Source organism: Blennius ocellaris, assembly GCF_963422515.1.
Source record: "Blennius ocellaris genome assembly, chromosome: 5".
Lineage (NCBI taxonomy): Eukaryota > Metazoa > Chordata > Actinopteri > Blenniiformes > Blenniidae > Blennius > Blennius ocellaris.
The window spans coordinates 18,047,639-18,335,996 of record NC_137654.1 but is presented as its reverse complement, the minus strand read 5'-3'; the positions used below and the strand labels follow the sequence as shown (position 1 = coordinate 18,335,996).

The 288,358-nt window shown below is 42.1% G+C and overlaps 10 protein-coding genes across 23 annotated transcripts in view; 2 read left to right on the top strand and 8 right to left on the bottom strand.

Annotated features, from left to right (window-relative positions):
* The window catches only part of casz1 (castor zinc finger 1), a 166,284-nt gene extending 112,682 nt beyond the window's left edge, over positions 1 to 53,602 (bottom strand). Inside the window, exons 1-3 of the mRNA XM_080496761.1 lie at positions 53,496 to 53,602; positions 51,930 to 51,986; positions 21,875 to 21,959 (exon numbers count right to left, since the gene is read on the bottom strand). The gene's annotated coding sequence lies outside the window, so the exon portion shown is untranslated. The remainder of the gene's footprint in view (positions 1 to 21,874; positions 21,960 to 51,929; positions 51,987 to 53,495) is intronic.
* Positions 53,603 to 104,736: 51,134 nt separating this feature from the next.
* On the top strand, positions 104,737 to 110,777 carry tardbpa (TAR DNA binding protein a). 2 transcript variants are annotated; one of them, XR_013936621.1, is made up of 7 exons: positions 104,737 to 105,501; positions 106,723 to 106,886; positions 106,977 to 107,117; positions 107,273 to 107,443; positions 108,066 to 108,150; positions 108,995 to 109,141; positions 109,986 to 110,777. XR_013936621.1 is itself a non-coding variant. In XM_080496218.1 (5 exons), exons 1-5 carry the CDS (start codon positions 105,261 to 105,263, stop codon positions 108,537 to 108,539), a joined length of 1,191 nt encoding a protein of 396 aa, XP_080352344.1. In that variant the 5' UTR covers positions 104,737 to 105,260; the 3' UTR covers positions 108,540 to 109,978. The 2 variants fall into 2 exon arrangements, 1 of the variants encoding a protein (XP_080352344.1); XM_080496218.1 differs by lacking the exon at positions 109,986 to 110,777 and having other exon boundaries at positions 108,066 to 109,978.
* A 4,149-nt stretch (positions 110,778 to 114,926) lies between these two features.
* pgd (phosphogluconate dehydrogenase) lies at positions 114,927 to 123,457 on the bottom strand. Its single transcript, XM_080497504.1, has 13 exons — positions 123,365 to 123,457; positions 122,925 to 123,000; positions 122,657 to 122,836; positions 122,500 to 122,565; positions 122,299 to 122,417; positions 121,583 to 121,652; positions 121,364 to 121,498; positions 121,091 to 121,280; positions 119,444 to 119,574; positions 118,363 to 118,496; positions 117,734 to 117,833; positions 116,508 to 116,630; positions 114,927 to 116,233 (listed from the first exon to the last, which is right to left on the bottom strand). Exons 1-13 carry the CDS (start codon positions 123,370 to 123,372, stop codon positions 116,114 to 116,116), a joined length of 1,452 nt encoding a protein of 483 aa, XP_080353630.1. The 5' UTR covers positions 123,373 to 123,457; the 3' UTR covers positions 114,927 to 116,113.
* Positions 123,458 to 125,502: 2,045 nt separating this feature from the next.
* kif1b (kinesin family member 1B) lies at positions 125,503 to 185,962 on the bottom strand. Of its 12 annotated transcripts, none has more exons than XM_080497245.1 (50): positions 185,724 to 185,962; positions 184,289 to 184,445; positions 167,006 to 167,082; positions 166,708 to 166,887; positions 165,679 to 165,747; positions 165,176 to 165,354; positions 164,623 to 164,734; positions 163,613 to 163,690; positions 163,446 to 163,511; positions 163,266 to 163,283; positions 162,848 to 162,923; positions 162,214 to 162,292; positions 161,620 to 161,762; positions 160,982 to 161,023; positions 158,564 to 158,775; positions 157,454 to 157,533; positions 156,374 to 156,449; positions 154,680 to 154,759; positions 154,184 to 154,290; positions 153,792 to 153,875; positions 153,384 to 153,564; positions 153,200 to 153,272; positions 145,509 to 145,614; positions 145,386 to 145,403; positions 144,569 to 144,717; positions 142,472 to 142,650; positions 142,003 to 142,140; positions 140,948 to 141,199; positions 139,172 to 139,290; positions 138,778 to 138,863; positions 138,392 to 138,521; positions 137,905 to 138,058; positions 136,697 to 136,787; positions 136,371 to 136,489; positions 136,177 to 136,232; positions 134,380 to 134,488; positions 134,072 to 134,138; positions 133,813 to 133,897; positions 133,583 to 133,688; positions 132,210 to 132,324; positions 131,980 to 132,113; positions 131,821 to 131,882; positions 131,108 to 131,253; positions 130,755 to 131,015; positions 130,585 to 130,656; positions 129,911 to 130,032; positions 129,668 to 129,820; positions 129,192 to 129,384; positions 128,847 to 128,965; positions 125,503 to 128,761 (listed from the first exon to the last, which is right to left on the bottom strand). In XM_080497245.1, the coding sequence occupies exons 2-50, from the start codon at positions 184,392 to 184,394 to the stop codon at positions 128,719 to 128,721; spliced, it is 5,502 nt and encodes a 1,833-aa protein (XP_080353371.1). In that variant the 5' UTR covers positions 184,395 to 184,445; positions 185,724 to 185,962; the 3' UTR covers positions 125,503 to 128,718. The 12 variants fall into 12 exon arrangements, with proteins under 12 accessions (XP_080353371.1, XP_080353377.1, XP_080353375.1 ...); XM_080497251.1 differs by having other exon boundaries at positions 158,564 to 158,697; XM_080497249.1 differs by having other exon boundaries at positions 184,289 to 184,442.
* A 2,067-nt stretch (positions 185,963 to 188,029) lies between these two features.
* Positions 188,030 to 205,239, bottom strand: ube4b (ubiquitination factor E4B, UFD2 homolog). Of its 2 annotated transcripts, XM_080496149.1 has the most exons (29): positions 204,948 to 205,239; positions 203,680 to 203,899; positions 201,809 to 201,944; positions 201,578 to 201,665; positions 200,791 to 200,935; positions 200,462 to 200,687; positions 199,778 to 200,257; positions 198,511 to 198,615; positions 197,234 to 197,375; positions 197,027 to 197,127; positions 196,725 to 196,839; positions 196,041 to 196,124; positions 195,800 to 195,856; positions 195,272 to 195,388; positions 194,992 to 195,090; positions 194,795 to 194,908; positions 194,400 to 194,598; positions 193,931 to 194,069; positions 193,742 to 193,841; positions 193,385 to 193,512; positions 193,147 to 193,245; positions 192,191 to 192,426; positions 191,939 to 192,065; positions 191,673 to 191,817; positions 191,239 to 191,373; positions 190,921 to 191,112; positions 190,215 to 190,389; positions 189,019 to 189,165; positions 188,030 to 188,817 (listed from the first exon to the last, which is right to left on the bottom strand). In XM_080496149.1, the coding sequence occupies exons 1-29, from the start codon at positions 204,972 to 204,974 to the stop codon at positions 188,753 to 188,755; spliced, it is 4,143 nt and encodes a 1,380-aa protein (XP_080352275.1). In that variant the 5' UTR covers positions 204,975 to 205,239; the 3' UTR covers positions 188,030 to 188,752. The 2 variants fall into 2 exon arrangements, with proteins under 2 accessions (XP_080352275.1, XP_080352276.1); XM_080496150.1 differs by lacking the exons at positions 198,511 to 198,615; positions 199,778 to 200,257.
* A 1,585-nt stretch (positions 205,240 to 206,824) lies between these two features.
* rbp7a (retinol binding protein 7a, cellular) lies at positions 206,825 to 209,114 on the bottom strand (the record flags this gene model as incomplete). Its single annotated transcript, XM_080496897.1, is given in 7 exon segments — positions 206,825 to 206,860; positions 206,862 to 206,885; positions 207,615 to 207,716; positions 207,851 to 207,925; positions 207,927 to 208,030; positions 208,835 to 208,926; positions 209,107 to 209,114. Coding segments are annotated over 7 exon segments (441 nt in total).
* A 529-nt stretch (positions 209,115 to 209,643) lies between these two features.
* LOC308130273 (nicotinamide/nicotinic acid mononucleotide adenylyltransferase 1-like) lies at positions 209,644 to 214,539 on the bottom strand. Its single transcript, XM_080496520.1, has 5 exons — positions 214,476 to 214,539; positions 214,026 to 214,159; positions 212,636 to 212,819; positions 211,387 to 211,511; positions 209,644 to 210,754 (listed from the first exon to the last, which is right to left on the bottom strand). Exons 2-5 carry the CDS (start codon positions 214,138 to 214,140, stop codon positions 210,354 to 210,356), a joined length of 825 nt encoding a protein of 274 aa, XP_080352646.1. The 5' UTR covers positions 214,141 to 214,159; positions 214,476 to 214,539; the 3' UTR covers positions 209,644 to 210,353.
* A 1,344-nt stretch (positions 214,540 to 215,883) lies between these two features.
* Positions 215,884 to 218,387, top strand: lzic (leucine zipper and CTNNBIP1 domain containing). The gene is made up of 7 exons (XM_080497319.1): positions 215,884 to 216,041; positions 216,268 to 216,403; positions 216,821 to 216,956; positions 217,046 to 217,144; positions 217,239 to 217,334; positions 217,512 to 217,593; positions 217,664 to 218,387. The coding sequence occupies exons 2-7, from the start codon at positions 216,303 to 216,305 to the stop codon at positions 217,717 to 217,719; spliced, it is 570 nt and encodes a 189-aa protein (XP_080353445.1). The 5' UTR covers positions 215,884 to 216,041; positions 216,268 to 216,302; the 3' UTR covers positions 217,720 to 218,387.
* A 4,149-nt stretch (positions 218,388 to 222,536) lies between these two features.
* Positions 222,537 to 254,590, bottom strand: clstn1 (calsyntenin 1). The gene is made up of 19 exons (XM_080496068.1): positions 254,349 to 254,590; positions 241,652 to 241,774; positions 238,650 to 238,679; positions 236,933 to 237,128; positions 235,854 to 236,062; positions 234,490 to 234,639; positions 234,134 to 234,319; positions 233,759 to 234,007; positions 232,190 to 232,311; positions 231,917 to 232,079; positions 231,474 to 231,524; positions 230,309 to 230,466; positions 229,249 to 229,397; positions 227,936 to 228,180; positions 226,619 to 226,789; positions 226,311 to 226,456; positions 226,059 to 226,194; positions 225,215 to 225,399; positions 222,537 to 224,099 (listed from the first exon to the last, which is right to left on the bottom strand). Exons 1-19 carry the CDS (start codon positions 254,428 to 254,430, stop codon positions 223,905 to 223,907), a joined length of 2,946 nt encoding a protein of 981 aa, XP_080352194.1. The 5' UTR covers positions 254,431 to 254,590; the 3' UTR covers positions 222,537 to 223,904.
* Positions 254,591 to 278,231: 23,641 nt separating this feature from the next.
* Positions 278,232 to 288,358, bottom strand: part of ctnnbip1 (catenin, beta interacting protein 1) — a 21,820-nt gene continuing 11,693 nt past the window's right edge. Inside the window, exons 3-4 of the mRNA XM_080497032.1 lie at positions 287,674 to 287,764; positions 278,232 to 278,463 (exon numbers count right to left, since the gene is read on the bottom strand). Coding sequence (XP_080353158.1) covers positions 278,405 to 278,463; positions 287,674 to 287,764 — 150 coding nt within the window. The 3' untranslated portion in view covers positions 278,232 to 278,404. The remainder of the gene's footprint in view (positions 278,464 to 287,673; positions 287,765 to 288,358) is intronic.

Here is a 288,358-nt window from a genome sequence, read left to right as displayed (position 1 = left end):
CAAAGAGGATAGGCCCCACGTTAGAGCCAACCCCTCACTGATGCCCCAGTGACTCGGCCAGCCACTCTCCCAAGGCCTACTCCTTGATTAAATGCATAATCCACTACTCCCCATCCCCAATGATTTAGTGTGCCTTTAAATCAGCTTGCGCACACATAAAAACCTCAAATAAAAATCACCAAGAAAAACCATTGCACTCTAACTGTTCTATTAAAATGATACCCAGCCCAGCCTTTCTTCTCTGCAATAGCGTTTATTCCACATGAATGCATATCTTCATTTTTTTTCATAGGTATGCATATAAAATATTTAAAGTTTAAAATGTCACCGTTGAAACATCAAATGCAGGAGTCTCTCATTAATCAGCCTGGATTGAGGTTCTCTTTTAAGGTTATAACCCTTTGAAAGAGCAAAAATTACATTTTTGACCTTGAAGATGAGACAAACTCATAAACGTAAAATAATTTGCAGTTTAAAGGGGAAAGAGATATCGGTTACCTCAGCCAGCAGTGGCCTCGGTTGTCGGGGAGGGAGACCAAACAAGTCTAATTTTCATATTTACATCCAAGCTGTTGAGCTTAATTCGAAATCACATCAAGAAAAAAAAAAAGAAACAAAACTCAGAGAAAACATCAAAAGGGGCAACTGTCAAAGTTTCAAATCCGCCGGGGCCTGAGCTATCTCCACCGTGTGAAACGCAGACTTTTTTCTTGCAGTTTTATTAAATGGTGCATGACATTTTCATTACTCAAGGAAATTAAATTGACTAATTTTCTTACAAGCCCTGTACGTCTGCTATTTTAGGGAGGTGCAAGGAGTAGAGCAATTGTTTCAACACCTACACAAAAGAAATGCGAGCGAGGATGTGCCCTCCGAAGGAAAATGATTTCAAAGTCTCGATGGAAATTTTCTCTTTAAAGAGGAAATTGTTTAGGAGGTTTGGATCTTTTGATCATAAAATGGGTATTTAAAAAAAAAAACTCAATATGAACAAACTCAACACGGCAATCAAAACACCAATTAGAGGTTCCTTTATTTTGTGTTTTGATGCTGAAACAGATTATAGGAACAAGACTTTTGTATGTATATAAACATGGCTTCTTACATTAACAACTACGACTGAACAATGAACAATGTCTTCCTGGGATTCAAACTTCATTTATGATAGAATAGATACAATAAAATAAGAGTTTACATGGCTCATAAAAATTAATTATTGCTTGAATCCAGCTATAACTCGACTTTAAGGTACATGTGAAAATGTTCACGGTTTTCAAAGTTAGATTCAGACACCTGGATAATGCGATCGAACGTCCATCTCAAGCTCTGGCATGCGGCTAATTGATCATTCTCAACATCGTGAAAGCTATTAGAATTAATTTTTGGACACACTTAATGTTATTGACTGTAGTTGTGGTCTGTGACATCGAGGCTCAAATAGAAATGGTCCAATACCAGGATATGACCTGATCATGGAGGCAACATGATATAAACAATAAATGAATTACTTCCATTGCATGTACACCAGGACAAACCGAATAGTCCTCAGCTCCAGCACTTGGAAATATAGCTGGGGCTGGATTGCTTCAGTAAAAAATGTGACGGCAGATCAAGCTGGAAATACAAACTGATAAGGCTTCAGATTAAAGAGATTGGGTGTTTATTTAATATCAAGTCATGTGTGGAGGGTGTGTGTCTTGTGTGACTGGTTGAGTTTGGCTGCTTCGGATGGAAGAATTTTTTTTCTTTTTTTCTTTTTTTTTGATTTTTCTTGTTCAAAATTATAAAAGAAAGCAAACATTCCCTAAATAAGTGCTGAAAAAACTGCCTTTTCATTCAGACTTAGACTAAATAATAGGTGACGAAAATCCCTTCTGGCTGGTTTTTGCACAAAGACATCTTCCAAAGGACGTTTTTCTTGTGAGCATCGTAACACCGAGCGTGCTTAGGGAGCTGGATCCATCTCTGTATTAAAGATTTGGTTCAGTAGGAGTGACACTCTGCTCAGACACCGTGAGGATGTCTGAGGAAAATATGGAGTCAGCCAGGACCTCGACACTGCCCCTCCTCTGGAGATGAAAAGGCTGATTACCTTCACCTCTCAGGGGTGTAAGCCACATGGCTGACAACATCATTGGAAAATAGACTACTGAGCTCCTTTGGGCCCTATAACAGCTTACATTTAATGTGGGGGGAAAATTCACACTAAAAAGGAGTTGACACCACCGCCGCCATACTCTCATATTGTTGAATACATTATGAAGGAAGCCACTTATTCCTTGTTGTTGGTCGTGAGGCAGTAATGGGTGAAAAAGGAGATGAAAAGCTTGGGCAGATAATGAACTGGATGGTGTTGTGGGAGTTAAAAAGTGTAGTTTGAGTAATACAAATTGTTCTCACTTACTAATGATGAGCTGCAAACCTGTTTTAAATGCTCAGCTGTGTATTTGGATGAGTTCTCTCCACAGAAACAACATAATACATCACATGTTTGAGGATTTCCATAATAGTTTGTGTGGCTGAGTCACATTTCAAGCTCATGCCGCGCACTGAAAATTACCCCATGAGAGCTTTGAAAAAGAAACCAGACACATTTGGTAATTTTTAACAAGGTATTTGCTTAATTCCGGGCACAACAACTGCTTGTCAAAATTGGAATGAATGAACACAAAGAAGTTGAAGCTGTAGATATAATCTAAACCAATTGAGTAATTGGTTTTTTTTATGTTTCCTGCTGTGTTTCAGTGACACACTCTGTGTGCCGTTGGACAAAAAAAAAAAACAGCAATTCAAAAATGATATCCCACTAATCCTTCGATGAATAAGCCGAAACCCTCCGCATGACCTCCCTGTTCATCAACAGCAACCACAATTTAGTGGCTGCCTGAACTCTATTTGAAAGGTTACTGAATTAACTTAAAATTACTTACAATGCTATTAAAACCCTGTGCTCTTTTGTTGTGGCTGTAAATTAATTTAAAACCTCAGCGATTTGAAATATTCTGAGACTTGTCAGCCAGGGGGTAAAAAAAATAAAACGACTGGCAGGAGTAGGGCTTTCTCAATGCTTTTGGCTCGGCTAATGCTTGTCTTGAATGATGAGGAAAAAGAAATTGGGCTTAAATAGAAACATATGGTATTCCACCAGAGAGGAAGCCTCTGTAAGAGGATCATGGCTGAGTAATAAAAGGAGACAGGAAAAGGGCACGTGTGGCGGTTTGGGTGGATGGACAGGGGTTTTTTTTTTTTTTTTTTTTTAAGTCGAGATGGAGCCAGTCTTTTTTTTTTTTTTTTTTAAAGCTGTTGCTGCTCACTTTAATCTTATTGTGATCAGAGCACCTGTATAGTAGAGTGGCAAGAATAAACACCAATAAAGGCAGAAACTTGACCAAAAAAACACAATGCAGGATCATTTCTAATAACACTTCACATCCATTTACAATTGTCCAGCCCAACTTCAGAAATAGAAAATCAATTATCCAAAGTGGGTATATAACCACTTTGAAAGGTCGAGACATAAGCGGGACGAAGTTCTGTAGGGCTTCGTCGTCTGCATCAGGTCACGTTTTTGTTTTTCTCTGCATACAAACCTCCAGAATACTGCACAGACAAAAGTGCTCCGTGCTTCAGCAGCAAAACTATTGACAATCTTTATTAAAAAAAAAAACTCAAAGTATCTTGTAATACACACTGTATATTTTGGGGATAGTGTTCGAAAAATAGCTATAAAATTTGCTAAATATCGTAACTCATGCTGGATAGCCTAATGTGTTTATGTTACCATTATAATACCAGATGATAATTAGCATGAATCTCTAAGGTGATTTTGTAGGGTTTTTTTATATGGTGGTAATCAAATATAGCAACTTTTTTTTGTCATTTGTGATTTATATATATTTTTTATATTCATGAGATAAATTGAACAGCTTCTCATTGTTATAACAGTGGCAGGATATTATCCCTACAAAACGTCTACAACAACATTGGAGAAGCACCTTAACTGTCAAAGTTATTGGAAACATTTGAAAGAAACATACAGTAGATCTTCAGCTGTATATAAGTGAAAGGTGTTTTTTTTAAAACATATTCATTTTACTTTGATTTTACTTCTATTGTTATTCTTTGACTATGTCCTTGTCTTTTTCTTACAAACTACTTTATATTTTAAATCTTCAATTTTATATGTCTTACCATCAGTTTCATCTGGTTTTCAATATCAGATTCACCTTTTCTTAGTTAAATTAATATGTTGTCTTTTTTTGTCTCCTGACAGTTCTAATCCACTTCTCTTTCTCTAAAAATCTAATACATCACTCTTAGTTTATATTTTCAATGCCTTCTTTAAATTCTCATCCATTCCAGTGTTTTTCTATTTTTTGTTTCCAAAAGGTCAGATGTCATGTTATCACATTATCAATCTTTCTTAAAGCCCTTTGAACGGGAATAATCTGCATGCAAAGTGCTACACAAACAAAGTACGACCGACTGATTGATTGACTGATAAAAGTAATGAAACTCTCAAGGTATTTGTCATTGTGTTGAACTTTTTTTCCATGTACAGTTTTCACAGTGCAAATGGATGACATCCATTAAATTTACCAGTGTCCAAACCCTAAAACACCAATGCAAAAAAGTTAATTGCTGAGTTTTGACTCTATTCGTGTGATAAAACCGAATTATGACCAAGTGCTGCTTAAGCATGAACAATAAGTCTTGAAAAGTTGGGCAATAATCGAGGTCGTTTTTAGGCTTTCAGCCTGATGGTGAGTTTGTATGTGCTCTGCACTGGGGCATATGTCTGCACTGTAATCACAACAACAATCTTTTACAGATTGCCCATAATTAGAAAAGCTCCTCTCCAAACCAGCTCCATGTTAAGAGCATGATTGCAGCCAAATTGAGCAGTAATTTGTACGATGTGGATGTGGGTGCTGTGTGAGGGGAGAAGTCTGATGGTTTAATGCCACTTTTATCAGGCCTGCTTAGCCAGCCGCACTCAGACTGAGCACGTGGACCCGCGGATCAGACTGTGGGAAGAGTGTCTGTATTGCCTCACACTGAAACAGACATCAACTTCAGAGAAGAAAAAAGAAAGAGTCGGAAAAAGTGGAAAAGACCAGTATACAGGTTTTCTGTCCTGAATAAGTCAGAGAAACCCATCATGGATGCAAATGGAATCACTTGCCCTACTATTATACATAAACATCATCTGGCTGTGTGTGTGTGTGTGTGTGTGTGTGTGTGTGTGTGTGTGTGTGTGTGTGTGTGTGTGTGTGTGTGTGTGTGTGTGTAACAGATGCACTCATTATTATTCCACAAAGCTTATCAAGGCCACGCCACTGAAAGGTCCAATAAAGAGAGTCTTCTTACTGTGCCACAGTACAGTCACAGCCTTTATCCTGTGCTGTGATGATAATAAGCAGCAATGTCTTCTTAAATCTTTAAAAGAACTATGTGAAACTATGTGAAACTCCACCATGACCTCTGATAGTCAGATTCAACCGATAAAAAGACGTACCACATGACTAAGACTTCAAGCAGTTTTTGCTGCGTGACTTTGGATTTCCCACTTGATTCTTGTCAGATATAGAAATGTACTGAAAAAAAAGAATCACTATGAATTATTGCATAGTTTAGAAGAAATGTGGTTGTTTTGGTGTTTTTTTTTTCATTCCACATTTTGTGCTAACAATATAAATACTTTTACAGTTTGCAGAGGTCGAAATAACTTGGTCCAAGTGTGTTAATCAATAGATAAAAATCAATGAATATCTGAACTGAAAAGAGAGCGAAAGATGCTAATGGCAAAAGGTTCAAGGCAGGTACAGGCATGTGCCTCCAACAGAAGCTGTTTGCCTTTACATGATGAGAGGCTAAGTACTCTCTTATTATCCTTCATCATGTATTGTCTTTATGTGTCAAGACAGACATCGGGCCAAATGACTTAAATTCTTCCGAATCCACAAAGCCCAGTGTGGAACAACGGTGTATGAAACGAGGGAAGCATGAGATGGACGGGACAGTTTGTGCTGTATCAACAAAGCTATGAGAGAATGTCTCTTTCACCCACTATAATTGCTGCTGCCAATCCAGAGTGAATTTATAATTCCAAAATCCTGACACTTCACAAAGACTCTATAATTGCATTAGGATGCCCTTTCACACTTCAAAGGTGTATTAATTATTTTCCCAAGGACCTGACTTGAAATAATTCACTTTTTTTTTTCTCCTGAAAGCTACCTCATGAGAAGATGTGGAATTTTTCATGAAAACATGAAAAATATCCACTTGAGATCACTGCTCGCTCTCCTCCTCGTTCTGCCCTCAAAAACATCCCAGAATAGAGCGATGATGTGGTGCTAAATACACAGCGAGGCTTAAAGAATTTCAGGGAGCTGAGCAGTTTCAAGTCCAGGAGGGAAAGGTGACGGGACTAAAGGTCAAAACAATAACTTGGAAAAGTATGAAACCCTCAGACTAACAGATGAGCTTGGCAGCAGAATGGGTGGGTTTCACAGGACAATAATTACACTCAAAGAGGACACTTTTTAAAATAAGTCCCATCAGCCAAAGGATGACAGCTCCACGGTTGCTCATAATGCTTGCCAAAGTCTTCCGTCTCATTCTCAGGCTGCTGTGATAGTCTGAGAGGTCAACGGAAAGCAGGATTAGCTCAGACAGACTCCTTGGCTGAAAATGTCTTCTTACCTTGTTGTAGCATCAGTACTAATGAAAGCCACATTTCAGAGATTTAATCACACTGCTGCACCCAGTGGACTGGATTACATCATATTTTATCGAAAGTTTGTCAAACTGTGGCGTGTGTGGGTCAGAGTGAATCACTGAGAAAACACAGTGAAGACAGGGAAAGGCCCAGCCTGCTGCTGTCTGTCTGGTGACTCCCAGCAAGTAACAGCTGTATTATTGTACAGCTGGATAGTGACTAGACTCCACACAGATGGTAAAAAAACAAGATCTGCTTGAGACCAACAGGTAGAGACGCGAGACGTACAAGTGGTCCCATTTCTTACCACTCGGAAACAACCGCTAACACATAAGTGCATGTTAACAGCTACAATAATTTTAGAGTCACCAAATAACTGAACAGGATTCAACCTAATTACTGTTGCTCAGTCCATCCATTGGGAGTAGTTTGGGAGTCAGTATCTTGCTCGAGGACACTTGGACATATGGCTGGATGGGAGAATCAATCCTGCAACCGTCAGATTGAGAGACAACTTGGTTGTGATGATCTTACAGTGACTAAATTGTCCAATTTCCTCCAATATATGAGTGTACAACCCTGTCTCACAACATGAACACAAAGACATCATGATGTCCACTTTGGACATCTGACAACTAAAAGCAATCAATCCATCTTCACGTGAGAGTGAACACATATGCCAAATTGAAGTAAACTTCAGAGGTTGGCGTACTGACACTAATCTTATCAGTTCATCTTTGATGAGGATGAGCTCCTTTTCTATCATTCCTCTGACACCCTTCAGTTGTTACTCACAAATCATATCCATTCGCGTGAAGCTGGAGTGATCAATAAAAACCTGTTTTTCAGCCCACTAAATGCACCTTGCAAATACTAGCCACCCATGTCGACCTTCCACTAAGTAGCCACATCTGCTTCTTTGTTTTTCCATTAAGCATTTGTGCAGTCCATTGTTATGACGCATGCAGTGACTGCAGGCCGCATCACAGCCAACAATAACCCTTGTTTTTACAAGGCAAAAAAAAAAACTAAAACATAACATATTGATTTTCATGTAGCTTATAATAGCCAGTATATTATAAGCTACATGAAAACTCAGAGTGTGAGAGTGTCAATGTGATCAATTGATCTGTGTGACTAACTAGTGGTCCTGTGAAACAGGTTTTGTTTTGGGGTTTTTTTAATAGCAGAACATTTTGGTTCTTGAGCGTAGAGATTAAGACTTTTTTAATTCACATATTTCACAGAAGCTGAAGGAAAGAGTGCAAATCTTCTTCTTTTTTTAATCCCATCAGATCAAATAGAACAACTCCACCATAGAATGCAACGGTGCAGTGGTAAACAGTGAACCAGGCCTTGCCAGAGAAAGTTGCAGTGTTCATATTTTCAATGCGTCCATTCACCGAGTAGAGTAAAACGCTCTTGTTTCATGATTTGTAAAGGTTCATTCGTGTGACAATAAGAATAACTGATCTTATTCTACTTCTTGTTTTTTTTTTGTAAAATGGTCATTTTAATGTTCAGGAACAAAGACTTAAGACAAAACAGGCTTGTTCAGTGTTGTGTTCTCTGGCCAACTGACAGCTTCAGATTTGTTCACTTAAGAAAATTGATGAGACCCATTGCCAAAATGGTGCCCTTGACAGACATTGATATAATGGTGAGCGTTAAGTTTAATGGGATGCATTTGACTCCAACATAACCATACTACGAGCTCTGATCAACTAGTCAACTCATTCGCCATCCACAGAAACGACTGATATCTTCCTCACATTGCACAAAAGATATGTACATATTTTAGTCATACCCCTCTTTGTTTAAAAGGCAAAACTATTGCACTAAAACTTGATTGTCTCCTGATTTTTTTGTTTTTCATACTAAGGACTCTAAATGAGAAAATTCTCATTTATTTGATTCACCACTTCAGCAGCCTGATTGTTTCAGATACACAGACGCCACACATTTGGGACTCAAGAGGAAGAGGGAGCGGCAAAATAGTACTTAAACAAACAAACAAACAAACAAACATAAAATATTTCTGGAAGATGCTAAAATCCCTGCAGAGCACCAAAAGCATGGGGCTTAAAGATTTACTGCGGTCCTCTTATCTTTCATTACTGACAAGTGTGAAAGAGAGGCAAACATATTCTACTTTCAGCATTTCTGTTCTGATCCCAGTCCAAGTCTATTAAATATTTGTGTTTCAGAGGATGTGTCAACTTCATTCTCAGAGCACTGCTTGCATTTGAGGGGGAAAAAAAAAAAAAAGACTGTATCAGAAATTAAGTTCTTTAAGACCATCTTCCCCCTCTTCTGTTCTTAATAAAAGATCTGTTTCTTTTTGTTGTTTTTTTTTTTTTTTTCTCATAATGCTCTGCAATGTATGAAAGCCCCGGAATGAAAGCCATCACAATAGCTTCATGAAACAAAGGCAGGAAGGAGATTGAGGGGAAAACAGGGGGAAAATGGCATCATCTCTAAACTTAATGAAACAGCATCCTTTCATTTTTTCTAGTAATTATAATAAAGATGGAAAAACATAATAAACGTCTCCCTGCCCCCACCTGCTAACAGTAATTATAATAGACTCAACAATAAATGGTAAAGCAGCACAGAGCTGCATCTTGGGAATTCTCAGGGGTCTGTGGATTAGCTTGAAAAGCCTGAATGATTAAAATACACTAATTAAAATTTTGTGTTCCTTGGTAACTCGTCTTCCAGGGCCCCTTGTGCTGGCAAAATGGGAATAAATGCGACAAAAGCAAATACTCTTTTGGACCTGAATAAATAAACAAGTCTAATCAACTTAGTGTTTTTACAGAGCGAGTTACATAAAAACTTCCTTGATGACCTTTCCTCACACTCGTTCTTTGCATCCTCCAGGACAATGGAGAGAATATTTTGACTATGATGTTCTAATCAAGGAAGATTTGCCAGACATACCAGACAGGTTAGACGTCCTATTACACTGCTTTTGATTAGCCTCATCGTGGCTTCTAATTGTTATTTGAAGAAAGTTTGTCATCCATAGACAAATGACTTTGTCAGCTGCTTTGTGTCTGAAAAAAGGTATTCAAGTCATGACACTGCTCTGCTTTTAGTGTCACCCACAAGAAAACTGTTGATTTGTAACACATAGTATGTTTGTCAGTATTTGCAGACATAATAAAAGACCTCAAACATTTTCATATTTGATTTTAAGACCTGATATTTGCTAGATTTCGGATGACCGGGGCAAGTGCAAGCGTGTTTCAAACTCTAAGGTGGAGTTAATCTATAGTCAAATCATCAGGCATGGATGAATCAAAGCACTGGGGGTTTCAAATTGCTACCAAGTAATCTACATAGGAGCCAATATGATGTCTATGGCGCTAGGTGACACTTTAAAATAGGCAAAACTACATCAGAAATATATGGTTTTTTTTCCAAATCAAATGAGTCACTGCCTTGTGAGAAACATATTTCTTAAAGAGAGCCTCTGCCGGGGCTCTTCAAACTGTCTCCAACTACAAAGAGCATCCACTGAAACTCGCTCATAATATGCTGTCTCTGCAAATAATGTCAAACTGATGTTTAAAGCCAGTGGGGATGATATCAAAATATGAAAAATTATTTCTCCTCCCAAATTCTGCCGCATAGCGAATACAGCACATTGGCATCATGATTGAGATGATGAAAATCTAAATAAATATAACACAAAAAAATACAAGAATTACTTGTGATTTGACAAGGCAATAAAAAAAACTTTAAATATGGTTTAATATGTATGGATTGGAAGGTCTCAGAGAGCATCACTTCAATCTAAAGCAGCTTTAAAAATGCAATATCTGAATTATATTTCATTTCAGGCTTGTAATAACCCCTTTGATGCCTTTCAGTCAAGTTTTGGTCGACATCACAGCACAGAGACTGTGATCATAGTGCTGCATTTGATTGTTGATTATTAGACTCTGCTAGACTGGAACACTGGGTGGGTGTCTGGACCTTCAGAAACCTGGCTTATTGGTTATCTAAAGGACAGGGATGACTCTGTGTCAACTGGTAATTTCAAGTTTGGCCTGGAAAATGAAAACAGGTGGAGTTCCTCAAGGCTCAATCCTGGGCCCACTTCTATTTAATGTCTACATCCTCTCATTTGTCATTGTACTTATCAAATGTACATGTCTGTTAATGTAAAGCAATTTGAACTCCAGTGTTACTGAAATATGCTTTACAAATAAAGCACCATGCAAGTAAACTGAAGAGGCATGTTCACATTTTGAAGGATGTTTTTAGTCGTCAACTATGCCTAATTCATGTCCTCCATGATATTTACATTTCAATTGACTTTAGAATTATTAAACATTTTCAAGAGGGCAATGAGTCATCAGACATTTGATACTGTTTTACAAGAAGACAAGAGGAGGAGATGTGAACATACTGCAACAATATTATACATTGTCATAGGGGTCTGGAACTGATCTCAACTGAAGATGGGCAAAAATACAGGGTCACAGATTAATCTCAAACAGAGGATTTGGACCCTGTGAGGAATAAAAGCCAAAGGACCCCAAGCTGTACTCGAAACAAGGATCTATATATACTTCATTAGAGAAAAGACATGATATTGTCTGTAAATAAACAAAATATCTGATGCATGTCAATCAACAAAATTTGAAAACATAGGCGCATATCTATTAGCTTGCATGCTGACTGAAATAATATATGGACTGATACTTGACAATATAATACATTTTTTATGGTTTGAGAAAAGATGTACGCAAACATGTTCCTGCATTGCTACAAGCAATTTTCTGACATTGCTCCCTGCTTGGCCTCAGTGAAGAAGACGTCACGACACTGACAGCTCTGGTCAAGGGCTCTGGTCAAGGCTCTGGTCAAGGCTCTGGTCAGGGCTCTGGTCAGGGCTCTCACTGCGGCCAACCTGGTCTGGTCACTGGGACTTGGCCTCTTTCTGCCGGGGCCGTCAAAAATAGAGCTGTGCTTCAAAATGGCTGTAATCCCTACTGGTATAACTGAAGAAGCTAAAAAGATTCAAAAAGCCTGCTTACAAATTTAATTACCTTTGCAGTTAACCACAGCTTAGCAGCCAATGACCTGATATTTCTACTGAAGACTAGCTAAGGGGGGACGGATTGGAGACGGACGCGCCGAGTGGGCCGCCGAGACTGCCAAGCGTGGCAATCCAGGGCGGCTCAGAGCCATCCGGTGGGCATACTCATTGCCAGCCAAGGCAACAACAGCACACATGTGGCCCTATCTTCTGCTAGAGTGCAAATTAGATACAGTTGATTAAAATATTGAGTCATTTCACAGTCACTGTTGGGGGAATAAAAGGAGTGAGCGTACTGAAAATATGCAGTTATGTGTACGTGTGCGCGCATGTTTGTATGTATGAGATAGAAAGAGAAAGGCAGAAAAAGAGGACCGCTGGAGAGAGAAAGATCGAGCTCTCTTAAACTTGAACAATAAACACATTTCTCATTTATATAGATTCTCTTTGACAAACATGCCCTTTCCCAAAGGACAACTTTCAAACCTTCATACTTGCAATAGGAAAGAATTCTTGGCAATCACTCAGCTCACTTCATGACAGTATAACAAGTGTAAGGAGCAGCATGCAGCATTGTGTCTACTTCTGTTCATGAGCACCATGCACTGCAGGCACCATTTAACATTGATGCCCCCCCTCCCCAGCCATGTTTTTTTTTTTTTTTTTTAAGGGGGGGGGGGGGCTCAAGTGAGGGGGAGAAAAACCATCCTAAGTTCTTTGTTCTTCCCCCAAAAAAGTGAATATATCTGGTGGTATAAAAACTTCTGCCTCGTTGCAATATAACAAAAGAAAATTAACACTTTGGGGTTGCCCTGGTAACCTAATTGCATCACAACACTGCACACAGGAGCCAAAGTAACTGAATTTTGATGAAAAGGCGGTGATAATTTACGGCATTGAGAAATTAGTTGCCGTGGCGACGCGTTAATTACATCTCAAATTAACAATGCAAGTGTAGTGAAATTAAATATAAATCATATTTTCTGCATAAATTACAGGGGTTGATTAGTGCGGGCGCCAGGAGAGAGAGGTTGAGATTCCAAGGGCCTGTCACATCCTCCTCTCTCTCTCTCTCTCTCTCTCTCTCTCTCTCTCTCGCTCGCTCGCTCGCTCGCTCGCTCTCGTCCCCTCCTCTTTTCCCTCAATGCCACCCCCCCTCATTCTGACTGGCTCCTTTAAAGACAGGGAATGGATTAGTTTAGCTGGCCTGGCATATTAGTCATTTGCATGTTTGTGTCTTATCTCTTTGCAAACATTTTCAGACTGAACAAGTGTTTTGGCTCTTTTTTTTGCCAGCACACATGCACATTTGGTACATAGTGCAACCAGAAGTATGAGATTTAAGTCTGCTGTACATAGTAATTACTGTATGTTTGCTAGTTTCCCGGGTTAACTGCTGTTTTACAACTCTGATGCATTTCTCTAAAGTGCCACATTATTCATTTTACATGTCATGTCAATAAAAATCTATAATAGGTCTCATGTCGTCATGTTTGTACTTATTGACAGTTCTTTTTTAATTATTGTAATTACTGAAACCCGCAAGATTCAAAGGTCTGCAATTTGTGTGGTAAGTATAAAAAACAGAGAGCATCTATAGTTTTTCTATAGCCATATTTTATTCCTCATATGCAGTGAGCAAAAGGTGTGTGATGGAGAATGTCACCAGGTATTAAACCATTTATCTGAGGTCTGTGTCAGTCTCGCACAGAAAGCAAGAGAGAGAGAAAAGGAGACAGTGAGCACAGCAGAGAGGGAAAGTGAGTCTCTCCTCCCCACGATCCCTCATGTGGCCCAACTTCCCTTTAAGCATCACAAACAAGCCTCAGGAGTGATGTCAAGGAGGGATGGAGGTGGTGGGGGTGCTGAGCTGCGAGAGAAAGCTGAGTACAAACACAACAGCAACAGGAACCAACTTGAGCCATCTAAATTATTCATACGCCAGATGGATATGTTTCCCCGGGATTTCACACTAAAACGCCGCTATTCAGCTTCCCTGTGCGTTACGCTGTCTATTCAAGGGACGGCGCCAGGAATCAAGATAACTATCACTTTATCTAAATCGTTTCATGTCTGATTCATATCAACTTTGAAGAGTGGAAGCCCCTCGACACCGTGATCTCACGTTTGTTCTATTCCACAGGCACTAAGAAGGGGAAACATGTTCTCTTTCCTCTATCTTCAAAGATGTAGGCACGGGTATGACCTTGTCTGAAGGATATTATACAAATCAGAGGGTCCTCAGAGACGCATGTCATGTATATCACTGACTACACCTCAATCCGCTTGATGTGTGCTTGTAGGCAGTCCAAAGGTTCCTGGATTGAAGAAGAAAAATGTGATAGTTTAAATCTACAAAAGCAACAGTCACCACTGTGCCAAATCTAATCTCAAATCGTAAAAATCAAAGACGTGTTTTTATTTGTTTTTGCTATTTTTCTACCTCAAAGGAATCTACATCATGATATTGAACTAGAATTACACAATTTGTCTAAGTATATATGTTAAAAATGTTATTCCAATATATTTTAACTAGACATTTTTCCTTAATTTTTTAATACTAAATGTATTATATTGAAGAAGAAAAAACATCTCACATATATTTCATCTAGTATGAATCTAGTACACTGTTTAAAAAAGGATGGCTGTCTCTTTAAATGTATGCCTCTTCAATTGTTAAATATTGATGTTCATATAACATGTTTAAAATCAGCCTGACGTCTTCATAAACAAATCCAAAGTTATCTACAGTAATTTTAACAAACATTTAGGAGCAAAAACACAATTCATATAGCTTGTTAGACTTGAAGCAACATTATCAGTGCATTTAACTGTAAATGTTTACAGACTCAATGTTATTAAATGTATGTAGATTTAAGAAATACTTGCAGGGAAATTGTAACATATTCAGGATATTTTCTTGGAATTTGATTACCAAAAAGCTTTATTCTTAGAAACATATTATTTTCTATTCAAAATAATTGATACTTTGAAGCTTTGGCTTGCCAATGTCAGACTATATTTTGTACATATTTCATAATATATAATTAAACTTAAAGAGGGAATATTGTAAGATATGAAGATAATCATCAGAGTGGTCCATAACAAACTAATGAAGTTAGGGAATCAAGTCCCGCATGTAACAAAGTGATGCAAAAAACATAAATACTGTGATTACAGTTCTCCTCTTGCCACAGCTATTAGTGGACAGCGAACTAATCATAAATACCTGCCATCTAATCCATCGCCATGATAATTACTATGTGGTATGTGGCATCACACTCCCCCCTCCGCCCATCCCATGTCAACAAATTCAATTTTTAACACAAACCGTCTGGCCTCATTTCATAGAAAGTAACTTCCTGTGCTGGGACAAGGAGGTTGAGATGACCTCGGTCCCCGAGGTGCGCCTCTGCCGCCGTCATCCATTTGTGAATGAAGATGACGACTTTTAAAAGGACAAGACATCATTAAGAGAATAAGTAGCCTTTCCTGCAGTCTTTTTGCAACCCCCACTCCCTGCAAGTAATTCCAATGCCTTTATACAGAACTGAAAGTGCCTGAGAGTGGGAGGGGTGATGCTTTAATGGTTCAATAATGTCTCAGCCTGAGCATAGTTGTCTTCAGTAGCACACCAATACTGACCAGTTTGTGGATTCAGGAGGCCTTTAAAGGCACACCGAACGAACTTAACATGAGTAAAAATAAACTGCTCTGTATTTAAAGAAATGAATGACTAAAAAAAAACTAAAAAAAACACTCACATGTCAGTGTGGAGACACTGAAACCCGAGATGGCTAAGTGACATTTATTTAAGTGGCATATCTTCTATTCTTGGGAGATGTGAAAGAGACAGTAAAAGATCAATGAAAGAAGAAGAGCGCAGTGTGAAAAATTCTTTCGTCAGTTGTCCTCATTTTCCATTGTTGCTCCTCCCCTTCACCTTTCAGGATGCTGTCACTCACAACGTGCTGAACGTCGAGCAAACACAGCAGGTTTTCCTCGGCATCTCAGCATCCGGCATCCTATGCTTATGCCACAGGCAGAAGAGCTGCAGGTGCGGCACGCCCAGTGTCACCCAACCCATATCAAAAACCTGCTGCCGTTTACCTTTTACAGGAAATTGGCACCCACGGTCTTGAAATTTGGATCGATAAGTTAAAAAAAAATAAATAAATCTGTTTCATAGAGGTTCTCTCTAAATGTCACATAACCCACTGTATGAAAAAAGACCTTCTCAACAAGTTTAAATAAACCCTGCAGGATAATGCTGGCTCTCCTGGGGGAACCAAAAGCTGATGGCTTTGAAACAGGAGGGAGGGTATTTTCAGCAGGGCTGCCCAGCATGAGAGATCCTGTATGTCTCACAGCTGAGCTTGTTTTATTGAAAGGTTGTTTGAAAGGCCCTGAACCCAAGACATCAGTGGTCATGTTTGTTTGGCTTAAAGAAGAGCAGCATTCAAAAGCTCCGCTATAAAGAAAAAGAGCAGCACAAGCAGCCAGAGCAAAGGGAAGAAAATGAGATGGGTTATTGCCCACGGTAGCTTGGAACTATACGGAGGGGAAGGCCGGGAAAAATTAATAAAATGGTCTCAATACAGCTTCAATTACAACCGGCTACAAATGTGCACGACGTAAGGAAAGCGTTTACTACACTGTGCAAATAAGTGCCAAAACCAGTGCTGTTATCAGGTAATGGAGTCAGTGGGAGAGCGAGGCCCTCTGTGAACTTGACACTCCCATTAAGCCAGACTGGAAAGTGCAGTATTTGATCAGGAGATGGGAATTGAGCAAAAATGAACTGAAACTAGATCCCACATGACTTATTTTCCTGTGGGCTCTCAGCTTTAGGTGTCACTCAGACTTAATAAAGCTTTCAGATTTTCATTTTATCACAGAAAATAGACTGGGCAAAAATAAAATCACTTGGTTTTGCCTTAATGGAGCAAAGTAATGGAGAGGTGAAACTGACACAACACATTTTGTCCATAGTAATACTATCAAAATGAAAGCATATTCACTTCAGGAGTTTTCCAGGAATCAATTCAAACTGAATATTGGCCTTTTTCACAGACTTTATTTCATAATGGTTCCAACAAATACAGCACTTCGGCAATAGCCTGTCACCTCGGGTGATACCAACATAGCTATTTCACCCGATAGAGTTACAGTATTCTCCAGCCCACACTGAACCTCTTCCACCAACCTATAACTCTTATTTTATTTCCGCACTTTATACATTAGAGGTACATTACACCCATCCCAGTAGATAGGATGAGTCCACTTTTACACCCAGGTGTTACATTGCAAGGTTAGGTCATTTGGATGGCTATGACCTTTGATGGCTCCATCTTCAATGAAAATTATCTGGTGATCTCCGCATTGACATGCACACAGATGCCCTTGCGCTGTACATTCGCACAGTGGCGATAAGAGCAATTCACTTGGGAGACATTATGGAAATATTCATTTGGGAATTACGAATTATAATTACAATGTATAGTCACATTTTCCCGTCTTAGGTGTGGTGAGGTCTGCGTGGTTTCTTAGGGATAGGACGAGAAAGCAGTCAGTCCATTACATTTTCCTTTTTCCAGAGCTGCTCTTTTGCAGAGTGTATTGCCAGTATGTTTATCATTCTAGTCTTCCTTAAAGAATGCTTTGCTTTTAAAGAAGTAATTAGACCAAGTAAAGTGAGAGGAAAAATCCAACACTGAGTCCCAAGTGTTCTGGTATGTGATTAATTATTCCAAGGAAGACAGATGTTAAATTGTGTATGCCCATCAGCGCTAAGACTTTCTGAAGATTTATCATTCATGTAAATCATGAATAAAATATTTCCTTGTTGTGAGAAAATGCTACATCTGTTTGGTGCATCATTTACTCCCGACTGCAACAAAATAAGCACACAAATCTGACCTATTACAGCCTGGTTTTGACACGAACTGGACATGAAGGAATGACACGACGGGTGATTTGTGGTTAATTGCTGGTAATGACTTTGCAGAAATTAAAACTGTAGTTTATGAGCACTGTATCTATTGCTTCACTGTCACATCTAAACTCTTCAGCCACAGAGAATCAGTCAATGTTGCTGCGTACGATCAACTGTAACGACTCACTTCTGAAATCTTTCCTTCAAAATAAATAAAAACAACTAAATTAACGCTACGTCTTGCATATCAAGCAGTTGTGAGCGTTTGTATCCCCCCCCCCGCAAACGTTTGAATAAATAAATGAAAACAGTCAAGCGAGTGTGATCGTGTCATGGGGATCACGGACGAGGCAATGGTGGCAGCGGAGGTTGAGCCACAAGCCACCGGGACGGTAGCGTCTCCAATCGCCCCTGGCGAGCATCACGTTGCCATGCTCCGGAACAGACAGGCCTGCTCGCACAACAGATGGAACTAATGATGCGAAACAAAAGAGATCATTTCACCGTGGTCCTCCAGGAAGCCACAAAGAGAGGCTTGGAAGTTTGAATGATGGGATCAGGGGACTTGCATAGGGTTAGATACGGATATCCTTTTTTTTTTTTTCTCCAGGATGTGCACAGATGAATTAAAAAAAAAAAAAAAAAAAAAAAGGCCAGATTGTTTTTACAGAAAATACAATATTTAAAAGCCAAATTTAATGAAATTAATAAATTGGTAATCAACAGACTGGTTTTGATGCTGATCATACAGATTTTAGAGCTCGTGATAAAATAAGCAATTAGACAAGACGTGAATCAAACGTCTCTAATAATTTAATGAACACAAACTTCAACTTTGCACCAGAACCCTGTCCTTATATAGTATGGTTTAATAGATAATAAACCAGTAAATCTTGGTTTTCAAAGGATGACTCCCCACACAGAGCTTGAACCACATTCAGACGAACTGGACTTCCTAATATGTCTCACATGAGAAGACATTTTTGTTCACAACTGTTGGGCTCCATCCCATTTTGAAATATCTGGTAAGACTGTATAGTCTGCAATTGCACTTTTAATTTTTCACAACGACATGTTCCGTTTTAAAAACGGATGTTTCCATGAAATTAATTTATACCCTCCCCTGAAACAATAACAAATAGAAAACTCAAAGAAAGCAGATTGAAAGTGTAACTCCTAAGCTATCTCACACCGCTGAGGAAATCTCAACCCACCTTTTGAAAACCACTGCATTACACGATTTTATGAATAACCACAACAACCTAATATGTATAGTAAAGTTTTTTTCTGCGACAGTTGGATCTTGAAAGTGTTTGACACGTACAGTATGCGCTCCAATATAATCCCTCTCATCACACCGATTTACTCAAAGCATCAGTTTGATGCAGATCTATAAAAGACCACCATATCTAACCCTTCTGGTGAGCAAGGATATTTTTAACACTGGGATGGATAACAGTTGTAAACAAACTGCTGTGTCCTGGACAGGCAAAAAACAAATCAAATTTGAGCTGAGGACATTTGCATATCCTGAGGGACAGGATTAGATTTAGAGGTCATCTCCTACGAGCCGGTCCTTAGCAGATGCCAATGTAATGTTTCTTATGTCAAGTACGTTCCTCTGAAGCCTGACTGAGCTCAGTCTGTTTTCCAAGTCAGCCAGTCGGAGACAGGGAGCGCCGCTCTCTCAATACAGCATGTGAACCGAGAGAAGCCAAACACCTTGGGATGGGATTTAACCAGGATGGAGTCGAGTCGAGCCCAGTTCATGCCCATCCGCACATGGAATGGATCACTGGGAAAAGTTCAGCTCAGACATTGACACAAACAGCGGAGCAAGGCCTGTATTAGAGTCAGGTTAGCAAAGATAACACTATCAGCCGGATCCCCATGGGTACCAAATGCCGAGCCTTGCTGGCAAATAAAGCTACAGTGTCTTGACTCCTTGGCACATTAGCTCTGATTACAATGACCTTCATTATATCAGCTACCCTTATTACAACACGTAGAAGGCGTCTCTCCCTTGGGCTAGACACAGTGGGGGAAAGAGTGAAGGAAAGCAGCGAGATTCACTTGTAAGAATTGAGCTGTGAAAACCAAAGCGTAGACCTGCGCCGTAATATACAATTACCACCTGTGAAAACACTCATAACAGTAGCAATTGCTGACTAGTCATTTCACTTGAAGAGAGTTTGGAGATGTAATATTAAATTCAGAAGTATATTGCTTTTAAATAAAAAAAAAAATTAAGAAAAAGAAAAAACTTAAGTGTTCTGCCGGGACCACTTGGAGGTAATGATACTAAAAATACGAGCACTAATTTACGACCCTTTTATTTACATTTAATTTTAAGACTTGCAGGTTACTTTATACAACCCAGCCTCCAAAAAGGCTGGCACAATGTGTATAATGTAAATAAAACATGATGCCATAATTTGCAAAAGGCATCCACAATAGATCAAAGACAAATCACAAGTTTGAAAGACTGTGAGCGTCTAATATTGACCGTCAGACTTTTCCCCTGGGCCCCTGATCCGTTCATCTTTTCTTAATCACTTGATGAATTTATGTTTTTCTACAATAACTCGGCCTCTCTAAAATGTTCTTTCTATACCCACTGACCAACTGGCTATTAACACAATTCGATGCAAAATTATTTACCACCTATTTTTTTGTTATTAGTATTTTGTTTCTGTCTTTTCAACTTTTTTTTTTTAGATGAATCATAACAACTAATGAAATAATTTATTGCATTACTTTAAACATCTGATATAATGTTAATTAAATGTGAATTTAATAAATGTGCAAATTATATAATTCTCTGGAGGTTGTACAAAACAAATCCTGAATATTAAAAAAAAAAAAGAAACAAAAACAAGAACCTAAAGATCCTACAGTTAAACTGCACCATTGCAAAAAGTGTCAAGTGTCTTTGAATTTTATCCTTTTTAAACTGCTAATCTGGAAGGAAACCACAAACATTGTGATTGTTCTCAGACTCAAATAATGTGCTTGACTCTCAGAATTTGTCACTCCCTATCCTATGCACACAGCCAAGCCCTGTTTAATATGTAACAATGTTGTTAACCCCAATTTCCTGCTTAGTGTGCCCCTCCACAGGCCACATTGTTAGCTCGAGCGAGCTCTTGGCAATCAGTACAGTCGTGGCGGTGACTCTCATTCAGTCTGGCCACGATGCAGACGGGGGGATTCTCTCCCACAGCCCTGCTCATCCTTCCTTCAGGCCCCTGCTGTGTCTCTCACCCTCCCTCTTTGCTGGCAGGTGACTCCAAGTAACAGATGTTGGCCTGAGAGAGCCGCTTCATCGCATTCACTTGGCGCTGCCAACACGTCGCGGCACGGGATGAGCCGAGCTGCGGGGGTCCTGAGGACCATCCCGTCAGCCAGCAGGGGGGGGACACTGTTTTTGTGCTGGGATACAAGTGAGGTGGAGGAAGGTGGGTGAGTAAATCAGCTTGTTTTGGATTAGCAGCGAATCAGGAGACTTTAAGAATCACGAGATACGTCTCAATAACAAGTTGAAAACATGGACACCTGTAGGCGGCTCCGGATGCCAGCCAGTGTGTGACACATAGGATATCACTCCCTGCTTCTCATTCACAAATTCCTCAAATCCTGCCGAAGAAGAGGGACACAGAAGCAATACAGCCAAAGAGCGCACTTGACAAAATCAGAGTTTAAGCCATGGTTTATCCCAGATGACAGTACGTTAAAAAAAAGCAAATAAAATTGTAACTTAATTATAGATTTATAATGAGCCACTGCACCACTGCCAAAAACAAGTCCCATACCAAGGCAAACAGGCACCTGCTGAATGCTCACTGCTCATGGGTTTTCATAGCTTAATTAATCTATGCCTTGGGGTATCATGACTCGTGCGTGCTGCTTGCGTGCATGTTTGAGACAATTAAGTTGCTCCAAGAAACAGAGGTGCAACTTAAATATGGAGCAGAGACATCAATACCACACACGGCATGACACAGTTTGTGTTTTGGGGAAAGTCGATCATTCTTTGTTCAAGTAAATATGAAGTTGAGTTGATTTCTCAGCAGAAAGCAAACCCGGTTCCAGTGTGGAAGTCAGTGCAAGCGACCAAACACATTCACGTTTACCTTCAAAATATTAGAAAAGAAAGTCTCACCTTCCTGGGGACCAAGTTGTATTGAAGCTGATCCTTCGGGGAATTATCGCCTCTGGCCGACATTCACTCCGCCGCCATCTGATTTCTGTAGATAAACATAAAACAGCTCAAATGTAGCTTCTCTGAAAAGACAGATTGAAAGGTGCCATCAACTACAGTATTTCACCAAAAAAGAAACATAAAACGAGCAAAGCGATCCACACAGTTACTCAAATCCACGCAGACCAAGGCACATCTGGAATGATGAATCTCGCCCTGAATTTAGTTTTGGTGTCAAACAAACAAGCCAATGTCAAACCTCTGAAGTACAAATTAGTTTCTTCTAACACCTGCAACTGAGTGACGATAAAGTCAGTATTAAAATCAACTTGTCAACATGTGAAAACATGTTTTCCATATAAACTGATGTAAAAGATTAAAGTCTGCCAAGGGAGAAACTAAGAATCCCAAAACTGTTTTTCATCTGCAGCTACATGTGTCATGTGCATGCAAAGTTTGAGATAGAATGTAAGTCATCCACACTATTACTCCTAAAACTCAAAAGAAATGAATCGTAACACAACAGAGCGCTGATTCTTAACCACTTGTCTTCTCTGAGGAGTGAATGAATGCAGTGTTTGTATGTTTACAGGGAAAAAAAGGTAAATATAGTGATGATTTATGGATCGCGAGAAAAGTAATTGGTGGTCAAAATGAATTAGGACAAAAGTATGAAATTCTCGTGACTGCTAATTACCAGTTTGAATGAGCCTGATAACTAAAGAGAAAAGGTATTAAATGTAATAATTATTACTATTGCTAATTACATTTCCAATTATGTCACTAATGAGAACAGCTTAATTATCAGCACATTGGATAAATAAGAGTTTTGCTTGGTACCACTGGTGATGGAGGCAGCGATGTGGTTGTGATTGTCGAGCACATTCACTCCGACCAACGGCAGGCAAGAAAAGGCTTGAAATACTCACAATAACACATTTCGTGAAAAGTAAAAACGATTTTAAAGAAATATGATTCGTCGTATACATAAAAGAAATGTCTTATTCTACCTGCTGTGCGTTGTGAAGCTTAAACTATAACCTCAGATATCAGTTGCCTCAGAATTTCTTCAGTTTGTTGCTTCAATTCTCAGTTTTATTACTTTTTCTATGTTCTCCTTAATACCCTTTCAACTTTTCAAAACAAAACTTTATTTAAAATATTTTTGACAGACAAAAGACTATAAATTATGGTGGCTCAGTTTGTTCAACAGTTTATTAACGGCTGATGTCTATCAGTGTATCAAAAACATTTGCTGCTCCTTCTAATCTTGCAATAGCAAGGTAAAGAAAATATGACGACACTAAAGTTTTAAGAATGTGAAACCCTATTCTTGAACCTACGAATTGCATACAACAGGTCTAGAAAATCAAAGGTAGTGGACATTTTTTTTCCAGAAATAAGACTTCATATTCCCTAACTTGGGTAATCAATATTGTGTAGTTTATACTTAATGATGACGAAAGCCCATTTATTTTAATATAAAAGGGGAAATATGTGTGATTGGGTTAGTGTATAGTTATAACATAAGTAACAGCTCTCCAACAGGAACGAGAGAAAACTGTTGGAAGAGTTTTGATAAAATACACTCTACATAAAAATACTGTACAAAAGAAAGACACAAGTCCAGCATCAGTTATATTATAAACTGCTCAACCATATTTTGTGAAACCGAATCTTTTGACAGGTTGATGATTTCCACTGGAAGGCTATAGGACACCATCACAGCCTCTCCTCAGCTCTCCCTCTCATGGCTCTCCCCCTCAAACAGCCTCCTTCCTGCACCACCTCTCCCCTGACCCAGCGTGGCTGTCACAATATTGTCGTATCAGGCCCAAAGAGTCTCAAAATGCTGTTGGTTTTTCTCACATTCCTTCAGGGCGTTGCTCTAACTTTAAGAGAGCGGAAGTGTTGCGGAGGACAACGTCTGAGTGCCAAGTGAAGGCACGACGGATTAGAGCCATATCTTCCACATGGCTGCCTCCTAATCCTACCATCTGAGGTAAACACACGGCCAGGTGAGGCAACACGCCTGTCTGAGGCACCTCTGGAGCTCAGAGGGATCTGCTCCTCGACACCCACAGGACTGTTGCCTCCCACCAGCTCTGGTGGGTCCTGCTAATATTCACCACTCCTCAGTTAGTGTGTGTGTGTGTGTGTGTGTGTGTGTGTGCGTGCGTGCGTGCGTGCGTGCGTGCGTGCGTACGTACAAAGCAGGACAAGTGATTTTTTTTTTTTTTACATTACAAGGTGTGTAACTAAAAGAAGTTGTGGGTGGAGTACTCAATGACATACAACAGGAACACAATCAACACATATTCAGTAATAAAGGTTTAAGTTAAGGTACTTCCGAAACAACTGAATGGGTGAAGTCCTTTCTCAGGTGATAAACAGTATGTTCTTTTTTTTTTTCAGACGAGAACTTGAACATCTGGTTCAGCTCTTTGTGTTTGTTTTGTTTTTTTCTTCTTCTTTTTCATCGTGTGTTCCAAAAGAGAGCAATAAGGTGATACTTCTGTATGTGTCACTGCCAAGGAATGTTGCCAACTTTAGTTTCAAAGTCTCTCCCTCTCACCTCAGAGGCAGGACAAGAGGAGGAGCGAAAACAAACAAAACTAGATAGAAATGCTCATTGTGCGTGTTTCAGATGGCACTGAAGCCTTTTTTTTTTCTTTTTTTTTTTTCCCCACCTCAAATATCTTCATCATTACATAAAAACAGGTTTTGATATGTTATGGCACGACTGTTTTTCAGTACATTTTTTCACACATGACCTCATAATTGAGAAAAAGAAAAAATGTACACACCCATCAACCGGGTACTTTGAGATAAAAACATGAACAACAGTTTCTCTATAGAGGAGTATTTCACAAGTAGCTAAATGGGGGTATATGCCTAATTTAATTTGTGTATAATTTTATTTATGATTGAGCAGGCCATAGTGTCATACAGACTGTGAAGGGATAAATAAACATGAAAACACACTCCCTTTAAATCCATACAGTAGGTAACATAAGGTGAATAGCAAATCATGACCAAAAGAAAGGCCATCGTTTGTGGGGCATTCTGTGTCCTGCATGTCTCACGGTTGCTTTTATCATGTAAAATTTTCCTGAAATCCCCTTGAAAACAATGTTCACAAAAACATCAAGGAGCACTAAAGTAGCGGGTAATACTTTAAACACAAGCTGGGGCCGAGCCACTTGTGAAAACCTTGTCAGAACATGTGAATGAGGGGAGGTTATGAAAAAGTGCATATTTTGATTTTGGTGATAAAACAGCAATCACAGGAGCTGAAACGTGCTCACTGTTCAGTGGCTTTTTGTGTTGGGAAACGCTTTGATCCCATCAGGTGAGGTTTCATTAACATTTATAAGAAGATGCATCGTTTCATTAAAGCCACGCGTCTCACTGGGAAACCCGATCACAAGTGTGGGAAGTTGTTTTATCCATGTTAAACTGTGCTCTGTTTTGTTGCAAATTAAATGTTGTAAGTGTGAATAAAGTGTTAATGTTTGATACACAGCCTCCCGCTGTCTGTGGCTTTTATGGTTGTCTGCAAAATGGAATTTATTATCTCAAATTATTTCATTCGCTATGCAAAGAGATGCCCCAGTTGTAAAAAATTATTTATGAGGCGTTTAGGGGGAAAAAAAAAAGCAGACTTGAGGGTTTTTTTCAGCATTTTGAAAAACTGCTCATACCGTGAAGTAATTGGACAACAAAACTGAACCTGAATGGTGAGATTTTCTCAGGTTATGTTTCCATCGGTTGCCCTTAGGCACAGGTATGAGATAAATATACTGTAAAATATACACACACACCTTCGTCACGCAATGTGACTCGACCAAGCAGGTATGCAAGTTCATCATTAAGTTTCCTATAAATGGGTGGAATCTTTATTTCCTTGAGTCCTCGTTGACAGAAAAATGGCACGCTTCAACGAAAAATCCCACTCATTCATATGTGATGTGAACTGTCGCTCAGATCTGAATGAAAAATAAAATGTACGGGGCCCAACAGTGTTTTTGAGTTTATTGCACTGAGAATTTCAACGGCTCTTGTGCTGACACCACCATCCAGATCTATTTCATTCACACTGTTCTCAATGATCTCAAAGACTTTCGCAGACTGAAGTCAAACTTTACTGCCTGGGTTATATTTCAAATTAGGAGAAATGTGCTGTTCTTTTAGATTTGCTGGCTTTATTCACCTATTTTGAATATAGTGCAGTACTGAAGCAGTGAAAGACACCAACCGGTCTGAATCCACTGATTAAGCATTGAAGTCCAATTACAAGGAAGAGCAATATCAATGCAACAAAACATAGTTTTTGTTTTCAAATCTGTTTTTCAGAAACATTTCCATCATGTGCAACAAAATACCCAAAGGTTTTAGTACAAATATCAGAAATTGTAAAACCTCGAACTCTAAATAAACTTTTTTTTTCCTTAATACATATTGCATTTACACATATTTCTTATCATATTTACACGTCATGGAAACTGACCAACACTGAATTACAGCCTTTTATACCATTTTGCAACGAGCCTGACTGGATTTAAATCGATATCTTTGACTTTTAATAACTGGTAATGCTTCGAATAATGTTGAGTGTTTTTGACTGTAAATTTAACTGTTACACTTTAAATATAAATTTCATAAAGCTCTGTCTTGCATTTATTTAACATTAGTATTTTTATTTCAAGCAGATTGAATTTCCTCTACAAACAAACTTGTATTGCTCACATGAACTGCGTTGACAACAACAATCAACAAATATTGTCTGAGTTTTCCTAACAATGACTATTTATTTATTTTATTATTTTATATCATCATTGTGATGAAAAATGTATTATATTTACAATTAATGTTACTAGCTTTTAGCCATCTCATGTAGTTACATTGTATTCAGAGAACTAAGAGACTGGAAGCATTTTTGTCTGTTTTCTGGCTTTTTAAAATCAAAATTTCTTCAGTGGGAACTTCTCACCATTACTTCTATTGTGAGTGACATGATCAAACGCTTTACCATTGCTTGCATTCTTTTTACAACGTCTTACAAAACCAAAAGAGGGTGGTTTCCTCGGGTGCTCCAAAGATAGAATTTGGGTGGAGTATCACTTTAATGGCATCTACTTACCCAGCCAATTTTTAAATTCTATTTTGAGTTTTTCTCCTGCGTAACAGGGAGAGGCATTTTCATGCGACGCCTCGCACACCGTGGCTTCACCTGTTTCATCTGACTGTGATAGATATCACTTCACCGCGCTTGAACCTGGATATTGGTCATTAGAAGTGACGAGGAAACTTGTGGGAAAGTTTGAAGATTGATGTGAAGAGCTAATCAACCAAATGTAATGTCAGGGCAGAGGAAGCCACTCCACAGTTCATAACATAAGGAACATAAGGAAACTCAGTTTTTTTTTTTGCTTAATTCATCATTGGACTACAAGTAGCTATTACCATGTGTTTTTTTTTTCCCCTTTGATATATCCTTTTGGACCGGTAGCACTGGGTATGATTTGTGGATGTAAAGCATACAGAAACAGTTCAGAAATTCCATTAAGTACACCCAATGCGTTGATTGAGTGAGCTCAATTTGATATGACTGTTGAGTCCTACCAATTTACTGAGATTGTGCGAGGCTAGAGTGTGTACCAAGAATGGACGTGTTGATTATGTATGCTAGGAGTGGTACAGTCTTTTATTGGAAAATTTACACCCGTGCAGTGATTTATATAAATCAGTAGTGCCCACAAAGCAGTAAAACTCTAATTGTTTCTTCCATTTTGAAAGTCTAGCGTCCATTAAGGATGCAGTGAGTAATAAAAAGGACTTTTAATCAATCCTCTCTTGTTGATGAGCTGATGTGTGAATGTGCTATCCTACCTGACACCGCTACCATATGTTGATTTCTTTTTTTCTAACAGTCAACAGAGAAAGAGAGAGAGCTTGTAGGTGAACGGCTTTACAGTATACGGCATTCTGAGCACTGAGAAGAGAAGACAATCCATCTGAACTTGTTCTGCTCTTTTGTTGTTGTTGGTTTTTTTCCTCATTTTGTTGCAAAACCCATTTGTATCCCCTTTAGGTATAAAATGACCATTTTTAGAGGTTTTGCAATGATCTGAACAAATTCACCACCAGTCATCTTTTTTGATACAGTTAAGTTTCATGGCACCTGCAGCACTATACGACGCAAGTCGTTTTTTGGCCACACTCTAGTCCTTACAGTGACCCTTTCATTGTCAGATTAGACTGGCCGACCTCTTCTCCAACGGCTGGCATGGTCACAGTAAATCCTGGAGACTGCTCATGCTAGGGACCTCGGGTAATTAATAAAATCCCCATTACATGCCTTGTGCCCGTTGTTTGCTATTTCAACACCCCATTTGTGCCACGATTACAGTCATTATCAGTCACCGCCATTAATTCTCTACCCGAAGCCAGAACTGCATACTAATAAATTGGGCTCTAAAATTTTTTTTACCTTTCAAGGAGTTGGTGTTGGAACCAGGCCAGGAAGTGCCACTCCAGATTAGGAGTCATCTGGTGACTCGGAAGGAGTCCTTTGAATAGGAGGCTGCTGCATCTTTGGAGATAGTTCAAATTTCCCCTTTGATTATATTCCTTTCCCCTCCAAAATGAATCTTTATTAAGCTTAAATCCTGAATAAAATGAAATTAGCAGACTGCAAAATATTGCTTTCTTTTCTGTCTCTATTCCCTTGTGCATGCATGCAAATTATAATGCTTATTTATGTAAATGAGGTGTCGTCTTTAATTAGTTTTGCTTGAGGGCATTAAAATACATGTATTCTTTCCCCAAAAATGATTTGTTTTGTTGCTCTGTTCAGTTTAAGTTCAAAATGAATGATTATGCCAACTAAAAAGGTTTATTAATTCTCCAGCTTTTCTTTTTTTTTCTATTCCTCTTTTGGAGAATTATCTTCTCCACCCACTTCCTGAGAAGAGTGTATTCTCTGTGAAATCGAAAAGCCTCTTCAAGCAGCACTCTGAGCACTACCCTGACAAGCACTTGTAAAGGTCCCAGGTTGAAACCACATGGTAGAAATGCACTTCCACTTATCAAATCTAAAAGCTGTGCTCTTCAGCAATTCTCTCTATATGTGTGTGTGTGTTTATGTTTGTGTTTGTGTGTGTGTGTGCGTGCGTGCGTGCGTGCGTGTGTGTGTGTGCGTGCGTGCGTGCATGCGCGTGCGTGTGTGTGTGTGTTTTGCCACATGACTGTTTGTGTAATGATACATTATTGAACAGGGTATTTGCTTAACTGTTGCACTTCACATCCATATATGTATCTTAATGTGCTTTTTTGCCCACTGGAAATAACATTATGCTCCAATCGTGTGCCGTTTCATTGTGTATTTTTGTTAGTACACCGCAGATGTACACTTAGAGCAGGGCTGCCCTGCGAGTGAGGAGTTCATTGCTCATCAAGCGAATATTATCATTGTGAATTCCAACATCCTGTCAGCAAGCGTGACTCACCTCAGAGCTGAAGCGAGTGTGACCTGTAAAAAGACGTCCTTCCTGATTTGGGTCTTATTTTAATATTTGTTTAAGAGGATTGGTAGCGTGGTACAATAAATCCTCCGCTATGAACTGTTTTTATGCATTTACTGTTGATTTACAGTCCCTTGTTGAGTGGCTATCGAACAGAAAACTGCTTTATGTCATTGTCGGAGGTGTTGGGTCAACTTCAGTAAGAAGCTGCCACTGACTGTGTTGTGCAGTATTTCAAACCACTTCAGGTTGAAAGTGACCAACTGCGGCTCTGGTTATTGTTCAATATCCTATCAGTATTCAGCATCCCTTCAACTGCTCAGATGAGCTGAAATGGCAAGTTAAGATGCCCCCTCCCCAGCTTCCGAGTTTGATTTATGGAAAGGAAGCTAAAACCATTATAGCGTTTTTATTATTATTGTTCTTTCAAGGCTAATGCAACAATAGATTTTTGCATGATTGATGTGTTATACTAAACATTAGAGGATTACATTAACTTTGCATAGAACAGCTAAATGACATGAGATTACTTATTGTTATTTTTCCTGCACATGATCATACTGTAAACATAGTACATATAGTATTTCTTGGCACATATTGATTACTGTGTGCAAACGACGTGGATTACACCAACTGTCTGATACAGCTTCCCCTGTCTCTCAACAATGCTACAGTGCCAGAATTACACACTGCTCGCCCATGTTTGAGAAAATGTTGTGAATGGTTGGTGCTCTTCGGATTAAACAAATATAAGTGACTGTGATGGCCTCTCATCTGCCCCCTTCATTCTGTGAATTATTAAAACTCTGGGCTCTGGTGGGAGAGAATATGGCAGCAATATGCTGATACTTCAATCATCCGGGAAGGAAATTCCACATGTAATAAGGAAGAATTGCATACAGTATACAGTACAGCCACAAGCTCCCTTTCATGGCATCTGTGATAGAAAACCTCTGCAGACCACATCAAACCTCACGCATTATTGCTCACACACTGAGCACATGAGCAGGCAAAGACTCGGCCCTGACTCCGCTTTTCAGACGGTGTCCTCTCACTTCCTCACTTGCTGCAAAAAAAAGGGTACTTATTTAAAAGCAGGGAATAATGGGAGGGGAAAAAAAAGAAACAGTTGCAGTACTTGAAAATATACTTGACCCGAAAAGTTTAGGTCAGAACATCCTCTAATATCTGTGTTTTGACCTCATTGAGGGTGATATTTCTGCTTCTCACATTATGCCTGAATAAGACCGTAGCTTTTACCCTTAAAGCACAACATTTGATTGGTTTCTTGCATAAATTTTGAACACGCGGCGCTACACAACTGTTCTGGTTTTCATGAGAAACTCTATTAAAATGTTGATGCACACTTTGGATGCCTTTTACAGGCATTTGTGCTTGTGTGTTTATCATGTCCAGGCCAAGCAGGCAATGATGGGCATCCAGCCAACTGATTCTTCCCCCAAAGTGCTAATTTGTGCCACTCTTGTGTGCTCAACGCTATAATTACCTGAAAACGTAAACTGGAAGCTATGCCTGACAAAGACAAGAAACTGTAATAAAATTGAGCTTTTGGTGCCCGGTTGTGGTGAGTCTTATAAGACATATTAATGGGATGGTTAAAGGATATGGCACTTTTCCATTTGTCTTGTGGAAAAAATCTCAAGCAAAACACCTGGCGCACTAAGTGCCTGCAGTCTGAACACTGAACAGCAGCTAGCAGTCATGGCACTCTTCTATAAAGCACCGTGACATCTAAAAGATTTTTTATTAACCGAACACTGCAGCTTTATACTGGACTTGTCATTTCTGACTGTCGTTATGTGGCAGGTTAATGAACTACCAAAGTCAGATTTCAAAGCCTTTTACCATGTAAATTACCTAAAACAATAAACCAGCCATCTGTTTAAAAACATATCATTCAAATAAGTCACCACCTACACCTTCACGGAGTGATGTTTAATGCATTCAAAACATGTTCTGTGAGCTTGAGGATTTAAATCTGCTGCATAAAGCCTGAACAGGGATTTTTTTTTTCTCCCAAAAGAATGGATTTCAGTTTAGACGGATACTCTGTGTAAATTGTCAACTTTAATTTGGTCATTTTCAAGACCAAAATAAATCAACCTAAGAAGCTTCTTGTCAGACATTGACCTGAGGCAAGAGAAACTTAAGAAAGTAAATAATAAAGTTTGAAATAAAGTTTCATTCATTCATTCATGATGAAACATAGAAAACATACCGAGGATTAAAATTGCCATCCCATAAACCCCTCGTTCGTTCTGTTTGTACAGATTGGAATAATGTTCGGTTCTGCTTGAGACCATAAGGAAAAGTTTGGTTTACTTAAAAGTTCATTGTTTAGCTTAGAGTTACATTAGTGTTGAGTTTGAGCTGCTTTGTGCCGAGAAGTCTTTCTATTTGTTTTGTCAACATATTACCTTGAATGACAAGTTTGGAATATTGGAAGTGCATTTAAAAGTCATTTATGGCAGCTCAATACCACTGAAAATGTAAAAGAGGGCATTTTGTGTGGAAGATGTGATTCGCGGGTTTAACTTGGAACAAGTTTTACACTGGATGTCCTTCATGATACTACCTAAATGGCTGAGGATTACAGGTTTTACTCAGGTAATGAAATCAACCATCAGCTGTGAGATTCAAACCAACAAAACTTATCTTACACGTTGAACTTCCTCATTTCAATACCGCCATTGCATTGAAAAATAGCTCAAACAAGACATTTCTCACATGGCCTAATGCAAAACTGAGCAATTGTATCCTTATAAATGTTAAAACTTTGACAATAACATTGTACATGAGGAAACAACACAGAATTTGAACACAGAATCACAAACAGTGTCAATCCACTGACTTTCATCAGTGTTGTGCCTTCTAGATTAGGAACCAGTACAACCTGTGTGTTATTCTTTCATATGGTATTAACTGGTAGGTACAGAACAAGGTGTTGTTTTTTCTTCACTTCGCAAATATCAGCTCCATATATTTGTGCATGCCCCGTCTCTTCTGAAGCCAAGCATACAGTATGTGTGGAATTCTCATTCTCAGACATGCCTCAAAAACTGTATTTTACTTACTTGCCATTTACAATAAAAGCTCTTTCTTTGCAAAGTCTGTCGGGAAATTTGCTTTAAAAATATCAGCATTCCTATCATTAGGAGACCTGTTTCCTTTTTGACCTTTGTTTGCCCAATAACTAGAATACATTAGACCCAAACACTTAAATCACACATATGTGGAAGATTAATAAAAATCTCAATTATCTATAATAACTCCTGATACATTGCGCTTGATGAATCACATCTGTTGACAGAACATGACAGATGAAAAGAAATATGTTCCAGTTGAGAGAACTGGCCTTACAACTCCAAGCTAAGAAAACTGACAATTTATATGTCAAAAGATGAAAGTCGTTGAAAAACAGGTTGAATTATTATTTATGATGACGGGCGTCTGTAATAAATTGTTGAACAACAACAACAACCGTCTACGAATTCCAGAGATACACCCCAGGTTAGGAGTGAAGGCTTGAGAGTGTGACTGCTGCTGCAACTATTAACCAAAAGGAAGAGATAATATCTTCGATGTTTATCGCAGATGAGAAAAAGCTGAAATCGTTGAGGAGCATACGATGTCACAGACGTAGTGACTCTGGTGACCCGTCCATTCCCTTGGTGGAAAGACTTGGTGACACCCACTCCGCCCACCTGCCATAGATATGTCTCAGGAAGCTGCTTCACACCAGATGACTAGTGACAAATAGGGAGGTCATGAAGAATGACAGCGAACTTTCAAGAGGCAGACAGATTTTATAAGGCTGCAGCTCATGGTAAAATATGGGCTGGAACATTTTTGGCATTGTACGTAAACATTACGCAAAGAAAAGCCACTGAAGGACTGAAAGACTGTCCAAGGGTTGTTTTTTTTACATTGACCCTGGGGTCAGGGGGATGCCTTGTTTCAGCAACATTTTTGAGGAGAAACGTTCTCTTGTTTCGCTGCATCCAACATACCAACAAAATCACACATGTAACTTAATGTTCCTAAATAATGTGAAGTGTATTTTTTTTATACATATTACAACAGAGCCAATCACAGCCCGTCAGTATGAATCTAAACTTACTAATTAGACTCAAATGTATGTAAGTTCTACCTGGAGAACCCCACCACCTCACCACCACAGAAAGGTCACCAAGTCTGACCAGAACAGGAACAAGGGGCGTGATAATCACCACACTACTGTATGATCCATAACTTACATAGTCTACCTTATAACATGTTTTGGATTTAATAAAGGTTTGTATGAATTCTTTAGAGAACAAGCAACAATTAGTTACCAAACACAGATTTCCATGAAAAGCCATAAAGTGGGGATACAAAGGCAACTGAGCAACCATAAAGTGTCCTGTGCACATTTTTGACATTATAAATGGGACCATTATATGGGGAAACATTAAATAGCTCAATCATACCTTTAACCATTTGACATTTAAAATTCTTTATTCTAATTATTTCAAAGGAAATCTCCAAATCCTTGCCATAGTCTGTACCATTTAATAGTTTAACATGTATCTTAAACTGAGGATGATAAAAGTGGAATATTTTTCTTCTTTTGGGTCAAGATCTCACAAAAGCCACAAGAATTTGAGAGAAAACAAAATGCCTGTCAGGGCGAGCATACAAGAGGCTAAAGGGGGAATCTGGCATGGCCTAAGCAAAGTCATAAAAATATTTTCCCTTTTATTTAATGTTGTCCATAATTCATTGCCAGGAAAAGCTAATCAATAGCACCTTAATGAAAACTTGAGCCATATTTTATTTTGCCGCAGAGAAGTCCAGGATCAGCATTTGTTGCCTTGTTATGTGCTGGTTTTCACCCTTGGGCTGTTTGACAGATGTGCATCACATTTGCAGATACCCTAAATATTTGCTCTTGTCAAGCATATTTACTTTATCAAAACACCACAGAGTCGGGGGGGGGGGTTTCTGTTGACGACTGCAATGTAGATTCAAGAGAAGTAAATTGAACCAAATCGCACATCTGATGTTTTACCCCAGCTGTGACTAAAGCTCAACATGGCAACATGCACTGCTGTGCTGAAGATGTAAATAGTACTAACACATTTTTCTTTCTTTCACAAAACATTACAAATGTACTGAAGGCGAAATTAGGAAGAGCGTGTGGAATAGATGAGTTGGAGGCATTGTACCTTGATTATGTGTGTGTAAATATATATGTAAGTGAACTATGAAGTAAAGTTTTATTGAAATTAAAAGCAGCCATCAAACTATAGAAAACTACGCAGTCTCTGCACACAACAGATTTTATATCAAATTTAACAAGGTAAATTGCACACACATCATTATCTGATTTTGATTAAATCACCCAAATCAATCTCTTTTGATTACAATTGAAAATACATGAAAGCCTGAACATGTTCCATGTGTGCTCATATTGTAGGTTTTTCTGCAAAACAGAGAAACTGATTAAAACAGCTTTTTATTGAATTTAATGAAGTATTCTTCTTCTCTGTCAAATTTCTGTCACATATAATCAAATCAGACTGGTATTTAGGCGAGAAGGTGTAAAAGTGAGAACGGGGTTTCTTGCAGACTGACTGGTGCGATGCGATGCTAATTGTTTCCAGTGATCCTTGTCAACATACAGTATGCTCCGGTTCCACTCAACTATCTATGAACTCAAACTACAATTACAAGAGAAAAGGTCATTTTTCATGCTCTGAAAGGCATCCTAATGAACTGGTTGCCATCCATTTAACGCCACCCTCCAGTCCAGTAAAACAGACTCTCCATTTTCACTGACAGCGGGCTTCACTTTGCCTGCAGACAGGATGAAATGTTTTCTGTGGTGCCATTTGTGTCAGGAGCAATGACTGCGAAACTTAAGGAAACTTGTTTAATGCCCGCTTTCGGAGTAAACAGTTATTCATCAAAAAAATAATAATGTCTCAAAGGTCAGGCCATAAAATACAATATCTGCCCTCTTTCCATTCGCTATTGCATTAGTTGCTCACTGATGACAAGGGACTGGGTTGAAAAGACTGAATATATTGGCAAGAGCTTTACAGTACAGCCGTGTTTATGACTTAAAGCAAAGAAGTGATTCCACTGTCAAAACCGCAGCCTATCATTCTGAAGAGGACCATCATTTTGATAATCATCTTACACCGGGCCCAGGTTTTCTTATCCATATGGAATTACACAGGCGTATAAAGAGCTGTCCAGCAGCTACACGTCGTTTGCCTGTATTTGCATTGTCAGCCGGAGGTGAGAGGGTGGAGACCTGCCAAGCATGAGGCTCTGGGCCAATGCCGTGACAGCTGACAACTCAGGCAGGCCTTGCGCACTTCTAACAGCCAAGATCCCAGATCAAGTAAATCCTAATCAGAGAGTTAATATGCCTCTAATGTGAAAATTCATATTTCTACTCTGTAGTGTTTCATGTTCAAAAGGGAGCACATGTCATTTGGCATGCCTTCATATAACACTAGGGCTTCCATCAGTCACTGATTATTGCAATGAGGAATTAAAATCCCTTAACACAAAGGAACCAGCACCACATTGCTTTGGCTGTCAGAATTAACTAGTGGAAGTGACCTCAGCCCATACATGCTGAAGGAAGAGGAATCATATTCAATTAGGTGGAAAGAAATATCCTATCAGACATGCATTCATTGTTGATTAATAAAGATACAGAGCAGCTTGTTCCTTTGTCTCAAGTCCCAAACCTGTCCTTACATTTTCCACCTATATATCTGGACAATTCCAGTTGTGACGTGTGCGACGTAGCCGATACCTCCTGCTACCCTATGCCGATCTGTTAGGATGCAGACAGGATGCACAGGGGCTGTCTAGTTTGTCAGTGAAGACTGGCTGAGGGAGGCCGTGCTGAACTGTTAGTCTTCTCCCCCTTATGGTACGCTGTGTTTACACCGATCCCTCAGGCCATTTGTTTGCAGCACTTCCTTGCCCCACAGCACCATGCATAATGCAGGAATGAAAATGTTAACAGTGGCAAATAAAATCGGCAAGGTGCCCCCACAAATCAGGGCAGTTTAGGAGCACATTTAATCATCCATGCATTGGGGACAACGCGCAGCAATTAATTGTGGCATTTCAAAGAAGATCAGGACCCAATTTTTCCAGGGCCTTTCAAGCTCCTTGCCTGGTTACGCCATCCGCTGCAGACCAGCGGTAGCACTTTTTGTTCCTCTCTGTGAAGCATCTCCTCATTTTGGCCTCATTATGTTTATGATCTCTCTACGATCAAGTAGATGACAAGAGCACTGTTGTAGTACTGTATGTTGCGCGGAATTGCATCAACAAAGCCCACCCAGCATAAGAAATAGCAAAAAACAGACATTGTTTGAAGAGGGTCTCCCATGTATACACACACAAAGTAATTCAGTCTCAGTCTTGCATTTCTCCAGTACGCTCCAAGACAAACAAGTTACAGCGCCATATGGTGATGTCAGGAAAATAAATAATTTACAGAAATTCATGTGCGGTGTGCAGATGAGCAACCACAGAAATACCAACAGAGGCGTCCTCATACTTAACCCTACTAATAAGAGCCCTCAGCATGGGGGCCGCAAAGAGACAACCGCAATATTGGGCCTTAACTGGATTGAGAACTACTTTGGAATTTCAAAGAGTGGGACTGGCAACTGTCTCTGGACGTAAGGACAGCATTTTGAGCAGATACAATCTTCAGTGCCTTTCAGCGCTTCCTGAACACGAGACGGGCTAATCTAATGAACTGGGGGGACAAAATCTGTTCAGGCTTTTAGCCCGTGCCAGCGTGCTCGCATCTTCCTGCAGTCAAAAATCCACTTGTTATTTTTATTCCGACTGAATTTTCCCTGAGGTGTACTCTGCATGGTTTGAGTCATCATTGTTCGAGTCTTTAGAGTTGGAGAAGCGCGCGCGCACACACACACACACACACACACACACACACACACACACACACACACACACACACACACACACACACACACACACACACACACACACACACACACACACACACACACACACAAGCTGGTGGCAAGGTTATAGCCACTCAGACATAGGGGCACTCGATTTCTGCCAACCCCAGGGAAAACTCACAGAGGGCTCCAGAGAGGGAGAACAGAGACGTGCCATGTTGCTGACATGGCAGCCGTCACGTCATACTAACCGGGAGGAGTGATGTGCACCGACAGCCCAGAGATTTGAAGAATACTGTAGTGGTTCCTAACCAAACCAGTGAGTGGTGTGTGGATTATATGACCCCAGGTTGGCTTCTTTAAATCTTAAAATGGGAGCCGAAAAGGCGAAAGAAGCAAAACACGTTGTGCCCTCCAACATCAAGAAACACAACCGCAGAAACCTCGGGAAGTCTTGAACGTTAGAGCAATAGTTTATCACCTCGCGTGTGATTTTAACACCTTTGTTCCTCCAGAATTGAACTGTTAATACATAGCATGCCTTGATAATTAAACCAAATCCAGGATGGATTCCTTGACTTGTTAACAGGGTCCATTAGTGCAGAGCTTTCTGTCATCAGTGCATCTCTGGTACACTGATGACAGAAACCACGTAAATGTTGCCACTCATGTCTGCAAAAACCACAGCTGAAAAGTAAAGACAAGCAAACCCCCAAAAAATCAAGTCATGAACAAAGAGACAGCACTATGGAAGGTGATGCATAGTATAAACAAATTAACAAGAGACATTTAGATCATCTCTATTGCAACGACGGTAACAAAAACAGAAGTCACTGGGGCACTATAACCGCACAGTCAGCATTTTTGAATATGACAGTGTTTTCATTAGACGTTTTTGTGTCTTGTAATTTAGAACCAATTCTTTTTTTCCGTCTTTTCTTCGTGAGTGCTGGCTGACAAAACTTCCTCTGTTACGGTCTAACAAGGAACATGAAGCTGAACTTCATCATAATGAGAGCACAATAAATCAAGAAACCACTGAAAATCATAGGTTTGTGAGAAAAAAAATGTTGATTCTGCACTTCACGGCTATAACGTGGCTCACGGAGGAATCTGGGCAAAACACAAATCCTTACTTTACTTGAGATGCCCCTGACTTGACACTCAATTCCCAACCCTAAACAAAGGAAACGTGCACCACAAGCCGCAGGACCGTGTCACATCTCAAACTATTTTTAGACCGTCGCCGCCTCTCTTTGTAGCTTCACTTTGTAATTAAAGAGACTGGAGGCTTCACAGTCATTCTGTAGCATTATTTTGCCAGTTTTTGATTTGATTCATATTAATTTGTTTGCTGTAAAGGATCTCAGGAGAGCAAATACAACAGGGAGGTAATCACATATACTTTGCTTTATGCACACATGGGCAAGCTGTTTTCAGACATATTGTTTGAAGCCCTTGAGACATTTTCAAAATATTAAATAGTTAGGTTGTTTTTGTTTATTTTTATTACTAAGTGATGGCAAGTCTATTTGAACCCGTATTCAATTGTGATCGATGCCATAATTATTGTGTTTAAACATGAATACTATCAAATGAATGTTGATTTTGTGAATCTACAGATCTTCTTTTCTAAAATAAATTAGTAGCACTACTTTCCCATATCGTTCAGGTAAAAGTGCTTCATCAGCTTGATCATAAAACAGACACAGGTAAACAGAAGTTTAAATATAGTCTCAATTAATAAAATCAGTACATCAAATTGTGTGTATTTCTTGACAAATGCACTTTGTCACAAAATATGAAACTGTAAATGCACATGAGGTTCTTTAAAACTTTAAAATGCTGTTGCTATACTTTACTCTATTTTTCACGGACTGCAGTTACGGCATCCTTTGCTGCTGACGCTTTACGTGACTTATGGAACTGCAGGCTTTTAACATGATGTTTCGCTCTTTAATGTGCACATCAGAACAAAGGAAGCCGATACAATAAGCAAAACAAAAAAAAAAAAAAAAAGATGGCCTGACTTGTTCCACGTCCATGATAAATCACTGCCACTTTTATAGCCTCTAATAAGTTGATGCAAAGCCATTTTTCTTCCTGCCCATCGTTCAAACATTTAAGGCATATTTACAAGGAACTTGTTAAAATATTTAATAATATTTAGTGGCAATTTTGGAGCAGCCTGTCACGGTGAAATTTATTGCCTTTAAGTGTTTAAAAAGGCGACGACATGAATAACAAACTGTCAAAAAATCCTAATTTGCATGGACAGGCCATAACTCCTGATACCTTGCATTAAAAAAAGAGGTTTTTAACAAAACGAGTCATAAAAGAAGCATTCAAAGTGAGTGATGGCGAAGACTCTTCTACAAAGTCGCACCACAGAGACAGCCCCCCCCCCACTACAGATGCCTCCGAGATCAAGTCAGCCAATAAAAGGACATATATCCTGCTGCTTTGACTTATTTATCCTGCGTGGATGAGCTCAAGATGGAACATCTCCTATAGGCAAGCTTAATTAATTGTGATAAAGGGGCTAATTCAGAGGCTGCGTAAGAAAAGTGAGCCAAACAATAATATTCCCCACAAATCATCTCTGCCCGTCAAATATTTCCTCCATAACTTTCTAATTCAAAGTCCTTCGGACGTGAGGCTTTTGTTAAAGAAGCTCATGGAGTCAAACAGCCTTCCAAGCACCGCTGCCATTCTGTCCACACTCCTGACTAAAGTCATCAGACGAAACTGCAGCTGCTCAACGTTAAACTCTGTTGTCCTTTGTCTGGCTGAACAAGATGATGGCCATGTCTGAGGGCGCTGCTTCCACCAGATTCTAAGGTTTTTCTCGATAAGGCTCAGTGACCTGGGCCTGCCCTGGTTGTCCCAGTCAGAAAAAGGGCCCCCGTTGACACTGATTGCAAGGCTATGAGTAGTCTCTCCCCTGTGCCCTCTCAGTGCAACTCTAATTAATAGCCAATTCATCTTCTCTGATCTGAGCCAGCACATGGAGTAATATATCGTTAGTTTGGCAAGCGAGCTATTAAAGTGTAATAACCAAGTACCAGCACTCGATTTGGAAGAGTAGCACATACTTAACCATGAAGTGGAAACAATTAATTTATTGGAGGATCTCCTGTAACCAATCATTTACTAGCACTCACACTGGGATGCAAAAACCAGCTCCTGTTGTGTATGGCACAAGTCAGTGACACATTTTGGGCACAGCGCCTCAAACCTTTTGCACTATAACCAGTTATGTAAGGCTCATTTAAGCACCAATGTCTGCCTCCATAAAAACCTTTCCTTCAATGGTCACCTGCAAAGGTAGAAAGTTCATTACAAAAAGGACCACATTACCTTATCACTAGTAAGTATGCCTTCAAGGTGAAATGCGTTTTAGCCTCAGTGCTCTCAATGTTCTTACCATGAATGACACCACTGCCTTGAAACATAGTGAGAATGTCACCTTCATTTTGCACTTATTCTTCTGAATAAAAGACAATGGAAGTAATGCAAATATTCCCAAAAACTTTTCAAGGGGGAATTAAAAAATAAATACTTTTTTCAGACTTTGCATGTTCTCCCTGTGTTTGTATTAGTTTTCTACAGGAACATAGCTTTCCTCCCCCCAAAAAACCCTATATTGCCCCTTGGTGTGATGAGGTGGTAAACTGTCCAGGGTTTACTCTGCCTTTGCACAGTGTCCGCTGGGAGCAGACCTACCACCATGTACCTCAGTGTGGGTGCCATTGTTGATGTTTGAGAAATCTAACATATCGCCTTATTAAACTGACGAGCATCACTCGCTTCTGCAGCGCGACCTGGAGCATGTCATTCAGCATGTAGTCCACCAGTGCTGTGGTGTGTGCACTTATCAACAACAGTACAACAAACAGAAACCTGTAAATAACACTAAAAGAAAGAAAAACATGAGGCAAAAAGAGAGTAGCGCAAAAATATAATATATAAATTTTGAACATCATGATCTCTCTCTTCCAATTATCACATTGGTCATGGTCCATCTATCCATGGTATAGTCTGTCTTATCCTTTTCAGGGTCAGAGGGGTGCTGGAGTTCACCCAGCTGAAATATGGGCAAAGGCAGACAGGTCACCAGCCGCTCACAGGACAAACACTGAGAGACAGACATCCACACGCACCCACATGCACTCCTACGGGCAATTTAGAGTGACCAGACAGTGTAATAATTATAGAACATTGTGCTATGAATAATTATATAGGACTGTGTGATTATAGTCCTATAATTTACAAATTCTATTGCTATGCTATGATATTCCACACAGTACTATACAAAGACATGTCCCTCCTCCTCTTCTAAGTGGCTCAGTAGATTATCAAATAACATGGGCGGCACATATCAGCAATGACCTCCAGCCAGGGGCAGCATTACATGTATGGGTGCTTTCTTCAGTGACGGTATCAACTGTAAAAATTTTGCACCCAAAAAAGAAAATTGAGATTAAAAAAAACAAAAAAACAAAAACAACTTTGTCTCATTTCAGGCGATTAAGGTGCAACGTTATTAAGAAAAGCAACCCACTGCGTCTGCTTCTTCAGTAATGCACCTTAGAACAATAAATCCCTCTTTCAAACTTTGATAATTGCAGGGAAATAAATGAAAATACATCAGACTCACTGTGGTTTTGGCCTGCCTCTGAAGCAAAACATTTAAAACCCATTATTCTTTTTGCAAGAACTAATGACGTTTTTTGTCTCTTCAGCTTAACGCACTAATTGACAGTTTTTTTGGAGGATAGCCCAGATGGAAAAATAAGTACCCCCTTAAAGACCCAACTCCCCTGCTCATTCCCTTTGCTTTAAGTCCCTTATTAATTAAACTTTCACCAAGTCAGAAATTTTTATTAAAAAGATAAAGTCTGCTGCACCGTAAAACAGAAGTAGCCTATTGTCTCTGAAACTAAAATTTTATTTCTATAAATAAAAGGGAATTTTTAATACCATCAGAGGGAGTGGGACCAAAGGATCCACACACTACAGTAATTAGAGGGAGATTTTCATCCCAACTACTCTAAAATTGGTCAGCTTTAACCAATACCCTTTGCTCCAACTGAATAAATACTCTTAAGACTGTTCATTTTAGAATCAGGGCGTGTTATTTACTGTATGGCAAACAGAGGCAGCAGCAGCAGCATCATCACACTCGGGGAGAGACGGAGTGTAAATATGTGTTTTGCCATCACTGTGTGTCTAGCCATACATCTCAGACATCCTGGTACACTGTTATTCAGAGGGGAAATGGAGCTGCAGCCAAATATTGACTGCAGTTTTATGATCAGTCGCCCACTTGATCAATCAAATCCCGCTTGTGTCATTAACTTTGCAACAATATTTGTCAATCAGCGTCATAAGACAGGGATTGTGTTGTTCCAATTAGTCTACTACTACATCTACAAAATAATTTTTTAAAAGAAAATGTAGCTATTTTGCGCCGCCACGGTGATGCACTGGTTAGATTTCTCCCCTCATGGACAAGAAATAAAAACTGCAACTTTCTCTGTGGAGTTTGCATGTTCTCCCTGTGGGTTATCGCATGCTACTACACATGACACGTGATCCCAAAGCTCTTGGCCAACTGCATTTAATCTTCATTTTTGTTTGTTTTCACAACCTTCAAGGAGGACTCTTGTCTCTCACCATCTAAAAACAGACAATATAGACTGTCGACGCGTCCAGGATTATAAGATGGGATCTGCTTCACTGTTCTTTTATTCTCAGATGGATGAAGCAGCATAGAGGATGGATCTTCTATAATTAGCATGGGAAACTTTTTGGAAACATACAAAAGGAAAAAATAAGATAACCCAAGAGCATAAAACCAAAAATTGATGTTACAATACCACAGTTCTCAAAATTGTGAATAAAATACTTTAAATAGAGAAAAAATAGTCTTCCACCTGTATAAAATGTTCAAACCCAAAATTTATTTTTGGAACTTGATGTTTAGAATTTTCCTGACACATTTCACTAATGACATTTATTACTCCAAAGCAAAGCTGCATTGGTGTTTCATAGTTCCCCAAGTGCATTCAGCTGCTTTCAAGTGCAAATCCTAAGTGAACGCAAGGAATCACTGAACGATCACAAAGAGAACTCAAGCGGCTTCCTTTGGATGAGAGAATGTGTGGAGAAGGTGGACCGGGTCGACAACACTACTACTTAGCAGGTGCAGCCTGCAGCAGGCGGGTCAAACCCATTGCGATGTCAGTTTGAGATGACTCCAAGATGCAGACAATGCTTAAACAGAGGAGTATGGATACATGCGGCGTTAAGGTGCATTAATTTGGCAGAAAAGTCATGTATCATCCACAGAGGATCATTATGCCACTTCCACAGTCACTGCAGTACAGCCTGCAAATCACGGCCAATTAAGAACCCTTTAAACTTACAAGTCAAGCATCACTTGTTGTGCTGTCCATAATGGGGTTTTATGGATATGAAGCAGTTGTGATGGTTGTACTGGTCTTGTGATAAATGGTTTACTTTGCAGGGAGTGTGGCGCGGTGTTGCAAACTAAGCAGCACCTTCAGTTTGGCAGGAGCATAAAAAGAGAGAGGCTAAGAGAGGGTTTCAGGAGCTGCGAGCTTGATCCAATTCTATCAGTTCATAAGAATCGCACCTTTAGCGGTTTTCTGCGGGATAAACAATTCATGCCTGTTTCCCAAATTTTTTGTGTCAGTTTTCTGTTTTCTGCTAACGAGATGTCACTAATACGTACTGGAATGCTGTGTGAACACACAGTTTGATTGGCCACGAAGAACTTAATGATGTATACCAAATGTGGGGGGACAGCTTCTAAGCGCATATTTTTGTAGACAAACATAGCTGTTGACAACATTTTCCACCCAGTTTACCAATTCTGTCGAGCTGAAAATCTAAAATTAAGAGCGAAATTTTTTTTCTTAGGTACCGCATCCGATAACAAATCATGTCCTATTAGCATTTTGCAGGAATTGGTCAGATTGTAAGGACACATTATGAAAAAACCCCACTTAGCAAGAGGGAACACATAATTAGAAGAAAAACTGTTTTCTCCAGTTTGCACGCAAGCATTTGGGCAAGAACAAATCTGTCTACCTGATATTCTTCAAACTAATTAAAGAAAACATGAATCAAACGGTGTATGTTGTCCATTTACATAAACTCATTCTCTTATTGTTGTGTGAATTTTGTTGTATTGTTCCTTCGTGCACATAGCAGCTTATTCTAGCTTAATTTGTGCCACTGTGTCTTCCTGTGAGCAGAGCCCAGTCATCTTTAAACGGCTCCATTTAAAATGCAATTTGATTATCTGCCAAATTGCTACCAAGTCTTTCCCTCCGCAGCTTGGGGATAGGGTAAAAATTTTAATTAGCATTTGCGCATAAAAGAGAGGTCTTTGTTGCAGTGCATTTGAACACGACATCCCAGAATGACCACCACTTTCAAAGAGTCATCACCCAAACGATTTCAAACTAATAGATCCAAAGGGAGAGGAGCTGTCCTGGCACAAACCGGTGGGGGAATCTCACAGGCCTATAGTGGCACTGAGAGAAAAAAAAACCCACAGGACATGGCATGTTTAAATAATCCAAAACTTTTCTTTAATCATAGTTTAGAAAATTGGCTAGGATCTTCAGCAGGAGACAGCTGCTCTGCCCCACAGCCATTTAATGAGATTCACTGAGGGTTTCCCTTAAAATATTTACGCTGTCCCATGGCACAGCAATATTGTCCTAGAATGGGGAGATAAGAGCCAAGGAGGTGTGTTGAAGTTCTCCTAATCAATTTGCTAATTACTGGAGCAGCAATAGGAGAGGAGAGAGGAGTCCCTTCTGGCAAGCTGTATTCTAATAAATGCTGAAAAATTTATTTACTCCCTTAGCCAAGAGGAATTCTGAAGTGGGATTACAGCGGAGAGCTGATTGAGGCAGAGCTGTGCTTTGGTTGAGGTCGCAGTCAGAGGAGCAAGGAGAGGTCTCCAAACATAAAAGGATCTCTCAGGACCTGCACCTTTGCATCTGCTCCAGGAACGGAGATGGCAGACTCTTACAGTCTTGGCATGAAAAGACCTGACTGATATAGTTACACATCAACAAATATTAATGAGACTTCTGGTCCTTGCATATTAAAGCAGGTTATTGTGAGAGGTGTGGTGTACAGTGCCACTGAACTGACTACAATATGAGTAGATTTATGTATGTAATGTATTTATGGAAACACTGAGGCATGGCATTAAGTTCCATACCAAATGTTATAGGAGCCATGGGGTGGTTTCTTACTTAGAAGTAGGAGGCAGAAGGCCAAGGCATTACACCAGACGTTAGGGTTGTGTGTTTGAAGTCACCCGCGTGAACTATGGCACAGGCTGACCCCCTCCACCTTGCAACCTCTGAGACTGAGGGCAACCCTGGACCTGTCACTGCAAACAGTCCACATCTTCTTCTGGGTTGAGGGTAAGGTCTGCTCCACCTCTTCACTGCCTAATTATCGAGAAGTCCCTTCTTCCCCCGGAGTCCCTCGCCAATGGAACGTTACACGGATCAGGGCAGGTCAAAAGTCAGCATAAACCGAAAGCTGCTGAGGCGAAATTGTGAGCTAATCAGAGACCTCTATGGGCACCGAGATGTATTAGAAAAGTTCCCTCCTTGGGTACACGAGGCTTTCCAGGGGACCATATTCTCGGCCACCAGCATAACCACAACATATCTGCAGAAAAATAGTTTTCTCCCAGTCCAGTTAACTGCTGGTTTGAGTTTTGCTGAAGCAACTCAATTTAACCAGCGTTACAAGCGAGAGCTTTTTTAATTTGACCACGGCAGTCTCTGTGGACAAACTACTATCTAAGCATAGCCAAAAGAAGGAATTCCCCTCAGAAAGAGAGCAGAGCTTTTTTTTCTTTTTCGAGACATAATTTATTAAGATTATTTGTCACATACTGCCAAGTTGCATAAACTTTCAGCCAAATGAAAGTACCTCATTATTACTTTTTTTCACATTTGTAACACTCTGATGCTGATTAAATAATCTTTGGTGGTTCACACCATACAAGTGTAAAAACGTATTAAACTATTAAAAACCCTGCCGGTTTTTATTAACTTTGGGCATAGCCTATTTGGAGAAATTGCAAACACATTTAATCAGATAATAACAATGAGCAGTCCCTCGTGACACTGCTTTTGTGTTTTCACGTTGATGCTTAACATTACCACTGAAAAAAAAAATGAAAACAAAAACACGGACTTATTAGTAATTACTGTCTATTTCCATGTCACTCTATTCATTTCTCCAATCAACTTGTTCCCTCAACTCCCACAGTCTCTCCGGTGGTCCCTCCAGTGTCACCAAGCACATGGATGTGAGCACTGTTCCACTGAGGATTGAGGCAAAAACAAAAACACACACACAAAAAAAAAAAAAAAAAACCTGTTGCTGTGACATTTTGTTCCCTCTCACCTCAACGCACGCCAGTCACAATGGACCGGTGTGTGGGGGGGGATCTGTGTTCACATCACCATGGTGATGGCTCTCTGTCTCCCAAGGCTCCCTGGAGGGGGTTGGAGGGTTGACGGTGGGGAGGAGGGGAGGAGAGGGCAGCAATGGAGCCCGCTGCCAACTGTGCCTCAACCAAAACGCAGCCGAACGGCTGAGAAGACATGTTCTTACTAGCTTCCTCTTGGTGTGACGTGACAACATTTTAATCCGAGTGAGAGTTTATTCCACTCTGTATTATCCTCTAAACTCAGCTTACAGTAAAACTCAGCACCTGTCATGTTGCAGCCAAAGCGTTTCGCTCCATGACCTTTGAAAGGGCAACAAAAGAACTAAATAGCTTTGGTTCAGGAACAAGTGTCTGAAAACATCTGTTTGCTGGTAAATCATACTTAGATGACATCAAAAGGCCCCAGACAAGGTATTAAATTAAACAAGACAAAAGCAGGAAAGAAAAAAAAAAAAGGCACACCTACAGTATTTAACCTTTATGTGACTTATTTCCTTACCTTGACAATTAAACCTGTAGGCTCCAGTTTCTGCCGTAAAACCAGTCTGCACCTGCTGCTTATTAACCTGTTTTAATCAGCCAGAAATGTCTAAAATGTCTTTCTGCCAGACCACATCTCGGCCCTGTCCTGCACCTCCAGAGAATTTTGTTGATAATGTAAAAAGCCAATTTCTTTTTGCACTACATTGCAATCTAAGCAACCTTCAGGTTCAAAGTCTTCCTGATGGTAGTCAGATGTGACGTGACTTGGGTGTCCTGCTGATGAAACAGTGGTAAGGAAGGAGAAGTGTGAACATCTAGTGGTCAATGCTCTGCTGTTGTGTGAGCCGTACGGCAGGCATGAGGAAGTCCACACCACCTGCCTGTTTAAGACAGCAAGCAATTTCTGTGAGCTTGGATTTATAAGGTAACCTGCAGGAGTTATGAAGCGGCCGGCATCATTTGCCAACGAGTGATTGAAGCTTTGGTGACATGATGGCGTGCTCCCAAGTACAGTAGGTTACTTTTTAGGTGATTTGTTGACGCCTGAGTTGTTAAGATTGAGTGATTTATTGTTTCTCAATAAATTCTTATTCTGAAGCCAAATCAGGTTCCAAGAATTCATCTTTATTTATTGTTTTAGATGGAGAAAAGAAAAAAAAATGGTCAGAACACTAAAGATAGTGAAGCTTAATCTATGATTAAGTTACCTGGAATTTTTAAATGCAGTCTACTAAAGAAAGAGTCACTAAAAAAAAACACTTTCCCTGCTTTTTATTTGCGCAACTAAGGACTTTAAAGTAGAAGTACAGTTGGAGATCGGAAATCAATTCTTGATCAAACTGTAACAACATACATGAAAATTCCGAGAACAAAATTATATTCCTCAGACAAGCCTAATTGAAGTAAAATGAGGTCAATCTCATATTTAAATGGGATACTGTGAAGGCTGTGAGATATTTGTTCTATGCTGACCATGAAATAGTGAGTCTGTTATCATGACCTTAAAAACTAGGGGTAATCACACAATTAGAATAATCAAACCTCACACGTTGACATTAAATGCAATCAGAGAAAATGCCTGGTTTACATTTTTCAGTCCATTATCAGTTTTCGTTTAATTCAATTCAATTCAACTTTATTTATATAGCACCAAATACAACACAGTCATTTATAGGTGTTTTTTTTAACGGAGAAAAATCCAACAAATCCACATGAGCAAGCAGATTTATTGTGACTGTGGAAAGGCAAAACAAAAACTCCCTTTTAACAGGAAGAAACCTTTGCAGAAACCAGATTCAGAGGTGGCGGCATTCTGTTGACCGGTCAGGGTGTACAAACTATTTAAAAAACATCTGATCTTCTCTTACTGAACATGTTGACACATTTGGTCTGAATGTGGGGCCTAACAGATAACACTTTGTCACCTCTTCACCCCAGAAGTGGCTTTTCATCAACTTTATGCTACTGTATGCTTAATTAGTTGTATTTTGTCTTCTACTTACATTGCAACTATGCCTCTTTCTTTTTTTTACACATACAGATGTGTAAAAGATGAAAAATGTTGAATTAACAGGTACATGCACAAAGATACTGGAGTATTCATGTGAAACCTGTGTCAATCTGATTTCTCATAGTCAAATAATTGCCATTATATAATAAAGAACATCACAATATGCTGTTTGCATGATCATTTAGATGATCGGTAACTCCAGAAATTGGATAATGATCAGGTTTTTAGTGTGCCTGCAAAAGGGCTCTGTGATACAATTTTCTATTCTTATAATACAGGGGTCATTTTAAAACCAGTCACAGTTGTGCTTTTTTGCTAATGCAACGCTAAAAACCACTCCTTGTGTTAATTACTGTGAGTATAACAACCACCTTCTGCTTAGGTTTTACTGTGGACTAAGATTAATGTGCCAGACTTGCCTCACATCTGAAGTGATTAATGAACAAGAATACTTTAATATTACTGACACTATATAATGCACAGGGTGACAACACCAGACTATAAACTTAGTACAGTATATAAATAAATACTGCATTGGATTTCCATTAAAGCAACATGGTTGAACAACCACTACAAGTGGCTGGCAATTTGTTAGATGAGTTAATTGGTCACTGGTTTATCCAATTCATCTTAATGCTGGTTTCTGGACCACACCCAAAGTACAGGGAGCAAGACATGCACTGTTGTCAACAATTAGTTTCAGCACAAATACAAGATAGAAGCCCTCATGGTGCCAAAGTCAAAGCTGTGCCAATTAGATTTTTAATCAAACCTTGTGCTTGTCACCTTTCAATTCCCAAGTTTTCATCTGAATTACCAAAGCTTACACCCAGTCTTATGGCTAAATACCACTGTTTTGAGCCTGATGCAGAACTGTTTACTCATTAAATGCCAGGTGGCGCAGGCACTGGAAAGCTAGAGGCTAAGGGAAAGGGCCTAACCTTTGTACACTGTCTAAACGTCCTCACTTTCTCCTTGAACATCTATCCTTAATGCTGCTCCTCTGGTCCCCTCCCTGTCCCAAAGTGGCCAGCTGGGAACGGTGCGCTTGTGCTGACGTCCCTACTAACCTTGGCCAGTGTAAGGATTACCGTGCATTTACACTCAATGTTCCTTCTTTCCTTAAGACTTATTAAGAATGATAATGAGCTCGGAAAGGAGCAGCTTGTGCCTTTCTCAACTAGTCTGTGAAAGCTCTTCTTTCCGTCTTTCTCCTGCTCGCTGTTCACTTGTCTTATTCTTCTCGCTATTCTTCCTCTCCACCCTTTCTGCAGTCTGTCTCTCCTCTCTAGTCTATGCCCTCCCTGTCGCTCTCTCTCTCTCTCTTTCTCTCTCTCTCTCTCACTCTGTCTCCATCGTATTGAAAGGACCCAGGACAAATTACCAAAAAGGCCATTTTCATCTATGAACTGCAGGATTTAATCGATACTTATTTCATGCCTTCAAAATCAACCCTATATTACTGTTGTCTGCGTGATTTGTTTATTTTGCTTTGGAATATTCTTTCAGTCGAAGGGGGGAAATGCACGGGATGCAATTCACCTTGAACCTCCATTATATTGGATTTCTCTACTGGCTGATCAAGCATGCAAAAAGGACATTTCCTCAGCACTAAAATAAAAACAATAATGATGATTAAAAAAACATGTGTGCTATTTGTGCTGGTATAACGGTAGGTGTTGAAGGCAGTATATTTTTACAAGGAAAACACCACGGTTGTGGTAGTGTGAATTTGTATACAAAATCATTACACTGAGGGCAATTGATAAAGCTTATGCGCCGGGGAAACAAAAGTAATAGCTCCTGAAGCCTGTCAAATGCCGCCTGGGATTATCAACACTTATTTGACATCGAAGACCTGAGGTCCACAGCCAAGGTCAAACAGAAAAGGAATACACATGGGTTTAATTCTACACACCCCTTGACAGATGCAGATGGTACTTATGAGACATGAGGCATTTCACTGACTGATAGAGCTGCAAGCAATAAGAACGTTGGAGCCATCGCACACTGATTAACCAATGAAATTGTCAACTATCTGAGCGGACCAGGAACACAGCGCTACTGGCAACGTTTTAAAGTCAGCTTCGGAGAAAGAAAAACACAGAGCAAAGGCCCAGAAGACCACGACCATTAAGACTGAACTGAACATGCGAACCAAATTCCAATTAAAACCAAATGGACGATTAGCATCTCGGCTCCACAGCTCATGAAATTTACCAAGCTTTCCTGTCACCTATAGCGACAGTAAAAAAAAAAAAAAGATGAAGAAGAAGAAGAAGAAAAAAACAGATGGAAAGCAGAGGGAGCAAGCGAAAGAGAAGCGGAGGGAGAAGGGCAGTATGTTTGACAGATGGATATTGCAGTGTCTCATCAATGCTGAAGAGCGATGAGAACCTGTACCACCAGTCTGACAGTGAAGGCTGGCCGGTGTCCAGTGAGAGATGGACTTCCGGACAGCAGACACAAGGCGTCACATTCCTGAGCTACACTGAGGGAGAACACAGGATGAAGTGCTGGAAACTGCTTCAGCTGATCACTTTACAGACTTCAGACAGGCTGCATAGACGCGCATGTACAATGGCCCCGCAATGCACTGGGGTGAACTGCTGTACCCTGTAGTGTCACCTGCTGTTGGTTATTATTTTTAGTGACCTCATAAAATATGAGACATTACTACGGTAAACTTACCTTTAGGCCGCCTAATGCTTAATATGCAAAACGCACAACATGCAGGCTGATTTCATGTCTAAACATGTGTTTTTAAGCTTGCCCGTTTAGGTATCCAAGTGTGTGTTCGCTTTGCATGCATGAATAAATCTGCAACAGTTAGGCCACACAGCTGCTGCATGACGAGGGTCTTACGGAAAATACCTCAAAAGCACAGTCTCTGTGTACAGTGCTTCTTTGAATCTACAAGATTTGTAAGGCGGTAAAATCAAAGCACAGAAATTGGCATAAAAACTGCAAGATTGAAAAAAGAAAAAAAAACTTTCATGTTTACCTTGTGTTGTACTAGCAGGGGCATTTTTAATATCGAAGACGGGTTTCCTTGAATGATCTGTTTAACCAAAGACAGGAGGGAAAGGGGGGGAAAAAAAGGATAATTAATTACTTTTGTGAGCTATTGCACGGGAGAGACAATAAACCTGCCTGGTCGCCATGGATATGACATATTTGCTCTGAAAACAACACAATAATTAGCAAAGGAGAAAGATCCGGCGAGAATATGAGAACTCAGGGTTTTAAAGTGCCAGTGATCTATTCCTGTCCTCATCTTCATCCCTGAAAATAATAACAAACACTGTGGCATGCACACAGCACAGACATTTAAAAGTGAACAGTGACCCTTTACAAAAGTGTGTTAAATTAAATCCTACACCAGAGTGGTGATTTGTAACGATTACAACTCATCAAACATGCACACGGTACATGAAGCGTTTTTTCTTTTATTCTTTTTTTTTCGGATTGTTTGTTCTGCAGTGGGTGGAAGTCAGAAAACCTGCCTTACAGTCCGGAAGGGCAGGAACTGCATTATATTAGCAAATATAGTGTGTGTGTGTGTGTGTGTGTGTGTGTGTGTGTGTGTGTGTGTGTGTGTGTGTGTGTGTGTGTGTGTGTGTGCGCGCGCGCGCGCGTTATGTTGTCATGACATTATCTCCAAACAGATCTTATAGTATTTAGCATTTTTGTTTTTGCACAATTATCTCCTTCATTTCAACCATTTCAGCTTTAGTTACTGTCACATACTACAGAAGAAATAAATATTTATAATCTTTAACAACACAACTTCCTCATTTCAGACTCTGAATATTGATTGCATTTATAGTAGTTCCTCTATTTGCAGTAAATGATACTGTATAGACGCTACTACCTGTTTAGCGACAACCAAAAGAGTTTCACTAAGTTTTCTTTTTTTCTCTCTCTCTCTCTCTCCACTAAAAGCGTCACTTTCGGCGCTTGGGTCGCACCCGAAATTCACTCATTTGTGTCGGGGCTTTTTTGTTGTTGTTGTTGTTGTTTTTATTTTAAGAAAGAAAAAAGTGAGGGCTAAAACCATCGCCATACAGCACATGTCCAAGCAGCTTATAAGTAAAATAAATACTGCATGTCAGTGCGTTCTTTACATTTGAAGAGTGTATTACAAGCTTGTCTTGACTGATAAAGTGCGAACTTTAGAGGAGCAAAAGTTACATTATTCTCTGTCAACTTCACCGCGAGGCAGCTGATTGTTTTCCAGCTTTGAATCGAAGCGTTCCGTGGGTGAAGTTGGAGCGAAGCCTGGTCCTCTTCACCGGAGCTTGAACCGGACGGAGCGACAGTCGCTCCGGAGTCCCGGAACCTGCAGCGGCTCACGCTGCCGCCGCTGCCGGCGCCGCGCGCCGCTCGAACCCGGCAGGGAGTCAGCCCGTTCACCGGGCAAGAGTCCTCCGGCTCCCGCACACGTTAAACCCCGAATTTATCAACGCTGTCCGACCGGCGTCACGGCTCCACCGAGCCCCACTTTAGTGCGCACAGTGACATGTTCCAGAGATGAAACAGTAGTTGAGAGCGAAATCAAAACTCTTACCTGTGGTCACTTCCCCGTTTCTCGGCGACTCCCGCATGAAGGGGAGACGTTGTTTACGGCTCAAGGTGTGAGATGAGTTTATTATTGAAGTTCCCACATTAATTTTCACTCTTTTTTTTTTTTTTTTCGGGTTTTATTGTAGCATTTTTCTAATTTCTTACAGGGGCAAGTCGCCCGGAAGATCTGCCCTGGAGACCGGCTCCAAGTGGGAAGAGGAGTCCTTAATTGAATTTCTCGGTTCGCAGGTGTTGCCTGGAAAACCTGCACTGGAGCCTCGTGGCAGTCGTCATCTCAACCAACAACTTGGAAAAACGCACTTTAGAAGGAGTTGAATCTAAAGTGGAACGTTCGTAGTTTTTATAAAGCAATAATACATTATGTTGCCACTGGTTATTAAGAAATAACACGAGTTCAGATTGTATATAAGAAGTTTTCAACTCACCATGTTCTCATTATCATTTAAAAAAAAATCATCAGACCTGAAGTCACGTGAGTACCATGCCAGAACTTGATCTTACTTTGTTTACATTATGTTTACAGTGCTCAAAACACAAGTAATGTTAGCTTGTTCATGATCCACACTAAAATTGCACATATTTGCAGTAACTAACATTAAGCTTTTTAACAGACAATTTTTGAGCCCAAATTATTATAATAGTTTGCACTATTGCTCGCTCAAGTTATACAAAAATTCTCAAGACAGCTCAATAAATAGTCGATTGCCTCACAATCCATTAAATTAGTCTTTTTGCCTCAGACTTTCTGCTATTGGTTGAGTTAGTTTGCTGTTAGCTGAGACGAAGGAGTGAGGATTTTTGGGGTGTAAATGTAAGGAAATCAGTTGACCTGATCATATTCACGATGGTCTTACGTCGTCAGTGGGTACCGCTCCCGTCTCACCACGAATACTAACCAGGCCTTTTTGTGCAGAGTTTGCATCTTCTCCCACATGCCTGTGTTTAATTGGTGAGCCTAAATTGCCCCTTGGTGTGAATGTGAGTGTGTGTTTGTCTCTCTCTGTGTTTGCCGTGTGATGTACTGGCAACCTGTCCATGGTGTTTCCTGCCTGCACCTATAGTTAGCTGGTATTGCTTCCGGCGCCATATGACCCTGAACAGGATAAGCGGTATAGAAAATGGATGGATGGTTTCAGAATAAAATCTGAAACATGTCTGTAGATTTGTTTCTGGTTCATTTAAATCAAATACAATTGTTGCGAGCACCAGTGACAGCTGGACAACAGGATAGAGAGCTGTAAATCCAGTGCAAATACAGATTATTCACCTCAGATTAGCAGGAATATAACTGAAGCAGAAAATCCTTGGAAGATTTTACAACACCTGCTCTTGGACTATCAATATTACGGCTTTTCCTCCTTTGGACTGATTAAGTGACACCATCACATGAAATAACAGACACAGACACAATAGTTAAGAAGCATAGCAAACTTTCAGCATAGTGTAAATAGTTAATTATAAGAAAATAAAGTCAGTGATGGTTTTCAGTGGGCCGTACAGCACTGCAGTGGTGAAGACCTCCGCTTTACAGTTACAATGTCCACATTAGAGTTTGCATGTTCACCCTGAGTGTGGGTGTCTGTTCTTTTGGCCATAGTCAGCTGGAATCAGCTCCAGTGCTATAGAAAATGGAGAATGGATTATTTTCACTATCTAGATTTTGCCGTTTGTAATTAAGAGTCATCCCACTTAAAAACAAAAACTATTTCGCTGTTGAATCTGCACAGTGCCTGACGAAGAGACTGCTTCTGGTCTCTTTCCAGGCTTTAGGGTGTTGGTTTTCATATTTGGCATCGTGAACGTATTAGTTGAATGTTGTCTCTGAACTGATCATAGATATGAATGAACTTGCGGTTGCTGTAGCTATGTGTGTCTCTCTGTGTTTTCCCTGTTATGGACTGACATCTTGTCCAGCATGTTTCCTGCCTTACATCCATTGTCAGCTGAGATCAGCTTCAGTACCCCACGACCTTTATGTGGATAAAGTAGCACAGAGAATGGATGAACGGATGGATGGATTTGCCTGTTTGCACATCTGGCAGCCTGTTGGAGTCATATTTCTGTAAGCCTGATGAATCTTATATCAGCGTTCCTTCAGCTCCTTTCTCGTCCCTACCAAATACTGAGGAATTATCTGATTTTTGGATATCAAATGCTCTGTCATGTGGAACAAAAATTGTCATTGACTATTCCTGATATTGGCGCATAGGCAGGTCAAATTTTGTACCTCAAAATTATGCCTGCATGTTTGTTCTGGAAATGAGTTTATTAGAATAATGACACTGAAAGAAAAAAAAAGTTCAGGCCAAATAAACATAGCAAAGAACTGAAACATGTACATGAGTTTGTAAAAAGAAAATAAAAAATTACCAGTATAGCCCAAACATTAAAGTTAGCTCATAGTTTAACAGGAAATAATATCATATTTGCACATGAAAGTAATGGTTTAAAACTTCCCTTCTATCATAAAAAAAAAAAGCTTTTCTGTATATGTGTGGCTGAAGTTTGTAATATAGTACCAGGTCCGTTTAAAGTTTATCATGCTATTGATAAAACACAGATGTCACCTCCCCTCTTTGTTTTCCTTCTCGCTCACCTTTTCCGCCACACAACATACATCAATAATTTACTGTAAAATATTCTGCGCATGAGACACCTTGAAGGATTTCCAGGAGCAAAGCCCATAGGAATATTGGGGCCGTGATAATGTATTTTAAACTTGAACTTTCCTTATCTAAATTCTGCAGTCTTGTGAACTATTGACAAACAGATTATTGCCAATTAGCAGTTTTGTGATGTGTCCTCTTGTACATAATAAAGGATTGTGAGGATCGATGGCAAAGTCAACTAACAAGGTAGATAGTGCTTTAATCTCTACCTTCTTGGAAGGTTTAGGATTCAAGGATCATGACCTCGCTGGGTTTTCCTCCACTACATTTAACATATCGGGTCGCTGATTCGTGCCATTAAAATAACATTGTCTCTTTACCATTTTTAGAAACGCATCCTATTTAAACATTTCTACAAAAGTTGAATCCAAAAATCTATGGAAGTTTAAGGTTGGACTGAAAAAGGTTTTATGGGAATAACAGTTTCAAGGAAAATGTTTACTGTTCTCTGTGAATAATCATTTAGAATTGGTATTATTTGAGATGCATGACCTCAGCACATTCTTTGATATAAAGAATATACATTGTAAAGGTTGTTCATAGCTCCCACTTTATGTAAAGTAATGTACAAATAATATGCTGATGAGGCCTTGCAGCACATGGTCTCCTTCCACTTAAAGCATCAAAATGATGACTCATTCAAAAGCACTAATGCTGTTCATATAGTCAAGATTGTCCGAGACACATTTTTTTAAAGCGCAAACCTTGTGAGGTATAAATCTACAGTTATCGTAGGCATTTTATGCCCACTTCTCCGGAACGTGTTTTATATACTACATTCTTAAACAAACCCTGCCACGGTCACCGCAGAGGTCCAAGCATCCCATCCATCAGTGGGTTCCTCCTGATGTTGCAATACTGTGATACAGAATAATAAAGAAGTAAGAAAGACCAGAAAATCAATAGATTATTCTGCAGATCACTTGATTCAGTAATGATCCAGTCCATTTATCGCCAGCAGTTTATTCATAAGGCCTGCTCTCAAGGGCGTACCCACCCCACCTCTGCCCTGCTGACTCTTTTGCCATTGCTTCTACTAATTATAAAACATTAAAAGCTAATCACATGACAGTCCAAGGTTAGAAAAGGCGCACAAGTTAGTTAATAAAAAGTGAAATAAATAAGGGAAAATGAGATTGAAATAGAAAGTTTCCATTGCCTGTTTTTCTTCTCGAACAGGTTGACACAGTGCTTGTCATTTTGGAGGACTTGTCATAGTTCTCTGACTTTAGTTAATGACGCATTTCTTCTGTCTTTTCATGCAACCCAGCACTGATGTCTCACCTGTCATAGGACTCCTTATTTCTCTTATGGCTGTGGATGTTTAGTTTTTAACTCATCTGGCTGCACCACTGGGGTCAATGTCATTCAACAGAATGAATCTCGGATAAATCAGATGTCTTCCCAACATTGCGGAGTTATAGATGTGTTCTAGATGAAAAAAGATTGTTTGGGAGTTGTTGTTTTTTTATTTGGTGTTACAATCAGGGAACATAATCATGAGAAAGAAAAACGACTGGCCTGTGTTTGTAATCAAAAAGTTTCCAGATCCAAATTATATGTCCGTGGTTATGAAAAGAAAAAAATTTATATGAATTTGGCTTTTTTTAAAGATTTTTTCTGGATCTGGTTATATTGTAAAATGCTTTATTCAACATACTGTAGCTCTCACCTGACTGTGGGCAAAGGCAGACAGTCCCACACCCTCATTTTCACACCTACAGGTGATTTAGAGACACCAAATAGCCATGAATGCCTGTTTTTGGACTGTGGGAGAGAGCAGGATTGATAATAAGTATTTTATCTCACATATTCCCCTTCCTTATAAGTCTTTTTTTAATCATTACTATGATATCAGCTGAAGCATCATCACATTCCTTTGTCTGAGGGAGAAATACAAACCATGTAAATTAGGAAATTAAAACAACGTTTAGATCTTTATTGATGCTGATCACACTAGCATCACATCACACCGAACGCTCAAAGTCGCCAATCCAATGTGTTTGTGTTGATTTCTAGAGCGACTGTGTGGCATCTTCAGGGAAAACATGGAGTGGATCCTAGTTGACTTTGGGCTGATGGAGGATACAGACCGGGTGCAGGTCACATAGAGACAGATCACAGTACACATGCTTATGGGCAATTAACTCCAAATGCATGTTTTTGGATTGTGGGAGCAAACGGCTGTGCAGCTAGAGTTCTAGCCACTACACCGCTGTGCAGTCGTCATGGAAAGCAACTGCAAAAAAAAAAAACTTTTCACAGTTTACCAGCTGGTAAAAACTGAATATGTAACTAAAATCCAAACGCAAAAAAAGAATCTCAGTCAAGGTGGACAAGACCTTTGTGACTGCTTGTCATGTGTACCAGAAGAAACACCTGTTTCATGTTGATATAAATAAGCTCAACTTTAAAAGTCATAAATACGGCAGGATTCTAGGCCACACAAAAATAGCTGAATATAACTGATGCGTATTTCATGAGGAACACAAAATAATGCCAGTAATAATCATTTGGCTTTCGTTGTGAGACGTATGGTGTGGCTTTACTCGTGTAAAAACATGGCAAAGACACAACATTTGGGCTCCAAAACGAACAATTTGATGCGTGGCGAAGACGCACATCCTCCACAAGCCTTCAAACTGTCCACTGGCAGGAGTCTGATCAAGGTCGACTTATTTTCAGGCGCATTGCGTGAGGGGTCCAATGAACTGGCATTTGCCTTAATTAAATAAAGACATGTACAAATGTCCTTTAGCAGGTGGCTGTCTTATGGAAGTTAACGGTGGTGGCAGCTGCCTATGTATGGTAAACAGGGAGCATTTTTGAAAAGTGGTGGTGGCTGGTGGGGGAGGGAGGGGTAGGGGGCGAGGGGAAGATTGGACAGCTGTCGCCATACCCACCTCACTGTGCTGACTTAGAGCTAATGCTCGATCAAGCCTTTGTATATATTTTTCCAGTACATTTCAACACTGTGTACACCTAGTGTTTGAGGCCGGGCAGAGACACATTTGGTGTGACAGATGTACACGGCACATGAGCAGCAGAGGGCAGGAGCCGAAATGCCTCAGCCAGTAAATCATTCTTTCTGTCAAACTTCAGGGATAAGCATAAATTCGTCATGACCTCAAAGAAAATTGCACCTGGCAAAATGTGACATTGGAAAGGAGATTTTCTGTTGAATATCTTAAAAAAAAAATGTTTAATAATAATAATAATAATAAAATAAAGTTGAAATAAATGTTGTTTAAATGTCTCTGTAAACATAGTTGTTTGTTCATGTCGAGGCAATATAATTTCTCCATCGAAGACATTTGCATGTTTAGGCAGCAAACAATACGAGGTAGGTGGCTACTTCCTCAATCACTTCCAACAGGAAATTAAGGTGTGGATCCTGAAAACTGCAGTATCGCGGCAATCTCAACTTTTCTCAAAACAAACCGCAAGCCCATATTCTGAGGTAAGAGCTTCCTGAGTGTGGATCTGGAATCCAGGTCTGTGTTCAGAGCTCGCCGTGTGAAATAACTCAAGAAACAGCTGTTTCTTAAGGAATAATTACAGAAGCAGCACACGTCTTAACTAAAAACAAATGCCATCTTCAACAGCGCTGGTCACCGCGCCATATGGCGATGATAAGATGCCCAGGTAAAATCTAATTTTAATAAATTCCTAATCAGCTTGGTGGGATACTGAAACAACATAGTTAATGGAAATGTGTAGAGTCAGCAAGGTCTTTCACAGCTGCGTTTTTAATAAGATTTGAGAGGCATTACAACAACACTGCAGTCAATGTCATGTTGAGCTGCTCCCTCTGTCTGTAACTCCAGCAGAGGGAAAAAAAGAACAGACAAATAAGGGAGGCGAGAGGAGGAAAACATGGTCATCTGTTTCAAAAGAGCTGAAATCTGATCTCTGGGGGAGAGGCATAGTCGGAGGTACTGTATAGTACATATCATCTCCCTGTGATCATTCATGCTTTCTAATTACAGAAGGTGAGGAGGGCCATAATTTTATCGTATTTGTTTTGCATCACTGCAAAAACAGAAAATGAGGCCTTGCCAAGCTGCACCAATTTACTTCATTTCGACCTTGATTAAAAGAAAATTAATTGCCACATCTCTCATTATGTTGCAGGCAGCATTTGATGACGTGAATGGAAAAGCTCAAAATAAGATGCAAAGGCTCTGAGGGAGTCTGAACTGGACCCGGTTATGGAAGAGACGGCACACTCCGCTAATGATGAAAATAGACAGGGCTCCTTCAAAAACCCCTGGCAGGAAAATGTTGAAAATTCTTTGATTTAGGATTTCAGCATATTGGATGTTGCACTCTTTGTTTTGTGCAGCACACGTTTTATTCATTGTTAGAATTCATTAAAAAAAAAAAAAAATCATCACAAAAATCAAGAGTTTTTGATGTATTCCTGAAAGATGCATGTGGAATATTGATTATGAACCAGCAGAATAAGTGAGTCCGTGCAGTTAGTCCAGAAACCACCACCCCCTTCACTAATAAAGACAAACTAAACAAAATCTCAATCCTGCTTGCATCCTCTCAAGCCCCCTCCTCTTCCTGAGACACCATATGTCTCAGCGGATCAACTTCAGAAGTTTTTAGTAACCAGGGTGTATGATTACATGAGAATTTCTCTCAGAGAAGGCCTCCAGGAGCAGCAAAATGCTAAATGCTATTTTTGAAATGAAATTCTCCTTCATGTGGCTGCACCTGTTTCCCGGAGAGAGTAAACAGAGCAGACGCCTGATAGGGAAGGCCTGCCCCCCAACACACACACACCTAATTCTAAAATATTTATTAGCTTTTGACACTCTTTAAAGTCACAGTCCGGGACAAAGGGTACCCTATTCCTCTTGCACTTGTTTGGCTCCTTTCCTCTGCCCTCCTCACTGCGCCGCTTCAGCTGCTCATCTGCGCCGACACTGACACAGACATTAAACGCGACTTGCTGGAGGACCCACTGCTGCTGACCTCACACAGGTCGACTTGACATCTTTCCTCGAACGGGTCCAATCAGCAGACCTGCAATGAGCGTTTAGTTGTTGTGGAGAACCTGTGCGTTTGAATTTTTCATGCCCAGCTGAGTATTTGTAAGCAAGCATTAGCATTTAAGCGAGCGCGCGGCCTAACTTGCGAGCGCGGGGGAGGGATCATTATTTGGCCTGCCTCATCAAGCCATCATGAAGGCAACTGGGACATTTGAATAATTGATTGAAATAATGTAAAGTAATCTGGCCAGCTTTCATTCTTGGCTCACCTGCTCCTAATTCTGAGACTGCTCTCAGTTGACAGGGGACAGGGGGGGACATTTAAGGACATGGGAGTAACATGGAGGAGGACATTTTACCCACCATTACCCAGGGTCTCTTATTTCTCCACTGATCTTACCGATGATGTTGTGGTAAATAAAATGGTGTGTTAAACCCACCCCTGTTGGAAATTATCCCGCGGCACGCAATTACTAATGCGAGCAACAAGCTCAAAACAGCAAGCACAAGCAAAAATAATCTATTGATGTAAAACATAAAATGTAGCACTTTGCTGCTACTTCACATGATATATACAAGGAAGTCGGGGCAATATTTTCTCTTCTGTGCTCACACGCTTACTTGAGGTTCTTGTCTATGGCCTCTCTTGTATATGTACAGCAAGAGGTTTCTTCTTGTTACTGTACACTGAGCTTGAATGAGAAATGTAAACCAATAGTAGGAAACTCAGCTGATAACCTTAAGGGCTTTGAATACTATATTAAAGCACATTAGTCATGCATGACCAAGCACACTTGTTTAGACTGACTTTGAGCAATCAGCCCAGCCTCTGTGACATTGTTTATCTCATACTGTGATAAAGTTTTATGATTGACCATAATTATTCCCTTAGGATCCCCAAAGGCTTCTTTAAATTCAACGTTTCAATTTCCTGTCTTAAATTCAGATCAAAGCAGAATACAAGAAAATGTGGAGGAAGTCATTTCTGATCCTTTTTTTTCTTTTTTCTCTTTTGTTTCTTTTAACACATCTCTTCCTGGGAAAGAAATTCAAATAGTCAAACCATTTCATCGTGGAAGAAAACAAGAAACACTCCCTTATTATTCCAGGTGTCATTAACAGATGCATGCAGGCACACCTGTGCTCCAGTTGCACCTTGTGACTGTGTAGTTCTATTTATTCCCTGCACATAAATTGTTCAGCTGCACTCACGGTTTTGTTTTTTTTATCATTTTGCCAAATAACATTTTGGGGGAGGAAGAACAGTGCATATAGCCCCGGCGTGCAAGGCTCAGTCTGGATCATGACACGGAGATTGTTAAATTACGATCTCCACATGGGTCATTTCTCTCCAAACGCCTCCTTACTCCTTCTCCTGAATCGTGCCAGTTTGCACCTCGGGCGGTAGTGGGAGCTGTGGTGACAGTAAACAGGTGCCTTCGTAAGTCTGGGGAAAAGGTGTTGAAAAGTCCTTCACAATTTCACTGGCAGTCCTCCTCTCGCTGCATTTGTTGAGCAGGAGGACGAGCCACAGTCTTTTCACCGTGTCATGCTGAGTGCTGCCGGGCAAAGTATATCACCCGATATGGTGTTTATCCTTGAAAGCTTCAGTGAATACCACAAACTGCCCTGCCAGGAACTCAACTTGACATATCTGTCCTGACTACAGCTGCCATTGTGTGTGCAAACTTCAGGCATTTAACATCATTTAGTAATTGTATGCAGAAGGTTTTTGGTTTTTTTCCCTTTTTTTCTTTTCTTTTTGAAGCGTCCTATCACATATCAGGGGGAGGTTTCAGCTAATAGTTTGTCCTCCCCTCCTGTCCTACCAAACAGCCCCACTGAAAGTGTTCAGTTTTAGGACACAGGGGTCACACCTGTTGTGGAACTTGATAGAAGGCTTATTTATAAACTTTCTGAGCTCTAAATTCCTCCTTCAGAGAAAACGCTGACACACAAAGAGTGCGTGTGAGTGTGTGTGTGTGTGTGTGTGTGTGTGGGGGGGATCAGCTGAAATGCTTTTTTAGAAACATGCTGCCACTGGAAAATCTCTGTAACTCTGAAATGAAGAAATTAACAAGCTTCAAAGTGATCATGTGTGACGCTCAGTAGGAAGGACGTGTACTTTGGACGTGAGTCTAAAACTGTTTGAGGGTCTATATTGCAAACTTGAAGTATGTAATGTGAGGTATTTTAACCTTTTGAAGTTATAAAACCACATGGGTCAGCTATGTTTTCTGGCAGCTTTGTACTGTGGACTGCCACGGTGGTGAAAACACTCTTTAAATCTTGTCACATTGTGTATTCTGAGTGTCCTTTGTAGTAATTTCAAAAACTAAACACAACACAAGGACGGCCCCTGCTAAATGCTCCCTAAAAAAGGCAAAAGTCACAATGAGGAGCGGAGGGGAGAGTCTTAATATATTGCCTAAATTTAGGTCCTGAGTTACAGCCCAGGAGTTATCTGGGTGGGCTCATGTGACGTATGAAAAGTTCTAGAAATGCTGAGTGGATTTCAAGTATAAGGGGGAACATGCTATAGCTGTGGGGAAGAGCGGCAAAGTGACTGATAGCATGACAGGTGCTGCTTGACAAACGTCTGATAAGTGGCCTTTCGAAAATGGGAATGGTGCACATTTTGTTGCTTTTCAGTTGCGTGGACGCTGATTTTCACATTTCTGAAGTTGAAATTCACACAGCAGGTTTGCTCATATTAATAAAGAGGTGCTTTGACCTGAATTTCCCCCAAGTTTCAAATTATTCCTGAGATACTTAAATGGATGAAATGTTAATGTCCTATCGGAGGCATCACAATCCGGAGTGATTTGAGGAAATCGGTTTAAGGTTCTCCAGCGGGAAGACACTAATAGAAGCATCATCATATTCTGCTGAGCCCCTCTCTCCGTCACTCTTCTTGCTGTGCCATGTAATGTAATGTTGTTCCCTTAACATTTAGCAGGGTTCAAGTCATTCTGCACTGGTCAGGAAGTTGTAAGGACCAGATTGCGCACAAGTAAGCAGATACTCCACACTTTATTATAGACATCTGGGTATAATATTAGTCATCTCTGCCAATACCAGCAAAACCTAACAGGCAAACCATGTGACAAGGCGCAATACCAGACAAATCGATGGCACAAAACAGATTGCATTGCAGAGATTCCCTTTGCTGACAGGCCACGGGATAGTTTTGGCTTTTAAAAAATAGCGACATCTTTTAAGGTGACCCCTAGAGTGCTTCTTATAAAATTACAAGAGACAGAAATCCATTTGCAACTGTGCTATAACACTGAGATTACATTGTTACTTTAGAGCCTCGGCGCAAATTAATTTGAAGTTCATTTCATGTATTATAGAAATGGATGGTGGTAGGAAAATTAAATCCCAGTATTGCACATTTCTATATATTGTTTTATTTCTGCGGAGGGTGTTTTGGATCACTGTGCTTGCCATTCAATTGGCCAGCGGGGCAAGCTTCCAGCAGATTTAACTCTTTTATCGGCTCAGCTGTCAAGAAGGGAGAAGGACAAAAACAATCTTGTGTGTATTGTTCATGTAAATAAAAGAGATACCCGGTTAAAGGCGTTATATGAATAACCCCAAGACATGTCCTGATATGTTATTGTTCTTTTATACAACATTATGCTATTTGTCCTTAAAAATTCAACATAATTAAAAGTGATGAAAAGCGTATTTAAAGCTGCCTGTGAAATTCATTGCAGGCGCTGATCGAAGTCTGATGCAGGATTTTTGAATGTCCCCACTCACCTGACAATGAGGTGCAGAGAACGTCCCCCACTGATTTAAGATCCGTGTACTCAGACAGGACTGCCACATTGTAAAAGAAAAGTTATATTGCTGGATTACTTTGTTTACTTTAGACTTTTATTCACGGCAATTAATCCTGTAGTAAATGTTGGCTGTCAGAGTGGATATAGTTAAAACACTTTAAAAGTACAGCAGTGATGGAGCGCTAGTGTTGCTTGTAATGTAATTACAGATTTTGAAAATGTGACTTCATTGCAGATGCCAGAAATATATGCGAAACGTTGATTCACCTAAAACATCAGGACTTGTTTTTAGTCAAATCCATAAAATGATCTAATGTCCAGACGAGCGGGCCTCCTTTAAAAGTATCTTGTCAAACGTCGTCTCTCCTCTTGCTTCGGGCGCTGTTGTCGCTCACCCTTCAGCCAGGCGGAGCGGTTCCCCGTGAAGTTGTAAACTCTGACACTGACCGAGCTCAGCACCCTTTTCACCCGGCACCAGCCACACATATGGAAAGAGTGCACGGCGTGTCAATGGGGCAGCCCTGTCAGGTATGAATACGGGAGCATCTCATAGCCTATCTGGGGACCTTGGAGCCATGTGTCGACATGCGTCGCACTGTTAGCTACATCGCCTGGTCATATCGGGGACAGGAAAGAAGTGGCGGAACAGAAGCGCTCCAGATGTTCTTCATCAGTGGGCCACAGGGGAAGTCTGTTACCACAACACCTGGCTCATTCTGCTCGGAGCTCAGAGGCAGAGTGCCGATGCTCCGCCACAGTCTGGCTATCCGACTGAAAATAAACTGGATGGTGCAGGATACACTGCCCACAGAGAGCGAGTGTGTCTTGCAAATCACTGCATGGAAACTTTAGCAACAGTCGGATGTATATGCATAATGGAAAATGGCTGTGCCGTGAATATACAATGCGAGCGTGAACGCAAACATGTTTGCATTACTTTCTCTTGCATACATCTGCATTTAGATTTACAGATGTGATTTATAATAAATGTCTTATATAGCAAATCTGCTTTTCTTTATAATTTTTTTTCTCTCTTCACATAAGAACGAGGAAACATCTGATTAGGAACTCCAAGCAACATGAATGAAATTTATACAAAAGGGTGAAAAGGTCCATCCACCCACGAATATTATGTGCTAAACTGAAGACTTTCTGAAGGGAAGTCAGCGGACTTACAGCTTCAACCGTCACCTTGCGGCCGACAGATTTGGAGCTATCACGGGATAAAAAGGCATTTGTTTTAATTCTGGCAGAGGCGAGCGGGGACGGTGTAGAGGGCAGCGGCCCAGGTGAAAAACGACAGATGCCACGCTCAATAATACCAATGTTAAAATCTCCTTGACCTGCAGGTCATCAAATAGCAACCCCAATCCGTTTCATATTTTCCTTGCCGGATCAATTGTGGCATAAATTTGGGGCTCAATGACAAGAATAATTTAAAAGAGATCTATAAACGATAGAATGCTATTCCCTATGGTCACAGATGCATAACAATTTTCGAGACTGACAAGACGAATCCCCTAAAGCTTTGCCAAAGATATGGATATGTGCACATGTAGGTGAAACAACGACCCAAAAAAAAAAAAAAAAAAGCTCCATATAATATCTGGCATGTGTGTGCATAAACACACACATGCCCTCTTCAATAGCCCCCGCTTTTATCTGGTGAGTTCAAGTACATATTGAGAAATCAATGTTTTCTGAATTTCTTAGGCTATTCTGCTCCGATCAGCAAAGATAAGAAGGACAAATTGTTTAACATTCCTGAATAAATAATGATATCAATGCTGTGCCTCCCCCACCCTCCCTTACTTAAGTCAAATGAGTCTGACTTTCAGCACCCTCGGGGATTACAAGGAAAGCAATAAATATATCAAATGTAAATATTTTTTAATCACCCTCAGAATAACGGCATTTTTTGCCATCACATTTTATTGAAATGTTTTATTTCACTCCTGAAAGTAACTGAATTTAGTGGGGGAAAATGAGACATCATTTTTGACTCATCCAATCCAAAACCTGTCCGACCAAACCCACATACAGACACCATCTTCCTGCTTAGAGGACAAGATTATTGGACTTCACGCTAATACTGTTTTGCAAAGCATAAAAGCCTCTTGCTGATAAATATTAATTTGAGCCTTCATGATGTATTTGAAAATTCCAGCTAAAATGTCACCACATGGAACATTAATGTAATATTTCAAGGCCTGAGAGCAATACTCATATTGATTGCATTTATTTGACTCTGGGGAGGAGAAATAATTCTTCAATGTGGAGACACATCTGGTAGCCAAAGATGCGGAGCAGGGAATGAGAAAATGCAAAATAACAATAAAAAATAATAGGACTTGTATTTAAATGCATTATCCCAGAATTGTTTGGATACCAATGCCTTATTATAGCCGAGAAAAGACAGATGCACCCGGGTCTTTTACTGCTACCTCTGAAAGGTTTAATTTTCTATAAAGTGTTTAATACCCAACAAGAAAAGAGCAGATCGTTTGCATTCAGCTATTTTCTCTCCTCCCTGCTATTTGCAGCAGGTTCTCTGTGATGGTGCAGCTAAATGACAAGAGAGCTGCTGCTGATACTCCCTTTTTCTTTACACTCACAGGGCTGCACTTTGCCTTTCTGCATGTGTGGAGTTCATCGAGATCCAACTCCGAGGCGTTGTCACACAAGGCTTGTGTCCTTTGTTATCAACGATATTGACTCGCAGTGAGTGGAGGCGTCTGACTGTCTTTGTGCAAATGAACTGAAATCTGAGAAACAGCACTTTGACCCTGAGCCCATCCGTCACCCGCATTGCCGACTTTATTAATTGGATGAACAGAATTTGGGCGTTTGGCTCTTCAATCATTGGTGAAGTGTTGTATTAAACTGTTTCAGATCAACGATAGACTTTTACGCAGCGCGCTGCTTCCATTTTTTTTTCGGACTTTCCAGAAACTCATACATTTTTTTTTTAATTAGCATTATTTTTAAAAGATCATCAATATTTAAAAGAAAAATAAATAAACGCATTTGCAATGTGCACGTGCATGCTTTCCGAATGCATTAACACAAACCACATATGCACAATTGGGAGTGTAAGTTACAGTTATGGGAAAAAAAATTAAAGTCCATAAACCTAAAGTGGGTGTGAAAATGGGTCTTTGCATCTGTACACTTAATAAACCAGGCTGCGTCTCACAGCGGCGGATGCGATCATATAGTTTCGTTAGGAAATCAAAGAAGAGCATGTTGGAGGAAAAAAACTTTTCCCACGTTGAGAAGAAAAGCGTCTTTCATCCCGCAGCCCGGCGCTTTGAATACAACACGGCTAAAGCGCCTCCCACTGGCGCATCTCAGTACCGGAGCCTCCCACGCGCTCCATCAAACACCTCAACGCAATTCATTGTCCAGGATATTTTTTGTCAAAACAGGAACGTCGCTGAAAAAGGTAAAGTGTTCATCGAGGGTGATTTAAATGGACTTTATAACAAATAACGACGCAGGAGAGGGGAAAAGCTGCACATTGAGCAAAAGAAACCAACATTTCCATCATCTGATTATGAGATTCATACAACTATACTAAAAAAAATAAGAATTTCAAGAAATTTGTTTTATTTTGTTTTGCTTTTTATTTCACAAATTTAATGTCCTGTTTTTTGAATTAAGTTTCCTGTGAAAAATGAAGTGTCATCTCCCATAAAGGTAAGCGCCAGTCTAATGTGTGAGTGGTTAAATTATCCACTAAAGACAGGGTTTTCTGCCAGTCAGCTCTTAATGGGAGTTAAATTTAGACTTTGGTTAGGGGCCTGACCCACTAAATAAGAACTTATTGCACCCACTTGGCTACTCTGTCTGTGTGGCCTCTGTTCACAAAAAAACTAACCAAAAATAAAATCTGCTTCAAAGCATGACTGTCATGGTTCATCCAGCAGTTTCTTAAAGGCATTTAAGGTGTGCTTTTGTTGTATCAGTGACTTTAATGCACAAAGAGGAGATATTGAAGACAGATGATGTGACAGAGATCCTGTTCTGAATTTATACTGCATGGTAAGTACCTTTGTTGCATGAGCCACCAAGATAGTGTGATCTTTGTTACAGCAGCGGCTTAGAAATATGCCACTGAGTCTCACAGATGTGTCGGTGTCTTTACATCAAAACCCGAACGATTTTACCAGATACTCCCCCTCTTTGGTTAAAAGTGGGCCAATCTGCTAAACCAGCAGCTGCTGTGTTTGGTTAGGAAGAACTGTGGGGTCTCATTGACGAGAGGATGAACTTTTCCCATCCCTGTCTCACTTTTCATTAAAACTTTTGAATTTGCACCGTTGCTCAGATGAACTCTCCTCGAGGGGGCAATCCTCCGTGCCTCGTGCCGCCAGGAACTGAGAAGTTTTCTCCAAAATTCATAACAATAAACATCCAACTAAGGATACCCTAAATAATGGATTTACACAAAAACCCAAGACAACGCCTTCAAAAAGCAAATACCTTTTATCACCATCTGTGACAGGCACCGGGGAAGGTGGGCTTTGTGCGCAGCAGAGTGAGGAGGGAAATCAGAGTTTTTGGCGCAGACAATGCGAGCATTTGAATAAGAAATGAAATCCAAGCTTGACTGTTTACTTTATTTCTCAATTCCCACGTCAGTTCGTGGAAACAGCACAGAAAACAGTGGGAAACACAAACAAACACTTTCTTTTTTTTGTTTTTTTTTGACATGTAAAGAAAAACAGTCAAGAAGAAATGACACGACTGATACCAGAGAACGGCGTAAAGACCGTTGCGTTATGACACGTGAGCATTTTGAACGATCTTTAGTGGATGAGAGCGGACAAAACGGTAAAGAGTTTAATTTCAGCAGATCAGTCACAAGGAAGGCCTGCCTGGTCCCGAACCGCTACGATCTGTGACATAAAGCAGAAGTATGTGCTGTCGGGGCTCGACGGGTCAGCCAGGCATCAACAGCGGCATCAGTAAAGTGGTTGCAGCGTGGCAGGTGATTTAATGGTTGTCACAGCGGCAATAGAAGTGCACAGAGACAGGATTCCAGTCAAAGCTAATATTTGTGATGAATCACTGTCACGTTGGAGGTAAATGTAACGCTAATAGACATGTGGAGATCTACTGTTAGCTGGTTTAGCTAATGAGCATATTCTTCCAGAGAGGTGGTGTCACTTCTGCGTGCTGGTTCCATACAGTAAAGAGAGAAATGAGGGGGGGGGGCTTATATTGGATTGGGTGTAATGAGAGTGTCATAGCCACACTGCTGCGAGGAGCTCAGACGTGCAGATCAGTCAGCTCTGAAATTGTCATGTTTTGTTGGAAGAACATCTTTATAAATATGTATTAAAGGGGAAATTTAGTCAAACTATGTTTTTTCAGAAAGAGCCGGATGCATGCTGCTTGAACAGACACAAAAACCAATGATGCATTTCAAATTTGTTACAAAATCTGCATGTTAATTACTTTCAAATGTAAAATATTTGTGACTTTTGGTTTTTACGTTTTATAAGATAACCCCTTAAACTTTTTATAGGGCACTTATTGGAATACTTGTGAAACTGGAAATTTTGCCTTTGGATTTTCAGTTTGTGACTTTTTATGTTAACAAAAAAAAAATATCTTGGGCCATTGATAGTCTCTAACTGAACAAAAACATACTGATTATAAAATGATAGCCTTAAAATAAGTAGTAATTTTCTTGCTGAGTTTTCATATACTGTGCATTACAGAATAATAACATAAAAATGCTCTTGCTTTACTGGCAAAACAATGTTATAATGACATTGAAGACATGTAATTTATTTTACGACTAGCACAGCTGAATAAATATTATTCTTTCTTTTAAACCAAGTAAAAAACACAAGAGTTAAAGCATCAGATCAAAACACAGCAGTGTTTGAGCGGTTAGAAGAATTTTAATGTAGAAGTTGTCATAATTTTTCATTAATTCTGAAAATCCTACTAAAGCTACATTATCTAAATGTGTATTTGATCTGCTTTCTGTTAGTTTGCAAGTAATGTGTAGACAGCAGAAAATTAAATATGGTTTCTTTCCCAATAAATTCTTAAAGGCCAGTGTTGTTAAGGTTTCTGAATTCTGAACAAAAATATAAAAATCTGAATTTTCCTTGCCGATTTCACAAATATAACTTATCATCAAAAATGCTATTCCAACTTTTGATTTTCTTACTTTTCAACATGATTACTTCAGTGTTTGTGGGATTTTAGTTATTTCATTACAGTGTTCAGAAGATGAATTGAGGCTGAAATCATTTGTGCAATCGATCCATCAATTGTACAGCTCATCAAAAACTGTTTTGAAAATCAATCAAAAGTGACAACTCACAGTTTCCCAAATTATTCAACTGTGAGTAAATCCATAGTTTCCTTTATTTGTTCTTTGCTGCCCAAACGTATCCTTTTCTAGACGGCTCTTAAGACAGGAGAAATCTTTGTGACGCCACATTACCAGCATCCCGATACCGAGCATGATGAAGGGATCTGTCTTTCTGCAAAGAGGGGCATTTTCTTTTGTGCTGAATGGCAAGCGTTGGGTTTCCTGTTGAGATCAGCCAGCTTTAAAACAAGTGCAGTGATACTCATTGAGGAGAGTTTCTTCACGGTGGAAGGTCACGGGGAAGTTTGAGCAACACTGACTCTTTCAGGTGCTCAGATGTTTTATCTCCTTGGGGTCAGATTTGCTGCATGTCGACTTTGAAAAGTATTTTGTGGCGTAATCATTCTGCAAGTTTATTAGTTTACTTTAACAGAGCCCATTAAGGTGAAAATGAAATCTGCTCAGTCAAAGAAACTTTAAGGGTTTTTTAAAGCAAGTGAACATGTCGATATCAGAAACTTCACATGGTCTGTTTTGTATATTTCTTCCTACAACTGGCATTATAACTATAGCAATTATTATGCAATCACCTTTAGTCTTCTACATCACTTTATTCAACTTTTGGTTGCAGGGTGCTGGAGTCACCATCAGGAAGCACACGAAGAGGCTCCAGTCACATCCACTCACAGTCACAGTGTAATCAATTTATATTAAACAATTAACCACAAATACAAGATTTTGGAGCTTGGGAAAGTATCAGTCGTAGTATTTTTTTTTATTGAGACGTCTTAATTCACAAACGTATGTCTGGTTTGTGTGGGTGGATGGAGCAGATTCTAAAAACATTGTTCACAACCTGCAAAACTGAAAAAAAGAAATTGAACAAAAATCAGACATGGAATGTTGCTTAATTGACAAAATATAAAGAACATCACTTGTGTGTCTTTCAATTAGTTTTGGCTCTCTTTTGATTTGAAATCAAATGGCATGTGTTCTGTTTGATCCAGTTTAATTATTAAAAAGAAACATTTGCTATTAATAAATAACACATTTAGAGCTTTGTTCAGCCCAAAAAGAAGCCAAGTTGTTTTCTTCACTCAGACTAGATTTTCACTCTTTTTAGCAGCTTTAGCAGGATCACAGTCAATCAGTATCCCCCCCCCCCCCCAAGTACTGATGCCAATGTGGATTTACAAATGTGCCTATATAAACCAGGAACCACAGTAAAAGCAAAAGTCACTGATCTCACAATTACTTAGTCCCTTTGGCCATCCACCCAGGCTTTGAACTGTATTTTGTGAACTGCGAGCTCCTTCCTCCACTGGAACGAGATGTGGCAATACCACATGACATTGCTCAACCCACTGACTATTCACAATTACGATGTGGTCTGTTGCTTTCAGCGAAGCCACAAAAAAAAAGAAAGCAAGACTATCAAAGTCTGTTGGCCTAATTTGTCATGTTGGGGGTCTCACTCAATCCCACTCCATCCCAGTAACACACCAAGCACCCCCACCCTCGCCCACTCCCTCCATCCCCCGTGAACACATTCAGCCCGAGCCCTCAATTGCTTGTTTAACTTGACACATAATTACTGTGGAAATATTTGTGTATTTTGTACGAGTGCCACAGTCTGCACTGCGACCGACTGCCAAGTCCTCGCAGCTCCCACTGCAGCTATCGCAGCCAGAATCCCTGATTAAAACAAGATGCTTTCATTTGGGCCAGCTTTAGAAGAAATCACTCCCAGAGATGGGCCTCTCCCTGCCAAAGCCCTACTGCAGCAGGGTTTGCCATGTGTGGCAAAGCTGACATGCCCATTGTACCAAAAGAGGCTCAGTTTTTTTGGTCTGAACCCAAATGTGCTACTGAATGAAGTCTCCCTCCATCAAAGTGGGGCTGTGAAAGCCCACAGTGGAGCTCTGGTCAGCATGAAGCATCACTCTTTAAACTGAGAGAGCTGTTATTAAAAACTCATGGAGCTTTAGTCCATCTTTATGATATTTCACACAAAACCCTGTTATTTCATTCTTGCTTCTTCCTTTTAAAATTAAAGTAAATGTGCATGAATTAGGAATTAAAGTCAAACAACTTAGTTGCACACGAATGAATATGAGGTTCACATCCAACTTCCAGGTTTCTGAACAGGCATTTTCTTAAACTGTCAGTGTGCCGGATAGTTTATTGCTATAAAAAAAATAATAAAACAGATTTCAGTGTGTGTTCCTGTAGCTGTCTGTCTCTGTATTTGCCCTCTGGCCAGGTCAGGGCATAGCCGTCGCCTAGAGTCAGCTGAGATTGGCTTGAGTGCTCTGCCACCTTTTGAATGAAGCTCTCAAGAAGATAGATTAGATGTTCTCCACCGGCGACTTCAGTCTATTCTAGACATGAGCATACACATACTGGGTCTACAGGGTTACACTGATCTTTTGAGTGTATGATATCAAGTGATCAGCATCAATGAAAATTGTGTTTTTTTTTTAGAATAAACCTTGACATTATGGTTGTAATGTATTTTACCCACATGTGCAGCTGTGATGATGAATTTGCTGATATAATATCACATCATATCATAGTTTTTGATGAGACATCTATCCACAATCACATCTGACATTAATCAATTAAAAATCACAATATCTAAATAAAACAAAGAAAAAAAACACCATGATATTTTGAAACTGCAAAGAAAATGAAGATGTTGAGGTAGATCTGGCATTAATAATTCAGCACTCATTGCTGGTAACTTCACATTAATCATATGCAGATCTAATCGTTCAGACGTAGTTCAGTCTTGTAAAAAGCAAACACTTCCTGAACCATAAACCACTCCATATTCTCTATAACTCATTACTATCATATTTGATTTGCTGCGCAGAGATCTGGAGAAGCGCATACAAAAACTCTTTACAACCATTGAGCAGTATACAATAGATTGACATGGGTGAATATATTATATAACAATGTTAATATTGATTAATGTTAATTGATAATTATATTGTTTTTTTGCTCTTTTTTTCATATATAGTGCCAGTGGATGGATGGTTGGATGGCTTGATGGATGGATGGATGGATGATGGATGGATGGATGGATGATGGATGGATGGATGAATGATGGATGGATGATGGATGGATGGATGGAATGTCTCTGGTTAATCTATGCAATACAGAGCAAGTACATTTTGTTTTTGCAAATCTGTTAAATGTAAAACAGTCCATTTGTCGGATTTTAGATCATATATAAAGGTCTGAACATGTACCGGATGACACATTGTTAGCACATATCTATTTTGGAGTTTGGTTTTATTAATACATTTATTAGAATAAGCAGTAGTTGGGAGAGAGATGTGATTGAAGCAAGTGAAATGCTCTCTGACAAGTCTTGAGGTCGCTCTCACGCGGCAGTGACTGGATGTCTGAAGAGTCCAGCTCCGGCTGACCCGTCAGCTTTGACTCATCCGTAGCCCCAAATCAACAACTGGGTCTGAAGAGTCACTTGAGTTTGGTCCTGACACCTGTCACACAACTGCCGATCCCACCGCGTTTGCTGGAAATTGTTCATTTGAAGTTCGGATTCAATTTAGTGAACCAAACAAATAGACATTGTGCAATAATCTCCATTGCTTTAAGACATAAAATGTCACAGCAACACATTCGGGCAGCAAAATAACTAAAACACACCACTTCAATCAATGTTGGGGGCCACTTTCATGTAAATTGGGACCTCATTCACAATATCCAAAGCAAATTATCTTCATTAGATTTCCAAAACCATGCCACTGATTTGTCAAGCTGTGAATGATAATGAAGTTGTCTGGTTAATGAAGGACTGAAGATGCAGGCTTTCACAATCATGATCATCTTCTATATAACCCTTATGAATATTTAAGGATCTTAATTCTGTATATAATTGCGCACCAAAGCTTGGCATCTCTATAGACTTCACAAATAAAGTATGTAATGGAGGAGACAGATCTGGCTATATTTCATTAATCATTGAAATTAATTAACTGGTGATAATATAGGAGGTTACACTTTTAGGATCCACAGGGAACTGTGAAAAAGGAACTGTGTGGTAGATGCACATACTTCTGTGAAAATGTACGTGTGATATTATCTGCAGAAACTCACTGACGCGTGCAGTTTCGTCATGTTGTTTCAGTGTTTGCAGGTTGTGGAAAATGCACTGTATTATTCTATTCTAACAGTAATCTGTGTCGCCATAGCCAGTATGTGAGGTCCCAGAAGTGAAGAAAGTCTGTCATCTCCCTCAAATACTTGCTCCACTTTTTAGCAAATATATGCCCATACAGGCAAGACTTTCCCTTCATGACTTCATAACCACTTCCTCTAGTAGTGGATGCTCCCTTTAACCCTCCATTAGGTAGATAAAACTGCACAAAGATTACTGAGATACTGAATAAATTCAATGTAAAAACTGAAATTGTTTGCCTTTACAGTTAGCAGGAGCGAATGCTCGCTCCTTTGTAATAACTGTAAAAACACAAACGATCAAACCAAGTAACACATTTAGACACACAATATCTTTTATTAACTATTCTGAAACATCCTGCTGCAGCCGCAGAGTCTCATCAGCGCATGGTGCCGGAAAGTCATGTCTTCTATAGGGTTGCCAGATCTGACTCACTGTTTCCCAGCCCAAACACAACATAAAACCCATTCACTTCAATAAAAACCATCCCAAATCTCAACCTCTGTAGAAACACATGTAGAAGCCATAAGACTATGATATGCGTAGTAATGCTCACAACCGCTTTAAAGATACATAGAAAAAAGGTGACACAAACAAGCTCCCAAGAAGCCTGATTGGGTGGAAACCTGAAAGTGTAATATGGGACCTTTATAAAGAAAATATCATCTGATTTTATAGGTTATAGGGTTTGTGCCTCTCACGAAGAATAAACGCTCCTCTGACTGTATTACATTGCAGCGCGTGGAGCCATCATGCACATGTGACGCAGGCTTTGAAAGCTGGAGGTAAATAAGACTGGTTGTGCAGTGATCCGACCTGGTGCTCATCCCCAGGACATCTTTGGGAGTAAACTGGAGTGGATTTGAGTGTCATGGTGGAAATCCTCAGTCAAATAAAACAAAGTGGGGCTGCATCGATGCTCTGTCTTGTTTTATATGATGGCTTGAAATAAATGAACTTTAAATGGAACCTTGGCAGGGACTTGAGCTATTGATCGATTGAAGCAGGAGCTGAAGTTTAAGGGCACAGCTTTCCCGGGGCTGGGGCTGTAACTGGAGTAATGAAATTGATTAGGCCAAGGGAGGGTGACAAGCCAGTAGAGTCAAGCCCTTGATGTAAGGAAACAAGAGTGCCATCTAATTGGGGTGTAATATGGGTCTTTAGAGGACATTAAGCACACAAGTGGCGGAAGGGAAGCCACTCTACTGGATGTAGCCAAGATGATGTTGCACCGGTGTTATTATTTTGTAATTATTCACTCAGATGATTGGATTATTGGAGTCAAAACCGAGAGTCCAGCCAAGGGTCAGCTTGTATCCAAACTGCAGTAGAAGCTTGCGTAACTACTTCGTCACTGGTATTTGAGTATTTCTGCTTTGACTGCACCTGACATGATGTGGATAAAATATATTTTTCTTGAGAAGTGATCAAATTAAAGTCCATTTTTGTCCTTAAATATATACTCTTCTTTTTTTTTTGCTCAAATTTCATTTCATGTTTAACATCCGCTGTATAGCCAATAAAAATAAGCTATCCACCTCATTTTCTTTATTAGTTTATCTCATTCAGGGTCGCCGGGGGGGAGGGTTGGAGTTGATCCCTGCTAATTATGGCCTTAGGCAGGTTACACCCTGTACAGGCCACACAGGCCACCACAAGGCAAAAGCAATGAGACTCACATAAACATTCACAGCAGTTTAGAAAGACACGTTAACTTAACCAACTCGTACACGTGCGGAAGAGGATTTCTGACAGTGACCTGTGTCTCTCACCCTCATCAAGTCTGCAGCGAGCAGATTAGCTTGCCTCTCTGATGTCAACTCGTTTGTTTGTTGCTCTCTGTGTCTGTCCTGTCCTCTTCTGTCATACATTCCTCTGACCCCCACCAGGAGACTCTCCACTTCAGCCTATGCTCGCTCACGTGAGATTGTTGGGCTTTCTGAGCAAAAGTGTAATGAAATGGCTTTGTTGTAATTTGTGCTTTCACGATAAAAATGGATTTTGATTGAAATATGCATGCAAACTCCACAAAAAGCATCAAACCACACTCAAAATGAGGATCTTCTTACCATGAGGCGAGATCACAAACCATTATGCAGCATTTAAAACAACATTTATTATGGCTGCCGCCGGTATAGAATATCTGATTTTGTGTACATATTTTTCCTTCTTATAAACTACTTCCATATTAAACAAAGGCTTTAGTAAAGTCTAGGTTTTTACACATATGACCCAAGTAATTTTAAAGGATCGCTCTGGTGATTTTTAGGTCGACAATATGTTTGAACTGGAGGACACGGGACACACGTTTTAAAAATCCTACATGCAAAAACGATCACAATCGTAATTACCAGCATGAAGACAAACTAAATTACATGTCTGGCGACAGAGAGGCTCAACAAAAACGCTGCTATTTTTGGAACCGTATTTTCTTTTGGGGGGGGGGGGGCTGTGGATATATTTTGAACTGTAAATCTACAAATCACTGCTTACTGTCACTGTTGTGAACTTGAGAAGTAACTCGGGCCGGGATCATGGGGAGTGCACTGTCCTCCTGCCAGCAGAGGCCCTGTCCAGTACGGGGGCATTTATCTCCTGGCCTGAACTGTCTCACTCAACAGGATGGCCAGAAGTTACGGTGCATTACAAGCACTTAGCGCAGTGATATCAAGGTTCACCTCCGATTTCCAATCTCAGGCCAGAATAGTGGGCTGGGAGGCCGTCATTAAAAAGCCATTACATGCCCATATTTCATATACCAGTCTCTCCTATGTTTCAAGGTGTTAAAAGCTCAATGTATATTTCCTCTATATTTAAGCGGCAGGACAACGGAGCAGCACATAGCATCTCACTCGCAGCCATTGACCTTGGCCTAGCCAGCCTTCATTAGCTTTTAGACACTTATCAGTCATAACTGGGTTTGTCCTCTCCGCAACGTTTCCTCCTTCACTTCACTTAGGCTGGAAAATAATGGCTGAAATCCATTTATCTGCCATTTCCAACAAGTGCGTGACATTAACAAATTATCTACTTTTCACTAAGTATGGCCAAGGTACCCTCTAAAGAATTCCTCCACTCTGCTGGCCAAGGTCAGACCTTTTTAGAAACTGCATTTTTTTTTTCTACCTGAGCTATTTTCTTTCTTTCCCATCTTTAAATATTCATTCCGCTTTTGCATGCCGGGCTGAGATTTTATGAGCACCATCAGCCATATTTCTCCAAACACACATCTTTATTTGTTTTTGATTATTTATGCCCCACTCTGACTTTATAACTCACATCCCTAGGAAAACATTGATCCAAGAGGCAAATGAATCTAATTAGGACCTCTTTCTTCTGTGCTGAATATTGACTTGTTTTGAAAGGTGCCTCTCCATTTCAAGCGAATGTCTCTGGAATGCTCAGTCCCAGTCTCTTTAAGGAAAACTTCTAAATGGTGATGAGATATTTCGGTCCATAAATGCGATCCATGTGCAGATCAACAGTGGCGCCTAGACGTTCATAATGTATTACATTAATTGCAGGATGTCATGAGTGCACTAATTTCCAGTTCTCTGGAGCTTATGGGCACCACTGTGTTGTTTTAAGTTGTTGGCGCCTTTTTTATTCTTCCTCCCTTCTGTGTTTCCTGTCTATTTTTTATATAGTTTCTTTTTTTTTTCCTTCTAAGTTGTCCAAATGCAAAGAAACTGTGAATCTCTGCAGCAACACTCACCCTGTCAATCCAGTGAACAAGGACGGTCTCGGAAGTGATGATGTACCATTAGTCAGGAATCATCTCAGCTAAGAAGAATCTTTGTTCTTGACACAGAAAACTTGTGTTCCCTCTCGATCAGTGAGGAAATGGGGCCTGGCGAGGCATGTGTCGCCTTGCATTTGTCTCGAGCTTGAGTCCCAAGACACCAGCGCTTGTTCACAGCATTACGCCACCAGGTTTTGACGTAAAGCCTCTGCATTTTGCCATTTCATACAAACCCAATTCTAAAATATTCTGTCGCATTCCATGTAGCTGATTTCTATTTAAAGCGGTCATGATTATTTTATTTTGTAACATTAATGGAAGTACATTTGGGGTGGAGGAGGGAGGCGGCGAGGCATTTGCAATTCATATTCTCCTGCATGATTACATTAAGAGTATGTTCTGTCATATTTGATTAATGTATCATGTTTTCCTTAAAACAGGATTAAAATATGAAAACAGACAGAAATTATTCTATTACAAAGACTGATCAATTTTTAATAATACACTCAAGAAGGCATAAAAGTGATGTCTTGCTTGGAAACACGCAGAACTGGATTCTGCAACATTTTGTAATCATGGTTTCTTTTAAGTCACCGACACAATTAACATGAAAGGCTGTGAGGCCAAGCTTTTATATTATGAAGCTTGACTTAGAGAGATTACTAACACCGGCTGCCAGGTGTTCGTGTTGTACCACACAGTGTGGCACGTTTATGTGAAACTGCCAAGATTCTGCGACTTTACTAGCGTGCTTTTGTGCGTAAAAACTATAAAGAGAACGCAGCCTTTTTCTTTCGGCAACCAGTACAATCTGTATGTTTAGAGTAGATATCTTTTAAATCTGCCTGTAATTTACAGAAGCAATCATAAAATTTAATGCCCTGCCTTTAATTTTCGAGAGGTGACTGCAAATGAAAACATAAATAACCGAGAAATGCAAGCTTAAATACTGTTGCGAGGAGTACTTTAACTGACACCTTCTTACGAGGGAGTAGTACATCATTGTGCGCAGCCTTACGTGTGCTCTCTTTTGCATATATTGCTACACATTTTCCACAAAGTATTGTCCTATTTCATCACAGAACCTCTGTAGAAGGCATTGGAGATACATATGCAAGTAGATACCGCATTGGGGAAGATTTTATCTCATAGAAACATCACAAAAACGGGCTGCTGGAGCTTTGCCGTCATATCAATAGCCGTTTTTGCAACAAAGCATGTATGTGTACTGGTATAAACATGGGCCTCCAATTCCATTGTCAGCCATTTAGCCTGACCATGGGTGACTGTGAATTAAAAAGAGGGGCCTTTATGTGCGACCCTGCAGCACAAAAGGCTACATCCATAACTTATAGAGACAGGGAGGCCATTAGCTGCCACTGCCGGGCCACCTTTACATAATATGGTGTGTGTGAACTAATCACTGAGCCGAGGAGTTAAACTGCTTAGGTTCATGCTGAAAATACATTCCTTCCACATGAGGCGGGGGGGGGGGGGGGGGGGGGTCTGCATATTACAACACTCTCATTCAAGCATTTTCAGAAAAATTTCTCATCCACCAATGATTAAAGACCACTAACCTTTAGTCAACGTTCTCGTATGAGTTCAGTTGACACGTTTGTACATGAATGGAAGTCTGTTCCTCCAAAACAAATTACATCCATATGGCTTCCCAAATCTGGGGACAAATCAAAAAGTCTCTGAAAAGCCAAAAATTATTGCTGAAGCTGCTTTTTTTTTTTTTTTTTTTTTTTTTTCAGGACGAGCAAAAACAACAACGTGGGACTGGAGAACCAGAACCACATGGACCGGGCTGATGACACTGATAGAAAAACTTCCAACGACAAACTATTAGCAGTTGTCATTGCGGAGTGTGAGGTCCATATGAGTGTCCCAATGTAACAATTAATACTATTATAAATCTCAGTTTAGCAGTTTGAAATGCTAATACTTATTTGCATTTTAAATGCGTTGCCGGCATAATTTACATTTATTTATTTGTTTATTTTCTTCAACAATCAGTATTGATTTAAAAAACAAAGAAGTAAGCATCGTTTGTCGGACTGACTTGTTTGGATATCGCCATCCCACTTCTAATCTCTCAAATAAAGTGAAACACAAGTGTCTTTGATTGTACTTATCTAAACCAGTTAGACTCACTATAAAGTTGCTAGTTGTGCAGAAATCGCGTAAACGATACCATGTATCCTGCTTAAAAAGGATTTGCAAACCATTTGGCCTGACTGCTCTTCATATTACCTTAATGTCTCCCAAAAGGCCAAAGCCAAGAATGAATTATTGATAGCCATCATATGGATCGCACGCTGTGGCTCCACATGCCTATTAGAGGGTTTTGTTCATTCATTTACGCTAGCTTGGACTGCTGCCTTGACCGACGCATCACTCTTCTTCTTTTACTTTTATCCATTAACTGGTAACAATAACTGACTTTATGCAGGTCGCTGAGTTTCCAGCAAACAGTGAAAACAAAGTAACATGGCAGGCTTCGTTTGCATCTTGTGCACTGGACCGTTGTTGTACTTCTCCAGCTGTAATTTGACCTTTGACGTCTCCAGTTAACCTCCAGGGCCATTTAGGTATTCCTCCGTTTCTGCATGGAAATTGGGAAAGAGGAGACAACAGTTTCAAGTGAGACAATAGCTGGAATGATAATTGCTAAGTTAAAAAAAAAAAAAATACAGAAATCTAATTGTAGTAATCCCTGTGGGAACTAATATTGGACTATCTTATAAAAGGCTCACAGTATCCCAGCAGTGATTTATTGCTGAATTCCAGTCATTTTCAATACATTATACTTTCCAAATTGTGTTTAAATTGAGTGTAGAAGAGAAAAGGCCATTAGGAGATGCAGAAATGAAGATTATATTTAAATATTCATGCACTCGGTACCTTATTATTGAATCTGTACACTAACAAAATCAATATTAAGTGCAGCTTGACATAAATTTATTTATGAATTTCGACTTTCTAAGTACTTGCGTTTTTTCACTCAAAAAAGGACGAGTATAATGCTGTAATGATATCAAAACAGAGTGTCAGGGTGCATTAGTCTGGGAGTTTATGAACCCGCACATAAAAACTCAGGAGCGTCCCTGTAGAAGCGCTTACTAGGCAGAAATGTCGCTTTTTACAAACATCAGTCATTTTACAGCCCTGTATCACAGCGCGCTCCCCGGCTGTGGGTGATAGTTAGAGAAAGATGCAGTCATCTTGTTTGTCCTAAATGAGATCTTTGCAGTAAGCCTACTTGTATTAAGGCCTCGGAGTGGGACTGTGTAACATTTAATTAAAATGGATGTCTCTCGTTGTGCCTAACCTGTCCCCCTAACTCCTTCTTGTTTCCAGGCCATGTCTTTGTTTAGACAACAGCACAATGTGACACTTATGACATGAGGACGCTGCGGTTCAGAGGATTTTCTTGTTGCATGAGTCTTAATACAGCAGCATAAAATAACATGTGATTGGCTGTCCCTTGCTGAAAGCCTCAAGGAGAATTATAAATGTACTGCAAGTGATAAAACATCCACGTAGGTTGTTTTTATATTGTCTTGTGTTGCTACATAGGAACAGAAGAATTGCACATTTTTTTTCATTCACATCACGTGCTTTATGCACACAAGAGTGTTCAAATGAAATGAATTTTCATAAGTTTTCAAAACGGTGTGTTATTCTTTTGTTTAGTTTCTTTTTTTATAGAAATGTGAGCAAAGTTAAAAGGCTCTTTATTGGAGGAGCCACATCTCTGGACACAAGATGATGCCATAAAAGCAGGAAGGCATGGAAAAGCAAAACATCAATCTGAACTAAGAGGGGGAAGCAATAAATCAGAGAATCATAGCCTTCAGCCCCGCCTTTAAAATCATTTAAACAGATTCAAAAACCCTGATTCTGCTCGAGTCTGTCTGTAAGCACCCTTATAAAGCCTTTATGTGCCTTAGACACAGAGGATAAAACCACAAAACCCCATTGAGAGACAGAAAAATGACGCCCTGCTCCTAGGAAGTGGATGCTTTAAATGTGAGTATCGGTATCGGGATCACAGAGCGGAGATGAGTAAGTAAGGACCAAGGAAGTCATCCATCCAAAGTATTCCTTTAATACGTTTTACAAACCCGTTCAGGTCTCTGTTTCAACGGTGAAGTCCACCCATATCCAGAGGTAAAGAATTTATGTGGGTTTATCAGATCCTTAGGACATTATTTGCAATTTCCTTGTTTTCCTGTTCAGACGTATCGCTGGTTCTGTTTAAACTCAGGGTGACGTGTACTGAGATGTGGCGGTGCATCAGTTCGTGCACCGTTATCTGATCTGCTTCTGATTCAATATTGTGCAAGTTTGCTCACCACACAATACCAACGGACAAAAGAAGAACTACTGGCTCTGTAATCACTTTGAAATAGTGAGGGGGAAAAAATATCACTTTCAAATTTCAAGTAGGATCTTAAAAACAGCAAAACAAGGAAGATACTGTATAAACCAGTGTGTGTTTACAAAATGAGAAACGTTTGACAACTGGAGCAGCATACACAAGGTTCATATACTATAATAACTTCATAGAAATGTTTCCTTTATAGAAATAAGTGTGCTTTACATTACAAAAGCAACAAAATTGACTACACTCATTCCGTCAACCACTGGCCACTTCAGGCCAAAATGCCACACATAAAGAAGCTAAAAGGAAATATGAAAGTACTTTTTCCAAAGGTTTTCTCAGATTTCCCTGGAAACATCACAATTTGAAAGTTTCACATTTGCTAAGTAATTTACAGTCCAGTTATTCTTTCCCCCTGTGTATTCATTTAAAATGATCATTAAATTGCAGAAACACAAAACCAGCTGTGATTTGAACTCAAACGTTTTCGGGTCTTAAGTGTTAGATGTGCAGACCATTGACTAATTCAGTGCAGTTTATTATAGTATGTAAATAAGTATGCAAGTATGTAACACATTTTATGGCTACAATATTCAATATTTGTTAAAGAAAGCATAAGTTAAATACTGAATTGTCATGTCTTCTTATGGAAATCAGTGGAAAAACACAACAAAACAGAGTAGTTTTAGTGTAAGCATTTGAAAACTACATCATTCCCCCTTTTCACAATCGATGCATGATAATTATTCGTTAAAGACACATTGATTCAAAACCAGTCAAAATAAAAATGTAGTTTGCTATGTATTTTATCAATAATCATGATGTAATTCAAACCAAACAGAAAGAAAAGTTTATTGAAACTGTCAATACTTTAGTTAGGAGAACAAACTCACAAAATTAAGTGTACTCTCCTCTTGTGTTTCATATATGTTGAGTAATGAGGTTCAATAATGAACATTTCATTTTGTTCTTTTATTATAAGAGTCTTTTATTCTCTCCTCCCAAAAGACCATTTTGTGTCATTTCTATCTATGGCAGAAAAAGCTCCTAATCTGTAACAGAGGGGGCTCAAAAAATTAATTCTGTGAGTCCTCTTGTGGTTGTTACGGTAATTTTAAACAGGAATATAGCAGAAATACATTTGTCGGAAAAATACAATCTAAAAAGCCGCTCCCTCAGGGTGACAAAAAGCGTCAAAGATTGTGAATGAAAGCTCTGCATGTGTTAAATGGGATGCTTTGACAATAATTGATTTTTTTTTCCCACCACATTCTAAAGATCCCTGACAAATAAAATGGGATAATAAGGTAATAACTGTTTAGCTTCACCAAAAAATGTGCAAATTGTTAATAAGGGAAGAAGACAGCTGTAGCAGCTTATTAGCAGCAGAGCTTCACAAGGAGGAGCAGCTTAGACGGAAACAAATTTATTTCACAGCTAAATTCATTCATGTTTTGGTTTTTTTTCCTCCTTTCATTTTTGCCTGAATGTCACTTTTCTACAGTCTGCGTTGGAAGGCGACTGAGATATTGTGAGGGAAATAGGTTTTGTGTGTTTGTGTGTAAATGAGAGACAGTAAAGTGTTCTTCGGTGGTCCTGATGTGTCCTCTGTCTGTTTCAACCCCTCAGTCCTCTTTCATCCCTGTTCACCCAAGAAATGGAATCATAAAAACCATTCATGCTAAATGAAAAAGGGCATCATAAAGCTGCATTACACTGGAGTACACTCCTCTGCACCTTCCATCCTTATCAATATCACCCTTCGTCTCCTTGTGCCCCCCCACCCCCACCCTTCCTGGGCCCCTTGAAACAAAGCATAAAAGCCTTAGAAAGAGGCACAATCTGTCATTCCTGTAATATAAGATAGAAGTCTTTAAAAGCTAAAGGTCTAGGTTTTTTTCTCTCTCTATCTATCTCTCTCTATCTCTCTCTCTCTCTCTATCCTCACACCCGACAGTCTTAAACACGACTCCTGAAGATTAGCAGCATAAAGAACTATATATTATTTGCAGAAGAGCTTAGTGAGCACAGTCTGAGCCTATATATATAAGTCAATTTATATTAGAATTTCCATACATGCATTTTCTTGTTACCGTCAATATGCAAAAACGGTACTTACTAACAAATAATGCATAATGTACTCCAGGCAGGGCATCAATAACTGTATTTGAGCTTTAAAAGAAAATGCAGAAAGGCAGAGCGTAAAGATGGGACGTATAAAATATACAACACATTAAACACGAAAACGTCAAAAATATAAAGATGGCTCTTTGCTCCGGAGACAGCAAGTCATTTATCTATGAAGAGGAGGAGGAAATAAAAAGCTTCCATCCTGAGCTCTTGTGTATTTCATTTACTAACAAAGTCAGGTTATCTGCTCACAGACAACTCTCTCTCTCTCTCTCTCTCTCTCTCTCTCTCTCTCTCTCTCTCTCTCTCTCTCTCTCTCTCTCTCCTTCCTGCCGGTCCTGCAGCCTCCATCACAGACCTGCAGACAGGAAGGAACATACTCCCTCTCAATCTAGAAATAAACTTTTCCACTCATATATAATTGCACTGAATTCTTTTTAACGTGATTATAATTCCAGTTTATTCTTTAGGGAGGGGGTGGGGATGCATGATCTGGACAGAGTTTGAGACACTTTTGTGATCCATGAGGAGAATCGCAGTATTTAAAGAGCAGCAGTTTTGGCAAGGCAGTCTTGAATACAAAACCTGTCTATGTACACCTCCTTCGGGCACTTTGGTACACCACATAACACATGTTCCTCTCTGCTGGCTGGCTCAGAGTAGAGACGACGCTGTGTAGTTTTGTGGTGAGGTGTACTGTTGCTTCTGTTGCATTTTCTCCCACTGGTTTGACATTCAAGATCTCTCAATTATGTATGAACGGCAAGCAATATCCTTTACCATCAGGCCCCAATGTAACATATTTCATTTTCAAGGGCTGCGGAGCACAATCAGACCCTCTGTGTAATTACGACTTATTAAAAATGATTCCAAATTATCAGCGGATCTGGGGGCTGGTGTCTGGGTCCAAACTGAGAACTGTTGCACTGTATTACTCGCAGAATAACTTCCCATGGGTGGATGGTCTGTCAACAAAGATCCCTGTCCTTAGATCACTGAACAGTACAAATTAATTAAAGGAAAATCACAACCGTTATTGAATTTATACACATATATATGTTGTGACAAGGAGTATTTATGGCAGCCATTTTTTTAGTTTGCTTCTGCAGACACGGGTGACTTTTGGGAATAAGCATTATTGGAAAGGCACCCTCAATGACTTGTTGCAATACATTTTAAGCACTTTCGTGACTGGATTTTGCTCCCAATACACAGTCTCATAATGAGAAAACACAGTTCAGCAGAGAAAAGACATCTCAAACAGCATGTTTACCCTTCACACAACATGGAGGAATTAAAAATGGATGAGCGCCCCATCCATTATTTCAACCTCCAAATGGCAAAATCTGTATAAAGCTCTGAGTATCCGTCTGGGCGAAAATAAATAAATCAAATATGCACTTCAGTGTTTCCTGCTCTTTTTCTGCATAGGATACGCTGTCGTGTTTGTGGAGGGCGCATCCTGCTCCTGCAAACATGATGAGCTTTCTAAACATGTATAAATAAACCAGGAGTTTTCAATTAGCCTTCGCATCTTTTCTGTTAATTCAAATGATTTTGTCACTTTTCTGGGCCAGCCCATATAATATTTAGGCAACTCTCATATTTCTCCCAGACCCACTCTCCCAGCTGAATCCCCCGTATCTGAAGTATTGTAATTTGTGAACACGCTGGTGTCAGATGTGATTTTGCTGTAAAGTCACTAATTATATGCAACATCAATGCGATGTGGGGAAAACGTTAAAAATTTAGCATCACAAGACAAATGGAAAAATGCGTGCTGAAACAAGGAAAAGAAGCACTAACATTCACAGTTTTTCAATGAATAATACATGTTTTTTTCCCCCTCTTGCTTCACGAGGACTCGCCCAGATTGGCTCCAGTGTCACTCTCATCTTCAGCCGAAATAAAAATGTGTTTACAGCCTTTTGCATGCAACAATCCCATTCACTCATTAAAGAAACGGTTAACTATATGAGACATGAGCTGGCTTCATTAGCAGGTTGTGTGAACAGACGTGCAAAAACAATGGGAGGAAAGAGATTCACTGCAGGGTGTACAATGCAAAGTAAGTTGTACACAACAAAGACCGTGCGCAAGCGCAACATTTCAAAATTATTTGAAGGTGTTTTGTATTTTCCCAATGAGAAGATACTTTTTTTTTTCTTCAAATTGTTTGTTTCTGTAAACTCACTTTGTAGTTCCATGTTTTTTTTTGGTTTGTTTGTTTTTTAACCTGGCTGGTAATTAGATGACTTATTTGCAACGAGACAGAATAAAAGTATGAGAGCATATAGTGCATCGTGCCTCCCCAGCTGCTTGCCAAATGGCAGTCATGTGTAGTGTATAGAGGTGCAAAGGAGGCTGGTAAATTGTTGGTGCATCAAGTTGTCAGCAGCTAACGTGGCCTGGCCCCTGAACCCTGTTCACCAAGACTGACACGGTGGGTCAGCTTGACACTGACAAACAACTTTGCTTTATTTTGAAGGCATTTTTCATGGCTCCCTTTACACAGTAATTATATTCCAAATCATTATGTGTTGTAAAGTCTATTGACCCCTGGTAAACTTATATTTACCAAGCTGGAACAGTTAATGAAATAGTCTTTTAATTAGCTCTCCTCTTAAGGGTGGAACTTCTGAAGGGGTCCCTGTTTTGTTTTGGCTTTGTGGTTGACTGAAGAGTACAGATCCGCTGTTCTAAGATAAAACAGTAATATCTTAATTAAGACTTGCTGTTTAACCGTTTGCAGTCAAACTCACCATTGCCGTGCACACCCCCGTGCCAACGGCGGCTGCGACACGGGAACATTCACCACACTGTGACTCAATAAAACAATATCATAATTTCCTCTTTTGTTGTTTTGCTCTTTTATTTTTTTATTTATTTTTTTTAGGACCAGGTCGTTTTTCAAGCTTGACTGATTGAAAGTGGTCAGACTACTCAAGGTAACAACTGGAGAGAGGGTGGGGGTGGTTCTTTGCTGCTTGTATAATGCAGTCTTTGGCAGGCTCTCTCTTTGTATTAGATACATTAGGATGGAAATGTGCACTAACTTAAAAATGCTCATGTGAAAAAACATGGAATGTATTAAATTAATGGTCTCTTTTGCCTCAGGGCAGTAATGAAAAGGGACCCCCAATGAGTTCATTTTTCACGGCTTTGGTTATGCATTCAACACTCTAATTGAATTTCAATGTAAGTTTTACAAAGTCTTTATTACGGTGACTCTTGATGTAAATTACATGTGATCTATCGTGGGACTTTCACCCATTAAGTAATTTAATTGTGACATGCACTTTCTACGCACCTCATGCTTTTATGCCTTTTCCTCCTCATCCAAATTGTCACTTTCCTCTATTATCAGTGCCGTTTGTGTGGATTGAGAAAAGTAGTCTGCACATACTCGAGGCAACTTTCATGAGAACAGCTCCTTAAAAGGAGTAATTGCTCGTCTCTCCCATGCTAAGAGAGGGGACAGCACCCGACAGCTAAAGTATACTGGAGTATACACAAGTCACAAGGATTTGCAAGATGCTCGCAGATGAGTGCACAGAGCGCATTTTATCTCGGAAAAGTAGATTATTAGATTTATCGCGTGAAGAGGAAAAACACAGCACTCAGAGCAAGTGGAATTTATTATGTTTTCCAAATTTCTGCACAAGACATAGAGTTAACCTGACACAGTTTCAAAATCATCCTTCCACTTGCATTTCACAAGTTTACGGAAGGTGTAGGTGGGAAAAAAAGGTGCAACAACGCAATTCAGTTTTGTCTTTGCAGACTGTGCTTTGTCTCACTATAATCTGAGAATCGACTGAAATGCAATCTGGGAGTTGGTTTTCTCTGTCTCCATCTAGTGTCTCTGCATGAACTGACTGTCTGAGCGTTGAGATTCACAGAGAGCATAAATAGAAACCGATCACCTCCCTTTTCCTTTTACTGTAAATAACAAAAACTAGTTTAACAAAAAAAAAACAACACGCACACTGAGAGGACGGAAATCTTTAATCACATATGACACATTGCTTGTCAATAGCTGGGATGTGTGCAGACACACGTGAATGTGCACAAGCCTGAATTGACCTGATCATTAGAGGGAGGAAGAGGCTTGACCTGATATTTCCTCTGTTGTTTGGTCAGGAAAGGGACGTTATTGTAAAAGGGCTGTAAAGATAAATAACCCCACGGTTTCCATGGCAAAGACGCAAACAGTGGCCACCAAAGACAAAAGAGCACATGACAATAAATCCAACACTGTCAATTTTGTTTAGTTTTCAGAGTGTTTTTGAGGGAAATATGGTTTCAAAACAAGAGGCCACGTCTATTTTTCCACAGAGAAAGGGAAATTGGATCTTTTTTTTTTTCAACTTTTTTTTTGAACAGGCGACAGTTTCATCTTGTGCATTATTTTCCAGGCCCACAGCATCCTGATTGGTAATAGGAATATCTGACTCTGTATTTTGCTTTTGGATCAGGAAACTCCTTGTACAGCTGTATACATGTTTTTATAGCCTTTGGAAGAAAGGGTATTGTCTTTAAATTCCTAAGAAGGCTTTGTCCTGCTTTCAAATTTAAGTGGAAAACCATCCAAGGCACTATTTTTTTCACAGGCTGAAACAATGATGAGTGAACATGCCCCTCTGCTTTATGCTTAAGGTCAACAAGAGTTCACCTTCTTAGAACAAATCTCGGTTAAAATCCAGGGTCATGAGTGCTACCAGTCATATTTTACTTGGAAAAAGAAACTCTGTAATTTTATTATGTTCCTCAAAATAACAGAAACATTTCAGGTTCCACTTTATGTCTTTTATTTGAAATTATCTCTGGCCTTTTTCTATCATCACTGGATGAGAGCTAGAAAAAAAAAAAAAAAAAAAAAAACCTCCTCGCCTGTCCTCTCTGTGTCCCCTCCAACTCTTCCTCATCTTCTCATCGTCAGGGGAGACGAGCCTCGTCAGAAGCGAGGCGTGATGAAGAGCGGCCTTATCACTGCTATACAAGAGCAAACACGGGAGTCTTTACAGCACGTCTTCTCAGGAAGCAACGTGCGCCAAGATTACTGCCCTTTAAGAAGCCCTAAGACACGACCAATCCCAAGTAGTGTTTTATCTTGACAGTTTGCCGGGCTTTGTTTGCTTTTTCTGTGAAGCCTGGGGATAAAAGAGCAGCCTCTGCGAGCTGTGTCTGATTAGGATCTAATTGTTAACATTCACAGTGTCTTTTTTATTATCAGCCTGGTGTTGCCATACATGCAGCAGGTAGAGGCCTTTTCAGTGTTATGAAGGACTCTTCCCTTGCTGCCCTCGTGTGTTACTCAAGTACTAGTTAGCACTGAGGTGGCAGGAGAGGAGCCCCCAGCTCGACATCAACAACAACAACAACAACATCAACAAACAGGAATTGATGGCGAGTGTTTATTATCTGGTTTAATTGCTCCTCATCTGGAGGATCTGACAGTTGCGGTTAATGAGAGAGGGAGAGGAGGTACACACAGTTGGCAGGCAGTTTCATAGCATAAGACATGTATGTGTGTGTGTGGGTGTGTGTCTGTGGTGAAAAGAGGATAGATCGCATTCCAGCTCAGGAGCAGCAACACAGAAGATGCAGGAAACGTCGAGGTGATCATCACAATCATCAAATCAGGCTCCAAATTCAGGAATTTCAAGACCCGACTGGCACTGTACATGCTGCTGCACACCTGCTGGAACAAATGCACCTGTAATTATGCTCATACATGCAATCACATGCCACCCGAGATCTCAGCCGTTTGTGTGCAGGAGTCAGGCGCAGGATAGAAAGACAGGATATCACTGAAATCGAGCGTCTTCCTTAGTTTTTCATCTGGCCTGCAGTGCACCTGGCTCACGTCCAACCAGGGACCTCCCTGACATTGTACAGTGTCACGCACACACATCTATGCTTTGTGTGAGAGAGAAAACACCAAGGCCCAAGCGTAGCATGCTCGCATTTAAAGGCCTGCACAGAAGAGAACGAGGCTCCTTCTTCAGAAAGTTGCCCTTTTGCTGGTGAGACTATTGAAAGCCACACACACACATTAACACAATATAAAGACAATCCACCAAAACCACCATCAGACGCTCTTAGTCCCATTCATAAATTTCTCCCGTTGAGAAACACGGGCATTTCTCAAACAGGGCATCCCCACCCCTTTTACTACTCCAGCTCAGCAGGCCCACATGGGAACAATTACGGGTATACGCAAGTTTGGCAAAGGTCCGTAGCAACCAGCTGCATCTGTTTTTATTTACCTTTTTGCTCTGGTACTGGATAATGTCATGAGCACATCTGCTACTGTGCAACGTAACCGTGGTTACATGCGTGGTTGACCCATGATTCTGTAATTACCCGCCGAGCGAGATGAAGAGGCCCAGCAAACCACTCAAAGCCACACGAAGCCTTCCTCCCCCCCTCTTCCTCCCTGAGTCGCTCCCTGTCTGCCTGGTAGTTGGAAGCTGGAGAGCAGAGGATGCTCTCATGGCGTTTAATGACCCCAAACCGGTGCACAACCAAATATTTTGACTCAATTTCGCCATTTTATAAATCGCCACTCAATTTCCAGGACTTTTTTTTTGTATCAAATATGATTAAATGTGGTTATTCTCAGATGAGATAAGATGAGATACACATATCAAATTTCCTGATCTGATCTTATTTTGTGTTTTGTGGTCACAGTGGCGCGAGCTCCAGTGTCTGTCAGCCTTTTTGTTGGACGGATCTGAAAAGTGTCAACAGTAGCAAGACAAATTGCCAATCAGATGTACGTTTTTGCAGAAAAGTTTAACAAGAGAAGCTGAGTCACTTCAGGAACTTAGCAAGTTTTTTATTTGCAAAAAAAAAAAAAAAAAATAGTGGACACCCACGCACAATTGGCCATGTGAGGAGGCTGTGATTAATCACAGGTGTTGAATCCAGTAGTCCTGTAACAAATTAGGGAAAGTCTGAGGTCGTTTGTTTGTTTGAATTGACGAAAGTTCCTATAATCAAGCATCTTTAGACCACAAATTCGTCGCAACCAATCCAGCCACAACTTGTTTATAATAATAATGATGAGTGATTATGAGCAATAACAATGAAGACCATATATGGATCACTTCACAGAGGCTACGTGTGTGTGTGTGTGTGTGTGTGTGTGTGTGTGTGTGTGTGTGTGTGTGTGTGTGTGTGTGTGTGTGTGTGTGTGTGTGTGTGTGTGTGTGTGTGTGTGTGTGTGTGTGTGTGTCGGGGGCTGGGGTGTCACCGTGCTAAGCATCTCCCAGATGTGCAAACCATATGCTCAGACTGAAATTAAAACAAAAAAAGGAACAGTGGAACATGAAAGGGATTTTCAACTTTGTGAAGACAGTTAACAGTGGATATAGATAGGGTAATGGCCGGGAGAGGCCACATGAAAGAAAGGGGGATGCTGGCGTGCTTTTTGCACCACTTATTCCATTTCCTGCTCATAAGTTCACTGAGCAGATGGGAACCAAAGGCAGAAGGAAGTTTAGATTTTCTGCCCCACAGCCCATTGTATATGATGCATGTAACTGCGTAACACTGCACTGTTATCATTTACAGACGCTTTGGTGCATGCCAAGAGGTCATAATAACAAAGGTGGGAAGAAAAAAAAAAACTGCAGGGGAAAAAAAAAAACATCCTCAGTCAGTGTTGAAAACATATGTAGGATTATATCTGTGATTGAATAGCAATAAAAGTCAAGCTTGTAATATTTCACACAATTAATTAACTACATTGGAAAATACAATGAATTTGAATTTCTCTTTGCTGCTCATTAGATTAAAAAAGGAGCATTATTGACTAAAACAATAGAAAAATTCCGTAGAAGGATTGTGTATAGGCACATAGAAATATATTCGTAAAACTGTAGCGATTACTCTTCAAAAGCTGAACTGGAGACAGGCTGGTTCATCCAGACAGCTTTCTTAAAACATATTCAATAGTGCCCTCTCCTGTTGGTTTAGTATACTGCAGGAAAATATATTTAATATTTCGTCTATCATCTTTTGGATTATTTTGGTTTTGTTTTGTTTTGTCACACAGTGGTGCAGATAGGCGGAGGTTTACATGTTTCCCTTGTATAAGCTGATGTTTCCGCTCATCGTCCATAAACATACATTTAAGGTTAATATGGGACCCTAAATTGCTCAAAAATGAGTGTGTGATCGTCTGTGTCCCTGTTTGGCTCTTGATGGACTGCTGGCCTGTACAGATTGTACCCCAAATACCTTGGACTTAAACCAAAAAAATTATTATAATAATAATTCCAAACGTTTAAGAAACTGATCATGACAGCTTTAGGCCCTCACAGCTTCTTTTTAAGGTGGCACCAGCAGAAACAACTGTAAGGTTCTTCTCTTCATCAGGCTTGTTGTGCTGCCCAGATAGAGACATGTTTATTTAACGCCCGCCGTGTCCTCGTCTGGATAACGTCCATCCTCCGACTCCGGCTGGCAGAGCTCTGCCTGTATTTCTACTTGTTGTTTAACCAACCTTCACTGACGACTGCATCATCTTCCAGGACAGACACACGTGGGATTTATCCCAAAGCATCGAAGGCCCTTTGATGCTGCTGCACTTACAGTAAACCTGTACAGTTTCATTGAGTTGGGATGATGATATGTTAATGTGAAGAAAACCGGAATACAATATGTGCAAATCTTATGAACCCTCATTTTATTCAGTCAGTTTTGAAATGCACTCAGATTTTTTTTTTTTTTAAGTCCACATGTCTGGGTGGGGGGAAAAAAGATATGTATGCACATGTGCATGCATTTCTTGTAAATATTTACAAGAAATGCAGATTTGTTTGTCACATTATTGACTGAAGTTATCACATTTCCAAATATTTTTTTTCATTCTACTTTAATCATGTAATAATTTATCTGCAAAATGTTATTTCCTCAATGACTCAAACATGATGTTACACTATTGACAAGATATTATGTCATGATCTTTATTACACTCAAAAATTACAAAATTATTACATTATGGGCAGGTATTTCATTATTGGCCATTATTAAACAATTGTTGATTTGTAATCTTCATCCCTTCATGCACTAGAGAAAAGACAAACTGTATTATTATTATTATTATTATTATTATTATTATTATTATTATTATTATTATTATTATTATTATTATTATTATTATTATTATTATTAAGTCTCTTTCCAGGTGTGTAAGCTGCCCTCGCCATAGGCAATAATGTTACCTAATATTCTGCCAGATGCAGCTTTTCAATTGTCCACTCATAACAAATTTGATGGTCCTTCTCCTCTTCAGTCTGTGGAGCACGAACCATGTTTTTCATATTTAAAACTTTGATTCAACTGATCTCTCTTGTCCGAGTTGAGACCTGCTGCGGCTCTTTTTTTCCGTCCATAGAGTCAATCATTTTAAATGAGCTCCGATAAAAAGAGGATGGCAGGATTTATTGCGTTGTACTCACATTTGGCTTCTTTGAATCATTCAGATTCCCATTTGTGTTCACAGATGATGGTTTTGATTTATGTTCCTGTGACGATTACTGTGCAGAATCATAACTGTTTGCCATGTTGCCTGAAGGCCCAGTATGCATTAAACACTGGTCTTCTCCAGCCTTCTCTCTTGTGGACACAGATTTCCACAGATTGTCTGTATAATTCAAGTATCCTAATGCTCATCATATCTATACTCTTTATGATATTGCGCTGAGATTGGCATTTATCAGAGATTGGTCAACAATTTCCACACATGTTTATTTTATCAGGTCGGGGTGAGGCGTTACTATTGATGTGTTTTTCATTTAACCCATCTATCCATCTATCCATCCATCCATCCATCCATCCATCCATCCATCCACTGGCACTATATATGAAAAAAAGAGCAAAAAACCCACCCAATATCATTATCAATTAACATTAATCAATATTAACATTGTTATATAATATATTCACCCATGTCAATCTATTGTATACTGCTCAATGGTTGTAAAGAGTTTTTGTATGCGCTTCTCCAGATCTCTGCGCAGCAAATCAAATATGATAGTAATGAGTTATAGAGAATATGGAGTGGTTTATGGTTCAGGAAGTGTTTGCTTTTTACAAGACTGAACTACGTCTGAACGATTAGATCTGCATATGATTAATGTGAAGTTACCAGCAATGAGTTCTGAATTATTAATGCCAGATCTACTTCAACATCTTCATTTTCTTTGCAGTTTCGAAATATCATGGGGGGGGGTTCTATATTTTATTTAGATATTGTGATTTTTAATTGATTAATGTCAGATGTGATTGTGGATAGAAGTTGCTGTGAATATTCACAGAAACCAGAACATTTGTATCATGAGCAAACAATACTAACTTCAGTCTCTTAAACTCATTGTGAATATCATTGATTTTCAGGTTGGTTAAAAGCGTTTCAGTTCTAAAATCTGATCTTCTAAAATGAAGGCTTAAAGGAGTTGGAACTCATTGTATCTTGATTTTCTTTACATTTTTAAAAACGTCTTAAGTTCTTTGGCGTCGTGGTTGCACTCTGGAAAAAACACGGAAGAAATCCGGATTAATAATTCAAGGTAAACCGCTTGAGTTGATGAGTTGATTCATATTTTATTGGTGATCATGAAGAATTTCACATCTGCAATCTGAAGAGTATTTTTTTTTTAAGGTTTCTTTATTTCAACAGTCCACTCCATAGTGATTCTATTGTTTATAAAATGTCTAATTCTACCAAATCCATTTTGGTCTGGCGGTCTTGTGCTGGTCTTCATTTCCATTGGTGGTGTTGAATTCTCTGTACCCTTGCGCTGGTAGAACCACTGACGTGAGAAACACCTCAGACGTTTCCTCTGTGGGTTTAGACTCCATGAAATCTGTTTCCATTGATGTATTTGCATCTGCACGCAGCAAATCTATAACGCTGCCTTTGGTTGCATTGACTGAAGTCATGGCGTCGTATTCAGACCTGGAGGACACGTTTCCATTTTCACTCTCTGACATCTCATCCATGTTCCAACTGCTGCCCTCTGCTTGTGTGTGAGGGGAACTAAACTCTGCACTCTTCTTTTTGAATGGATCGCTCTCATTTTTCTCCTCTGCAGGATCCGACAGTGGCTCTTCTGTTGTAGTTTCCTCATGTGGAGAGCTGAGCCTGGACAGGCCTGCACTGTTTGGACCAGATATTGTGATGTGGGACGACGTGTCAGCGCCTCCTGCTGTGGAGGTGTGATTATAATGAACGAGCTGAGATGAGATTAATCCACAAAAGCAAAATGTTTGATATCCAAAAACCCTGAAATAACCGTGTATATTCAGTTGGTGGCGGAACAGCCCATACACAAGTATTTTTCTTCTCCATAACATCTCTAAAACGTCACGCTCAAAAAGTATATCTTCAATTAAAAAAGTTTAAGTCCCGCTCTTCTCAGAAACGAGTCTTGCTTATTGTTACGTCTCTCGGTTGTTTGCCCCTCACGGTGCTGAATGATGTACGAGCAGAGTTTGACAGCAGAAGGCTGTTTTCATATTAGTCTGTTAATGGAGGAGGGTTTATGTGCTCACCTTTAATCTGAGGTTAAGACGTGTACCTACACACACATGATTTGTTATGTCGTAGCGAGTTTCTTCAAAGGGCCCCCCAACTTCATTCACAACTTACACGAGTGGGACGTGAGACTTCAAACCTCCAGGGTGAAGCCATGGGCGACTCAAACAACTGCATTTTAAATTACAGAAATGTGAACAAATTCATCTTTCATCACATTCAGGTCATTATTTTAGTCAGGTCAATCTTGAATTTTTGTAGAACAAATCTTTTTCATACTTTTCTGACTATATTAATGTATTAAAAGTAGCACATCTGAGAGTAATGTCGTCAAACCTTCGACTAAAAAAAACGAAATACTTTTTTTCACTTCTACAGACATTGAGAACGAATATTTAAATAAATACAGGAAGGAATGATTTTCAAATCTTATAATCCTACATTTTATATACAATAAACTGTAGACAGTATATCAGATGTTAGAAGGAAACCAATTATTAAAACAACTGCTAGTATATAGCTTCTAATGATGGCAGCAACATTTTTCTAAAAGTTTGGGAGAGGGCTATGTTTGTAAACATAGTCTGTAAACATCTTGTGAATTAAGTCTAAGATTTTTGTTTTGTCCCTCTGAGATACTCAAACCCTCTAAAATGCTCTTTTTGTTTTACACCCAGTCACATTAATGACTGAAGTAGTTGCAAACTGCTCCTCCAGCTGTAACCGGGATCATACTGAAGCTGTGCCGATTTTTAAGAGATGTATTACAGCTATGAAGTTTAAAATAAACATGGTAAAAATGTCTTTTAACATAAGTTGTCTACATTCTACTGTATATAAATTTAAGTGAAATACAGATGTATATGAAGCAGCATATAAGAAGTGACATTGTGTCCTTGAATCTAGTTGGGTTTTTTTTAACTTACATTTTAAACATTGTCCAAACTTTTGGGGGCTAGACAAGTTATATAAGTGTTTGATATGCTGCCCAAATGTCAATATTGTTTGAAACGATAAAAACTGTAATTGAATGAAGGCTCTTAATAGCATTGTTAAACTCTAAAAAGGTCATTATAAGAGTTATTTGTTCTCCATATCATCGACTGATTACGAAACTACCACTGAAAAACAATAAATAGATAACTTAAATATGCAAATGTTTTGAAATTACATTAATAAAATGAAAATTGTAAGAGACACCTGTCCAGAAGAACAAAGCCATTAAAACAATCAGACGGCATTTTGTTTTGTCTTTCATTGGCTTCTTGTTATTTATTGTTGTCCTTTACATCTCGAGTCTCACTTTGGGCCGTCTGAGAGGTGCTAAACTTGAAACATTAGGTGATTGACGGAGCAACAAACAAAAAGTGCCCGGCGGGACTACCTTTAACACCGTGGAATGGCAAGTGGTCAGAATAACATCCCATAATTAATCACCTCTTAAGTTTTTACGGTGTTCATCAGTAGCAGGCTCACCTCTGCATGGCAGCGTGTTCTCCATGGTCCAGTGCATTTTGTGATTTGTCTCTTTGAAGGTGAGCACGACATCCAGCCTGTAGAACGGCTGCACGAGCCGTTTGCTGTCAGTGCAGGGCTGTAAAACAAACCCACCTGAGACAGTTTACTCTCTGACAGAGTCCTTATAAACAAAGAAGCACACAACTTATTTACTTTCATTGAAAAACAAAGAGTCAAAACCACCTGTGTCACGACAATTGTTTTTTTTTTTTTCTTATAGTTTTAAACTCTGTGTGGCGTTCACTAACCTTGAACTGGAGAATATGCGCAGTAGGAAGAGTCAAAGTAACAAAATCCCTCGTCTCGCGCATGGTGAAGGTTTCCGTCTGGTCCACCGAAACGTCGCTGACTGTCAGAGATTCATTGGAATAACTTCCTCGTTTCGTCAAGCCCATGTTCCTTTTGAAAATGTGCAGCACGGCTTTGTCTTCATTGGACTTCATCACTGAAATGTGCACAAGAGGTACAATGTGTAAGGGGATCAGTGGTGGAACGTATTTTCCTTTTTGAGCAATGTTTGTGAAGTTGCCTTTCTTGATCTCTCTTGGTGGAATTCCGTCCTGTTCGTAGGAGCAGTTTACTGCCATGGAGGGCACCTAGGGAACCGGTGGGGGGGGTCAGGGGACTAGCATCATGGAGTGATCAAACCTCAGGCCCCCCCAAGTCCACTTCTTTATTTTCAAACCCACCACTGCCTTGTAACAGAGCAACTTACAGAAAATGTGTACTTGGATACTGATACCAGTCACTCGTCTTGAAAGTAGTTAGAAGTTAGTTGACTGGTTTCACTAACTATCTCCAAGTCATCCTTAACTACATCCATGAATCTCCTCTGGCCTTCCTCCTCTCCCCGGCTGTTTGCTACATCTCAAACATCCTTTGATCAACAGTCAATATCTTCCCTCAGTTCATGTTCAAACATTCTCAGCCTGGCCTCTCCCTTGTTTAATTGCTCAACCTGAGCTGTCCTTCTGTTCTGTTCATTTTTATTCCCGTGTAAAGTCTGATATTTTCAACTGTAGGCACTCTTTCAACGGTGATGAAATGTTTTAGGGGTAATACAGAACCTGCTATAACACCCGTACTTGAAAGAAGTGGAAATAGAACTGAATGATTTCAAGAAGAAGCAGTAACAAAGCAGCTGAGATTAACCACCAACATGTATACTGATCTTATAAAGGCTAACGTTTATTTAGGGGCTGTGAATTTGTTTTGGGCACTCTGAGAGAGGACAAATGTAGAATTTAAAAAAGCACCTCAGGGAGCATGACCAAAAGACAGCAGCTGTCCAACTGTTTTCATTCATATGATTTAACACGATTGGATCACGTCTTTTATTTTCCAATCAAAAATGTACTGTTCATTTCATAGTTTATTTCAAATGAACGCTGTCAATAATTATAGATGGCATGCTGGTAAAACCTCCAAAGTTTTCATATGTGAGTAAGAGTAAGTTTACAATCAGGCATTATTGCTACTTGAAGATATGACAGCGGAAACTGACTCCCAGCGGAGATATCCTCCTCGTTACCCACCTTTTGGACACATCGCTTCCATACTGTAGGCATACTGACCCCTGACAAGCTTCAAGGCCAAAAACTCCCCTTCGTCTTCCTTTATCTGTGAGAGACAAAAAGGCAAAAGAAAAAGCCCGTGTCTTTCACGTGTAATATAACAAAGCGGCCACTGGATGGCAGGATGCTGTGTGCGGCCTCTCACTCCAACAGGATTTAGGATGTCCATCCTCCTGCCTTGAACTGTGATGTCTGTTTCTGTTATGTCCACGTCCATCTGGATTAAACTGGCATCCTCCAAAGCTACGACGAGGTGGTCGCTCAGAGAGAGAGACCACTGCATCTGTGGAGTTAAAACCAACATTTTTAAACTGTAAAACAAGCTCCTGCACACTTACTTGTTTTCATCAAACCATTTGGACTCCGGCCCGGGGCCTCCTCAATAGCAAATGCAACCTTTATGGCCAAAAGAGAGATTAGAGAGACTTTTAACTGAATAAATTATTTGGAGCCATAAAACATGGCTGACCTTTAAAATGATGACAGCACGGTTTGAAAATGTTTATAGCTTCTGCCATATATATGAAAACTGAATCTTATGTTGTCAAGTTTCATAAGCTCTTTTGCTTTTTCTGGTTGTTTAAGCTGTTTTGTGGATTTCTGTCATTTTAGTTTTTTGGTTGTTTTTTTGTTTGTTTGTTTGTTTGTTTGTTTGTTGTTGTTGTTGTTTTTGTTTTCTATTTACGGCTATTTTAGACATTTAAGCCATTTTTACCAGATTTGGGGATATTTTCCCTTTTTAGTATTTCTCGTAGTTTCCGCCATATCTCGCTGTTTCAGCCATTTTCAGTCAATTTATGTTTTTCGGAATGTTGATTTTCAGTTCAATTCAATTTTATTTTATTTATATATCACCAAATGTAATACTGTAATTTATAGGTGCCATTCACAGATTAAAAACCAACAATGATTTTCAATGGGTTCCATGAACATGTCAGGAAGCCACTCCAGAGGGGCTGAAGATGCAAGTTGTAGACCCCTGATTCTTTTACACGGGTGTAAATGTTGTATCTATTGATGAATCAATCAGAATTTTGAGTTCAAAATGTAATTGTTACCTCATCGTCCCAGTTTCCATCAGGAACGTGTCTGACCACCTGAAGATGAACAGAAATCCGGTAATAAAACAAAATGAACAGAAATGGAAAATGTATTTGAATGAAACTAATGATCGTGTACCTGAATGAACTCAGGGTCACATTGGATCTTCTCTGCGTTCAGTTGACCAGAAAGCACAGGGCAGCTCATGACAACACTGTGATCTCTGCCTGCAAAGCGATTCATCCTCCTCACCAGATTCAGTGTGAGCACATTGAAGCCACGCTGCACAGTCAACACATCCCAAAGGTACTGTCATCATCAAGTAGTCAAACATGAGCGATAAACTGTATTGGATTTTTTTTTTTTTTTTAAATAACTATTTATGTACCTGTTGCTGGACGAGACGTCCAGCGTAACTGACTCTAAAGATAAAGTTCTCATCGGTGTCTTTGTACAGTGAGAATCCACAGGTGGAAAGCTGCAGATTAAGGCAATCCAAACATGCCAAGTCGACTGGTAACAGAAAGACAAGAATACACTCTCAAATAAATGTAGACATTCCTGCATTTTTTGGTGTATCATAATAAATGACCTTGGATCTGCAAAGCCTCAGACAGCCAGTTCCTCAGCCCTTCGATAGTTGTGTTCTGGATCCACAGCTCCATGTATTCAGAAAAACACGACACATCCCATTCTACTAAAAAATGAAATCAAATATGTGTTGTTGTTTTTTTTCAATGGGTGCAATCACTGAAGAGACCTGGGTGAATCCAGGATGAAGACATACCTCTTAATCTCCCTGTAGGAGTGTCACTTTCTACTCCATCAATGGAAAATGCAGAACTTTGGATGGAACACTGTAGAACCCTGTAGAAAGGAAGACAGAACTGAGATGAACTGTTGGGTTGTGAGGAATCAAAGTTGCGTTCCATAAGTTGTGCTACTCACAAATTAAAGAAGAACCACAGTCTGATCCGATCCATGGTGAAGTGATGAATGCTCCAGGGGACCAACCTTCTGTATGTGTGGGTGAAGGGAGGTGTCGCTGTCGTGAGGGGGTTTACAGACAACAGGTGTGTTTGCTCTGCCTTGTGAAAGGTAAGTGACAGAAAAGTCACAAAGAAGGATCCCTCTCTCTACAATGTGTGAACAATTTTGTCAATCAGCCTCCTTTAACTGTTCAAGTGTATTCTTATTCTCCAATTTACTGTTCTCCTACAGAGAGGCAATTAGAAGATTATAAAATCTGAACTTGTTGAGATTATACATTATGCTGTTCACTATATGAAACAATCAAACCATTAACTTGTCAGATCCATAACTCCATCAAATACAATTACTCTCCATCTTTCAGGGTTTTCAGTACCAATCGATCAGCTGTTATTCATAGAGGAAGTTTCAGAGACGTGTATCCAATTCAAAGGGCCTCAGAAACGATCGATAACCCCTTACAAAGATAAATAATCACAAGCATAAATATGTAAACATTATATGTAGACTGTACATGATTGCAGACAAACAAAACACACTCATACAATGCAGAGTAATTAGATTTAATGAAATTATAAAGGGGGTCACCAGACTACCTGAAAACAAACCGAAGCAACCATAAAAAGGCAGCTGAGTTATATTCAGATAAATTACTTTCATGTCATAAAATAATTTTCTGATATAGTGATAACCACTCTGACTAAGAATATCTAACACTCTACACCCTACAAAACAATTGTTTTCCAAAGAAAAAATAAGGAAATATTTATTACAACTAAGAATCAGTACAGAGGTAAGACACAACGAATGCAAATATAAAATGAACATTGTCACAAAGCAGAAGCAGCTGGCTCAGAAAGACATGAGGTCCTCGTCTGTCTCTGGAGAAACTTTAGTATTTTCTCCGGTTTTAGTCTCTAGATGAGGTTTACTCAAACTAAAGTATATGAGCCAGAGCAAACACAATTTTTTTTAAAATTTTCTCTCCATCAGCAACTATCAACGGCATCTACGTTCAACAAGAGAGCTACAGCAGTATGGCTCAGATAAACTAATCCTAACTTATTCATGAATAAATTATAGGAGACAGATAGACCCCAACAATCTGCCCTTATGTTTAGATAAATTCCTTTTCAGGGAGACTTTTTTTCCATTGGAGTGCTGTGTTTGTTGTAATTGCTTGAAAATTACATTAAAGCTGTCAGGAGTCTAGATTAAAAAAGATCAATTATCAACTGCAGGCCATAATCTGTAGTAGTTCCTGTACATTTTAGAAAATTAAGTGCGAATAAACCTTTTTGACTAAAATAAGCATCACATCCTAAAATGTCACTCAACAACAAAAGGTCATTGAAAGATCTAAAAGAATGAAAACAGCTCAAATGGCTAAAACTGTTAAATAATAACCCAATGTCAGCAGTTGTCTTTAATTTTAAGGTTGAACATATTTTACTGTTCCAGTCAAACTATATTTGGTGGAAAATCCCTTTATCTAAATCATCTTCATCTAATCAATTTTATGTATTTGTTGTGATTTACACAATCAACATATAAATTATCACATTGATGCTATTACAGTCACGTGACAGTAAGGTTAAAAATGCAAAGCTCACTGTGAATTATGAATTGTGTGTGAATAGCAATATATTACCACACTGCATATTATCATATTTTTCATTTTCATAATTTATCAAGTGTGTCTAACATATGGGCCATGGGCCAAAACCGGCCCACAAAACAAGAGGATCCAATCGCCCCTCCAAACCACCAAGCATATTGTAAACAATTCTAAGAAAACATTGATGTATTTCTTCAGAAAAGCGTTCAGACACAACACAACATGCTGATATATCAGTGATGCTGCCATAAAACATAGTTACCTCATTGGAATCAATGTAGCCTCAAAGCCATTTTTTTTTTTTTTTTTACAGTTTACTGTATTTTACACCAGAGGGTTTCTTTAAATTGGCTTTATGTTGAAAATGTATAATAATTTACGGTCGCAATTGGTTTTGTGAAAAATATAGACATTTTCGACACGTACACTCTGCACCACAACAAAGAAATAATTTACCCACTCAAGATGAAATTTGGCTGAATGTGGCCCCTGAACTAAGATGTGTTTGAGACCCCGTAACGTTTTATTTAATTGTGTAAATGCTGAAGATTATATATTTTTTGAGGAATTAACTATCCCTCCCAGTTGGATGACGTCGTCTTTACAAGGTGAGCGGCCCTCGCGCAGCAGCCATTTTGTTAGCTGGCTCGAGGTGACAGAGGTTAGCCGCGTGCAGCCGGAGGTATGCTCAGTCCGCACTCGCGATCTGGAGTCTGATTTTCGCAGATTAAAATCGGTCGCTGGCGTCTGTTTTTTGGACAGGTTTCTCGGCCCGTCGCTCGCAGACCGCACGGGGGTGTTTGTTGCGGGTGAACTCCGCGCGCTGCTGGACGCTCATTCATTTTACAGCCGTCTCGATTTTGCTAGCTCATTAGCTAGTAGGCTAGTAGCTAGCGTGCTAGCCTGTTTACGTGCGTCGTTCGTGGTAAATAAAACGTCCAGCTCTCATGGCCGCCAGCTATTGAGTTGTGAAGCGAGTTGTGGGGCGTGTGATTCGTACAGTCCTCTCTGCGTTTGACCAGCTTCGAGCAGCATTCGCTTTCCCTGGCTGAACAGGAGCAAACTTTAGCTCGGATCGACGTCTCCGGCCAGCGCGCGCGTGTGAGAGAGTGATTGTGTTTGTCTCGGTGTTGTAACACTAATTCATCAAGCTGGATCAGCAATCGGCCATCCTGGATACTATGTCCGAGCTGTACATTCGGGTAGCTGAGGACGAAAATGAGGAGCCCATGGAGATCCCTTCGGAGGACGACGGGACGGTGCTTCTGTCGTCGGTGGCGGCTCAGTTTCCAGGGGCTTGCGGGCTGCGCTACAGAAACCCGGAGTCCCAGTGCATGAGGGGGGTCCGGCTGGTCGAGGGGGTCCTGCATGCACCAGAGAACGACTGGGGGAACCTGGTCTATGTCGTCAACTACCCCAAAGGTGAGCCATCGGTCTGAGTACCTCTCTCGTCTAATTTTAACAATGCGCTGGTGAGAACTGAGCCCATTGATCAAAAGCAGGAGAGAAAATGAACCAGGGTTTGTCCAGCAGGCAAGTTCCTATGTTCCAAGACCCCCCCCAATACTATAGCGGTAGACTGGAAAATACACACAGATGAGTAATAAATCACTTCAACCACGCTCACAATGTAAACATGATCACAAGTTAATATGCTATACTGCGAAAACTCGTAAGGAAATGCAAAATGAATCGATGGCAAAAAAGATTTGTTCATATGGACTTCAATAAAGGATTCATCTAACTTTTGTAGTGCTTTATACAGTTTAGGGTAGGGAACCCTGGTCCTCGAGGTTTTCAATGTTTCCTTGCTCAACCTCACCTGAGTTGGCTGGATGAGGCACTGCAGAAAGCTTGATAATGAGCCAATAATTGCCGTCAGCTGTGTTTGCTGCTAGGACACATTTTGAAACCACGCAGGAGTTCGGCTGTGGAGGACCAGGGTTCCCTACCCCTGGTTTAGGGGCTCTGGTGGTCACCCCAGACAGATCCAATCCAGTCATAGGACAAACGGAGACACACTCGCTCATATTCATATCTGAGCAATTTAGAGTCACCAACCACTGTCTGGAGCATCAGTTTTGAATCCTCGGCGTATAACTGTAGACTTTAAGGAGCAGGAGAGGTAACAACTGTGACCGTAAAGTAACTCGGTGAAGCCCATCAAAAAGTCTTTAATATGACTTAAGTCGTGGAAAAACATTCTGACCACTGACATAAATGTCAGTTACCTTTCAGGGACAGGCTTTAATATTATTGAACACTGTTTTAAGTTGCACTGTGTGCGACTTTACCGTGGCCACTGTCACAAAAATCGTCAGCTGCATCTACTGTGGGATTCTTCATTCTGTTCAGTTTGGGTGAGGCTCTTTATTTCGAGATGGGGCTTGATTGTCAAGCAAAGAAAGATCCACATTCGTAGTTTTATGTGGTCTTGTATTCAAAACAATTGGTGTAGTAATTTGATTTAAGCGGTACTTTTTACAATTAACCCAAGATAATTCAAGGCTGTTGCACGTTAAACTGGACCATGTGTTGCATATATTCTGCGTCTCCACTGACGTATCCTCAATCCACAGGCTTTACATTGAAAGGCAGGTGTGATGGAGTGTTACTGACATGTGCTGGTTTTTTTCTTCCTAGATAACAAAAGAAAGATGGAAGAAATTGATGCCGCCTCGGCTGTGAAAATTAAAAGGGGCTTTCAGAAGACGTCAGATCTCATTGTCCTCGGATTGCCTTGGAAGACAACGGAGCAAGACCTGAAAGATTATTTCAGTACCTTCGGGGAGGTCATCATGGTGCAGGTACTGACACCGCGTCTGTCTTTTGATAAGCCTTAGACTTTAATAAGAATATGCCGCACGCTTATCAGTGTTGTCGCTCACTCGCCTCAGGTCAAGAGAGATGCAAAGACCGGCAACTCGAAAGGCTTCGGGTTTGTGCGCTTCACTGAATACGAGACCCAAGCTAAAGTTGTTGCTCAGAGACACATGATCGATGGGCGGTGGTGTGACTGCAAACTCCCCAACTCAAAGGTAAACTCTGCACCCTTTATCTGAGATTACGTTGTAAGGCTTCGTACAACTTGACATTATATAGAGCAAACACCAGTCTCATTTGTCATCGTTCAAGAGGCAGAAAAGTTGCTGGGCATCATTTTAAACGTGACGGTGCTTCTTTGTCCTAACAGGCTTGTCCAGATGAGCCCCTGCGGAGCCGTAAGATATTTGTTGGCCGCTGCACAGAGGACATGACTACTGATGACCTGAGGCAGTACTTCATGCAGTATGGTGAAGTCACAGATGTCTTCATCCCTAAACCTTTCCGGGCGTTTGCATTTGTCACATTTGCCGACGACCAGGTGAGAGTCCCCGTGAATGTGAACACACGGTGTAATGTGAAAGAATTTTGAAAAAGATCCCATACTGGGAGAAAAAAATCACATTGAAAGCAGAGATGGAGGCCGGTGGCGCTGGAAGCTTCACGTGGATTTGTAGCGTTTCGCACCATTTTCATGTGGCAGCTTGTTTGTGTGCCATTGTGACGCCTCAGTCACACTTCTGTGTTGAAATCAGAGGTAGCAACAGGTGAGGCAGTGTCTAGAAATGGGTGAGCTGCCACAGCCAGGCCTCCTACACACACACACACACACACACACGCACACGCGCGCGCGCGAGTTACCTGTTGCATGTGTGTTGCATCTCTGTAGAGGGAAAATGACGCGCTGCTCCATGCTGCAGTCGCATGTTTCTGTGTAAATCGAACAGAAGGCAGATGAGATTGAGGCTCTATTCCAGCGCTAACCATAAGTTCTCTTTGGGAATTGAAATCTGTACTCGGGGATCAGACTATTATGCACACATTTATGATTCTGCTTTGTTTTCTGTCACAACACACTGCAAGTATTACATGAATTAAAACATCAAGTGTGGTTGTCTGCACGGTACTGTGGAGGTAATCTCCATCTCGCCCTTCTTCCACAGGTTGCCCAGGCCCTGTGCGGAGAAGACCTGATCGTCAAGGGTGTCAGCGTGCACATCTCCAACGCTGAGCCCAAACACAATAATAGTAGGCAAATGATGGATCGTGGGCGGTTTGGTGCCGGTGGGTTCAGTCAGGGTTATGGCAGTAGTCGTGGGGGGCTGGGCAGCAGTAGTGGAGGAGTTAACTTTGGGGCTCTCGGCCTTAATCCGGCAATGGTGGCCGCCGCGCAGGCGGCACTGCAGAGCGGTTGGGGAATGATGGGCATGCTTGCTAACCAGCAGGGTCTAACCACGGCGGCAGGCACAGCCACGACCACCCGAGACCAGACCTATAGCTCAGCTAGCACCAGTTACAGCAGCCCCAGCTCGGCCAGCCTGGGCTGGCCCGCAGGCACTAACACGGCCTCCAACAGCGGCTTCAGCTCCGGCTTCGGCACCTCTATGGAGTCCAAGTCTTCTAGTTGGGGAATGTAGATGGCTCTAAAATGATCTTTTCAGTTGCCATTAGTTTAATCTGGTAAGTATACCTTTAGGGTGGAAACGCCTATATCTTAAGTTTGTTATTATTTGAACCACACACACACACACACACACACACACAAAAAACACTGCCTTTTATTTCGTTAAAAAGATTTATACTTGAGTGTGACTGATTCTGTAGTCATGCATTGAGTGGGTGAAGAGATTAGTTTGCTAGTGGAAATGCAACGCTTACCTTTTGTTTTTGAGAAAATGCTTCACAAAGATGGCTGTGCATGCAAGATAACGTATTTATATCCATGCACGAGCATCTCGAGAGCCCCCTCCTCCCCTCGGCCCCTTGTTAAGTGGGCTTTAATACAAGTATAGATATATGTATGCATTTGATTGTATCTTGTTTGTTTTTGTTTATCTTTTTGGAATCGCCTTCATGAAAGTCTCTTCTGCAGTTCACCAACTGTTTCCCAATTTCCCGGGAGGAAGCGCCTCATTGGCGGCAATGTTCGACAGATCTCAGTATCAGTTCCCCTCCTCCCATGTGTAAATGCATTGTCATCCAAGAACACAGCTTCACTCTGCATATACTGTGTTAGACGGTGGGTGTTGTCTTTTTTTCCTCTCCCCCCTTTTTTTGGGATTGTACAAATCTTTGTCTGCTCTTGTCGCTTTTCGAGATCGATGAGTGGGATTGGTGTTGGACCGAGTGAGTGAGCGAGCGAGCGGGAGAGCAAAATGAAAGAAAGCACGTGTGAGGAGGACTGTCTGTGCAAGAGGGTTTTTTCGTTTGTGTTTTCTTTTCTTTTCGTAAAGAGACAAATGCCTGCAAGAGTTTGGGAAAACCTGTGGCTTTTGTGCGAGTGTGAGAGGAAGAAGCACGTACGAGTGTGTTCCCAGTGGTCATCACAAGGACATTTATTGCATCTGGAGATCCCTAAGGTCTCCACTTTCTCTCATCGCTTTCTGCCAACTTTTAATTCTTTAAAAAAAAAAGCAAAAAACATTAATGCTAATAATAATCATGAAAAATGTCAAGTGCTATGAGTAATTGTATCCTTTTGTAGCTTTCTCTTGCTGTCTGATTTGACGTGAATGCTGTTTGCTTGTGTGCTTATCTCCCCCCCCCCCCCCCCTTGTCGCCGCCCTCTGTCTGTGTGAAAATGTGACTTTGTGTTGGTGGAGTCAGTCTGTCTGGGGGAAAACACTGAAAGCGTGTTGGAAGTTTGCGAGTGGGCTCAGAGGCGGATGTGGTGAATGGTTGACCAGCTCCCATTTTGAAAGTTTGTTTGAAGTGGATACGAATGCATTTTTTCTATGTTTTGTGACTCAAAAGGGAAGTCTGAAATAAAATTTGACTTTGACTAGGTATGATACCCTGTTGACAGTGACTTATTTTTGACCCCGCAGTAATTGAAATGCCAACACTTTAATTCACATGTATAGGGTCCTCGGACATGGAAAGGCCAGGTTTTCGCCTGAATCCAGGTGGGAGTCAGTAAAGCAGGAAGACGGAAGACTTTGTTGGGGGTGCCGCCGCAAACCACAATGGGATTGCTGCACGACTGCCTTAATCCAGAAAAGGATCTTCTCCACCTCACTAGCAAGAAACCTCGGACCATCCCAAATCCAATATTAGAGCGGACCCACGTAATTAGCGGAGGTATCTCCTCACACCTACAGATGTCACAATTCGGACCAAACTCACATCTGCCGCCTGGAAGCAGATTGCTCGTCGTCCTCTCTCAATTTGTTCTCATTTGATGCTTTATTCATTTACCTCCCCAACACTCGCTGATAACCTATGAAAGTGTTTCCCGACTCCGTTTGTTTATCAGTGTGGTCCTAAAAGGGTCTTGACGTGTTCTTCTTATTTTGTCTGTCTTGAATGTTAAGTGGTTGAACTGTATCAGCTGACTGAGTTTTTAAAGAGACTTTCTGAACATGCCAGCAAGAATCAGCACATTGTAATTGAATTATTAGCATTGCGTTTTAAAAGAAATAAAAATAAAAAAGTTTGGAGTTTTTAATCATCTGTCGTCTCTCTATGTAGATAAGTTTTGTCTTTTGTTTGCCTGAGCTTCATCTCCAGCTGTCGACTGATTTGTCACTTGACTTTGATTATTTCTTCTGGCTGGTTAGTTGATGTACTTCAAGTTTTGGTCCTGTAGATGCTGCTGTTTTGTTTTTTGTTTTTTGTTTTCCATTGAGATACAGGACCAGCCCCTGTATGAGCAATTAATCGGCTGCCTGCTTCTATTTTAATAAGCTTGAAATTAAAAAGTAAATTTGAAATCCCTCACTGCCAGACTTATTGATACCATTAGATGCATGTTAGTCTAGACTTGTATGTTCCGGTTGAAGGAGCTGGAGTCGAGAAGTTTGGTCAGTAACTGGGAGCCGTCGACCATTGAGGCGTTTCTATCACTTTTAACTAATGCACATCAAACATGACAATCTTGTAGTTTATTGCAGTAACATTACTTGTCATCAAATACAGAATCTATTTAGTTCATATCAGACTCGCAGCAGAGTTTTAAATTGATTAGAACATATTACAATAAGATATTTTGCTTGTAAAGAGACTTTAATGGAGCTTTTGGGAAACTGATGTTCAAAAGATTGAATATATTTACTGTTTTATGGGCTCATTTCTGGCAGGTGCACATTATTCATATACAACAGACTTTTAATAAGATGGATGTGTATGTAGGAAGAAGTCTTCCTGTATAATTAAATTTGTGTTAATGAGCTCACAGAATTGTGCTAGTCTGATCTAGTCCTCCAGAGGGCGCCGTGGTCGTATCATAGGCTTACATACAGACAGAACGAAAACCACATCAATAAATGATCCATAAAAAGAGCCATTCACCACCACAAAAAAAAAAAATCACTGCAGTGTCGTGAGTTCACACTGGAGTGGATTAACTTTCTCTCTTGTAGCAGGTTGTGAAGATTTTGTGTTTTCCAGGAGATGATGGTTGCTTCAGTCTTTACTGACAGCTTCCTACTGGTGTACCCTGATCCCTTGCTCTGCACTTCCTGTAAACAAAATAGAAAGTTTTAGTATTACACCTCCAAGATCATGTAACAGTAAATCTTCAGCAAGCAAAACCCAAATCAGGTAAACATCTGAGAGGGTGGTCTATATATAATAAACAGAGTCCTTTAACATTCCACACATAGATCTTCCAGTAAAGGATGAAAGCAGCTTGACGTGACAGGAGATTTCATGACTATCTGTGTCCAAGATCACATTTTGAGAGTTTGTGATCAATCTGCTCAGAATCACATTTTAACTAACATCACAGGGAGTCTTAGAACGAGTTTTATTGACAAGCGGAGGTGGAGAGGATCATCACTTTGTGATCCACTACAACACTTCCAGGATAATTCCTCCTTTAAAAAAAAAAAAAAAAGCAACCAAAAACAACAAAGTATAATTTGGAGCTTGTCACTAACAAATCGTCCCAATATTCTGTTTTCTTTTCTGGTGTGTAACAAGTGTAGTGAAATTAACAACCCTGGGTGAGAATTTGGTGGTAAAGATGAGAGTCTGACAGCTGGAGGCCCATGAGAATCCACATCTAAACCATTTTGAGGAAAACAAATTATTGGACATGATGCTCACTGCTATACCAACATTTAAGAACGGCCAGAACTCAGTAACCGGTGTATTATTGCATGATCTTACCTCCAAGCTTGGGGATCATTAAAGAGGAAGACGCTGGTCCATTATTCTAACAGACGATTGCGTAGAGAAAAAATTTGAACAAGAATCCGTTATGGCCAAAATAAACCCTGCCTGGAGAAGCAGCAAACATGACCTTCAGAGAGAAGTCAAACTGTACACTGCAGTAAAAGTCGGGTATTAATAGTCCTCCTCTGTGGCACTGCATTCTAGACTCTCAACATGCACTGTGAACTCTCCACCATGGCATCGACAAACAACTTTCACATCCCTGCACTATGCAGAATGCATTCATTTTCTTCACTTTGTAACCAGGTACAATTGAAACTACTGGAATACAATTTTTTCTTAGAGGTACATATCAAATACATGCATACTGATTGAACGTAGAGACATAAGATGAGTCATTTTCATAAAATTTATTGCCATATTTGTTGTAAAAAAATCTTTGTGGTAGATGTGTTTTAGTCACAATTCTACCACAAACGTTATGTACTGATGTTCTATTTGCACTTTATAGTCACTTACGGTATTTGTGTAACCACACTAAAATCTTATTGTATGCATTCCATCATAGGCAGTTCTTCTATTACTTTAGAGTTTTCAGAGTTTTGGACTTCATGCAACCATTTGTATCCTTGTCCGCCATTGTTCTTATCCCAACGTCTTCTCGTGCAGGGAAAAGTCATGACAGGGGGATTCTAATCTATCCGGTAACACAGTAATAAATACAGTGCAGTGGATTTCTTTATATATGTTCTGTACACCAGATGTACACCTCTTTATGAAAGAGAAAAGCCTACAAGAGATAAATGATGTGCCAGTAATGCAGTGTGTTTGAATCAAGCTTCATCCATCAGATTTGTTAATATCAGGAAACTACTACACAGATGAGACAATGAGAACATTGTCTGTGTTCCACAAACTGAGGATGTATGGGAATGTTAATTTCCACCACAACTTCCGCCTCAAGATCACATGTGTTTGCATCATGTTGGGTTTTTTTTTTGTTCTTGCCCCCTTTATACGAGAAGACAAAGAGGAGGGCCTTTGAAGTTACACAAAAAATCCTCAAATAGAAAGATAACACCAGTGTGAGGAGAACCAAAGGCAGTGCAGCTCAGGTGAGGCCGTTTCCTGTATAACAGCAGGTGTATAAACAGCTGTCGCACACATTCTCACTGCTGTGGGTCTCCTGAGGAGTCTGCTGCAGAGCAGCTGCCACTGTTGTGTTAAAACGGATCAAACTGATATATCTCTTTGGTTTTTGGGAACGAAGCTTTTGTTTAGAAATCAAACAATTCTTCACTGATTCAAAGATTTATTTGTGCCTGTTTGAACCAAATCCTCTCCATTCATTGAACAAATACACTGCCTGGCCAAAAAAAGAAGTTGCTCTAAAAAAAAAAAAAAAAAAAAGGTCTCACACACTAGTATTTCGTGGGAGCACCTTTAACTTTGATTACGGCACACATTCACTGTGGCATTGTTTTGATAAGCTTCTACGATGTCATAAGATTTATTTCCATCCAGTGCTGCATTCATTTTTCACCAAGATCTTGTGTTGATGGTGGGAGAGATTTAACCACCTCTTCACAATTTGAGCCCAATGAATCCTGGCATTGTCAACTTGGAATATGCCCCTGCCACTGGGGAAGATTTTTTTTTTCATTAATTCAGTCTGAATGTATTCAGTCGATTATATCTTTACTATTTTATAACTAATGACCACCAAACGGAGGTTTTGAAAAATATCAATCACAAAATTGAAAATCCTTGTCCAGTATTTTGTTTGTTTTCACTGGAAAGTTCTACCTTTAAAGCATTTTAAAGTGGACAATTTGCAGAGTGTTCCCTACAAATTAAATTTTGCAACTGCTTGTCACACAGTTTACGCACACACACACGTCTGAGTGATGGGGGGCCACCTGCTGGACGGCCACTGAAACTGCAACACATCGTGCATCTCATTGGGTCAGTTACACCAGTGTTTTTCAACCACTGTGCCGCGGCACACTGGTGTTCCGCGATATATAGTCAGGTGTGCCGTGGGAAATGATCCAATTTCACATTAAAAAAAAAAAAAAAAACATTTACTCTCACAGCCGCTGTCAGCTGTGAGAGCAGGGTGCAGAGTAATCGTGTATAAATACTGTGGCAAGCGCTGAAGAAGAATTGCTCTGAGTCGAAATTCTATTCTGCCATCTGAACACCAGAGGCTTTTATTTTGACATGTAACCGGAACTTCATAACAGGATGACACTCCACACAACACATTTCTCACTCATGGTTGCGCACCAATATTTAACAAACCAAACCAAACTAGACGAAATAATTAACTACAACTTGCAATATAAACAACCCACCAATGCCTATTCCAAACCCAAGACAAAAGAAAATAAAAACTCTTTTTTTTTTCCACACCTGAAAACCTTTTAGCTCAGTTGGTTAGAGCGTTGTGTTAACAAGGCCAAGGTCGTGGGTTCGATCCCGTTACGGGCCACACAGTTTTTTGCCCCCCCAAATAGAGAACTTCACTTCTTTTTTTAACGCTTTAACCTGCTTTCGTACCACGTTCTTACGTAATGACGAAGGTGTAAAACCCAATTTTTACTCAAACTGTGTGGCCCGTAACGGGGATCGAACCCACGACCTTGGCCTTATTAGCACAACGCTCTAACCAACTGAGTTAAAAATTTCAGGTGTGGAAAAAAAAAAAGTTTTTATTTTCTTTTGTCTTCGGTTTGGACTAGGCATTGGTGGGTTGTATATATTACAATACTTTTCACCATTAGATGGCAGCACAGAACTTTGCAGGTGAAATGGAAACTTAACAGACGTCAGTCTGGTTAATCAGCACCACCTGCGCTGCTCCCATCTTGTATCAAAGTACTGTGTCAGTGACAGTGATGGAGAAGATTTTGAAAAGGAAGAATGTTAACCAGGATCTCAGCTCTGTGTTCATCCATCAGGTCCAGGTTTCACACTGAGTGAGTAAAAATTAAAAAAAGAAATGTGGAAATACTTTTTTCTGTATTTATTTGATTCCTGTTGATAAAGCATTGATGAGAATGACTTTATATTGTTAATATAGACTACAGAGTTTCAAATGTTACCATTTTCGGGTGGTGGTGTGCCTCGAGATTTTTCCAAAGAAAAAAGTGTGCCTTGGCTCAAAAACGGTTGAAAAACACTGAGTTACACCATGAAAGAAATCATAATAACAAAAACAGTTGAGATTTTAGTCGCACTTAAATATGCAACTTTAGATGCAAATGTGGGTGCAGACTACAAATTTTATATTTTTACCACTGGAAAAAAAACAAAACATGTTTACCTGTCGGCCATCTTTTCGAACGCGTTTCCTTATTTAGCTACACAGACACACAAACAAACCTCAATCCTGTTTGCAGCACCACCGGAGTAAAGGACCATACAAGCTAATTATAAAGGGATTGAAATCTTTATTTAGCCTAATACAGCACAGTGCAACGGTTCACCTTAATCCAGTGTTAACACCGTGAACCCTTCGCCCCAACATGACTGGTGAACGTCGGGCCTGATAGAAAGCACCGTGTACAGGTGGAGTCAACACTGCTGCTGCCTCTGGTGTGACCGTCGCTATAGAAAACACACAGGCAGGAGATGATTAACAAGACACACATATCTATGGTTCCACCTCTTGATAAATAAAGCGGCGACAGGTCTGTGAGAGGGGCAAGGAGTTGGCTGGAGGGGCTGGTGGGGAGCTGGTTGGGTCCAGGATGTTCAGTCGAGGTTGTAAATGTGGAATGATTTGTTGACAAGGTCTTCTTCTCTCACTGGTCATTTTCAGATTTGTAGCCTTTTTTCTTTTTTCTTTTTTTAAATGTAAATCTCATTTTTAAGCGTTGTAGGATGAAGAGGAGACATTTCCACCGTGGCCCGTCCAGTTGGTGTGGACGAAACGACCGGGGTTCGACAGCAGCTCGTACGTGTGGGCTCCAAAGTAGTCCCTCTGAGCCTGTGAAAACAACACAAAAGGCACTGAAGCGTTTTCAATATAGTTCTATTAACGACATGTTCGGGTCAAAACTGATGAAGGAAAAAGTGAAGAAAAAAATGATTTTTTTGCTTGTAAACCTGCTTCAGCCCCTCCAATACAAATATAATAGGATTGTTTCAGACAAGTGGGGCCCTTCAATCCCCGAGATACCAACAACACACACACATGATCTTCTTAAGCTGACACACTGCTCACTCTCCTCCATATGCTCAGCCTCCTCTGCCTTGTTTACCTGGAGCAGGTTGGCGGGCAGCTGCTCGTGTCTGTAGCCGTCGTAGAAGGACAGAGCGGTGGTGAAGCAGGGCATGGGGATGCCGTGCTGCACGCCAGTGCCGACGGTCCTGCGCCACGATTCCTGAAACAGTGACAAGACAAAGTGACGGCTTCTGCAAAAGATATTTTTCCAGCGTATCTTTCTTATGAGACATGTTTTAACTTCTAGGTTGCTAAAAAAACAAAACGGAGAAAAGGTGAAGACATGTCAGTGCGCCTCCATAAGTCTGAACAGATGATTTTATAGGATACAGTGTTAATGTGGCAAAGCCCTCTTCATTTTAAGTCATACATTTTTTTTTTTAGGTTTTAAAGAAGTAGGTCAGTCTGCTTTTCATTAATTAATTGTCACAAAATTACCAAGTTTAAGTGTCTACATGGGAAGTGTATTCAGACGCTATTGAAGGTAAGCTCGCAAAGTCTGCAATGAGAGGAAAATAAAATAGAGGTGGGTCAGGCTGAAGAGAAAGATGAATCCATTAAAAAGAAAAAAAATAACCTGCACCAGCAGAATTACAAAGAATATGGCTTCTTCATTGAAGCAAAGTATCAAACTGCAAGCTGAAGCAGCAGACGACCACCAGAGAGCCCGAGACGGAGTTCTTCCCCAGAGAAAAACAACTCATCGTTACAGAACATAACTAAGAAAATGGGCATGTTGGGGAGTTGCTGAAGTAATGACAAAAATTTGGGCCGCTCGAAAAAAGGCCAGGTCCCTCTGAGCTAAAAGAAAAAACAAACTTGTACTACAAATTGCTCACCACCAGCATACAAGGGTGTGTCTGTGAAACTGTTAACGCAGTAGCAATGTGCCATATAAGAAAAATCCATATAGATTAATCAGATTACAGATTTGTTTAGTCCTCCTGAGAGGAGAGTTTTGTAGAATTGGCAAGTCCAACATGAATGCCTTTTTTTGTCGGCGGTGGAAAAACACTGGGATCCAGGGCGAGGCTGTCTGACGGACAGAAATGTGACATTCTGCAGTCGCCTTTCCTTTTGTGCCTCTTCAGCCTAATTAAGTTTGTTTACACTCCGGTGTGTCCTTTTCCTCAACGGCGACCAGGTCTAAAGAGTAGCTAAGACTTGCAGACGAGTACATCCACCGCTCCTAATGTTGCTTCACCTCTTCGCATTCTGCAAAGAGGAAATGTGTCGATTTGTCCACCCCGTCCTTCCTCATACCTGACAGTCCTGCACAGCGTTACTGAAGAAGTTGTCCAGCAGCAGGTTCTGCAGCTCAGCGTCGCGGTCGAACGCCTCCTTGATTTTACCCAGGAACACGCTGGCGAGAAAGAGCAGAGGGCAAATATCACTACGGATATAATGGACACGCACAGATTAGATCCCATCTTACTGAAGTCAAACAGACGAGTCCCCACGTTGAGTCACGGAGGTGTGATGTGCGGTTTACGCAACGTGTGCGAGATGACAAAGCAGACCAGTGTCATAATCACCACTTCCTCATTTCTCTCCCTTACAGGTAAAGAGGCATTATTTTAATTTAGACACAAGGAAGTGGTGGAAAAACTCCTCCAGGACTTCCTTCAGGGAACCACGTCGAGGCTGAAGGAAGACGTTCTCCTTGACCTGAAGTTGTCCTGCACCTTAACCTTCCATCATGACGACCATCATCACTTTACACTACTGAAGCGACTCGGCGGTATTCGAACACCGACATTCCATCACCAACTCAAAACTTCCTTATTTAACTCTTCAGGCTTTCTCAAGACGCCTTCTCTCCCTCTCCCTCCCTCTCTCATGGCCTCATTTTCACCATCAGGTTGCACAAAGGCCCTGTGAGGCAAACGTACCTCCGGATGATGCAGCCGCCCCTCCACATCAGGGCGATGGCGCCGTAGTTGAGCGACCAGCCGAACTCTTTGGCCGCCTGCCGCAGCAGCATGAAGCCCTGCGCGTAGGAGATGATCTTGGAGGCGTAGAGGGCCTGGAATGGGAACAACATACCAGCTTAAGCTATCTGAAGAATACTGGCGAAATACTGTCCAGATGAGGATGAAGCACATTTAGAAATACGACCACTCATACAGTTTTCAGTGAAATTGTTTCCCTAAAGGAATTTCCATGCATTAACAGCCCAGCAGATTATGGTTATAAATACTGGCATCATCATTAGTGAGATTACTTTATGTATAAAGTACAAGTGAGCCGCTTTCTCCTCAAATGGAGTAAATACTGGAGCATAATTATCATTTAAAATCCATTCAGTCATTCTGTCACAGGACGATTAACCTTAAAATGAAAGCAAACACACTTGTGGTCTCAACATTGTAATTATCCTATCAGTTTTTATTTTTAACTGAATGCTACTTCAAGGGTTCAGAGTGAAGACGAATGAGCTCCTCTTCAGAAATTGTGAATAATTAAAGCTGCAAGGTTCACGCTTAATGACGTTAAATATTAATGTGTGAAGCTTCTTATTCACTGAACAACAATGATAGAAAACAGAAACACTGAAATGTGGAACAATACTGATTCATCTCACATCGTTTCAACATAAAAAAAACCCTGATTTTATGTTAAGTATCGAAGAAGTTTGTTGAAAATCATATATATTTGCACAAAGGATCCCTTTATTTGTTTGTTTTTTTAAAGCCAGAAACTTTCACTGTCACCATCACTGTGCAGGCCAGGATCTGGATTAACAACGAACTATTTGAATCATTTTTACACCATTATGTTGTCCTTGGAGTCTGTCATCATCCCACTGAAACTAACGTGGAAACATTGCTGGTAACTTTGTGGATTTACTCATTTAAAAATGGTGAAGAGCAGATTAAGAGGCCACACTGAGCTGCTGATGTCGCCTGGATTTAAAAAAAACATTTAGTTCCAGGCTTTCATTGACGTGGCATTAGACACAATAACTCCTACCTTTCTAATATCTTCCAGGAAGGTTGCTTTGTTGCCACTGAATTTGACCCCCTGGGGCCCCGAGAGGCTGCGGCTGGCCTCCACTCGCTCATCCTTCAGAGAGGACAGGCATCTGGCAAAGACGGCCTCACCTGAGACACAAAGGGAGGGGGGAAGGAAGACGAGCAGAGACACGCTCATTTAGCTCTGCGACACAGAAAACCAGGAGTCCCAACTGGTTTATTTGAATATACATTTGTCACATTAAACCACCACACTGTATGTGGAACCAATGTGACACTGTGCCAGCAGCAAGACAATGTTGTCAGTGAGGACCAGCATGACTCAGCAGTGTTGATAATACGGTGTTCATAGTAGGCGTGTCGGCTCAGTTTCAGGAAGGATAACAGATCTTTTCCTCTGGTTCGTGTTTAGACATGAGGAAGGGAACCTGTTGGATCACCATGACTTGCTAAAACTTCCACTGTGATGCAACGGACGGAGACAAACTGGCTGCTGGACGGTCTGGGACCAGTGTTTTTCCCCCGTTCGGGGCTGAAAGTCCGAGGGTATTGTACGGGTGCACGCTGACTGGCTCACATCTCATACAATGAGGGTCTTTGTGCATCGTCCCCCCCCATGTCCATGACAACAAGACCAGAGCTAAATAAATGAGGCAAGAGCTTCACATTTAAAGTATTGTGACAAAGTTTCGTGCTGATGTGTCACAAACACTTTTTAATAAAGAAGTGTCTATTGTGTATTTTTAATCAGAGCAAAGTGAAATCATGAGGAGAGACGGTGTTTGGTGTGACGACTCTTTGCCTTCATAGCATCACTTCTTCTCCCTTTACAGTCATTTCGACTCGGCGCACATTCAGCATTTGAAGGAACTTAAAAGCAAGTTGTTTTCCGTAATAGTGGGAGAACCAAGCTCAGATCTGTGGATGTAGTTTTTTTTTTTCTTTCCAGATTAAACCCACACACACCTGAATGTTAGGATCAGGGCTCAGTGCAGGTAATTCATTGGTTGTACACCCGTAGTTGTGTTTCTGCTGCAGGATCAAGCTGGGGCCACTCAGACGTGTGCGCTCTGCACAGCACTACACATTCTCTCACACACACACACACACACACACACACACACACACACACACACACACACACACACACACACACACACACACACACACACACACACACACACACACACACACACACACACACACACACACACACACACACACACACACACACACACACACACACACACACACACACACACACACACACACGGGCCTGCTCACACTCAGACACCTGTTGGAATAATAATCCTCTGCGGTTCGTGAAGCAGACCGTCACGCGGCGGCAAAGACCAAAGCCAAATCCCCATTATGTCACCCGAGATGAGCGCAGAGTTCGGAAAAGCTTTCAATCTTCTTACAGGCAGACACATATTGATCCCTGATGGAGGCTCGCTGGCTGCGTGTCAACGCCAACTTCACACATCTGGCCTTTGTCGCACTGGCCGACACCCCGTTGAACTCTCAACGGGGTGTGACGCAAGACATTATGCCACGATGGTCACACTTTACTGAAAGCATGCAACCCTGGAGGAAGAGAGAAGGAAACGGGATACTTCCTTATACTTTGAAACCTTCCTCTTACCGATGAGGGTGACAGGTGTGCCGTACTCCAGCGCTGAAATGGCCGTCCACTTTCCCGTGCCCTTCTGTCCGGCGCTGTCGCGGATCTTCGGCAGCAGGTGTGTGCCGTCGGAGTCTCTGTACTTTAAGATGTTGGCTGTGATCTCGATCAGGAAGGAGTCCAGCTCTGTTTTGTTCCACTTGTCAAAGGCCTGAATGTTTCATCAAGGGGGGGATTAAATCAGTAATGGTTTTTTTTTAATTTGTGATATCACAAATCTTTGCCACAGCTCACCTGTGCCATCTCGTCGTGGTCCATCCCCAAAACATCCTTCATCAGGTGATAGGCTTCGCATATCAGCTGCATGTCTCCATACTCAATGCCGTTGTGGACCATTTTCACAAAGTGACCGGCACCTTCATCTCCGACCTGCCGAGGAAAGGAACAATATTTGTGAAAACAGTCGCGACAGCCTCAACGATGGGTGTCGTCCCCATGGCGCGGTCCACTCACCCAGTCACAGCACGGCTCTCCTGTTCCAACCTTGGCAGCGATGCTCTGGAAGATATCTTTTATGTACGGCCTTAAAAAAACCCAACAACAAATAAATAATAATAATGAACCCAGAGTGAAATTACCAAACCTGGAAGAGATCATCGACTTCAGTCAGATTACATTGAGCTCTAATCAAACTAGTTGTGGGTGAGAATTCAGTCACAGGAATTAATCAAAGAATTTTGTTGTCGCTTTGGTCAAAAAGTGAAAGATTATTAAAGCAAAATGTGAATAACGGGTCGATTAAACTCGTCTCTGCTCATCACTTTGTGAATTCACAAAGAGCAGATGTACATGCAACTGTCAACGGGCAGAGATACGGATATTACGTCACATTTGTTGCGCAAAAAGAGGACAAACCGAGTCTTGTTCTTACTGCAACATACCGCTGTTTGTTTGCGTTTCATAAACTTCCAGCTTTATGTTGCTTGGGTAAAAATGATCTTAGCTGCCCTGAAACAGCAAATCTGAAAGATCATATGAAGGCGTTTAGGTTACAGGTAAATGTCGGACACATGCAGAGTTTAATGTCTTATTGACATTTGCAGGCAAAGCATCTTGGGAGACGTTGCACTACAATGTCACTATGGCGCAACTGTAGCATTTCCTGTTTTTCCACTAAGAACTATTGTGTAATAAATCAATTCTGAGTGTAATAATTGCTAACGACTCACCAGGCCTCTTTATGCCCCCCTGGCATGAGGGACGGTCCGTAGCGTGCACCTTCTTCTCCACCACTCACTCCACTGCCCACAAACAGCAGGCCTTTCTCCTTCAGGCTCTTACACCGCCGCTACGTGACAGAAAAACGACAGTGAGGTCATCCTCAGTCACGTCTGTGAAGTTTAAAGCCTCAGAGGCACCAGGAGACTTACGGTGGTGTCAGTGTATTCAGAGTTGCCTCCGTCGATGATGATGTCTCCAGCCTCCAGAAGAGGAACCTGAGAAGTGCAACACAAAACCTGTTAAAAAAAAAAAAAAAAAAAAATCCAGCAGCTCCAAACGAGGAGTCACCAGAACAAAACTACGCACCAGTTTGTCGATGAAGTCGTCCACGGCCTGTCCAGCTTTGACCAGCAGGACGATCCTCCTGGGCTTCTTCAGCTTGGACACCATGTCCTCCAGGGACTCGGCTCCGATCACCTTGGAGCCCTTCGCCTCGTTCTGCAGGAAATCGTGCACTTTGGACACGGTCCGGTTGTAGGCACAGACCTGTTGGGACAGACACCATGAAGACTGATCCAGCTTTCCTTTTCCCACCTGGAGAAGTTGGAATGAAGTCAGGAGGGGATCGTCTTACCACGAAGCCGTGGTCATTCATGTTCATGATGATGTTCTGGCCCATGACAGCCAGACCAATCAGTGCAATGTCTGCTCTGTGAAGGCAACAATGATCACGTGAATAAATGTCTGGATTCAGAATCAATATCAACATGAACCAATGTGGGTTTAAAATCCACGGCTTTCATTGGCTTCAATTACAAATGAATGTGCAACTGCGCGTCAAAGCTTCCTGACATTTCCTACAGTTTACTGCGATTAAAAGAAGTTAGGTTTTTCAGTATAGACGCCACTGACGCGGATCTAGTGGAGCAAAAAGGAAAGTGGAGCCTCACACGGCCTGAAAAAATTAAGATTACTCGCAGCAAAAGCACAGCAAACTACACAATTACAGAAGCACACGCACATCCCGGCCCCTCCACGCTGTGTGGAGGAGCTCCGGCCGGGTGGAGAACTTACTGAGGCATGATTTCTGCGGGGAAAGTCAGAGTAAATTCTCCAGATGACAGCCGGGCTTACTGCTCGTCTCGCACGGGTCTGATCACTTCCTCGTTCTCAGCTCAACTTGACGGAGCGGCTTACGCACGCCCACGCACGGCATCAACCAATCAGAGCCAGGTATGCACACTCAAGCCATATCAGTTGCCAAATCTGATTGGCCCAGAGACCTGAGCAGAATAAGATCGCTTTTTCTATTGGCTGAGCCAACTGTCCGTCATTACTACGTCATTGCACAGCACGCCCCACGCGTGGTGAATGGCGTGTGTTTCTCTGAGCGCTGAAGAAACTTTTAACCTCGCATTTAGGTTGAACAATGAACTCGTTTATTTACTGAACAGTTTCTAAACATGTCTGCATTGATAATGATGCAACTGCAAAGCTGCTCAAGGCGAAATCAGCCTTATCTCACAGTGAGCAACTCAGACCACCTGCATGTTTCACTATATATTGCTAATGGGCCTGACAAGCTGTGTGCAAGGTTTTAAAGTTGCATTTTCTGACATGTGCGAGATAAAGAGGCTTTCAAAGCGAGTATCAGTAAGAAAAAAAACGGACTAAAAGGAAAGTTGCATTGGTATATACACCGAACAAAAATATAAACACAACACTTTAGTTTTCGCTCCCATCCCCCCCCCCCCCCCCCCCCCCCCCCAAGACTTTTTCCATGTATGTAAAAGGCCTATTTCTCTCAACTATTGTTGACAAATTTGTCTATATCTGTGTCAGCACTTCTCCTTCGCCGAGATAATCCATCCCACCTCACAGGTGTGGCATATCAAGATGCTGATTTGACAGCATGAATATTGGACAGGTGTGCCTTATGGTGGCTGATTATAATGCAGCTTTATTAGGAGTCCATCAATCAATTTTCCATAAACTTCATCCTGTTCAAGGTTGCAGAGTGCTGGAGCCAACCCTTGCTTACTATGGCCAAAGGCAGGATACACCCTGGATGAGGTCACCAGTTGATCACAGGACAGAAAGAAAGAAAGAGAGAGAGAGAGAGAGAGGGAAGAACATGCAAACTCCACATAGACAGGCCCGGCCTGCATCGGAACCCACAGCCTTCTCACCGTGAGGCGTGTCATATTCACCAACGTTTGGATTGCGGTGTGTAAAATGTAGATCCATTTAGTAACATCTGATTCAAAAACAAAATAGCACGCACACACAATTTAGGGTTGTGCGAGTGTGTTTCTAATACCCTTTACCTTAAATATAATGTTAAAATAAGTTAAGTTTCTTCTTCCAACACCGCCATCAAAAATAGGCATCCAACTGATTTCTGTCAACAAAAGTAGTTTTATGGAATTATGCTGGAAGAAAACTTTTTGGATGTGATAAAAATGGCAGCTTTTGCCAGAAAACATGAAAAAGCAATAGTGTGTGAGCTGGCTGATAAGGTTTGATGACCTCAAAGGTCCTGTATTGTTCTGAGCCCTTGTCCTCTTTTTTTTTTTTTTACTCTCTTCCTATTTTATGCAACTGTGGTCCTGTAAATGTAGCATTTTTAAATATATGTTGAAGTGCCCCCATGATGAATTCCTGAAAATGGAGGAAAGAAAGCTTCTTTATCAACAATCTCACATTTTGAACTCCACCGATTTCACGCAGTTCAGAAACTGGGAATCTGCGGCAGATCGTGACAACATGACGCTGCACATTAAACCAGTTTAATGTCTTAACGCCTTTACATGCATGAGAGCCAGAGAACAGGAGGAGGAAAAGGAAGGGGGGGTTCACACATGACCAAATACAGATTAGAAATCACTATTTGTTTTCTGTGCTCGGCCTTTTTTTGACACCCATTTTGTGGACACAATGAAAAAGCAGCTAAAGACTGTTTTTAGTTCCATTCCCCTCCCTTATCTTTTAATCATATGGTTTTATTTGATTTTAAAATAATTTTTTCCATGTTAAAGTTGCCTGAATAGGATGCAATAAGTCAAAATACTTAAAGTTTAATCAGGTTTATGTGTATTGCCTTCTCTCACGCCGCGCATGTGGTCATACTGTAAAAGATGTGCGTGAAGCCAAACACAAAGGAGAGGACGAACAGAGCATTCGTTGTTCTGCTAATGCACAGTTTGCACTTTTATTGTTGCCTCATTCACTAAACAGTTCAATGGTGCAATATTACCATACACAGAATTAGGATATCTGCATGACACATCTATGCTATACAGCGAATGGATTATAATTATTACAAATACAGTAAACATATTTACATTTTAGTTCAAGCTCCATACAACACAGATATTTACAAAATAAGTATGAAAATGAAACCAGTCTGACAAATAATGTACAGTGTTAATGTGGTGGTTTGTCTTTTTCCTTGTCTTTTGGTGAACGGATCTGAAAGGGAGCGCAGTGAACCGATAGTATTCGTCAGGGGGGGATGAAAAATTCCATGGCTAGTTTAGTTTGAAAGGCATCAACGGAAACAAAAGAAAAAGTGTAGAGGTGAAAAAAGACACCATCACAAACAATAGTTTACTCTCATCTCAGATGTCTCTAGCTACTTTGTGTTGTATTCCCTGATATTAGAAAAAAAAACATAAAATGAGTGTAAAACCACCTTGATTTTAATACGAGCTCAGATCGCATGCGAGAACGAACGGTGAGTAAATATTCCTCAAAACAAAATTGACCTTCGATTAACTCAAAACCACCTTCCGATAAAGAGGAAGCATGAACGTAACCCTCTGAAGCAACGCAGCAGGTTAGCATTTTAGGTCTCCTTCTCCTTCTTTGCTTCCCTCGAGTTATAACACATAATCTAAATCGTACATTCAACTCTCGTCCAGCTCGGACTGGAGGAGGCTGCCACTCCGTCATTTGGTTCATCACAAGCAGAACAACTAAACCGTGCAGACCTTCTTTGATCAGTTAGTTGAACCTTTTATTAATATGTGCAAAGAGCTGCAAACTAATATATACATTGCAAACAATAAATAGACAATCCAAAAATGATATACCTCTTCAAATGAGTCACTCGGGAGGGGTGGGGGTGTGGGGGGGTGTTTGCTCTGCGAAGAGCTGGTGTCAATGTACACCTCTTCACAGGCACATTGCACTTTGAGCCGTGCTCGTGCATAGATGCTTTGTCATTGTTATTCATCATGCGGCTTCCCAGATAGATGAAAACGGTTTCCCATGAAGCATGACCCAGCAGCGGGCTTTTGATTCGTCTGACCAGCAGGTTGGCTGACCTGAAGTCAGAGAGCGCTCAGCGTTGGACCAATACAACAGATCCCCCCTTCACTGTAAATCACCGATGCCTTTTGTTTCTGCCTATGTAACATTAAATGTCCTCCTATTTAAGATGCAGCAGGCTCACTGCTGGTTGGTAGGCCAGAGTTTTATTAAAGCCTGACTGCAGTCAACAACACCTCGGCCATCTGCAGAGACAAAGGCACCGCGGGTTTACCGAGAGCCGATCGCAGCAGCCGCAGTACGACCGCACAGAGCAAACACTTCCACGAGCAACATCACAAATAAAACTTCTGAATATGTCATCCCTTCAATATCGCTTCTAATGTCTTCTTTTTAAACCTTCTTTTTTTTCATGTGTGTGAAAATAGCTGTCATCCAGTGTAGCCCTGATATGTGCTCCTGTCCTGATACTCGGAAAGAATCCTGGACTCAGCCTACGTGATCTGCCGCTGTCTTGCTATAGATATGTGTTAATGTGCAAAATAAGGTCAAACACAAGAGAGATGTTGGTTGCAAATTAGGAAACAAATGCCCTCTGTTAGATTTCACAGGAAAAAAACCTCACTGTGAAATGATTAAGATAAAGAGAGAAACAAAAACCAACTGATATCATCATGAGTTTCAAATAGTACACACTGAGTTAGATGTGTTAGGAGGTTTCACTTTTAAAAAAAATGTCAATAGAAAATAAACACGTCATGATCTGTGGTGAATGCTGACGACTTCTGTCACCTGTCTTACAGCTCAGGTTCAGACACTTCACTCGCCAATGATGCTCCCTTTTTAAGTGCGTTTCTGTTTCGCTGTCGGTCTCACGAGTACGAGATGTTTACATGAAAACAGGAGCAAACGTTGAGGCTCAGCGCGTTACTTTAAGCCAACGGAGCTAAGAGGAATGTCTTCGATGTGCGTTGAGCTATGTGCCGATCCAAGAGCAAACTGTATGTACAGGCGATGTGGCCTCTAGGTGCTGTTCCCCTTCCTCCTCCTCCTCCTCCTCCTCCTCTAAACTCTGTTACCTCCTTAAGTGAAACAGTTCAAAGGGCATGAACGAGTAACGTGGGTCACCCTGTAGGCATCCATTATCCTGTGGAATCATTTTCATATGTTTTTTGATAGTTTCATCCACAGAGTGTGTTTTTTTGGTGCGAACACAATTGCAATAGTACTCTGGTCAATAGGTCTCAGTGTGTTCTGCAGATGAGTTCATCTGAATGTCACACGGATGATTAAAGACACCCTGTTCTGCCCTCACATTTCACTAAATTGGAACTATGACTACTTCTTTTTTTTTTTTAGGCGATGGTTTGGGGGGGGGGGGGGGGGGATCAGCTTTTGGGAGAGGCAGTGGCCCGGTGCCAATAGAAGAAAACAAAACCAATTTTCAATAGCAGCAAGAGTTGGTGAAGTGGTTTTGTTTTTCAGTAGCAAAAACGTATATATCACTTGGACATAGTCGTCAATATCTCCCTTCCGGATTAAAACTCTGGGTTATCCGATTTTCTGTGTGAGCAAATCTGGTCTTCTCCTGAGGACTGCTGCAGTTATCATGCAAGCATATTATAACAAGAAAAAAAAAAAAAAATCCAGAAAACAACAACCCAAAAATAAAATATACTATTTTTTCGGAGACAGGTAACACTGATAGAGACGGTTTTTGTTTGTTTTTTTCTTCTTCTTCTTTACAGATGATTGGCAAACTGAAAAGTTAGTGGCCAGAAAGAACAGTTTTCTGAAGAGTCGTGCACACACAAACAGACTACTACAACATGCTACTAGTTAGGGAGTTTGGGGAATGACGACGAAGCGGAACGGAGATTGACCCAAACATTGTCATCGAAACAAAAACACGGAAAGCTGAGAGGGGGAGGAGGCGAGGGGGATTTGGCAAAGGAGGGGGGGCGGGGGGGGGGTGGCGGCAAATTTCTCTGGAACTGAAACTTGTAGTCGCATGAAAGAAGACTTAAGCCACAAGTCTACTTACAAGAGAAAACCGTCAAGAATCACAATGGTTAATAAGTGTTAACACTCTGTATGTTCAAAGGCTTTTACAGAAGCGGGAGGAGCCGGGGTTTCCTGTGCGACGCCGCCCTCGCTCAGTTCTTCACCAGGCCGCTGCGTCTCCGCGCCAGCTTGGATCTGAGGGGACATTTTACACCGCAAGTCAGTGAAATGTGGCTCCCGAGGAGTTGCAAGCGCAGCGTGCGCTAAAAAGTCTGTGTACCTTATTGTTCCGGCGAGCAGGGGATTGAAAGCGTACAGCCAGTCGTTCATGTCTTTCTCGTTGTTGGCCTGCAGGAGGATTCCTCTGTGCTTCGTGCACACGGCAAATGTGTTGGGAGTCTTCAAAAGAAAAAGGACACACAGCAAATATCTTAAATGAAAAAAGTAAATACATTAAAATAATAAAAAAATGAAAGCCTGTTGCCGAATCACTGTGGTGTTTTATCTTCATGTCCAATCAAATAAGCTTTGGTAAACCGACCACGATGCCAAGTCCCTGATCGAGAAATGGTTTGTGACATGACCTAAACGCCTTCTAAACTCTTCATTAAAGCCGAGTGTGTACCTTCAGCATGGCCTGCTGGTCTTCACTGTATTCCACCTGCGCCGTGGACAGGTTGAGGACGCCTCGCTCCACCGGGTCCTTGTCGCTGTTGTAGATGAAGACGTAGGGACGGCGAACAACCACAAAGTGCTTCACCCACGAGTTGGAGCGCGGCTCCATAAAACTCAGGAAACCCTTCTTTGACACGACAGACCTGAGATGGAAATAAATTGAAACAAAGAGAGGGGAATCAGTTTATTTTGTTCTTGGAGCAGTGTTTGGTTTTTTTTCTTCATATTGATCTTTTCTTCTTTTTTGTTACTTCAAGCCGAATTCGTCAAGGTTCGGCGATTTCAATCAATCCACATAATTTCTGCTTGGATTAGAGAAGAGCTGTGTTTGGGCTGCGAGCCACATCTCATATCGACAACGATTACTCCTCCAGTGCGAAGCATCACAAAAGCGCGATACAAAAGAGGCGACATGTCATTCCTCACCCTGGCCTCATTTCTTCAATATCAGGCACCAAGTTGAGGAACTCGTTCTTCCCAGCTCGCGCAAGGTAGGAGGTCTCCAGGGTGGGGACCATGGGGAAGTTTTCATAGTCCGAGCAGGCGGGGCTGGAGGCACGAGAGCTGTTCTCTGGAGTCCTGAGAAACAAACCACACAAGAGTTAACGTCACAGGATGTCAGGAAATCTTGAGGAAAAGCTGGTAAGCAGGTCTGAAGAGATGTTTTACTTCTGGTCCAGGGATCCGCAGCGGGAGTCAGAGAGGGAGGGGCAGGTGGAGGAGGGGGTGAGGGTGGCACTGCTGAAGCTGGTCACCGATGGGTCGCGACCCATGGGTGAGATGTCAGACAGCTGGGGAGAAGAGCATGGAGAGACGGAGATTAGCTTGTGTATTATTTATTAGAGGAATCCTATTTATTGACCAGATCTCTTGTTGGGGTTGACGCGATAATTCAGTGGACACTCTTGCCTCACAGAGACAAGGCCTGGGTTTGGCTCCCTGGATGTGGCTTTTAAGTGCATGCATGCACTAAAAAGCCTCCCTGCATCTCCCTGCACACTTGAGTGTGCATCTCCCTGCACACTCAAAATACATCAGCTTTCCTCTCATAATGCAAAGATCTTTGTGAGTTTAAAAGTTGGTCCTGAATTGCCTGCAGGAGCCAGTCTGTTCTTTTTGTGTTCGCCCTGTCAAACTCTTGAACCACGTGACACTAACTTGGATAAACAGAGTAAGATGAATGATGAATTTCATGTAATAACCTCATAACGTCCTGTGATCTGCGAAATTCAATTCTGAACCTTTACCTGCCAGAACTGCTTGTAATCACAGTTTTCATGAGTTATTAGTGCTGAAATTGTGAGATGCATTGTGAGTAAAGGGTATGCTGTGTGATTTCTCACCTTGCAGTCACTGATGCTGTTGACCAATTGGTTGTATTCACTGTTGAAGGTGTGTGTCAAGAGGCGCAGGCACTACGAGAAAAAAAAGAGGCAACACGTGGATGAGTTACTGGCAGATGAGGAGACGCAGCGTTCTAGGACAGAACAGCCATCACAGTACTTCCTCTAACCTTTGTAGCCAGCTCCTTCTCACGATCCACCAGGCTCTCGATGTCAGCCGAGTCATAGCCGCTGCTCTCGCTGGGCGTGATGGCACTTTCAAAGGTGGTGCTGGAGATTTGCGAGGAGATGGAGGTGGAGGTGGACAGAGTGCCGGAGCTCATGCTGGGGGACAGCGACTCGCTCAGGGACTTGGTGGTGGGAGCCGTTCCCACCGGAGGCGCCTCGCCCAGCTTCTCCCTCAGCAGGAGAAGGTGACGGGTCTTCTCGACCTGGACAAGGGACGGCAAGAGGGGAACCTTTGAAAAGAGGAACCTTTAAACAGCAGCAGCTTCGGTGGATGTGAAACACGGAGAGGTCCTACCTCGTGGAGCTGCTCCATTTTCTCCAGCTCCCACTGGTGCTCCAGGATGAGGCTGTCTCCTCTGGGCCTCCACCCGGCCAGGTTCTCCTCTCCACGCACGTAAGCCACTGAAGTGTCCAGAACCTTCCTCCTCCGCCGCTGCATCCCTGCTCAGGGGAAACGGAGTTTTGCGGAAGATTTACCAAGCTGGATTAAGTCTGAGCTCAGCATGCACAAATATTCTGACTGGTTATCTGCTGTTCAGTTGATATAAACATTTCAACTGCATTATCTTGTCTCTCTGACAGAAAAAGGACCTTTCACTCTCATTACAAGCATGGCTGCAGGTAAAAACACAACTAGAAGTCACTACAGTCTGAGAAGACGTGTTCTATTGTAATGAAACTGATGCTTTTTAGCAGCCAGGGTTCAGATAAATAAATAAAGGGAGAAAGAGAGAAAAGTGCTTCTTAATGGTTGACCCCACTCAGTGGAGGGATTGTCTCTTATCTTTCTAATTTTCTTGTGACAGTCGGTGACAGTCACACAAATAAAATTATCTAAAAACACCAAAACAAAATAACCCAGAATTTCCCTCTGAGATTAATCAACTATTTCTATTCCCAATTCCTCTTTTATGTAATTTTAGGTCACTGTACAGAGTTTCAACTTCATTGTGTCTTTGTTTTCATGTCGTTTTGCTTTTAAAATGACATGAGATCGAGTCTTCTCACCTGGGCTCCCAGAATCAGACATCTTGCACAAGCTCAGCTCGTAGATGCCGGTGACTCGGTTGCTGTAATGAAGCAGAAGAGGTTTGATTAAAAAAAAAAAAGAAGCAGTTGAAAGAAAATACTTTATTTATTCAGAACAATTTGGTGTCACTTCCTCACCAGTCCGGAGTTTTGGAGTATCCGCTCCCGAAGAGGTTCCTGAGAGAACGGGGTGGGGAGATCTTAGCGTCTCGGGAGTAGAAGACCATGCAGATGTCTTTGGTGATGATTGCAGGCTGGATGCAGTGGTCCAACTGTGAAGAGGAGACACAGAGTTAAAGACATCCTGAGAGACAACCTGTTAGAGGACTGCTGCTAACATGGTGCATCAGAGCCGAGGAGCGACCAACCTCCAGGTATGCAGACAGAGTCATGAAGATTTTCTCTCCATAAGGAGTGACTCGGTTGAGCAGGAGGGAGTTATGCAGAGAGCTGTCCCACACCGCCTCGAAGCGATAGAAGGTCCTGAAGAGGGAAGACACACACACACACATACAGAGCAGAGTTGGTGGGGGGGCCTTTAGTGCACAAAGAGTGTGAATGACCTCAACCTGAGACAGACAGTCAATCTGTTACCGATGACAGGAGTAGAACGCTTACAGACCGAGGAGTGAATGCTGTGCCGTGATTGAAGTGAGCGTCCTACTTAAGCTTAGTCATGACAAGATGTGAGGAAACACACCGAGGTGAGACCCAGACAACAAACACATCGGGGGCCACAGAGTGTCAGGTGTCTGCTCACACAGAGCAGGGTGATGATTAACTGGTGGCTTATCCTCCAACAGTAGAGTGAATCTTAATGTCGTGACGATCAACACCAAAACAACTTTACATATCTTAAAAGCAGAAGGATTGGAGCTATTTATGGCTGTTTGTGAGTTTATGTTCTCGTTCTGGGCAGCAGGGGGCACTCTTACCCTCATACAAGAGACAGAGCTGCCCTGCTGGAGTCTCACAGCCTTAGTAGTTATTGAGTTACACAATGAAAAACCACTGAGAGGAAAGCGTTCATTTGGAAATATCAGGGTGCCAACAGAGGATCAACATAGCACTGTGGTTGGAATTGGACTCACAAAAACACAATTAATACAAAAACATAACATAAAAAGTGTTGCACTTGCATTTCGGATTGCCTTTAGATGTCCAACAACAGTTTCTCAGATATTTAGGAGCTAAACGTTGATGGACATGAAGACAGATCCTTTGCAACGTACAAGTATGTAACACAAACTTATTACTATGAGTCTACAGAACTAAAAGAGAAGCATAGAGATCTTTCAGTGAAGGAGCCCTATGTTCTCGGGCACTGGTACCTATCAATATCTTTATCAATAGAAAGCCTGAGCACAATCATGAGTCCAGCCGCAGCAGGAAGAGAAGATCGCACAGAGAAAAGAGAGAAGCACAGAGAGTCAGGCCACAGACACAATGGAGCAAATCAACAGGACAATTAGCAGCAGTGGAAATGGAAACTGACATGCAATGAGATAAATATAAAGACAAGGAGACATGCAGAGGTTTCAGAAGAGCTTCAGAAACTAGTTTTGAGAAAGAAGAAATATGACGGTGACTTAAACATGGTAAAATAAAATCTTGATTGCAGTAAAGTAAATAAAGGCTAAATGAATTCACAGGATTCAGTCAAAACAACAGATAACGCTTCTATCCAAACTCGATCCGTTTATATCTGAGGATCACGTCCAATTGTGGGCGATTCACCTACCTGTTGGTGTTGTGGGACGACTTGATGTTTTTGGCAGAAATTATGTTTAGAGAGAGTACGGCATCAGCTGCACCATCGTCCACCTCTGCCTTGTTCCTGATACGACCTAGAGGGAGACAAACGAACACACCGGATTACTACAAACATCCATCCGTCATCTTTCATCACGTACACACGGCATAACTAGTTTCGAGAGAAAACAGAAGCAGCATCGATATGTCTCCGCTTACCAACAACCAGCTCTCGCACATCCTTCCAGTGGAGTTCGCTCCCCTTCTCGTGGATGAGAGTGACCGTGATCCTCCGCTGGATGCCCTGCAGCACAAACAACAGCCGCTCAGGATCACAGCGACAACTGAAATTAATCTTCTAAATACTTCCTTCACAAGGAGCCATCTGGGAAATAGGTTCGATCTTAAAAAAAAAAAATGAGTGCAAAATTAATTTCATGAACGGGTGATTGCAAACAATGAGCGGGAGCTTCAGTACCTGGTGCAGCAGGTAGGTGCCATGGCAGGGCAGCCCCCCGCTGTGATCCACTACAGCTGGGATGTACCTGTGGACGGAGGAAGGAGTTACAGACAACGACAGCTTTTATTAAATAATACAGATTCAACTGGGTAAATACAAACTGGCACAAGGGAAAGAAAAATCATAACGAAAACCTCCCATTATCTACGTTTGCATTGAGATCTGGCCAATATTACATGCAGGACCTAAATATGATTGTTTGCAGCATCTGAAATTTCACATATTGTCTGTTTTTAGATTGAAACATAGAAAGTTAAGGAACTTACTCTCCAGTGGGCTCCAGCTCGCTGATTTCGAACCAGACCAGCAGGTCGTACTTGCTGACACACTGACCCAGGTTGGACTTGGTGATGGTGTTCAGCTTGGTGGCGGGAACTGGCACATCCACACAGGGGTGTAAATATGAGCAGAATAAAACATAATAACCGCACAGACAATAACTACAGATTCTGCTTTGGTAAATGGAGGATGGAAAGGTGACACAGAGGTGTGGATGAAGTTTTTATTCCACTTGATGTGACAACTAAATAATTGTCACTTGTAAAGCCTAATGATACAACCAAGTTTATCTTCCTTTTTTTTTCCATCTCAGAATGATCAAACATTTGTCAAAGGTTGTTGTTCAACTGAAGTTTTTATCTCAGTATTTTGGCAAAGTTGTACTTTACTGTTAACCTGACAACTTACACAGCGAATAGCAGAAAGCGCCGAGGGCACTCAAAAATATTTAGACATTTCCTCTATAGAGAGGTTAGCCAACCTAAAGTGTAAAGGAAGATATTTTAGCGGCTCTATTTCCACTAAAAATTACATATGAGAAAAATCAGTCGGAAAATGTGGGAATATATTTTTCATAACGTAATATAATGCATTTGAATACATTTTATTGGCTTGATTGCAGGCTGATACAAATTCTGACGCTACCTGCACGTGCAGATCCGTTAAATAACGGTCAGGTGACAGTAAACGTATATTTAAGATTGGTCTGAACACACCGTGGGGCTGAGAGCGGCTAAATCACAGATTACACCTCCACTGACGGCACCCTGCGGTCTGACACATCAGGATTATGTTCCTGTTGAAGCAGCCTAATCTCTGAGGCACACGGTTGACATCCATTTGTGTTCAACGTGGCTGAAAAGAAATATTATTCCAATGACAACTGCTGTAATTAGAACACCAGCTCTATCCGAAAAGGCTTAAGCCTCTCCAGTTTGGTACAGGCCGTAAATGCTGTGTCAATGATCCTCCCCAATTATGATAAACACTGGTTTGAGTATTTTTGGCTTAAGGGTCAGTGAATGCCGCAGATTTACCTGAAGGTGTCAGCGCAGGCCGCTTTCTAAGCGGCGGAGGGGAGGGGGGGGGGGGGGGGCAGGACTGAGCGGACTGGACCTGACTGTGCCTGCAGCGAGGCGCAGCGCACAGAACCACTGCAGAGGTTCATTGTGCCGGCAGTCACACAGAGCAGCACGGGAGCAAAAGCACAGCTTCTAAGTCTAATCGCCACAACACAGGTGCGTCTAATGCCTGGCTGCTGAGCCACTACGCTTGTCCGCTGTACTGACCGTGGTGCCTGGGCACAACGAAAACGGGGTCATTGAGCACAGAGAGGAAGGGGAAGTGAGAGAGCTGTTCGGCCTCGTCCTCCAGGCTGGCCACGGCGGAGGAGGCCAGGGCGTTGGCGTGCTCAGACAGCGTGTCCAGCATCTTGCCGTGCACATAGCCGCTCACGAGGTAGCGGATCAGCTCTATCTTACGGGTATGGTCTGGTATGTTGTGTAGGTGTGTGTGGAATTTGCGAGCGAGGGGACATGTGAGAGGAGAGGGAGTGGTAGAGCGAGGGCAGAATTGGTTAAGAGGATTTACACATTGTGGGAAGATGATTAAATAAGAGGAAAAGAAATATCCAAAGGAAGCAAAAGAAATAAAAATGAAAGAATAGTGAACACATGAGGCATGCTTATGTAATCAGAATGAGATAGGAATTATGCTGGAATGAAGGCGAGTAGCAGAACATACTGCTGCGACAGGAAGTGACGCAGTGACATTGAAATCCTCACCTGGTTTGGACAGGGGCATCGGAATGGGGTAGTATTTCCTCGATGTCGTTGGAGGACTAAAGAAATGGGCAGATATTAGACAACATGACCTGCAGATAAACCAGTTAAAAGTCAAATCTGCTACACAAACATACATTCATTCTCACAATGTGTCTGAATCCCTCAAGTTGCGGAGGTTTTTAAAAGCGACCAACCTGATCAGGTCCTGGCCGTGGAGATGCAGCGGGTGCTGCTGGTAGTGGCCGAACACTTCAAACACAATGGGCTTGCTCTTGATGTACTCAATAAAAGACTCTGTGACCTCCACCGAAATCTGCTCCAACGATAATAAAATAAGGATTAAGTGAACAAAATGCTGCCGAAGCTTTGACACGAGTACATAACTTACTCCTGTACTGTTGAAGATATTCCCAAAAATATCAAATAAACTTTGTGTCTATGAACTAGTCCTTAATTAATTAAAAAATTATAACAAATCCAGCAACCCGGTAATTAAAGGGCCGGTTGTGTGTGCACTCACGTTCTGGACGTGGTAAAAGCCGAGAGGAGACCCTTTGCCGGTGTTCTTCAGGGGCTCGGTGGAAAAGGCCTCGTCATGACGGTGCAGGAAACTAAAGGAAGAAACAGAGTGAGTCTCATCCAATTCTAAACTAATTATCAAGATTATTGCTCAGTGTCCTTCAGCTTATTGACCCGAGATGAGTAGTTTTGCTGTCGCCAGTGTGAGTATAAAAATCCAAACTTAGTATTTTGTCTGGAACTGCAACAAACTGAGGACTCTCCGGATATGAATACATTCTGTTCTCTGCAGTCCTTCATGACTCATTTTAATGAGACAATTGGAGAGGTTGATGCAGATGAATGATTCCTCTTCCTTCTACTAAGAAATCCATTACAAAGACCTGCCCAGAGACAGAAGAACTAAGCCACAACAGATGGCTATAATAGAGGAAGATCGTAGTCAGGTGGAAACTCACTTATGTGTTGGAAATGAAAGAACAAATGGATTTACAAATAAAACAAAAACAACAAATGTGCAACATATTGAGGCCGCACCAGTTTTGTACAATGATGGTTAGTAAAATGTTGCATATTTTCCCTCACAGTGTGTCAGAAGCACATCTCAAAATAATTAAGAATATCATTGTAAAATAATTTCTGAACTGAAATGATTCAAGCATTCAAACTTTTAGATGGTGAGAATTGTGGGATTCAGTAAAACGTATAGAAATTAATTGGATCTTCTGAAATAATCTCACATTTGGATCTTAGATTCTCATGGCTTACAACCAAAAATAATGAAGTAGAGATCATCTTTTTCAATTTATGTGTCACAAATATAAATCATAGTTTTGACTTAATGGAAAGAATGATGGGAAAAGTTCACTACTCCATTGTATTATTTTTTTAGGTTTGTCCACTTTTGTGTCAGCGTATATGTATGTAAAGATGTTGGTATGTTTACGTTTGCATATATTCACTTTACTTGTCTGCATTATATCTTGCGTTTTCCTTTCTTTGTGATTCATTTTGAAGCTTTGGACCTGTTCCAGCGATGTCACAGTCATATTTATCTATTCACATATGTTTATTTTGTGACTGCCATACATTTGTTGGAGGGCACCATCAATATGTTTTTGTTAATAACAGCACAAACTGTCGAAGCAGCAGCGGCCGAGGTTTGTGACTGAGATTTCACACGGCGCTTTTTCGGAATTATGGACTCACTTAAATTGGCAGAAGATGTCAGCATACTCCGGCGGGATGCCACTGGCCTGCAGTACGGTCACACGGAAGGTAAAGACGCTGCCCACCTCCAGCTGGCCGGCCAGGTCCTCACCGTGACTCAGCTTGGTGTCTGCCACGTTACCGAGTTTGAGATCTGGACCAGGAGACAAGAGGGACTTGAGTGAAGATTTATCAGGAATGACCCTCATCAGTGCCTGTACTTGCGCTTTGTGTTGTGCATGTAAATTCTGAGCGGGGACTTGTTTGTGCACATTTTCAAGCTTTTCTTACAAACAGCTTCTTTGTACACATTCCTTCACAAAGCGAGAGGGGAAAAAAAAAAAACGGCACTAAGCCTCATTTCCATAACAAAACCTGTTAAGTCCTCTTTTACATTCAACAGGCCCATCTGCCAAATGTGTTTCCCACTGGGCCAGAGAGGTACACAAAATTTACGAGTGGTGAGGTGAAGGTCTGGCAGCCGTACCCATGTCATTGATTCTGTTGAGCTCCTCAGAGGGTGTGATGACCTCCGAACTCTGACCCTGGCCCTCCACAATGCGAAGCTCCTCCAGGGACAAGCCGGAGCGGGTCATAACCGTGGAGGGAAGGTCATTCTGATTATAGGGGAGGAAACAGAGGCAGGCATTAGCATATAGTTGGAAAAGGGTGACAAAATAGTTTCCATTTACGGCGCAAAATAGCTTGACAATATTTGCTATTCCTTCTCTCTTCAAAAAGTAGAAAAAAAAAAAAAAAAGAGAGAAAAAGAAATCTGACTTCTTCCTCACATTTGATGTAGAATATTGCCTGCCCATTGTCTCACACACCCACACAAACATTGAAATTCCCTCCGTTTGATGAGGGGCTTACCTTTTTGAAGTACTCGTCGTCAAAGGAAATCTTGGCGGTTCCCGACTGTCTCACTCCTGACCCGTAGTCAGGCGCCTCCTCGTCAGCTACAAAGACAAAAACATCCTTTTTTATCAGGATCTTTCACCGTCACGGCTGACTAAACCTGCCGGAGCACATTGAAAAAGGAAGACAGAATCTAAAAGAATTTTCTTCTCTGCCAACACATCTGTGACTTGAAGGACCCTTAAATATGCTGTCAAACGTCTTTAAAGACTAAACTTTTTTCTGTTTATATGCAAGCCATGTTACATGGAGAGTACAGTACACCATAGGGCCTAAATACAGAGTATATAGCATGTCTTCTATCTGCTCTACTACTCCTCCTCATTAAAGAGTCTCATTAATTACTCACCAGCTATCGCCTGGACCCCCACGCGCAGGAAACCACGCACGTCACCCTTCTCTGTTACTATAGCAACACGGTGAACCAGTGGCACAGGATACAGCAGGTTGCTCAGGTACACGAAAGCTCTGAGAATAAAAATGAAAATGGGGGGGGGGCATTGTGATTGCGTGTGAAACAATATTTTCAACGATTTTAAAAAAGACCAATACTTGATGGCATGTGTTTTAGTCACGTGATTGTCATTTGTCTTTTGTTTATTAGAGACCCAGTGTAAGTAGAGTATTAATGCACTCGTGTTTATGATGCTTCTACCTTATCCACTTTCAAGCAATTTAAAAGTGTTCAGCACCGACTACAGTAAACATCATTAGAATATTAGTGACAACTACATGAGGGGACAAGCAAAAGACCAGTGAGGGGGAAAAAAACATGAACATAACATCAAACATGCTTCAGGGCATTGAAATCAGCAGCAGCTCGAACCATCTGCCTTATTTTTAAACATCGTGACAGGGTGATGACAGATCGGCCGGGATGCAGCAGCAAAGGCGGTGAAAGAGTGCCTTCATTGTGCTGCATTATGGCAGTGTTAGATTCTCTCTCATACACCCTCTGACATTTTGTTTTGTGGGATTTGATTTGTTTTGCTGCCCGCCCCTGGTGACCTGCTGCTTCTCCCATCACCTCTTCCCACCCCCCCTTTTTCTTCCATCCCAGAGCGAGGAAGCTCAAGGCCGAGATGAAGCAGCGATATCAATCTGCACGGTTGCTGAAGTCACAGTGACGCAGGGAGCCGAGCTGTTGCAGAGTGCGTCCGGCTTAAATCTTGCGCCGATAAGTCGCCTCACACTTGGATCGGCACACCGCTTCATTTGTGGGAATACGTTTTCGGCACTGATGATTTCAGATGCTACAGCAGCACATTATTTCAACATGAATGAAAACAAACCCAAGTGATCAGAAATAACATGACTGTCAACCACTAGTGAGTTAATATACACAAGTATGGATACCAGGAATATTGTTAAAACAAACAAGGTTAAAGCAAATAAAAATGGTTCAAATACAAATGAAAACAAAACAAAACAAAACAAAAAAAATCAACCAATGTTTAAAAAAAAAAAAAAAACTAATGAAAATGAGCAACACACAGCTTATCAGCTTTGACACAGTGGGTACGAGTATTTCACACACAGACAGCAGTTAACGGTGAGCGCTGCGATGCCGCTGGGGGATGAGACGACATGCCGGGAAGAGGTGGACTGAAAAAGATGGCGGCTTTTCAATTTAGGGGTGAACCTAAATTGAAAACCATCTCATGATAAGCTGGCCTGTGAGCGCAGAAGTATGACTAATCATCTTAAATTACAAAAAAAAGAGTCCCAATTTATCTCCGACTGCTATAAACACACGATACGAGTCTATCAGAAGAGAGGGCTCTGCCGATCATTTATAGGAGATATGATATGAGTTTTAATCGTGTTTCTAAGCCCCCCCCCCCCCCCCCCCCCCCCCGACATGCCAGCTGTTGAAATGATACGATGGCCTATTTAGTTTTTCCATCTCTCATTAGGAGGAACATCAAATTTATTCAGACATCCTCGCTGAACATAGATTTAATCAGTAAACCTGTCAAGCAGCCTTCATAGGCCTCTGTGTTTTTGCACTTTAAGGGTTTGTTCTTACCTCCACTCATTCCTTTTTATTACTCATTTTACACCCCCCCCACATCCCCCAACCCAGACGTCTGTCCTCAATGAAAAGCGGGCGTCAGTCACCAACCTTCCCACCAGGATGAACCAGGGGGAACGGTCGTAGAAGGGGTCCTGGCCGTCGCTGAAGATATCCGAGCCCTCCTCGGTGCCGGCGTCCGAGCTGGTGTCGTCCACGAACGCTTCGTCGTCGATCAGGTCGGACATCTCGCTCTGGCGCTCGTCGGCCAGCTCGGTGATCTCGGAGTCGGTGGTGGAGAAAGTGGGCGAGGGCGTGCGGTCGGCCAGGTGCTCGTTGACGCAGCCGTGGAAGATGGGGGAGCTGTGAGGGCGGGTGGTTTGGGGGAAGCGGCGAGGAAGCGAGGATGGGCAACAATGGAGCAACGGGAACGTCAAAACACACCACAGCAGCTTAATATGACATTTGGTAGTACATCTCATAATATATTATATATTGCAAAATTAATATTTTTTTTAGCCGTACTTAGCAACACTGCATTCATTGAAAGCTATTGCGAACGCAGCAGTGGGTTTAATACCACAGAGAGCAGGTATTAAAGCAAAGAGGTGTCACAGCAGTTTACAGACACATGACCATTTTAAACCAAAATGAAATGCAACGAAAGGATTAACATAAATCGTGTACCGAGTAAAAGGGGATAAATGCCACGCCTTTCCTTACAATTCAACCCCATCATGTTTCTCAGAAAAAATACAAATGATGAAATATCAACATGAGAATGAAGACACACACAGTCAAATGATACAAAGGATAAATAAAAAAGAACATAATGATAAAAAAAAAAAAAAAAACTAAACAAATGTAAATTCAAATATAAAACATGAATACAATGGGAGATGCAATACTGGAAGAAAATGCATCAAATAAAATCACACTTCACAATGAAAATGAACACACTGGGAGGTTCACATGAGCAACAAAACAAGAACAAACAGAAATGATAAAGTGTGACATCCAAACAAGTGACATCATTGATACACGTGACTCTGATGCAAGTAGAAAATTAAAATCAAATATGTTCAGAGAAGCAGCAAAACAGCAAAACAAAGAATATTCAAACAAAAGGCCTTGTGATGTGCAGAATGCGAGTAAGGAGAACGCACCTCCCAACGAGTTTGAACCAGTGGAAGCGGTCGTAGAAGGGGTCGTTTCCCGTCAGCGTGCCTTCGCCGTCCTCCTGGTGCGACGACGCCATTTCTCCGGCGCGGTCGTACATCTCTCTCATCTGGTCCAAGCGCTGCCTGCAAATGATGACAGAGCACGCTTGACATTAGCGGACGGAAGATGAGAATATGCAGCCGTTTGAAGGCTGGGAGGAAGAAATAATGTCGGATGTTTGAATCATCAGGGTTTGTGTTCATTCTTTTTTTTTTTTGTTATTAAAGGAAGGAATGTCTGAAGAGACGGTACTCTGTGTACACGACGGAGGAGAACCAATAGAAAACACATGCATGCCTCGAGAGCACATTTAAAACTGCTCAGAAAGTTGAGCCAGAATCGAACCATGGAAATGGTTCAATGCTCCCCTTGAAAACATACTTCGCGTAAATAACAGGAGGTGGGGGGCATTACTTGAGCTTTTCAAGGGACCAGTAGTGCGTGGCTCCGTTCTTCAGGTCTTGAACCTCGACAGCCACCACGGTGCGGGGGAACGGCCGCGGCTCGCGATCTTTCTCCGGCTCTGACGGCAGCAGCTCGGGGGGCAGCGGAGAGTACAACGTGTCCGTCAGCAGCACAAACTGGAACTGGACCTGAAGGACCAAGGACAAATCAAGGGACGAACACGATCCACAAACATAATGACAACATGCCAAAGGGTGATAGATTTAAAGTTAAGAAAATCTAACAAATCACTCTCTATACTGAGGTCCCTTCTCTTCTCAGAATCCTCTGGCGGGAAAAAAAAATGCTAAAGCATTTAAGCGAGAGTAGATATAAATAACAGACACCGAAAGATAAAAACGGTGCGACCATCTCATGTGATAGTTGATTTATCTGCAGAATCGATCATATCTCACGTAGAAGTGGACAAGATTATAAATCACACCGGTCTCATGAAGGGGAAAAAAATTAATAAATAACTGAGCGGACCGGCTTTTGATGAGCAACAAATTCAGTTTCTTCATGCCGATACGGATCAACTCTGCCCCCGGATACTTTACAAGACTGACCTGTGCATTTAGAATTGTGTCTCTTGTACTTCAGCAGGTTCATCTGAGTATTAAACAAACTGTGCGAGTTACTTTATCTTCCCACCATCATATAGATACTCAGAGGGTAATAAGACAAATATACATGATCACATTTAATAAGTCATGGAGAGTTTTTTCTTGTTGTTGTACACGACGGCCTGAAAGCATCAGCAGACAGCGCTCCCTCGTGACACCTGGACCCACATGAGACCGCCCTCGGGCCTCATGGGGGTTTTGCGTTTGAGAATGTGATGAGCAAAATATAGCATGGCGAAATTTTTGTATCACCGTGAAGAATCACTGCTGTGTGAGGGTGATTCATGTCTGTGTGGCTGCCAGTAACACTGTGTGTCCCGAAGAGAATGGAGAGAATCTAAAACCCAATAAAGGATCATATGATCTCTACCTTGAACAAAAATGAACGGGATGTACCGCGACACGGCCTCATTATGGATGCGGTGTAATGCTGCCTTTTGTATTTTAAGGATATTGAAAGCTGCGGGAGTCGAAAAAGGATAAAGCGTTGTACAGCCTGCAAAACGCATGCAGCCATTTGGTTCTCCTTGAAATAAAATGAAAATTAGCCGAGCTTCATTTTTAAAGGAACGACGTTTACGCTGCAAAACTGCAGGATCTTAACCAATAACAAAAATATCAGTGGAGAATTAGATTTCGTTGAGATGTGGAAAACCAAGTATTTAATTACCGAGGTCAAAGGTAAAGCTGTGCGCTTGGATGGTGGAGGACACATTGCAATGTTAGGAACATTAAATTAAGGAATACTGATACAGAGCAGGGATAGAAAAAACATGGGAACAAACTAATTTCATTAAAAGACATTTATATTGAGCAGAACTGAAGTAAATTTGCGTCTCAGCCTTCCACATTAGTCCCAGTTAATTTAATTAAATGAATTGCCTGAGAAACACCCTATTGACGATTCACATTACACCGTGTTTAATTCAAAATATTCAACATGTCATTTGTTTTTCTCTATATTTGTAAAAGTGAAAACCGACATTCAGGCAGATGGCCACTATGTGATGTATTATTTAAATTAAACAACATTTTGTACAATTATTTTGGAAAGGTTGTGGAAACCCACTGTATGTACATATAAATAAAGCAAAAAGATTACACAACACGAGCTATCACTGCACTCCAAAATAAGAATAGGGCAGCAGGATTTCAGGTGAAAGCTCTGATCGCCCTGTTCAGTTGGTTTGATTCAGTTCAGTTTGCATGTTTATTTAACATATTTTTCAGCTGGTCGATATCTGGTGCGATTTTTCTATTATTTGTTTTGTTTGTTTAAACTGAAAGCTGGAAAAAATGTAATGGATGAAAATTTTTTTGAAACTGATATCACTTTTATAACACTTTTCCACTGCTTCAGCAGGCCCCAACATTTTACAACGTTAACCAGTCACCCATTCACACACCAATGGCTGAAACAGAAAAAGCTCAGGAGACTCACTTTCTTCTTCAGCTCCACACTTATGGCGTTGGCCTCCTTCAGGTAGACGGCGTTCCCCCACAGCTGATCTCGGAGGGAGGTGAACTGGTGATACCGCCACTTCCTGAAGGCCCACTGAGCCAGCTCAAACTCATGCTGGGTCCACGGCACTGCGTGGCGACAAAGGCAGAGTTAGCGCAACACAAAACACACACACACACACACACACACACACACACACACACACACACACACACACACACACACACACACACACACACACACACACACACACACACACACACACACACACACACACACACACACACACACACACACACAGTGTGTATTATGCATGTAAAATCCTGGAGGTTTTTAGCCACTTAAAACCGTCACAGTCTGTCAGAGGCAGTGTTTCTGCCTTTAATCTGAGCGACGACATTCGTGCGTCCAGGTAAATAAGTTTGTTTTGGCTAAACACTGATGAGACCACGACGGATGAGAATTAATTAAAAGTCATCATTAGATATCAATTGATCATGAGGATTGTTCCACTGTGGTGGAGGGTGGATGTTTTATTTTGCACTGTGCAGAACCACACGTGTGTGCTGCAGCACATGAAGTGCTCCCGAGAAGATGTTTGCCAACAGATAATGGGCAACAACACAATAACATTTTGGGTAAAACGATACACACTGTGACATTAGTAAATGCTGTATTCATTATTATTAGTGGACATAACTATGGACTAGTTTTAATTAGTAAGGGATTATTTTTTTTTTCACATTTTAGTCCGAATGATGGTGACGTAACGTGTATAAAAATATACAATACGCACATCCAAGTAGTTTAGGCTCTGGACACAAAATGTAGAAGAAAACACAGTTCATTGATAAATACCTGTGTATTTATACAGTATATTTATAAAAGGTGCGTCCCCCAGAGCTGAAACTCTACACACCTTCCTCTTCTTCCTCCTCCTCCAGCTCTTCCTCATCCGGCGTCTCGGCGACGAGAGAGCGCGTTTCCACCTGTTTCTGAAGTTCTTGCAGCTTACTTTCGTAAACCTGAACGGCCACACAAAGAAGAGGGAGAAGAACATGGAGAGCCGTCCATCAGCTGCAACAACAGGTGGGCTCAGCAAGCATTTAGAGACTTTACTTCACAGCCTCAGATACTTACTGTGGCTCTTAACCCTTTCATTATGGGAGAAGTCCGGGACTTAAGACCTTTGATTAACAGCAATTGACTCGCAAACACAAATGACAGATACTTGGGGTGATACCCAAAGATGTGTTGTGCCCCCCCCAAAAAAAAAATCTGTCCAAACGAACTACAAGAGTCCCAAAAAAGGACGCGACACCAAAGTGGGATTGTAAATATACACGGTGAGATGTATAGATAAATGTTCATCTTCAAACATGCATTAATACATGCTAGGATGTTGTTGTTTTGTTTTTTTTTATATTCTGTATGCAATGCATAAAGGAGGAGTTCAAGCTGGAAAGGAGATAAAATATCAGACAATCTCCAAACCTAAAACAGCATAGGACCTACCGAAACAGACAACTTTTGAACTTTCGAACAAACGTAGGGGATGACAAACTTCTACTTGTTGGAACAGCCAACTTGCTCTAAAAATGTTCACGAGACAATGAAACGTCTTGTTCAGAAACTGCTGAAGTGGAGGAGGAGCAGTGCCGAGTCAACTGTAATCCAATAAGGGGCGCCATCATCATCATCATCATCATCATCATCATCATCATCATCATCCTGGCCATCAGAGCAGGACAGGCTATGGTCCCGATGACCTCATCCTCTTTGTTCAGTCTTCTGGGAAAACAATTCAGCCTTTTTATTCGTCACTGACCTCTCCCTGCTCGAGTCCAACGGGTGGGATAAGACAATAAACCAAATCCTACAAGCCGGTTTAACCGTACCTACATTTACTGATGTGGTATTTCTGTAAATCGTGTGTGGGTCTTTTTTAAAGTGTGTTTTACAACAATGTGACCAAGTTCAATGATGATCACGAGTGTAGATAAAAGCTTGAAATCATCTTGACAGTTGTAAACAGACTATGTGCATGACAGTAATTTATACATGTTGGCAAAACGTTCTCTCAAGTACGACTGCAGATACTCTATAAAAAAAAAAGACTTCAGTAAAAGTAAAACTACAGATCTATAACTGAAGTAAAGCTAAAGAAACTATAGGTCTAAATAGTTGGGAAAAAGTACTTGGGAATCTTTGTCTGGTGGGAACAGGCATAGACACAAATGCACAGCTATTATTATTATTATTATACACTATATTCAGAATAAATGCACCACCTAAAGATTCAACATGTAGAGTTGAGTCAGAAAAACTAAAATGGGTTTCTCAATAAGAAAACGGTGTTTAATGCAGTACAGCAACTCCACAGCACAGTACCGTTACCGAAGAACTCAATTTCTTCCACTAATTCTCAGGTCAATCATTACTGATGTTCTGGAGCTCCCAACATCAGCTGCTTTTTTCATTTCTATTAAACTATGAATTGTCCTCATTGAGGTTAAACCAACTAACAAACCACTTTGTCAAAGGCACGGAGTAAAGAGTTGTTGGATAAATATCATTTCAAATACAGATACCTGAAAAATCTATTAAAGTACAGTAATAAAGTATGTATGCTTCATTGATTGCCAATTTCTTTGTGAAACCAAATTTGAGGTTCATTCCATCTGTAAAGACTCTCAGAGGTTTAGAATCCCCCCAAAAAAAGAAACTCTGCAACCTTAAAAAGGGAATCCCTGGTTAAAATACAAATCTACTGTCTACTTATATTTAATAGTAAATAGTTACTGCTGTGTGATGTTTAAATGTATATGCCTACTTCTAATTACGTCAATAACTGTCAGAAAACAAAACAAAAACAACACAGATAATATAATAGCTGCATTTGGAGCACATCATTTTATTCCATTCATAATTAAAAATAAACCTCCAGCAACAGATAGATGCAGTAGATCCTTTTTTGTTTTGAAACTTGTGAACAACTCTTCCATCGGTACACATCCACATTGAGGCACTTGATGTCGTCACAACAGGAGACTCTCTGAACACAGAGCTAGTTTGAGGATATATGTGTGTTTTTAAAACAGTACTCGGTACAGTTAATCGGATGCGGTTTACTCTCCAGCTTTGCTACTTGCATGAGCACCAGCACATACGTTAAATAAGATTCTTCAAAATGTAGCGTTTATTAGGGCTGAAGACACGGAAGCTACTGCATGCAAAGATCGTCACAGACAAGAGGCAAACGGCGGCTGCATATGTTTTGGTTTTTTTTTTTGTTACAGCATAGTAAGGCAGAATATATCCCATGTCAATACGTCAAAGTATAAAACAGACAACAGTTTGATCATTCAAAGCCCGTGTTTAACGGGTTGATAGTCTCCCATAAAATGTTTGAGAAAAACAATTTCAAGGCTATCTGATGTTAAGTTATATTAATGTGTTTTTTTGTTTTTTTTTTAAAGCTGCATATGCAGGAAGGTAAAAGACAAGCAGACGTGTTACTGACACAGCGGAGTGCCAGCGAAAGCCGAGGCACAAACATCGACATGGGCAGCAGATTCCATACCAAACACTCGGATTCATCTATCCTGATTGCATGAATACCGAGGCAGCTCAGAACAAGGCAGTGCTCAAACTCTCATTTGATATGGACATTTCTCCTCAATAAACATTATGCAAACATTTTCAAGTCTTTGTGCTTCTCCCCAACATTTTTTCAGGCTGAGTCTTTGGGAACCATGGCAACACTCTGTTGGGGGGCATCCAATGGAGACGCGGCAAACTCTGTGCTTATTCAGTGAACCACAAACCTGAAACGTGACTTTTAAGGCCAAATGAAACATGACGCGTGGTTTAAACAGGAGGACAAGAGGTAACTTATGAAATGTTCTTCCCAGCGAGCTTCATCTTCAAGTATTTCAACCGAGCGTTTCTTAGATTTCATTGAAAACGTTTTTTTGTGACAGGGTTTATACAATACATATGATTTTAAGTTACTTGGTTAACATTGGAATTAGTATTTTTTTTTTTTTGTCAACTGATTACACAGTTCATTTATGAATTTAGAAAGTGCAAATTTTGTAATACAAGTGGTTGGCAGTGAGCCCAGGATTACGCAAGTTAAAGTTACACTTTAAATACTTTTTCTCCATGTTATTAAAAATGTTAGTATTTGTTAGGGGGGGGGGGTTAAGAAATTGACTTTTGTTGAAAAACCTGCACATACGCACTGAATCAAAAGAAGGAAAAAAGAAAATGGTGAATGATAAATGCATAGTAGGATTAACATGATGAGTGCATTAAAAAGGCATTTGAATGTGAGAAGACGCCGATCTGATGAGTACATCAAGTAAATCTCATTCAAACGCTGCAGTTTTGAAAGCAGATGCAGGGCAACCATGATTAATTCAACTTTTGGTGAGGTTACAACAACAAAAAAAGTAATAGTAATTTCTCTCACTTATATTGCTCGGATTGAGGGTGCAGATAAATAAATACAGTTTTCTGTTTTGCACTAAAATAACAGTCTTGATGAATAGGACACACTTCAAAAAAATACACAAGTGGCTAGAAAAGATTAATCAGTAATCAATACTAAAAGGGCAAAAAAAAAAAAAAAAAAAAAAACAAACATGAAAATGATTTTGGCAAATCAAAGCATGATTCATGAATTGTCACACATGGAAAAATGAACAGAGCAGGCGAGGGGAGTCTTCTGAAAAAAAAAAAAAGCCTCCTTTCATCATCTCTTGGCTTCAAATCCTTCTGACAGCTCTCCCAGTGTGCATGATGGCAGTACACAATGCAACAAAAACTCATAAAAATGGCATGTAGTATGATATATGATCAAATGTCTTTCTCTATATACGATACATAAAATACTTGGATCAACCAGTAACACAATGATCAAGTGCAAAGTCTGAGTTGTGATCTGTAATGCATTTGCCTCGTTAAAACTGTATGACACGAGTTCCCCACTCCCGAGTTAGACCGTCGTCTCTCTGCTGGCTTTTAGATTGGGAGCAGACAGTTGCCTGCGCATTCGCGGGGGCGCCTGGAAGTTCATTTGATGATTGGGATGGTCGGAGTGATGGTACTGCTGGTAACCCCCGAAGCCGTTGTCTGCATACATCATGCCATTGTAGTGGCAATGCTGCTGCTGCTGCTGCTGCTGATAGTAGTGGTGGTGAGACTGGGGGTGTGCCGGCTGGCTCGGCGGGTGGCGAGGCTGGTAGAAAGCCTGTGTGTGCCTCCGGTTCTCAGACTGCTGCAGCGACTCCATGGAGCCGGAGGGCCGCTGGCGGTGATTAAAAGAGTTGCTGCGGCCTCGCTCGTGGGGCTGCTGGTGTGGGTTGTTCCTGTAGTTGTGTCTGTGGCCCTGGCTCTGACCCTGCTCAAAGTCCTTGCTTCTCCGCTGAACCACGGGACTCGGTAGCGGAGGGCTGATTTGGATAACTGAAGCGGCCATCTTGTCTGCAGCCGGGAGTTCTTCTCCTGCCGGGCTCTCTCCCTCTTCTTCCTCCACAGCTTCTTTGGGCACTTTTAGCTCTACGACCTGCTCATCGGTGATGATGATATGAGTGCCGGGGCTCCACGAGTTGCGGTGCTTGGGGTTACTTTTAAAGGGGAAGCGTAGCTTGCGGTCTTCGGGGGGGATAAAGCGATGTGGCCCGGTGTGCCTGCGCAGCTGCTTGGAGATCTCCTGCTGCTGGAGGCTCTTGAGGCGGAGCTGCTCTTGACGCATCCAGCGCATCTGGGCTCGCTTCAAGATGGAGTCGTCTCCTGCACTCTGGCCCATTTGCGAATCCACATCCTCTACATCAGGCCTCTCGGGCACAGGAGGCTTTCCTTCATGGGAGCTCGGGGTTCTGACCTCGCAAGTTGGGGCACCGTCGCTGGGAGGCTTTTCTTGACCCTCTGGGGTGATGAGCGGAAGGACCTTCTCCATCTTGACCATCTTGTTCCTGAGAGCGCGGATCTCCTCGTCCTTCATGTTGTTCTGTTTCTTCACCTCGTGGAGGATGTCTTCCAGCTTATCGATGTGCACCTTCAGCTCGTCCATGACGGCCCCGCCCGGCCGAGTCCCGTTGGCAATAACGTCTTCGATGCGCTCGTCACCGACTCCCACGGTGTCCCAGACGTCACGGGCCACGGCCCTCCACGAGTCCCGCTCATTGGGGTCCTTCTTGCTGTAGCTGGCACACAGCTCCTTCATCTTCACGATAGCCAAAGCCTCGATTTCCTGCCGCGTGTGGCGGAAGTCGTTGAGCGCCACTTCGTAGCAGATTTCCTTCACGGCCTGGATCTTCAGGTCAGAGATGGTCACCCACTTGGAGTCCTTGGTGATGCGGCGGCGCTGAGGGATCTGGTACATCTTAACTGGCTCGCGTCTCTTCCCACTGCTGGGTAATCCACACTTTCTCACTATGGTTTGCAGCTTGCTGGGAGGTAGCTTTTCCCTCAGGGAAGTGATCAGTCTCCAGCTCTCTTCACAAGACCTCTTATCTGAGTCATCCCCACTATCAGAGTCTCCATCCTTGAGAAAACAACACAGGACACAAACCAAACGGTTCCCAAAAAAGGAGAAATTACAATGGGAAAACAGGTGGAAGATGATAAAAAGATAAGAATGACTTAAAAAAAAAAAAAGGAATGAATAAAAGATGTAAATATGCAACACGGGAACTTCAACCACAAGTAGAGTTAAATAGAAATCTGAGTTCAGAATCTCTAGATTTACACCGTTAAATAAAAGATAACTGCACCATGAAAATATCCAAATAGTTCACATACATCATCACATCATTATACAAGATGTATGGCAACATGCAGTATTTACAGAAGTACTGACAAAACCAAGATAGAGAACCAAATAAATCAAGAAAGAGTGGCTTTCATTGACTTTTTTTTTTCTAGTGTTAATGGTGCAACAAATGTAAACCTACAGTTTCTCAGACAGAGAAGTAGAACTAACATGTTTAGCAATACTGTTCCCAATGTTGCATATTGTTATTAAAAGTAAAGATAAAGCATGTCTATCATGATTAGAAAAGAAATATCAATAGATGATAGTTGCTGATTGGGGCCCTTTTGTTTTTTTCTAGGATTGGTTATTTTTCCTCTTCTGCATTGGAAATTTGGTGATTTGAGAGCTGGATCCCAAACATGCGACAACGGCATGCATGTAAGGCGAGTTTTGGAGCTTTCCCCCTTTAGTCCAGAAGGTTTGAGTGGCTTTAGTATTAAGCGGTGAGTTAAGAGGACAGTACTGTTGCAGTTGAAAGCCAGTAGAGAGAGAAGGCAGAAGTGAGGGTCGGTTAATCCAATACAAGAAAGTTGTTAGTCGAAGGGAAAAAAAAATAAAATGCAGTTTCTCATTTTTTGTAGACAACGTACATTACAGATCACAACCAGGAGGTACGGATATTCGGTGTTGTGTGTGTGATCGATCTACGGCTGGATCCAATATGTTTCTGGGAGTCTGGAGCCCTATGGGTTATCGTGGTTGTTGGTGGTTAGTGGTTAATGGTTGAGCGAGGTAATGTGGTTCACGTGATGATCACAGATGACAAGGTAATGCTCGGTGTGCCACAGGTGCCAGGAATGCTCAGGTGATGTTGCAAAGAGTCATGGAACCAACAAGTCAGAATGTGAACTTTGAGATTTTGTATTTTTGTTTTTTGTTTTTTGTTATCACAATGCATTGTACAAGTCAGCAACTGCATTGAAGAGATGAAACTCAAGAAAACAGAGCAAGAAACTAGAGAAGAAATCTAATCCAAGCAAATCAAGAGCCACTTCAGAGTTGACCAGCTCAACAGCAAAAAACACCGCAACGGAATCCAAAACCCAACCCGAATGAGTAAAGAAAACATGCTATTAACATGAACCATGCAAACGCAGCATCACTTTGAGAGAGTGAAGATATTCTTTTCAATACCGGCTCAATTCAGTTTACTTTGTAAACAATTTCCATCTTTCAGTCCAATCAAGTTTGTCTGCGAGTTGCTGTTTTGCAAGATTCACATCGACTATTGAAGACACGAGGAAAGGGGGGGGGGGGAAACTAGAAAGGGGAAAAGCTATATGTTCTAATTCTGGCTCAATCATGTAGCCACAGGAAAAGTCGGTGAAACTCGGAAAGGAGGCAAGTAAAAGCTCATCTGTCTCAAACCAGGAAAAAAAAACAACCATGCAAAAAGAGCAGACATGCGCCAGGAGAAAAAGTCTCACACACACACACAAACACACAAATCTTAAAAGTGTCAGAGCTCTGAGTGAGAATTAGTACATGTCAGATTTAAACTGTGCAACGAGCATCCAAAACACAAGCTTTCCAATTGTAACTGGCCACTGAAAACCATGCTTTAACTTTGAAATCCACTTACATTTCCCTCAAAATCACACACACAAAACTCAAGAATCTGCTTTAAATTACAATATAAAGAAGGAAAAATGAAACTATAACTCAACACCTAATAGCACCCACTCTGCACTTACAAAACTACAAGACTTCTCAAAAAAAACAGTCTGAAATATTTACATTCACAAAGTGGGCTCAGAAAAAAATAATCCAAGCGGAGTTCAACTCACCAGTCGCTGCTGCTCCAGGAGCTGATCCGCTTCCTCCTTCTCCTTCTTGTACAAAATTTCCATCTCGGTGAGCCTGCGCAAGTGAGCAAGACACATTTGTAAACACAACGAGCGATCCGTACCTCAAGCCGCGCAACCTGGCCGAGCGTCAATAGCGTGAATGAGACGGGATGCGCCACGTCACCTTTTCTCCATTTCCTGCTTCATGTCGATGCCCTGTTTCTCCAGGAGCTCTCGCTGAGCAAACGTCCAATCCACCGGCTCCACGGGGGTCTCGGCAGACGGCGTCTTTTCCCTTTCAGCCCTGGCCTGCTCCGGGTGGTTAAACCGGAACACATGGTTCTTTCCCATGATGATGCGGTTGCCTGACAGGAGGGAGTGCAATATGGGCGCAAAATGAGAAATCAGCAAAGTCCAGAGAACTGTGAACTCCAACGGCTCCCGCTCATGCTAAATTACACAGAAAGTTCAATTATCTATTCTCAGAACATTAAAAAAAAAAAAAAAAAATCAACATATCATTTCAAAGTATGCAGTCATATAGATTATTCAAAGCTTATTGACAACGTTGCCGATAAATCAAGTGACGTACCTGAACGAAGTTGGATTGAGTCGTCAACACGCTTGCCGTTGACATAGGTTTCTGATCCCTCGCATGGCACCAGCATCACAATAACTTCATCCAAAAACAAAAACACAACCAGCAGTCAGTCATTATGTACATTTAAATAAATCCTATTGACAAATGTCTGTTGCCCTTGTGGACATTCAGGTTTTAGTGTTTCCACCTGGGAGTCAATTTGAGTTCATATGTATGCGTCAATTTCATCCATTAAATATGCTCTTGCATTTGAAGCTTAAAAGGCATCTGAGTATAAATAAGATTAAAATATGCATCTCGCCATTCAAATTTATCCAGACATTCTCCACAGCAGGACACTATAAGTCAACACAAGCAAGGAAGCACGTGATGTTTTGTCTCACCGTCTCCGTTGGCATTCCTTTCACTGCGGAAGATGCAGTGCTCTTCCTTGATATGAGCACCACTTAAAACAATGTCCTGTCTTCTCTCAGCGTCCGCCTGACCCACCCTGGAACAAATCACAGAGAGCCATTTTGAGAGCCTCTCCCAACGTACAGTCGGCCATTTCAGTGAAAAGACGAGTGCGGAAGAAGTTAAACGAGGCCCATATTTCCCTCACAAAGTAGAGCGACAAACTCTGAGCAGTGATCCCGTCCCCTTTGGGTGAAAAATGTAACATAATACTCCACAGGAGAAGTCAAGAGGACCAGAAGGACAAAGACATCAGGATGGTAACTTTAGATGGTCACCATGTTGTGATCACTAAAGAGTATTTACACTCCTTGACTCTGAAAGTGTCTCTTGCTTAACATTTGGTTGCAATGCAGTATTTTTTTTTTTTTTTACCACCTCTTCCTCTGCAGCATTTCAGTGAGTCATCATTCAGGTAGTGGTTACCTTGTAATCCCGTCTTTGATGTAGTAGAGCAGACACTCTGACATGAGAGGGTCTTCATTCAGGTTGACCAAGTGAGGGGTCTGCACAGGAACAAATGGTAACAGTTTACAACGAGGTTTGCACTTTTTTTTCGAGCGGACATCATTTTCATACTTTTTTTTTTTCCACGCTGACGTTTTTCTGTAAATGTGATGCATAAATAATCACGTTCACACAGTCCTACACCAAGTCTGATACGTCACAGAGCTACGACAAGCCAACCTAGCAGCTACGCCTCCAAATCACCAACCTTTTTTGGGGAAAACACCCCATTAAAGTCTGTATAGAGATCGCAAGGCTTCTCAATGAAATGCTAACCCATGGAGCGTTGCCCAGCGAAGGGGAGAAAGAAAGAAAAAAAATTTATTCAAATGAGGGACGAACAGATGTGAACAAAAGGAGGAGAGAAGACAAGTTGGAAGGTTTAAAATGTACTTTAAAGAGGATCGGTTTCAGACGGCGAGATTTCCTGAAACCAAACACTAATGTAGTGACAGCTGGTACTGAACAGCAGCCCTTGTCAGTGATTAAAAGCTAACAAACTCTTCTCTCCGTCTCAGTTGTGACTTTACTGGCAAAAACCAATAGACATGCTGGTATGCGCTGATGTTGCTGCTTCCGATTGCTGCAGAGGTTCGGGGGAGTAATTTAAGAAGCCTGGTAGAGAGCACAAAAGACATCTACGCAGCGAAAGGAAAGGTTTTAAATCTCAATACAAAGTCAGCTGTGTAATTTGAACACGACTCCAGCATCGCGAAGCTGATCACATCAGTTAAGAGTGTCAGTTGAACACAGATAGCAAGGACTAGTTAAAAGCAGCAAACAGACAAAAAGGGAATTCAGAATATAGCCATGGAACAGAAATGTACATATTGTTGACAATAAATCACTGCTAAACTTGATGAAGCTGTCGGTTTGAGGGATTCTTCAACTACAGGAGAGGGGCCTTGTCTGCTTATACAAATACAAACAAACCTTGTTGGAAGAAAAAGAATCAAAGTGCTCTTCAAATGGCCGGTCGTGGCTAAGCTGAACAACGTGAAAGAAACAAAATGACAGAAGAGTGGGAAGATAAACAGAATGATGGCGTGAACAAAGGCAAAGCGGTGTCAGAACAGGGAGGTTCCCCCGTGGAGAAAAAAAAAAAAAAAAGATTACATGGAAAGTTGAAGCGAGGAAGTGACAAAGGAAGGGTGTGAGGCGCTGTCACCAAAGGGGGAAATCTGACACAGCGCTTTGCTATCGGTATCCGTGCTTGTGTCTCGTTCACACGGCCCTTAACGTTCACACGGCCCTTAAAAGAAACCAAATTATTGTGGTAGTCTGACTAATGTGACTGAAGGTATGAATGTATAGGGCGCGGTGGGACTGGAATGGGATGGGATGTAAAGCCTCGCGGCAAATCCTGACCCAGAAAGTTAAACGGCACGTGAGAAGGTAAACTGGCTTAAAACAGAGGAAGCCACCTGATTTTCAACTGGAAGCGTCGTCTATTAGAGTCGAGTTTGCTACCTTTCAGCGATAGTTCAATTACACTTCGGTGCGCGTTTATTAGAACAAAGACGGAACGGTCCCGTTAAATGGTTAAGATGAGATGCAACCTACAACTAAACAGAGCGCGGAATACCAACTGTACTCCGTCACGTCGGACTTACCTTTTTAGGAGAGAACACACCCAGAGTGCCTCCGTCTTCACGGATTGCCACGCCCATCTCTGCAAGCAGAGCCTCCCTGATAGAAGGGAAATCATGACATCAGGAAAAGCAATTTATATCGAATACATTCATCAACACAAACATTTTACATGCCGCGGAGACAATTTATTGCCACAATAATTTGTTTATTTGAATCACAGATCTGTTCCCAGCTAAGCGGAGGAGGATGAGCGTTGATGGTGTGCAAGAGTAGAATATCCAATTTGTGAAGTGACAAGCAGATTGGCACCAGAGAGACTCAGTGGACAGACGTGGCTGATGTCTGTTGTCACAGATGAGTGGGTGAAGAGGGGAGGAAGGGCATGTTTGTGCAGCAGAGTGTGACGACAAAGAAGGGAAGTGAAAAGGACAGAATTGGTGCAGAAGAAATGAGACAGAGAGGTGAAGAAAGTGAGTCAGACATCAAAAAGGAATGAAAAAAAAAAAGAGAGATGGAGCGGCGAGAGGTTGTGCGGCGGTGGAGGTATAGTAATAAGGAGCTCTTAAGATGTGTTGTGGTGGAAACCAAATGTTAGCTTGTTTTGAAATGGAAAGGAGTGAGAAAACATGAATGTCAAAAAAAAAAAAAAAGAGGGCGACACACACACACGTAATAAACAAGAACTACCGAAACACATTTTCTCACACAATTCCCCTCCTGTGAGATTTTGATAGTGTTGCATTGAGGTGTAACGCATGAAAAGATTCCCCAAAGGATTGGGTGAGAAATGAAAGCCGGGGATGAAAGGTCCTTTGTCGGACACGTCCGCACAGCTGGTCAGTCACAGCTTGAAGTGGGTGTGAATGTCGCGACTGTTGAAAAGGCTCTGGAAAGTTTACTGATAATGGACAGCAGAGGCGTCGGGAAGATGCCGGGAGAGTTTTACGCCGCAATCAGACCGTCGTGACGTGCATTTTTACATGGACCATCATTTTCCGATTAAGTCTGGCGGGATCTAATGAGGAAGGGCTTGGATGCACACGTCTCCCCTCCGGGCTGATGCGGATGGGAATAAACAGACACTGCCTGCAGATACTGACCTCTCCATGCGGATTGCCTCCGTCTTCCGTAGTTTTTCTTCCCAGGTTTCATTGAGTTCGGCAATAATCTTCTCTGATTCCTTGAAAACAGAAGGCAAAGTGTAAGGGGGGGGGGGGGAGCATTGCATTGGGTAAGCTTTAAACTGAAAACTTCTGGTCAAATGACCTAGCAACAGGTGGATTCAGCTGGGCTTGCCAAACTGGTGGATATTGATTAATTCAGACACAAACGTTGGTCTAAATGTTTAACAAAGTAGAATATCGTGATTTTGGTTCAACATTCAACTGCGTGAGGTAACTATGACCGTCATATGTTTGCTCATCTTCACCAAAAATAGACTGAAACGTCTATAGAATAGAAATTGAGGCGCCTCGCGAGTCGAGCTAAAAGCCAATAAAAAATGAGTCTATTTCGGGCCGATGGCCTCCGTGTTTGCGTTGGTGCTTGACGTCACTGGATGACAGACAGGACTGGGCAGCATGGTTGCCATGGAAACTGCGGCTCCTCATGGCTGGTTTGTTTCAGAGCTGTATGCTACCTTATCAACAGCATGAGCCCGGCTGCTCTGAGTGGGAGAGACTGAAAGCTCGGAGGCCACACGAGGACTGACACGTCACGCGGCCTTTCATTAATGAAACTTATGTGGGCAGAAATTAAACTACGGCCATTATAACATTAAATCCAACATTTATTGTAAAAAATGTTAACCTGCAAAACCCCCAATATAGCTTTTATTTAAAGCTGCTTTGAATCCCTAACTTTGAATGTCCAACATTTTAAAAAATGCCAAATACTTACATTGTTCCAGTGCATTTTTTTATGAAACTTTATTGGAAATTGAAGCTTGCTAAATTAATTCTTTATTACCCATTTATTTATTCATAATTTTTTCTTTTTGTGGGGATTTCTTTGTGTTTTGCACAGTGAGATGACAGCAAAGGGCAGAACAAGAATATTTTAATTGTCGAAGGAGGAAACAATTGTTGTGAAGGTGCTCTGTGCCACAATAATTAATTGAAACTAAATGAAATAACCAAATCTTAATTAAATCCTAAATGGAAGCACAGGTTTTGATGAGAAAGAAACGTGTTGCACACCATCTACTTTACCTTGAGTCTTTCGATGGCCTCCTCTCCTCCAGGGGTGGACATGATGCGTTCCTGAATACTGGTGACTGACTGCAGGCCCCCCTGGCTGCACAGTGAGCCAGAGGACGGAGATGCTGTCAGGGAACCAATAGGGGCTGTGGAGAAATGGCCAGGGCGTTGGTTCTCTGAGGCTATCAAGTATCTATTCTTATTGTTGTGAATGTCTTTGAGGTCTGAGCCAACAGCAAGGCAGGGAGAGAGAGAGAGAGAGAGAGAAAGAAAGAAAACACAGACAAGGGATGGGGAAGGCCCAGGATAGGACAGAAGGGTATAAACCACACAAAATGTACAAACCAAAAACCAAACGGAGAATAATAAAGAAGAGGAAGATGGGGAAGAGAAAGGACAAAGAGGGGGGGGAGAGACCAATGTAAGACACACATTGTACATCAAAGGGTTCAGACAAACACTCGGCATGATGGTCAGCAGTTTACACACCGGTAGTTTATACAGTCCTGTAACTTCACCTCCGTAACCTCCAGGAGGAATATATTTCAGCTTGCGTGCTATTAAACAGTTACCAGAGGACTTTTCATATGCGGGTGAAAATCCCCGTGCAGAGCAATTAACTCTCGACGTTTAATTTCGAGAGCGTACAAATTCAATTCAATTTAATTCAAATTCTTGAACTGTGATGTGAACACGCTGCGTGGAAACTGCTGCCAATGTATCAGATACGGGACGGGACGGAGCTGGAGGGGGGGGGGGGGGGGGAGTCCAGCAGGAGGACAGATGAGAATCATGGACACGTGCTGCCAAAGTTCAGCCCGCAGTTCAAAAGACCGTTTCACTGCATACACACACACACACACACACACACGCCAACATGCACTCACACGACTGTGATAACGGAGCCGGAGCGACCTCATTCAAAAGGTCAAGTTTCTCATGTCAACATAATGACCTCAAAACATCTCAAAGACAACAGTCTGTGATCTCCAGGAACCAAACTACAACAAAGTCGGAGCTAAAGAAGGGGCCAAATGATTTAAGTTTGTAAAGTTTAAGTGGCATTAAAATGGTAGGTGCAGACAGGTTTCGCTCATGATGCCAAACAGAGACTCGTCTGTCTTTAAAGCTTCATCTGAGCACACTTCTAATTCAATCTATGAAACTTACAACACTTTGGAGACACAGATATGAACTAAACTTGTGTTTGAGAAGCAAACATGGATGATATAAATCTAGAAGGTACAGGCTTGGCATAGTGGAAATTAAACTGGGATTGCCAGTGTTATAGATTTATTAGAAAGTGTAAGTCAATAAAACTTTTCTTTTTAATATTTCAAGCGTTCACTTGACTTAAAGTAAAGCAGGTTTTTGGTCTCCCTTTAGAGTATCATTGCATTCATATTTACATACTTTAAAGCACTTCTAACTCCAATTACACACGTGGCTTCTAATTGTTTAGATTATGATAAGAGTAGAATCTTTACAATCCCAAAACTAGTCACTAGCTTTCCGTTGAGTTAATCGGAGGGTCTAACCATTCTATTGACGCGATTAGTGAGGTCTTCAACTTTTCTTGGAAAAAACAAACAAAGAAACAAACAAAAAACACTACAATTAGACGTTTTCCTTTGGTAGAGTTGCTGAGTTAGTTACAAACCATCAATTTTAATTGTATTAAACCAAATAAGTGAAAGAAAGGATGTGTTAGGGATGCTTGGGGATCAATCCAAGTAGAAGGAAAACTATCAAACTAGCTATTCATCACACAAAGCACACACAATTAGTCAACTTGGTATCCATACACCTCTGGGACGACTATTGGGGAAATTAAAAAAAGTATGTAGATATGCACCTTTGTGTCTGTAGATCTGAGCCTCACTTTGAGAGCTCATAAGTGGCATTTTAAAAGTTTGAGCACCGTCAGCTGCTGCGGATGATTAGTGAAAGAAAACAAAATGAAAGGGCAGGAAAGCAGCACTGGTGAGGGAAATAAAAAGCTTGAGAAAGGTGAGTCATGGTTATAAAATGATGCATTTGCACTGGGGGTGTGGAAGACTGACATGCTACTCTAAATACTAGGTGTTTAATGGGGTGGCTCTATTCTTCAAAGTAATAAGTACGGGGGGGGGGGTCTGTGTTTACAGATGCCGTCTCATCCCCATCACTCTGGAAATAACCAAAAAGAAAGAAAGACAAGTGCCAAGCATGCTTTTCTCATGGCATGCTAAATCTAGCCAGACCAGCAGAGCTCCAGCAGCATCACGAGTCTCCTTCTACCAAGCTTTTGCTCATTTCGTTTCGCAGTTACATGCAAAGCTGGCAGCAGATTAACTATACAGGGCAATGGGGGGGGTCATAAGCAAAGTTATCTATCATAGTCAGGGCAATTAGTGATATGCAATGTAGCACTATCACACATATACACACATTTGATTCCACTTCCAGGGCAATCATCCACCATAGGATCAACTGAGGGGAAGCGGGAAAAGATGAGAAGGGTCAGAAGTCAGAACCGGTAGAAATGGCAGGAAAAGGTTACAGAATTGTGTTTTTAGAGAGCTGGGCGACAACAGGGATGACCAGAAATGTTATGGAATGACTTGGTTACATGGTTTTACATCCAGCTTGACCTAATTGAGGCAGGTAACTAATCCCTTCAGTGATTCTGACTTATTAATGGCTATAGTATGACTAATTGACAAGGCTTTAGGCCATTACTTCTGTGTACACACCATGATGCATGGCATTTTAATGGAACAGCCATTTGTGTTCTCAGTCAAACGTGACTTTAAACAAGTTGATGAAATGATTCGTAAACACCTTCTGAAACTACACAAGCTGGTAAAAAAATCCTCCAAATTTGTTTTTTTCCCTTAGAAAACTCGATTCATGTGATAACACACCGACGTGAAGATGTAGACACCAGGAACAAACACTGCAATGAAAACGGTGTTGGACAACTGGGGGCAATGTGACATTAACAAAGACGGAGGTTGTTGCTGCCGGCGGCAGGCCCTGAGGGAGAAGGTGGGTTGCGCAGCCGACTGCAGCAACACCAAACTCACTGTCCAGGATGTCTCCCAGGCCCTGCGCACGCAGCAGCTCCTTCAGACGAGCCACTTCATCCTTCAGATCGCGCACCAACTTATTGTTGGGATCTTCATTGATGACGGCGTTGCACTTGATGTTCTTAGCACGGTCGGCATAACTGAAAAGGAAATTAAAGAAAATATTAATGGGAGTTTAAAAGTTCAGATATACACAGATGCAAACAATGGGCTTGGTCTAAACCGAGGCAGAAAAAAGACACTTTTTAAACTCTTATGTATTATCTCAGAACTATTTTACGATGTATGTATACCAAACAGAGCCTTTATACCCTTGACCATGATGGGTGTGCGCTTTGTAAGTTAAAAATGCTTTTGTAACTTGTAGAAGTATTTTTATTAGTGAAATAGATCTGAATCACTGACCAAATATTAAAAGTCTAAACAGTGATAAGATCTCAAACCTCATTGTTTTGATAGCAGCACCCGTACTTGTTCAAAGGAGCCCCATTAACACAGCACACTAGACTACAGTATACATGTTAATCAAACTGAACGTGAAAAGTGGTGAATGAACAAATAAGAACGGTGGACCTAAGAAGAGAACCTTACCGGAGCGTGCTGAGGGTTTCATCGTAGTTAATGTCTGCAGGACTGAGGGCAGCAACCATAGCTGTCCTGGAGTTTCCACCTGATGGCAAATACAACATTCAAAAAAAATGTGACTGTGACACTAGAGGCTTTTTGAAACACTCAGTGGTGACCTAAATGAGATTAATATTACTTTTATTCATTCAGTGTACATCATATTGCAGCTATGATATGCAGTAGAAACCAACCAAAGAGAATGCCGAGATGGGCTCAAATACCAATTCCACTAATGCAACATTTGAGTTTCATTAGACTGAGTGACTATGTGTCACACGTGTGAGCCAAGACTGAAGACGCATAACACAACTCCCCGTACGTACACATGCCTGAACCGAGAGGTTGGCAGTGCCTGTCTGGTTCGGCTGAAATACAGTCTGCTGACAGTGTTCTTCTTAAATTGACGGAGAGGAATGTGAATTCGCTCCAGCCAGTTTAGCTTTTTTTTTTTTTAATCACTGCTTCGTATTCCATGATCCACATGGCTCGATTTCTCCTTGCCGTCGAGGAATAACGATTTCACAGGTGCATATATAGAGACATAAATCCCAAATGCGTTTAACTTGGTAATGCATGTTCATCAAATAAAGCTTCGTACCAAGATTCTCCCTGAGCAGCCACGTTAGAACGGAGTCTCTGTATGGGATGAAATCCGTCTTCTTCTTCTTCTTGCTCTGCAGCAAACAATACAAGCCAATATCAAAGAAGGAAAAGCACGATCTGATGTGAAGCTTGGTGTTTTAACGTGTAGTATCATGGATGGCAGTAAAGTCTGTGCAGTATTATGTATTACAATGCAACATGACAAGACGCTCAGGTGGGACAGATGAGTGGTCAGGTTAAATGACAAGCACACTGGTTTGATGCACTTTAATTCCTGGACAATGTTTAATTTTTAAGTGTGCTTAAAAGCATGACACTTTTGTGACAACATGGCGGCGACAGAAGATTCGGCAGCTTTTTCGTTTCGTGGTATGATTCGGACGTTAGTGGCCGTGCCGTCAAAAGAGTTTTACCTTGCTGGTGCAGTTATCCTGCGTAAGCAAGCATTAGAAGGACAAGAGAAGAGAGAACAGAAGGGCAGACGTTACAGCACGCCAGGCTCCAAACATCAAGCCCTTCAGAGGGCGGGGTCGGGAAGGAAAGGAGAGGGGGGAGAGAAACGACAGGCGGGGAATCCAACATGAAACACTCACCACTTCGGCCAAGGCAGAGATAACCTTTCCTAACGTGGTGAGAGACTTGTTGATGTTTGCTCCCTCCTGCAAGCACAATTAAAAATACAAGGAAAAGGATGATTAAAGAGTCATGGAGGTAATATTAGCCAATTAGGAGGTTTGTGCAGCTGCCAGGGGAGTCTCACCTTTAGCCTGGTACCTTTAGCTCCAGTGGAATCTGCTCGTTCGCTCCCTGCCAAGTCGACCAGACTAATTTTACTGACCTGGGGGAGGAAGGAGGACACAGTTGAGATACGTCCCAGCTTAAAAACATCACTATTAGAATTTGAAATAAAAAAATCTCAGTCTAGTTTTGTATCTTTTTTACAAAGTAAATTTCTCTTATCTTTCCAATAGGGTAATATGTTGACAACATGAAAACGCAACAATATTTAGGAACAGCAGCACCTGGCTGTTGCACTATTAAGTTAAATCTTGGTGGTTGATCAGGAAAATGGGTTTGGATTTAATGAGGAGCTTTGCACAACACAGTTTTTCTTTCAATAATATTATCACAGGAAAACATTAAACTCCAGCACTGCAGCTCCGGAGGGTCAAGAAAATAACCTAATTAATGCTCAAAGTTTGGTCTGCGGATCTACCAGGCACAGAGTCAACTAATTATTACACAAATAGCATGTACCTGCTATGTTTTACCAGCATGGTGATGAGAAGGATTATTCCCAAGTCATGTAAATATCTTTAGAAAAAAAACTTGAATTCTAAAGTTGAAAATGATGGTCATCAAACAGAGTTGGCTTGATTGTGAGCATCTCTTCATTAGCATATGACAGGAGTCGTATATATATATATATATATATATATAAATAACTTTCCAAAGCTTCCATTCAAGAGAGATGCAGCAAAGCCCCAAGGTGATGGAGAGGCTAAACACAATAGTCATTGTGATCACGGCAACACAATGGTCTTTGTGTTTCCAGACCAAGAGGAAATGCTTAAAAGTCGTATGGAAATTGGCTCTCTTTCCCCTGACTGATGGCACCACAGGACTGAACAAGAATAGGAGGGAAAAATGTAATAAAATGGCGACAGATAAAATAATTTCGAATCACATGCCATGAAACCTTCAAGTGTCCGTGAGTGCAAAAGTTTCACAACGGTTGGACATGAATGGAAAAGTAGTTCCCGCTCTGACCTTTTCAGTGGAGAGGTCAGTCTCGCTGTCGTGTTTCTTCTGTGTGAAGACGATGGTAAAAACAGCATGGGACCTGCTGCTGGTCTCATTCATGTTGGTGGCCGCCACAGTTCTGCAGAATAGCACATTTTTGCCATGGTTAGCACTTGCGAAATGCTATAAATGTAAAACAATTCTCTGAGAACCGCCATCATCCCCCCCGCCCTTCTTAAATTCATGGTCTATTAGTGGAGCTATCAATGCTGGATTTTACCCCCATTAGAGTGAATAGACTGGAAGGGATTACTTTGTGCAGCGGAGGTGGATAATACCGCGAGGACACCCAACACAAAACGCACAAGGCAGACTCAGAGGGATTGTCACAGGGGCGATACGGGCTTTACACTGCATGTTCTAGAAATAAGCCTTCTGAGTCAGCACAGCAAGATTAAGGCAGAGTTCACTCCTCCCCACACAGTCATATATATACATACATGGAAGCATATCCACAAACTACAGAGAGAAATTAATTACCTGCAAGTCAAAAAAACAATTTCCACCGTTATTCACTCACCTGGCCTTGTTTCCTGCATCCATGAGGTCAGCGATGTCTGTGTAGGAGGTGACCGCCAGCTTGGACAGGTCCTCCACGTAGGGCCCCAGCAGCGGGTGTTCTCGGACTCGCAGGTTCCCTTTGTTCTTGGGATTCAGCAAATCTCGCACCCGCTCACAGTAGATCTCCATGTAACTCACCTTGAAACAATGTGAAAGGTGTGACTCCAGTGGTTCGAGTACATACAGTGGACACAGTAGCTTCACGCAAGTCCTTGAGAGAGGGACCCGCTCTCTCTCTCTCTCTCAAGGTTCTGACACAGGAATTCTTTTGCGTATCTCAGGAAACATTTTGAGAATAACTCCCACCCAAAACAAAATGCAGGATGCTTAAGGAATTATGTGATTGATGCTTGACGATTACCAGACACTCTGAGGGCAGGGAGAAGATTCCTCAGAGCCCACACAGCGAAGAAGTCACAGACACAGGTTAAACAAAGGGTTGTGAAGCAGTTCCAGACTCACCTCCACTGAGTAAGAGAGCTCCCCTTTGTTGCCGTCTTCATTGATTTTCTCAAATAGATCTTCACATAGCTAAGAGGCAGCAAAAGACGACATTTTAGTGTAAATCGACTGCATGTGGGAATGCAGAACAGAAGATAAACAGGAAGAGTTCAATCAAAATATATCCGTTCTCATACGTAGCAAATCACAGAGCAATAATCCATTAGACTGTAAAATGCAGCGGGAAATGCAGTTTGATTGAGGAGGCAATACGTTTAAGACTATAAATATAAATGTTTGATACAGCATGACAACACAACGAGAGTACAATTTCGAGATCGGTTGGCGCAGTTTGTATTTGTTGTAGCTTTTAATGGAGGACGCAACAAAAAGCAGGTCAATGATTTAAGATGCCTAATCGAAGAGAAGGCATGTTTGTATTCCTGCATCTAAAAACTGTGCCGATTTGTAGGAGAGGCAGCGGTGGAATAGGAAACATTATGATTAATGAATTTTCAACTCAACACAATATGACAAGACAGTGACATCTCTAACAGAGATATGTGCCTATATGTAGACGGAAAATTATTATTATCAGTGTGGAGACGGCCTCATGTCTGAAGGGAACATGTTCTGACATTTCTTTTGGGTTTTTTGGGGGGACAACAATAGAGGACTGACCCTTTAGTTTCACCGAATTCTGCTCAATACAAAACCTCTGAGTCAAAAAGTAGCACATTACATAGTTTTGATAAGCGACTGCATTGAATCAATCAAGTGAACTCAATCAATCTTGAACTTCTGTGCACGTCTTGACGGATAATGCCGATTTAAACTATGATCTCAAAACCCAGTGAAAGCCTCTCCCACTATCGTGAAAACATAAATTTTATAACATTTATAAGAGGAACTGGATGATTGATTTATGCCCGCACATTAAAATTCTATACATTCCACGTGTATGAACAGTATAAATAACACTGCATCTGTGAGAGTATGTTTCAATCACTGTCGCCCATTAAAAACTGAAAGATGAGCTCTGGAACAAACCATGGGGATGATTCCTTCCTGCCCCTCTTCCTGCTTGCCCATCATGGTGTACGACTTGCCAGCTCCAGTCTGGCCGTAAGCGAAGATACAGACATTGTAGCCCTCAAAAGCGTGCTGGAGCATTTCCTTCCCAATGTCATTGTAGACCTGGTTCTGCGCTGCAAAGCAGGGGTCGTCGGGCTGGGGGAAAGATGGAAATCAGTCAACATACAAACGCACACGTTTTTGTTTTTTTTTTTTTACGACATGACAGGATACATGAAATGTGTATTGTGTTTGTCGCCGCTGCTGGACTCACCGTGGTGTGTGACCAGTACGAGTAGTCGAAACTGAAGCTCTTTGCTGGTTCCTTGGGGGCTTTGGGGTTGAGGATAACTGAGAAGGAACAAAATGAAATACAATTCACTCAAGTGTAAATCATGCGTTAACAAACGTAAAAAAAAGAAGTAGTTTTCAGGTCATTTATGATATGAAATATGTTCTTATTGGTCTTTTTCATCTTCATAACCACTTTGCTTGCCATTTAATTTAATATCAGCTTTTAAATTATTTAGTCACTTCAGAGGCAGCAAGCAACACTTCCACGTATGTTTTATGCAATCCCTTATATAAAAATCATGGAATACTGTTATGTTAGTTTTATAAATTCCAATCTGAGTTCCTTCCAATGTAGTTCCCAGACTATTCTGAAGCAATGTCAGGATGAAGATGTTGTTCTTCCATCAGAGCTCTAACAGAGAGATATTTATAAAGTCAAAAATCACATGAATCAGTGACGAATTATGAGACATCACCAGTTTTATGAGAACAACTGTTGCTTTGACTTTTCGGAAATGCACAGCCGCTAAATCGGGGCTATAATTTATGGTTTACAGGGGCAACGTCGAAAACTGTGAATCAAAACTGTAAAGATGGTGTTGTTTAAATAACACAGCCTCGGCACATCACTTGTTATATGTGCAAATGAAAAACAACTTAATGAAACAATATTTTAACGCCACCAGACCATTCCCCATGGTCACACGCTCACATTTCTTAATGAACAGGAATCTGCTGCCATGCCTGGTATGTCATCCCCTTCAACCATGTTGGTTTGGTACCCCGGGGACGAGTGTACCAGCTTTCACGCTGCATTGCTGGATATGTGACAGCTACTTTACTGCAAGATATTTGGTGATGGCTCTACTGCAGTTGTTTGTCAAGGCTTCCTCTCAGACACACTGCATTTTGATTTGCTCAAGTTTCATTGCGTTGTGCCAAAAAGACAGAGAGAGACGGCTTAGGCTTGTCCTACAAATGCATAATTCTATTGTAAGAACAGGAGGGGGACAAAGAGGGGAGAAAGAGGCCGGTGAAATAAGGGTTTGATAGACCTAAAATAACGTGCGCTCAAGGGGCCTAGCAACGGTCAAAACACAACAACAACAGAAACTCAACATGAGACAAATGGAAAAAAAAAACTGCTAGAGCATCTTACGAACAGGAAATCTGTCTCGGGTATGTGGGTATTTTGAGCAATCTTTTTTTCACTCTTGGATCTGCAGCATTAGCCACAAAAGGAGCAATTAGCTTTGTTTCATGCAAATTTGGTTCTTCGTTAATGGGAAAATTAGAGCCATGATTCTCCTCGACATGAGGGTGCTTGAGAGGTTTTTTGCATCAAGATGTCACCAGCAGAGTGCCTTGTGTGTTCAGAGGATTCAGCGGGCTTATCAATAATGCAGGACCTGTGGAGAGACAGGGATTGCATATCGCCCTCCATGGGTCACATGCCGACTGAAAAGCACGGCATGTCCTCAGGAACCGGAGCACGGACCGCTTGTGCGCTAAATATGTGATGAATACAGCTTCTGTGCTTGCAATGGAAATCAGGTAAATACAGCTTTGCAAAAATCAAAAGAAGGAAAATAAAAAAAAGAAACGATGCATCTCTTTGGAGCATCCACAGCTTTCCCGACCAGGTTGAGGTGCCCGGACAGAGCAGCAACTACCATATTGGGCACTGGAAGAGGATACAGTGAGACAGGTGGCTAAATAAAGCCCAATTTCACCTCTGACCTGCCTCCAAGTGGAAACTGGAGACATGGACGTGAAGAAGTGAAGCGGGACTTTGGTTACCAATGCCCCCTATTCCCCTTTCCTGGAACAATCTGGAGTGACTACTAACGAGGAAGCCGTCTGAGCTCTGAACTTCGCTGTAAATACGGCGAGGTGACGATCCGGAGCCACACGTGGTGGCGTTTGGACAGCGAGCGGGCCCGTGGTGAAATCTTGACTGACAGCACACGATGTGAGCCTTCCTAAATCTCAGCATCTATCAACTTCTCCCCCATTTTTATTCTCTGTCTTAGATCAGCAACATCAATGGATTTTGTAATGTAAAAAAAAAAAAAAAGGCTTCTGATCACAGTGGAGTGACATGGCAGCAGCTCCTGAAGGTGACTCACACTCCTGTGCCCCTGTGGCATCATTTTCCTCGTCGAGTTGCCCAGTCGGAGCGGATAGCTGCTTCACTTCGCTTGGCGTGTGTCAGTGCGCCACGGGAGCGTGTCCCTCATGTAAGAGCCTAAAAAAGTGCACCGAGGGCAAAGGCGTGCAGAGTCGTACACAAATAGAGCCTGGATCTACCGTTAGCTGCGTGGCTAGTGAAGAGCAGAAACGCCACTGATGACGTACATGTGCGTATTGTTAGTATTACCTTTCACTCGTGTTTCTCAAGTTATATATATATATATATAACTCCTGTGGTTTTTGTTTTTTTTAGACTTCTGCTCAAAATGAAAATAAGGATAGATACTTTACCAACTACAAACAAAATACACTGCAATGTAAATAAACTCTAGTAACACGGATCTATATACACCCTTATACCCACACCAACCTGTTCTATTGTATTAAGAGCGGTAAGGCCCAGGTAAATACAGGGAGTGTTTTTTTTCCAGGTGCTCCCTTTAACAGGAAAGTCACTGCAACGTCCACCATGTGCTGGACTAGTTTTCAACTAGACTCCCTCACTGTCGCACTCGGGACTCAAACCTGGGTCCCACGCATTCAGGCTCAAAGACGGAAATCAATGTGCCATCAGTAGCGAGAAATATTTGCAAATAAATAAACAAATGAGATGATATACTCAACAAATTATGAATGAGCAAAAGTAACACCTACCTATATACTAATACATAAATGGACGGATGAATTCATCAGTACAGAAGAGAAAAATATGAGTATATGAAGACCCCAGAGGTTTATTGTTGCCAAGTGTCTCTCTCACAGTCTTGTGTTCTGTGTGCTGCATTTGAATGAAGAGGTTGAACGAGGACAATGTTTCACCCTTTCATTGGGATGCTGACTAAATCACACTGCTTCAATACGTCCTCTCAGCTCAATAGGGACCCCTCCAATAACTCCCTCCCCTGACATCTACACACATCACACAGACGACTCACAGCGGCTCCTATATACCGAAAGTATAACGCAGAAGTCAATGGGCGTGCTTTCTACAACTGGTAAATATTCCTCTCAGTCCCATCCTGGACTTGAAATGGCAGACACATCCTGCTGCCTCGCAAACGCCGTCATCGCTCCGTCTTTCCCCAACCATGGCAACAGGTACAGGAGCAGATTCTGGTTGCCATAACAACCTCAACTTGGCACAGAAGGAGAGGATGCGGCACATCGCGTTCCCCTTTTTCTCTCATTTCAAACATTTCATTTCACTTCTCGGTAGAATCACACACCAAAAAAAAAAAAAATATTTTGAAAGCAGCTTTGCTGACAATTCTAGACCTTAATAGAACAGAGACTATACTGTGTTATGCGTCTTAAAATGTGCAGAAGCAGCGAGTTGTTGCAGTGAGACATTAAGCTACTTATGAAACAGTCCATCAGCAACGTTAGAAAGACTTTCTACAGCACAAAGCCTTTTATGCTTTCTGTAAATGGTAATGGGTAAAAGAAAACAGTGAGCACAGTGCATCGAAATGATAAGCCGAGTGTGAAGGTATGCACCCATTGGCTGTGGACCAGGAAATACTGAAGTCTGTCGGAGTGAGGTGAGAAATTTGACATAATCACGACGAGAGCAGAACATACTGTGTCATCGCCGGGGGAATTGAAACCTCATGAAACGTCTATTCGAGAAACATAAACAGATGACACGCGGCTCCGAGTGGAGGACAAAGAGGAGACTCGATTCTCTCAAGTCCCGTCGCATTTAGCCAGGACTCCTCATTCTGTGAGCACAAGGTACCGGGGGGTGCTATCTGAGGACAAATCAAATGCTCGCTCGTCCAAACCGCCGCGGCTCGGCATTTTCATTTCCTCTTCTCAAACTCACGAGACCGAGAGAAGGCGAGCACTCTACGGGAGCTCGCCGTCGGGAGGGCAGGGTGGATCACAGTCAACCAACCACATCCTGCTATCCAAAAGAACATCACTCAGCTGGTTGTACGCCGGCAGACATTTTGTGCGACGCCGTTTCAACATGGGGCCTATAATCCAGCCAGGAAAGCGGAGGCGCCGTTCAGTAATTGGGTTGTTAGGAGGGTCTCTGCACACCAGATGGGGACTAAAAGCTGGGCCCCTTTCACCTGAGACGAGCAGACAGGCAAGAGTCTAAAATGGCCGAACAGATCAGCCTCTCTCTTCCAGTAAACCCTCAGAGGGCCCGCTGGCGGTTACTTCAAGCGGATCGATGACTGTCTGGGATCACAGGAAGGGGAGAGCGGCTGTAATAAGGGCATAACACAGGCTGTACGAGGAAACGAATGGACGGGGCCCTGAAGGAAGCCAGACTTTCACAGAATATCTGCACTGAATTATAATTAGCTTCTTTCAGCGAGACCGAAATTTTGTAAAGGATCCCCGGGGGGGTGGTCTGTGTGCATGTGAACAGCACCGTGATGTAACAGCTTTCTCATGAGTAGCATTGTTCTAATTATCTTATTGTGGATATGAGGCTCACAAGAGCAGACTCCTCACAAAGTCAAAATGTCGTAAACACCAAAAGACCCACACGCGCTCAACAAGGTGTTTAACAGAAAGAAACAGAACTTTTCCCCTGTGGACACTGTGTAAAAATTAGGATAACATTAAAAAGAAAAGATTGCAAGCTCTGAATAATATTGCTGCAGTTCGCATATAATATTCTTGATAATGGAATAACAATTTTAAACAGATTATAATTCACCACCAGTTCTCTTTAGTTTAAAAGGGCATTAATGGAAACTCGGTTAAATAAATTACTTTATGATCTGATCATTGCCTCGGTTCAGAATAACTTTCTTTTCTTCTTCGTAACAAAACCCAACTCTTGATAGACGCAAGCAAATTGATTCCACCATTATTTCTCAATGGAATTTGAGCCGACGCCATAATTGAATGACAACATGACGCAGACAACAGAAGCCCCTCAGGCCTCTCAGAAGGACGACCTTTTGCCTCCCCATCTCTCCGTTCTTTGTTTCAGGCTCTCTAAATGAGGGGTGGGGCCACTCGTGCACACGGCAGACTCAAATGGTCCTGAAAGCATTTCCACGAGTCGACCAATGCATTGGTTATTGTTCTTGTAAACCCAGAAAATCTGCCAGTAAATCACATAACTCGAGACATTTAAAAATAATCTCAAACCCCCCCCCCCCAGAAAAAACAAACACCTGTTCAACAAGCAGAAGAGAAACTAGTGGAACTGTGAAGCAGCAACGCTGCAGTTCTTTGTTCTAGTGACAGATTTGTCTCATGAACAATCAGTAATTGTTCTTGACGAAGGGAACAGTTTGGTCCAACGCTGCATCTTAATGTTTACAGGTACACGTTTGTCTCTTCATATCAGCAGAAGAGGGTGGAGGAAAAAAGTAGCATGTGTAATCATGAAAGATGAGGCAAACTGATCACAGAAGCCCATAGAAGGCAACATTCAGAGGTGGCAAGTAAAGTACATAAAATTCCTTACTGTTGTGAATTTTTCAGGTATGTGTACGTGAACATTTATTTTTTTTATAACAACTGAACTTCTGTCGGTTTCAAAATGTTTTGAATGGAGTTCATAGGATGGTTTTTATTCATAAAGTTATTTAGCTTCCGACTCAAAATCAAGATATGGTGTAATAAAGCGTTTATCTAAATCAGGCCGACGTAGTATTAATGCGTTTGCACTGTTTATGGCCGCAAGCCACGCTACCAATCACAAAAAGGTTCAACATGGCAATGCATTGTGCATCAATAAAGTTATCTCCCATTTCAAGTTGTGTCCATTTTTTTTTTTTTTTTACTTTTATACACTTTGGGAGCCAGTATTTTGTAGCAATTAACTTAAAAAAAAATGCTCAGTTGATGAGTCAGTTGAAACTCTGGTATTCTATATGGGAATCAACTTTACGTCATGGTTAATTTTACAGCTTTACCAGTCGCATTCACCCACTTACTCACACACCAATATTGACAGCCGCTATGCAAGATGTTCCCACACTGAAACTCCAACTTTAGGATTGAAACGCAACCAACTGAGTCACAGCTGGCCATGTGGCAGAAAGTGGAAGGTGCTTGAAAAACACTTAGTAGACACTGTAGCTACTCAGCCTAAATACATCCACATATACATGGCATGAAAGTGATCCCATGATAACAATATGTACATACATATTTACACACGGCCACCTGTGGCGGGGGTCTGTACGGACGGTGAGACGAAGCAGCTGTTGACCCGAGCTGACGGCGCGAGCGGCAGCGGCAGCAACACCGATACGTTCTTAAATGGGAAGCGCAAAGTCGGTTTTGTGGGGGGGGGGGGGTACATGCTGAGGTGGCCACAGAAATGCACCCCCCGTGTGTTGCATCCAGTGACTTTTTGGACGAGTGTTTGTCATGGCTCGGTTACCAGGGCTGCGGCACAGGTGACACGGTTGTCGCTGGACGCGGCCCAAAGCCGCGGGCTAAAAGTAGCGCGTGAGCACCGCCGAGCGCGTTCGACAAACAGCTGAGCTTGTCGCAGCCACAACACCGGGACATACAAACATCTCCAAAACAGAAACTAAACATGTGGTATCTTGATTACCCCCTTGGATACGCTGCACTTTCACGTGTGGTCGGGGGGGGGGGGGGCGGGGGATTCCGCGAGGCCTTTAATTAAAACCTATCCACACAGCCGTCCAATATTCCTCTTGCCCGAGGACCCCCCCCCCCCCCCCCCCCCCCGTGTCAGAAACGCTGGAACTTTCCAGACGGGCGAAGGAGTTCGTCTCGTCGGGAGGACGTCGTGAACTTTATGAACCCACCCCAACATCATCGGCCCGAACTTTTTTTTCCACTCGCATTAGGAGTACACCACATTGGAGGTATTTACTGAAAATATAAAATAAAAAAAAAAGGAAGGACAAAAAGAATTCTGGTTCCTACTCAGAAGGCCGATCACATCATTTTACTCTTCCTGCTGGGTGAGAGGAGGAGGAGGGGTGGGGGAACAGCACAGGAAGACACCAGAACAAAGCACTGAATGCAGGGTACTGCAGTTGACAACAGAGGCTGCAAAACACATTAGGTAATCTGTTATGACAAGGCTTTATGTGCCCGGTCCCCTCTATCACAATGACCCTTTTCATGCGGCCTCACACCCCTCCCCTTCTTTTTCCAGAGAGAAAGACACGTTTGGAAAGAAGAAACTTTCAAACTGAAACGTCTGAAGTCAGCAAAATGTAAAACTTGAACAAGAAACAATACATTAAAAAGTAAAAAACAAACAAAAAAAACACCAAGTTCATCATTTCTGACAAAAACCTAAGCGTAGCTTAGTGGGAATTTGATTTGAGCAACAAATATGGGCACGCATGCCATGTTTTGGGAGGAGGTATTTTCATGCAGCTGGTCAGCAAATACTTTTAATTCCTACCACCTACCAAATATAAGAGGATTTTCTCAGAGCTTTCTGAGTGATGGGGCTCGGACATGGCGGCCAATGTCAGAGCAGGACATCTTGTTTTTCAAAAACACATTTTTGATATGATTTCCCCCCCCCCCCCAGCTTGGAATAGTGTGTTTTCAAACAACACGTCAACAAATGTAAAACCAAACCAAGCCCGAGCAAGAAAACACAGAGATGACTGAATAAAGACTGGTGATAAAGTTCAAAGATGTGTCAGTGTAGGATTATTGACATTTTCCCTCTAATTGGGAAGCCCAAAAGCAGGAAAAGTGACACATTCGAACAAATAAAATGACTGTGCGAGGAGTTGCCTGGGTAGCTAGAAAGCAGTGGGAGAGGGCACAGTCCTGGCCTATACGCCAGCTGTTCCAGCTCTGACTACCGTCTATTTATACAGCAGCAGATGGCAGTTAGTGCTTCGCATGCCGACAGACTGTCAGTGACAGGAAGGAATGGACGGATTTCAGCCGCCCAACCTTTCCGCTGAACTCGTAGCCAAACCATACATTGCTCCCGGCCCACAGACACCGATGGCCACAGAGGGCTGCCAGTGCGTTTTGATATTAGCAGAGCACAGACAGACTCACTGAGTCCAGGATAACAGAGAGGCTTCGAGAAGCCACCAGACAAGAGAAAACGTGCAAAGCCAGCAGGGCTTCATTCAGGAGCTAAACAAACAGCCAAGCACAAACAAAGAGAGTGGGATACCAGACAGCCTCACAGGTGATGACACGGGGAGGGGGGGGTTAACAGCACAGGGCACAGAGCTGCGATGAAATCAAAGATGGAAAAATAGAAAATGAATAGCAGTTTAAAAAGCCAGCAGCTTCAATTTGCCAGCTGAATTTCAGCTTTTACAGTCCCCTTTTTTTAACTGGACAGATGTGTTGCTCTTTCAGCACACAATGGCAAAGGTGGAGCAAGATGGTTGGATATTAACTTCCTGCAGGTGCTGCCTCTGAGGTCAGAAGCCTCTGCCCAGACATTGAGGGTCATGAAAAGTAGCTCCACCTCAGCTTTAGAGGATGGGGTGTATTGCACTTAAAAAAAAAACAAAAAAAACCCAGCTGTTAATGTTAAATAGCCGTATGTGGCTGGCAGCTGACTATTATCTGCAACAGCTTTGTTATAATCATCCTCATTTGTTGAAAAAGGAAATCCTATCATTGCACCAGCTTTATTGCTCAACTTTGCAATCCTGCATTGCTATGGAGGTTAAAAGCTTTACGCTGTAAAACATTCAAGCGGGCAAGTTGTGCAATAAGTAGAAAAATTCAATTGAGCCAATAGCTGAATTAAAGAACAACTACGAGATCGTTTAAGCTTCTGATTGCCTAACTTCATAAACAACACCTCAACATGACTACAGAGAATGCAATTAATTTACCATTTGGAAATGTTGAACCCAGTGTCATAATGAGCAATTCTTTGATGATTGCTATGTGTGAAAAAAAAGTGAAATAATAGTATGCTCAATCATAGTATCCTATAAAATATAAATTTTTAACAGGAAATGGTGATGAAACATCTTTACCAGAAAAGAAATGCTTATTCCAACTTGGCAGTTTGACTTTAAGATTGGTGCCTTGCCCTTGAACGCTTTGCAAATATCAGCCATTGCTCGCCATCATAAAGTCAATTACAAGAGAAATATTGACAATCTGCGATGAGGTAATAAACCAGACAACATTAGATCTGCAGGGGGGGGCATTCATTATAGATGCTGTGAATTCGTCTTCACATGATGGATAATGACCAATAAGTCTTTCATATTATATCTAAATTATGATTTTTTTTTTTTTTTTTATTAAAAAAATTGAGCAGCTGAGTGAGAACGGCAGTGTGTAGACCAGGATGTGCATGTTTTGGAAATAGCAGAGAGCCTTACATTCACTGCTCGCAACAAGCACCCATTTCGCAGAGCAGTGACCTGGATTTCCTCGACTGGCCTCCACACAGCAAGCAAAGTCTCATTTTAAATGCTTTCTGGGTTTACGTAAGCGACGTGACATCATTGCGACAGAACACGCACATGCATCCAAGCAATTCCCAAGTGTTTTTCTTCAATGCCCAGCTTAACAACAGCTAAACAAAATAAAAAGGCACAAAAAAAATGAGGCACTGATGTATGCCTGAAGAAATGTCAGATGACTAACATCTTTCATCCTACATTTTCTCTGTGGAGGGCGGAAATATAACATGCGAACCCGTGTGAACCTGTATGTGTGCTTGCATGCATGTCTTCGCCAGATAGTGTGTGGACAACCAATGATCTTAATTGCCTGCACAGTGTTCAAACGGCTCCATTTATGGAGTCGCAGAAGATCTCAGCGGCCAATATGAAAGCGAGGTCATGCTCTTGCGTGCTATCAATTAGGTTTTCCAAAAATATTGTACTGCCCAGCTGAACCCATCCCCACTTTTTACTCATTAATAAAACACAAAATAAGCATTATGCCTCCCAACAAGCTACCCGTGCCTGGACTGCAAAGCTCTGTGAATTCGGCCTTCAGACTGTGGGAGGAGACTAAACAATACAGTCTGGAAGAGAGAGAGAGAGAGAGAGAGAGAGAGAGAAAGAGCGAGAGCCATGTCAGTGAGGGCACCAAAACTGAAACAAAACCTCCTATTGAATGTGGGAAAATCCAGCCATTTCTCCCAACTTTGGCAACGAACCAAAGAGTAGGTGAGGAGTACATGCCAGGACCGCTTTAACATTCAAACAAACATGCCTTTATTTAGCTTTTTTTTCTTCCCCCAACTGCTCCTTTTAATCACAAAATCAGGGCTGAGAGGTGTCGCAACATATAAACCGTCATATAAACAGTGGAGTCCATCTCTGATCTTCAATTTGACAAAACATTACAGTGACGTTTAAAAACTGGCCAGAACGGCCACTCTACTCAACATAAAAGATGATTAGATGATATGATTTTAGAAATGTAAGCGCTAAGCAGTTTCTAAAAGTGCTCAAGATTCTAGAAAGCGTTTTATTTTGGCTTTCGTTGACCTGCCGATAACCTCGGAGCAGCAACCCCCTGCCCTGCAGTTCACATATACCTGCTGAACCACGCGTGAGCTCTGATCTGTGACCTGCCTGGAACATGGCCATGAAATATTACTGGATTAGCTCTCCAAGCCGTTGCATTTGAGCTGTGTGTGTGTGTGTGGGAGGGGGGTTTAGTCTTTTAGCCAATATTTTTTATGTTATAAAATTGGCCGTTTGCCTCATGATGAACTCAATTCAATAAATGAGTAACTCAAGAAAGGTTATGTTTTCATTGCTCCAAACTGAGGCTTCCGTCATCCGACGGCATTAAACTCTTTCATGCAGTTTCAACAGCTGCTCGGCCTGTATTTACAGCTCGCTAATTAGCAAAATGTCTCAAGGTGACTTCCATTTTTTCCAAACTGAAGGTAAGTAGCCTGTAGGCAGTGCTGAAGTAGCTTTTCAAGTTCTCTGCACTTGCCTTTCTGCTGGCGTGCACACCTGTGCAAATACATCAAATGTCAGGTTGACAAAAGCTGGTTGGAAGAAATCCATCATTCAGCTTTAAATTTGCAATCCAGCCTCCATATAACCCCCCCCCCCCCCCATCAGTGAGACCTCCTTTATTCAGCCTTATTCAGGTGAGAGGCTACAGCTTCACAATGTTTAGCTGAGTATGCCAACAAATATTTAAACAAGTCTAAACATACAACTGAAGTAAAGGAAAAAAACAAGAAACCCTTAAGAGATAACAAGAACAACAAGTGCAGTAACAGATGACACGACTCCCACACAGCCCTCATCTCAACATCAGTGATTATGTCTGAAAACAACCTAAAAGGAATACATTTACAAAGACGCAGCAGCAAAATCCCTCAAGTCTCAGCTCGTGATGGCCCCGATTTTGGGCTTTTAAAATAATTGTGTGAAAATGCAACGCATTATTTGTCTGTCGACGCCAAAGATCCGAACAATAGCTGCGCGCCGACAAAAGAACAAATATTATAATGGCTTTGGTTTTATCTGAAGAGCATGATCGTAACGTCTTTGTCAGCGTCCGTCGGCCCGACGGAAACCTCATAACGTCCTCCGCTGTAGTGTTACTGTATGTGATGCTGCCTCACGCTGCCCTCCACGTGAATCGCGCTCGTGCACGACTTCCAACGTCTCCGCTGCTGCGGCTGCGTTCACATTCCCCTCCCCCCCATCCAGTCGGCTCTTCCAATATCCCGCACTTTGTGCAAAAAAGGCTCACACGGGGCACCGAGCTTAACCATACACTTAATGGGAAACTATTTTGTGTCGATGACGTGGGTGGGGGCAGGAGAAAAAAAATCAGCAGGGGCCATATCCACAATGCTGACTATGCATTTTTGACTGGCTCTTGTGCACGAGTCCAGTAAATGTATTTATACAGCACAATCAGAAACAAAACAACAGCTGATCAAATCCTGCAAAGTCAAGTTTATTTCTACACAATCATCTAAAAAGACAAACAGAGTCTTGTGAGAGACATGAGCACACGAGTACAGCGCTTTTCCAGACGGGCTGCTTTTTGGCAGACGTAATACCTGACGTGTGAAAACATCTGGAGCTGATCCTCGAGCCCTCTGATGTTAACAGGAGCGGAATGCCAGCAAAAGATTTAGTTATCCAACCTCAGAGTGACACCAGTGGACTATCATGTTGTCCTTCCTTTTTTGAAGTCTGGGGGTTTGTCAAAGAAGGAGGCATTTCCAAGTTTTTATAGCGCAGGCAAAATGCTGACCTCTGAAGTTTTTACAGTGTGCGACAAAAAAATAGCCTAAAATATTTAACGAATCAATGCTGCTGCACCAAATCAAAGGGGAACTAATTTTTAAAAGGGGGCAAAAATGGAAGAAAAGGATAGAAAAAGTGGATAATGATGCGTAAACATAGGCAAATCATGAAGTGAAGTGCATCAGTCATCGACAAAGCCAAATCCACTTCATTTTGAGGAGGTATTTATCACTTCCCCCCTCTGCCACAAGTACATTCCAGCATTCAGCCCCTCAACATGTTTGTAGCTTTTTCTCATTCAAAAACATACATTAACACCAAAAAAAAAAGAAGATTTGTGCTGAAGCCACACAGTGGTTAACACTTCCACTTCCAGTTTTCATGTTTTCCCTATAGTATGCGGTTTACCTGCCCAACTTACGGTTAATAGATCAATGATTTCATTCATGCCGATCGCATTGGCCACATTTGCTCTACAGAAGATTACAATTTTTGTGGCTCTGATGGACGAAACAATGGTCATCAAAGAAAAATCTAATGAGGGTTCTTGTCAACACAACAAACACTGTAGAAACAAGATAAGCATTCATCCACGCAAACACATTTATACAGTTGCCATCGACGCTCCTCAAATGTAACAAATTCACTATCAATGAGAGCTAAACTCTTAACATCAAACAACTTTCTAAAGTGACACCAAAAACCTCAAAGACAAGAATACCGGGAAGCAAAGCAAAGCAGAGCAGAGCATGTGATTCTATGAAAAGGTAAAGTCTAAGAAGGGGGGAAGCTTTCATTCATTTAATCACAATGTTTTGGCCGAACAAGAGAGAAGCATAAGGTAACAGGGATTTGTTTTTGTAAACACTACGTGCAGTTATCTTTTCTTTTTTTTTTTTTTAATGATTATTACTCCTTTATAAAGACGGCAGCACAGTAGATCAGTGATTAGCCTGTTTATTAGGTTGCTGGTCATTTTTATTTAGATTGCACAAGTGCAAGATGTACCCTACATTTCACCTGGTATTATTTAGGGTAGGTTGAACCCTACACTAGCCCGAGGTAATGGATCTACATGGGGAGATTTGTTTAGAGTGAGCTCTACAGTCTATTCAGGTGTACAGCTGAGGCAGATTATACTTGTAAAATTAGGTCGTTCAAAACGTTTAGTATGGGTGATACAAAAGGCAAGGTTAGAAAAACAAAATTGCTGCAATTGTGTAACTCGGAAAGATAATTCTACTAAAATGGCCCGTCCCTTCAATTTTTTATCAGTTTATCCCTTTTTCTCTGAAGTGCCTTTGCAGGTCAGTTCTTTTTAAAATCTGGTCCTGCACGTCATGCATGATGGTCCTGTGACAAAGCTCAGGCTGGGAACACAGACGTCCGCCTGTCCTCCCTTCTCATTCGGTGGTCAATCTGGAATGTGGGAGTCCGCTCTTGAAGGCGGCTTGGACCGCGTGACGACCCAAAACAACTTGAACGTGAGGCGAGGAGGAAAGTAACGCGTCGAGTGGGAGTCTGTGGGCACGCCTACACCTACAAAGGTCGCAGGGATTATGGCAGCAGGGCGTGGTGACCTGGGACAAGCCAGCGGATTACCGGCGCTAATCAGGTCAATCAGGCCCGTCTGCAGGAGGATGACCATCCTTCACCCACAGCTCGCCATAATACACCCCCCCCCCCCCCCCCCCCCCCCCCACTTGTCCCACCAGCGTTGTCTTCAATGACCAGTCGTTCACATGAGACGGGTTCACTCAGTGTTACATCCACGGTGGTGATAGCGACCTTCTCTGTGTAACCGATACTGAAGCCAGACACACTTGTCCCTGCAGGGTTGTCAGAAGGTCACCATCCGCTTAAGCTCACACTGAAAACATATCCGGTAAAATTGCATCTGAAAGGTGAAGGTTTAATTGATGTGGTGACGACCTTCATGAGTGAGTCTACTCAATCGTGACGTTTGCGAGACTGTTGGCCTTGGAAACGAGACCTATTCGTAAACCTTTACAAACACCAGATAACTATGCTTGTATAAATTTTAAATACTGACGATATGGGAAAAAAATGTTCCACAGACAAACATTTCATCTGAGCAGGATCTAAAAACCACTTTCGGCGATACATACATGAAAGGGTGAGGGCTGAAGGCTGAAAGGGAACATAATGACACATTGGTTACATAAGAAGAAAAAGACTAATGTGAAGAACACGTCGGGGTCCAAATGAAGGCAGGCTTTTGACCGCCCTGGAGTTATTCAACATTTTGGAGGACCATCGCGTACCAAACGCAACAGGCCGTGGCGTCACCTCTTTATAATTACATTAGCTCTGGTATGTTTAAGAGCCTGCTCTGAAAAAGGCCTTTGCTTATTTCCAGTCTGCCTGTGGAGGCCTTGGACACGTCTACTGCACGTCGGATAATCAATTTGCTACCCCCTCTGCCTGCACCCTATCCTTGACAACTCTCTGTGCATGGTAAAATAGGAGGGGGCGAGCGAGGGGGGGGGGGGAGGGAGAGAGAGAGAGAGAGAGAGAGAGCACATCCTGCCATTGCCCCCGGGGTTCTGTCTTTTTCTGCACTGTTGACATATGCACATGGACGGGCACAAATGCCCTTGAGCGAGTCACAACAATAAGGGGAGTGTCACGGCCTTCCATACACACACATCTGCCAAACACCTACGAGCTGACCAAGCAACTCCAGAAAGCGTCCCATTTCCATCAGGCAGCTTTCGGTCCCATTTAAACGGCGAGCCGCCACTAAAGAGCACCCTAAAATAATGCAGGCACACTCATCCGTGCGGAAAACTGTGTTTGTTCACAGTACCGTATTAGTAAAGACTAAAGCCACATATTGGGTGAAAGTGTGACATTGTGAACAGAGTATTTTATAAACAAACATGGTTGCTTTAATGAAGAAACGACAAACAAGTTGATGGCCACTTCTCCAGCCTATTGACGGAGCTTAATTGGGAAACATCAAATGTACACAAGACAAGAGTACGAACTAAAACCTGTGGTAACTAACTATGTTTAAATAGGCCCCATCTGTTATTGGTTAACAGATACAGGCTCACATCTAGAAGACAATGAGACCTTACAACCCTAATTTTTTGGTCTCATAAAACTGAAATAGTAACTGACCTGCTGACTAAGCTAGACGATGATGAACAGAAAGTGAGAAGATCTATCCCCCCACAGCAACAGAAAGATCAGGGTTTTGCAGCGCGTGTTAAATAGTCTCAACACTATGACCCTCCCAAATGTTGGAGCAACTCAGTGCCATTCATCCTCGCAGCGTCCTAATAACGCAGCATTCTCGGCATACCATCTGCAACGAAGTCCTGATGAAGGGAGAGTATGGCCGCCTGCCAGCCTCCCTTTCTGCTCTGCAATCTGCCCATGTGATAGGAGCTAGAGTAGGCAGTGCTGCAGCCTACTCCTCCGTCCTCACGCTCACACACTCGCCGAATAAAAAAAAAAAAAAAAACAACCCAAAAAAAGACTGCATATTCCTCCGCAGCTCTGCCACGAACCACGAGTCACCCTCCAGCTCCCCCCCCCAGTGACATTGGAATAATGAAAAACCCGCAGAGATATGGAGTCAAAGTAGTAAGGATTTGACACAAAGCTTGTCTTTGGTAGAGTGTGAGAGATAAAGGACAAGTGAGCCATAACTGGCAGGGGACGCTTGATCTTATGGAAGATTCATATAGGCTTATTCTAATGAAGTCAGTCGACTGACAGACTGAACTTGGGAGGGTCTGCTGGCGGAGCAGGTTTCCGCCGCGACACGTCGTCTTCTTTCCGGGTCGTTAAATGTTTCCATGCTAACGTCAGGGAGCCCGCGTTTACCTGGCAGCTGAAAGGTGGACATGCAGCACAGTCATGACTAAGGAGGCAGCGAGCGCTTCACAGTGCCCGATGACTCACAGTCACAAGCGAGCAGGTTGAATCACACAAGGCTACAAACCACATTTGGGTCCTCCAGTAGCTTGTCCTCTCATATAATCCATCGATTCCACATAAGATGCTACAATTGAAGCGAGGCCCTGCCGCCTGCTTGACCAGACCACTCGACATGTGGACAGGCAGTGACGAATGATTACAATATATACATAATGAGAATATTCAATATTTCTGCAACAAACAGAACTCATAACGTTAAAAAAAAGACAAGTTTTGGGGTTACGTTTATTTTTTTTCATTGAAAGTTTTGTTTCACAAGCTGGTAGCTGGAAGCTGATGTGCCTCAACAAAAAAAATTTATAAGTGACAATTTAAATCAAAAATCCTGCGAATATGTTGAGAAAAGTGAGCAAAGCTGTTGAAACCACCACAAACAAATCATCCTTTGCAAATTAGCGGTTGTAGTATCTTGTGAAACTGAAAACAACAGCAAAAACTGTCATCAAGTAAATGATTAACTCTCTTTACAAGTTTATATGCCGAGAACACGCTCTTCACAACTGTTTGTGTACATTAATAACCTAACCTGTTATAACCTAGCCACCAACTACAAAGTGACTCCTATCTATTATGGAGTTCAGACTGTGCCATAAAGGCCCAGATGAATCGGGGGTGTTTGTAGGGCAGGCCGTGTGACGACCCTGGATCTCCCAGCATGAACCAACTGAGCATTTCTCACGCAGAGACTCCTCAGGCATGCAGACCCCTTCAGAGGAGGAGGACTTTCCCCTCTGTAAGCCTTTTATTCTCTTTCAGGCTGGTTGTCCCCCCCACCCCCAACCGTCCACTATTCAGTTTGCTCATTCTGCTGTTGGTTGCCGAGAACCCAGAAGGGAAGAACCATGTGTGGCACACTAAAGCCTCCTCAGCAAACAAGAGGCCGGCACAGACCCAGGACGTGGCGGGTGTTTGGTCTGTGTGGGTGTCCCTGTTGTACCACTTACTTGTACTGTTGCCTTGCATCTGAATGATACATTTCGAGTCCTTGCTCGTCTCCCTGGTGTTGAAGGGCCGGACTCGAACGGCGACTTTTACAGACGCCCCGGACATGTTTGCGGGTTTTAAGACCGTCTCCCCTGTAAGGTTCCTTGTAAATCCCTCCTGGAGGAAAGAAGAAAAAAAAAACACGCCCACTGTAATGCACTGACAAATTAAAGAAGCCAGATTGTACAAGGAACACAATGCAATACATTTTTGACATCAAACACAATGAAAGGCCTACCCCTCCCAGTCATGACAGCCTACAACAAATATGGCCGCGACCAAAGCCTCTGTAACGCTTCAATATTTTTGTAAACAGCAGCTGAGCAAAATATTTACCAAGTCAACAGAGGATGCAAGGCGGTGTATTTAATTCATATACATACAAAGTACGCTTAAGGAGCGTGCTAACGGGAGCAATGTCAAACGGAACAATGGCGTTTAATGCATAGCTTAACGCATTAACCAAATGTAACGCAGGTTTCCATTGCATCTCTTGTAATTGAAGCTACACACACACATACACACACACCGCAGACGGTGACTACATAGCTGAAATATCTCGTGTTTTTCCATGTCCTTGCAGTCAGCCATACTTGCTGAGGCATACGCCCATGAAATTCTATCTCCCCTATTTGGTGTGTGGGCTGTAGAGGTGGGGGGGGAGAACAGAGATCCGGGCCTGTCTTGTCTGCTAGCATCCAGCACCGATCAGCTCCGTGTTGGTCACCGCCAGATAACAAACATCGCGTTTTAGGAATTAACCGAATAATTCAGCGATATGTGGAAGTAGGCTAATCCTCCGCCGCTGCATGTGGCAGGAGAGTTTTACATGCTTATGAAATCTGCACACACCGGCCAGATCTGCTTTGCACAAGGAGGGTCAACATCGCTTGATATTGAACTCGAAAGGCGTATGAAGCGCAGAAAGACAACAGATGTGCAATTCATATATATATATATATATATATATATATATATATATATATATATATATATATATATATATATATATATATATATATTTGTATTTTTTTTTATTGTGGAAAATAGCGAGGAGTCATGTTGCGTTTCCAGATGGGACCCGTGTGCCCCCCCCTCCCGGCACGGAGCTAACCTCCATTCTGACCGAAATACACACAATATTCACTCGTAAAACGTCAACATTAAACAGTCAGTGGATCTACCGTGAACATTTTTAACGATCGGAACTGATGCGACGTGAACGTTTAATGACTGAAACGGACACGGACTGAGATCACACACACACACACACACATATACACACAGGCCAGCTGGAGTTCTGCAACACCAACCGAGTGCTGAACAGTCGCGTAAAACACACATATACACACACAGGTAAATTCAGCATTTACATTTTTTTTTTTTTTAACTCACGTTTGGAGACTTTTGCCGAGACAGCGGGCAGAAGTGAACGTCAGCTCGCGGACGCGTTGTTTTTTCTATCAGAATCTGGGCGCACGAAAACTGCTATAAAGTCCCGTTCCGTGAAAAACACCCATCATAGCGGTATCCTCCGCCGGATTAGATTCGTGGTTGAAGCGACGCCTCCTCCCACGGTTTATTTTCACCCCCGTGGTGATTAAAAAAAAAAAAAGGTGGACGTCTAAACTGCACACTGGCGAAGAGAAGAATTGATAGATTGACTTGATTTACCGAAGAGATTACGTCAACTCCCTCTCCCCCACGCGCTGACGGACGGGCACGACGGACCAATCAGCGAACAGACAGCGGTGACTAATGTGTCCGGTAGCCAATCAGAAGCCAGGACGCCGGGACTACGGGGAGGGGGGCAGTGGGTGGGGCCTCCCTCCTTCTTCGAGCGTGACGCCACACTGCAGGATTTCTATCCACCGCTCCCCGCACCGCCGTCACCGCAACACCCGCCGACGCCGCACAGAGCGCCGTTTAGTGGAGAGGTGAACGCCTTACACCTGTCTGAAAACATGGAACGTGAATTCCAGCTGGAGCGTCATGGTAATTATAAACTCCCCAAATGAAATCTGAAGTGAGCTGGACCCCTGACCTCTGTCATATACACTGAATACTAAATACACTTTTTGGACAACTTAATGTTTTTTCTCTCCAAATGGAGTAAGAATTTTTTTTTTCTTTTCATCTAATATGTTTACAAAATCTCAACAAGTCTGCTACACTTACTAACATACAACAATCCCAAGAAAATTAATATCAAATGGTTGTTACTTTGAGAGAGAAAAAATTGCTGTCGATGTCTTTGCAATTTTCATAACTGAATCTGACCTTGTTGCTAACCCTTTATGTGTGACACTGCTGGTCGATAGTTATTGTATATTTTCAGCTAAAAGATGCACATTTTATTGCAATAATGTGGAAAGCTTCCCGCAACGCCGGAGAAAAATACTCCCATGTTTATGCAACTCACTTACGTCCAAAATGTTTTTCGGCTTCATAACGTCTCATAGTGTGCAACAAATTTTTCAAAGATTTTCAGGACAAGGAGAGGACTTTTATTTATGAATGAACTTCCAGTTCATCTTTATGCTCCCGATCAACTGGGGCCGTTGCCAAGTTTAATCCATTAGTTTGTAGCCGTTTCAGCATAGGAATGACGAAGCTCCATCTGGGAAACTACATTTAAAAACTGACGCGTTTGTGTTGCTGGGAATTAGCGTCAGTAAAATAGCTCTGTACCATGAATACAAATTACCGAATTGGTCTAGTGGGCGAGAGTGTCTGTAGGAAACAATGCGAGTTGAGAGACAAAACACACACAGAAGACAGTTTGACCCAAATCAACCTTAAAGAGTCACACAGCAGTGACAGACAAAATGCAACAAAGGCGGCTCCCGACAAAGACAGTCAACAGACGTGAAATGACTGCAAAGACACACAAAGAGATGCAGATGGAAACAAGTCAAAAGACACACAAGAGTGACACAAATAAATGCAAGATTGTAAAGAGTTTCGGGGAGAGAGAGAGAAAAAAAAAGACAAAAACATAAAATTCTCAACAAAGACTCCAAAACACATTAACTGGAGTCTTTCAGTCACTCACTTCTTGCCTCAGTGCAGGACAGGTAAGGAGCCTTATGCTGGTCTTTGTTTAGGAACTGTTACCGCTTGTGTAAACTCATCATCCAGGCTGTGCTGTTTGTCCGTGATATGAGATGCTTTTATTGCAAAGGAACATGTCTTGACTTTATTTTATTACGGACACTTTATTAGTTCAGTGTGTTTTGAACGCCTGGCATTTCACTGGGTGAAATATTCTAAAATCAACAGAGAACAAGACCTAATAGAACCCATTGAGCCTAAGGGGTAAATAAGCAACGAGCTGACATCATGTGCATCATCATTTATTCAATTCAAAATCCTAGCTTCCAAAAACAGGTATGTGGTTCAAATAAATCATTTCCTGTACAGTTATGGTCAGCAAGGTAAGGTTAGGTACAACGTCATTTGAAAAAGACCATGTCGAGGTGGGTTGTCTTTTTAAGGGTGTGCTCTTAAGATGGTGTTTTCTAGCAATCATGCTACATTTTTTCCCTCTCCTCTTCACCTAAACGGAGGTTACTTGTCCATGAGGCGCTTCCTGACTTTAGGCCATGCACACACACGTATTAAATTTAGTCTATTGAAGTCAGCAGGGGGGGGGGGGGGGGGGGGGGGGGGGGGGGGGGATGTGTCTGCAAAAGGTAGATTTGAACATAATGAATGGTGGCAAGTCACTGCGTCTCTTCCTATTGTACTCAAAAGGAAGCCGACATTAAGGATTAGTTAACGTTAAGCTACAATCTTAATGGATAGTCCCACTTCTGAGCTTAAATCTATGAGCACAAGCAGTATGTGCCTCAGCTCCGGGACATCCACATACACGTGGACTCAAGTTTTACTACTGTCACAGTCTTGATAGAAGAAACTCAAGGCTAATAGTTTTAATGAGACTCCACTCAATACTCTAAAATGTATTGGCGTCTATTCTCCCTCCAGTACTTAAACGATTTTAATGAGGTCAACGTACACAATACTTAAAAGAAACAAGAACCGTAAAGGAATATGATCAATGAAGTGTCTGAATGCAACTCGCTGGTGGAAATTTGTCTGCAGCATTGTGACGCATTAATCCTTGTTAAATATATGTATATATATCTGATAGATATTTATATATATACACAAACTCATGAGAAAAAAAAAACTTAAAAGTCTTAACTTTATTTAGTTTTTAGAACCATGATAATGGTTTGAGACAAAAAGGGCAAATGCAAATAAAAATCAAATCCTCCCCCCCCCCCCACCCACCCCCTCCCATTCAAAATGTTTCTTTTGTTCTTGTCGTTTTCATTGGTTGTAGTGACACTTAAATCATCGGATTTGGACAGATCCTTTAATGACGATGAGCGAGCCAGACGTTGGTGACGTGATCTTTAGGCAGGCCGTCCGCCCTGTTTCTCTCTCATCCAGACGTGGATCCTCTCCTTCAGCTCAGGCACTGCAGAGACGACAACACACTGTGAGCAGCAGCTCAGAGAAATCCCTCTCAACATATAACAGGTGACCGGCCAATTTGACATCTTGCTGTCCTGAGAGCAACTAACTATTTCACTGCTTTCCCCCCCGTTTCTACTAAAAAGAAACAGCCGAGCTGTGTCCCCAACATGCAATTACCAGCTAAAGAGCGCGATGGTGTTACCTGACTCCAGCATGCTCTCTGTGAGTGGCTGCCTGTTGAAGGGGTCGGTGGGGGAGTTGAGCAGGTGGCGCAGGATGATTGATCTGTCCATGATGTTCCCGGAAGGCAGCATCACAGGGTCAGTCATCAGCGTGTCCATCAGAGGATCTGTTGCAATACAGTCACATGCATGTTTTTGCAGCCGTTTAAAAACGGGGATACGGTGCAAACGTTCTACTGAGTGATGTGATTTTTTTTTTTCCTTGTACTGCAGTGAAACAGAGAGGTTGTTCCACTACTGTCTCTCCCTCACATTTGTTTTTTAAAATATTTTATTTAAAGCTGCTCAGTGGGCTACTAATTGGGTTTGCAGGATTAGTATTTGAATGAGCTTGTATGTACCCTTTAGTTTTCACTACTACTTTTGAACTAAAAATAAATAACATAAAAAGGTAAAAAAACTAAACAACTTTGGTCATAAAATATCGTCGTCAAATCAGGCAAGACTTCATGACCCTGAGAAATGTCGGTGAAATGTCAAATCCCCCAACTTGTATGAACTTGAATGCTTTACATGACAGTATTATTGGTGCACAAGTGAAAACAAGAATAAACAAAGTATGTAATAAATACTAATTATGAGCATTTGTGTAAAGCATGCCCTGCAGTGAAATGTCACTGGTTGCCCCAGTGCGTTACAAAAATAAAACCTGGCGTGGGAGATGTTAAACCACATAGACAGCTGATACTGGAGGCTCCTGTGCGGCACACTCCCCATTAACTGTGGTGGGCTGGCTGGCGTATCTGGGAATCAAAGGAGATATGCAGACCACGTTTCTCCTTCCAGATTATATTAAGTCTGTGGTTATAGGATAGCTGCGCTCTAAGCCGTCTATATGGCCTATATGAGCTGCAAAATCCACTGCAAATGTCTGGAATCCAACAGCAACACAGGCTCCTGAATATACTGTCTGTCAGTGGCTGACCCGGGGTCACGCCAGAGAAGATGATTCACTCTGTGCCAAAGACTCAGTGGCTTAGAAGAAAAAACAACACAAATTCAGGTGTTAAATCCAAATACGGAAGATTTCTTTGTTAAAAAAAACTTTAAATACTCTGCAATTCTTTTACGGTGTGGTAAAGATGGTCATGTTTAAGATAAAGTGAAGCACGGAAATAGATTTTCCCCACATAAGGGACACTGGTGAAACACGCACCTTTGAACTCGTCGGGGGCATCGCTGTAGTCCATCTCAGACTGCGAGTTCTTGGCGACTATTTCCTCCACCTTTTCTGATAGCAGCTTGAATTTCTCAATGGCGATGGAAGACTTAATACCCGCCTTTCTCATCTTTGAGATGACCTCTTCGAAGAGCTCACGGCTGTATGACCTCTGCAAGAAGGTACAAATATACAGAAATATTTTGTTGAGAAGAAGAGAAGAATATTGCGCTTACCATGCAACTTTCCAAAATGTGTGCAGCAAGCGTACAACATAAAAACACTTTGAACCTTTGAACATGTGAACTGATATTGACACAAGAAGGAAAAAAAACAAAAAAAACCACTTTAGGTTTCACACACACAACCAGAAACCATGTGACAGCAGATGCGGTTTGTTCTTCATCAACTCATGAGAAATATTTAGTCACTTTCTGTCTTTTGCATGTGCGGTCTGGTAGGAAATGGTTGTTGCTGACAAGCGACTGTGTTTGTTTGAGTACAACACTGCTTTGCATTCATCAAGCACAATAGGGGATTCATGTCTTCACAGCAACAGATGATCAACCACGATGCATGCCCATAGCCTTTCCTCATGACGAGTCAATACCTTATTGCATGTACACAGAAATGGGCTTCTTCTGAATAAAAAAAAACAACAACCAAAAAAAACACACTTTTTGTGGATAAAGTCAGTTCTAACCTGGTCGTCTGCAATCGCTTTCGCAAAGCGGGCACAGTCTAGCTGCAGGTAGATGTCAGTGAGCTGGTCTAAGAGCTTCTTGGGCTCAAATCCATACTTCTCGGGGTTCTCAACTTTCAGGTCCCGACACTTGGGCCCACAGAGCTGCTGCAGGTTGAAGTTCAGCATGGCAGCTAAACGAGGGCCCAGCTCCTGGAAGAAGAGGAAAAAACAAAAACATAAACATTATACAAATACGACACATTTTCTTCACAAAGAGCACATGGTGTGTGAAAAAAAAAAAAAAAAAAAATGTCCAGTGGGGACAGAGACACTCACAGGCCTGAGGAAAGGTTTCTGGACCTGCTTGGTGAGGATGTGGAACATTTCAACCGTTTCGGTAGCCAGGGCCAGATAAGAGCGAGACACACGCTCATCCTGAGTCAGCTGGGACTGGCGGCTCTGTTGCTGCTCCTGGAAACGCACAAAGAATTCTACTTTGCTCTTTTCTGCCACATTTGCTTGGTGCCAGGTTTCGCAGCTCGGCAGAAACTGCAAGTGAGGCGCGAATATGCTGCAGGTCTCAAACCGTGTGACCTTTGTTACCGTTTTGTCTTTTGCAAGTTCGATTTTTGCGTAATCCTTTTGGGACTTTGCTATGTAGTTCACATCTGCCTTTTTATGACCTCATTCAGGTTGTTTTTATTGCCGACAGAATACACATAAGACATAATGGTGAATAAACACAAAACCCTGTGATGGCACACACTGACCCTCGGCAGCTGGTCCCATTGCTCCTTATTTTTCATCTCTTCTTGAACCTCGTGGATACGCTTCAGGGACTCTAGACTCTCGTCTAACAAGAAGGTGGTGTCATTAATCAGCATGTTGATGTAGCGCACAAACTGCTTGCCAGAGCTGAGGGGGGAGGAAGAGGAACAAACAAGAGGTCAGAGAGGAACTGAAGAGACGGCGACAAGAGTCAAGCTTCGGTTGTTTTGTTCCACGTGACCAAAGCGCTCGGTGGAAACCAACTCACTTGAACTCCTCCATGAAGGTGCCATGGTGGGCAATGTTCTGCCAGAGGCTCTTGAAGATGGTGCTGATATGGTAGCGTATAGTGAATTTATCATAGAACTCGCTGGTGGCACCGGTGTGCTCGACATCTGACCCAGAGAGAAAAGATTTTCAGCGCAAATTGAAACGATTACAAGTTGGAGCCATGAAGAATAGCATGCGATAAGCACTAAATTCCTCCTTGAGCAAGCCGGCAGCCCGCAGGCAGCGTCACCTGTGTAAAACTTCATGAGGGCAGGGACGAGCTGTTTGACGGACAGCGGGTGGTTCTCCATCATTTCCGAGAACCGCTGAGTACGAGGTTGTACGGCGGGGTTAGTGACGAACAGCACCTCCACCAGCTTGGCGATAAGGTAGGGGTTCCTGATGTAGTTCTGACTGCAGATGAACACCACCAAGAAGGTGACTATGTCCTGGACACACGGCTCGTATAAAACCTGGGGCGAGTACCTGGAAGAAAGCATGAAACAAAGAAATCATACTCAGCTTGAGAATTTTCATGACGGCAGATTAAATACGGTATAACACAGTGATTCTCAAAAGTGTGGGGCAGGCCTCCGTTACGTCCGCCGCAAGCTGCGCCATTTCCGGCCGTCCCAGATGAAAGACAATCGCGAGAGAACCGTGGCGATATCTTTGGTCTTGGCTCTAAATCAGCAGTCCTACAACACTGTCAGGCCGGTTGAAGGACGACCACTGTCACGGTCTTGCCACAGAACATATAATAAAACTCTGACCGTGTCAGAAATTTGGGATGATTGCGACTACTGATCAGCACGACACTGCCGCTAAACCCAAATAAATGCTTTGTGGCTCCAATGGGGGAAAAATGCCTCAAAAACAGTCACGTACAACGTGATCCAGCTTGCGTTTCCATCATATATCATCTGCCCAAAGGTTATTCGACTTGTGTTGTACAGTGTGGCTAGCTGTGCACTTATAAGATTGTTAAAATCGCCATTTGTAGCCAACCTTAAGGGACACGAGGAGACATGGGTCTTATCCTCTCACTCATCGATATGTTTTATGAGGCAGCTCTGGCTTATCTGGTCAAACTGTTCCATCTCCCACTGAGCCCCAAATTGCTTCCAATGGAAGTTGAGATCCACACTTTCCATGTAGAATTCGTCACTGAAATTGACATTTGTAAACGAGGGAAAACCGACTTACTGCACAACAAAAAGCAGGAACTCTGCCACATCTTCAATGTAAAACTCTGGCAGAGCAGCAAAGCTTTTGGGAATCTCAGGGTTCAGAGGCAGGTTGATGCTGTGTGAGGAAGGAGAGGAAAATGGTGAAACGGCAGACTGTGGGTTGGGGGGGGGGGGGCAACATTTGTTTCTTTCACATCAATACAAACGGAAACAAACAGCAACCTGGCCAGTCTGTGTGTGTGTGTGTGACTTACTTGGGGTACTCGGGGTCCACCATGCGAAGAATGAGCTGAATGACTGTGCTGTAAAACTGCAGACATCTGCGGAGCAGGTTTTCATCCAGAAGGCCCACGTCAGCACAGGCTTTGGCTCGCACTAGTTTCTGACAGGACAAAGTCACACACCACAAGGATCAAATTTCTGACAATATGCTCGACTGCAGTGGTTCAGCATCTATATTAGCGTTAGTCCAAGAGTCAATTCATTTTCATTTCCAAATAAACTAAAGGCTAGAGACACATTTCTGCAGTTTTAAGCTGGCGTTTGAGTGGTTGATCAACGAAGGAAACAAAAGCTGCTGGGTACATTTTTTGCAAAGACATTCAACTCACCTTGAGCTGGGTTTTGCAGCGTTTGAGCATCTCTCTGTGTCGACTAGCCAATGGAGAGTCTTTCCATTGGCTCTCACTGTTTTTGAGCTCCTCTACAGTCCTGTAATGTGAAACAAGACTGTTAATCCAAACACTTGTGAGAAAGCTACGAGTGTCTGTGTAGGTGTATGTGTGTGTGTGTGCGTGTACCTGTTGAGTTCACGAATAGCCCGCAATCTGCGGATGTAGCGTCGGCAACCAGGCAGGATGGACAAATGGTGGGTGTGAAGCGTCAAGAAGAAACACTCGGTGGGGAACTTGGGCTCTGTAAACTTAGCGGGGTCTTCATCTGTCAACGTTCGCAAGAAAAATTCACAATCTCAATATAGAAACTCATTTGTGGATATGGCAATGTGTCGTGTCACACCACGCCGCGCAAATGTCTGAAGAAAAGCCCGAACAATAAAACACAACAGCTCTTGTATATTAATAAAGTAACTTATTCATACGTCGTTGCATTATATCCATTTTTCATGTGGAAATATAAAACAATATAAATTGTGTCTTTGCGTTACACATTGCCGCATGTTTTTTTTTTTTTTTTGTATTCACATTCGATACATGTCCCATATATTAATTGAACAGTACAAATGTTATTTCATTCTCCATATCAACTTACGCATTTCAGTGAGCCAGGTCTTCAGCTCCTCCATGGTGGCTTTGAGACGAGTCTCCTCTGGGCTGACGACAAGGCGACACCGGGGGTGGAAAATGTAGTAGGGGTCTACCGTCTCCAGCTTGATCTTCATGCTCAGCTGTTGCAGCACCCACAGGAAGTTGAGCATGAAGCCATCTGTTGACACCAGCTTGTCATCGGTCTGGGTGAAAGGAGAAACTGCTGCATGAATAATTTCAAAACTTCAACATACACCAGAGTGCATGCAACAATATAGAAACAGTTTTTTTGTTTGTTTTTTTAGCAGGTTTGACATTATATGAACATGATTGATATACTAGTTTTAAAATGGAGCAGATAAAATTATACAACGTTTCAAAGGGGAATAAACAAATTACCTGCATCTGGGCTTTTTTCACATTGTAGTTGACTAAAGCTGCCATGTAATTCAGAGCTAACTCGCGTGTTTCTCCATTTAGCAGGATGTTGTGGAGGACCTTGAACAGGTCACCCTGATGAAGGAAAAAAAAAAAAAATCCAACAGATTAGCTGCAAGGAGCAGGTATTTGAAAACAATGAAAAGTGCAACGCTCACCCTTGCGGACTCCAGGTAGTGCTGTAACGACTGGCTCACAACTCGCGTGTTCTCCATGGTGATGGCTGGGCCAGAGAAATATTTATCCCCTACTTTGGTCTAAAAAACAAACACAAAATACAACAACTTACATTCCTGTAGTAGTAATATAACATGGCTTATTATCATTCTCATTTTCAAGCATTTAAAAGTGACTGGCAGTTAACAAATTACAACAACATGATATTATTAAACCAAGAAATGACAAGACGGGGCTTTACGACACGTCACATCAACTCACATCATCTTCAGCAAACACCGAGAGGCTGAAGAAGGCTCCTAGGTAGGACAATCTCTGGACTTCTCTGCCACAACCGGGGCTCAGAGGTTTCGGACTCCATAGAGGCAGGGATGTTATCTGCGAAGAGGAGCGAAAACAAAAACGTACATTACATCGCAGGCTCAACAGGAACCTATAGTAGCAACAACATCATCTTACTATACTGCATTGTGCTTTATTGTTTACAACATGTCGCCAAAGGGTCGAATTCCTCTGAAAAAATTTTTTTATCAGGAAGGAAGCAGCTAAAACAGATTGATTCAGTTTTGAACTAAAATACAGACCAGGCTCCTTTTGCAAACAGACATTTGTCTCAGCAAATGGGATGAAATGACCATGGTGACACAAGGAAGGTAACAAGAAATACAAAAGGTACTTTATTACAAATCTCAGACATACTCGCAGGTAAGAGTTAACATGCTGTGAATTGTTATGACCAGAAATGACAGAATAATGTGTGATTCAGCATCAAGTTTGCCGGTAACTTACCAAACTGCACACTGGGTGAGTCTTTCCGAACTTAATTTCACAAAGTTCAGCTAATGCCTGTTAAAACAAAAACAAAACACTGATGCACATCTACTTGTTCAAATTAAGAATTTGTTCACATATTCATTCTTTAGCTGACATGAGGTCAAACAGACATTTGCCTCACCACATCACTCTTAATACGACTAAAATAGCTTCCAACTGTGGCTGTAAAGTTCCAGCCTGCGCAACATATTCTTACCATGAGAGGAAATTTAAAATTATCACTGTCAAAGGAACATTCTTTCACTGCGAGAGCGAGCCCATGGAGGATAGGAATGAAGATCTAAAACACAAGATGGAAAACAGGGTCAGTGCATTTCCAGCACATACGTATTTCAAAGTGAGCATTTTGCTTGAAGTCATGAAAATCCTTCATCATTTCAGAAGGTGTTGCAGCGTGGCTGCCCTCTAAACATGATATTACATCATTCATATACCCGTGTGACGGCAAGGACAGGGTGATTTAGAATAATGGTGTATGTCATTAACAGATAAATTGCATTAAATGTGCAACTGCGACATGTTATGTATTAAAATGTAGGCGGGGTTGAGAGCGCCGCAGATATGCGGCGTTGCAACAGTAATCTCAGCTGGTGCGGCCGATTTGGACCTTATGAATCCTGTTGTTGTTTACATACTTCGCTTTGCACTCGTTGTTTTGTTAACTTTTGGTTTTTTTTGCAGCCACAAAGCTGCAACTTACATCCTGCTTTATCTAAGTGTTTTGGGGCACTGGATGAAGGCAGGTCATACCGTGGACAGACCGCCGTTCCATCACAGTGCTCAGAATGTACTAATCATTAATGCGTACGTAGATGAATTACCAACCACTACAAAAAGGGCATATGGTTTTATTCATCTGATTTTTGGTTCACTTTCCCACCTGTCTGAACATCTCCTCCTCCTGGTGGGTAATGCGCACCAGCTCCTGAATAAAGCCGAACGGAAGGTTCCGGCACAGCATATAAGGTACCAGCAGAGACTGCTGAAGAGGGCTCCTGCAAGGAGGAAACAGCCAGAAGAGACACTTTTGGTGAAATTAAATAAATAATGTGAAGGTGAAAGAGTAGTTGCCACGGAGACGGGAGAGGAAAAGGGAACAAGCGTACGCAGACAATTGAGATAAGAAAAAAAACAAAACCCAAAAAAAAAACAGAGTGTTCGTCAGTGTGTGGTTTTGTTTACCGAGGCAGGGTCAGGGTGCCTTGCAAGACCAGGGCAACATGGGAAATACACTGAGAGCGAATGTTACTGAGAAGCTGGCTGACATTTGGTTGGCTGCACATCTGGAAAGGAAAAAACAAAAAATTGAAATCAACACCGGGCCCTTGATGATGTCATATAATCTCTTCAATTTCTATTATTTTCCAGTTGTTCTCCTACAGACAGTACCTTAGGAGCTTTCCTCTCTTCCATGCCAACGCTGTCAAAACGCTCAATGAGGTAGTTCAGCATCTCTGTCTCCTTGCATGTTTCAATGGTGAAGCGGTCGCTGGCTGATTCGCAGGACATCCCCCCTCCACATGCACCGAGGCTACAGACGGGAAGATAACCAGAGGAACGGAGAGAGAGAGAGAGTCTTGTTAGATGACACAAAACACATGAAAGCACAGCGTGAAAGAAGAACAAGCTCAAACCCGACTCCTTGAAGGAAACAAGCTGCTACACATTAGTGACAACACTGCAGAATCTCAGTACTTGGGGGGGGGGGGGGGGGGGGGGGGGGTATTACACTTAATATTCAAGAGCTTGCTTGCAGAAAATGCACATTTACCCAATAAATGCAGTAATGTGAGGACAAATTGCTGTTAGTGGTCAGCTATGACAGTTTCATTTGAACACAAGTGGCCTCAAAGCACAACAACTCCAAGTAAGTAACAAAATAAAGTGTTAAAACAGGCAATGCAGAAGCATCCTGAAGATCCAACACACAAGGTACTTCCTCAGTTACTTGATGTCATACGAGTAAGGAGTGTTCTCCTTCCAGCAGATAAACAAATGCACGTACTCTTCCAACATATACCTAAAAATATCAAGCGGTCACAACTCGCACGCCTGCCGTTTTAACTGGGCTCAATGGTGCTGAAATGGTATTTGTTACGACATTTTAATGTTCTTTTGTGTGTGTGTGTGTGTGTGTGTGTGTGTGTGGGGGGGGGGGGGGGGGGGGGCTCATTTCTCTGGGATGTGAAGACAAGCATGTTCATAAAAACAAAGTGCGTGTTTTTCCTACTGCAATCAAACGCTGTGTAAACACAAGACCCTGCTGGCCATAATTCACTGAAATTAAAGCCATCCAACCATACATAAAAACATATTTAAGGTGCTTGGGAATGCATCCTAAAATACAGAATCAATCATGAGCCAATTTGTCAAACCTGCAGCCGTACATAGTCATTTGGCACATTTAAATCCCTCTGAGACCATCTTTAACGTTCACCTCCACGATAAGGCCGAACGTTATACGACTGAACTGTAAGCTTTACCGTTGAAGCATGCAAACATTTTCAGGCAGACAAAAGTCCCCGTCGGCTTCTTCCACCAGCCTGGCCTGGTGACTGTGCAGTTAGTGGTAAGCCTGCTGGGCCCTCTGAAACATGCAGGAGGCTGGCCCATGAGCAAGCTTGCACACAAACACACACATTAGCACACACTGTGCAGTGGTGTACCTGGACCCAAACTGAACCTGAGCAAAATCCTCCTCCTCCTCTGACTCTTCATCACTGCTGTCCTGAGACATGTCAGACAGGGCAAAAAACAGGAGCGACAGGGGGCTAACGGGACAAGAGGAGGACAACGGCATGAGGGAAAGGAGGGGGGGAGAGAGAAAGATGTGCAAGTGTGCAGACACAGAGAAGGAGGAACAAAAAAAAAAAATAAAGATACAAATCTGAAATGACAAGCCACAAGAGAAATGGAAAGTAAAACAAAGAAGGATGAACTGAGGAAACTACAGAGGCGCATGCTTCTCGTGTTTTTTTTTTTACTTACACATTCGTCATTTCTAATTTGTTTGTTGCAGTGCTTATAAACTGAACCATTTTTCATCTCACATTTTACTCTTGACATAGCTTCTCTTTGGAAAGAAGTGTGAACCACATATTTCAGCTTGAAGATTAAGGAGCCAGATCCTGTTTGTTAAATGTTATGACAAACGTTAAGAGGTATGATAGGAATAAGCAGCCAAAGGATTAAAAAAAAAAAGTTCTGTAGCTTAAAAGTCATTCTAAATATAGCGAATGCAGAGGTGATTGCCTACAGTAATTTCTGTTTGGAATCACTTATAGAAATTTTAAGATAAAATTGTCAGTGTTGATTTTCAAGGGCGCCCAATGTGATGGGAGTGCCATTTAAAGAAAATGTCTATCTTCTCAATGAAGTACACAGGGTTTAGAAATCGCTAAATTCAAACACACAAAAGTAAAGTGGAAAAGAAAAAAAACAGTGTAAAACACGCAATCTCTCATGTGTGTTACTCATGAATTTTCAAAACATTAATAGTGTTCGTGACTCTTAACTGAATGTTTCAAAGGTGAAAAAACACATACTGCAATTACAGAGTCTGTTGTTCAGAATAAACATGAAAATCTAGTTTTGAAACCTACCCAGGCAGTGTTTGCAGTGTTATTTAAAAACAAATATTGCTCAAAAATGTAAAATGTCATTTGAAATGATAAATCTGATCAGGATACATGACCCGGTACCTTCAAAAGTAGCTCACAAGCTAAAAAGGTGTGGGCACTCCAAGGTAAATACTACCAATGAGCCTGTATGGATGAGAGCTGCCAGCATAGAACCCGACGTGTAAACAACATGAAATGGATTTGCCAGAAATAAACTTGACGTACCCCGAGGTCACAAATGAACCTTAATCTTATGATTTTAGTTTGTTAGCTTGCGTGCTGCACTCCACGCGGACACACAAATGGCAAATACCTAGAAGGAGGAATCCTGGAGGCAAAGGCAGCTTGTCTGGGATTCAATCGGGGAGAAGGAGGCACCATAGTAGGGCTTGTGGCGGAGGAGTGGTTGCGGGCTTGGGGCGAGCTCAAAGACAGGGACTGGGGGCTAGGTGGGGGCACAGGAGCTGGGGTGTTGGGAGGAACCGAGATCCCTGCAGGACTGGGGGAAGGCCCGGGGAAGCTAAACCCTCTGTGAGCTGGGCTCGACGGGGAAGGAGCCCCCCAGGAGGTGGAGACAGAATAAGGCCGATACCGTTGGGAAATGGGCATAGGGGCAGTCGGAGGGTTGAGGGAGTGTCTTGAAGCAGCGGTGGCCGGGGGGCTCGGGGGAACAACAAACTGTGGGGTGGAGGGTGCAGAGGGTACGGTGGGTGTAGTGGGGATGGAGAGGGAAAGAGAGGTCCTCCGAGCTGCATCCAAAGGCATTGGGTGAGGACTACCACACCCGTACAGACTGTGAACAACATCGATAGGAACATTGGTAACGGTGATGTCCAAACAAAAACTCATAAAATAGAAATCAATAGCGGAGCACATGGTGGCGTTCTGTCACGTGACACTAAGAAACCTGTTGAGGAAACACGCGGCCAACACACGTCCTCCATCCTGCCCAAGAGTGAGGTGGTGCGCGTGCACAGGAACCACTCGGCGTACTTGCCTGGATAGAGAGCTGGCTCCAAAGGACCCCGCGCTGGGACCCATCGGGCTACCACCTTGACTGGAGGGCTGCACCAGCGTCAGACGATGGTCCGGGGATTTGGCTGCTGCAATTGGCTGTGAGGTGGCGGTCAAGCTGGCAAAAGGGTTGTGGACATGTGACTGGGTAGACATCATTAAGACTTCCATCAGGATCTGACCAATGAGGTCTTTGAAGTCAGAGTATACTGCGGGGAGAGAGAAAATAAAAAAAGAAGAGTGAATTCACCGGGTAGAGGAATCCGTCACGTTTCGTCACAGCTGCAATGTGGTCTAGCGTATACGACGTACCATCTTTCGGGTTCTGGTGAAACTCTGCAGCCAGTGAAGGGAGAAAGATGACATCTCTGTCCTGCTCCTTCCACGATACGCGGAGGATCTTACAAATGAGCTGCAGAGCCTGCTCTTCAGAGACGTCGGAGTTTGCAGAGGTTTCCTGACAAGCAGAGAGAGAGATGGTGAGTGCATCCCAACAGCATCATCGATGAAACAGTTGGCGCCTATTGAAACAGGTGGGATGTATTGGAAATGGACAGATTTTGCATTAACTATCAAACTAGGTACAAATCACAAGACATGAACTGCAGCAACAAGATGTGACATCTTCGACAACACTGTGAGTTAAACAAACTTCAAGCCTGGCAAATGTTCCCCTCACGGATTGGCAGGCGCTCCCTTGTCTCTACATTTTGCCAGGTTAGTGCCATTTTGTGGAATTTTCTACACAATAGACTTACACTGTGATCCTCACATGATAAGATTTTAATGACACGGCTAAGCTGGGTCAACATTAACCATGTCCACAAACAGGTCAGTGTGAACACCACTTGATTCTCTATATAATAATTGTCTCATGATGACAGTTTCTGAGTGTCAATCAAGTGAATGAAACAAAATTGAAACCAAGAATTGCGTTCAAGGGAAATACCTAAATATCTTGTAAACAAAGTCCTTTCATGATGACTCATTCAGGACTCGCTCGATCTCGAGACGGGAAGGATCAAAGTTGGGAGTGTGTCAAATTATTCAAGAGAGACAGGCGCCTTTCCTTGTGGGTTTGTTTACTGCAGATGTTCACCTTTTCAGTCAAGTTCCTCTTCTCCCGTCGGTCGCTATCCTCCACCTCCATGTTCTCGATCCCTGAGTCCACATCCACCTGGGACATGCTGCGATCAAACAACAATCATTCACACAGTCATCCTTGCAACGAGAGCCCAAGCAGTGCGTGACGGACTCTTGGGGAACTCTACAACTTCTCTTGAGGCCACGTTAAAAGCAGAAATACAATCAGCTGGAGAGGATGTCGTACCTCTTTTCACAGGAGGCAGGGTCAATGTCCATGCTCTGCGATCGGGACAAACTCTGAGACTGAGTCTCAAGGCTGTTGGAAGGGGAGCTGGAGAGGGAACTCACTCCCTCGCTGCTTTGACTACCATACGCCACCCCTGAAAGAGCAGAAGGACAAAACTGAACTCAACCGAACACAAACAGCCTCGACATTTTCCTTCAACTTGTGATGGAGTCTTTTTGTTGTCGTTTGCAAAGGTTGTTTTAAAAAGAGATTGCACGTTGGTTTTTTTCTTCCCTTTCTCAAAAATGAATCCCCATGAAGTCCCCATACTTAAAAAAAAAACCTCAGTGTGGGGAAAAGAGCACTGAGGCAGGATTATCAAAATGATCTATAGGCTTTTGTGAATTGTACATTGAAGAAAATACTTTATTTTACCCCTTTGTATCTGAGGTTTTTTTTAGTTTATCCTCTTGTTTATACCTCCCAAGCTGTGTCATTCCTATCAATTCACAGCACAATGTGATTACATTCATTTCGACCTCTAAAATACAAATAGTTACGCTAGTATGGTCATATACAGCATGAGAGGGAATGTAACAGGACTCAAATGCAAAAAAACACAGTGGCATGCCAGGTTGGATCGGGGTCAGTTGCACTAAACTGTGAGTGTTCCACCAGAAATACTACATTCCTAATTACACTTCACTAAGTGAGGGGGCTTTCCTGTGTGGTTTAAGCCAGGGATGAGTTTAGAGGCCTTTTTTTGCAGTTTACATGTTCTCACTGTGCATGTGAGTTTTTTTCCCCTCACTATTAAGATAAAGAAATTCAGCGTTTGAAGGTGTAACCCCAATTATTATTATCATAAAAACATCTGGAATATGAGCGGACATCCTTGCGATATATAACTGTGAACATACGAGACGCCACTCATGCAGTATTCGTTTTCTTGGCTCTATTGTGCCACCGCTTAACTTGTTCATGTGTCCTTATCGTAATTAGACCAATTTTGAACTATGAACTCTACCCGATACTACACAACGCTTCCTGATTCAGCAGCCAGTTACAGCTGGTGTCAGAATGGTTTTCTGAGGAATAAACAACAGCCTGGGAATCTAATGCATGAGAGGGGTGTTGTTTAAGGTTAGCATCGTGTGCCACACAATTCTAAGCCCTGAGGTTGAGCTGCAGTGCAAACGGGGAGAGAGAAAGCTGATTAACACTCAGGATCGTCTAGTGGATGAAGGGTTAGAGTTAACAACCCTCCTGTGGTTGTACACGTATCAAATACTCAACAACTATTCAGACCAATTAAAATGGTTGCAATAAAAAAAAATATGAGCAGAATATAAATAAGAAATACAAAAGAAATAAGAATGCAAGTGAAACTGACCAGCTCCAAAAGCCTAAATGTTAAGTAAATTGATAAAGGACCTTTGACCTTGGAAGGTGGTGATCTACACATGACAACAAACAGTGCAAGGACACTGTCCCGATCCATATGGGATGAATTTTCCAGAGCGCTGCTTGGATGAAAGCCTCACTTTGTACAGCGTGGCCAAAGCTGGCGGTCAAACAGGGACACAGATGATCCCAACAAGCTGGTCCTGTTTGTGTCGATGTCATTCAGTGTGTATGACTGAGTGTGGCTCTGTAAATATCAAGGTCACTAAAACAACAGACCCTATTCAATAGAACACTCGAAAAGACTGTTAATCTTTGTTTGCCCTATAGAAACGGTTTCATGGGTTCTTCATGTGACATAGTAGAAACAGGCCAAAGATTAAAAATAGATATATACAAGTCAAAAACAAGAGGTAACAAAGGAAACTGGTTCTAATCAACAAAACAAAGAAAAAGAAATCTACAAGACTTGAAACATTTTGTACCAGAGGTGCCCATGGGGGATGTGGCGGGGGTCCCACTATGGACATTGAGCCCCAGTGATTGGGAGGCAGCTGGTGGCACAGGTTGGGGTGCGGCACCTGAGGGTCCAGGGAGGGGTCCGGGTGGGGTCTCTCTCTGTGGGGACGTCAGGGGTGTGCTAAGAGGGGTGCTGGGCTGGGATGTCTGTCCCCCTGCCAGTCGGGCCAGTCGCCTTCTGCGAATCTTAATCGGAAATAAATCAGCATGTTAAAAATGTTGATTCAAAACACAAAACCTCAACAATGTGACCCAGGACCACATCCATGCCACGATCAGTTGATAAACAGGCTTTGTATGAAACTGTTTAGAATGTATAAAATGACAACATTACATAAAACACGAGTCACAATGACAGATTTAAATATTAAAGCAGTGATCTTTGCTTTTTTGGAGTAGCAGTGATTTCAAAGACCGTTCTAGATGAATTGATACAATAACCTACATTAAGATCAAAGTCAGAACCGGCAGCCTGATGGCTGAGGGTGAATTTACTACATATCCAGCTCAGTAAAATGCGAGTACTCGTTAAATAAGCATTTGCGGGGGGAGGTGAGGGGGGTGCAGTGAGCAGTTGACGGGGGTAGGATAACCTCGGTGGTCGTGCGGTGGGCCCACAGCTGATTGCACAATGGAGGCTCGCTGTGTTTTTTATGCTGAGTCGTCTCGCAGGCTAATTTCTGGCTATTAGCACAACAACGTTAGCCGCCGTCGGCTTCCTCGCAAGATGAACCGAATCTATACGCGCAATGTGCCGCTATGTCTGGAGACGTGACGCCGAAAGCTGCGTCACACGAAAATGAATCAATACACCGACGCAGAATTACGCATAAAAGCTACGAAGAAATAATAATAATAAAAAAAAAAATGTTACGCTGCTTCTGCACAGGTTGTACCGATTCGTTAGCATGAGGCTAAATGAAACACAAGAGACACCAACGACCCACATCCGTCATATCTTTGTCCACTTTGGGTTTTTTTTTTTGGTTCGGAAAACATATTTTTTTATATGATAAAATTGTGGGAAACAACTATGCGCGAAGAGGAGCTGGCCGTTAACGGCATTTCTTTAGTTTAGACGATGCTAACAGCTGAGCTAGCCTTTGTAGCCACTCGGCTAAGTAGTAAGACCACAATGAAAGTCAATAGTTACACATTTGGAAATTTAACTGCAGTCACTAAAATCCTCGAGGTGTGCCAAGCGCACAAGAGCGTTTCACCGCGGCCACCTTACCTCGTCTGCGCTCAATTCCTCCATCATTGCAGCTAAGTTAGCGAGCTATTTCACTTTCTACGTTCCACACTGCCAGCCAGAGCCAGCCAGCTAGCTTCGATAGCGCTAAATGTGCATAGTCTAACTCCTCCAAACGATACGTGTCAGTCCTGATTGTCTTCAAGGCAGAAACTAGCACGCCGGCGTGCGGAGGGCGGCGAGATATAGCTCCTCCAAAAAGCCTCCCGTTGGCTGGTTTTCTACCAAGAATGAAACAAAAAGAAAAGTAGCTAGCTATTATACGTCAAATTACAACAGCGGCCATTTTGGTTCTACAACACGTCACGTGACTGGACGGCCCACTGCTGGGAGCTGTGCGTGTGCGTGCGTGTGTGTGTGTGTGTGTGTGTGTGTGTGTGTGTGCGTGCGTGCGTGTGCGTGTGTGTGTGTGTCTGTGTGTGTGTGTGTGTGTGTGTGCGTGTGTGTGTGTGTGTGTGTCGCAGAGACAATCGTCTTATTTCACCTGTTGTGTGTTCATCAAATCTGAACTGCTGAACATCTTTCCATTTAGTTTGAACGTCATTGAATAAACTGAAGAATCACTCACCAAGACACAAGGTCACCACAATCATTCAATTAACTGGAAACTAATGGACTACTCTACTAATATGACACACTTTAATATTTTGGCTTTGAACCCTGCAAGTGTCCTGTAATAACGCTGGAGCCCAGTGCCTGGCACGATCTCTTAATATCTCGGATTAGATGTAGTGAAGGGACATGGAACATGTTGGTGTGACAGTAGACGAGGCAGGCTATATAGGGTGAGGAGAACAGCAAAAAGCATCTAAATTGTACCATTAATGAACTTCTAATGATGACTTCTAATGAACCCATGACAACTATGATGTCTTGTCTGGACTGTGTGGATGATTACGATTTTTAAGAGCTCAAATCGTTCTCAAAAGTTTGTGAGGAGAACAACTTAAAGTTGTAACTCCGGCATATAAACACAATTGATCTTAGATTGGTTGTTTTTGTATTGACTTCCATCTCCAGTTGATACTGTTAATGTTACAATGAAATGTTGCTTTGTGTGTCTGAGTTTTTCTCCTGATGTTACAGTTTTACAGACGTACTGCAGAAAAGAAAGCTTGTGTTATTGACCCTTTGGAGACATTATTGCCATACAACCTGCTTTTTGAAGGCTGCTTCTCTAACCTTGAGGCCCATGATATGAAAAGGTTGGTCTTGATTGTGTGTGTGTACGTGTGTGTTTTCTCCGTGGTGCAGTGATGACTATTAAACTTTAGAGGGTAAATTTAGCAGTTTGCTCAACTTACTTCAGCAGTTTGGATGTTCTCCTTGTCTGTACGTGGGTTTCTTACCACAGTCCAAACATGTATTTCAGGCGAACTAAAGTCACGAATGTGTAAATGTGCTTGAGGGGCCTATTTCACGTCACATTTCCAATAAACACAGGTAAACTATAAGCAGAAGAGATGACTGGTAGGAAAAGAAGTGAAATAAACAAAATGTCTTTCTCATCCTTTTTATGACATGATTTCTTACAAAACGACATCTAAATCTGAACAGACAATAGATAGAGACTTCAAGTAAACTAAAGTTGTTGTTTGTTTGTTTTTTCCAGCCGGCTGAAAAGACCCATAAATATCCTTTTCACTCAGTGAGTTCATGAAGCCAGCTTCACAGAACAATAACCGACTAACAGTAATGAAGCAATGCCACCTACAGGTGCAAATCCTCAGCACGACCAGACGGACATTTTCTCCTGAGCTCCAGCAGGCGCATCACATGACAGAGAAGATTAAACCGCAGGTTCTGAGTGTGTTGCTGTGATTCACTGTTGGATCCAGCAGGTCATCATCGTTCCTCTTCTACTCGCTCACATTCTTCTTAAATACCTGCCTGCAACAGCTCTCCTTCATAGTACAGCTCCTGAGGGCCGAGCAACACACACACACACACACACACACACACACACACACACACACACACACACACACACACACACACACACACACACACACACACACACACACACACACAGAACAATTGTATACTACTATCACATTGTGTATTTACTCACGCCTGGTAATTATTACACAGCCCATGTACACTTTATATGAATCATCAAATGATTATTTCTAACCTTTCACATACATACTGTGAATATGTGAAACGAGATATACATATGTATGATGTTTACATATGAATAAGTTTAGTTCTTTTGATTTCATTATTTTTTTTTTACAATATGTATTACATATGTATTTTTTTTTTTACAGTTTTCAAGGGATCATGCACATGGGTTATACATTTATAAAATATATATATATATTTGTCTATTCTTAAATATTTTCATAAATATAGATTATGTGAATTGGTCATATTTACTATATCTTTGTTTTACACATTTTATAGATATGAAAATTCTTTACATCTTTACTACTTTAAGTCTTTCACAACAGTTTCACTATATCACTATGTTAACATTTTAACAATTTCATGATGCAAGCATACCCTTCCGTTTCACTATATTTTATGTTTATTTAAAAAAAAAAGATGCTTTCGAGGTTATTGTTTTTTTTTTTTTAATATGTCATTCATAAAGTAAATCTCTTGACCGTTGAATCTGAAACATCACCTCTCAAGTCATTCACCCACCAGATGAAGCTTGTCGTCTTCAACCCAGTGTGTCCATCCCCGGTTCTTCTTCCCTCCAGTCTGCACACACACTAGTTTGTTTCCCTCCCACGACACCAGCGACTGCCGCAGATGGCCGAGAGGAAGAGGAGGGATGCATCAGCATTGGATAACGTTTTGTCGGCGGCTCCCATTCAATTCCAATCATGTCGAATTATCTTGAAAACGTTGGTTTCACCTGTGCCATTCTCCCCCACCTTGACGTGTCTGTTGTCCAGCCCCTGTGTCCACTCCTCAAACTCCTGGCCCACTCTGAAGGAGACGGTGTAGTTTTCGGAAAGTGCTGAGAGTTTTAATGATGAACTGGTCTCCCCGCTGCTCCACCATTTTCCTCAACTTCAGCCTCACAGCAATCTTTCTGATGTTTGGGTTGATGTCTTGGGAGAGCACAAGAAAAAAAAAAGTGCTTACACATACATCACCCTCCCCCCCAAAAAAATTTATAAAATTGATTACATTTCCATATATTTTAGATGTGATGCACATAAACTGAAATATGTCAAGCCCATTTTGTTTTTAAGCCCATTTAAAGGACAGTATCTGGAAATATTGCAATATTTCACAACACCATTCATTCTATAATTGTCACAGGGTACTGAATACAAAACTGGAATCTTTTCATATGAAATGAGTGATGAAGAAAATTTTACTTTTCAATGACATTTCTTTTTTTCTCTATCTCTGTAAACCTTCAAACGAAGGTTAAAGATCTCAAAGATGGACTCACCCACTCTCTATGAACACATCCTCTGTGTGCCTACCATCACCATCACAACAGCCAAATACTTTTTTCCCCCATCCTCCAAAGCACCAATATGTGTTTTTTCTCACGCCCACAAAGCAGCGTTTGTGTGTGAGTGAATGTACGTACCAAGAAGAACTGCACGATATCAATACAGTGCTTTTTAAGTATTTGTTGTTTTTTGCAACACATTGCAAAAAGTGGATTTTGCAGTGTAATATAAGTCTGAATGAAAGTGAATAAGGGGGATCCAAATCATGCAAATACAATTATACATGTTACACAAGATTGTTTTGCAATTATGAATCAAAGCATGATCGAGAATCTGTCTGAATATCTACATTTACATTTGTTTGGCTCTGTTGGAAGTACGCGTGACTCATTGCAGACGGCATACGGTGTCCAGTCTGAAAGTTGTGGAGAAACTGGATTGACCTACCCAGTGCAATCATGTAGCCCTCAAAATTGACATTGCTGATGATGTCCCATGTTCCACAGAGGCTTGCAGGCCTATTGATCGCACTCCGGTTCCTTCCTTTGAGAGAACAAAATGTGACTCACCGGCCTTCTGTGAAAAGAAGAGCCCGAGACAATGTGTTTTGTGAGAGTGGGAGTCTCCTCCACCGCATTCGCTGTCGCCTGAGGGCTAGTTTAGCAGGCCTGCCTGCTTGTGCAATGACAAAAAATAAGACACAGATAATAAAAACACACCTTGTCATGCTGCGAGGAGTGAAAAATGACAAAAGTCCGGTGAAAGTAAAAGTCGCAGCGGTTGTGCAAACAAGTCATGGAGATTTTCCAAGTGGTCACATAAAACCTCATCAGGGCTGCTTTCTTGTCAAGACAACGAATGTATCACAAGTCCTAACGTTTTAATGAACTGTTACATGAGACTTGTAACTACATCTCGCCACAGAAATTACTCTGGTGCTTTTATTTTTGAAGTAATCTGAGAGAATTGCTCCACCACTGAAAGGTAAGGCATTCATTTTGATGTAATCAGTTACTTTCATTTTGAGCACAACTATGAACACGAACGCCTTGTAAGTCTGCTACTTGTGGTTTGATCTGCGGTCTGCTGATGGTAATGCTGATGTAATTTTTTTTTTTAATCATCAATGAAGCACTTTCACAGTTGAAATCAAAGTCAGTGATTTATTTTCAGCAACAAAACAAATCAGTTTTTCACATTAGAAGCACCAAGTGATCAAAAGCTGCTTTCAGGTTCCATCTGTAAAGTCCCGCTCCAGATACAAATCGGTGATGAACTGAGAGTTCAGAATAAGCAAGTATAATGAAAAAACTCTTCCTTCAAACTGAACAAATATTTTTTTTATTTAAAGAAAATTAAATGTGATTTCAGCATAGTGGTTTTTTTTTTTTTTTATTGATTCAGAATCCTTGCACCAAATACATTAAAAATGTTAAAAAAGGGTAATTTATTGGCTTGCTTGCAGGATTCCTGCAGCCTTTAGGTTGCATATTTTCAAAACGTCTCACCCGTTGTCGATTCTACGCTGATTCACGAGCAACAGGGGAGCAAATTTCACTGCTGCGTCACTGATTTCTTGGGTTTAAGTGTCATAAATCGGCTATAACCTTAAGAAAACAGCACCGATGAAAAAAAATTGTTTTCTTTGTGATATTTTCACTCTGCAAGGTTATTCCCACAGACTGATCCTCTGTCAGCCCGGTGTTGGCCTGCAGGTCATGTTTGACATCCCTCTTTGTTTTTTGACTTGTGCACTCGTAAACCACACAAAAGCTAAATTATATCAGAGTGAACTTCTAAAAAACCATTACCTTCCAGGCTTTAAAAAAAAAAAAAAAAAAACCTGAGGACTATTCCATGAAGTAAGGCACTTACGTGAGCTTACAAATGTGGTTTGATCAAAGATTCGTTACAGCACTTAAAGTGTAGATGGCTCATATTTGGCTGGCTGTGGCCGAGCGCCTCCTCAGGTCGTCGAGGCGTTCGCGTATCTTTGCAGCGGGGCGAGAACCACGTCGGCGTTCTTCTGCTCGCTCTCCGAGCTGTACAGCTCGTGCTGCTGGATGTAGTGCAGGACGCTGTCTGGCAGCAGGTACCTCACGCTGTGGCGGCGGCGCAGCGCCCGCCGCACGTGAGTGGCCGAGATCTCGTTGGTCACCCACTCTTTCACCAGGTGGACGGTCTTGCGATGCTTCCACAGCACGTCGGACTTGTGGACTAACTTGAGCAGGTCGCTGCCGCTGCGGGAGACGCAGACCAGGCCGAAGCGGCCCACGATCTCCGTGACGTCCTCGGGCTTCCACAGGTTGGGGACGTCGAAGGACTCCAGGACGTCCGCCCCGCACAGCAGCATCAGCCGAGGGTCATCTGAGGAGGGAAGAAGAGAGGGAAGAGATGGCGGCCATGTTTTTCCTCATTCAGGAGAATCATTGATTTCACACATCAAACACTGTTTGCAGGTCTGTGGGAGCATCAATGCATAAGCACACATAGTAGTCATTATTCAAATTGCAACAAAACAATAGAGAGTGTCACATTATTCCGAGAAGCCAAGTTCACACAGCTGCTTTTGTTTGCGTGTAAAGGACTTTTACATTTACCGTGGATAAAAAGAAGCAATAAACTACATTCGCCAGAATTGCGGTTCGATCTGGTGAGATTTTGGTTCAATCGTCACAACATTCAACTCTGTAAGCAGACAAATCCACCTTGACAGACGTGATTTGAGCGCGATGACGTAATGAACGGTGTCCATCTGACATAATGCAGCCGGCATATCAGAGATTCCTGTGCTCACGAAAGGCACAAAGCGCTCATTCCGCCTTCCTGTGCTGCACCTCAAGCTGCCTTTACAGTAAACAAGGTGTGTTGAGTTTCAAACACACACACAAATAAAAACAATAAAACTCCACACCCACAAATCACCGTAGAGCTGACTAGAGGAAAAACAAGAAGAAAGGCCAGGCCGCAAATGCCTATTGATGAATAATATAACTTGCCTCTCTTTCCGTGATAACTTGAACTCTCAAACGAGTTTCCTTCCACGCGTCTCTTTTTGGCAGACTTGACCGTGTCCACGTCGTCGGCGCCCTGTTCCCACGTCAGCAGCTCCTCATAGTGGTGCCTGCGTGGATACAAGCAACATGGACTCAACACTTCCTCACTTGTCCTGCACGGAAAACTGAATTGAGGATTAGAATGCATTCGACATGTTCAAAAATCATCAGTAGCAGAGTGAAGAATTTATGGTATTTAAGTGATTTTTTTTTTAGAGAATATGAACGCTAACACACACACACACACACAAAAAAACAACAACCTTTCTTTCACTCATGGTTAGTGGTTGTTTGAAGCCATTCATCATCAAACAACTGTGATTTAAAAAAAGAGTACACACGGTTGTTGGGACAATAAATGGCTTCACCCAACCACTAACCATGAGTGGGGGAAAAAAATTACGTTTTTCTCTTATCCTTCATATTCTCTGAAAAATTGATTCAACTGCTGTTATATTTTGTTTATTCTTCACACGTCCAAGTCAGAGCCTGGCAGATGAAAGCACAGAATAATAATCCTGCAGTAAAGTATTTTAAATTATGAAATCTTTGGTAGTTTCTATTTCTTTTTTCTTTTTTTAAACAACATAGCTGTCACCTCACAGTGTCAGAAAATAATTTATTCTTTTGAGTGACACGTGTTTTAAATAACACAAACACAATTCAGATTAGTGAAATTAAAAGATTTATCTTCTCTTTTCTTTGGGCACAATGAGTAATAATGTTGAATTTGATGGAGGACCATTTCTGAATCAGTTTTAACTGTTAACTTTGACAACTGTGTTACACAAACAGTCAAAAACGTTTGCGATTCAAAGCAAGACGACGCCACATTATAAAGGAGCAGTTTCAAAGCTGAGAGTTTGATTAACAAACGTTTTAATTTGGCGACTTAAGTGTCAACTTCAACAAACTATGTCACATATGTGAATATACATGTAAATGGAATAAAAAATAATCACTTTAGCCTCACTAATAATGGCACTAAGACACAACTTGGACTCAAAAGACGGTAATTAAATGCAGGAAGAATGAAATTAACTAGCCTGTGATTATGGCTGTTTGAAGGGTGTGCACTGAAATATCTGGCTGGGTGTGTCTCCTCACTTTTTGTGTCCAACACACAACAATAAATCTTTCCTCCAGGGCGACGTAGGCATCGGCACGAGTTCGAAGAAAGGATTCGACTTACCGTAAGACTTTGGTCGTCTCCACCCACTCCGGCTGCAAGCTCTCCCAGGAATCCACCGTGATCCAGTCGGAGTTTTCTGTGGCCAACCTGGCCATCTCCAGACGGTGGCAGGCTTCGATCAGACCCTTCTTATTATAGCCGTCGCTCACCGGAGAGATAATTCCCTTCACGACACGGTAGTGACCTTCGACGATCAGGAAGAGGAACGGTGGAGGGGATGAGAGGAGAAGAGCAACGGCACAGAAACTGATTTCAACAAACCAAACTGGTATGATCAATCTAAATATATATATATTTTTTTTTAGCCTTTAGCTATTTCCACACACTCTGTGGAACCCTGCTGGATGAATCTGAAGTGGAAAAACCTAATGACATGTTGATTTGTTTTTCAGCTTTTAAAGTAATTTGTTGATACGTTCTGTTTTAATTCATTTGGAATTGATCGGATTCTGTTCAGCCTGCTGATATTCATTCGTTCATGATGCCACTTTGTTCAAAGTTGCTCAGTTTCAGAGCAACGGACAGCAGAGGAAAACAAGCCACCTTAGTTGAACTCCGGCTCATGACCTTCGCCAAGGACGTGATAAAATCGTTGTTGTATATTTGTTTGTCTGTCTGTTAGCAGGGTTAGATCAAAACTACTGCAACAAATTCTGGCAAGATTTTCACCACATGGAAGATTCCATTAAATTATGGAGGTGATCCGGAAACATTTGGCGGACGTCAAGAATCTCTGATTGCTCTTGTTTACAGGATGTTTTTCCTCGTTGTTGTGGAGCACTGTCTCTTTCAAATAAACCAAGATAAACTATTTTGAAATACTTGCGTATTCACATCTTTCTCCACCTACATTCTATGTTTGAGTCAGAAAGAAATACACTGTATTCAACAACTGCAAATACTGTTCAATGCTAGACGAGCTTCATTCTGACATGAGTAATATTAATCATAGCTGGAGTCATTCTTACTCTTATTGGCTCAATGATTTCCTCACTCTTCCGAGTTTTGTTAAAACGTTTTTCAATCATGAACCCTTCTTCAGTTAACACAACCTTATGAATTAACAAATCAAAGAAACGATTACATACGGAAGTAATTTATTTCCTGAAGTCTCTGCTTCCAAAATTAAACTTTTGGACTGTGGGAGGGAAACCCACAGGCCCCCCAGTGGGTGTTTGAACCAACTGTGTGACTTTTGCTTTCATTTCTTTCTTTAACTTGAAGCCATCTGAGAACGAATTTATTAAATTTTAGATCATTCCTTGGAACTCGCGTCAGAAACACATAAACACGATGTCCCCCACAGTCTGGCATACACTTTGATCGTGGTCTGCGTGATGGAACCAAATGAAGACAAGCACTGTACAGACATTAGAGTTGATTGGTGTACCCGTGTCTTCCAGATGATCCCGGGCCAGCTCAAACATTCGGAGGTGCATGTTGGTGATGGGGTTGAAGGAGCCACAGGACAGCAGGACCACCCTGGCGGTGCTGTGGCTGTCCATGTCTCACAATGCAGGGGGGCTGACAAACACGACAACAAACACCATTTAAATCCACGCCGCTCACGTCGAATCGAGTTTTGCAGCTGCGCGTCGAAGTCGCCACATCTCAGAAGCCAAAACTGTGTCTGATTTCCTTTTAGAGTTAGAGAATAAACACGTGTAGAAGAACAACATGCACTATGTGGTCACTTCTCACGAGTTCGCAATAAATCGAAAGCGAAGAAGAATAACTTCCGCTCCAGTGACGTATCTTCCTTTGTGCAGTTGCAGGACACGAAAATGATTCCGTTTTACAGACAATTCAATAAAAGTGTGCCAATTGACATGTTATGTACCTTTATTAACGGTATGTTCAAGTCTGCCGGCTACTTCACGCTGAACCAACGGAGATTCCGTCACTTCCTTCTTCTTCTTCCTATTTTTCTTTTTTTAATGGCGATTGGCAAGCAACAAACTGGTACATTACCGCCACCTACTGGTATGAAGCGCGGCTACAATGGCTTCGCTCTCCCTCAAAAAAACAAAACAAAACAAAAAAATACCTCGATAAATCAATAAAATGATTCCTCCCCATTAACTTTCTCTCAAAAAATGCACGCAAATGCAGATTAGCAAAGGTAAAGCCAAACTTTGTGAAGTTTCTGCATTGGATTTAAAGAACACATTAAAACACTAAATAACATAAACACATAAAAGCAATAAAACTGTTGAGATGTTTAAAGAACTATTCCAAAAGAGAATAATGAGACCTTTGGCTTCCCTGGTCGCTTGTGCATTTTTTTCTATTATTATACTGCTCTCATAAAAAAAAAAAGTCATTCTTAATTGTTATAGGCAAAACGTTTATAAATACCTGTCCTCGAGTTTAAGATTATATGCATGTATTATTTCTGAGCACTGTCTGTTGAAGTTGTTTGTTTTTGTTGTGTTTGATGTTTGGTTGCACTGTTTGGATGTTCCCTATTTCTGCAATAAAGTAAAAAAATAAATAATAAATAATCATGTTAAAGTTGAGCTTTTTTTTTTTTTAATAGATAATCTTAATGTTGAAATATAAAAGGTCAATTACACAGCACTGTTTTAAAAAAATCTGATGGTTGGAAATGCTCTTGAATTTCTTTGTTTTCTAAAGCTTCAGGTCTAAAGCTAAATATTAGAAAAGTGTGAAATAATACATGCAGACATACACTTCTGTTTTCTCAAATAACAATTCCACTAACCAAGCTGAAGGTCAGTGAACGTGACTTGCTTGCTTATCATTGTACAAGAAAGCTTATCAATGAAGGTTTGAGACAAACAATCCACCATGACTATAACAGAACGATAATAAAACGTCTTTCAAGAAAGGGTACGCTTCAGACAATCATTTATTTGTTAAATTTCTCCAAAACTGAAGGAGATGTCTTATAAAATGATAAATCATATAAATCCTGTCAGACATTTGTTTGAGATTTTTTTTTTTTTTTTGACAAGGTTTTTTGGAAGGATAACGCAAAATATTCCCCATTTCCATATATCACATATTGAGCTCTATATGGATATTTTGGACTCCTTTTCATCTAGTGCCATCATTATTATAAAACCTTTGGGCCAATCCCTTGTTTCTTGAACGAACCCAAAAAGGGTGACAGCTGCATGCTTGCAGTCCGCACCGTACGACGTCACTTGGAGATCGAGGAATCTGATTGGGCAGAGCTGACCCGGAAGCAGACGGCCACGCCCACGCCCCCCAACTGGGCTGCATTCACGATCGCAACAAAATACGCCTGTTTGGGTTTTGTGTTGATCTTTTAATCGTTTATTTCAGAGCGATTAGGGTCGTTTGACGCTGCATTCGTGACGTTTATTCAAACTATTCAAATATACCACTACTGATTGACAGCCGCTCATAGAGACTCCCGGTGAGATGCTTTTATTTATTTATTTTTTAATATTAGCATGCTACTTGTTCAGCTAACAGCTGAGTTTCTATTTTCAGACATGTGTTTACATCCTGGCTCTGATTACACACTGTCATCATCTTTAAAAACCACGTAAACCTACGAATGGTGTTTGTGTCGTATTTGTATTTACACTCGGTCTGGAAAAAAAACAAACTCATTGTTGTTCTGTTGACTTTAATCTCAGTCCCCCATAGTTTGGAGAGCGACTTGTGGCCGAAGATGGCCTCCCGTGGAAAGTCAGAAACCAGCAAATTAAGGCAAAATATGGAGGAGCAACTTGACAGACTGATGCAACAGCTTCAGGATCTGGAGGAATGCAGGTACAAGTGGAGAGGAAATGGTCTGAATCCACGCTTGTGCTCGTGATCTCTCATGAGAGCAAGCTTGGAAAATGTGTGTCCTCATCCTGAACACATGACGATGATCCATCTCATAGATCAGCTGGTTTTTTTAAAAATTCAGGGGCCACATACAGCCAAAACATGACCTGGACTGGTGATGAATACAATAAAAATACATTATTAATCCCAGAGAGAGAGGGAAATTATTTGTTGCGTTGCTCCACACAGATTAGAACAGACAGAATAAATATGACTTGCTGCTTTTACAAAGGATGTTGCATAAAATACATAGACTTTTGTCACGTGCTTTGTTTACACGTCTTGGCCTGATGTTTAGAATGCCAGTGTGAGAAGTGCAACCTTTCACTTAAGTGTGAACACTGTCTTTTATTCCAGAGGAGAACTGGATGAGGAAGAGTACGAGGAGACGAAGAAGGAAACCTTAGAGCAGCTCGGCGAATTCAACGACTCCCTGAAGAAGATCATGTCCGGAGACATGACGCTCGTGGATGAACTCAGTGGGATGCAGCTTGTAGGAATGACTTATTAGAAGTCCAATTGAATCGAATAGTGACTTTTCTGACTTTTCAGTATTTGAGATGCTCCCCGTGTTTTCAACAGGCGATCCAGGCGGCAATCAGCCAAGCTTTTAAGACCCCCGAGGTGATCCGGCTTTTCGCCAAGAAGCAGCCGGGACAGCTGAGGACCAGACTGGGAGAGGTTCGGACCGCAGCCCATCACTTCATGTTTTGGGGGGGAGGATTCATCTGCTCAAAAACAAATTGTCCAACCTGTGTGTGACGTTCTGCTGCAGATGGACCGAGACGTGATGGTGGGGAAGCTGTCAAGAGACGTGTACACGCAGCAGAAAGTGGAGATCCTCATGGCCCTGAGGAAGCTGGGAGAGAAGGTGAGGTTGGGGTTCTGACTGCTTGAGTCAGTGGATCGTGCTGATGAGTCACTGTTGCATTCATTTATTTCCGTTGTGTCGTGTCGCAAGGTTGACATGAGATTAGCCAGTTAAACATTTCCAAACCTCCAATCAGAGGAAGATTTGAGACTTTAAACAGTTTTAACTGTCTGACAGCTCACGCCAGAGGATGAGACGTTCCTCACTGAAAACGCCACGGCGACTCTGAGCCAGTTTGAAAAAGTCACTGCAGACATGGGTGAGTGGATGAAACATGTTGAATCTCCTTAATCGATGCGTTGATATTTATATTTCTTTTTCTTTTTCAGGCTCTGAGGATAAAATTTTAGCTTTAGCCAGCTCTGGTGTGAAAACGAAGGCATAGCGGCTTCACAAAGTGATCATTTCAAGTCTGTCTTTGTTCATACTGCAAAAAGAAAAAAGTGCCAATTGATTCTTTTTGTAAATAATCTATGCTTTTTCAGGTGTTATTGTAGTAGCTAACACTTTTTAACAGTATTGTTTTATACTCTTCGACTTTTGTAAATATATTTTAATCACCTAGACGTGTGTGAATCTGTATTATTGGTACGAAAATGTACGGTGGCCCATAAGGACACAATGGTTCCGCAAACAAAGTCACAACGGAAGTGCGCCACGATTTTGATTAAGTAACATCTAATGAGACGTAAGTAAAAATGCTGCCGCGTGACGTTTGCGATTAATTTCGTTTTTGCGTTTTCAGAAATCACTGTTGTTGGTCACTTTTTAAATGGTCATAACATTATGGAAGTGCTCTGCTGTCCATCGGTCCGTCAGAATATATTGTCCCCCGGAAAGAAAAAAAAGCTGATTCTCCGACTGTGGCGCAGTTCCGTTGTTAGCTTGTTGCTATTGTGTTGAGAATTTGGCCTTCTTGGGCCACCGTAGACATGTGATTTGTTCAGTGTGAAGACGTGAATGTAGTTGCCCGAGACCGCTGTGACGTTCAAATGGTTGCAGCCGGATGGGTAAACTTTGTTGTATCAGTTTTTTTGTTGTTGTTGATCTTGTTTGAAAAAAAAAAAAAAAATAAAAATCTGAATAACAGAGAAAAAGCTAATTCAAATGTGTCATTTTCAAAAACACAAAAATGGAGTCAAATTTGACATAATGAAATGTGCTACTGAGATTCGATTCATTCTGCAACCAAATTTATTCAAATCTTGGACAATAATTCTGCTTCTGTCTGTGGTGATTTGGTCATTTAAACTTTTTCGTACCTGTTCTGCACAACTTGACTCGAGATCGCCAGACGAGTTCCAGCAGTCGGCGCTGACGAACAATATCCTCCTCGTTGCTGGACGATCGTTTGCTCAACCACCGTGAATATTTCTCCAGCAACCGATGTAAATCGCTCGTTGATAAACTCTCTCAAGACTTGAACCAAAATCATTGCTGCTGCAAGAGTTGAAACTATTCCAACAATCCACAAACGACCATTAAAAGTGCTTCCATGGTGTTTTTTTGAGGCTCACAAACGAAGGTCAGCTTCACACTGACACCTACTGGACAAAAGAGAGAAGTGCAGGTATTTCACTCCACCTGAAATACTTGTAATAATCAAATATTTTGAATGAGATCATACCAGGAATTTCTGATCGGTGGTAAGTTTTCCAGAAAGATGCCAGGAGTAATTTTTTTGGAATTATAACCAGCCATTGATTGTCAAAGTTAGAAACTTGCGTTTAAAACCAGAAAAAAACCCCCCATCCTGAAGCACGTTTTCAACATTGTTTAAATCAATGTTTCCTGGAAATTTGATGATGCCTTGTGATTTTGTGCAGTGGTTGTGGTCCAGCAGTGAACTGCAATCAGTAAATCTTATCCCACATGTTTCAAAAGAATATAGAGACCACATCCTGAAGTGGAGCAGCGGAAAGATGGTCGGTTTGAAAATTCCCTTTCCGAGAGAACTCAGTGTATTAATAAATGATAATTGCGACAGCCAGCCTCGGAGTTACTTAAACACAACATAGTAATTCTATATATTACATGGGCTCGGTGTAACAATTATATTTCCATTTAGTGTATTTGAAGTTCAAATCTTGTAAACAAGCTGGAATGTGATTTTTCTTTTAGAATTATTATAATTGTTTACCACACATATGTTTGTAGGGCTCTTATTCATTGTGAAAAGAAGAAAATTATTCTAAGTGTGTACAAATGAGGCACCAAATTTATAGTTGACAATCCGGATCATTTGAAAGTGTCTTCACTCCAAGTGACTGGACAACCCGACAGACTGGTTTTGCCCCCTGGACCAGATATTTGACCCATCTGATTTAGGACACATAACAGAGCTTTCATTAAATAAATAATTAAAAAAAAATATATAATTTTGGACCCCCATATAGTATCATATACAACCACCAGATGGCGCCACTGGTTTAATCTTTGAAAGGCTTCAGGGTGTGTTCCCACGGTGTTTAAAAAACAAAACAAGATATATAAATCTTATTGAATATGAAACTAAGACATTTCATAACGACACAGGATCCAGTCTCAGTGAGGTCAAGACCCGGAGGGAGTCTCCAGTCCTCTGACTGATCTGATCATGTCGTGTCGAGGGAACATTCACAGATGAGGCGATCGTGACAAACCCAGCAGCCGGGCCTCCCTGTCCATCTGCCAGTGTACTGGTCAACCATCGTCCGTATCCACACCCGTCTGGTCTGTTTTGGGGATTTCAGGACTGACCACTGACTCATATCTGGGATTTGCTTGTTCCTCCAGTGTGACAGTGGGTTCTCCTTTCCCTTCCTCCAGATCAAAAAAACAAACAAACATGCGTTCAAGGTTAACTTGTGATTCTAAATTGGCGAGAGTGGCCAGAGGTCAGCGAGCGACTGACAGAATTGAGGTGACAGGACGACAAACAACACCTTTCTAGAGCTCGAACTTCCAACGTAGGCCTGAAGGTGCTTGAGGTCTGGGGCAGTTCACGTCAGGGGCTTTAAAGACCTTGCTCAAAGGCCTCCCCCCTCACGTGGGGAAATCCAGAGATTCAAAGCAGTGAAGTCACGAGCTGACATCAGGGACGATCTGAAGAATTCAGCTTCGTTCCAAGTGTTTTCATGAGAACAAGAACACGCGAGGAGACAGAAGTTATACCCATCTCACCATCCTTTATTATTGTTCACGAGCAAGCATCGACTTCACTACAATCGGCCTTTCAATTGGTAGAAAAGTGAGAGCAGCTCCAACAAGCACAAAGGAAGCATCCAGCCGTTCAGAAAACATCGTCACCGTTCGTTTTGAGGAAATATTCAAAAGAAAAAAAAAAACAACCCAACAACAACAAAAAAAAACCCCCAATAAAAGTAAATAGTATCTGGAGTGTCGAGGATGTGTGAAACAGACAATCTGAGGAATCAAGTGTCTCGCGCTCTCCCATACTTCCTCGCTTCCAGTCTCATAAAACCCCCCCCAACATGGAACAAGACGCACAAGTGTGGTTTCATGCAAGCGTGGTGGCGTGATTTTACGGTATGGCTGCGTTTAGATACTTCGGCAGTGACATTCATTATTTCGACCCGCTGACACCCGAGCTCAAAAAGCAATAAGAGCCAGAAAAAAAAACCAAAAAACCCCACGAGGGCGAGTTCTGGCGAACTTGGACATGAAGTGTTTGGACACGCTTGGAAATGTGAGGATTTTCAGAGTCGGCGGGATTTTTTAAAATATTTTAAAACTTGTGTGAATTCTCATGCTGCCCTCAAAAAAAAAAAAAAAAAAAAAAAAAAAATCGTTCCTCAACCACTCAGGCAATATTTAGGACACTGTTCAAGATCACCTTCCACTATACACAGATGGGAGCCAGTCCAACAGAATACCCTGGTCTCCCTGCCGGAGCCTTTCGTAACGCACTGTACATCATTTAAAAGGTGGACGCCGTCAATATGATTTAGTACAATATCTATAGAAGATACAATATGGCGCTACTGCCTCTACACATCAACAAGGACACATGACATCTATGTAAAATGTTGTCACTTTTAATCAAAACTAGCAGTGGACTAATTGTTACGACGAACTGAGCGAAACGGTATCCCCGGCTAGAAATGTGGCGTTACAAAAAAAAAAAAAAAAAAAAAACCCTCCCGAAAACAAAACAAAGAAAACCGCCACAAAGAAAACGAGCGTGGATAAGTGTTGTTTTTTTAAAATTTATTTTCTTATTTTTTCTTGTTTAGACCTGCTAATTATGCTATGATCGGCAAAAGGCACTCCCATCTCAGCCGGCTCAGACCTGGCCCTCGTTGCTTGGTTTTACAAGTCCCGGGGGGGGGAGGGGGGATCTTGGAGGGGAGACTGTTAAAAACACAAACCTGTGACACACACACTCACACACTCACACACACACAAAGGAGCACGAAAACCACCTTTCAAACAGACTCTCCGATGTGTCCAGTTCTAAGTTTGGCTTATGAAAATAAGATTCAGTGTTGCTCATCCCGATGTTTTCGTCAACGCGGACACAGCCTGCCTTTTAAATGTCACGTTAACATTTAAACTCCGAAGCTCAACGCATGAGACGAAACAACTAAAATACCCCCGCCGAGGGGCCGCGTTCTCCCTCCGGCGGTTCTGCGAACGATATTTACAACAGTGACGGACATCAGTGTCTGAGAAGGAGATCCAGGTTGAGACACGCTTTTCCCAATCGACTTTCCATTAAGCTTCAAAAAACTTAACACCACGAGGAAAATAAGTTTACCAAATGTAAACAGATATCTGAGAACAACTCTACAGTACAGTACCGTGTACGATAAAATCTAGTGGTCTACTGCAAAAGAAAAAAAAAAAAATCAAAAATAAAGTCATTTTAAGATTTTAAAAAACAGAAAAGTTGTAGTAATTTAAAGTGTTTTCCTGCTCGCGCCCTCAACTGTGACTCCTGCAGCAGCGCAGCGATCAGAAAACAGGCTAAAAGTATTCCTAGAGTGTTATCGTCATTGTTTCAAGGTTAAATAGTCGCGCCGTTTAAAACGGGGAAAAACCTGCAATAAAGCGATCCCAAGAAGTCACTTCACTCCTCTCCCCATAAACTACAGCCAGCAGATGCTCCCTTCCAGCCCCCCCCCCCCCCCCCCCCCCCTTGCTGCCTGTCACAAAAAACACACTTTAAGTAGCTTAAATGTTTTTTGTTTTCCTTTTAAAAAAAACCTTTTCCCAACTCCCGTCAGCAGAGCAGCACAGGGACGGACCGGGCCGGTCCAAACTTTAAACGCCTTTAAACACCATCTTCCAGGTGACCCGCAGTTTGCTGAATCTTCTTCTTCTTTTTTCTTTTGTGGAACTCGTGAAATGTTGATTTGTACATTAGCAATGAGAAAATCCCGCCTCCTGTACAAACGGGCGAGATCTACTGGGAATGAAAGCACACCGACGGCGGGAGTGCAGGTCAAAGCAAAACGCACGGAGGAAGCTGAACCCGACGAGAAAGCATAAAGGAAAAGAGCTTTTACCCTTACTGACGATTAAAAAAAAAAAAAAAAAAGAAGAATAGAGACAGATAACAGACACCACTTATGGAAACCTCCACTGAACAGTCCTGGGTTTCTCATCATGAAGCAGACCTTTTTTTCTTTTTTTGTACAAGCATGATGGAGCAGCTTTTTGCAGAAATTCAGCGACATGCTACAGCCTGTGTGACACAAATATTCTACATTACGTAACTGCGTCATTTTTTTTGTTTGTTTTTTTTAGATATTGGACCCCCGTTGAGCAGGCCTTCACTAACACACCGACTAATTACATGGTTTCTTTGTATTTACAAAAATCTTTAAAAAGCAATTTATTTCTCTACACATATGACTTCTCAAATTTCCTCATGCACTATAAAAAAACAAAACAAAACAACAACAACAAAGAAATCAGCAAAAAGAAGAAAAAAAAAGAAAAAGAAATGTAGTTTATATATTTAAAAGCATCATTTCGTTTAACTGGACTACAAGTCAAGAAAACTCAAGTCAAAGCTATTTTGTGTGTATGTGTGTGTGTGTGAGTGTGTGTGTGTGTGAGTTGAGCTGCAAACAAATCTAAAAGCATTAGCAAATATTTGACATCAGGAAAACTGAAATCATTCTGAAAGCCGTACGTGGGAGAGCGAAAAACAGAAAGTGCAGGGTTGGCTTCCTCACACAGTTCCAAACAAATGTAGGCCAAGTTTTCCTGGGACTTAAAATAGAATAAATAAAAAAAAAAAAAAAAAAAAAAATTAAGAGTAAAAATCAGCAATCCGGTGATGACTACACTACGCTGAGTACCACCACTAAGAGAACAACAGGAAAATCTTGACCAACGTTGTACGCCGAAGGGAATTCTTCTTTTTTTTTCTTCTCTCCTTGACATGAAAATGTAGGGAAGGAGGAGTGTGTGTGAGAGAAGCAGTGAGAGTGTGTGTGTGTGTGTTGTAAGTGTGTGTGGTAAGTGTGTGAGAGAGTGTGTGTGTGTGTGTGTGTGTGTGTGTGTGTGTGTGTGTGTGTGTGTGTGTGTGTGTGTGTGTCTCGGATGTGTTCGTGGCTTCTAGTAGGTGAGGGTGGAGTCGTCCCACTCCAGCTGCTGCTGTCTGCTGGCCCCCTGCTGGTCCTCCGGCTCGCCGCCCTCCTCGTCCTCGCTGCTCTCCGACTCGGCGCTCGTGATGTCGTCCTCCTCCTCCCCGTCCTCGCTCTCCTCCTCCTCCTCTTCCTCCTCCTCGCTGCTGTGCTGGTCCTCGTAGGTCTGGACGGAGACGGAAAGCGACGCATTTGTATTGTAACGCAGCTGAGCTCGTCTTTTGACGGGTAAAACCCACCGAGATCTGGAGGTTCTGCTCTCACAATTTAATCTTCAACACAGTTTTGTAAGTTAAACTGGGATAATTGGGTTTTACGGGGAATCCGCCAGTGTTTACAGTTGTGGAACCTGATCTGATCTTATGATACTCCTCTTATACGTCCCTGTGGCTGAAGTGGCGTTGCTGCATTTCTCCATCTCGGTTCAGACGGTGCAGGTCTGAACTGAACGCCGTGTCAGAGTTACAAAGCCGTAATACAGTAAAAATAAGTCAAACATGCTCGTTCTATACTAATGAAGCAGAATCTGTACGACGAGAACAGAAAATACTGTGAACAAGACGGTTTGAAACTGAGGAGATTTATCACTTATACAGTCAGACATCCAGCAAATATGTCACATAATAATAACTAGTGATTCAGAGAATAGCAGTGGGTGTTTTTTTTTTTACCAAATGAAGCTACAAAATGTAATATTTGACCATTTTACTCAAATGTATGAGGTTCACTCAGCTGTGACGCTGCAGCAGCCCGACTTAAAAGCATCGTGCCTATTGTGACGACCAGAAAAAGTTGAAATTACAAATGAAATGAGTCAGAAAAGCATGAATCCAGTCTAAAAATATTCATGCCCTGCCCACAACCATGACTCATTAACCATGATTTGAAGATTTTAGACGGAAGAAAAAGAAAAAAAAAAAGTGTTTGGTGTATCTACCTATGAGACGGACGACCGGTTGAAAAGATCATGAGAATATGATTATTTCACATCATGTATTAAAGTGACACCGCGTCTCCACCATCCCCCCCCCCCCCCCCCCCCCCCCCCCCGCAGGACGGTGAATCAGTGGGACTCGCACGAAACTGGGACACAGTGTCGACATCACCCAGAATGCATTAGCAGCTGAAAAGCCGTCTCGGCTGCAGCCCAAACCGCATTTTGTCGAGTGGCGGAATTCTGTCACGCGGAACCTTTCCGCCGGCTCGTCTTCACAAGGGTAGGGTGGGGGGGGAGGGTTTCGCCGCGTCGTTTTTTGTTTTTTTTTTCCCCCCCGCTCTCACCTCCATGGGGTTCACGGTGATGGTGAGGGCGGAGTCGTCCCAGTCCATCTCGTTCTCCTTGCCGTTCTCCTGGTCCCTCATGGTGCGCTGGTGCGCCGCCCGGATGCGGAACACGCCGAGGATGATCATGAACACCAGGAAGCTGACGCAGACCACGATGACGACGGTGGCGGCGCTGGGAACAACTGCCGGGGGGGGGAAACACATCATGAAATGACAGGTGAGGTGTGAACGGAATAGAAAAAACAAAACAAAGCCGATAACTCTTCAGACAGATTCCCGTGGGATGACGAGAGCGTCTGTTTGGGGGGCATTTCTAGGGCTTTCGTTTGGATGGTGACTCAGTGCGGATGTTTAACGGGCTCTTAGAGAACGACACACGAATGCATTCCGTAGCTCGAGGTGTCCCGTCTTTCTTTAAATAGCTTTGCCAGCACCGCTTCGCTTCGCCCCACACGAGCGGGGGACCGACTGCGATTCGGCCCGGGCCGGGGGCGCAGAGAGATTAGCAAAATAAAAAGGTTGTGCTCTGAGCGCCGCCCGTGCAGATGTCACAGACGGCACTCAAATGTAATCCCTAAACTTTAAACTCTTAATAATAATAATAATAATAATAAAAAAAAAAAAACACCAGTGTTTTTTTATACATGTCCTAGTTTCACATGCCTGGTTAATAGATATTAATCCATCAGCAATGACGGACATGACAGGGAAAATCTTCTCAGCAGAACGACAATTAATCAGATTACTGGTTTGATCATTTCGCATAAAAACAACAAAAAAAAACCCCAAAAAACTTGATATTTGTATCTCAACCCCAACATAATCTCATATTTCCTGGTACCTGAGGCCTGGTGAGCGTTGACCAGGTTGTGGCCGGACAGGTCCACGGAGGCGTGGTGGACCGGGTTGATGAAGTTGGGCTGCACCATGGCGTTGTTGGCGTGTTCCACTGGATTGGCGGTGTGGATTACGTTCACCTGAACACAACACAACAACAACAAAAAACAAAAACCAGACGATCACACGGACGGTCTCGCAAAAAATGGGGTCGGCAGCAGATTCTGGATGGAGAGAGGCGCTCGTCCAGTCGCACCTCCACTTTGAAGTCGTTGCTGACGTAGCGGCCGTTGAGTTCAGAGCAGACCAGTTTGAACTTCCTGTCGAACAGAGCCTCGGTGTGCCAGTTCTTGTATCGTATGAGGTGCAGGACCTGCTCGTAGTTGGCCATGGTGTTTACACCTGGAGCACCAGACAGAAGAGATAAGTCCAATATATAAATAATAAAAATAGATCAAGTATGAGGAGAAAAAAACACAAAAAAAAACACCTCATATAAAAACACCAAATAAGAACAGAAATCACATCATTGAACTGGAATGTTTGGAGGGTATTTTTCTGTACCGGTGATGACGAGGCCCAGGTTGGACGAGCTCATCTCCAGGGCGCGCTGCTGCAGCTGGGATGTGTCCACCTCCAGGCTCTCGTGCTCCCCGTCCAGCTCGTCGCCCACGACGCTCACCTCGCACGTGTCCAGGTTGTGCATGATCTCCTCCGACACCACCGTCTCTTGGACTGAGTAAAGGAAAAAAACAACAAAAACAACACAGGTTTTTGGCCTCAGTTGCAACATTTGCAAACTTTTTTTTTTGCATTTTCTGGCTGATTGGTGTTTATTGTGGCTTTGTAAACACAGAATTTTAAAACACGTGAGGGAACAAACCTGACATTTAAATATCAGAAGTGACATTTTTGCAGGATTGATTTTTAGAAAAAGACCTCAAATTCAATCAAGATGCTCAACTGGTTTTGCCAAGTGAATGCTTTTTCTTTTTAAAACTCAAGCACTGGATACTAACTTTTCAATTACAAGTCACAAGTCAGGAATCTCATTTGAATGTATACAGGAGTTTGAAAGAAACATATATCCTTCAATGTATTTGGTCGATGGGCTAAACGTTCAATCAAACTGAATCAGACCTGATTTGTAAACACACCAAGGATTACAGAGGTTATATGTCCACAAAAGAACTGATGCTCAGCCAGTCGGACAAAATCAATTCTAAGCCGAGCGATGTTAAGTACGGTCTCATCGGTGTTTATCGGCCTTTACAGGGGAAACAAAAAAAAAAATCAAGCTTATTATATAGATTCGTAGTTGAAATGAAACCCTCCTCCTTTCTGATGAACAAACAAGTCTGAACCTTTTGACTCCTGCAGACTGATTCCTAATCGTCCGTCCTGCAAGGTGAGGCGGTGCCCTGCAGGTAATGGCATCAGAGGTCTGTAAAGCTCTTTTGTCCCATATGGCCTGCTGTGAGCCACAGGACATTGTATCTTGCTGTATCTGTGTCAACATTAGTGCGTGTCTATTGTCTCTCCTCCTCTTAGCTTTATACCCGGACGGAACAGATGGCAAGGCTGCTCACTGACCCCCCCACCCCTCCCCATAAAGTAGTAAACAACTTATCTCTTTCCCCTCTCCCTCCCTCTCGCTCTATCTGTCCAATCCCTTCATCCTCGGGCTCTAATCCCCAACATATCCAGCCACTGTACATCCCCTCGACTGTCAACTGTACATTGGCTGCGCCTGCAGAAGGTGCATACAACTCCGGGAAGGTAACGACTATTCGGCACTAACGATCCACGAACCTGACCGAGTCCCGGTAAACGTGATCGGGGACTGCGTCGGGGGTCTGTGTGTTTGCGCATCCGTCTTACCTGTGGGGTCGTCGTCGGCCCCCTCGGCGGCCTCGGACTCGGCGTCGGCCTCCACTTCGCGGGTGATGGTACTGACGATGCGGAGCTCGGGGAACAGGGTCACTCCCTCCTGGCTCTCGAATTCCGCAGCGCTGCGGGCGAAGTGGTCGATGCCGCTCAGGCTGATTTTGGGCTCCTCCGGCTGCAGGACCATCACGTAGCCCTCGGCGTCCGGCACCGACACGCACGCCTCCTCGTTGAAGCATCTGGGGAACAAAAAAATACAGAAACCCTCAACTTTAGGTTCCGAACACAAAGCATTTTTCATTTAACTTGAAAGACAAACGCGCCCTTTGAACGAGGCCTGCTTTCACAAGCACGCGTAAATCCAACTGTTTGTAGTGAGACAGACTGAGGAAAGGTTGAGCTGACATAATAATGACGATATGTCATGGATAATTTATTTTTTATAATATTACGATTATCTGCCAAAAACAACACTTTCTCTGATAAATGAGCCGCGTTCATGCATGTGTGTTTCAGGCATGACCAAAAAGAAAACATCCTCCAAAACGTATGACACATTCTGTGTGTGTCAGAAGGTCACAAAGACAGTAGGCACAACACATGCAGGCTGTTAAAAAAACACGAAATATTCACAAGTAGGATTTATCAGTTACGCTCAGACAGATGTGATGGAACTTGTGTGTGTCAGATGTTAAAACCCCAACGTTGTACTTCCCACAATTGTTTCTGTAACGTCAATATCTATTTTTTCAGAAACAAAGTTCTTTAAAAACTGAAAAAAAATTAGGAAAAAAAAAATCAATTTTAACGTCCTTAGTCCTATTAGTGCGAACTGTTAACTGGCATCAGCAAATATTGTACTTTGTGTGTCTTTAACGCTCGCTGTTAAACTGCTTCTGAATTTCATGAACGTGTCAGAAAAAGGTGAGCTTTCAGAGTGCTGAGTAGGTTGATAAATGCTATTTAGATATTTCTTCCCCCCCCTCATCTCTGAAGACATCAAAGAGAATTGGGGAAAAACAAAGTAGAGAAGACATACGGCTCCGCTGCCTGTCATTCTCAAACACCAAAACCGCTCATGTTTATTCTCTTTGATATGGAAATCAGGCCAAACTCTTGACCCCCCCCCCCCCCCCCCCGTCTCTTCCTCAGTAAAACCACCTTTACATGTAAAGTAGCATGGCGATCCCCTCGTCTAGAAGGCAGAACATAGCTGCTTCAGAGACACCGGGGCTGCTGTCGCCTGACAGATGAGATGACGAAACGGATATGAAAGAGCGAGTATTTTAAGCAGCGCGTCCACTCACTTGACGGTGGTGGAGATACGAAGGTGCCTGATCCCGGGCGTCGGGAACTGGCGGGAGTTCAGGTAGGAGATGTGCTGCATGACCTTGTCGAAGGCGTCGATGTCGTCGCCTTCCACGGTGAGAGAGGACTGGTTGGGATTGAACTCCACCTGAGTGGGGGGAGAAAAAAAAATTAATTAAAGCTGCAAGCAGCATTGGCCGGCACCTCGCAAAAGACCGCCCGTCGAGTGGCCACAATCCTCTAGACCGGTTAATGATCATTTTTTAAGTTTACATTTTTTTTTTATGACTTTAATTTTGAAAAAACGGCGCCAAAACCAGCTAATTAGCTAGTGATTCGTGACCGCAGCGCCCCCATTAGGTCACCTACCAAATTTAAGCTCAATCGGACAATGTTTGCTAGCATGCTAACAGGCATGCTAGGCCGCAAGCTAGCCGATCCACCTGAACTTCTCAGATGGTACTCGGCAGGTGCCCCCGAGCCGGAATCTAGTTTTACTTCAATTCTGGTGTGAATGACACAGCACTGATGGAACATGAAATGTTTTTCAAAAACTTCCACCGACATGAATTTGAGGGCCTTAGGCAAGTAAGTCAGAGGATGCAAGACCACCTCGTAATGGAGACTGGATGGAACATTTTAAAAGCTTCCAAGTCTTTTCATTGGTGCCGAGACCACAGAATTGACCATTCTTCAGATTAAGGGTCAATAAATGTATAATGAAACAATAAATCCAATAAACTCAAGTCGTCTTTACTACGCCTGTGAAATAAAGATTAAAAACCGAAGAGCGCAACCTTCTTTGTGGCTCGCATGAAATGCAATGCCTCGTTTTCTGAAATTACGGACATTTCTAAATATTAAGAATGTTCTGGCTCACTGGAGACTCTGCAGAGCTCGAAAAGTTCATCTAAATTCATTTTGAGATGGTTGATTTTTTTTCTTTTTCTTGATTAATGTCTGACTCACCTTTTAAAACCTCAACCAAAATCTTTTGGCTCATTCTTAATGCACAAATATTCAAATAATCCAGTCTGGATGTGTTCTGCGACTCCTCACCTTGACGGCTGAAGCGACCTCCTCGGGCAGCTGCACGTCCAGCCCCTCCTTGCAGGTGTACAAGCAGTCGATCACTTTCTTGTTCTCCAGCTTGCCGGAGCGGACGATCAGCCCCGCTAGGTTCCCGCGGAAAAACTGAGCCATTCGAGCATTTGCGCCTGATCACAGGGATGTGGAGAGAAACCCCCCCCCCCCCAAAGAAGTTACTTAAATGTACATTTCATAGATTTGGACCTTTTCTAGGCTGACGACTGAAGCATGCCATCTCAATGCGTAAAGCTGACGTGAATAGACTCCATGCAAGTTAGTATAGGTGCTATATGATGGATGAGCCTTCATCGCATGCAACATTTCATTAGGAGGATGAATGTTTACTGTGACAAAATAAAACCAAACTCCCAAGGAGGGCTCGCAAGAAGATAACAGCAAATGAGTCAGCCCTTTTTTATTTCTCCCTTCGTTAAAAGAAAATGCACTGTAAAATGCTCGGAGAGTGACGAGGAAACGGGAGATGTGGTATCTGGAAATAACTGAACGTCAAGAGATTTATGATCAAGGGCTAGGAGCTGCCAAGGGGACAGGTGGAACAGCTGTGTTGTGTCTCCCTGTGCAAAAAGTCTGCACCGCTGCAGAGCCTCTGACGAACTCGACATCTCAAGGTCACACAGTCAATCTGGCTTTATGTGTGTGTGTGTGTATGTGTGTGTATAGTGCTTTGGGTTTGTTATCCGATATGGAGAAGCTACTGCTTCTCACCCCAAGGTCACACTATGAAAGAAAAGCCAGCACTGCCAGAATACTGCAGCCAGGTCAGAGTTTTTGTGCTCATTATGTGTCTATTTCTGTTCTGCTGGTGTATCAGGTTGTGACTGGAGGAAAAAGAAAAAAGAAAAAAGAAAAAAAAAAACTGTCTGGCTGCGCTGCCGCAGTGAGAGGAGCAAACAAATGGAGGATGGAGAAAATTAATGACCAGGCCGCAATAAAACACACCACCTCATGCTGCAAATGGATCACGGACAAACAAAAATAAACCGTTCTGCGTCGATAAATAACGATTATTAAAAAAACCCATTCGCGTCAAAATGGCATGAGGATGCAGTTAGCGTGGTGGGACACTGTGGACACATGGACATATCTGGGGGAGCAAGGGAAAGATTTAAGCAACCTGAGGTGGACTCAGAGACTGTCTCAGTGTCATTGTCATGTCCTGAGTTGTCTGCAAAGGACAGAAACACAAGAGCAGGAAGAGAAAAGGGAGGAAGGTTGAGGATCTGCAGGAAAAGACTTGGGAGAAACGCTGCAACATTTCATAATCGGGAGAAGAAGTTGATACTGCATCCAACAGCCAGAAAATTAGTCGCGTGATGTGTTGTACAATTTCGTATCAAAGGCAGTTGGATGTCATTAGGAGTTTGGAAATAGTTTGTAACGATTCAAAAGACAGAACGATACAGAAGCTGTACAAAGAAAGGGAAGTCCCACAGTTCAATATGAGCATCGTCCTTCTGGGAATCTTGCACAAATAACACGTTTAGTCATACAAGGCAACCTTGAAAGGGATCCTAGAGAGAGAGAGAGAAAAAAAAAAATGGATTCCATAGGGTTTACCTTGCCAGCAAGCACCGATGGTGAGCTGGGCTTCAATCTTGGACGGGTGCAGCGGGTAGTCTTCTGTCACCAGGAAGGGCTCAAAGACCGTCCCGTCCACAAACATAGAGACGGTGGGGAACTCCACGTTGAGCACGTAGTGATGCCACTCTTTGTCACACACCTGTGAAGAATACGACAGTGGGCTTAAAAAAAAAAAAAAAAAAAAAAACCCAGAAGTCTGGGCCTATTTTGCATCTAAACGTGCACGTAATAATATTAGACGTGTCTGACCTGGTCGAGCTTCCAGTGGAACTCTGCTGGTTTGTAGTTCTCAGCCTCCGACGGGTCCTGACGCAGGAGGAAGATCAGCCTGCAGTTGTGGACGTACAGCGAGTAGTGGTGCCTGTTCATGTCTGCAGGGGAGAAAAGACCACAGGCACGACGAGGCAGTGAATGCGAGGCTGGTTATTAATGCTCCCAATAGGACATTCGCTGTGATTGTAGTTCAGGAATTTTGAGTGTCATGCAACTTATTTTAATATTTGTACGCTGCTTGATGATCATATTGGCCCTTATATGAAACATCCGGGTCTATTTTGGAGTTTTACACGATGGAAATGTTAGACTTGGTAGAACTGTTTTTTTCAACATTTTGTTTTTGCTCTTTCAGCTTGGTATTAGTTATCACACACTTTTATTAAAAGGCTAAAATTGGCCATGAGGGGCACACTTCCTATCGTCTCCCTTTTAAAACCATCATTTACATCACAGTTTTATTGCTCTTGAAGTAAATACAGAATAAAGATTTATAGCTTAACCCTTTTCATAAATGTGCAATAGATATAGACCGTCATGCTGCTGTTTCAGTGACGTGGAGCTCGGGAGTGGCGCTCAGATCACGGGTATGGCGCTTCCTGACCAGTGCACAGCCGCTCTGATGTAATCCTCCTTATATAAGCGGGGGCACAGAAGCTGATGAGCTGCCTCCCAATCAGTGGCTGCGGCAGAGACTTTGCAGTCAATACCATCGGCTTCTCGCCACAAGTCAAATTTACAACTATAGACAAAAACGGAAAGGTCAGCTTGCGCTTTTAACGGTGTAAAAAAAAAAAGGAAACTTGCTTCCGTTGTGTTGGACGGCCAGCCGAGCACAAATGTTGATTACGGCCTGGAGTTGCCGTGTTGGTTTTTTTTTAAATCCGCGACATACTTTCAGACACCATATGTGCAGCGGTAATGAGTAATGAGTAGAAGCAGTAATAAGCGTGACACTCAAATGCCAAAACGGGGTTTGACCTCTTCGGCGAACACCTGCTGTGACATTCGGAGGGCAACGTCACATCACACGTCATCGTAAATGTTACAGAAGGTTATTCTTTGATATGGATTATGAATGAATTAAAATCTGTACGAACCTCTGAGTTCTGTTGAATTATACTTCAATAATAGCAGATATTCATTTAATTTCTTAAAAGTAAGAAAGCAAAAAATAAACTGAATTGTGAATAGAATTATTAAGACGATTCCTTCATCGATGTCGTAGAGCTGGATGACTTAAACTTATATTATGGATTGTGTATCAGCTGCTATTCACCCTAAATACTACACCTTAATCTAAACAGTGTTATGCTGCAATAAAAAAAAAAAAAAAAAATATTGCAAAATAATGAATTCTTTAGAAAATGAAACAAGTTAGGTTTGTGTTCATCAATTTGGCAAAACAAAGCAAATGAAAGGAATTCATACAAGCAAATATTGCAGGGTCTGAAACCGCTGAAAACCCCAGCTCGGTCCTCTGCACGCTCAGACGGAACTTTTTTGCACATTTGGAAAGGTCGGACATTTCCCGGCGGCCCTTACCCGTCTTGTCAGAGTTGCAGAGGATGGTCTCCTTCTCGTGGGCCCCGGGGCCGTGTCGCATCCACACAGAGATGGTGAAGGGCTCCTTCAGGTCGGTGCTCACCGTCCCGTCGGGAACCTTGATGGCCTGGGTGCCGTTGAACTCAAACACCTGGTCGCTGTCGTGTCCGTTGTCAGTGGGCAGTCCGACGGTCCAGTTGGCGGAGCTGCTGGGTGCGGGAAGGAGCTCCACGGTGCCGGAGCTGGCTCCTAAGAAAAAAAACAAAACAAACACAAGTGACGTTTATCTGTGAAGGGAGAGGCCTCACTCTCAACTGCTGAAAGTGATTGTTCCAAAATATATATATAGAAAAAAAAAAAGAAGCTGTTATTTACCGCACAACTTGTGCAGGGATTTCTCAGAATAGGTGTCACGGTCGCATCCCTTCCCGATATGGTTGGTTTCCAGTTCAATACTGGCTCTGATAGAGGTGATCGGCTCGTCGCAGGTCTCCAAGTGCATGCTGGGGAAAAGGGCCAGACTGCCCGTGCCGGGCTCGTATTCAATCCTCTTATTGAAGCCTGGGAAAAAAAAAAAAGAGCAGAGAGGGTGAGCAATAAACACAGAGCCTGGTATTGATAATCATCCACAAACAGATTCACGTCACTTTGAGGAAGATCTAATTATGGAGCGTCAACGACACGAGTGGACGTCCGGCGGGCTTCACATGAGAGGACGAGGGCTCTGGTACCTTGCCAGCTCGGCTTGCAGGTGGGCTTGACGCTGATCTTGACCAGCACGTCCTCAGAGGCGCGGTTCTTCCCGCAGTCGTAGGCGGTGACGGTCAGCTTGTACATGCGCTCCTTGCCGTAGCTCAGTTTTTCCGTGTTCTTGATGAAGCCTGAGCCAAAGCAGGGGTGAGAAAGAGAAACACGTTTACAAAAAAAAAAAAAAGGCAACTGGACCAGTTGGACCAGCGCTCGAAGCTTTTCAGCTGTGGGTGAAATAAAAAAGGATCATATTGTTATGAAGCGAAAGGAACCTCCAAAGTGATCAAGCTGTTGTAATGAAGTAATATTATAATACGGTAACTGACATCTCTCAGGGTCAAATCACAATATTTTGACTTCAGCTTGGTGAATTGTATTTATTTTTCTCGCCGAGAAGCAGAGTCTGATCAGCAGCAAGGCGTACAACTAAAAAGCTGGATTTAACTGAACGATAAAAACTATTTTTAGCAGGGCTGCAACAATAATGATCCCAAGTATCGGGTCTCGGCTGTATTTGAAACTCAAAGCTTGAAATCAATTGACACGAGCCTTTCAAGCAGAGCAGATAGAAAAGGGAAATATTAGCTTTGTCGAGAGGTTTCATGATAAAGAAACAAGAAAGTCAAACTGACTGCTAATCGTGCGCTTGGGCATGTGGGGTTGCAATTGGAGGGAAGTGGGACGATTGTTTCTCCTTTCCCTCAGCAATGCAAAGTAACAAAGATGTTATGTGTTGCGAAGTGGATGATAAGTGATACTAAGTGGAACATTTCCAACACGGTGAATGAATGGCTTGCCCTGCTGCATTTCGTGTGGCCCCTCGGCTGCTCTGCACAACGCTGCTGTTTGTATCACTGCTTCACTCTGCAGACGATTGGTAATTGCATTATTAAGTACTCATATCAGTACTCAGCATCGCCAAGTACACTCGTAGAAGTATTTGTACTTGGTTTGTATAAAAAGAAGAGAAAAAAGTGGTATTTTCATTTTGAGTTCATACTCCAATAAGCTGAGAGAATTAAATCAGAACCAGGTATCTGTTGAACCTTGGTATCTGGAGTCTTTTAAACGGCATCTTTAATTTTTATTTTTGACACGCTACAGAGATTAAATATGATGAGCGTTCCACATGAATCACTGACCCAACGAGTCAAGGACATCATTGTCTGAGGAAGACAACGTGCTGTGGTGAATTCTAAACAACGGCCTTCTAGCCTGTTTACACGGATCAATAGGCGCCGTGGCGTGTGTCAATACAAGCGTGGACGCCAGACGTGCACTGCACCAGACCAGACCAGACCAGACCAGACCAGACCAGACGAGGCAGCGACGTGAAGGTCCTCACCGTCTTTGTCGACGGTGAAGGGCACGTCGGGGGTCACGATCTCGTAGTTGCAGATTTGGCTGAACTGGAAGGAGCAGTCCGCGTCCACCGCCTCCACCTTCAGGATGCTGTCGTACTTCTTGCCCTCGATCACCGTGGCTTTGTAGGACTTCTCCTTGAACACCGGCGAGTACTCGTTGATGTCGTTCACCTGGATGTGCACGGTTGCCCTGATAGGGACGTATAATGTTGACGTTAGGACACCTTTAAACGCGGCAACATACTTAAATAACAGGGGGGAAAAAAAGAGAATAAAATACATGAGAGGGATTTTTTTGGAATATTTATCCAGATTCCATGATCAAGACCTCGGGCTGCTTTTACATTTCTAGGTTTGTCTAAAATAAATGAATTAACGAAACAGAGCAATTCTGTTTTTTAATGCTGATGTTTGGCTAAAAGCTGAAAGCAAAATCAGGGACTGCTCACACCCTGGTTTTCACCCGTCGCCCTCCAGCAAAACAAACAAGACTTGAAACTGCTCCTTCTCCAAACCCATAAAGGCGGCAATGATTTTCAGTTTAATCTTCCCACTCCTTCTCACTCGTTGTGCAATCTCACGGCCTCCTCATCTGCTGTGCAATATCTACATGGACATTCTGTGCTACTTTGGACTGTGCATTCTTGTTTATTATTTACTTATTTATTTCCATTGAGGAGAAATGAGCAGCTGTCCACATCTCATACTATATTTTTTTTTGTATCATGATATTGAAAGTCTCTTTTGTTGCCATTGTCTTTTTACAAACTTCAAAGAGCAGGAGCAAACAGGAAGTGAAGAAGAACAGCAGGTGGAGCTGAGAAGCGCGACAAAGAACTGGCTTCTGATTTCACGGCAAAATATTAAAGATCTCTACATTTACGCAGTGTTATGGTTGCCGCGTTTTGCTTTCACAAACAAATCAAAAGAATCAATGAAAGAAGGCAGCAGCCGCGATCTAACAACAGGGTTAGGGTGTGACACCACTGGTCTTTTTGTCGTGTTTAGACGTCAGTAAACGTATTCCGGATCAGAATGTTACAACGCGAGCTTGACTTACTTGTGGGATTTCTTCATGTTGGCTCCATCGGGACCCTCCCCGCAGTCGTAGGCTTGGATGGTGAAGGTGTGCTCCTTCTGCAGCTCGCAGTCCAGCTTGTCCTTGGCCCTGATGACCCCCTCGCCAGTGGACTTGTCCAGGACCACTGCCTCGAAGGGGACATTCTGCCCGTGGATCCTGAAGCCGCAAATCTCACCTGAACACGTTAAGAGCCAAGACAGAGAGTTGGATCAAAATAACTGATCGCAGTTCCTGAGCTTACAGCACTAAAAAAACCAAAAAAAAAACTAACAAAAAAAAACTAATAACACAAATATAATATCAAGCAAAAACAAACAAAAAAAAGAACATCAGCCACAGGTTTTTTGGGAGCCGGGGAGTTGTAGATTGGGGTGCGTGGTGTCTGTGGAGGAAGCCCATATGGGTGAGTAGTAGGAAGGGAGTTGGGAGAGGGTGTGGGACATTTAGTATCAGTAGACAGTGTGTTTTTTGTTTTGTTTTTCCAAGCCACTTGAAAACATTGCATCCAGTCATGCAGGCAGAAACTGAAAATATGTGGACAGGCATTTCACAGGAGTACTTAAGATCAAATCAAATATAGGAAAACCAAGCTCATACGAGTACAACGGAGCGCAGTAGGTGAAGATCTTTTTATATGTAGAATCTATTCAAATTACAACAGTAACACTAAAGCCATAATAACAAAAAAAAATAGGAACAAAAGTCCTGGCATAAGAAAGCACTGTGATATTGTGAACCAGCACCAATTCAGACGTCATAACCCCCAAAATGTCTGTGAAAGAAATTCAACACTGAGAATAAGGGATTTTTCCACAATTAAACAAAAGTCTTCCTGTGCAATTTTTGCCTCTCACCCAAAGCTACTGCAAAATGAATTCAAATGAAATCATGAAATCATAGAGAACTGAACCAGTACAAGAACAGTTTTCAAAACGAACAAACAAAAAAAAAAGGTACTGGATGAGAACTGGGGTTAGAAATATCAACTTGCTTGACATCCACATCAAATGACAACTGCAGCCATGCTAATGGTAGAGATTAGTGGTGGAGAATTAACTCAGGAGATCCACTGAGGCAGAGATGCGACAACAGAAACTTTGCAGCAGAGAGAGAGTTTGCATTGGTTAACAATCTCAGCAATCTCGTTTACAGAATAAAGCGTCACTTAAATGTCCACAGGAGCCCCAGCTCGCGTCTCACAGGCCACAGAGAGGCGCCATCGGCATTCTCTGTGTCCCTGAAATGTTCATTTTGAGATGAACGCAGCTACCAATCAGTGATTTCAATTTATGCAATTGGATTGGTAAGAATGGCAGCAAAGTGACCGAAGACTCCTGCTTTGTTTTTTTTTTAAAGCAGCTTTGTGTTTTCTGATGACGGCTGAAAAACTGTTAGGGTCTGCAAACTGCAATGGATGTCTCATGCACAGATATTTCTAAGAGCAGTCAGCCCCACATCACACTTTTCATCCAGCTGTTGGAACTCCAAAAACTTTTTGGGGTGAGAAAAAAAACAAAAAAAAAACAAAAAAGGTTGAGATATAAAAACAGAAAAAGAAACCAAAAGAAAGAAACAAATCGGGAAGCTACAAGAGCATGGCGGGAGTTTCTGTGTAAAAGTGTGGATGCTGATATTTGCGTTAGTGGGTTAATAGTAAACGAGGAAGCACAAGGCAGAGGAAAGAGCCCAAGATCACCTTCTTCAGTGAGGGTCACCTCAAAACTCTCTACAGGGAAGGGAAGAGAAGATAAACCCAGATCAGTGGAAAGAAGAGTTAGAAGCTCAGAGAGAACATGTAAAAGGACAAGGAAGGAAACAATATTCTGGCGACACGCTTACACGAGCACCAGGAGAACAGCAGAAGACAGAAGAGATTGATTGTGTCAGAGGTTTTAACGTGTCGCAGGATTATTAGAAGACAAAATCCAATGGTTCAAGCGACAGTTCGTGATGTTTCGAAGCGCCGTGGCGGTTCTTTGACACAATCCTCCCACGTGTGTCTTATAGAAAAGTTTTGAGGTGTCATTAACTCGGCTTAAACGGGCCAAGCAGGCGAGTCCTTTTCTGTTCAGTGGACATTTTCTCCTGAACAATCAACAAATGGATTTCCCATTAGGAAAGGGGTGCGTGTGCGAGGGCCCGGCCGATGGATATTACATTGCTACGGCCCATTTTGAGGCCAGGAGTTATGGCCTCCAAGTACCATCTCGGCTCTAATGACCAGGTCAGTCCCCGGGTGGGGGGGGGGGTTGCACAAATTCCTGAGCTTCTCATTACTCTCACGGGCCTGTCAGCTCCGGGTCGGGTCAGCCTCCACAGCCATTGTTAACGGGTTCAGCCTTGACCTACAAAGTGGTCATTTCATCACTGCCGCTACATAAACATGGTGAAATATTACCTGAAAGCCATAAAACCAGACATTCCGCGGCTCTACCCCCCACCCCCCCCCCCCCCCCAATTACAAAATGAGGAACACAGTCGTTCACATGAATACACAGAAAAACACTTGTTCAGTAAAATATGACAAACATTTTCAATGTGCTGAATAAAACCAAATTTAAAAGCCCCTGTCGTTTCCTCCATGACGTCACAACCTTTGTTAGGCCAGATTTTTTTTAAAATTATTTTTAAACAACTTCAATAATCGTACCGTTATTTTAAAGGCAGCATGTCGTGAAGCTCAGATGCTCATTTAATTCCTGCTTTACTTTGATGGATTGATGAGACCAATGTTTATGGAATCATTTATGTACAGAGATTAAACAATTATCAATCTTAGAGCTCTTAAAAAAAGAGCTGATTCTACACAGTTTTTCCATGAGTGCAAGGGGTTGTGGGACATGGTGCTGCACTCTCAATTGGTTGAGGGGCTACAGTCTGTCTGTATAAATCGTAAATTATTTTGTGTGGATTTTTAATGACAAACATGTAAAGGGGTAGGATTAAAAAAAGTTATACTTCTTCCCACCCCCTGATTTGCACATATTGTCAAATTGGAGTGTGTGTCAAGTGATCTCTGGATTACTCATTTGGATGAATGTCGCTTTGTTGTTTTTATTCATTCTGTTTGTTTCTCTTTGTTCTTAATGTTTCGCACATGTTTGGAAATACATAAATAAATAAAAATTGTCTGGTGGTTTGTGGGGGGGGAAAGTAGCTGTTAGAATTAGATTACACTCCCGTTAAACACGTAACATGTTACCTGCAGTATTTTCTATCAGGAATAATATCGGTGAGAGGCGTCATGAATAGATATGGGTCATAATGGACGTGGGTCAGGTGGTTCAGCCGAGGGCTCAACCTGAACATGGCAAAAGCAGCTTCTCGCTGTCGTGCTGGACACAAATGGACGAAACGGGAAATGGAGTCGCCTCAAAATGTGAATGTTTCCATTTCTCTGATCGTGCCTTATCCAGCATTGTGCATGAAATGCACAGAGCTGCTGCAGGTGAATATTACACCAACCGGTGACTCCGCGAAACGCCGACTCTCGACTTCAAGAGCGTGCGACTTGGTTTTCTGAATGGCCTGTGGGTGAGCTTTACTCTCAGCCCTCTTTACTGGCACAACATGAAGCAATTACAAGGAGGCTGGCATGACAGGACAGGTCACCCCTGTTGCCACGTGAAGCCAAGCAGCTCCTCTCTGTCTTTCTCTCTCTGGAGCGCCGGTTCACAGGGACAAACAGTCCGTTCACGTTTCCCCCTCCTTTTAACAAAAGACGAGCCCCGGCTGAAAGACCGCAGAGTTTTGTATTCAACACTAATTTACTCTGAAAGGACACAAACATCTCGCAGAGAATGGGCATATTATTAATTTCCCGGGGCTGCTTGTGTGAGTGTGCCCCGCCTTCAAAAAAAAAAAATAAAAAATGCGGCGCTGGTCAGCTCAAAGGAATTACGAAATTTCGCGTAACTCTGAAGGGCGTTTACATTTGGGCGTCTCCTCGGGCCGGCACGTGGACGTTAAAGCCCAGCGTTCTAAATCGAGAGGCGTAATCTGAGATTAAAATGGTCATAAAGTGGCTTGAGAGTCGCAAGTGTGTAGGAAAGAAGGAAACAAAAGATCACGCGGCTCATGTGATGGGGTGCGAAATGGGCTTTCAGTGGTCTGAACCCCGGGCCAGACTCCGAAACATAAAGCACATTACTTATACTTCTCCACATGGAGAATAAATATCTGTATCTGAATATCAAAAGTCAGAGATGGAAAAGTCTCTTGTGTAGGAAAAAAAAAAAGATTTGACTTGCGTCTTTACTACCGAGTGCAAACAGTTAGTTCCAGAAATAACCTTTGCAGCAGCAGGACTTGGGAGTTTATACATAATAAAACACACTGCAGGGAGTGAGATCTTCATACATTAACCATGGCACAGTTTGCCTGATGTGATGTGACGCTGAGAGAAGATTAAAGGTTTTACTTAACTGCGAAGTTAAGGCCCCCTTTCCATTTCATTTCATCATTTCAGTTTTTTTTTATTTTAAATAATTAGCCCCACAGACCAAACGTGTCTCAACATCAATGTGTAATGTTCAGTATCTCAGCTATTTACACAATTTACAGTCGTGTGCAGTCTTAAAAACTTGAGGGCTGAGGGTCATTAGCCCGCTTCGCTTCCATTTAACGAGAAAGTAAGAGGGAGTAATTTGAGGTTGGGCGAAGGTCGATTCAGCAGCGCTGGCGGACTTTCTTTCTCACCTGCGTAGCGTAGAGGGGCGTCCTTGTCGAGCGCGATCAGGGGCGGGTCCAGCAGCACTTTGTCGTCGTTTTCTGTTACGATCCCGTGGTACGTCGTCTCGATCCATGGCTTGTGCTTATTGACTGCGGGAGACAGAGAGAGAGACGCCGCGTCAGGCCTCGCGTTGAAAACGGACAATGTGGAAAAGCCCCTCATTTCTCCAGACAGTTTGCGCGTGTTTTTAATGCAGCATTTGGAAGAAGAAGAAAAACTCAATTCATTTAGAAGTGTGTTTGCTCCTACCCTTTATTCGTTTTTTTTTTTTTTAATCTTCCTCCCATTTGATGCCACTCCCATGCATTTTTAATGAGTGGTGCAGGCTTTTAAAATGCTATTTTTAGACACGACGGGATCACCACCAAGAGCGAGAGGCAAACATGAGCCAAAGGATGTGCACTGGTTCCCGCTGACTCTCAAACGGCGGCGAAATGTTCAGTGTTTTCAGTTTTTCTGTATCATTATCCATCCTATCCTTTGTTTTGGTACTACATCGTTGAAGGCGTTTTGTGTGAACTGTCCTAGTGTGGCCATGTCCTGAGGCGAGTGACAAAGGGTTGTTTACAGCTCCTTCTATGCTTGTGGGTCTGGGAAGCCTCCCAGCTGCAGACGGGGGGGGCCTGTTGTCGAGGCTGGCGGCTGCAGGAAAAAAAAAAGCTGCAGCGAGTGACATATTTTGGGCCGACGCAGTATGCGGCGACGATGCACGGGGAGGCCGGGGCTCTCTTACGGCACAATATGCGCTCAGTCCAGACTGAGGGGAGAGGACGCTGATCGGGCGCTACTGATCTACGGAGGTGATGTTGAATCTGTCTGACAACACGCTGCAGGGGACGGATAGACGCGGTGATGTAACGCCGTCAGGAAGGACACAAAAACCCAACCTGTCCAAGTCCTCTTCAACTGTATTTTGCGATCAACTCAGAAGAACTGTCACTTTTTCGCTTTTGAAGCGACTGAATGACGACACAAACCCAGAAAAAAAACCCGCTTGAATCTGTATGGTTAAGAAAAACAAGAAATTCTTATGTATGTAACATGCAATGATAGCAAAGACATCTCATCCATCCATCTTCTGTATGGCTTTCTTCAACTCACTGAGGGGACGGAGCCAATCCCAGCTGACTAACGGGTGGAGGGGGAGGGTGTGGACAGGACACCCTGGACAGGTCTGAGGTTTACAGACGCCAATTATCCTCTCCTGCATGTTTTTGGACTGCGGTACCTTGAGAACGCCCACGTTATGCGCTGGAAGAATAAATTAAGACAGAAAGGCCTCCAAAGCCCAAACTCAAACTGGGAACCGACTCGCTATGAGCGACAACACCACTTTACAGCCCCCCCCCCCCCCACCCCAAATAGTAATTTTATTCAAAAATACCCTTCCTATCTCCATTTCAAATGGTGTCAAACAAAAATGTACTGTCAAACTATAACAACACATCACACCGAGCATGAAATCAAAGGATAAATAATGATAACAGTTGCGTCTGCATTTACATTTATTAAAAGTCCCACAAAATCTCTGCATGTGAAATGCAAATTAAAACTCGATAGCGCTTTTGAGAATCAATATAAGACACGCAAGTGAATCAATCAGTTCCAAAACGTTTCATCTCACCCCACAAGTCATATTTAGATGGTCAACTTTAATGAAAACACATGATTTAATGTTGCGAGACAGTGTATTTGGGCTGATCGATGGCAGGAAATCATCGATCTCAGCAGCATCACGTGGAGACAAAAAAAAAAAAAAAAAAGTTATGTAATCTAGCTGTGGTTAAATCACAATTTAAATAATCTGTATTAGTTAATCATACATATGTTGTATCAAATTTGAGATTGCAACTGGACTTCCGTTCTATTTGTTTTTTTTCAGGCGTTTTACCTCAAAGTTAAACGAAAGCTTCGTTTTTGTGGATTGTATTGACAATGACAAGCACGCGAGCCGTCGAGGGTTCTCCGGGTCGACGTCCACTGACCTCAGGCGGCTGGAAATTAAACGGTTGTGTATCGAATTGGATTTTCAATAAAAATCCAATGATCCTCGGACATAAAATACTTCGTAATATAAAAGTTCCTCACAAATCAGCTGTGATCATCTTTCTCTTAGTCCAGAGTGTACCTGCCTTGGCCCACGGTCAGCTGGGATCAGCTCCAGCGGCATATAAGAAAGATAAATGGATATGATGAGCCGGTAGTTACGTTTGGCAGTAAATTCATCAGAACATTTTTTAGTTTTCTGATGTTTTAAAGTTTAAAAAAAAATCATAAAAAGTAAATTAATTATCTGACGAGGTAAACTCTCCTCCAGATGTCGTCTACAGAGATGTACTTCATATTCAATTGGGCATTTACGCTGTTTGACGGCAATTCCAAATCAAAGCGGCAGCGGCTCGAGGGTGTCAACGTGGAAATTTGACACATCGACTTCATTATTCACTGAAGCACATCATCCGGCCAACGTTTCCACCGATTAACCGTGCACAATTACACGTCCTGCGCACAGCGTTCACTTGGGGGAGACGTCACATCAGCCGACAGACGATTAAATACCGCGCCACGGCTGGAAAGTGTTCAATCTTCTGAAATGCTGCAAAGCAAAATGTTGTTGGCACCTGTCGCCTCGCTAAGGACTTCCAACAGTGTAAACAAGTTTTACACTCCTCACGTCAAGGTACGTTAGTCCTACAGAAACAAATTATACGAGTCATTTGTCTTGAGCAGAGCCATAACAATGATTTTTTTTTTTTTCCCTTCCTGTCAAATGTATAATGTTTTGTGCTGGCATAGAGGCTTTCAACAAACTTTTCCTTGAAATAGTCCTCATCCCACATGCATCATCTCTGCAGTGACACGATCTGAGGCTTCCATGAGAAGTGTGAGCCTCAAATAGCACTCAGACAAAAAGTAAAATCCCCCCCAAAAAAAAAAAAGATTTGCTTTCACACGATCTTGAAAGTGAGTCGACCAAATCCAAGCGCAATTAAAACAGGGACCGTATGTGTCGTTTTGTGTGGTTCTTAGTGATTAAATAACCAGTGAAAATGAACGACAAGCTTCTTGCCACTGGATGCCCACAATGTGGGCAACACATAAGCGAATAAGCAGCTTCTCTCAGAAAACAGTGACTAGAAATACATCTTCACGCTGAAAGAAAGTTGCCACAATGCCCGCAGCGAGTCTTTTACAAATAATTAGTTTCGCTGCGACTAACAGCATTACACCGCCTGCAGCATTAAATAATGGAATTATGTTAGGGGTGGAAAAAAAAAATGCTTGTCTCAAGCAGGGATTATACACATTCTCGTTACAATATATTTACATGTTTGTTAGAGATCTTCAGATTGTTAAAAGTCTCATTATTACAGAAGGCCTCACTCAAGAAAATGCTATCCACTTCACCTTGCACACATGCGGCACAGCCACACGGACATATCCGATCAATATACATCCTGATTTCGGCCTGTAAATGTAGTGCTTAGCGGGAAGAAGAAACGTGATTTGGAATTGATCGAGCCCAATAAATCTTCTTTGCCGAGCGTCTCATGACCTGACGTAAAGTGGGTGTCTTTAGACAGATCGCGACTCCAGACTACTACAGTAATCTGCTTTAGCCTCCGCGAGAGTCGCAGCTACTGCTAGCTGGGTCACATGCAGGGCTTCTCATCTGTCCTCATTTCCTCTCATCCAAAGCACGATGTGCATTACGAATGGGCAAATGTGAAATAGTCCTACGGTGCGAAAAAGACAAAATGCCTGCTCTCGCGGAGGAAAAAAAACAAAACCAGCTGTGCTGTTTGGGCCAGGCTACCCCCCCGTCACAGCCAATCACAGTCTGAGCCGCGAGGGCCAGGCAAAGTTCGACCACTTCCGACAATGGCGTGAGGTTTGACAGACACGGGTCTGTCTGAGGGAAGGATTACTGCCGACGCGCTCAGTCACAGACGGCAAAAAAAAAAAAAAGAAAGAGGAGAAATGTGACAAAGGTTTGTGTAGGTAGCAGGAAGCGGAGAAGACGAAACCCCCGAAGGCCTCCGACACATTCAAACTGCTGCACTGCTGCACTGCGGTGCGTCAACCCGTAAATTCAAAGCTCCTCGCATCGCCGCCGAGCTCCCGAGAAATGGAAACGAAAACATTTTTGCTTTATTCGACGCGTGAAATTCTCACGTACGTTGCGCGAGATTGCCGACAAAGACGCCCTTTGATAAGACGGCCCTGTCGTCTCGCGGCTCGTCTGCAGAGACAGAGAGAGAGAGAGATGCAGGTTGTGCTGTCGCTGGCTGGCAGTGAGAGATTCACCACAAGACATGATTTGCACAAATTAGGACGAGTTTATTCCTGGAAACGGTGTCATTTGTTAAGATACTATCTATTGGGTTCATCTTGATTGGTATAGAGGGAGTTTGTATTGTGAAGGCTGGACCGGGTGCTGAATAGAGGAGTGGCTTGAGGATTGAGGACGGACTCAGATTAAGGGGGGGGGGGCTTTGAAATCGTGCAGACTGAGAAGATCTTGCTGCTGCGGCACAGAGGATATTTGCCCTGGAAGACTGCCATTTTCTTAATTTGACCTAATTAGGAAACCAATCCATCTAATGCGATGTGGACCAGCCCGACTATAACCTGCAGACTAAGCCCTTCGCTCGCAGATGATTCAATGAAAAAGCTAAATAAGTGATACACAGACAAAAAGTTTTTTTGTTTTTCCCCCCTCAGCAACTATCCATCAAAACAAAACTGATACGTCACTACGTCCATCTTAGAGATACAGTCAGCCCTTAAAGTGACAGACTAATCTATCAGCTCATCTCCAATATTAGATGGCTTTATAAAACGTCTACAAATACTTAAGGCAAGTTCTCTATTTGCTATGGAAAACCTTCAACGTTCGCCTCACAATATTCACTTAAAACAAAGAAAGTAAATTCCACAGTTTAAGATACTGTAGGCATCAGCCTGGATCCCTTATAGAAATGCAAAATACTTCAATCCTCACAGCTGAGAACTCAAGAGGTACTTTCAATGTAAATGTGAAAAAGAAATTCGGAATTCATCTTTATTATCAATATGAACCCAAGACACCGTGGCCAGTTTTTGATGCCTTGGAAGAACGAATAATAGCAAGGCTGTTGCCAGTAGACCTCATTAAATGTGGTATTCACAGCCACTCTGCAGACGAATGTGTTGAAGAAACAGAGTGCATCCAGAATATTTTACTTTAACGTTTAAGGACACTGCAGTCATGAATTTTAAAAGAGGAAATTAGACTTCAGGGTCTCCAGATTACATTGGGAGTTAAAATATAAATACACAAATATAATGAACAAAACTAGTCTTACTGTTAAATAATAAACACACACCAAGCAGTATGACACCCTGCTGATAAGCATTGATTTAAGAAGTTACAAAACACACTGGGAATTTTTTTTTTTCCCAACTCGGGAATCTAAACAACAAGATTTATTTATTTATGCTAAATCCAGTCCAAAAAGGCCCAGTATGACAGTCATGGGAAAATAAAACCCTTTAAAGAAGCTGTTGGGAAATGAATGTGTCAGAACCTGGAAGCAAACACACATATCAAGCCAGCGACTGTACGTGCACGCAGATGGTGGGCGACTGGATGCTCCCACTGCCCGGCAACGGAGTCCACTATGGTATGCAGTCCTGTTGCACGGCAAACAAAAGCCAATGACATTTAATCCTATAACGGATCGCTGCTATTTAACTCGCTGACGAGGAAAAGGCAACAAGTCAAACTTCAAACTGAGCAAAGTCAAAGCCAATTGGCACGCTCTTATTATGAACACTGAGGGAGGTGCTCGTCATATAATTAAATGATAAAGCCAACATCTGGATGCTTTCTTTGAAGATAACCAAAGGACAAATATATGGACTATAGAATGTCAAGCGGTGAAGTGGCGAGCCATGTAAAAGATCAAGACTGTATATCTGCCGCCTCCACACTCATTTCAAGATGTCATGTTACCATCCACCGTCTGAGGAATAGCTACACATTATCAGTTATCATTCCCTCCATTGTTAGATAGTTTGTTTTTTTTATCTGCCACATTCAAGTTGCTCTGACCCCATTTAAACCTGGACAGTCGATACAAAAAGGTCTCATGTAATCGTTTCTCGGACACGGGTCAGTTTTAGATATAAATATAAAGCCGACTTCTTTATTTTACTGGATGGATCATTTTAACATCATGTCGCCAATGCAGTTTGTCAAATGGCAGTGGAGAAAATAGAAGTGTTGTTATTCCAATTGTTGTCTGTGCTTCAATCTTCCAAACATGTCGGTAAAGTTGGAAGCAATTGAGTTCTTCCCTCTCCTACTTTGAGCCAAAAAGGGAAAAAAAAGAAAAGAAAAGGGTGCACAATAAATATTAATCTGAGTCATGAGTCATGTGACAAAGAAATCAAACCAAAAGCAAAGTTCAAATCGTACAGCGAGTGCCAAGCTTGACTCACGATCAGGACCAAGTGCCAGGATTTAGCAAGACGAGGAGCCCTCTTTGATAACCATCCTCGTTATTTACCACGGCAACTTTCCTGCGACTCATCCACGCCCAGATACACGACTTTCATACCGTTACCAACACCTCAGCCTCAGCTTTCTTTACACAAGTCCAAAAGTACCGTTTTCGGGGGGGGGGGCAACACCATGAAGAATCAACAGTTTCGGGATTCATAATAAAGTTAAATACATTTAAACAGCGTGCAAGCACTGAGAACTTTGACCATTCACGTTGGCACAAACCAAAAAAACTCCCGTTACAGTCGGCCCGGCTCTTCTATTGAAGCTCAACCTATACAGTTTGACCTATTAACCGTGATGAAACACTTCCTGCTAAAATGTCAGCGCCACAATAGGACCTGGTAATCCTGAGATTCAGTCTGCTGGTACACTCAGTCTCCATCTCTGCCACCACAGTAATGCCTCTATCTCACTCACTCCCACACTGATGTTTTGTGGAAGTAAGTTCAAGACAATTCTCCCAATGGGACCATAAATTATATCTCAGTGTTGATGAGTTGCCAAAATATTTCTAAATGTCTGAGCTAGGCTTTTTTCCCCCCCCACACACACACAAGCGGCTGCTCACTTTGGCATAACTAGAGAAAAAAACTTTTCACAGCTGTCCAGATTGTAGCAGCATCATAGCAGCAGATGATCGGCCTGTAATTATCAGATGGGGCCCTCATGATGCCAGCGAAGCTCTGAGGATTTGTTGTGTAATGGCGACGCTGCCGTCACGTGTCGAGGATGTGGAGCCCTGCTTCATCGATTCAGCTCACATTTGACTTTTGATGGTTGGGCGGGGTGGGCACTATAAAGCTTTCATCTTCTTTGGTTACATTCAAATGTGTGGAGTTCTGCTACGCTCCATATAAGGCCTGGAAAATGTCAATATTACAATAAACTACAAAGTTTAAATAAAAAAAAATTCAACTCAACTGCAACCAGAGAGCAAAGAGGAATCCTGTGTTTGCCATCATATGCATATTACGCATTTTCTCACTGTGCAGATCAAGTAAATGATAAATGATTGATACTGTAATGGTAAATTATTTCATTAAAAATGGCAAACAATCAGTCTATACTCCAGTGCAAATGTTTGATGAGCCAGACTAATGAATAAACATAACTTAGGAGCAAAACAATAACAATCACAGGCGGCCCATGTGGCTGCACGGTGCATGAGCAGAGCGTGTCGACTGTCTTACTGCAGCTTGAGACTAAATAAAGCCTCTCTGTTGCCGGGTTGTTCATATTTGTTCCTTTTGCTTCGGCAGCACTGAACAAACGGAAGAAAAGTGTGTCTGGATACTCTAGACCGGAGTCAGATTTGGGAGGCGTTTTTCCCCACGAACACTTTGGACAATTTAGCCAGGTTTTAAAAACTGTGAAAAAGATTGCGATGTATGCAAAGTGCAGCACTTATAAGAACTACCAGAGTACATCTGAAGTGGGCAACTTGGGGAAATCGAAAAATCTATGCCTGCCAGAAATATAGTTTCCTCTTGGCCTAAATAAGGTGCTTCCTTAAGCGTAACCCAAAGTGCAGCCAAACGGGTGTGAAGATTTGTAAACGCTTGCAAATCTGAACTAAAGAACGACTCAAATTGCGCTGCCAAGTGGTTCTTGTAAGTCCCCGCACCGGGAGTAATCAGTGATCAATCGGCTCACGTTCTGAAACAGTGGGGGCACACGTCTCTTGTTTGTCTTGCCTCGCAAACCTCCTGAGCTTGTTGACGCAAGCCACTTCCATCACAGGGCCGGGGACTGTTTCTCGGAGGCCCAGAGACCCTTGAAAGCGAAGCCCAGACCTCAGGGGCCTCCCCTCCCGCACTCCCACCGAACACACTGCGCAACACAGGAGAGCCTCTCAGTTTCCCTGCCAGGCAACAACATTTGTTTGTCCTCCATGCAAGTCGCGAACCGCCCAACAGAGTGAACACACCCTGCGCGGCCGGAGCGTTCCTCTGAAGAGGGGGGGTTGGGAGCCGCAGAGTCTTGAACGCGACTCAATCACCTCTCTGTGCGAGCGGCACAAAAGGGCCAGTGAGAGTGAAAAAGCAAGGGGAAAAAAAAAAAAAGAAAAAGGCGAAGCTCTGCACGGGCGCTCGGGAGTGTATCGGGCCCCCGCGGCAGGTAGAACACGCTCTCCGGTTACCTGTTTCTCATGGAACGTGAATCCTAATGAGAGCACGCCCAAACCCCGAATAGCTCTGCAGTCCCATTTACTTTTTTCCCTCCCCGGGAGCGATGAGACTCTGGGGAGGGAGGTAACGGCCAGATGAGCTGCCGACACGAGCCCGAATCAAACAGTTTCTCATTAGGCGCCCCCCCCCCTGCAGAAATAACAGCATGAAATATTCACCACTGTCTATCACTTTACCAGTCGAGGCGTTCAATACTGATTCTGACAATTTGACAAGAAACTTTTCTTTTTCCTCTCTCTCATTTCATTTATTGCCATGGCTTTTGGCGAAAAAAATTATTGATTTTACTAATAGTAAGAGGGGAGACTAGTGTCTTGGTGGCCAGTGCAACGCCTGAGTCATCCGGTCAACTTAATATTCACAACTGTGTGACCCCCCCTTCTTGACAGTTCACCGATTCCATTCGACTCATTAAGACAAGAGAAGTCATGCCCAGTCCAAATTCGCTGCAGTCTTCTCATGGCCTTGAGTGGCAAACCACCCGATCCAAACGTTTCAACATCTTAGCACTTCTGAGAGGATTAACTCACGCCCGCATTCTTGAGGGGCTTGGAGCCGTGCGTCTTCGAACAGTGACCGCACTGTGAAGTGCTCAGCCGACATCACGACCCTGGTGTCTGAGCGCAAAAAAATAGCCTTTTGTTTCCACTAAGAAATCTCTGAATAAATACTGAAAATATTTGAGCACTAAGTCGCCAGAACAAGAGCATCTGTGTGGGGAAAGTAAGCAGTCATTCAGGTCTATGCAGGGCAACATGTTTGGTAACGGCTTCTATGAGAGTCAAAAGAACAGTGTCATAGCTATTGTACCTATAATGATTGTGTGGAAACTGTGTTATTTTGGTACCGTCTTTGTGGAATATAGAACGCTGCAGCGCCGAGGCGAAAAGTTCTACATTTCATTACACTAAATGAAATCACGTCCATCAATCCGAATGCCCAGACCGACACGCCAATGGCGTCTCGTGTCCTCCTCGTTTTAAAAGAGCCGATGGAGACATGGCGGGTTGAGACACGTCAAGGTCACCCGTCATCATTTTCAGCTGCGTCTCTTCTGAGGAGAAAAGTCTCCTCAGACCCGCCGCCGATTGTTGGCATGCGGAACCTCAAGCCGAGCAGCAGAAGCAAACAAGGCGACCGTTGTCAGCCGCACGCGTCCGCGCATAGTTTTCTGTACGCCATAACATAACCAGATGGGAGACGTCGCAGATTATTCAGCTTCAAGGCTAAAAATTGCCTGACGTAAAAACCGAGTCTGCAGCATGCAAATTTATCTCAGTCTGGGTCACTAATGGTGGCCCCTGCTTCACTTTAGATTCTGGGGCGCTCCGATCGATTGACCTTTTTTTAGGGACCAGTGGCTTTTTAAACCAAGAGACTGGTTCAAACCCAATATTTGTGAAGCTTCTGTTTAATGAATGAAAAAGTGATCGATGATCTGTTTGAAAATACTCCTTAAAAAAAAAAAAAGATTGATAAGAACAGACGAGAACTGACGGGTTGCGATTTCTATCAGATCAATAGTTGGCTTCTCCAGGCCAAGGAAGAAATGAGGGGGACTTTAGAGGAAACTCTGACGTGTCCCTGCCAGAGAAAGGGGGGAGCGCATATGTTTAACTCTGCGCCACACAAAGCACGGCGTCCAATTTGTTCGACTACAATCACTTAACTCAATGATGAACGAGGCAAGAAACTTCCCCGGCGGCCAGCTTTTTGCTTTGTCTGATTGCGTGCTCAGAGGAGGCTCGTACGTCTCAGTGGGGCTTAATGTTTGACTCTGGAACATGGGGACACCCAGCAGCTGCTCGTGGTCGAAGGAAATGAAATAAATCGCATGGTGCGAGACTTTTTAAAACAAGAGAGGAACACGGACAAAACAACAAACTTGTTGGTCGGGTCGATTAAAATCACGTTTGGAGCAGTGGACAATAACACCAAGGACTTGAAAGGCCGCAAAACACCTGGATGTTGATCAGCACTGCTGGAGAAAATCTGGATTTACACACAACCGACACATGTTCATATGGTCCGGGGAAGAATCGCAATGTCCATCAAAAACTCTTTTTCACATATTCTTTGAGGTTTTGAAGCAGCCATGTTAACAATGATAACTGTCCGTCCACCACATGCTCCATAAAAGCTTGTAAATCCACCTGAATGTGCTGGACTTACCCCTCAATCTGTCTGTTCAACAACAACAACAACAACAACAACATAAAACCCATTGTAAACACCTACACTAGAGAAACTAAAGCACAAACCCCCTGAGGAGTATGAGCCCCCCCTAACATACTCAATGTGACAGACGATTATTAAATAAAAAAACAAAAAACAAAAACAAATGTCAAACAAATGGAAACATGAAAGTGGAGCGCAGGGTGATGGAGGTAGTGTACAAAAACAATCAGGCAACCTTTGGATTGTGAATGATAAGCCTTCGACAAGATGGTGATTTCACAGGTTGTGTTTGCTGATAAGAGCAGGTGCACATTGCAACACAAGACGCTCCAGTTTCACCGCACAGACTGCTATATAGGCCTTTTTCTCTTGATTTAGCCAAAAACCAAACAAACATATGAAGTTAGTCATGTACCAATGGCAGCCTTTGCTCATTCAAACAGAGACGGAGGGGAAACATGGCTTAAAAAATAATGCCTCACACGTTTACGACCACCGATATCGCTTTTATTTCACTCAGAAGGCATAAAATGGGTGTAACATTAACAAACAAAGCACACCAGCCCTCCCTGCAGCCGCTGGTTACTGCCTGGGCACGCTGATGCTGGGCAGTGACTAATACACCTGCACTTTACACACCCTGGAGTTCAGTGGAACGTTCAAACATGGGTGTGTGTATGTGTGTGTGTGTGTGTGTGTGCAAATCCATCCACAGAGTGTGTTCATGTGTGAGGGAGGGAGGCAGGCCGCCCTGCAGCAAAGACGTTCACGTTTCTCCTCAGTGTGCCATGGGTGTCCATGAGTGACTGTGCAGAAGAACAGCCCAGATGCACTTTCAGCTCCTGGTGCGAGAAGCAGCCTCCTAAATACTCATCTATTTACGTGTATTATTTTTTTCTCTCTCCCACATTTAAGCTTGCATTTGCGAAACATAGATTTTTTTTTTCTAATCCACCATCGACATAAAAAAAAAAAAAAAAGGGCATGTGATGAAGATCTGCAATGCGTAGCCGACCACAGTGTTGCTAAATTCAACTATTATTAGGGCCTGGCAATAATAATAAATAATAAATAAATGGGAAAAAAATGAAAATAAACCTGCGTGGATTAGCAGGAATAAATAGAAGAAAGGGTGGATACGAACATGCCATTGCGCAATATATTTAGATGGCTTCGATTGCACTTTGAAAGGGATCGGTACAGAGAGTGCCAGACATACAAGTAAGGGGGCAAAGATAACAAACTCTGCAATAGGGTGATATAAATATATTGTTTTAAATGACGTGGGGAATAAATAAATAAATAAACAGAGCGGCACCCAAAAATAGATGCACGAGGACAAGAAGACGCTCCGTTTCATATATAAGCGGCGCACTTTGTGTTTTTTGAGTGACTAAAAACGCGAGAGACGGGTTGTTTTAAAAACGATACAAAACGAGAGAGGGGAGGAGAGGAGAGGCTCGTTTCTTGGTTTTAAAAGGAGGCTACATCATCCCGGGATGCACTTGCCACCGCCGGGATCGCTGTGGCCCCCCACATCCCTCCCGCTGCGGCTCCCGGAGCTCAACATCCATCCATCCATCCCCCCCTTGAAAACAGGTTCCTCGAGCCCGTCGCATCCCTCAGGAGCACCGTAAACCTTCACCGGCTGCACAAAAGACACCGTGTCTGGCTCGCGTAGACGGACACCCGGGACGGATAAAATCCACCCCCAACCCCCCCCTAACCCCCCGGCTTAGTTACCTTTAGCTGCCTCCACCGCGCATAATAGTCCGAGGACCAGTCCGACAGCGGATGCAAAAGATTTATTCCCTCGGAACCGCATCCCGACTTCGAGTTTCACCGCGGAGGAGTCTCAAGGATCCTTCTTCTCCCCTCGTCGGTCAGCCGGAGGTGTTCTCCTCAAGCGAGAAAAAATAAACTCCAGGAGATGAGTGTCTCGGTTACCACGGTAGCTCTAAGATGGCCGTCACCGCCGCCGCTCCACTGCCCTCCGCTACGATCGGCGCTCCGTTCTGTGTGCGGCGCGCTGCGTTCGGGAAGCTCGGAAATCTCAGCACACTGACAAAGAGTCTCGCCCCGCACCCCCCCACCCCACCCCACCCCGCACTGATTTTTCTTAAAAGTTCATTCCAACACAAACTACAACCTCAGAAATGAGTAGAGCTCCTAATAATAGTTAAATGGAGCATATCCAGTTACAGCCCAGGCTTGATTATTGCATTTTTTGCTTGCACCAGTATATAGTGTACTGATGTGGATGAACTGTGTTCTTGATGTGTTATTTAACGAATTGAACAGAGCAATAGTGACTATGACAACCACACACTTATACCAGAGAGAGGACAGACACAAGATATGTCGTAGAAGTGATAACAACTGGACATATGTCTTATTGTTGGTCTAATCTAATTTATTGATTGATTTAATTCGGAAAGGGTCATGGGTTCAAATGCCGTCTGGGTCTTTCTGTATGCAGAAAGATAGAGCATCACTCCGTCTTTGAGTGGGACTAAGAATGAATCGCCGTGGTGTTTGCATGTTCTCCTTGTGGCTTTGCAGATTTTCATACTGTGGCTTCAGTTCACAAAGCAAACATGCCTGTCCGGGTTATTTACTGACTGTAACGCGATACCTAAGTAGCTTAAGGTGTTTAAAAGTAACCAAAGAAAGTTTTGCTCCACTTCTTCACTCACTCAAAAATATCCTGTTTCACAACATGTTTGTTCTTGTCTGCAGGTGTCTGCGAAAACAGCAACCAGAATAAACACCTGCTTTTGTTAATTGTTTGCTCTAATAAAGCGAAGCACAGAGTGCAACTGTTGAGATCATAAATAAAAGCCCTCAGTCGAAGAAACAGCTGGAAATATTTACCAGGATCAGTATATTGCGCTGGGCTTTTATTATAACCTAAACTCATTTTGGAAAGAGATTATTGAAACAAAGACTGACCCTCTACTGACCACTTGGAGTCAAACATGACTGTGATTTTCCAGTTGTATCCAAATACTGTCGCTCTTAAATAGACAGAGTATGCACACTTTATTAATAATTCACTTTATTAATACTTTGCTGCATAACATGTTAATTACATTTTTGCAAATCTAATAAAGTCTTATAGGTTGCACTTTGTACCACCATTAAAAAAAACACCTATTAAATAGCTTTTTTGTCATTGCACAAGAAACAACTGACTAGATAGGAATAGAAGCAATCTTGTTGAAGCTATTGCGTGAGCCTCTTGACAAATACATTATTAGTTACTGTCTGTAAGTAGTTACATTATAATATTACTGTCTCTGAATTGTACTGTGTTTCACCACTTTTGTATTACTTTTGAGTTTCTTTCACGAAAATAATCACAGAAATGTGGCTAGTTATTCCAAATGGCTGAAATGTAGTTTATTGAAGCTGCTTACACATTCAGCGGGTGTGATGTAGCATCATGACTGTGTAAGCGCCTAAAGCTACGCACCATCTAATATAATAGGCACATTAAAATCTCATGGTGGTGCAATAAAATAAGTTACAATGACCGTCAGAATCAGAAAAGCAGACAAAGCATCAGTCTGGTAAGTTATGATAGAGGTGCTACAAAGTCCCCGGGTAAAGTTGGAAAGATATTCGGATTTCGGGCATTAATAACTCTTTAACTGAATGTCATCAAGGCACAAACAACGCTTCTTTCACATCGGTGTGACGTAGATAATATGCTACAAGCTAATTTTTTATCAAAAGTAACCTGCTGTGCGACCAGTGTGCACTGACCATCCGCAAATTACAAACTGCTGCAACAGCAAAGACAGATACTACAGAAATATGCAATAACGTCACTGGTGTTCACTGCAGTGTCACCTCCCCTGCTCCACTGAGCGGCTCATCTATAAACAATGCAAAAGGTGCAGCTGTTTCAGTAATATAAAAAATTGCACCGAGCTTGTCTGTCTTATCTAATTCACTGGGTTCTGTTTGCCCACCTTAAGTCTTCGTTTGTTTGTTTCTATTGCACAAGTTGCACTTATGATGATCACTACTTAAACATCAAGAATCTTGTTAAACTGAGAAACCAAGAAATAAAAATAAATCATGAGCAGTCGACAGTGAGATGATAAGACAGCGAGGTAGAAAGTATATGTTTTGTTTTTTTGTTCGATAACACCTCCCCACTTCACTTTTCTCTTACTAAAAACATACACTAATCCATAATACAACTGTACAATGACAAAAAAAACTAATTAAAAATAATCATTTTATTCTTCTTTGCTCCAACCATTTCAGTCCAAGTCTGCAAAGTAAAAAGTTGTGTGAAATCCGAGCTTCATAGGAGCACGCGAAGGCAGCTTGCGTCCAAACGATGCCCAGTGACGTCAATACTGTTATTGTGGGAGCGTGCAGCTCGTGGAGCCGAGACTTGGGGGCCAAATGCCTTGTGGTGCTGCAGAGGGGTCTGAGGGCACCCAGTCATCCCGCACGGCTAAATTAAACGCAGCACTTAACGGATGAGTCCCGGATGCCAACAAAGGCCTCTGTCTGCGTGAGCCTCTTGACAAATGTTCAATTTAATTGTAAATTTGTCTGACCCACTGCCATAGAGACTGCCACCGACAGTTGCAATCCAAAAAAATGAGACATTTTAGGTGTCTTGTCTTCTCAGCTGAGTCAAAGGGTTGGACAGATGCCGAGGATGGAGGGAAGTGCTGACAGAATGAGGACCCATACATCACACTGCCTCCAGGCACTTGGTTGGATAATCGAGTCATGGAAAAAAAAAAAACAAGAAGCATTCTACTAGAACCTGACAAAGTGTGTGAAATAGTTTGTCCACCCTTAAACTCGAAAAAGTTTTTTAATCCGTCAGTCCACATTGGAAATATATAACTGCTTTCATTTCACTCTGTTTATTCCATGTAGGAGGTGGAGGAGATTTGTGCAAAATTCAATTCAAACATCAGCATTGTGTCGATCATTCATGAGTTCACCCTGCAGAATAATTTTAAAAGAAAAGAAAAGAAAAGTGCACAGCATGGTGAGAATAGCAATTCTACAAATTGCCAAAATGTATGTAGGTGGGGACCGCCACCTAATCAACACCCTTGGATATAGATAGCACCCCTGAGGAGAACGGGATGCGATGCAATCAGAGAATTACTTGCATCTACTGTCAAATTTGCATCACACTCCACAAACTTCATGTGCCTGATAATGATGCAAAGGCAAACACGTGTAGTTTTAATTAGTTTTCTTATGACTCAGAGAGAGACTCCTGAAAAGGTCAACGGGCTCCAACTGACTGTTTAAAAGTGATTTTTTTGGGGGGATGAAAAATTTAATGTGCCACCAGGAAAATGACAGCAGAGAGGAGCTGTTTTCCATTGGCAGGGTGGGTCTGGGTGAATGTTCAGCAGTGATGCTCTTCCCACAGATGCACACTGTCTAAAAATGTGACATACTATGGATTATTTCCCATCACAGAGTTAAGGGAAATAATCAGGCTTCGTACGTATTACCAAGAAGCTTTGCTATTTCTTGGTGGTTTTACAAGGAGCAGAACTTGAGGCCAAACTTCAGCGAGATCTTAATGGCTGCAAAGATCACAGGGAAACAGCAGAGAATGGACATAGTTGTGTGAGGCCACAATTAACTGATGGCTTTATAAACAGAGCCAGTCTATGGACATCGGGGCAATAGCGGAGCTGGAGCACAATGGCCGTTTGTTTCCACTTTGGCAACGCATTAAGTGGCCCGGAGTAGAAAGTGGTCCCCCCCCCCCCCCCCCCCACCCCCCCTCCTCCTCCTTCCTTTCTTTCTTTCACAGATGTCCGGCACTCCGGGGTAGGGACAGTGTGGCCATTATCATTTCTCTGGGGGACAATGACAGGCTATAGGAGGGCTTGGCATATAGGTGCGAGACATCATCGAATACTCAGAAAGGTGTCACTTCCCCCTGTAAACCTTCTCCCCCGACACTGAGTGGAAAAAAAGAAAAAGACCGCTGTGATTCCCACTGCTGCCGGCGGTTCGTCGAACACTGCTATTCTGTGGGCAATTTCTGCTTTTTGTCTGTAATTGTGGGGGTCTCTTCACTATCAGTCTGAGGTACTGTGGTCTTGTCTGCCGTCACTCCCAATCAGTGAGTTTTGTTCAGTTAAACAGGCAGAACGAGATATATTTCATAACATATATATGTATATATATTAAAAAAAAGAAATAGACTTCACATCACTATCTATCTGGTTTTCTGAACTCAGCCCCAGAAAAGTATTGGAGGGTTTCGACACACAACATTATTTGGATGGTCGAAAGTCACAAATGCCCCGTGGCTTTCGTTCGCTACTCTAGAATCCTTCGGTTCCCATCCTGTTTGAGCAGAGGAGAGACACTGAGGGGGTTGAACAGTGTCCACACGCTGACCACAGGAATCAGGTTATTGGAGGCTGGGCTGTGGGCTGCAGTCCTGGTGGGAGGCTGGCAGCAACCAGAGCGTGACAAAGACTTTGACTGCTAAAAATGGGAATCAAAGGAGCTTGTGTCATTAAGCACAGCAAAGTTTCGAAGATACAGGAATTCACATTCTCTGCCTTTTTTCTTCTTCTTCTTCTTCTTCCTCTTACGACAGGGAAAATAGTAGTATAAATTACAGGAGGTCTTTTTTTTGGTGAAAGTAATTGTTGAAATCACCTTTTCATAATGACTTCCTTTCATGAGATTTCATTCTCCCGATACAGACCAAATAATTACTTTAAGTAGGCTGTTTTTGAGCAGCGCACTTTTGAGGAAGTGTTCCAGTATTTAATAGACCCGAGGGAAAAGCTCTAAAAAAAAAAAGTGGATTAAGGTCCTGCATGACAATTTCCCTTCTTTTATCTTATTCACTCTCCATTTTTTTTGTTTTATCTGATAATCAAAAAAATACATCTCATGAAACCTTAATGTGTGTTGCCTCATAAATTTATAATCCTCAATTTTCAGAGAACATTTGGGTTGAAAGATTAATTTTATACATGCAGCCGGGCTTCAGTCTTTTTACGACTCCAGCCTGGATGCTTCCTTGACTGTGTTCATGAATGCATTTCTAAAATCCTTGGCTGGGAGGAAATTAAATCTCACTTCAGAAAGTTCTGGGATTTGATCAAGTTCTTTCTTTTTGAAGCCACTGGGTCTGTGTGTGCTGGAATCACACAAAGAGATGAAGCCAGGCACCTTTAAGCTTTCTGCCACAATAACTTTCAATAACTAATCCCGTCCTCATTCATCAGGATTCAAATCAGAACAGACACGTTTCAGCAGTTTATCTCAAGAGGGAAGAATTCTATTTATTTCCCTGTTTATGATTGATGTTATGCATCACTGTTGTGGTCTATTTCAGGTTTATGAGCAAAGATGCTGTGAAACGTTTTTTGACCTGCTCCGACAAATGCGATCCAAACCTTAGAAAATCCTCTCGTTTAATTGCACTGCTATGGATATATATCACCCCCTCTATGTTCTTTAGCACTTTCAGCTGCGTCTCCAGCCCTATTGTCACTTATACAAGGCAGGACACGAGTAAGCACATGGCAGGATCAAGTGGGAATCTGGCAGATGGAGGCTTGATAACCTCAAAGATTCTTTCAGTCCTCTCCGTAGGCTCGAGGATCCCACAGATTAAGCTGCCAGTCAAGGCCATCTTTATTCATGAGAGCAGTAAATTTTATTGCTGATATCAGACAGACCCGTGGTTTTCATTACACTTCTGTCCATAACACTGCTCTAACAGAAAATAAATTCATCTGTATGTGTCACTGGTGTGTGGTGGACTCCAGATGGGCATCAGGTTGTTCAGAGGAGTGTGGGTGCCATGATTTTTGATGGTCTTGTTTTAAGATTTTGACCTCTGACCCCCACAGAAGGTCACCCCCTTGACACGTCACAGAGAAGGTTGGTAACGTGGGTCAAGCCGGTGTCAAACTCTCACCTCCTTGGCTTTATTGCCTCGGCAGGATTAGGGAGGGGGGCATGGACATGGTTGTCACAACCGGTCCAATCAGTCATCTGTGATAGACAGGGACCCCGGGCTCCCCGGAGACTTGCACTTTGAGGGGCTGGAATTAGGCCCACGGGGGGGCGGCAGCTGATGAATGTTGTGGACATGATGCTGGACGTGGTGAAGTCAAGTGTTCAAATGTAAAGTAAGCTGTGGCGAGAAATAGCTTAACTATGAGAACGCTACTTCATACTGCACGCAGGCATTTGGTGAAACTTTTCTAAATATGCAGTTCTGAAAACTTGCTCAGATTACAAACTGCAATAAAACTCATGGTACGGTTCTGTTACGGTGTGGAACATCGTTTAAAACTACACAAGAAGCTATAAGACAACAAAATGCCAATAATAGAAATGGAAATAATCAACAATAAACAGTTGAAATGGATAGTTTGTTCAATAGTTAGATGAATGATCAGTGGTTGTAACTAAAATCATTTCTATGAATCAAAATATTTATAGACAGATTTGCTGTTAAAGCTGAGAGTATAGACAAATGAAGTAAATGGTCAACTAAAAATAACTACAGTCATTCATTGAGACAGAATGTTAACCCATACATTTGCTTTGAGATACACTAAAGTAGAGATAAATGGTTTTTTTTTAAGTCTTGGAAATAAGACTTCTATTGTTTGCTAAAAGCATATATAAATTGTTAAAATAAAATAAAACAATGATGTCATCCTTTCAGCCTTGTTTTTCTTGCATCAGCATCTGCAGCAGTTGAAAACATAAAAAAAAACTGGTTTAACAGTAAAAGAGCAGCAATGATAGGTATTAGAATAATAATATAATGTATAATATCATATAGACCTGTATATGAATAGCAGACGTTGGAAGTCATGTGAATTCAGTTGGGTCCACTGATGGAGCCATCAGAGCCTCTTTCACAAGTTAAACAGATGCAGTGAGCAAAGTGACTGACAGACACACACACACACATACACAAAGTACAAAAAAGCATTTGTCCACCCACACACCGGATAAAGCTAATAACCCAGACGCAGACTCAATACAGATTGCCCACCCAGTGCAACAGCCCCCAAGTTGAGACCTGCCTGTGATTAAAATCTGCATCCCCGAGTTCACATGTAGGAAAACCTGTTGTCCAGACAGAGGAAGTGAGTGGTCGGCTCCCCGGTTACCCTTGATGGAGGCTCATGTGGTGAGTGGGTGATATTAAAGTGGAAGGAGGTTAAAGATGGCTCGGAGCCAGCGTGAGGTGCTCTCCGTCGTATCCAATGTGCGGGGCCCGTCGTCCCAGATGCTGAGAACTGGCTGAAACAGCAGAAATCTGCTGAACGTTTCACCGACAATTAAGTAGAAAAACATCTTGGAGTTATAGAAGTGGACACATTGGATGGGAGGATACGCTTCCTGGTGTAAAAATCACATCAAAGTTTGACGGTTTTTTGATTTTTAGAGTTGCTGACTTTAAAATCTGAATTATTTAGCTATTAGATCTGCTGTGATATCAGTGGTTTACTAGAAATTATAGGTAATTATAATCAGTCCATGCTCATAAACAGATTTAACCCCTTATCTAGAGCTTTTAATGAAAAATGTGAATTGAAGGTTTCTCGCCAAGACTCAATTGTTTGTTGTTGGGTTTTTTTTTGCTTTTGTGACTTCAATTATTGTTGAAAAATATTATCATATTCAAATGCAGAATAAAAAAGAGATCTGTAAAAGCTTTTACAAATTCAACGCACTATTGAGTTAGTGTTTGAGTGTATGTCTGAAAATGGACGCTTTAAAGTGAGAGAAAGAAATGCCAAAGTCGCCGTCTCTGAATTTGCTCAGCGAAGGGTTAAGTCGGCTGGGGAGACATTAAAGAGGTAAATCAGGAGGACAGATCAGGGTCTCAGCTCGGCCATGTTGGGGCTCAGCTCCCATTACAGAGTTTCTCTCATGCTCCCTGGCTGCTCATAATTATGTAGTTAGCCCACTATTAACTGGGATTGTTGATTATTAAGGGACTGTTGTCAGCGCTGCAGACGGCGGGGCAATTGAGATGTCCCTGGTCACATTCTGAGTCAGTTCGTGATCCCCGGCGCCCCCCCACTGGGAAAAGTTAAAGCAGCCAGAAATGTCTGTGAGCTACGATAAACCTTGATACACGACCCTGAGGCCTGTCATGCATGATTATTTTCACAGGCTCTTTGAAGCTCTTTCAGAGAGTCTCTGCTGAAGCTCATCAGAATCAACACATCATCGCTGCACACTGTTCAGGAAGGTGGAAAGCTGCTCCTGATGCACCTATTTTGGTTAATTATCTTCAGTCATTAAAGATTGTGTCCAGCTTGGCCTTTTCCTCGCAAAAGTCCTCCGCTTGTCCACTTTGGGCAGCTTGAAATACATTTACTGAACGCAAGGTGTACACAGGGGATCTAATTATTATAAATATCCGTAACTTCTCAAATCAACAATGTAAGCATTGAAAGGACAAATGACCTCAGTACCAAGCATTAAACTCGCTTTAAATGACACTTTGAATCAGGTCTCCTTTAAATCTAGACGGTTATAAGAGGCCAATGTTTGTCTGATGTTTGTCTGTGAGTCTTGGGCTCCGTGCCAATCCCTTAAATCTGATTTACATTATTCATTTATTCTTATATATCTTTATACCGACAGTTACAACTGTCAAACCTTTCTATTCTATTCTATTCTATTCTATTCTATTCAACACACAGAAGTGGAGAAAAGGTTCAAGAATATGTCATTTTAAAGAGGAATTTAACAAAATTCCAAGTCTCAAAAGAAATGCAAATGGGCTGGATTCACACTGTGTGCTTAATATAATGCGTGTCTGCACTGATAGAGGCACATGCATTATTCAGCAGAGACTTTACATCACTGTGCACGTCGACTCAGGACTCAATGTACAGTATGTGTACATACTATATACATATATGTGTGTGTGTGAGATGCACATAAAGCGAGTATATACGGTATTTGTTTGTCAGCGTGCTCCGTTGTTGAGCGGTTGCACATTTTGCATAAGTAAAGGCGACATTAACGTTGGAGCAAAGTCACGTCGTGTGATGAGGAAGAAGCAGAATCTTTTGGCTTTGGCCAGCGAACAGAGAACTAAAGTATTATTTCAATGAGGGTTCTGCTCTCTCTGTCTCTCCCTCTATCTCCCTTCCACATGACCTTTTAATTATTGATTTTGAACTCAGTAGGCCTCCCATCACTCCTCCTCGTCTCCTCCAGCTCACAGCATCCCCTTCCTTCTTTATTTGGGCTTTTTTTTTTTTTTTTTTTTTTTTCCAAATACAAAATCACTCACATTACTCACCCAAACGCACGTACGCACGTATTTTGCTCATCCTTCTCCCATGTCACCTCTCCCTCCCCTGTGTTTTTCCTGACTTGTCAACATATTAAAATGCTTTGCCGCTGGTGGCGGTGCTGCAGTGTCAGCGGGGGGGGGGGGGGGGGGATCGAACGAGGTAATTCATACCCGGCTGTCACCCTTGCTGGAGGTGAATGAACACACCTCCTCCCCGAAGAGACAGAAAGAAATGAGCCCAGTTGAAGGAGCCCGGTGGCATCAATAATCCAGCACCTCTCCCCGCACCGCCGACAGCCTCACATGGGCTCATTAAATACTGAGCGCTCCACATGCAGGGGCATTTGTACCGCCGGAACTCTGATTAGGATGGATGGGTGCTCTTTCTGCACCTGTGTCACACCCAAAGACCACGCCCACACAATTATGAGTTGGAGGAAAACTCTTTCTTTTCTTTTTTTTAAAAATCTGGAGTGATATTAGTGAAACCCTCGTGTGCCTCTCCAATGTCAGGCGGTGGAAAATCCTCGGCGTGTTCACAGCCGGCATGTATTTTCCTCAGCGGCACGGCTCTCTGGGGCAGTAATGTAAATAATATGCTGTCATAACTCTCATGGCACTTTACATTCCCCGTGACAAGTGAACAAACACTCAGAAATAAATACACAGATTTATGTACGTGGACAAACTCACTAACAGGCACCCGGAGCTCACACCACTGCTGGTCCAGTTGTATTTGTTTCTGGTTACTTTCTTGGTTTATGTTTACGATTGTTGCCGTGTGTATTCTTTCCACTTATGCAGTTCATGCTATGTCCTGTTAACTCTCTACTCCTCATGTGTACCTGTGTACCATCCTCAGTTCTGCCTGTTCATTTCCTAATTCCTAATTTTCAGTTTTAATCTCTTTGCTTTATGGATTCTCCTGTTGTAGTTTCCCCTCTCGGACTGATTATGTGGTGTATTTGCCCGTATCTGGATTGGTCCATTACACTGTAATCATGCGTGGGGGGGTCCTTCCCTTCAGACTGCAATAGATTTAAAAAAAAAAAAAAAAAAAAAAAAAAAAAACCCACTATAATCTAATTTCAAAGTATGACTCTAAGTTCATGATACATAAACTACATTTCAACATCTGGAAATAGGTCATACATTTGTCTTTTTTATCTGGAAAAAAGTTCCCGGTAGAGGAGTACTACTCTCAAAACGTTGAGAAACTTTGCTCTGCAGTGCTGAACATAGTACACTCGTACTCGTCCTTCTTCCAGTGCTGTCTCGGCGAACGTGTGCACAAAGCAATCAGTTCACAAACAGACCAAGTTGAGCCTCCGACATGTTTACAGTCCATCAAATGAGGACGTACAAGGATAAATATAAAGTACACGATTACCTAAAAGACTCCCCTCAAACATAGGTTCTTAATGCCGCTCTAAAAAGGGCTATTCAGATCGGTAACCGGGCGCAATGCCCTCACATTTTGCAGGTTCACATAGAAGCACAAGTTAACGAGAGTTCATGCCTCCCCAGGCCACACGACCAGAATAGAGACACAGTTCAAAATAGCCATTTACATACACCCATCTTCAAAAGTAGCTCGAGCCCCATTCCTCCTCTCTGCATCCACCCTCCGTGATAATTTTGTCCCGAGTATTCAAGGAATCCGTCTCAGGATAAGATAATCCAGGGACAGCTGCTCTCTAATTTTAAGTGGCGGGGCTGCCGATACAGGCGTCACAGAGGGAGCTGCGAGCCAGCGGATATGAAAGTCAGTGAAAAAGCTACATGTTGCACGTGGCGGGCGAAGAAAAAAAAAAAAATCTCATTTTACTGGCTCGCTATTCTGGAAGAGGTCAGGTCTCGATCTCAGGACGGCGAGGCGAACCGACATTCACCTCGTGATTCACTCTGACAATTTCATCTGCCGTTGCCACGGCAACCGCATCTGCAGACAGATGAAAGCGTTCACGACGGCATCTTCCCACTGTCGTGAGACCGCGATTAAAGGGGGTGAGCGAGGTGGTGATTATCCAATGAGGTAATGTACAGTTTATGTCAACAAGGAAGCAATTGTTGTTCTTTGTTTGAGGTTGTTTATGTTTCTGATAGCACGGCAGATAGCCATCTGGTGAAATAGTCACCCCTCAATAATAGCTCCATTATCATATGACTCAGACAGGCGCTACTGACTGACATCAATGACACCGTTGCATAAGACCCAGTTGGTTGATGGTTGATCGTGCATCAGCACCAGGCTGCTCAGGCACCGAAACACTGTCGGTGTCAGTTCTGCACTCAGGCCAGTAAAGCTTCCGTTAATTAGTATTGACATATGCATCTGCAAATTCATAGGTGGAGGTCATAAAGGGCATCATTAGGAGTACATCCAAAGTCCATCCTTCAGCCAGGGGCAGTCGGCAGGGTCCGGCAGGGGAAACCGCAGGGTGGCCTTCTGCAGAGGAATCTGACCTCTGGTGCCCGTGGTGGAGAGCAAAAAACAAAGAGCTCGTGATATTAGCAAGAAGAGCTCAAAGTAAAAAAAAAAAAAACTGTGATTATGTCTGGTGAAGAGGCAGAACCCAGAGTGTTGGGTTTGCTGGACGTCGACAGAGCAACTTATAAAAATAGATTTAATTCACACCCAATGCGCTGTTCATTGACTTCGCACTCTAGAGTTGACAGGACTTATATCTGTCCTGACGTCACGGGAGGACTGCGCTGTCAATATGCCCGACCTTAAGACCTGATGCAACATCGTCTTACCTTTAAATCCACATGCATTTCTACAGTCCTGCAGATCACAATACAATCTTATGGTTGTTATTTTTGCATTAGATAACCTGCTGTTCTATTCTCCCCATTGCTTGTGTGATTGATGAAAGAGAGAGACAGAGAGAGAGACAGAGAGACAGAGAAAAGAAACAACTTCAACTGAATTCAAGTAATTTCTGTTTTTATAGCGCAAATTACAACATGTCAACATTGATTGCACTTTTATAGAAAAAAAACAACAAAAAACAACAATTGCACATGAGGAAACATGTAGCAGTGGAGAGGAAGAAACCTACGGTGGAGGAATTCTACTCTAATGGCAAGTTAGGGGACGATGATGGAGGAAAAAGAAAAGACTGAGAGACAGACTAAGAAACACATTGCATCAGAGATTAGACCAATCGGTATACTCAAATGAGTTAAATCAAAGCTCACACGCGCACACACACACACACACACACACACACACACACGCACGCACACACACACACACACACACACACACACACACACACACACACACACACACACACACACACACACACACACACACACACACACACACACACACACACACACACACACACAGGAGGGATTGTTAGCTACTGATGCCGAAGGAAAACATAACGCAGCTCAACTACGACTCGTTTCTCCTCCTGCAGCTTGCTTAATCCGGTTATGAGGCTGGAAAAATATAACTGACACACACGTTTGTTGTTTCAGACACAGTTAGAGTTTGAATTATGGCCATTACAACCATAATTAACCCCACCCCCACCCCACCCCCGGCTCCGAGCGAGAAGTCTCCCCTCGGTAGTCAGCAGTGTTTGCTCTATTCCTGCACAGGCTCACATTGTGAGCCGGCATCAGGTGCCTGGAGTCTGCCAAGCGCACGGCCGTGGTGGTGTGATGGATGTCTGTCCTGCCAGCTCCCATCCAGAGAGCTGAGTCACTCAGCGCATTCCCAGCATTCAGCCGGACGCGGCACTGTTTGTTTATCTGGGGGTCAAAGTCCACAAATAGCCCGGCGGCCTGCGGAACACTGCGAGCTTCATCCCGCCCTTCTTGATGACAGTGATTTGTTGGTTCATCATACGCGGACCCATGAAATCAACGGTAAATCAGTTTTGGAAAGTCCATTTCAGCTGGAAGAAATGAAGTCACGCCGATTTGCCCTGCTTCTTAGAAGACTTTGAGGAGTTTATGTTTGGCTTTTCAGACTCGAGCGTCCGCTGAAAAGAAAACTAAGTAATAAATACGGCTTTGAACTTGAGACCTCAGAGTCAGATTCATTGATCAATGCCAGAACTGCTGCTGGCTGTGCATCTTTCTTTACCGTCCTCAACCTCCTCAGGGAGAAACTATCACCTTTAAGGTTCAGCCTTTCGAGACTCCTCCCAGCATGCAGTGAATTAACAATGAGCAATGAAGTTTGGGGTATTTTCTTATCAGCCACTCCTTTATAGAACCTTGACTCGCTCTAAAGAATAAATGAAACCCAGCGCCCACTATTCAAAACACTACAAAAATCTAAATCATCAGACAGTGTTTGAATTGTGAATTCCTGTCGTGTTTCCGTACTTGAGACACCTCTGCAGTTGGCTGCAGCACCTGTGTTATTGTTGTCATTGGATCTTTGCGAATATACACTAAATATATGCCGGTCCTGCAGCAGCAGTACAGGACTCCTCTTGATGTTTTAAGGCCGTGAGCGGAAACTTGTGCGTATAACTTATAAAAAGCAATCACGTTTATAACATCTAGTAACTTGATATTTGGATTTTCATCACTCACCAAAGTATGCCATCGAAACGGTATGAAAAGATCATGAATGAGAATTTTTGACAGGATTTCTGTGTGTATTGCAAATATATTTTTAAGTATAGACAAGTTTCAGTCATTGAATAGTGGAAGAGTAGCTTTTACTACCAAGCAACTCTCTGCTTGTGAAATCTTTCCACATCATTCTCCTCCTCATACGTGTCATGACGCAAAACCCACAAAACGACATCTCTATATATTTTGCCTACGCACTGTAACCATATAAAATAACTCAGGAAGCACCGGAGTGGGAATCCTGGAGGTGGACAGGTATGTTGATCCTGAGAGTACATCGCGGAAATCAACGTCTGTCAAAAAATGAAATCGCAGCCAGGAAGAACTTGAGCAGATGGCTGGAGTCGGTCCGCCTTCAGGGGAACACGGTGCCATAACGCTCAGGGGCGAAACTGAGCGAAAGCAGCAGATCTTCACGCTCTCATGGTTGGTGGTTGACTCGTTCAAAGGAGGGGGGGGGGGCGGGGGGGGGGGGGGGGGGGGGGGTTAAGTGTGTGTGTGTATTTTTAATTACAAAATGAGAAGGCTGGATCACAGGTGGCTCTGAGGAGCAAACCCAGGACCCTCCAGCAGCTAAAGCAACATATGGCTCGTAGTTTAAGAGCCACAAAGTGCAGCAGGAATCTGGTTCATTACTGAAACACTTGCTATCATGACTTAAAAAGGTTTTACTTCAATGCCAAATTAACCAAAATGTGGGGAGGTCAAATAAAATCTTTTTTTTTTTTTGGGGGGGGGGGGGGTAGGAGCGAAGGCCAGATTCCATCACATGACAGTTCCTCAGTGCTCACAGCCTCTGATGATATTATTTCAAACAACAAGACAATGTCTCTTAATATCAGACCAGATCAGATTCTCCTTGGTCTATTTCGTCTGGCAAATGTGTTAAAGCTAATTGCTTAAAGCAGCAGACACCGCTTGGTCAACGAATGACTTACTTTGCGTGGAGGCCAGTACACAGTCACGTTGCAAATATAAATTAAATGCAGGAATTGGATTTTCCTTTTTTTGGGGGGAGGCCAAAAAGTACAGGAAAAGAACAAAATATATTAAATCAGAACATGACCAACGATTAGCCCTGTCTGGTCACTGGACTTAAGACTTGATTGAAAATTTATTTCAGCACCCAACGTGCGTAGAATCATACAAATATAGGTGTTTCTGCAAAACGGACGTCAGTGTTCATAGTTGTGAGTCGTTCTCGTTTGGTCACAGTTGCTCAGCATTCACCTGCAACCATCTGCTCCCAAATCCACCACAACAATGTTATTTCTTTGGTTTGACCTCTTGAAGCCTCCCGACCCACCAGGGTCAACCTTTGCAAATTCAAGCTGTGCAGACGAGAAACGTTCACACCGAGGTAGTTTACTTTGAGATCCAGCAGAGAAGCACCTGCTTCCGCGGACACCCAGCGTGCACCAGCTTCAGTTTCTGCGGGTTGAACTCAAGTCACTGAAAAAGGCTTTAGGATTAGTTTAATGGGCTGGAAGCGATGAGGGAAAAGATACAGAAATACAGTTTCAGTGTAAAACTTTAAGGCTGCTGTGGGTAAAATTCCACTTGTCTATTGAGTAATACAGCAAGGGAAGCCTTATAAAAAGCTCTCTTCAGTGTAAAGAACAGTAGCACTTGGTGAACATGTTAAATTAATGAAGCCTACATCCTTACAAGATCTCTTGCATATTCTCCAAGATGTTTAACAGAGTCAAATCAAAGTCATCTTATATAAATCATTGTGTTGGATAGGTTTAGTGAAAGGCCAGATTTTATGTTGAAAGTCCTCCAACATCAGAAAGGTTGCTCTCGTCTATCCTCTGGCTTCCTATACTTCTGGTCCACGAAGGATGTTTCTGATCTGCTGATCACCATCCTGAGCCGTCAGGTCTGCAGGGACAGATCTGCTCCCCCGTTCCCAGGCTCCAAAACCAGACTTGGAAAAGCAGCATTGGCTTTTTTTTTTATGAACCATTAACTGGAAAACAAACCCAGAGGTCTTCAGATCTGATTCTTCGCTGCTTTTTTTCCACTTCAATCTAACTTTTACTGAGAAGATTTCGATTTATTTTGAATGATATTGAAGTAATTTCAAAATTAACTAAGACATATCTGTTATAGTGTCCAGAGTTTGCTCTCGTGGGTTTTATATTCTTTGTTTTCTTCGCGCTCCCGTTTCCTCTACAAATAAACATTAAAGACTAATGAGGATATGAGTGTGTGAGACTCTCCGTCTCTCTGTGTTTTCTCGGTGATGGACTGGAGACATGTCCAGGGTGTAACCCTCTGTGGAGGATGGCTGGATAGACACATCATTGACAAGCAGGACTAAACAGGTGAGCTCTGTCAACGGATATCTTTATGCATAAATGTAGTTTTGGGTTGGTTTTATTTTACATTCTGTCTAAATCCTGTGTTTGACATAAACCACACCATACAAGACAAGAACAGAACACCCGCCCTCATGAAGACACGAGCATGGAACAGCCGCCATCCTGCACACATGCAAAATGAGTGATCAAAAAAAAGAACTGTGTGCTCGACGCATGAACAGAGGGCTGGATTTTCCTCTGCTTCGCTCAGCTCCAGATGCCACGAGCTGAAGGAGCCGAGAGCAGATCTCATCTATTAGTCATGAGGTTTTTCGGGTGGGCCGCGGTGTTTGCGCCGAGCCTTGTGCAAGTGCTGCATTTTCTGCACATGCAGCCCCTCTGCAGCCTCCTGGCTCCTCTCTGGAATCCTCCTCGCTTTGCCTTAATGTGTTGAGTCACGAGAGAGGCGGGAGAGTCACCTCCCTCGCTCCTGCCATGCTCCCCCCTCCCCCCCGGCTCGTTCCTCCTCCTCCTCCTCTGCTTTGAAGATGAAAGGTGGAGCCGATCACATTCATTTGGCCTACGAAGTTAATATCCTTCCTCTCAAACGTATGGGGAGGAGTTCTTTTAGCGCTGGTTGGGAGGGGGGGGGGGGGGGGGGAGTCCTGCTGCTTCAACATTTCTGTCTGAAACGGGAGGGCCTCGCTCCCAATTATGTTGACCGTTAACTCCTTCACGGCCACGGAAAGGCCGGCAGTGGTTCAAACAACACTTCACCAAAAGAATTAAAGAAGTCAACGAGCAACTTCTGTTTACGCTTGTTCACACGTTCATCATAGCCTCATGGAGGATCGATCATTTGAAACGGTGGATATTAATCCTCCCAATATGAAGGGGTGACCAAAAGTCGACTTTTGTTGAACGATATATCCACTATCTTATCCTGTCCATGGCAACCAGGGAGGCTTGATAAATCTATTAAAATAAAAAAAAAAGTCTGCTAATTCCTGGAATTATTAATAAAGTATTTAAATGAGGTGACACCATGTCACAATACTTAGTTGTTTGTAATCCTCACGAGGGCCGTGTGGGCGGCTGTACTACGCTCGCAAGGAGAAAATGTCAGAGGAGCTTTTAATCTGCCCACGAAATGTAACATGTTTGTCAAACTAGTATCTTTATGGAGTTGTTATTGTTTATTATATTCCAATGGCTAAAACCGCAAAAGATATTTGCTTACAGCTGAACAGAAGAGTCATTCAGAACATTCGTTCCCATTTTTCCTTCTTTGACCAGCAGGAATTGACAAGAGAGCTGCTTTGTTGTTGTTGTGCTTCTATTTGATGTGCAGAACAAGCATCATTATTTCATTGAGTCATGTTGGTAGCAGTGATTGTGGATGAGAGATTATTTTACACATTCGCATGTTAAGCAACCTCCAAGAAGCCTATAAGACACGTTATGTTCTGCTATATCTGAATCTGATATCCATAAAAAGGAAGGATTATATTGATATTATAAGACATTTCTGACTAAACTTTACTAAGTATCTTCAGTGAAAGGAATGCCCACCTTCCCCTGTCGCTTCTTTATATAATGACTTTTAAAAATAACAAAAGAAACATCTGTTCATCACATAAATTAACTTCATCCAGTAGCAAGCTTGTAGCAAAAAGTAATGTACTAATGTCCAGCTTCTACACATGTATACACACGGTGTTCTTTGTGGAGCTTCTCTACAAGAATTTTCTTCTGGGATTAATATCTATTCTATTCTATTCTATTCTATTCTATTGTAATACATGCCAGTAAGTCTGACCATTTTAAATGAAATAAAGAAAACATATAAAGGATTGTATTTCTCACAAATAAAGGTTTGTTTGTTTATTAATAATATGTGTAGTGGGCGGCATAGTCATCATATTCACTCATTAGGGATACATAGTATTCAACACTCACTGAATTATGGCTGTAATTTATTTTGACTATTTCATGGCATTAGTGGTAAGTTATCACATTATCGGCTTTATTACAAGTAAAATGGCTTTCATGCTCATGGAATGAATAAAACTAATGGATATTATACACTGTTGGTTGACACAGCTTATAAAGTAACATATATCTGTAACATGACTTCTGCTGCCAGTAAATAGTAACTTATAATTGTTATGACATTAATTAGTATTATATTAATTGTTATTATTATTATTATTACTATTACCGACGTTTTGTCACACATTAACACAAATAGAGCTGCTGGTTTTAAGCTTGTATTAAGTGAAGTTCCTTCTAAAAATTTGAATTTTAGTTCAAATTAACAGATGTGACTCCAGCGAATCATTAGAGCTATATCTTGTAAATAAGTCCTCTATTTCTAAACAAAGTAACTGAAGTCAATTCTGGCCAACAATGGAACAAAAGAAGGAGTAGTACTAAACTGCTTCGTTTAAACACAGAGGGACGTGTGAACGACGCACCTTCCAGACCTTTACAGATGTTTTAGGTTGGAAGAGGAAGAATCATGCAGGATGAGAGCAAACATACAAACTCCACATCCGCTAACACGTTCGCCCAGCGGGGGAGGAATTCAGACTGACTCTTTTGAGAACGATTAAATAAAATGTCTTGTTTATCTGTTCTGCAGTGTTTGATGCTCAGCAGATAAGATTCAGACCGTCATTGTAATCAGTTGTCCTCAGTGTGTGAACACACACACACACACACACACACACACACACACACACACACACACACACACACACACACACACACACACACACACACACACACACACACACACACACACACACACACACACACACACACACAGTTGCATAACATGCTGTTGCAGCCCATCATTTGGCCAGCGGCTGCTGTGCGCTGAGCCCTGGATCTGGTCTGTGTGACATCAGATAAACACCACATCAGGGCTCACGTGTTCGCCGGGAGAAGGAGCTTATGTTGTCAGGAGGAGGGCCGTCTGTGCCACGCTCACATGTCACGCTCGTGTGTGGCGGAGATCCTCCGAGTGTGCGAGAGCTCGAGTTCAAATAGCGGATTTCTCGCATGTACAAAGGGGTCTAATTCATACGATTAGTGGGATAATCCTTTAAAACATGCCCTCCTCACAGTAGGGTCGAAGTATGATCCCTCGGCAGCGACTGACACAACTCGTTCTGGTGGGGGGGTGAAAAAATTGTCCAACGGCTGGCGTGTTGCTCCCCCCGGGCACGTTGCCTCTAAACTGTAGGGTTTCTCTGAGTGTCAGTGAATGAAGGCGTGTGAGCAGTGAGCAGATGTTTGCCGTCACCGCGGGAGAAACACCGAGTCCCATTTCCAACTTGGTCACCAAACGGCATCGGACTGGAACATCTGCCCGTTCATCAGGAGCCGACATGGGAGTCACGGAGGCCGGTTGTTGTTGTTGTTGTCAGGTGCAGCGGTAAAGAACATGTGTACCAACACTTATCCGTGTCACTGCTGCCACTGAAAGGTTTTTCTTTGTCGTCAGGCTTAATTAGACGACATCGATTTGATGGATAGGGACAAAAATACACCAAAATGATCAGAATGTTGACAAAATAATGTTTGGAGAGTTCTGTAGTTACTGTAAATTGCCGCCATGGCTTCTCTTGGAAGGTTCATTTGATGCCTAGTTGTGTGATTTTGAGTGTATTAGTCTTTAATTTTTAACATTCAAAGACATGTACTGTTGGGTTTCTCTGCAAAAAAGCATCCAGAAGTGACTGTGTTGTATTTGGTGCAATATAAGGTTGAAATTAATTGATTAATTTACTCTATAACTGTATTTAAGTATAGATTTTCTCTTTTTACTTTTATCTGATAAATGAAACCATTTCAGGCATCGTTTTTTTTTAAATTTCTTTTGTGCCTCTGCATATGGAAATATACACGTGTGCATGTTTGCACATAAATCAATTTTTTGTTGTGTGTTGCTTTTACTGTCTTCCTCACCTGCGGAGCACTTTGATTTACATTTCTAAACAACAGAACATCAATAAAGATTAATATTTCGTGCTGGGCCAAGGGAAAAAACGTTTTACCCCGACACCACCACAAAATCTTGAGATTTGTGTTGGAAGGCACCGAAGAAGAAGAAGAAGAAAGTAACTGTTCTCACAGTCAACACTGATCCATAACATCTCATGTGGCTGCGCGACTCAAAATTGAGATTTAATCACAAATTCCCTCTTGATTTTGTTTTCAAACTGCATTTTTTTGAACTTATCAACCAGAACAAAATGTCAATTTTCTTTTCCATATGCAGATAAGGAAAAAAAAACAAAAAACGCCCGGTATGTGGTCTTATCGGCCGTCCGGTTGCTACACGCATAACTTTCATCTCAAGACTTCAGGTTGAGGAGGAACAGAAGACGAGGACTTGAATTACACTGTTTAAAAGATCTTTAATGGTTCAGTTGGTATAGGATTTGGAAGCATTAAGTCAAAACATGGTCAGCAGCCATACAAAATAAAACCAACTAATCAATGTCGACCGAGAGGGAACAGAAAATACAAAGCCAACACAACAGCAACAAAGGAAAAAACAAACAAACAAACAAAAAAAAAAAATACAACCTTAAAACAATTAGGCAACGTCAGCTCATCACAGTAAAAACATACACGATCCTAGTCTCCACTCAGCAGCATGCTGAAAATTAAAAACCGGTAGCAAGTTTCATGATGCGCGCGCACACACACACACACACACACACACACACACACACACACACACACACACACACACACACACACACACACACACACACACACACACACACACACACACACACACACACACACACACACACACACACACACACACACACACACACACACACACACACACACACACACACACACACACACACACACACGCATTCACACACTCATTCACAACTCAAATGAAGGCTGCAGAACAACCCTGATAGGTAAAATATACAGTAAGACACCTTTTTGAAAAAAAATACCCCACCCCCATCCCGAAAAAAAAGTAATACCCCAAAAGAAAACAAAAAAATAAAAACAATGCATAGACAAATAAAGAATGTTTAAAAAAAACAACAACAAAAAAAGACAAAATTCTTTGTCATTGGCAGACAGAGTGACAAATCTGTTGGCCAGTTTACATTGCGATGATTGTTGAGGACATTCAAATAAAGAGATTCCTTTTTTTCAGACGCTCTGGAAAAAAAAAAGAGCTAAGAGCTTCCACGAACACCGAGAATGTACAAACGATGGTCATTGTGGCACGGCTTCGATGATCCTCAGGCTGAATGAACGTTAGAAACCACAAGGCAGACATGCTTGGCTTTAAAACATTGCAATAATTTTTTTTTTTTAAGTTATACAAGTTAACCAACTGTACGTAAAACACATTAAATATTGACAAAAAAAAAAAAAGAAGAGAAAGAAAACAAATCGGCTGTTAACAGCTGTTCCAGTTGATCTGATTAGGTTGTTTCCATTTCTAAAGAAAAAAAAATTTACTTATAAAGTTTAGTTTGTCAAATTCATTGGGGAAAAAAACAAACAAAAGTTCTGTGCTACATATCAAAATGTAAGTTGATTTTATTTTTTTTTTGCAAATATCCCAATGATAATAGTGCAAGAGATGCAGTACAGTCAGAGAGAGCACAGTTCTGATGTTTGGCTTCACGTTTGTTTAGATGCAGGTTGTTAAAAAAAAAAAAAAAAAAAAAAGAAAGTATGTGTGACTTTCAGAACAAAGAGCCACTGCCGATGCAGTTAAGAAGCGGCTCGTGTTCGGTTTTCCACCGTCTTACTGATTATCCGCCATTTATGGTGCTTTTGAGGAAAAACAGGGCGTCAATTCTGTAAAAAATAAATTACACTACAAGCTCGTCTCTTTCTTTAACGGTTAATTTTATCTTACAGATAAAAAAACAAAAATAAAATTGGCACACTTAATTCATTTTCCATACGATCTGTACAGGATTAAAAAAAAAAAAAAAAACTGAAGGTTTTACATTTCACAATGACCCAAAACCAGTTATTTGTGTTTCATGTTTGATGTGAGTGTGTCTGGTAGTGTCTTTAACTCCGACGTTGCACTTCCGACAGCCTTCAAAATAAAGCAGCAGAGCAACGAGTTGGGTGGTGGGGGCCTCATTTAGGAAAACACACAGAGCAACATGTGTTTTTTTTTTTTTTTTTCATATCTCCGAATCCCATCGACCGGGAAGTCAAGACTTGACGGTGCCGCGTGTTTCAACCAGGCCGCCTGGGGTTTTGATACCTCGGCTACGTTTGTCCCAAGACGGCGGTAACTGTCAATACCTGGCAGTTTCACAGTAGTGTGTGTGTTTTTTGTCTGACAATGTGTATGCAAAGTAGTGACGCTCGTCTTGTTATCGAACCCGGTGAAGTCGCGGGTGCGATCAGAGCTGCTTTTCTGGTTTCTACTTTTTGTACATGTTTTGTTCTGGTCAGGAGAGGTAAGCTTGCTAAATCCTGTCAGGGACAACAGGATGGACAAGAGAACGGAAAGTCCGGATGCTCAAGTATCAAGTATTTATTATCCTTGAACAGTTTAAAACAAAAAAAAAAGAATTTGGAAGCCGGGTTGATACACCACATTTGCCAAATTGTCTGTTCAGAAGAGTACGGAAGTGTCGACGTGAAAGAATAAACAGATACAGCAGCAATAAAGTGTCTTCTAATCCGTTGTTTTTCCTTTTTACTGACTAAGTCCACAGTGTTTTGGAGACACAGCAGATCAGATATCCTAATCTGTGTATTCATGAATGAGCCCCCCCCCCCTCAATGGACAACACAAATGCCTTTATAAAACAAGTACATTTTTTTTTTAAAAAGGGAGAGAAAAAAAAATGTTAAAAAAAATCTGCCCGATTAGTGTGGGCAGAAATAACATCTCTCTTCTCTCACGCACTCATCCCATCATCTCGCTCGCTGCTCGACCAAAACCGTATTTCTCTTGGCGTCAGTCAAAGGGCCGCGGCAGATTCAACACGTCACGCTGCCGACAGCCTCGACAAGGACAAAACGGTACAAAATTCAAACCGAACCACCCTCCATCCCTCCCTGCCAAATGAAATAAAAAAAAAAACAAAAAAAAACAAACAAAAAACAAACCTATTTTTTTGATCATCATCCACACAATCTGAGTGTTTTCTACCTTGTGACCAAGGCGTCGGCCCACAGTGACCCACTTGAGTGCATCTCAGGTGACGATGGCGTGCCGTCGTGTGCGAGGAGGAGTCGGGCTGGAAAAAGGCCGGCTGGAGAGCGAGGTGGACCACCTCTCAGTCTTTTCCCCTCCTCCTCTTTTCCCCTCCTCCTATGCCCCCCCCCCCCCCCCCCCCCCCCCCCCCCCCCCCCCCCGGGGAGGGGGGAGGGGGAGGGACATCCCTTTTCTCCTGAGCTCGTCAGTGTCGTGTGTGTGGAGTTTCATGCTGCAGTGGACCACGTGCAGGGCGGGACAGGGTGTGTGTGCGTGTGTGTGTTTGTATGTGTGTGTGTGTGTGGGTGTGTGTGTGTGTGGGCGTGTGTGTGGGAGGGGGCCAGGGTCACTGTCGCCGGTCCTCCGTCTCTGACCGCGAGAACGCCATCACGACGTCCTCTGCACCTGTGGAGCGGCGAGGGAGATGTGGGAATGATCAGCGGGACACAACGGGAAGTTCTGAAGTTCATAGACAACCACAGCAAGAAATAAAACTTTGTTTGTTTGTGCTTCAGAAGAAAAACAAATCATCAGTTCCACAAAAAAAAAAAAAAGGGGAAAAAAAGCCTTCAATTCTATTCCAATTCTGGTTGAATGTTCTGTGCCGCATTACAAAACATGCAATAAAGCTGCATTTGCAGACCATGAAGTGTGATTTTTGCACACGTTCGTTCAGACGTGCAGAATTTCAGGAGGAAATAAAACGAGTCGCCAACAGGCGTTGTACTGTATCACAAAACATGTGTGTGCATTTTCCTCAATCCAACTGATGTCGGCCTCCCGATCCCTCTTTCTCAAAACCAATTATTTATTTATCTTTAAAAAAAAAAAAAATACAAAGGCGGATCGGTAATTTGTGCACGTGCGGGATTATGGTCGTATTATCTGGCTGAACAACAATACAGAGCTGCGTACCATCTGCAGAGCGCCATGTTTAATTAATTATATAACCACGTGTTAAGTGATAATCAACAACAAATGTGACTGTGAATTTAGTTTGAGAGGAAGGGAGAGAAAAAAAAAAAAGAAAAGAAAAAAAAAACAGCAAATAATTACATGCATAACAAGCTGGAGCTGAAGTTGTGCAGGACTGAAGATGACACTTCAGTCCGTGGTGGCGGTGGCGTGTTATAAAACAGTAAAGATTAGAACGCACACAGGCGACTGGCGTGTCTTCTGGACACCTGAAAGGGCGAATCAAAGAGTTGTGTGGCTGTAAGGAGACGGAAGAAATGTTGCATCAGTGTGTGTGTGTGTGTGTGGAAGTGAGCAGTGTGCAGCCAAAGGTCCAGTTATAAATACTAATATTAGAACGGCCTCGCTTCAAAGGCGAGTGAAATAGCAGGCGACCTTCTGATTTGACTTTATAAAGGAAGAAATACAGAAGAGGAAGAATCCAAAAAGAAAAAGAAAGAAACTTGTGACGGGATAAGAATTGAGAAAGAGAAATAATTCAGAAGTAATAAATTATAAAAAAAAAAAAAAAGAGAGAATAAAATCGTAATGAAAGAGAAGACAGACTTTGCAGCTGCTGAACTTCCAGCCTCTTGAGCCAAAGGTTGAGCGACTTCTGCAAATAACGTTACTTGGGAATATCTTAGTTAGTATCGAGTTCCAGTTCAAAGTGGGGGAAGCGAGACCAGTTTTTCTACGGGTCCTCCGATCCTGTAAATCCTTTCAAGCTGCGACCACAAAGTCGCTGGAGGGGAACCTCCTCCTCCCCCCACCCCCCTGCCGTGAAAACCCTTTGGCTGCACGCAGGTAATTTCACCTGTTGTGTGTAAAGCTGCCCCCCCGCCATGGCGGAGGCCCGGCGGGGGGGGGGGTTAGTGTGGCGTCCTGCTCCGCCCTGATAACGGTCACATCGGAGGCGCCCATACTATTCAATCTATTCTGCTGCAGCAGCAAAGGCTGCCAGGCGCCTGGATTTTCTGAGTCAACAACACCAGATTCCAGCTGATGATATTAAACCCACTAAGCCGAGGAAGGGGGAAGGTATTATAAAAAAAAAAAAAAAAAAAAAAAATCGATGGGTATAAAGCAGAAGATACTAAAATGATGTATAGTACACAAAGTGGGATTTCTTTCTCTTCTTCTTTCACATTCTTTCACAGTCGACTAATGGATCATGACGGCGACACAACGGCTTTTGTTTAACGGGGAATCGTTCCATCAGTCTGGGGCCGACTGTGATTGGTGGAATCTCTTGGGTCCGCCCACACCTGCCCAGACCGTCCCGTCTTTATCTTTAACGGATAAAGCGGCGATCGATCATATTTTCCATGCGCCGTCATTCATTTAGTTGAAATTGATCTGGATGCTGCAAATTTAAAAAAAATAAAAAATATATATATAACGACGACAAAACCTTAAAGCCTGAGAGAAAACTGATCCAAAGTGAAGGGTTAAAAACAAAAAGGCCGAACAGGTGAAGTCCAGTGGGTCTATTAGATAGAAAAAAAAAAAGGCAGCTCTCAGAAGGGAACATGACACCTGGGTGGGAAAAAAAAAAAAAAATCGCATGACAATGTCGTGATATAAATAGTCCTGACATGCAGGAGGAAAAAAATCCTTTAACACCGAGCTTCACACCTTAACTAATGTTGGAGAAGAGTTCCGATCAGCACTTTGTGCGAAGCCGCTATAAAAAGCCGTTCTTTGCTGCAGCCTTGAGGAACTCGTTAGATTTAATTATTGTGAAGGATATGAAAGTAGGCCAGAGACTGAGCTTCCTCATGCATCTGGCACAAAAGGCGGACCCCCTCCTCGGCAGACCCTCGGCACACTGAAGTTTGTGTTTGGCGGTCGCTCTGGGAAAATAATTAGCATGTTTCTGAATCGCATCCAGGTCATCCCAGAGCTGGGTAAGATCAAGACTTTTTTTAGGGGGGGTGGGGGCAATTTAATATGAACTTTCAAGTGGCTCTTCCCCCGGGAGCTCAGTGGTTTACCAAAACTCCGGCTGAAAAGAGAGCCGGCAGGATGGAGCAGCACCGGGAGAGGAATCTGCATTCGGGACGGTATGAAAATATTGGCAGAGACGAGCTGTTCTCCTAGTTAATAACATAAATCTCATCTGCTTCGAGACAGTACAGAGGGATAATGATGCTTGAACGAGAGACAATTATGTAACTTCGCTGAAAACGGGATCTGAATTACACTTCTGCTCAACAGCACTGCTGTTCAAGATCCGTGTTTTTTTTTGCCGCAGCAATTTGCGAGAACACTCGTTTGTCTCCATGAACAGCGGGCGGATTTATTTTTTGCTGCCGCGTAAAAAAAAAGCGTTCATCCTCCTGCGTCGGGCGGTTCGGAGCAAGGACACGGAGCAACTTGAGCCAAAACATCAGCGGATAGTCTCCCGAAATACATCCACTGAGATGAGTGGATATCTGGGCTATATCGGAGCCTGAGAGTCATGTTCAGATCACTCTCTCTCTCTCTCTCTCTCTCTCTCTCTCTCTCTCTCGCCGAGGCCAACATGATGGAGGTCCCTCAACGTTGTTGCCTAGCGACAGATAAAAATCAGACCGCATCATCAGTCCTATGAGCAAAGTGCTTTTGGTTTCTTTTTAATGCGGCTCTACATCCGGCCATTCTCTTTCACTCTCCTCTCCTCTCCTCTCCTCTCCTCTCCTCTCCCCTCCTCCCCTCTCCTCCCCTCTCCTCCCGATGGGGCAAAACAACACAACTCCAGCCAGCATACCTAAAGGCTTGTATTTGTCACGTATCCGTGGTGACAGGGTGTGATGGATGGACCACAGATCTGCTCGAGAGGAGTGATGCTACATCACCAGCGGAATTGTGTCGCTTCAAATCTAAAGAAAGCGGGGCGGCAAATTCTGGGACGGCGATGGAGAGTGAAGGTCACGTCACAAACCTACTATAGGTCAAACGCAGCATATAGTCTCAGGTAAAGGAGCACATTCTGGTAAATGCCACACTTTCCAAGGATTTCCACATGAAAAGAGTTTTTAATAGACCGTCATAATTTTAATGTATTTGAATTATGTTCACATTACATTCAGCTGGCAAAAATGTGTCTTTCTAAAAACACATCCAGAATCACACCCTTCATTTTAATCCCTTCACTGACTACAACCAGAGTCGTGTATCATGTAGAAGCAAACCAGCGGTGTTTCTGTCAAATCCGGGAAATATTCATTTATTTATTAGCTCTAAAAAGCAAGTCGAGATTTGAATTAAATGAAAGACTTTGGTCTGTTTACACACATCTTACAAGATGATGTAGCAGTGGCGGCCCATGGCTTCAACCCACAGACGGCGGCCACAATAAGAACATGGGTGTACACGTGTGAACACGCTCACGCTCACACTCACCCGGCCTTTCATCTCACTTCTTAGAGACCAGAGATCAATATGTGGCTCTGCCTGAAATTAAGATCAAAATATGAAAGCTTCTCCCAAAACCTCTCGGGGAGGAGAACGCGGTGAATCAATCCAGAGAGAGTCCGTTTGAAGTTCGGAGGCACAAAAGCATCTCTGCAGACTGAACCACGCTCCGTATGATGAACGCCGATGAACGCCGATGGAGCCCCCCCCCCCCCCCCCCCCTGCCACATTTAAGGTCACAATCTGTGCGGGGTCAACTGAGGGGATCGAGGAGTAAGCCCCCTACCGCCATTCAAGAAGCAAATGGAGAGGGGGGGTGTGGGTGGGGGGGTCCAGGTCCCAATGTTCACCAAACACAGTAAATCTGTCACTTTTACTTTCACTCAGAATCAATTTATTGTTTGTTTTTTTATCCACTTGGGAAACTCCGTGTGGCCAAAAGACAGGCTGGAGTTGTAGTTCTTCATTGGAGCAATTCACAATATGTATATTAACCTGATCAACGACAATCAACTCCTTTTGATTAAGATCTTTTTGCTGCTGGTTGCATATTTATCAAAAGCAATTAGTGCTTAAAAGCAGTTTGGAGAATTTTTTATTGATTCTTTCCTTGTATCTTAACAGCAGAGTGACTAAAGAGAGCGCTGAAAACCTGAGTGTCAGATTTGTTAACAGCTTGTTCAAACCGCTGTATTAATGGATTTAAAATATATATATTTTCCCATTAACAGACTAAGCGGGAAAGAAGATGGATGGGTGTATTTTCCTATCTTGCCGACCCCCCGAAACATTCGACACGGTGATGACGAGACACTATTTAAGGACAAAGTCGAGCCTTGGCGTGTTCATGAGTCACGTCAGGTACTTCATAAATCTCAGCGTCTGATTCACTTTGCGATCGGGACCAAGAACAAGCAAGGAATCAATACTTGGCCGGACACACCGACGGCGGGGACGTTTCTCTGTGTGACGGGGGCTTTGACTTGAGGAGGCATGTTTAGAACGGACATCATACCAAGACTGAGAGACGGACAAAGAGAAACAAAATGGTGTATCGATTGTGTCCGGCTGCAGTAATATCTCAGTGCAGGGAAGCTGTGTGAATTGATGTGTGTGTGTGTGTGTGTGTGTGTGGGATGGGAACAGGACTGAGACGTCACACTCTGAATGTGTAATTAGCACTCCAGCTTCGCCTTAAGACCCCTTTAATGACACCTGCTCCACTCTGTGCATGCAGCACGTCACAGGCCCGTGGGGAGGCTGAGCCTTCCTGCAACACGCCAAGGCTGCCATGGCAACCCGTCCTCTGGCTCCGAGAAACTGTGTGTGAAGTGATACTATGTCGGCTGAAGACAACGCATAGTTTACTACTAAGACCGAGCGTTATAACCGAGTTAAAAAGAGACAGTCGTTTAAGCAGAAACCTCAAGTCTGAGTCCAGATGTGATTTATCACGGCATTATTTAACTCAACACCCCACTGTGCCTTCAAAGTCAAGCTACGTTAAGGCATTCTTTAACAAGCATATATGGGAGCAGAATAGAGACAGAAAAGCCCAGATCTCAAGCCTTTGGCTGAGATTGTTTCTCTCCAGCTTGATTAAAATTTCAAAACAAAAAAAAAATCTGTATTCGCATGTATGTTAATCAGCCAATTAAAACCAACTGAAATGCAAATGGTGGGAGCCATTAAACTTGCGAAGGAACCGTGGTAATCCACACTTTATGTCGCCGTGTCTGGCTTTTGTACAAGAGGCAGAAAAAAATGTTTGACACGCGAAGAAATGTGAGGGAACGATTCGGTCAAATCAGATGTGATGGGAGGACGATCCTGCATAAATCGGATGGCAGCAACCCTGCAAATTCATTTCCTCGTTAAGACTACGGCACGTTGAACTAGTAGCCCCCCCCCGGCTAATGTTTCCCACTTAGCACATTAGCATCTGTGTGTTCCGGCCCTGACACATCCATTTATTATTTCACCACAGCTCAGCCTTGGCTTAAAGAGAGATCGATATAAGAGCGTTCCATCGCTGCGTCATCGCGTCTCACGGCGCCCTGGAAGCATGTCGCCGCACGATCAATGACACTATTGCTCCATGCTGGCACCCCCGGAGGATGCTGGTGTAAGAGCCTCCCACATCAGCATGTTTAAACTACGCTCAATTTCACACTGCTGTGGCTAAATGGATTGGATTTACACACTCAGGAGGGTAAGAAATCTCTTTTTGGGGGTGGGCAAATCTGAACTCTACGAGTCCCTGCAGAGGCGCGAACCGATAAACCTTCTGATTTGAACAATGTTCAACGCATAATGAATGAGGATTTCGTCACAAAACGGACACGCAGGACAAATACAGTGCTCGCACTGAGCACTTTAAACCATAAGTCTTTATAAGACACACACTAAAATATATGTCAATTGCACATTATCACCATAAAGTATGGATGATCCAATTATTTCAAGTCAGTATAAAGATGTACATGCTTATTTTATAATAGGGTATCTTGCAAAGTGGTGTAAAACTGCCCCAAATCATACATTTAATCATTTGTAGTGGAAGTAGAGGTCACCCATAGATGATCAAATACTATTGTTCTACAATAAAATGCATTATTCAACCACTACAAAAAAAACAACTAAAAGCAATACTACTAAAATAACACATATCTCAATTTGCACAACTATTAGCTTAGACATTACAGATTTTGCCATAATATAGGAAGGATAAAAGGATTCATAGCAGAAGTAGCCAAATATGTTTGCTTATACCTAATAAAAAGAAGTCACTTAATTGAGAAAATGATTATATTCTTCACATCCTTTCAGAATGTGCACGCGAGGTGTCTGTGGTGCTGCTGCAGCGTGTGATGAACGGGAACAGGCAGTACTGACGCCGCACACAGCAGGGCGAGTGGAAATCTACTGTCATAACAAAGCGGGAGCAGGAGGAACCACAAAAAAAGATGAGCAGAAATTTAACCGTGCAGCCCTGTAGCCTACAGTTGTCTCACAGTAGAATAACCGATTTAAATGCATTCGACTACAATAACCTTTCGTCAACGGGCCTGGATAAAATGCGAGCAATCACTGACCGCCTTTTCCCACTGAAATCACTGGTTTTCAACGGTAATTTATTGTCTGAAGTCTGTGAGTTCACAATTTTGCTGTGGCGTGATAAAACATTTCCTTTCATCTATTTCCTACCTGATTACCACGTCTAAATGAGATCAAATAGTGGACTTCCCTCTGCGACCAAACCTCTGCGCCGCCTCAAAGGAGCCCGAAGTGCGACGATACCTACAAACTGCTGTCCTTCAGCGCGTCGTTGAATATTTAAAACCGATTAACTCTCAGCCCCTTACCGTGATGCCTAATCACAATACCTCAAGACGAGCTGCAGACCGCGAATAATTCATTGGCAGAGGGAAGTGGGCAGGCTGCCAAATGACACTAAATGTGTCTGTTTTTGTGATGTATAATGCATACTCAGAGCACCTCTCACCAGTCGTATCCTTCTATAATTAATGAGGCTCTTCCTCGTCGAATTGACAGAGCAAAGACACGGAGTCCTGTATATACTAAAGGGCACGAAGCGAGAGGGAATACGTGCACGCAGGGCAAACTGACAGCTAGTCTGTAGACTAGCTGCCCCCCCCCCCCCCCCCCCAAAAAAAAAAACATATAATAAATTATTGAATAAAAATCTCTATTGACCTGTCATCATGGATGCTGTACTTTTCATTAAAACCATCTCATTTGATGCTGCTTGATAAAGAAACACAGTGTGATACAGTGATCACTATTAATGTGTTATCGGCCACATGCCACGCTCATCTCAAGATACATTTTGCAATGTCGGTTTAAAAAGGAAAAACAATTGAAAAAAAAACATTGAATACGACAAAAGTCCTTGGCACCTGCAACGTGCATCCTGATCATCTCACCCTGCGTTTCAGAAAATGATACAACTTTCAACTGGAACATGATTGTGCTGAATGTTTCTTTGCAGAGGAAGGACACCGACAAGGAGACCTGGCACATTACTGTGGGTGAAGCGTCACAAGCAATTTTCCTGACTTAAAGCTCCCCTGTGGTGGGGGGGGGTGTATATATCATCACTGAGCGGCGGGCGGGCGGTTTAACGCACCAGCTGCAGAGCACCTGTCTGACAACTGTGTTGTTGGACTCTGTGGAGTCTGGAAATGAGCAGATAAGTGTCCAAAAAAAAAAAGAAAAAAGGACTCAACAATTTACTGCCACTATCTCAGGTGACTGCAGTGCCTTTCCACCGTGATTTGGTTTAGAGCAGCACCCTCTTGTGGTCTAAACTATGACAACTTGCAGCAAGGCTCTACAAAGCCCAACACTGCCCTCTTGTGTCCCTATAAAAGTATAACCATCATATATATATACATATATATATATATATATATATATAAACACCCACACTTCCATTAAAAAAAGTGCTTAACCTTTACCCATGGCCCATACCAGGGTTCATAGTGAATCCACCACAATATTCTCCATATAACATCAGCTGTGGGGAAGCAGTGGTTGGAGCCCTGGAGGCACTCATGCCGAGGATGAGTCGCTCGTTTTCAGCCAGCGCGCTCTGTGAGTCGTCTCGTGGCACCCGCTGGGCTGCCGAGTCGGCTTCGGGGTGTATTCAGGGAACCCGTTTAGTCTGCTGGGGCTCAGACGGGAAGAGAGCGCTGGTGTGCGGACGGATTTTCTCCTGTTGTCAGAAGCACTTTTGAGACATGTCGGGGTGGTGTTGGCCGGCCAATGTGATCCTAATGCGTTTCATACTAACGTGGAACGCATATAAGAGTAGAGTAGAGTAGAGAGCTTTATTCCTCCCCAGGGGGAAACACAAACTTACAACAGCTCAAGGTAAAAAGGTGCAGAACTTATAAAGTTAAGGAATTAAAATATGTAAACATGTGTAAAAATCTAAACAAGAGCAAAAAAGAGCACAAAAAATAGAATATGTAAAAATGAAAAATAAAACAATCCAGTAAAAAAGAAAAATCCTCGAAAAAAAAGAGTAAATTGCCAGGATTGATACACACATACATTGATATAACCAGAGTATTTGTGTGTAATTAGAAACAGAAATAAGAGAATGAATTCTAAATTAGGTGAATATTGCAACAATATCCATGGGACTGCCCTATTCACTCCCAAACAAATACAAACACTCATTGGCATGGTGACTGAATTTCCGCGCGAGTGTGTGTGTGTGCTTCAGACACTTACCCTGGTCTATGTTGTGCTGTGGTAGCTGGCTCATCTGACTGTGGACCACACCTGCGTAATTTCGGAGAAAAGCCTCTTCACTCGGTGTGAGCTGAGGGGGGGAGGAGTAAACAAAGTTACTTTCTAAGTAAGTAGGCACTAACAAAACCAATTTGGGATCCCCAAGTTGAAGTGGATTAGAAGGGAATTAAAAAGGTCTGCTATATTTGACAAGAAAACTTTTGTTTTTTTAGGTGCACATTTTTGTTTGAAAAATTGGGTTCTTCTGACAAAGAGGTGATGTTTGCATTGTGGGGTCTGTGGGTGAGGTGGCAACAAAAAAAACCAAGATCAATAGACTGAAAATGAGTGGACATGATGCATGCAATACAACTGTTTTTCTTTCATTTTGAAATTTGGAGCAACATTTTTCAATCTTTGCTGCATCTTGCAGTTTGAGTCACAGGAAAACACAATGAAATGAATGATATTTGCTCATAAGTGACGACTCGTCGTCTCGTCATGTTGTACTTACAATTTAAACTTTCCTACATGTAGATTTATTAGCTTATGACCTTTGTCTCCAGTGCTGTTCTCCTCCTTAACTCTAACGATTAAGAACTTTAAGCTTTGTGCAATATCACAATGTTGCCATGTGCAATTCCTACCATGTCATTGTGAGACACTTATTGGTACTTTTACATTT

Bases quoted from the DNA above. Each gene is read 5' to 3' on its own strand.
- pgd (XM_080497504.1), bottom strand. The intron at 122,837-122,924 runs GTAAGACGATCC...CTGTCCCAACAG, and splicing joins TGAATGACCACGGCTTCGTG to GTCTGTGCCTACAACCGGAC. The intron at 122,566-122,656 runs GTGCGTAGTTTT...TGCACTTCTCAG, and splicing joins ACGACTTCATCGACAAACTG to GTTCCTCTTCTGGAGGCTGG.
- tardbpa (XM_080496218.1), top strand. From the start codon at position 105,261: ATGTCCGAGCTGTACATTCGGGTAGCTGAGGACGAAAATGAGGAGCCC. The intron at 105,502-106,722 runs GTGAGCCATCGG...TTTTCTTCCTAG, and splicing joins TGTCGTCAACTACCCCAAAG to ATAACAAAAGAAAGATGGAA. The intron at 106,887-106,976 runs GTACTGACACCG...CACTCGCCTCAG, and splicing joins GGGAGGTCATCATGGTGCAG to GTCAAGAGAGATGCAAAGAC.
- clstn1 (XM_080496068.1), bottom strand. From the start codon at position 254,430: ATGCGGTTCCGAGGGAATAAATCTTTTGCATCCGCTGTCGGACTGGTC. The intron at 241,775-254,348 runs GTAACTAAGCCG...TGTCTCCCGCAG, and splicing joins CGCGGTGGAGGCAGCTAAAG to TCAATAAGCACAAGCCATGG. The intron at 226,790-227,935 runs GTAAGACGGATG...TCCTTTACTCAG, and splicing joins GGCCGACGACGACCCCACAG to TCCAAGAGACGGTGGTGTCG.
- lzic (XM_080497319.1), top strand. From the start codon at position 216,303: ATGGCCTCCCGTGGAAAGTCAGAAACCAGCAAATTAAGGCAAAATATG. The intron at 216,404-216,820 runs GTACAAGTGGAG...CTTTTATTCCAG, and splicing joins CAGGATCTGGAGGAATGCAG to AGGAGAACTGGATGAGGAAG. The intron at 217,335-217,511 runs GTGAGGTTGGGG...ACTGTCTGACAG, and splicing joins TGAGGAAGCTGGGAGAGAAG to CTCACGCCAGAGGATGAGAC.
- LOC308130273 (XM_080496520.1), bottom strand. From the start codon at position 214,140: ATGGACAGCCACAGCACCGCCAGGGTGGTCCTGCTGTCCTGTGGCTCC. The intron at 212,820-214,025 runs GTACACCAATCA...TGATCGTCGAAG, and splicing joins GGATCATCTGGAAGACACGG to GTCACTACCGTGTCGTGAAG. The intron at 211,512-212,635 runs GTAAGTCGAATC...GTATCCACGCAG, and splicing joins GAGACGACCAAAGTCTTACG to GCACCACTATGAGGAGCTGC.
- kif1b (XM_080497245.1), bottom strand. From the start codon at position 184,394: ATGTCCGGGGCGTCTGTAAAAGTCGCCGTTCGAGTCCGGCCCTTCAAC. The intron at 157,534-158,563 runs GTAAAGTAGATG...TCTGTTTTCAAG, and splicing joins AGGCCATCGAAAGACTCAAG to GAATCAGAGAAGATTATTGC. The intron at 138,059-138,391 runs GTACGGCTGCCA...CTCCTGGTCCAG, and splicing joins CAACAGAATCAATGACATGG to ATCTCAAACTCGGTAACGTG.
- ube4b (XM_080496149.1), bottom strand. From the start codon at position 204,974: ATGATGGAGGAATTGAGCGCAGACGAG. The intron at 196,125-196,724 runs GTGGGAAAGTGA...CTTGTGTTTTAG, and splicing joins AGGAGGAGATGTTCAGACAG to ATCTTCATTCCTATCCTCCA. The intron at 195,389-195,799 runs GTAAGTTACCGG...TCCTCTTCGCAG, and splicing joins CTCACCCAGTGTGCAGTTTG to ATAACATCCCTGCCTCTATG.